At 42.1% G+C, this 253,030-nt stretch overlaps 5 protein-coding genes and 2 long non-coding RNA genes across 16 annotated transcripts; 3 read left to right on the top strand and 4 right to left on the bottom strand.

The window, feature by feature from the left end:
* Positions 1 to 11,251: 11,251 nt before the first annotated feature.
* arhgap12b (Rho GTPase activating protein 12b) lies at positions 11,252 to 76,603 on the bottom strand. Of its 5 annotated transcripts, XM_085467514.1 has the most exons (19): positions 76,427 to 76,603; positions 71,664 to 72,405; positions 23,939 to 24,211; positions 21,699 to 21,839; positions 21,496 to 21,576; positions 20,856 to 20,978; positions 19,392 to 19,466; positions 18,930 to 18,991; positions 18,773 to 18,854; positions 18,471 to 18,593; positions 15,997 to 16,101; positions 15,781 to 15,879; positions 15,462 to 15,564; positions 15,253 to 15,372; positions 15,051 to 15,149; positions 14,203 to 14,280; positions 13,968 to 14,102; positions 13,743 to 13,848; positions 11,252 to 12,647 (listed from the first exon to the last, which is right to left on the bottom strand). In XM_085467514.1, exons 2-19 carry the CDS (start codon positions 72,336 to 72,338, stop codon positions 12,473 to 12,475), a joined length of 2,655 nt encoding a protein of 884 aa, XP_085323640.1. In that variant the 5' UTR covers positions 72,339 to 72,405; positions 76,427 to 76,603; the 3' UTR covers positions 11,252 to 12,472. The 5 variants fall into 5 exon arrangements, with proteins under 5 accessions (XP_085323640.1, XP_085323643.1, XP_085323644.1 ...); XM_085467517.1 differs by lacking the exon at positions 18,471 to 18,593; XM_085467518.1 differs by lacking the exon at positions 18,471 to 18,593 and having other exon boundaries at positions 15,997 to 16,098.
* A 2,638-nt stretch (positions 76,604 to 79,241) lies between these two features.
* On the bottom strand, positions 79,242 to 97,142 carry LOC146701200 (kinesin-1 heavy chain-like). Its single transcript, XM_085467513.1, has 26 exons — positions 97,017 to 97,142; positions 95,982 to 96,069; positions 95,832 to 95,905; positions 95,614 to 95,718; positions 95,490 to 95,538; positions 95,356 to 95,411; positions 94,835 to 94,922; positions 92,996 to 93,120; positions 92,383 to 92,487; positions 90,269 to 90,414; positions 89,824 to 89,972; positions 89,172 to 89,371; positions 88,170 to 88,238; positions 87,648 to 87,854; positions 87,409 to 87,552; positions 86,476 to 86,664; positions 86,171 to 86,288; positions 84,532 to 84,587; positions 84,346 to 84,455; positions 84,161 to 84,262; positions 84,007 to 84,067; positions 83,026 to 83,097; positions 82,289 to 82,393; positions 81,974 to 82,187; positions 81,290 to 81,407; positions 79,242 to 80,884 (listed from the first exon to the last, which is right to left on the bottom strand). Exons 1-26 carry the CDS (start codon positions 97,140 to 97,142, stop codon positions 80,878 to 80,880), a joined length of 2,883 nt encoding a protein of 960 aa, XP_085323639.1. The 3' UTR covers positions 79,242 to 80,877.
* A 6,352-nt stretch (positions 97,143 to 103,494) lies between these two features.
* Positions 103,495 to 105,563, top strand: LOC146701199 (uncharacterized). The gene is made up of 3 exons (XR_014922363.1): positions 103,495 to 103,611; positions 104,948 to 105,078; positions 105,170 to 105,563. It is a non-coding gene; the product is annotated as an uncharacterized LOC146701199 (long non-coding RNA).
* A 2,485-nt stretch (positions 105,564 to 108,048) lies between these two features.
* Positions 108,049 to 113,163, top strand: LOC146701198 (uncharacterized). The gene is made up of 3 exons (XR_014922159.1): positions 108,049 to 108,113; positions 112,744 to 112,928; positions 113,015 to 113,163. It is a non-coding gene; the product is annotated as an uncharacterized LOC146701198 (long non-coding RNA).
* Positions 113,164 to 116,501: 3,338 nt separating this feature from the next.
* gfod1 (glucose-fructose oxidoreductase domain containing 1) lies at positions 116,502 to 153,791 on the bottom strand. Its single transcript, XM_085467512.1, has 3 exons — positions 153,045 to 153,791; positions 123,970 to 124,163; positions 116,502 to 123,692 (listed from the first exon to the last, which is right to left on the bottom strand). Exons 1-3 carry the CDS (start codon positions 153,295 to 153,297, stop codon positions 122,952 to 122,954), a joined length of 1,188 nt encoding a protein of 395 aa, XP_085323638.1. The 5' UTR covers positions 153,298 to 153,791; the 3' UTR covers positions 116,502 to 122,951.
* Positions 153,792 to 157,893: 4,102 nt separating this feature from the next.
* On the bottom strand, positions 157,894 to 240,074 carry slc12a7b (solute carrier family 12 member 7b). Of its 6 annotated transcripts, none has more exons than XM_085467506.1 (26): positions 239,750 to 240,074; positions 184,413 to 184,504; positions 183,231 to 183,362; positions 182,011 to 182,157; positions 177,542 to 177,596; positions 177,290 to 177,420; positions 176,394 to 176,635; positions 176,100 to 176,311; positions 173,720 to 173,887; positions 173,479 to 173,577; positions 173,133 to 173,190; positions 172,724 to 172,898; positions 172,503 to 172,621; positions 172,236 to 172,334; positions 171,716 to 171,835; positions 171,370 to 171,474; positions 170,686 to 170,854; positions 169,896 to 170,091; positions 169,524 to 169,693; positions 169,192 to 169,323; positions 168,876 to 168,983; positions 168,414 to 168,530; positions 163,933 to 164,108; positions 163,138 to 163,152; positions 161,980 to 162,113; positions 157,894 to 160,175 (listed from the first exon to the last, which is right to left on the bottom strand). In XM_085467506.1, exons 1-26 carry the CDS (start codon positions 239,979 to 239,981, stop codon positions 160,084 to 160,086), a joined length of 3,495 nt encoding a protein of 1,164 aa, XP_085323632.1. In that variant the 5' UTR covers positions 239,982 to 240,074; the 3' UTR covers positions 157,894 to 160,083. The 6 variants fall into 6 exon arrangements, with proteins under 6 accessions (XP_085323632.1, XP_085323635.1, XP_085323633.1 ...); XM_085467509.1 differs by lacking the exon at positions 239,750 to 240,074 and adding an exon at positions 219,055 to 219,415; XM_085467507.1 differs by lacking the exon at positions 163,138 to 163,152.
* LOC146701196 (E3 SUMO-protein ligase ZBED1-like) lies at positions 205,088 to 207,204 on the top strand. The gene is made up of 4 exons (XM_085469254.1): positions 205,088 to 205,338; positions 205,566 to 206,361; positions 206,560 to 206,698; positions 206,854 to 207,204. Exons 1-4 carry the CDS (start codon positions 205,088 to 205,090, stop codon positions 206,997 to 206,999), a joined length of 1,332 nt encoding a protein of 443 aa, XP_085325380.1. The 3' UTR covers positions 207,000 to 207,204.
* Positions 240,075 to 253,030: the final 12,956 nt, after the last annotated feature.

The following is a 253,030-nucleotide window of genomic DNA, read 5'->3' as shown; positions in this document are numbered from 1 at the left end:
ATTTTGTTCACTGTGGATAATTTTGCCCCTCATAACAAATCCAAGTCTGGTTATTTTCTTTTCTATAAATTATCCACCTGGATAAATGAGTTAGTGATGTCCCTGCTTTGACTGACGAGTGTCCCACCACAGGCAGCTTGATGTTGGTGAGTGCTGTGCTGTGCAGGGTCTGTGTAGTTGGTGCTCAGTTTTAATACATCTGACTGCTTTGAAATTCTATCATCAGTCCGTTACTTAACACTAATTAGCCAGTATGTCATACAGTTTATGAATGCAGCTCGGCAACCGAGTTACATAGAGTTAGCGGATATAGTTACCATATAGGTAACTTTTAGCTTTAAAAAAAACAAACAAACAAACAACAACAACAACACAGCGTCGGACAAAATGCTAAGTACAAATTTTCAAAAGATTCAAAAAGCAGAGCACAAAACAACAGGTGACGAGCACAGGCAGTGTTAAAGATGGATGTAGCTACCGTAAAATCATCCATTAGTTTTTGAAGTCCTGTTCTGAAGGTTTGAGATGAACGTTTCCATCATATCATATTGGTTGCAAAAAGATTTTACGCTGTGTACAGTGACAAGATGAAGAGAAACAGCAAGCTAATGGGATACACTATAATTAACATCATGAACACATTGCTAGCTAAAAAAAAAAAGTGCTTAGCATGGGCGTTAGGTCTAGTGAGCTTGTAGTATACCATAAAAACATGGCTAACTGTAGGACCTATGCACATGACATTTGGGCTTGTTGATTTGGGCCTGATGATGTAAGGCCCAAGTAAATGATCTGGGTCTTTAGCTGCTCAATATTCCATTAAACTAAATGGCAGCAAAACTTTTTGGCAGACTGATGAGTTTATGATAGTGGTGAAAGAACCAAAACAATCAGTTCATGGGGCATAGATAACCAAACCAGCAAGCTAATAGGTGCTAAAACTTGCTGTAATACTCTGATCCAGACAAAGTGCTTCACATTTCTTCATTAATATCAAATATTATAGAAGCAACAATTACAGAAAAACAAACATATTCTTTTTCCAAACAACAGTAAATCAGAGTTCATCTACATCTCTGCTCAGACTGCTGGCCCGTGACCTGAACCCAGGTAAGAAGCAGAAAATGGATGGATAGTTTGTGTGAAAGTGTATATTTCCAATAAACATGAAGGTGAACTGTTGCTACGCATTGTTGTGTAGACATTTCAAATCAATTTGTGCTTCAGCTACACTTCCCCCTCATCTTGGGCAACTTGAAAGCGTTTATTCTAGAAATAACCTGGAAATTTCCGAATGTTCCCATCTTTCTTGGAGACACCATTACCTCGCCCCGGGGATGCCAACGTGGCTCCTGTCACCTACGTTCCTTAAACTGAGGTAAAAAAGTGCCCAAATGTGAACGATGGAGTTTCCGCCTGGCAGCGTTAGCAGTAGCTTGTGTGTTTTAAAGTCTCTAAAACGACTGAGGCTAATTCACATCATTACTCAAAGCCTCAGCCGTACACTCGCACTTTCATTTGTTCTTCTTATCACAACCTTTAAAAATGACAATAGAAATGAGGCTCCCAGTCAGAGGGTGACAGAGGGAAATGAAGAGGAAAAAGGGGTGGGGGTGTGAGATGATGAGGAGGGATACTAATCAGTGCAGGCAGCATCCATTCTCTCCTTCTGTCTCTGTCTGTCCCCATTTCCTCAAGCTCTTTTCATTAAGACGCTGGTGGCCTCATTTCTGTGCCAGCGTCCAGCAGACCCTCTGACCTTTTGATGCCCTCTGTGCCCCCCCCCTGGTGCAATTGTTAAGAAATGTTTGGGTGTCCCTTTTTCACCAGCGGCTGACTGCTGCAAGCCCTGCCGTGCCTTCTTTTCTATGCCATTTACTGGGTGTGGCAAGAACGACAGAAGCAATCTTGCTTTGGGTGTAGCTGACCCACAATAACAACACGTTGTCCCCAAACATTAAAGAAAAAGAAGACAAAGAGATATCATAAAATCCCACAGAGTACATGCAGCATGTGCGTGTAATCCAACCCGCCTCCCCTCTCAGGAAGGAGAACAGGTTGGAGGCCCATCTTTCTGTGCCAGATGGCTCCACATTGACAAATCAATTAAGCTCCACCTCATCACCAGGGGGAACGGCCCCTACCTCCAACACCCTGGGGTTCTCGCTCGACCACTCCTCCGTCTCCCCTCACCTTAATCACCCCCTTGATCCCCAGGAAAGCCTTGGCTGGGTAAAGGGGGCGAGGGAGGCGAGGAAAAAAAAGATAAAACAAAGAGGCTGGCAGCACATGAATCACCTAGCATCAATATGGATGACTTCCATGCTAATGCAGAGGGGACCTGGAGAGGAACAGTAGCAAAAGCTTGATTTTGTCTGAGTGTGTGTGTGTGTGTGTGTGTGTGTGTGTGTGTGTGTGTGTGTGTGTGTGTGTGTGTGTGTGTGTGTGTGTGTGTGTGTGTGTTTTTACAAGCTCAGTCGGAGCAGATTTGCCATGTGCCAAAGATCCAAATGTCTCTAGTTGTTTTTCCTCCTCTATGTGGAGGTGGGAGAAGAGGTGGAAGATGAGGGGAGGGTGGACGTTTGGGGAAGTTAATCCAAGGAGAATAACAGCGCAGCCTGGAGCAGGTATGCATCTGGGTCGCCGGAGCGGAGGGTGAATCCATGTTCTTCACTACAACCTAGTGGGAGAGAAAAGGCACTGCAGAGAGCGAGAAAGAGTCATGTAGACTCGCGGCTCATCGGCAGGAAACTGTGGACTAAAATAACGTGTTGATGATGTATAGAAATCCAGGCAGAGCTGAAGGTCAAAGAGCATTCTTACCCACTGATACCTGAACATGTGCACTGTCTGTGAAATGTGATCCTATTAAACACCACGAAAAAGCTTTGACAGTGAAATTACTGTAATAACAGACAATAATCCCATCCCAACAAGAGTAAAACTCACCACAGCAGGCTTCCAAAAAAGAAGAGTCATCAATTTATGGAAAATATTTTTAAAAAATGACAAAGAGCAAGCCTCGCTATAAAGTTAAAAAGGTATTTACAGACTGAGGAAGTAAAAAAATCCAACTAGTGTCCCAAAATAGGTGCTGGAGTCTACCCCTGCTGACATTAGGCCTGAGGCAGGGTAGACCCCGGCCATGTTGATAGTGTGCCACAGTGCAAACGCAAGCAGAGAGACTACCATCCACACCTACGACAGATTTAGAATCTCCAATTAGCCTAACACGGATGTGTGTGTCCTAATTTTGCCAAGATTGTGATTTTGCCTCAGCTAATCATTGTTTTTGATGTCAGAACAGAGCTCAGCTCGCCAGTCACTATAAAGATAAATAAAAAGGCTACAGGGAAAAGTCACAGAATGAAAGCCTTCAAATGTATCAGTTAGTTACTATTTACTTTTATTAGTTTACAGTCTGCTGCTAAAACTTTCCTTTTTGATTACATTAAAATGCATTTTAATATCATATTTGCTTCTTCGCTTAACATTTTTTCACAATGGAAATAAGGGAATATTTGCTTGCATGGGTTAATTGCTAATAATAGAGGTATAGATTAAGTACGGAGCCCCCCAGGGGACATGGGAGAAAAAAAATTAGGGAGGAAAAAAAAAAAATTAGGGAGGAAAAAAAAATTAAGACGGACTTTTGCGAGAGCTCGCAAAAGTATTGCGAGCGCTCGCAAAAGTATTGCGAGATCTCGCAAAAGTTTTAGCCGCATTCTTCGGAGGCCAGCTCGAAGCCGACCGGGAGGTCGAGGCACGATGTGCCGGGAAAGTGGTGTTCCTCCCGGCTGTAGTAGGTCTCGACTTCCCGTTAGCTTCGAGCTAGTGGCCGCCAGCTCGAAGCCGACCGGGAGGTCGAGGCACGATGTGCCAGGAAAGCGGTGTTCCTCCCGGCTGTAGTAGGTCTCGACCTCCCATTAGCTTCGAGCTAGTGGGTGTCAGAGCTCCAAAAACGTCGGAGCTCTTTTGCAAATATGTGATGTCTTGTAAACCGAGCAGGTATCTGACGTTTACACAACTACATTCACGCCTCAAAATATCTTAAAAGTGTATTTTGTGACCCAGAAAGAGTAATATTACAACTAAGTAGCTGCCGCCATTGTTGGACTTTTGCGAGATCTCGCAATACTTTTGCGAGATCTCGCAATACTTTTGCGAGATCTCGCAATACTTTTGCGAGATCTCGCAATACTTTTGCGAGATCTCGCAATACTTTTGCGAGATCTCGCAAAAGTCCGTCTTAATTTTTTTTTCTCCCTAATTTTTTTTTTTCCTCCCTAATTTTTTTTTCTCCCATGTCCCCTGGGGGGCTCCGTAATTAAGCCCTAATATAAAAGATAATGCTAAGCTAAAAGTTAACCAGTGAAGAGAAGCATGCTAGGACACTGCTAAGTCAATGCGAATGCCCTGAATAGATTGCCAATCAGAGAGACACTCACATTCACACTTAACCTAACATGCTTCAGTCTAAGCTGAAAGACAACAAAATGTTGAGCTGAGGGGAGCTGCACAGTCATTACGAGTACCACCTTTCACACCACCGATTAGTCTGGCTGTAAAGTTTGTTAACTCGTGGCAATGGTGACGACGAAAGTGAGGAGTGTGGGAAGGTATCAAAGCAAAAAAAGGGGGAGAGGCAGATCAAATGTGTCATCTTCATCACAAACACCCCGAGTCGAGGCCTGAGCGGGGAAGGTAGGAGGCAGGTTTGCGCATTAGGAGGGGCGGTGGGGTGATGAGAGATGTGTGGGTGCCCTCCTGGCTTGGCTCAATCCCCCACGTCCCTTTACTCATCCGATCTGGGGGCAGCGACGGGAAAGAAAGAGAGAGCTGATGCTGAGACCCCTGGGGAGAGATTAGCGCTGACAGCACAACAAAGAAGAATTATGCCAGGGGGTCCTCAGCTCTTCGACAAATTCAAATGTAATGTATGGCTTTAACCACGCCAAAGGAGGATCAACATAATATATGATCGACCCACTTTGCGGTGCGCTCCGTTGGCAGTGATGTAAAAGCGATTTATGCCCGTAAAGATGTGCAGGCTAATTAAGTAAGACATTGGCACAGGAGCAAATCCAATGAGCTTATGAGAGAGCTGGCAAACTAGCGCAGCCCTCCTTCTGAAAGGTCTACCTGCGGTGAGAGAAAGAAAACTTCCCCGAGCTCAGACCAGAAGCAGGAACTGTCAAAAGTGGCTTGTCGAACGCGGACGTCCACGTGTGAGGCTGTTGATCTGCTAATTGAATTCTTGTTTGTGATTTGTTTAGGGCCCGACAGCATTGGAGGCCCAGGGCCTCTGTAATTACGCTGGGCCTTTTCCACCAATCAGACAGCTGCGTTGAAAAGGCTGTGGATGAAATGTCCTAATTACAGCCTCGGCGGAGACTGGCCCCACCAGGGGAATACATGCGCTGTTAGCTAACATATTCCAGAGCCAACAGTGTTAATGAGAGAGAGAAAGGAAAAACAGAACCACCCCACCTCCCCCCCAATCCAGCTCCTTTCACATTAATCAGAGCACCTAGTTCTTCCTTTGTCTCACTGTCAGTACTTATCACGGCCAACCTCCACCTCACATCTCCATCCAGGCTTGGAAGATCACTTCACAGCTGCCCTCATTTCCAAACGAGGAGCCTCTCCCTTTGCTGCCGATTGCTTCTGATTCCTGCATCAATTAAAAGCAACACACCGAGTGTAATCATCACTTGATGGCCCCCAAAAGCCATACATGCCACTGGCACATAATCGAAAGGTCTCCGGGGGGGAAGAAAAAAAAAAGGGAGGGAGAGTGTTGGTGCAGATGAAGGGAGGGGCAGCCAGCTCAGCCCATTTCTCTAATGAGCTGCTGAACAGGCTGTGTCACAGACCTACAGAGGCCAACAAGTACCTACGCCACGTGTTCCTCGTCGTCACAGGAAAGCAGACGCTGTACTTGATATTAATATTGAAGCCTGGAGCATGAGGTTTTAACCACCAGTTGACAAAGCCAGGAAAGAAAGTATTTTTTATGTGTTTTTTTTAAAGCTTCGAGTTGATTGAAGTCCCGTTCCACCTCTGCATATATACAGCATGCCACTGTTGTCTTTGTGTTCTCGCTCTATCTACAGTTAATTTCCCCAGACCCCCATTGCAGCTGCCGCAGGTAGACCTCAGAGAGGTGTAAGGAGGAGGCCCCGTCTCTCCTATTCACCCTCTTTTCCTAAGAGCTGCCTCATTTCAATTCTCACTGACAACAAGAGAAAATACTGGAGCAGAAGAGGCGGGTTTAGACTACCCGTGTGTGTCTGCTACAACAGCAGCTGTAACTGTCCAAGGGTAAATAAATAGATATTCTGGAGAGAGCCCATTATCTGTCATGGAATGCTGATACAGTCTTGCCTTGTATTTATTGCCTACTTAATGGACTTGATTGTATTACTGAAGGTAAGGAGGAGGGGGAAAAAAAGTCCATTGCCAGCTAGAAGGTGCTTTCAGCATCCTGCAATTACCTTATGTAAATCCTGGCCTGGAATGTTGATCCACCGCTATTTAAAATGCATTGAATTTCCATGGAAAATGATCCACTCCTGCCACCCGAAGCTCATTAATAACAACGACGAGTCGGGCTGACGTTTGGAATACTTACACGCTTACTTAGCATCACCATGCATGCGAGAACACAGCCCAGTCAGCCACGCGCTGCATCTGTGACAGCACATTTGGATAAAGGATGGCTTTGAGTTCAAGCGCGCTGGCAAAATGAGTTATTTCTGCAACAGGAACTGGTTCTTCTTCTTGCACATGATGTTAAACTTGTATGCGCTCACACCATCTTTGGTTAGACAGTGTAGGAACGTGCAGACTTCAATGCACCCCCCTTTTTTTGTTGTCTTAAATTTTACCCTCACATTAAAAATGTTACAGTGTGTGGGCCGTGTTAAAGGCCAGCTCTCTCAAATAACTGAAGAAATGCTTTCTCATCTACATTTTTGCTTTTATGTCTCCAGGTTATGTGATCTCTCTCTGAAAAGTGTTTGTCCAAACCCCAGTGCACTTATAGAACCTTGGACATGTTGTGCTCACAGCTCAAATGCATTTAAAAATCCCTCCAGTTGAGCTCAGAAATAGCAGTTTGTCTGGTTTTTGTCATATGGAAGTGAAACAGCTGCATTTAGGAAGTCTAGAGGAGCTGCCGAAGGTCTGAGGTTGTCGGTAGAGTCACAGGTTAAAAAAAAAAGAAAGAATATAAAACAGCATCATTTTACAAAATGACTGATAGGACACGAGGGGAAAAAGTCCTGCTATAGGTACTTGTAAAGAACTGCGGTGTTATACTAGTGTAAAACAACAGAGTCCAGCATATATGCTGTATACCTGAGAATAGCTACAATAGTGACAACAAACTTGATAATACTGCCTTCTGTCACTCGTTTTATTCAATGTAACCAGAAATGGGTGAGTGCAAATACACCCACTCGGAAAGTGCTTACAGAAGTCAGGGCCACAGGACGTTTTCCCCTGGACAGGAAGTGTTTTTGTAACCACAGGTTTAGTTTAAAGGTCATTACATCTCAAATGAGCAAATTTATTTTTGAATAATTTCACCTCTGATTTAAATAAAACCTTCATGGTCAAAGGTTTGAATATATATGAAATTTTAACTTAATATATGAAATAATTTGTGTTTTCTGAAAATGGTGTGTTGACTATTTCGGGGCTGTTATTCGCTCACTGAAATCTGCAGCAGTGTTTAGCCCTGAATATCTCAACAACAGGATCAAAGTCTGAAAACCTCCCTGCTTTTACTTACTATGAACTATGAGTATTAGCTAGCTGAATACACATGGAATGAAAAAGAATAAAAGCCTGGTCTTTTTTATCATCAGAGAAAAAAAAGACATGAGTTTATTTGCAACGGATACATTAAAAACTGTTTGAGTATTAGCCTGTAAAATCCAATATTTGAGTACATACCAATTAAAAAAATGTGACACTGCAAACATAAACCAGTGATATAGCAGCATATAGTTGACAATCATGCAGACTAAAACCTGTAGAACACTTTATAACTTTGAAATTCTTACACAACCTGATTCACTGTGATGGATTCATTCACACAGTGAATCAGGTCGCCGATGAGCACAGATGCCGGTCCCTTTGTTTGCCCTGACAAATGCTGCTGCCTGAAAGCTTCAATCACTGATAAAACATTCAGTATTTTTAACTATATCATCATAAATATCATTATTGCAAATTTCGATGAAATATCGTGATATAATTTTGAGGCTATACCGCCCACCCCTACATAGGTGACATTATATTAGGTGCATTCATCCTGTATTAACAGCTTCAAAAACATATCGAGTTCATATCAGTGTCAGCAGACGTCTAAGTTTGTGTTATCAGACATGAAACTGCAGCGCTGAGTGATGTCGCCCTGCTGCTGCCACAGAAATCATTAATGGTGGCGTAGCAGGCTGGTGGATGGATGCAGAGGAGGTGGAGGAACATTAGTTCATCTGTCAAAGAGATGTTTGGACTGGATTGTCAAATGAAACGTCACTTCTAATGCACATTAGGATCTTCAACAAACCCGTTTCACCAGAAACAAAAAAGAAAGAAAGAAAACCTGTGTAGTAAAAAAAATTAAATTAACTGTCAGTCAGAAAACACAACGTTTAAAAGCTCCAACGCTCTAACTGCTGCACAGCTCAACAACCAATCAGCATCATGGAATCTAAAAGTCTCCTCTTGGATGTCTTCATCTTGCAGCACTGAGCTAACAGCACCTCACGCTTGCTCTCTGAGCTATTGGTAAAAGCAGTTGGTAAAAATGTCTTTACCACAGAGTAGAAAAAGAAAAACCTCCCAAACCATTTTGTTCCTCATTCAGCCACTTTGCTGACAGCCCACCTGCAAATGAAGCGGAGGGGGGGGGGGGGGGGGGGGGGGGGGGGGAAGATCCATAAATCTTTTATGCTCCATAATGGCTTGTTCACATTACCTGCCCACACCTCGGCCTCCACGGAGCAGATCAGGCCTGAAAACCACTGCAAGCATACGGAGCATTGCAAACACTCAAAGCCTCTCCAGGCCTGCGCTGTGGTCACATCCATGAATTATAGAAATGATCTAATTGTTTTCTCATTTGGAAATACTGAGGGCCCTCCTCCTTGCATCTCAGTTTTAACGGCCTGCGGTTTTCAGCGGGGTGCACGACTCAGTGCTGCCTACCTTTGACACGTTTGTTGAATCCAGGGTGGTCCGTCCTGTCAAAACAGAGCCAGAGCTGAGGTATGAGTTAAACCTGTTGCAATAAATTAACACATAGGCAAAGAGAGCGGAGGTGGTTCAGAGTAGTGGCTTCAATCAGAGGAGGGCATGTGGTGGAAAGAAAAGAGCCTGTAGGCTGGATGAAAAGTTCTGTTTAACTCCCTTAGAGAAAGTACAGAAGATAAATACTGCCAAGAAAGAGGGAAAAGTCACACGAGGTATTCTGCTTACAGTATTAAAAATCTAACATACATGTGACTCACACATGATGTCACACATCGCACAGCTTTTGTCATCTGTGAGATACGGTCAGTCATAGATTCTAAACCCTCACATTAATGTCTGCGGGCTAATGTACAGGCTGAAATGTTAAATCAAACCAGGGAATCCACCAACAGCAAGCATTTGGGAGATCCTGAAAACCAGGTAAGAGTGAGATCGTCTGCTAGGCTGCTGTCTTCAGGTGTTTGACCTGCCCATTGAAGAACTCCTTTCTTTGCTTTGAGGAACTCTTGGGTCGATTTTGCGGTTTGCTTTGGCTTATCCATCTGCAGTGTGAAGCGCCGTCTCATCAGTTTTGCTGCATTCGGCTGAATCTGAGCAGCGGTCCTGTACACTTTAGTTCATCCTGCTACTTTTGTTAGTAGTCACATTATCGGCAAACACAATTTACAGGTTTCTGCTGACAGCCAGGCCTGTGCCATAACATCGCCTTCAGCGTGTTTCACAGATGCTGTGGAAAGCTTTGGATCATTTCTCTTCTCATCATTCTGACAGAAGTTAATCTTTGTTTCATCTGTGAAGACTTTTTCTGTCACATCTGCAGCTGATTGTCACCATGTTGTGTGAGGACACAACATAGGTTCTGTTGTGCTTCTTTATGTGTGTGAGCTTTTGCATTCTTTTCTATTCGCTGGTGCTTTTGACCTCTCCAGGCCACCGTACTTTCACGTTTTCTGTCAGTCCAATCTACCCTTGCTGTTTTTAGTATAGGCAAAGGTTTACACCGTGTTGTAAACGCTGTTTACATTCACGACATTAACACTGATTATGATACACCTACCTCCCCAAGAGTTTAGTTGCCTGCTGTGGTCTTTCAGGCCTTTTGGTTTTCTTTGTAGCTAATTTGGCTACTCTTAAAGTTTCTGCTCTGTCCTTCACTCCATTAACATTTCTTTGGACCTCATACTGAGTTTCAGTGAAAAGATACCAAATGTATTGACTTAATTTGTCATTAAATAGCCTCATCGGGCCAAGAAACTACTACTATTATATTTATATATATATATATGCACAAAAAAATGATATGAAAAAGAGGTTAAAGTTAACAAGGTGAAAACAAGGATATTCTGAAACTATAACAACGGGAGGTGTCTTTAGTTGACGTCTTTGATGTGGCATTCCCCCGACAAATGCCACATTCCAAAAATCAAGGAAAATTAAACACTGGCGCTAATAAAAACTAAATTAGATTAAAGCAAACCCACTCTGGAAACTTCCAGATATGGAGACAACTACAGAAAATATACACACAGGCTCTGTGTGGCTTTCAGCAAAGCAGAGTTTGCTCCACTTCGTGCTTCTTAATCAGAACTGACACTGTGGCAATTACCTAATTAGACATCAATTAATCCACACCCTTCAGGTCTGCAGCCACGTTTGACCTGAGACGTAACGACAAAAACCGCGTTTGAAGAACGGAGAAATCAGATTAATGGAAGTGGAGCGGCAGAGGTTGGGCCGCGTTCAAGAAATCTCCAGAAATACACCGACGTTTCATTTCATAATTAACAGGTAGGAAAATAATTGATTGAGACATGAAAGCTTAATCACTCAATTCAATAAGCAGGATATCAGTGCTGAGTAGATTAATTCAATTATGTAATTAAAGACGAGGGAAAGGGGGGAAGCTTTAGAGCTGATTGAAGGTTAAACAGCCTGCTAACCTTTTCTTCACGTCACATCCACCACAGCACACACCGACGTGGGTTTGTCTTGTTTTTTATTAGACATAGCAATTTCACAAACAGCAGTTAGCCTGAAAAGTACATTCAAATGTATGCCTGACCATGCGCAAACACTCCAGATACACCTGCAAACAAAAGTAACAGTCGGTCACGGGTTTTTTTTTCTTTTTCACAATCTGTCTATTTTTCACGTTTTTGATTCAAACTTCAACAAAGTCAGACTCTTTCACTGGTTCGCCATCAAAAGCACACATACCTCAGTCACTACGACAGTTTAACAGCTACTTTCTTTCCCTGTACATACGCTCCGAAAGGGTTTAAAGGCTCTTCTTTGCGTTCGAACAGCCGGGCGCCATGTTCCCCTGTCTGAACACTTTGTAATATTAGCTTACGTGAGGAGAAGGGTCAGCAAATTCATGTGAAATGGTAACACTGAAGTTCCCAGAAGTCCGCTTTGTTGGTTTCCAGTAACACCAGGACTGAGGTTGGCGACCTTTCTCGCCACTGAAGTTTTAATGAAGTTCACGAAGGACCGCGGCCGGCTTAACGCAAATGTTACCAAAGCACGTTAGACTACACGACACACAGTTTGTTACAAAGTGGCAACACAGGGATGCTTCTGCTCCGATTTGATGCCATTTACCTCACTCGGCACACTCGTGTGTCAAAGGGTTAATGGCCAACACTGGTTGAAAGTGGGGGCGGGGGTGTCACTAATAAGTGGGATAAGTGTAATTCCAGTTCATCCAAGAGCCAAAAGACAGTCTGTTAGCTTAACACTGATTCTTTTTCCACCTCATCCAAATACTCAAAGGGCTCACACGTCACAAACGAAGCTTCACGACACAGAAACCAGAACCACTGCTGGTCGGATTCCACCAAGAGGTGCGAGCAGCTCCACTTTCATTTACTGGCCACAGGGAATCCAGTGTATGTGAAAAACACCTGAATACTCAAATCCACCACATCGTCCACACGTCATCGCAGCACCACTCTGAAAAAAACTCATCTGGCCCCACTACTCGCAGCAGGAATGGCAACTGAACAAGTGGGTGAGATTTATACACTTTGTTTTTTTCTTTTAAATCATCTCCAAAACTTCTTCAAGTGCAACACTTTAGGAATTTTTTTTCTGCTTGGTCCACAGCAATGTTCAGTTCAGTCCAGAAACAAAAGAGAGGAGGGGAAATGGAAAACAAGTCCGTGTTTGAAAAGTGTGGCATCCTCTTCCTAAGTAGGCACCTCTACCTACCAAAAATACTTTCGTACTCGAGCAGTATAAGCTCTACTATCTGGTTCTGGTAGACCATGTGGACCGCGATGTTGCCCGTCTCGGTCTCGGGCCTCAGCAGCGTGGGTCCGAACACGATGGCCACGCTCTGCGTGGTCATGCGGTTGGCCTCTCCGTGGTCCACCACCCTGGAGAGAAGAGGAGAATGGGGAGAAGAGGAGATTTAAAGATTGCACGTTTTATAAACAGCTTCAGATGTTCGCCGGCGTTCCGGTTTCATCTGGAGAAAAGTGCATTGCATACATCTTTAAGGCTCGAGCCGGAGCGCAGAAGCAAACTCGGTAACACGACAGAACGCTCCAGGCAAGAGCATAATAGCTTTTTTAAATAGAATCTACATCCTTGCATGCAGATGCACAAAACAATAACATATTCATGGAGCGAAGGAAAAAAGAAGGCAGATTAAATCCCCCTGCTGATATATGTAGACCTCCATATACAGAATGTCACGCTATAAATTTCCTCATGAAACACCACTTCACAGGTACTGAATTACAGCAAACACGGCACCATATAAATGCAAATTGGAAAGCTAGGCAAATGTCATTGTGAACATATGATATTGCCACTGGCTGCAGTGAGCCAAGAATACACAGCTGGCTCAAGTTTGTGTTTGCATGTAGGCTGATCGGAACGAGGGAGAGTAAACAGCTGAACGGGTCCGTTTGAGCCACGCGTGTGAAACTCGTTCAAGTAAAACGTGACCCAATAAATCAAAGAGGACGGGCATTAGAGAATACACACTTGAAGGCGTTTACTTTCTCCGTGTCGGATGTTCCTCATAAACGTTTATCACCAGTTATATTTTTCAAAGTGACTGCTGATGAGTTGGCCAACTAGTTATGATCCTGGGCTTCACACTGGGATGGGCTGGTTACAGTTGTCAGGCTGTACTTTTCCCATGTGTTGATACAGACACAGGTCCGAATATTTGTTTTTATTTGATGGATCTTCAGGGTAAAATGATTTATATCTGGGCTGAAACAATGTTTTGTCATTATACCTTAGTGTATAACAAAATACACAGTAATAAATAACTAACATACAACACAGTGGCTTTAATTCAGAGAATATCCGACTTCAATTGGGAAACCTAGAAGTGAACAAGTCTGACTGATGACTCTCTCACTTCTGAAGACAGTGATGAAATTTCACAGGTTTCAGGATCTGAAGAAGTTATTTATTAAATGGATGAATGGAAAGTGTCCCAGCGCACTGCTTACCTCCTCAGGTGTTTGAAGAGGATTTGCATTGTGTCATGGTTGGGCTTTGGCAACTTCTTGATTAAATCTTTGATTGAATTCACTCGCTGCTTGTAGTCGGAGCACTCTGAAGAGGAGAAGCAGAATCAGCGAAAACACATGGATGCAGTGCCACCTTGTGGTCACACCAGGCAAAGGATTTAACCTAAAGATTGAGAGCGGCACTATTTTAACCGTATAACTCACTGATGGCATTCACAAAGTCATTGAAGGATCCGTATGAGAACAGAGGCTCTGGAAGCTCCCTGAAAAACATCTTGAGAGCTCCGGTGGTGACGTGGATGTCCTCCCACTTGCTATCATTGAGATCCACCTTCTCATCTGACAGATGACGAGGAGGTAAGGCAGAACACAACTATTACCAGAAAGCTGACCCTTTACATCACATCACATATAGAGATACAGTGTAACTAGATCTTACCATGATTCACAGCAAAGCGAAGCTTCTGGATCACTGCCAGGTTCCCGCTCACTCGATATAAGCCGTCAATATTAAGACCTGTGGGTGTAGTTGAGAGGAAGGGAACACAGACAGGAGCAGGGAGTGTAAACGACAAGGCCGCGTTTATGTTTCCTGACTTTAAAGCAGCAGCACCAACAAAGAGAGACTGATCAAATGCTTTTGTCTTCACTGCCTCGCTTTGTGTTGCTCTGGAACAAACTGCAGGTAGTCTGAATGAAAACAGTTGAGTTGATGCTTGAAAGAGACTAAAATTACGCCTGATACAGAAAGTCGCAGCATCAGAAGCAAAAACAATTTAAAAACAATTGAAATTCCATGCAGATGTTTAATATTCTGAACTGGCTGAAGTGGCAGAAAACCTGAGTTTACTTCTGAAAGACTCTGCCTCTCTCCGCCATGACCTGGACACAGGTCATGTTACTGGCCTGTGTCTATGTAACCTCATCGGCTGGAAGATCTATTTATTTTTGTATTTACTGATTTTCAAACATTTTTTCCATTTAAATACTTTTACACAGCCTCTTCCAGTTTACGACTCGGGTAATTGGCTCGTGTACTTTTAACCTCTGGAACTCTGTTGTTTAATGTGTGTGAAAAAATAATGCAACTGTAGCAAACGACTGGCTGAACATGAAATAAAACTGAGCCGAAACCATCGCCATGGTGATGCATGATTTATAGCAACATATTCTGGAGTCTTTAGATTAGAATGGGGGAGCTTAATGTCTGCATTTGTGAAGTTGTATATAAAAATCGATAAAAATAATAAGCAGTGTGACATATGCGTATGTATGGGGGGCTCGTACCTGTGTTCTCCACATGGTCGATGCACATTGTGACAAAGTTGGGCACTGATGTGTTCTCCCGCTGACACAGACTGGTCAGACTGCAGCCGAACACCTGATCTGTGAGCACGCACAAACATTTATTTCCATCTTTCACCCGTCTGGTGGAACATCACAGAGCACTCTCGCTGGAGTCACGTGCATAGAGCTGCTGTCCGCTTACCTTTAATGTATCCTTTGTCTCGGACAGCCTGGTATGTGGGTCGACGAGTCAGGAACTTCTTGAGCTTCATCCTGGTTTTCTTCTGGTCTGATGAATCCATGCTCACAGAGTTCTTCATTGCTGTAGGAAGACAGGCTCCATGTGAGTGCATCTCTTTTGCAAACACACTGAATGTCCATTCTGTAGCGCAGGGACACTCGCAGACTTACCTCGGCTCTTCTTAGAGTCCCGGTGCTCCTTCTCCTTGTCCTGTTTCTCAGCTCCCGGAGACTCTGGCATGTCCTCCTCAATGGCTTCATCCGACTCCCACGCCTGGACGGGGAAGACACATACATGCTGTTAGCTTAAGCTGGCTCAGAATGAATTTGCTCTCAGTTTCTATTTATTCTGTCCACTCCTGAATATTTAACCTTTCACTGCAGTTTGTTTAAACAGGTGTAAACTGGGATTTCAGCTCTGGCTGGACTTGCACTGAATTGTGGGAAAAGTATCTAAATTAAAGGTAAAGCTTCTGTGTCCTCCACTCACATGTGTGTTGATGGTCTCTGTAAGGGCGCGGTACCAGTCACTGATGACACTGTCGATCTCAGACTGTATCAGGAGCTCTGTTCCCTGACGGGTCTTCAGCTAGAGGAGGAAAGGATAAAAAGCCAAAACAGCTCAGCTTGTTCTGACATGTTTGAACCGAAAATGACTGAAAAAACAAGAGCTGAGAGTTGGGAGCAGGTCCAGTGGGTCCAGCACCTCGATGACGTGCTTCTTGCTTGATTTGTCCTTGGAGGCCCACTCCACTGTCCCCCCGCGCAGATCCACAGTGAACTCAGGCTTAGACTGATTGCTGCCAAACTTCTGGAACAGAGAGACGGGACACAGTATGAGAGACAACATCTGACGCACACATAATATAACAGGGATGTCATGCTGTGTCTGTACAAGGATGAAACCAGATATGCAACAAAGGGGTAAAGACTTAACACTGGACTCAGTAAATAACACAACAGTTAATAAAATAGTCGTTAAATCATCTAAGAACCTCAGTTATGTTCATTAATATTGCATTGATGTCAGAGGAATCACTGGTGGAGCAGGAGGTACATATTGGATCTCTTCACACACAAAGATCTTTAGTTTTGTGTTACGAAAAAGCAAAAAGGCTATTAGTTATTTATATTAATGTCATGCATATTAATAAACACGATGTTTGGAGGTTTTAAATCTAACAGCGTTGTAATTCAGTCAGAGCTATTCCTGGAAATATCACCGGAAAGTGATGAACACCGTGAGCCTCCTAAATCTCTCTTCTTGTCAGACATGCGGTCCATATGGCAAATGCCTGAAACTGTGCGAACAGATTCCTGACATCAACGCCTGGTCAGACACCCCAGCAGAAAGCTGCACGTTGGAGCAGTTGATCAACTCCAGCACTGTCCCCAAAGTCTGGCTCTTCATGTGTGGGTAACTTTCTGGAAGGGGATGCCAGGACACGACCCAGCACTGTTATTAATCACTGGAGCTGTGGTGTGACCCGTCTTACTTATAATTGACCTTGTTTAGGTCAATTATAAGTATCTCCACTTGTTGTAAATGACCAAGACAAGATTTTAAATTTGGCACTGGATTGTAGAGTGACTTGCTTTATTTTATTGTGCCTCACTCTGGACAATGTAATATATTTTTGGAATAAGACCAGGGAACCCCTCTGACTCCTTGGGTCCTGGACCTATGCTTGGTAAGCCCTGTTAGCATTCTGTATTTCCTCCCTGTGTCTTTATATGCTGCCATAATATCAACTCTTGCCTCCTCTCTCTCCCAGTATGCACTTTGTGCTTGTCTCTCCGTGCTCTCCTTCTTTTCTCTTACTCTCCACACACAACTACCAGCCAGAGGTTTCTTCCAGCTAAATGAAATATCAGTACTGCTTAAAAAAAAAAAAAAAATCTTTCAGTGACATCACAGAGAAACTGTATGAAACACACTGATGCAGCTGTTGGGTGTGAACCTTTCATGAAGGTTTGATCACACTTTGTTCTTCCTCTCTTTAAATCACTTTTCTATAGTTACTGGAATGCTGATTTTCTTTAAACTCTTTGCATTTTTTCTTTCTTTTCTGCATATTTTTACTCACTTAATATTTAAAGAGCATTCCATTTATCAATAAAGTATTAAACACACTTGCCCCAAGTAAAATATAAGTGGATGTCCTCCTGAGGAGAGACACACTGCATACACTTTTATCCAACAGAATAATTTAAGTCCTCTTTATTAACTATTTTCTGTTTGTCTGTCTGTTTGGGCTCCACTGCTGCTCATTAGTGTATCTATGGCTACGTCCACACTAGCCCGGATAGATTTGAAAACAGTGTTTTCGTCTGAAAACACTCCGCATCCACACACTATCGTCTTCAGTCATTTTCACAGAGTTGTGCGTCCACATTGAAACGGGCGAAGACGCTTACGTTCCAGTACTGCGCATGCATGAAACACAAGACGATTCGACCTGCCTCATTTCTGCCTGCCGTTTATTTACTTTCTGACTCTTTGAAACGTCGCAGCAAAATGTCGAGAAAAAGCACCGAGTTTTTTTTAAAGTGGACTAACAATGAGGTGGAGTTGTTGGAATTTGAAGAAAAGCTATCTGAGGGATGTACAAACTGATATCAAAATTGAGAGCAAACAAAACAACTGCTGTATAATGCCCACCGCTGTTTAATTAGACACTTGATTGCATCACATGACTAAAATGTATCATTGTTTTCAAAAAGTCTCAGTTTTTGCTGTCCACACTGCGACACAAAAGCACCATTTTCAAGTGTATGCGTTTTCCTTCACAGAAAATGCTGTCTGAGTGTGGATGGGAGGCCAAAATGGAGAGAAAACTATGCGTTTTCCAACGAAAACGCATTAGTGTGGACGTAGCCTAAATCCTGGCTGCTCTCCAAGCACCAGGTAAAATGTGCAAGTTTAATGCCACAAAGTGCAACAAAGATCAAAAACGTACGGTAGCTGCTTTCTTGTAAATTTAAGATAAAAGTATAAATATCACACAACCTTTAAAAGAATCCTTTGATCTCTCTCTAAACCGCTGTTTCTCTAAAGTGAAGTTAAGGTGAGTCAAGCTTGACAAACACACGTCAGTCAGTCTCCTGGTCAGTCACAGCAGGGGTGAATGAACAAATGGGAGAGAGGTGGGAGCGCATGCAGAGAGAGAGGGAACATACAGCGGCAGCCTGACCGGGCCTACAGTTCACATAGGAGACAGCGGGACGGGGCTTGACTGAGTGCTTCCAGCTGCTAAGAAGAGTGAGGAGCAGCTCTGGGATAGAGTCGCTGCGGTAGTAAGACTTCAGAGAGAAGAGGAGAAAACTAATGAACAGAAGTTGACAAACGTCACAACACAGATGGCATGAAGGCCGGTGAATACGCAGGAATATGGAAAAGGAAAATATCAGAGAAACAAATGGAATGATAAAAAAAAAAAAAAAAAAGCAAAAGAAGAAGTCCGAGGTCACAGGATACATACCCAGCTGGTGCTGCCCCCCTGACCCTTTGCAAAGAGCAGGGATGAGCCCTGCAGCACAGTCCATGAGGAGGTCCAGTTCTTCCTGTTAGTCAGAACAAATGTGTTAATGAGATTCTGTGGATGCAGAGAACACTTTTAGAGAGTAATCACGTCTTACCTGACTTTCTTTCCATTCTCTGTGATTTTGGTGACATTGAGAACTCCACACTTCTCTGAAGGCTGAAGAGAGAGACACACAGTGGCAGATAAAAACCTGCTGGAACACATGAATGAAAATACACACACACACACACACACACACACACACACACACACACACACACACACACACACACACCGATCCTCAACAAGCAAATGGAGCGGAGCAAACAGTCTTAAAGCTGCTGTGTTGCCTTGTGTCATAGCTAAACACCACCAGCAGATGGCACCCTAATGCTGCAGTGTTGAAATAGTAGTTTAGTAGGTAGGTGATAGGTTTGATGCAGGTAAATATGGCATGCAGCAGACGATAGTAAACCAACTGGGTTGTTGAGAAGATTAAAGATGAGAAGTGTTGTCTTTACATGCAGAGACAGCAGGATGATGATATGCAGTGTGCAGTGCAAGCTGGGATACTAACGGTCAAGGGGTGCTTAGGAGATGAGGGGCAGGAGTCAGAGTCTGGAGAGCTCTGCTTGGGCACCGAAGCACACTCCTACCAACAAGAGGCACAGTGTGATAAGTCACTAATAACTATACATGACTACACATGAAGACAGTAGGTCTGAGGTTAGAGAGTGATGGAGAAGAAACCTGGGATGGAATCACAAGAATGAGTTATTGTTAATAGAAGTCATTAAAAGAGAAAGATAAAAAAGACAAGTTAGGGTTTAAACTGCAAACATCTTGGATTTCGGCTTCAGAGATGTTCAATATTTAGTCCAATAAGCTTCTTCTTTTCCTGATCTGCATCAACAACAATGTACACTGAAGAAACTAACAAAACACCAACATATAGGGTGTTGTTTTTAAATCTAGCCACTCTTTAGCCAGTTCTTTTAACTCATGCATATTGTTAGATCCCATATTAGAACCATTTCTTTAATGTGACTTGCTAAACTCTGCATCAGGGAGGGTTAAAAAAAGAAAAGAAAAAAATACGTGCCTAGTTGCATAATAAAAAGTGCAGGGACTAGTTTTTGGAGCTTTGCCCAAACTGAAGGGTAAGGTTGAGGATGTCTAAATCTCTGCAGCGTCTCCTTTCTTGTATCAGTTTGTATTCTGTGAGCTTTCCTTTCAGAAGCCCTGAGCGGAAAGTGAGAAAAGCTTGTGGTGATTCATTTTCTAATCTCTAACACGTTTATTTTCCTCCTGACTTAAAAGGAAAAAATCAATTTCAGACCGTTTTACAATGTTTTACTTTTTCTACCTGTGAAATGGGAAGAAAAAAGTTCTCCAGTTGAAACAGGTGAAAAGAAAATTAGCCAAGTTTGTAAAAAAGTTTCTTAGGTAAAAAAAAACAAAACAAAACAAAAATGTATTTTCAACCTGTGAAAAAAGTTCCTCGGAGAAGCTTTGACAGGGGGGAAAAGCCCCCCACCCAAAAAACCGTTACAGAAGCAAACATTTTTGTTCTCACAAGAGACAAAAACAAAAAAGCACTCTCACAAACAAAGACACAAGCGAGACTGATAACTGACCCAGATGGTAACAGATGTTGCATTGTTAAAAGGAATTCAGGGACATTCAAGTGTCAGCGTGTGGGTTTGTGAGCTGTACTTTGTGGCTCTGGCCCGTTTTACATGTCACAAGATTGAATCACACACAACATGACGAGCAGGTGCCCACTGTCCTCACAGAGATATGCTGGCTACACACACCATGAAGTCGTCCCCAGAAAAAGCAAACTTGTTAATCCATTTTTTTGGCCATCATTAATTTTCACAACAACCTGCTCTCTTCTTTTCACACACAGAATTATTCACCACCTTTCCATATGCTGAACTCAAAGTGCACACAAAACACAGCATGAACAACACAGCAGAGCCTTTTTCCATCAGCCTAACACTGTTTAACTCCACATTAGTGGTGGTCTCTGTCCTACCTTGTCATTGAGGTCTAAGACATAAGTGCTGTGCCTCCACTTAGTGAGGACAATGGGCTCCGGCTGCTTTCTCTCCAGGCTGCGACTCTTAGGAACCTCGCCAGGCTGAGGGGAGATGTTGTACTGCAACGACAGAGACAAGTGGTGATGTTTACAGTCCAGATGTTTTTCTAACAGACCTCACATCCCCTTTCCCTACCTCTCCTTTTACTGTCCACAGGATCATTGGACAGAGGAACTTTCCTTACACAGCAGGCATTGTTTACAGTAAAGTCCACTGACTGTACCTGCGTGTGCACTGGACCACTGTTTACTCACTCTGCAAACGAAGCGGTCTATTCTGATCGCCTCTAAAGCCTCCAGATTAGGTGGTAAAGTGCCACTAATAGCCAGTCACTTAGAGTTCAACGTAAACTTGGCTCTTCCGTGAGCTCTCAGAACTTCATCCACTTACAACAACAGGACTGGTGTCAACACTGCTAGGATGAGGCAAAGTGTGTTACAGTGCAGTGGTGCCAGGTGATGTAATACGACAAGACTTGTCATTGTCACAGGAAGGAACCTGCATTAGGTGGTGGATGTCTGATGTAAAGAGCGAAGACAAAGCACACGGACAACCAAGTTCATCATGTAATCTTACCTTAGGCAATTCCCACTCTGACCTGGAGCCATCAGCGCTGTAGTAGTAGGGTCGGCCTTGTTCGTCCACATGTTTTATCCACTGTAAACATAAACACTGGTCAGCTGCAAATAAAGAAAAAGCATCTGATGGAAGTGCAGTCGCTAAGGGTGACAGGTGAGGTCACCCGAACTCTTTTAAGCACAATCAAAATCAGATTCCACCTTCTCCTGTGTGTATTCAGACACATAGAGGGTGTGTCCATGTTCATCCAGCTCTTCAGACCAGCCTCTAGGGGGTGACCCATACTGGCTGTCAGACTGACTGGAGTGGGTGCTGTGGCAGTTTTCCTCTGAGGACAGTGGCTGTGGAGAAAGAAGGACAGCAAAGAAGACCTTAAAGCAAAGAACTGGCTGAACCAAGGGTCACACGTATGACCACACGTATGACCACATGGCAAGTTTGTTCTAACAGGACACAAAGTTATAGTCAACCAAAGTAAAAACTGGCTGCTGAGTATAAAACTCCAACATGTGAGTTACAGTGGATGTTATGCACTTCAGCAGCATCTCCATGGCGTCATGTTGATATCACTGTAAGGTACAACACCAACATTTAAAAGGTTCTCAAGTAGTTTTCAGCATCAATCATCTTGCCCAACTGTAGGCAAGAATGTAAAACTGTAAACATCATGTAAACATTTTAATGCAAAATGCTGCAGCTACACTACTTATGAGGACCACAAAGAAAGAGCATATTTCGCCAGTATCAGCTTCTCTTCATTAGGTTCCTGTTGAATCCCCCTCCTCACATATAAGGTCTTAAAAAAATCAGGCCCCATCTTATCTTAAAGACCTCATAGTACTGTATGACCCCGATACAACCACTTTGCCTGCAGGCTTACTTTTGGTTTCTAAAATATTTAAAAGTAGAATGGGAGGCAGAGCCGTCAGTTTTCAGGCCCCTCTTCTTTGGAACCAGCTTCCAGTTTGGATTCAAGAGACAGACACCATCTCTGCTTTTAAGATTAGAAGTAAAACTTTCCTTTTTGATAAAGCATATAGACAGGGCTGGATCAGGTGACCCTGATCCCTCGCTTAGCTTCCCACAATGCACTGACTGTCTCTTTTTCACTCACCTTTTTTTCCCCACTCTTTGTGTTTAATTCAATTCAATTCAATTTTATTTATACATCGCCAAATCACAACAACAGTCTCCTTAAGGCGCTTTATATTGTAAGGTAGACCCTACAATAATACATACAGAGAAAAACACAACCATCATATGATCCCCTATTAGCAACCACTTTGGCGACAGTGGGAAGGAAAAACTCCCTTTTTAAACAGGAAGAAACCTGCAGCAGAACCAGGCTCAGGGAGGGGCGGGGCCATCTGCTGTGACGGTTGGGGAGAGAGAAGGAAGATATTTAATCATTAGTTATTAATCTCTGTCTTTTGTCCTGTCTTCCTCTCCTCACCCCCAACCGGTCGCAGCAGATGGCAGCCCCTCCCTGAGCCTGGTTCTGCTGCAGGTTTCTTCCTGTTTAAAAAGGGAGTTTTTTGTTCCCACTGTCACCAAAGTGGTTGCTCATACAGGTCATCTGATTGTTGGGTTCTCTCTGTATGTATTTACCTTAAAATATAAAAGGCCTTGAGGCTGCTGGTGCCAGAAGAGAAAAAGAGTAGAGAAGCGTTCAACCAACTATATTTAGTGAATATAAAAGCTGAACAACCCAAGCATCAAATAACATTTGACGTGTTTCTTTTACTTTATTTATTTATTGTTCTTACTTTATAGCTGACTAATGCTTTTATTTGTGTAAAAATGGTTAACAGTCACAGCTGGAAAATAACATATTGAACAACTTCACACTAGTAGCTGATGGTATTTGCAAATGTCAGTGGCAGATTTATCTGTCGTGTATCACCACGTTTTTCCTCAGGCTGGTTGGAATTTCATGTTTTAAGTCTTTCAGCCAAGCAGCACAATCAACAACAATAAAACAAAGGTCCTGTGACAAGCTGGAATCAACACGTTTGTTTTTTAGGCTATAATAAGCCACTCCAGTGCTCTATCAGTTATACATCAGTACATTAATGCTTCACAAGGGGGCAGTGTTGGATAGTTAGGATGAAATGACAACCTACTAAGAAACCGAAAACATGGTTTCTCTATATCAAAGGCGCACTTGTCTTCCCACCTTCGTCTAACCACAACATCTTTTAAAAGTGAGGTTGACCACAACTTCAACAGAGCCTGTTTATTTAACGTGAACTGCCAGAGACGCCATTTACAGACCATCATGATCTGATTCCTGTTTCCACATCCACTCACACCTACTAAACCCTTTGGCCCAAACAAAGGATTATTTGTTTGAATGCTTGTTCATGTTTGACATTTATGACTACTTACAGAAACAGATCATTTTTAGTATCTCTCTTCAAATACTCCAGGCACCCCTCACCTCACTCTCCGCTGTGCACTGACTGTCTCCTCGGGCACTGCTGGTGCTGCTGCTAGTATCCCTGGTGCGTGGTGGCTTCCAGGTCCGCTCCCCAGTGGCCCGGTTGTAGTAGAAGTGCCTGCCACTCAGATCTTTGTGGGTCTCCCAGTCACCCAGGATGTGGATTGGGGAGCCTGAGGGCACAGGAGGCAGGCTGGACTGAGAGATCTTCAGCTCCTGGAGGTTGGTATAGACAGGTGAGTCGGACCGGCCCTGACTTGTCGGTGATGTTGTCTGGACGAGACAGATGGAGGAAAAGAGGGGGAAAGATCAGGATTTGTGGTGCATTCATTCACGGGTGGCTGATCATCTTTTTTTCATTTATATTCACTGAGTTGTCCTGGGAATTTACGACTGTCCTCACTTTATTCTGAAAATTCAATGACATTCCAGGAATTCCATGACCACAAGACGCCAGTGTCTGCTGACATCCAAGCTACAAACAGCAGCAGCTGTCACAGCGTGGACCCAACGGTAGAACGTGATCAGCTGAGCTGTTTGCTGCAGCACAGTTAGCATTACAAACATAAACATGGAATTTAGCTGCAAAGAAATATAACTGTTGCACAATAATCTAATTTCTCCATTTAGAAGAAGGAAAGTGAGTGAGTGAGGAGGCAGACAAAGGCTTTGAGCAAGTCTGGCAGTCTGCACGGCAGGATGGAGGCGGCACATGTGGCTTGCAGTCACAGAGGTTGAAATCGCACCATATCAGTGAGACTTGAACCACATGCACTCAACAGAGTTATGTAATCATTTATCTGTCAAATCAGAGGCAAATGCTCTGAGGACAAATGTCTGCTGGTATTTTAATGCAAGAAATACCCATGTGGGATAAAAGATATGAAATGCAAAAGAAATGAAATGGTGAATTTCAGAGATTTTACTTCACGGTTCATGCATGAGGCTGTTTAATAGTTATATTAAACAATATGTAGATTGTTTTGGTATGAGCTGCCCAGTTTTTCAGACAACTTCTGCAGCAAGGCTCCTTGAATGTATTGGAACTGTTTCTACTCCTGTTCACACAGTTATTTATTATCATACAAGCCTAAATCTTAACCTAAAGCTAATGATACCATGCTGTCACACTGGCATTAGCACTGCCAGAGGTACAGGTGTAGTTTCAACTGTTCACTAAAAGGACTGCAGATTTTTCTGAGTAACTGGGTCTTAATTCCTGGAAAGAAATATGGATTTTTGGTGCTTTGAGCACAATTTACTTCATCAAGAGAAGGCAGACATACAGCAAATTTCCCCCTAGCACACAAAAAGAGCTCTACAGGTCAGAGGAAAATACAGAATTTTAAACAGAAAGTTTTCACAAGACTCTGTGCAGGCTTGTGAAGAGCTGTCACTTTAAATGTGGCTTTTTGCCATAACAGACAGCACTGTCACGGCACGGCGACCTAACAGCTAAACATCTCCTTAGCAACCATAAATATTGCTTCAAATTGTGCCACAGCAGGTTAGAAAGATTGAAAAATTTGGGGAAACAAGCGTTAGAGAAAAAAAAAAAAAAGCACGTTGCACAGCAAAGGCAAGAGGAAGTAGAAGAGATAAGTTACGTGTGTCTTTTGTGCAAATGGCTGGTATAAAGTGCCGATGCGGTATAGAGATAAAAAGGTTTATATTAACTAAACAGTTTGTCTTCCATTTAGATCTTTACTTACACAATCTAAGAGATGCCGTCTGAATATATTTTCCTGGATTTGGACCTGGCCCTGCAGTGTCAGAGCAGATAAACATCAAAGACAGTTTTTGAGATGGTCTTTTAAAACTTGGCAGCATCCGAAGGTCACTCCACAAAAGGGAAAAAGCTAAGTTACCATGGCTACGGCTCAGAGCGTTTAACGTTCTGTATGCTCTGAAAAAAAAAAATTGGGGTGACCGGTGCCAGCTTTGGGTGTCTCTAGCGAGCAGGAAAGCATTAGATACAGAACGCTGTGCCAGCACTGCCTCTGTTTGTTACAGGTGAGGAATGTAGGGGTGGAAACACACTTCAGTTACAAGCTTTTGGGCATCTTTCAGGATGCAGATGGAACTTCCTGCCGGTTTTGGAATAACAGGAATATTTTTCACATGAATTATTATTTAATATCCTGCACACGTGCTGGACCGGAGCAAAGGCCTCGTGGCACCCTGCTGGCTTCAGTTAGTTTTACCCGCTGCTTCTCAGTTTCAAGTCCAACACAGAGCGAGCAGCTGAACGAGGCAAAGCGAAGAGACATGACAGTTTGGCTGAACTCGAGTTCAGACTCGTCCGTCGCCACCAGAATGGATCCAGTGTGCTGCAACTTTAACTGCTCTTTTTTTTTTAAAGGAAGTAATACAGCAATGATGGAGTCTCGCGGCTGTGGAGAGCACGGCTGGGGTCAAATCCATTTAGATTCCACTCAGCCCAAACAAACCTGAATGCATCTGGTGGAGAAGTAATTTATATGCTTTAATGTCTGTTTTGACAGAAGGGAAACCAAAACATTTTTTTTGGTTTCTGCATTCAGAGTCATTTCAAAATGATTGTAGTCTGAGTGGAGTGTGCACACGCTTTATTACTGGGTAAAGGAACACAGTTCAACTGCTGACCACACATGCTACAATCATTTTATATCATATTCTGCTGCCTGCATAGAGTGTTTGTCTTCTTTAGCTGCACTGGTCATTTTGCACCACCCTAACATGTAACGTTTAAAAGGACGCTCAGCTCTTCGTTGTTGTTATTAGTGTTATTACCAAAGACTGGACGAAGCTCCCTTTGTGTTTCCACAGGCTGAGTAGTGCTCCCCTCAGTGCTGTTAATGTGGAGCATAATGAGTAACAAGAAGAGCACAACCAACAGAGTTTATTACCAAACACCCGACTAATGACTACTGTACACTCAAACTTAAGGCAGTGAGCAAATGCAGATCACAGTCACTGCGTGTTAGCATGACAACGTAACCACAAAGCTATAGTGATAAACTCACTATAACCTTCACCAAATTCTGTGTCGTAATTCCCAATGACATGTAGATGTTTTGTCACATGAACGCTCACTTTCTGTGTGAAATCAAGCGCACACCTTAAGGTTTCCAGTACATCAAACTTTATATATTATTTGCTTCCAGAGAAGGTACCATGATGGTGCACACACACGCACAGACTAAATCACAGGATGAAAACAAAACTAGCTTTGCTGGTTAAAAACAAAACAGGAAAAACAAAAACAAAAAATACAGCCTCTAACACCATGATTCACAGCTCTTTCATCCTCATCAAGCCATTCAGTGAAAGCTCATTACAAATGATGATCCACTGCTTTCCAGGAAGAGACCACTACCATCAAGATAGATATGTTTCATCGCAGCATACAGGTGACGACTCAGGACCATTTCTAGTGTACACACAGAACTGAGATATCACCAGCAGATTCCCTCCTTACTACAAATGGTAAATGGACTGGACACTTAAAGCACTTTAGCACTTTGCCTCATTTAACAGCTGCACTGCAAGCTGGATGCATCAGAAAGCATGGGGTTAGCATCTTGCCCAAGGATATTTGGCTGCAGACTGGAGCAGCCAGGGTTCAAACTACCAACCTTTTGATTAGTGCTCTGACTTCTGACTTGCTCTACCTCCTGAGCTACAGCGACCCCGTGCAGGGGTTCAAAGTCTAGCTTTTCCTTTTTTGTTGCTAATCTGTATGACATCTAAACTCGAAAGAGGGAAAAAAGTGGCAACTCCCTCGAAACTAGACAGAAATGAAAATAGCAACATGAAGAGAGGCTGTTCTGTATGAGAAAGAAAAGCTTCATGCAATGTACACCATACACTAAAACACAACACATATCTGGTATTGCAGGAGACAACAGAGGAACTTTTTTTTTTACTTCAAAATTAAACTTGACATGAAGAGAAACATCACTGGCAGTCACCATCTGTTCCCTAAATTCAGACTGGCAAACTTTCACTATGCTGTTATTAATAATACCTGGAATCCAATGCAACAGTTTCAGGAGAACAAAGCTGCTGCTTGCTGCCAGTGCTGATGGAAAGGTCTCAAACTATAAATGAACAGTTTGAGGAAGAGCACAGAGGAACTAATTGTTATGGGACATCAAAATCCATCTGTGCTGGCAACGCAGAGGCACTGTGCTATATTAATGCAGAGGGCAGAGATCTAAGCAAGCTGACATGGTGAAAATATCTAGCAGTCTCATTTGTGTCACCTTGTGTCCAGAGCTGCACACAAAGACGTCGTCGTCATCCTCCCCGGCTCTCCTGTAGCCTCTGAACACACTGAATGCACGTCGCATGGTGATGCACGGCGGCCATCAAGTGCAACGGGGCACGCGCTGTGGTTTCAAAGCACCCCTCACCAACACAGACGCAAAGAAATACACCGCTTTCACTCAGTCCTTCTGACTTGTAATGTTCCAGCTGAAGGTAACAGGAAATCTGAGACCTCACTTTGTGTGTGTGTGTGAGGTGGAAGGATTCTGTTCCCCTTTGCACTTGTCAAACACACACACACAGAGCGCGGCAGTGTACACAAACGCAACTGACACAACAGGAAACTGCTGAAATAGTGTGAGCTTCCCCTACGAAGAATGACTTTCTGTGGGTTTCGCTCAGACCAGCCGCCGACAAAACTGCTTCACCAAAGGCCAGACTCTATTTTTACCACAGTGTAGAGACCTGAGTGTGCTGATGAGAGATAACACCCCCGATCACTACTCCTGTGGACTCTTCTTTCACCGGGACAAATGAGTGCCATATGACAGATTAGGCAAAGTATATTTAAAGGAGGTTTGACAGGCAATAAAAGTGATTAGGAGAAGAGGAAGGTGTTATTTAAGTTTTAACACCAACGGCAACAATTCTCTAAAGATTTTTGCAATTCCATGTGGCAACATGCTGAAGCTCTTTCACCATTACAACACTTAGTTTTGATCACCGATTTCACTTTGTATTGTTTCTAGATGATACCTGGCACACGACAGAGTGTTAAAAATTACACCGGTAATCTTTTAACATGTTTTAGGTGCCGTATTTAATGTACTTGAGAAACAGTTGAAAAATACATCTGAGAATGTTACACTACAGCAGGAAAAGCCATAGTTAATCTTCAGGTATGACAAGCTGCAGCCGACTAAATTTAAAGCACACACACATGGCATCAGTTATCTATGTGTATCATGTGAAAGGGGTCACATGTCATGATGCATGTGCAGAAAATTATTCCCAGTATTGTCATATCTCATAAGAGCTGCAGGGACCAAATCACAATAAGAGAGATACCAGGGTCAAATAAGGAGTGGATGTAATGACTGCACCTCCTCTGATAGCAATTACCCAAGGTAGGCTATTAATGCTATATTAAATATGACTTGAAACTATCAATGAACACCAAAAAGTAATCAGTAAAATGGTAAATTAGGTCATAAATCAAGTGAGAAGTGGGGCAATTTCCTCATTAACTTAAAAAGTGCAAGCTTTAGTTGACAGTCACCTCTTTTTGCAAACACTTTATTTCAACTAATTATATTTATTTAATGCTAAATCACAACAGTCGCTGCGTTATATTGTAAGGTAAAGACCTAATCGGACGAACCTCTGTGTACAAGCACTTGGTGACAGTAGGAAGGAAAAACTATCTTTGATTAAGGAGAAAACTTCAGCAGAACCAGTTCAGGGACGGGCGTCCATCTGGGGGTGAGGGGAGGGAAACTTGACAAAACACAACGATCAATAACAACCGGGAGGCTTCCCCTGCTGGTCAACAGGAAGACTGCAAGTATAAGGCACTTCCTTACCTGTAAGGTAAGTAAGATACGATTGTGCTTATGATGATGATGATTATTTTGATGATAATGTGCCAATTTTAAAGATAATAAGCATTATTTAACCAAAACGTATGACACATTAATTTAAATAATTCACTCAATTAAATAACACACTTTTTAAAACACTCTTTTTCAACAGTACCAGAAAATACAGGCACACCTGCTAAAATCTTCCCTGTGGTATTACACAGTAAAATACAGCAGGCAACTTCAGCATGACGTCCTCCCACAGTATACTCCCAGTACCCTCACTGTAAATCGCTGTATTCTCAACAGGCAGATTCCTGGCTGAAGTGAATGAGATGTGGCAGAGAGCGGGGAAGGAGGGATCAGGACCCAGGGTCTCTGACAGGTAATTAAAAATAGAGAGGATCTAGGGGATGGGTGGAGGGAGCGAGAGAAAGAGAGCAGGTGATGAGGAGAGAGGGAGAGAGGTGCTGTTGAATACAGAACAGTCTTCTTCACAGCAGAGCAGCCTGTCTGTTGGCAGAGCCGTGATAAATGAGTTTCAGACTACAGGCCAGTACAGTATAGGATCTCCACAAACTGCATTAAGAATGCATTACGCAGGCTGAGTGTGTAGGCCCGTGTGGTTTCATGTCGTTAATTCAACTCAGAGGTCTAATGGAGAAATTGAAGGAAGCTGGGAACGGACGTGCACAGCAGAAAACAAAACAACTGATTAGAGAGAGGTTTACTAATAGATCCCGATGAGCTTAGGCTCTGTTGCAGTTTGCTATCGCCCTTGTATTTATCGCCATATTGAGAAAAGCACACTATAAATCGCCTCCCTTCAGTCAGCCTCCTGTCCCACAGAGCTTGTACAATCGCTGGAGAAGGACTGCACCCAGCAGTGCGCTGTAAATTAAACCATAAATAATTCTCTGTGTAAAGAAGTACAGGTCAGGGTGAGGGCAGCAGGGAAGCACAGGCTGCAGTTAAACTGCAGGTCCAGTAGGTGTCTCCCTTGGGTTACGACAGTAGGCACAGGGGTGGGAGGGGGGAGAGTTTCCATCACAAATATCTGGCCATGAGGAGAGTACCGTGAGGGGGAGGGGTTTCTAGCACATGGCAACCCACTCTGCAGCATCTCCATCAATGGTAGCTGTGCAGCAGTTTGCAGTCCAAACAGCACACAAAGGCAGATCAAACACTGCATTTTCTCATTTCAATCACCGATTCAGGATGCTGCTACTGCTGTCAGGATCCTGACAGACTAAAAAAGCCGAACACATTACATAATGTTTACAGATCTCACTTCCCTCCTTTGTGACACAGAATCTACGTTTCTGAATAGACACAGATATTTAAAAATGAACAGAAACAAAATGTCTTTTATGTCTTTTAAATGTCTTTAAATTGTGGGTCTGAAATGACACAGCCCCTTAAGACATCCATGCTGTTGCACTTGGTTTTGCAAATGAAAAGAAAGGGAAGTAGTTCCGCAAAGATGAAAGCACACAGCATGAAACAGAAGTTCAAACTTCCTTAACACGGCTCCACCTGTACTGCAGGCCAGAGCCTGGATAATACAGACCTACTGTGCAGTGTTTTGGGTCTGATCACTAATAGTGAACACCAGCACATAACTCCTTACTGGTAAATGTGATGTTATTTATTTGCTGGTAGGCAAATATTCTTTCCCACAAAGTCAATCTTAGGAGGTCTGCATTGAAAATTAAAGGCAGCAGAGAGATTCAACAACAAGCTCCACTCTCTGTAATAACTGTTGTTAAAATAATAATTCTGTATTCCTCCCTCTCATCACCGACAGCACACGGGTCAATCTCACCTCTGAGCGTGGCTCTATTCCCCCGGTAACCACCTTACATAATGCGACTGAGTAATTGAATTAGATGAAAGCAGGTTAAAGGAAGTGCGGTGTGGTGGTGAGAATAGACGGCATGGTGACTGAGACCACGGAGACATCCAGCCAATAAGGTGGTCACTACGAGAACCGTTTGAAGCTAGGTCATGAGGGTTGGAGAGAGGGAGGGCAGGGGAGAGCATGCAGCATCGCTGAAACGCTGCCTCAATCTGCTCCCATTCCCTCTGTTCTTTTGTCCTCAGCTCTCTCATCTTTCTCTGCTGACCTCTTCCCACCGCCGCCTTCCTCTCTGTTTCCCCTCTCAAGCCACGTTTCTCTGCAGACACACACACACACCAAACAACCCTTTCATCTGCTGCATCTTTTGATAATCATGCACCAAAACCTCTTTGGCCATTCTTTCCCTCTTTATCCTGTGCCACCTTTCAGTCAGCCAACGCCCTACTGCTACCCCTCCTTCTCACATTCATCATACTTTCTCTCCCTCTGCTCCAGGAGATATGATGCTGATGACGATGGCCACATCCATATGATCAGATTAACCTACATTTCCGCGTTGCTAGTCATCGCTCCGAACACATTCGCCCACTCTCTCATCATAATATTTCTGGCAAAGCCCTCCCTGTCTATTTTCCATGAACATGAGAAAAGACGCATGCACACACGCGCACCACTCCTCACCTCCCTTAGCAACCAGTTTAAGAAAAAGAGAAAAAAGAAAAAAACGTCTAAATAGTTTGTGCAGGGAAAAAAATGTTAATGAAACATATATATGCAACCTGCACAGGTAGACAGGTCAGCACTTGACAACCAGGGTTAGGCACAAAAAAACAAACAAAAAGAAAAAAAAAAAAGCAAAAACCAAGAGATTAAAATCAAGTCAGCATCTTTTCAGCGGTCGGCATGACGACAGCTCCTTTCATTTCACGGATCAGAAGGTTCGGTGAGGCTCATGCGCTGATAGAGATGCGAACAATTAACCTTTCGGTGTGGAGCTGATAAGGCTCAGCTAAAATGTCAGTTTGTTGTGATAAACCTCCAGATAGCTTGTTGGAGAATAACAAGTCTAATAGACACAAACTGTTGCTGCCTGGATACAGCAGACAAAAGAAGGCTCCAAGTGCTAAAACAAGCTGCAGTGGACAAATGAATTTTTGAGTTTTTGTTCCAAAATCATCTGTTTTACATGATTTAAGGCTTCTTCTTTTTTTTTTTGTTCAAACAACATCTCTGCAAAGAACAGAGGGAGTTTCACTGCCACACACTGCCTCTCCAATCAGGTTTCCTTCTTGAAATATTAATTGAGTGAGGGGTGGATTTTGAGGACAGGGGAAGCCTGCAGCCATGTTCAGTCTCCTGTGCATAAAGGGGAGACTGTCGTAGAGCCAAGAATGAGTGTGCGGCACTGTGCTCTGCCTATCTGCAACAACGCAACTGAGAATAACTAGAATGAGCCAATCAAAAGCTTCATTTGTAAAGGACCCAAGGACCTGGTTACTTTACAGGTAAACATCAGATCACAGGGGTCGGATTCTATTTGGGCCTCAACACGAATCAAAGTGTGAATGCGAACACAGACGCAGAGAGAAACTTTTTTTAGTTTTGATCTTTTCTTTAAAGCACATGGAGACATTCCCAGACTATTTAAGAATGTGTGTGTATGTGTATGTCAAATATCACCAGGTCAGTGCATGCAGCTGCTCACACTAGCAGGAGAGACGGATCAGAAACATGTTTGTTGCATGTGCTGCTACTGTCAGTGTATGATGTGATTTGTGTAACAAGCCGTTTCAGGTGGGTACCACATGTACCTTTGCTTCACCTGGCTGTGCTCAGTCTCAGTGGTCAGTGCCTCACTGCAAACGGTGTGGTTCTTCTAGAACAGGGGTGTCAAACTCCAGGCCTCGAGGGCGGGTGTCCTGCAGGTTTTAGATCTCACCCTGGGTCAACACACCTGTTTCAAATGATTAGTTCATTACCAGCCCTCTGGAGAACTTCAAGACATGTTGAGGGGGCAGTTTAGCCATTGGAATCAGTTGTGTTGGATCAAGGACACATCTAAAACCTGCAGGACACCCGCCCTCGAGGCCTGGAGTTCGACACCCCTTTTCTAGAAGCTCCGTGCAGTCTCTATACTCACAAGCGTAAATGATTAAGTGCATACTTGACAGATCTGTGGACCTATTACACTCCAGTCTTACGTCTTGACTCCAACAGACTTCCATTGAATAGATTATTCATATTTCATTAACCAGTTACGACAGAGAAACATATCTGCCTGTAGCAATCAATTCCACAGCAGTGCATGCAACATAATGAATTTTGCTGGAATTTTTTCTAGAGTGGAGCAAAGTTGCTACTGTTATCATGCACAGTGCTATACAAATGAGCTGATGCAACAGAGTGGATGAATTCGAAGATCTGGACCTAGGCATATTAACTGCTCCTGTAGCTGAAAGACAACCATAATGTTATTAGCAGGTTGGACTAGTCACAGCATACATCAGCACTTCAGTTTTCGCTCCACTCCATCTTTACGCATCAGCATGTATGTAACCACCTAACATGTTCTCACTGGTTCTTTTGGATGCCCAGAGGTTAGTTTATGGTGGTTATGGACACCCCTGGCGCTCCATTGGCTAATAAAGTTAGAGTCATTTAATATTGTTTTAAATTAACAAACTTCTGTGGGTTTAATTCACTGCAAAGTTTCACTGTTTAAAGTGCTGGTATAACTATGCCTTTTCTCTAAGAAATACTCAGTGCAAAGGATTGTCTAACAGAGTAACAGATTGCAACAAAGAATCTGAATGCCCATGCTGGGGGAAGTTAAAGGCCACCGATCTGCACAGGAGGACAGACTCCCAGACCCCCCAGGAATGTGTCCAGTCTGGGTCATACCCCCCCTACTGTTCAACTCCTTTTGCTTTTCATTTTCTGCCAAACTTGGAGTCAAACTTTCACTAAAAGCTGCGAGCCAGCGTGTGTGCTCTCCGATCAAAGTGTGAGACACGCAGCCAGACTTGTGGGAAAGGACGACAGAGCCGTGCTGCAATCTGTTACCCACACAGCCGTCCAATAAAAAAGGAAGAACAGGATGTGATGGATTTTGCGTACGCTCCTGAGAGAGAACTGGAAGGGGTCTGATAAATGAATTCAGGCTGCACCAGTCAAACGACCTGCCAGCACCCTGACAGCATCAATTTGTTCTGTTTAGTTGCAGTGGGGTTATGGGGGTTGGGGGTTGGGGTATCGATGACGCGCTGAAGGAAAATTCAATTTCTTTAATGGAACTGGCGTTGGCAAATCTCACTCTTATTTCTCATTTCAAGTGGCCCTCATAGTACAAAGAGTGTCTGTGTTCAAACTCGCTGCCATCAGGTTTTCTCTGACTGCAGAGCCAAAGCTAACAGAGGGTCTGTTCTGTGGTGACACCACTAAACATTACACATTACATTCTGACACTTCAGACTATGAAAACTTGCTTAATTAACACAGACAGTGTGCCTGTTTTCAGGTCCTCCTGTATCCAGGCTCACAGACTGCATTACTGCACCAACATCTGTTGGACATTAAAAGAGCAGCACCGGGCTACATATGCAACGGAGATATTTACAGCTGGTGTCTGATCCATCCACCCGTGGCTACGGCTATTAACAGAGCAGAGCGGCAGACAGCGCCACTGTATTTTAAGAACTATTTCGCAGGCGTAATTTTTGTTTTCTTGCCATGTCTTGGTGGCACGGGGCTGAAGCAGAGGCTTAGCAGCATTCCTCTGTGGCTGACAGCTGACAGCTAAGCCCCCAGTTAATGACTAATCCTGCCCTAATGCCTTCAGTGTGATTGGTTCAAGCTAATTACACCGACTCCCTTCCCTGGGTGCAGAATGGCTGGTCGGGTGGGATGGAGAAGAGGTCAAAAGGTGTGTGGACTTGTGCAGCAGAGATCTTGGTGAAAGATGAACAGTCAGAAAACTAACAAGGACCGATTCTAATCAGCTGATTAAGTTGATTGATTTAAGCAAAGCTTTAAAGCAGATTTGTCAAAGTTTTGATAGTTCTAGCTTTTCAAATCTCAAAGCAGCTTCTTTTCACTTGTTGCAACTAAAAGCAGCCACTCCAAAAGTCAAGAGTGCTGAGGCCCACGTAGAAAGCAGAAAACCCCACAGGTCTCCCCCAGTTTTAATCTTCACTCTACTCAAAATACAAGACAAGGTATTGTATTTCTTTGAAATATTTGATTAAAAAAAAACATAAACAACACAGCCTGTTATGTAAAAATTGCTGCTGCTTGTTGAAGTTAAGGGCGATATGTGACAAGCCTTCCACTAGGACCCAAACTCCAATGCGAGCATATATCCAGCTCGCCATTGAGTTCCTGATGAAGGCTCTTAGGGTCCTGTTGATCTTGTATCCAGCTGTGGGGCATTGAGTCATAGGCCTTCTTGTAATCAATCCAGGCAGTGCACAGGTTGGTCAGCCTGGTCTTGTAGTCTCGGCTGACTGGTCTGTCTACCAGTAGCTGGTGTTTTACGCCTCTGGTATTCTTGCCAATCCCTTTCTTTGCCCCATGTATTGACCCGGGTGTCTCTCGTCAACTAGCAGCTGGTTCATTTCTGCTGCCAGACGCTCGTGGAGTGCAGTCAGCTTCTTTAGCCAGTAGGCGTGAACCATGTCGGGGCCTGGTGCTGTCCAACTCTTCATACTAGAGACCCTTGCTTGGATGTCTGCCACCGTGATGGTTACTGGACCCTGTTCAGGGAGGTCGCTGTGGTCTGCCCTCAGATCCACTAGCCACTGAGCATTGCAGTTATGGGTTGCGTCCTTCTCCCATATGCTCTTCCAGTATTGTGCCGTCTCCAGCCTTGGTGGTGCTGTTCTCTTATTGTTCCCTTGCCACTGAGAGTACACCTTTGCTGGTTCTGTGGAGAACAGCTGGTTTATTCTCCTGCCTTCTATCTCTCTGGTGTACCTCCTCAAGCGGCTGGCCAAGGCTGTGAGTCTTTGCTTGGCAGTTTCCAAGGCCTCAGGTATGGACAGCTTGCTGTACTTTTTATGCACTTTCTTTGTCGCACCTTTCTGCAACTCCGTTAGTTGGCTAACCTCCCTCCGTGCTACTTTGATCTTGCCCTCTAGCCTCCTTCTCCATGGAGGGTACTGCCCCTTGTGGCTGTTCAACTTATAGCCAAGTATCTCACTGATCACTGCTGCCGTATTATAGATCAGCTTGTTAGTCTCGGTAAGCGTGGTTGTAGGTATCGTCCGTAGTGCTGCATTATCATCATCTAGCAGACCTTCTGAGGGTACTTCACGTAATATTTTTTATATTGTACCTCGTCAATCTCTAGCTGTGCGAGCAGTCCCTTCTTTCGAATGTTGGAACACTGAGCTACTAGTTGTTTCGCCGTCATTGTGGATGTTGGGTATCGAAGAATCCATAGGACCTTCATCCTATTCATGTAACCCCTTCCGCCAGGGTTACTTGCGTAGTAGCATTCCAACAACGCCCTGTTTTCGTGTCTTGCCCACCGATGCCTGTCTCACTCATGTCTGCGGTAACATCATGACCCACCAGGGGGCCCCACTCCCATTTTGGCCATGACGCACAAAAGAACCATTTTGGATTTAGCTTTAAAGGTTTCCTTGGCCCCGCCTCTCGCCCTGTGGTAGCTGGGATAGCCTGATAGTTCAGCGTTGCTTCTAACCTGCTTAAATCACCACAAACACTTCTGCAGAACACACAACCTGCAAGAAAGATGGTTATGATCAGCTTCGAATGGATGAAAATAAGTTTTGAATATGCAATCTGTTGAGCCGTACATTGGTAAGACCACGGTTACCATGGGAACCTGCAAGCATTCAGATAATCCATAAGAGGCATGAGTTTGTTTTTTGACGTTATTACTATTTTTCATGCCCGGACTTTATCTGCCGACAAACACTGCAGCACTGCTAATGCTGCAGCTAACAGAACATAGAAAGGAGAACTGATTGGTTTGTTGTACTAATTTTTTTTAAGTCTTAATTTTGGTAAACAAAGCTTTTATCAATTAGACCTCAATTACACTCTTATACTTCTTGGAAGTCCACCACCTGGGACACACACATAGTTGGTGCCTTATAATTAAAATTCTCAGCAGACGAGTCTGTTACGTCACAAAAACCATTCAGATACACGTCCACACAGACCTGTGTCACATTGATCCGGGAGGACCCCAAATAGTTGCCTTTCCTTTCTGTTATTTATTGACCGGGCTAACTCAAAGAAAACTTGACTTGATCCACTATCCAGTGCATTACTCCGCAAATGCAGCAGCACAGGATCTGTGTTAACCCAGCTGCTTAAACAAAGCCATTATCCTTCCACTTGATGGTCTCATACTGAGCATAGCAGGCAGGAAAACCTCGGCTTTCATCACACACAGAGCAGAGCTGTTATTGGAGAAGTCTATCCAAATGCGGCATTCTGACGAGCCGTGTTTGTTTCTAGTGAAATACAGATCTATTTTTATTGTACAACATTGCTTTACAGTAGATACAACACACTTTACTAAAGCACAAACTACATCATAAAAACACATATTCAATCTGTAACAGCTCATTAGACAGAAAAACAAGGTCAGCAGAGAGCTGAAGGATTTCATTACAGAAACCAGGCTGTTATAGCATTAATCTACTGCCACAGCAGCCTTTACTTTTATGATTTTAGGATTTTTAAGAAATGCTGGAACCAGGCTGCAGGGATCTGCTCCCATTTAGCCCCAGGCATATTTGTGAGTTCGGCCACTGATGCTACCTGATAAGGCCAGGCTTCGACCACAACACTGATTGATTACAATGTTTTAAAATTTGTGTCTGAAAAAGGTAACTACATGACTCATGGTGCACCTTGTTAGCTGACAGTTGTGTTCGGGTGGTAGTTGAATAACAGGTACTGGTAAGTATAAAATTCAATCTTGACTTAAAAAGCTGGAACGGGTATCATGACAGTTTATGGGGTTTGATTTATTCAGCTCAGCTCTGTGTAGTTTGATTTTCAAAGTTTTCCCATGGTCAACCTTACATCACCCGACTTCTAGGGATGGGTATCGAAACCCGGTTCTTGTTGAGAACCGGTTCCCACTGTTTCAATTCCTTGAAATCGTTTGCCATTTTTGCAAACGATTCCCTTATCAATTCCAGTCGCCCCAAATGACGTCACCATGTTGCAGAGCGTCGCTTACCTGGCAGGTGCCTTCAGGTACACGCTCCTGACAACTTGCCTAACAAATCAGCCGACCTCACAGACTGAAAACACACCCCATCGCCTCACAGACCTGACGTCCAAAAAAGAAGTAAATTGCAGAAACGTGTTCCTGCTACAAGCTGGAAAGGCAGAAACACCACCCAGCAGGTGACTAGTTTTAATTTATTTGCTCGCACATATTCTGATCATGACCCTCTAGTGAAAAACAAAAGTTAATTCCTTAATCTCATTGCAGGGAGAGGAGAATGAGGCAGACAGGGGCTTTGTAATTAATTGGACGGAACAGATGAGTCACTGAATCTTGAATGGATGAGCCATGTGCAGCATGTTAACATCGTTACAGCAATAAGTATGAGATCGTGTACAATCAATTTTAACAGTGCAGCAGTTAGCAGCAATTTCTACTAAGTTAACATATGCAGAGAAAAAGAAAAAGCATTCAAAACATGTAGTTCTTGTCAGTCATACATAGGGATGGGTATCGAAAACCACTGTTTCAGTTCCTTGAAATTGTTTGCCATTTTTGCAAACGATTCCCTTATCGATTCCAGTCGCCCTGACTGACGTCACCACGTTGCGGAGCGTCATTTACCTGGCAGGAAACATGGCGGCTCAAACGCTCAAAAGTTTGGTTATACTTTACGAGAACGGATGACAACAGGGCAACTTGCAATACTTGCAAAGTAGATAGTTCATTTAAGGGAGGAAACACTACGAATATGCAAAAGCATTTGCTCACAAAACACGCGATCGTGTTTTTAATTCTGCTCCGGACTCGTGAATCTCAACCCAGCAGCAGCGGTAACGTTTGCACGTCCTCTCCCGTTAATGCGGCAGGTAAATAATCAACTAACAGTGCATATTATGTTAGCGCGATCTGCCTTATTACAAAACCTGCTATTACTGTGCATTTAGGTGACCATGATGAGACAGACAGAGTCTGACTCAGATGCTGGCAGTTCTCACTGCAGTCTACTGGTAGCGTCTCCTTTCAGGCCAGGATAGACGAATGTCACCGAGCAGTGACTAAGTTTGTGGTAAAAGGCTTGAACCCATTTGCCACAGCAGATGCCCCCGATTTCACTTTGGTAAGTGAATGTGTTTAATTGTAGGCAGGGACATTACTGGATATTCTTGTGTAATTGCTACAGAATAATTTATGTTATACTTTGTTATTGCTACAGAAGAATATTTATTTTATTATTTTACATTTACAATTTTTTTTCCTGGGGACCCTGTGACACCCCATTGAAGAGCCGTAGGCTGTGGCTCTCTTAAGATCTCACTGTTGGGTTTGTAAGGCCATGTTACTCCTAAATTTCTATCTTGTTCAAAGAGAAGATATAAAACAAAGTTCTAAGCTAATCGACCTTAGTGTTCTCCTTTTTTAAAAATAAGAATCGATAAAGAATCGAATCGTTAAACAGAATCGAAAATGGAATCGGAATCGTGAAAATCTTATCAATACCCATCCCTACAGACTTCATACAAGGTTTTAGACTGAGCTAATGTCTCTGGGGTTTGTTCTTCAGGAGCAAGCGGGGGAAAATATTTTCCTCGTGAACATCAAACGTCAAGGCGTTTCCTTGGTTGGCACAAAAGCTCTGTCCCAAACCCTAACAACCCCCAGTCCCATTATGACAGCATGTGATGGTACTGTGCCCACTAAATCAGCCAATACAACATGGCAACCAACACAAGCAGAATGTATCATTAACATGCCCGTTTCAGACTGCATTTCATTTTGCCAATAAGAGTATGTTTAACTGCGCAGGTCTTCATGTGCGTCAGCACCTGGTTTTTATTTTAATGAATCTGACTGGAGCCTGAACCAGAGGTCACTTCCACTCTGCAGCAGAACAAAGCTGGAACATTGGCTCCACACATCAGAAAGATGGAACGAGGCTTTGTTGTTGTGAGAGACGAGGAGAATGTGTGCACGTGCACATATCCTTTTAATACACGTGCAAGGGCTCATACGCACACGCACACACACACACGCACGTTTCAACTTTTTATAAAAGAAGCGTTTTACACACAAAGGCTTCAACATATAAAGAAAAACGTGTCAGTCTGCAGAAAGCACTCCCTCAGTGCTCCCTGTTTTAGTAGATTAGGTTTCAGAAATCACAAACTGTATGCAGCAGTGGAGGTACATAATGACCTCATTGATGAGTTCTGGAAACATGTTGATGTATATTAACATCTGTATTCTTGGTTTGTCAGCATTTGCAGGCACTTGGCTCAAATTAATCAAATCCTGATGAGTCCTGAGCAGGTGAGAAGAAAACAGCAGGATGTGTCATGCAGTGAAGGCGTGATTAGACCGTTTCTCAGCTGAACTAAAACCAGTGATTCATTTCACGCCGATAACACCGAAACAGTTACATAAATAATGATGAAATAAATCCTAGCCGACTCCTGGAAGAGAAGGAATGGTGCACTCCCGTCCTTCACTGTCATCTCAGCATCCAAAAAAATGTTCCTGCTGCAGACAGATGAGCACTTGAAGCAGGGACTGGGACAAAAACAGATCGAGTTACTGTCTTCACAGTACAGACGCCAAATATATTGCGAGTCAGCTGCCATCAGAGCTGAGATATCAACCTGTTAGATAATTGGGACTTTTTTAGTGATGACAGCTTTTACAGATTACTAAAATCTGCACATTTGCTGATAACACGCTGATGGCGTGTTCATTTTGCAAACTTAAACAAACAGTAGAGGATTAGGATAATCTTATTGATCTATGCTGCAGAAAAATTTCTTGTCATCCTCTTCAGTGATTCCAGAGGTCAGGGGTGGCTACTAAATGCTGGAACAAGCTAGCATGCTTTAGTTAAAGCCTTTCATACAAAGAACTGCTTCTCCCAAGTCAATCATCAGCTGTTTTCACACATCAGGATGTTCATTAGAGTTAGGTCACTTGTCATAGCTTAATTCAGATATTCCCACACTGGTGGAACAAGTCACAGTACACAGATATTATATCTAATAAACTGTATAAACAGAAGTGAAGTATTATTTTTACGCTAGCTGACAAACTGCCTCATTGTCTGGAATAATTTATCTTAAGACATTAATAAAGTAATGATTGCAGCTGATCGGTGTAGCTACTGTAAGTTGGCATAAGCACAGAATGACACAGTTTTTGCTATTTTGGTTTTGAAAGCCAAATAGTGCAGTTTTTTGTTTTGTTTTGTTTTTTTGTGGAGCCTTCCAAGGATCATCATCGTTTACTTTTACAAAATAACAGGATTTTAGTTCAAGTGCATGTCGGTGCTAGTCCATCCAATCCTCACCGAACTTGGAAAAAAAACGACTCAACTGCTTCAACCTTTTACACACCTGGAAACTGAATTTTGTGTCCACTTGCGTCCTTTGTGTTACTTTTAACTGTGTATCTTTTACTATTAGTATAATTTTAAATACTCTACATCATTGTCAACAACAGCTAGCCTTCAATAACATGTAATATGTTTGACATTATAGGTGACCCAGTGCTGTTCTGGGATATTTAGACTTTTGTCTTATATTAATTTTTTAACATCTGTGATTTCCCACAAGGTAGTGTAGATTATTCCCGTGCATGAAGAACAAACTGGTCAGATGCCAACAGATTAGTCAAAACGAGTGCATGTCTAAAAAAAGTTATACTGCTGCGAGAAAAACTGACAACCTTAGGTTCAAGATGTCACATTTTATAAACACCAGCCCTGTGTTTGCATCCTGTGAAGCTGATTATGTAATACCTACAGTAGCCTGCTAAAAAAGGTCAGCCTCGATTTAAGTCACTGGACTGTAGTAAGTCCTGCTACAGAGGCAGCAGTGGAAGAACACTAGTTTTAGACACAGAGAGGTGTGTGTGTGTGTACAAGTTTAGAAATCTTTGTCTAAACAAATTGGCATTAGGTCAATTAGATTTGTCCTCACTAAGATATGAAAACAAATGTGTGTCTGTTTTTATTGAAGAAGATTCACCTGCAATAACAGAAATATGTCAGAATAAGTCTCCCTGCTTTATGTTTTGTATGTGACAAAAACATTTTTTAAGGTCTGTTACCTAAAATTATATATAAACAGCCCTCTTATCTAGACAACTCACTGGGGCTGCTGCTAACTGAGGTCTAATTAATTCACCGTAATTACAAACATTAACTTCAGTGAGTGATTGTTGTCAATATGCACAAGCCCTGAGGGGCAAATGAAAACCGAAGAGAACGGTGGTGCGTTACGGCTGCAAGCCTTCCAAGCAGACCGCAGGTTTGAAGGTGTCTGACACCTTTTCATGGCAGCAAATAAACCCGAGTGCAACCAATGACATTTCCAACATAAAGGCTCTATTATAGTTATGTGTTCCAGTTCCAGGTGCTATAATCCTATATCTAATTAACATCCCATGCATGAAAAAGGTTTATGGTTAAAGCAGACATTTGGAATTGTCACAATACAAAGAGCACTAATAACATTAATTACAGCGTTGCTCCATCCAGGTAACTGCAACAACGTCGTTGTTATATGAGCCGACACAATGAAAAGAACTGCAGGAATTAGTGATTCACCGTTATGCAACAGTCAGACATGGTACGGGTCTTTCTGATCGATACTGGCCTACGGACTGAGATGAGAACTTTATGCATGGCTGTGGCCGTTTATCTATTATGTCACATCAGTTTTGTGAGCCATTTGAAAGCTAATCATTTTAAAATATTTGTGGTGCACATACAAAGGTGTCACTGAATAATTAAAAAAAGCATAAATTAAACACAAAAAAGTACAGATACTGGAGAATTTGTTGATTGAAAAACTGATTGCTGAAACTTGAAATAGTTCTTTAAGGAAAAACACCTTATGAAAAAGTGCTCGCCCTACTGTATCAAGTCAACATGCTTCATGATAACAAATGCTAGAAGAAACAGTCATCACTGCTTTATACCAGCGTTCACTGAACAGTCAACCAGTGCTGCAGTATTAAATGATTATGTATCATATGAGAGGGCTGGATTAAATGTGACAACTCTTCGTTGTCCAAGCTTACATCTGCATGCTCCTTGTTTACTGGCTGCAGTCTTCCATAAAACAGTTAACGGGCAGAAATAGACGGTTTCACAGTTCACATAAGAAGAATTTTGAAATTGTTCTGGTACATGTGAGGTATTCCGCTATCCTCCCCTTCACTGTCCTGTACATTGTGAGGAGGGCTGATGGAAAATACAGGCCCTGAGAGCCTGGTAGCAGTAGGTCTGAGGTCTATTGATGCTGTGAGCGATGAAGTGCAGAGACGGCACACAATACAAGGGTTCTTGGTACAGAGGATAACAATGACCAGTCAGCCTTCAGTCACTGCAGCTGAGCAGCTGACTATGACGGGGGAAATGGAAGAAATGGGGGGGGGGGGGGTTTAAAAAGAGGTGTGAAGTGTCACAAGGGTTACTTGGTAGGAGGGAGGGAGCGGGCAGAAACATTGTGACATAGGCAGACACTAACAATAGAGAACAACAGAGCCACAGTAGGTACTACTGTGGTTGCTGTGGAGAGGTGGTGGGTGGAAGGGGTTAAGCCAACCTGCCAGTTATTATTAGAGAATAAAAGAACTGTCTGTACATGGTGTATTTCAGTCTTTTCTTCCTTCACACTGGAAGGCAGGTGTGTGGGTAACAGAGAGGAGGGGGGGGGGGGGGGGGTGCTTCAACTCATCAACCCATGTTGAGGAAAAACTTTAATTGTGAAGACAATCACCTCAGAGCACGCAGGCGAGGCACTGTCACATCTCACAATATCAGCTCTGTTCACTGACACAGTCTGTTCTCGTTACAGGCCCGTTCAGGCTGAACTGCATTTGCCCCGTGGTTAAGTGAAGGTCAGATCCTCTTTATACTCACTCGCTCCGACTCCCTTTTGATGCTGGAGGAAGAATGTGAAAACAAGCATCAGCCTCTTCTCTCTCATGTAACCCGAAACAGACAGACAGCCAAGGTTTAGAAATACTCCTGAGGATGCTTTAGTCTTACCAGGGCTGCCCCCTTCAAAGTCACTGTTTCAAAGCAACAGTTAAGGATCCCTGATTCAACTCAAAAGATTAATTTATCAAGATGATAACATGCGTTGTGCTCGTGGCTATCAGAAGAGAGAAGGCGAAACCTTAGGTAAAGTAATTCCCTGCTAGCTGAGCCCCTCTCTAAAAAAAACGCGGTCATGTGGGTGACCTCCTGTGTGTGATGCAGGCCCGGTGTTGATCTCTCTCTGTTGGTGTTTTTCCTGGATCGTCATAATTGATGTTGGTCCAAGTACCACATCGCAAGTCAACAATCACATTACTGTGACGTCATGGTTTCCTGCAATCCTACACACATAACCTTAGCCGCTATAACTTTATCACTAACCACGATAACGCTCCCAGCCCTGACCCTAGCTTCCCATTTTCTGAGTTTTTTTGTCCTGAGTGGACATCAGCAGGGTTTTTTTCTGCATTGTAAAACTATGACATCATAACAATGTGATTGGTTACTTGTAGTGCTAAACCTTAACCAATATTCATTATGAAGATTCAAGGAACAACACCAATGCAGAGATATCAGTACACACTGAGATGTAACCCTTAACAACACACAGCTGCTGTAGTTATTCAGCCAACCAAGAAATGCCTTTGAGTTGAAATAGTGTTTTCCCCCACCAATAGCATGTTATTATGTCAAAATAAAGGAATTGGTATTTGAATCACTGTAGTGAACTGCAGAATCAGAGTCAACTGAACGGGGAGGTCCTAATTGTCAACCTTCTATAAGTAAGGCCCAGTTGAACTTGCCATTCGTGTGTTAAATGTTACTTTGACACATAACGCCCACGTAAAGGTTGTTGAAGATGCATGTTCCCCATGGCAACCGGTTGCCTAATTCAGCAGGATAATGCACTCCACCGAACTTGTCCCAGATCTCAATCCCAGGCTGAACATTTATGGGACATTTCAGTAAATCCCCATGAGACAACACACAAGACCCACAGGAGCAGCTACCAATGACATGCCTCGACTTTTCTGTTTTTATGTCACGGGGTTGAACGGTGTTAACCAGGTGGTTTTAATAATTGCGTATATCCTTTGGATGTTAGGTCTAACGTTTCCACAGAAGTGGATCTTGAGTGCTCATATTGTAGAAACCTACCGATCAACAGTTAAACCACCCTAAAGAACGCCTTGCTAAACTATATGGACAAAGGTATTGGGCCAACCTCCTAATGTGATTTCAGCCCCACAGTGTATAAAATAAAATACATTGTTGAAAAAAAATAGGTAATTCTAAAGAGCTCACTGAATTTAACATGGTGATGTAAGAATTCAGTCAGTTCATGAATTTTCTCCTCTCCTCGATATTTTACAGTCGACTGGAACTTATGCCCCCTGCTGGAGTGTGTGTATAAGGCATTTCTGCATTGGCTTCCATTGTTTAAACTTATGAGCTGTGGAATGTTTTAGTGTTACTGTTTTGGTGACTGTCTGGTAAACAGACATAGCTCCAGTTCTATTCAATTCAATTCAATTCAATTTTATTTATATAGCGCCAAATCACAACAAAAGTCGCCTCAAGGCGCTTCATAGATACAGAGAAAAACCCAACAATCATATGACCCCCTATGAGCAAGCACTTTGGCGACAGTGGGAAGGAAAAACTCCCTTTTAACAGGAAGAAACCTCCGGCAGAACCAGGCTCAGGGAGGGGCGGCCATCTGCTGCGACCGGTTGGGGTGAGAGAAGGAAGACAGGATAAAGACATGCTGTGGAAGAGAGACAGAGGTTAATAACAGATATGATTCAATGCAGAGAGGTCTATTAATACATAGTGAGTGAGAAAGGTGACTGGAAAGGAAAAACTCAATGCATCATGGGAATCCCCCGGCAGCCTACATCTATTGCAGCATAACAAAGGGAGGATTCAGGGTCACCTGGTCCAGCCCTAACTATATGCTTTAGAAAAAAGGAAAGTTTTAAGCCTAATCTTAAAAGTAGAGATAGTGTCTGTCTCCCGAATCCAAACTGGAAGCTGGTTCCACAGAAGAGGGGCCTGAAAACTGAAGGCTCTCCCTCCCATTCTACTTTTAAATACTCTAGGAACAACAAGTAGGCCTGCAGAGCGAGAGCGGAGCGCTCTAATAGGGTGATATGGTACTACAAGGTCATTAAGATAAGATGGGGCCTGATTATTTAAGACCTTGTATGTGAGGAGCAGGATTTTGAATTCAATTCTGGATTTAACAGGAAGCCAATGAAGGGAAGCCAAAACAGGAGAAATATGCTCTCTCTTTCTAGTCCCTGTCAGGACTCTTGCTGCAGCATTTTGGATTAGCTGAAGGCTTTTCAGTGAGTTTTTTGGACATCCTGATAATAATGAATTACAGTAGTCCAGCCTGGAAGTAATAAATGCATGAACTAGTTTTTCAGCGTCACTCTGAGACAGGATATTTCTAATTTTAGAGATGTTGCGCAAATGGAAGAAAGCAGTCTTACATATTTGTTTAATATGTGCGTTGAAGGACATGTCCTGGTCAAAAATGACTCCAAGGTTCCTCACCGCGTTACTGGAGGCCAAGGTAATGCCATCCAGAGTAAGAATCTGATTAGATACCATATTTCTAAGATTTTCAGGGCCGAGTACAATAACCTCAGTTTTATCTGAATTAAGAAGCAGAAAGTTAGCGGCCATCCAGGTCTTTATGTCTTTAAGACATTCCTGCAGTTTAACTAATTGGTGTGTGTTATCTGGCTTCATGGACAGATAGAGCTGGGTGTCATCTGCATAGCAGTGAAAATGTATGCTATGTCTTCTAATGATGCTGCCTAAGGGAAGCATGTATAATGTAAACAGAATTGGTCCTAGCACTGAACCCTGTGGAACTCCATAATTAACCTCAGTGTGTGAAGAGGACTCTCCATTTACATGCACGAATTGGAGTCTATTAGATAGATATGATACAAACCACTGCAGTGCAGTACCTGTAATACCTACAGCATGTTCTAATCGCTCTAATAGGATATTATGATCAACAGTATCGAACGCTGCACTGAGGTCTAGCAGGACAAGCACAGAGATGAGTCCACTGTCAGAGGCCATAAGAAGATCATTTGTAACCTTCACTAAAGCTGTTTCTGTGCTGTGCTGGATGCTTTGATTATAGATTTCATATTATCATATAGATTGCTATATTGCTATTTACCAGTGTAGTTTGGATTACTGTCATCTTTTTTAGTTTTAATTCTCTGGAACTTCACTCGTCATGGTGACTACCGGGAGCCAACAGGTACAGCATGAGGTACAAAAGCAGTTTTACTACGAAGCTGCTCTGCTGCTATTCTAATTAAATGATCAACTCGCACATTCAATTTTTAACGAGAAACGTAAAGTAGCACCTCTAGCTCTATATTTAGTATGCACTTAGGTGAAACAACTATGCTACAGCATAGAGGTACTTGTTTATTCCTATTATTTAAAAACGAAATATACAGAAGTCGGATATCTAATAGTATTAGTCTTTTTTATGGAATTATTCTATCAATAACACATGCTTTTTACACAAGGAAATTACAACAGCAGCAGGGCTCGCAAAATTGCTAGCCCGACGTCCCGGGGCTAGCGATTTTTCTGGTCGGGCTACCAAAATCCATCTCAGCCCTGCCCGTCAGGCTGTCATAGGAAGAAAAAATATGTCAATGCTTTTGCATTCTTTGGCAAACGTAGCTGTCAGTATGTGACATATTGAAATCGCGTTTGAATTTCCGCTTGTTTTTTGCTTCACTTTCACTTTGCGATCGCGCGAACTGTGAATAGAGAGCGGCAGCTACTGACTGGTGAGTGACAGATTAATTGCGCACTAATTCCTCTGACATCGTCTTATCACTCATTAGCTTACTATTCAAACGTGACAAGTGAAATCTCCCGCAGCAAGCTTAAACATGTGATACAGGTTGATTGCGCAGAGAATCGCTGATCATTATGCAAGTGCCTGTGTAAAAGCAGGTGGATTTACGCAGGTATTTTAGTTCTGCAGAGCCAAATAAGACAGGTCAGGGTGAAGAAGGGACAGCCAAAGAAAAGCCGATCACAAAACGGAAAAGATATGACAAATCAGGCTATGAGGCAAAAGAAAAGCGCAGCTTTTTTTGGTTTCATGGACAAAAGATAAAAATAAAAATAAACCCAGCACAACAAGAAGTCCAGAAGAAACGCAGAAGAAAAAGCTGTTTAGAACAGCGTGATGTTGCAAAGAGTGAACTACCTTTGGCAAAATTTTGCAGTCTTTGCAAACAAAGCAAATGGCCTAGATCTTGGTTCCACTTACCTCTTACCCGTGACTTCAGTGGAAATGTCAGATTCAGGATCTGACACAGACTGATTCATGTTCTACACAGTTCTTACAAGTTCATAGAAGTTTCTGTTCAATTAGAACCAAATATTTGAGTTGATGATTGTATTTTTTTTTTTACAGTTGTTGTAATTTGTGTTTTAACAATTTTTTAAGTCAATCAAAGAAAAATTGTCCTCTTTTTTTTCATGCTACTTAAATTTATTTTGGGCTACCATAAACTGAAGAGTGTCTGCCCGAAGGGCTACCAGAGATTTTGAAATTATACGAGCCCTGAGCAGTCTGCTGGTACAGCATGGTAGTGATTATCAGAGACCATGACAAGATCCCAGACTCACCAACACCTGCTCCACTTTTCCCCTCAGCCAAGTAGCCTAAGCCTTGACACATCCAGTCCCATTCACTAAGCCTTCTCTTACACAGTGCACAATGGCAGCTACTCACAATGTAATGAGGGGTCCTCAGGTATGAAAACATGGTCCGAAAGAAGAGAGACGAGTCCGGTCAGGGCTGGGGTGGTCCTGAGCAGGTATGTCGATGTGGCAAGTAGTAGCTACTGTAACAACCTGACTACATCCACACAGTCGTCACGGAGAACAGAAGAGGCCTCAGCGGCCGATTAAAGGATCTTAAGAGATCTATTTAGGGCTCTGGTGCTAGCCTTAAATAGGAGGACTCATTAGCTGAATGACCTGATCCTCTCAGAGACACAGGGAGGGAGAGAGGGAGATGGATGTAAGGAGGGAGAGAGAAAGAAAATACAGAGCAAGATGAAGGCAATGGCAGAAAGAATCAGAAGGGACTGCTTGAGAAGTGGCCGTACCATGGACAAAGGCTATAAAAAGGTCAGAGTTCACAACCTTGGGGTCATAAAATCTGGTTCACACGCTCCATTTAGAGTGACAGACGCTCCAGTGAATTCTGCACTGAAAACTGTTGTGAATCTACTCACGACAAAAGCCAAAAACTAATCTCAGCACTTTCCGAGACACAACAAGAGCTCAACAAAAGCCATCGGAAAGCCAATCGCAAACAGGAAATAACATCCAACAAGCCGCAATGATCAAATTGCCAAAACCCACCGCCATCGAGATTAGATTTTTGGCATTGTTGTAAGTCTGCCACCAGCTGTGTGTGAAAACAAAACAAAGTGATCACAGCTGATCACAGCTGATCCCAGTGCCCCGCTTTTTGTGTGTGGTTTCAGTCTGTGAATGGAAAGGTCAGCCAAAACAGACGAGGATGATGACAGATTAGAGTCACTACCTCGTTAGCCGGGCAGCAGATCGGTGGGAGGAGTACGTCGAGCGCACATCACGGTTTTGTTTTGACGAGCCAGGTGACAGAAGGCATCAGTGCAAGTGTTTGGTGTGGGTGGAAATCCGAGAAAGGTGTCAAACTCATACCCTGCCTCTGCTGCAGTGCACAGGTGCGCACACACACGTTCATAGACTCACCAAACACACAAATCTTTGTACTATAAAGGAGAAGATGGCGTTTACAAACTGGCCTGAAATGTACCTGAAATACAACATGATAATACTTTCTTCCTTATTTGATGTCACCTATTTATGTGAAGTAAACATCAAGTACTGATGCAGTTAAATGGCTTTTTTCCTCTGCTTCTGTAGCACTAAGCCCGTCCATTACAGAGCATGTAGCAGAGGAACTTCATAGGCCACGGGCGACGTTTGGGTCCCAGCTTACTTTGGCTGACAGCATTAATGCTCATTAAACAGTAATACAGTCAGCATAAACAAGCAGTACATCAAAACATCCAAGGTTTCCCAACCAGCTCCTTCTCAGTGACATCTTTTCCACTTCACACACCCATGTGAAGAGTTCTGCTTGTAGCAGAGTGCAATGAACAAGTTAAAAACAAACAAAGTAGAGGGGCACTTGGAGAAAGCAATGTTAAAGCCTTAATGTGGATACAAGAAATACGAGTGTGTGCGTGCGTGCGTTAGGGGTAGGATCTCTCTGTCTTTATAGCAAAGCCAGGTTTACTTGAATACATATACTACTTAATACTTGAACAGCATTGTTTCTCAACTTGACTCCCGCTATATTAATGGTCACCCAAGTGCATTTTGTAACTCATTTCACCATTTAATATTTTCCATCCTCAGATTATCTCCACGCTCTTATTTTGAAACTTCAGCTGCTTCTTACCAGCCAAGCTTTTGACTTTACATGTCACATTCTCTACACGGCAGTTTTGATTCTGTGCTGACCCTTCATGTCACACAGCTGCTTCTCCACACAGTCTCTCGTGGACTCCAGCTCCAAAGCCGTGGATCGCGGCTAACAACAGTACTTATTACCCAGAGCACTGCTCTGCCTTATTTGATCCTGCAGTTCAGGTGGAAATGACAGGAAAGGTAGTCTGTTACAGATGTGGTATATATTGTTCAAAAGTAATTGTTTTGTCATTTTTTGGGATTCAGTAAAGTGCACGTGCCGCTCTTTTTGCATGTGTGGGCCCGCTCATGAACTCATTACCTGCAGCTGTACAGGAAAACTTATTCCTGTCCTTTCACATGTTGAAAACTCCAAAAGTGCTTTACTTCCAATCGAGACTGCTCTGATTAAACTTTTCATCATGTTGTTTGTATTTCTTCGCTAGCCTGATATATCATACTTGAGTTTTTATTCTGACCAAAGATTAACCTGGAAGCACAGCTTACCAAATACAGAGCTCAACTTGAGATGTTATTTTTATGTTTCTATGTTAGTTGCTTTATTTCTCTTTTAGAGAAGGCTCGTGGCAGAGACAAAGGGAAGCTTGTCTATCTGTGCTCAGACACAAGATGACTCATTAGTGGAAAGAACAGAGTGGGAGCGCCTTGGAGCCGCCGAGCACGCAGGTTGCGGTGCATCAGGGTACTAACCCCAGTGAATCAGGTTAATTGAAAATCAAACGTACAGCGAGGAGTGCTTTTATCTCACAACAGCATTACAGGCAAAATATGAAATGGGATGGCAAGCTGCGTGAGTTGTGAGTCAGTGTGTATCTCCATCTCAGTGTGGGGGATTGTGTTTGCACCATGCATATGCATTAGTGTTTTCATGTAGCTGATTTCTAATGCTCCAGATTTAATGATCCTCCTCTCCAGAATGTGACCCAGATAAACGCCACCCTGCCGCCCTCGAGGTTCAAATAGAATAATTCCACACATCTCCCTCTCTCTCTCCTTCTGTGTATCACCCTGTAGCCGTCTTTGGAGTGCTATAGGGTGTGAGGGGTGCGAGAATGTGCGTGCGTGCATTTCATCATGTGAACTGAATTATTAAGGCCCCTGGTTGCGATCACACTCTGCAGAAAGCTGACACAAACCGTGGTGAAGCTGAGTGCCAAGTGGTACCACTTCACCAGACAACAGCCAACCGCAAGGGAAATGGAAACTTCCTCCAAGAAAACAACCTCAAACCAGCAATCTGTAGTAAATCCAACTCACGCACAAACACAGGCAGGCAAACAGGAAGTGCAGGTTGTGCTTCGACAGCTTTCCTTAAATTTAGGCTGAAGGTTCTGAATATTTAATGAGAGTTTGAACAAGCTACACCACACAGGCTCTGATATATATCAACATAATGAAAATGTCTTGTTGCCATGTTGGGTTTTGTTGTAGCTGCTGAGTAAAAAAAAACCTGAAAGGCAACCCAGGATGTGCAGGATATTCAGGTGTACCTGATACTCTCATAGGACAAGCAATGCAAATTATCATGGCATGACCGATACAGCAGCAGCAACATCTATAGAGCAGTGAGGGCGAGCGCTAAAAGAGGAGGGACAAAAGGTGAAAAAAAGAGCTAGGACGGAGGGATGAGGTGGTTTGGGACCGGCAGACAGTAACGGCACATCTGGGCTGGGAGAGGCTGACGGCAGGGACCCCCCACAGAGCTGAGTGCTGCACTCGCAGCTCGTCTACAATAAGGAAATGGAATTACCTTAGCAGAGCGAGAAAAAGAGCCCAGAGCACAGCAGGTGGTTTGGACAACTCATTCTGCTTAAGGCAGAGAATAGGAGGGGAGAAAAAACAGTTACTACATTTACAACTCTGATTTTTATTCGTTTAGTCCTCATAAACAATCATCTAAAAATATGCAAAGAGTTCACAAATGAATCTTGCTGAATTAAAAAGGGAAAGGGAATACGATAATGATCAATACTGTAGCGATACATGCACAAATACTTCTGTGTATTTTCATTACAGAAGTGTTGATTTTCTTCAATCTGAAAATGTCTCCTATAGATATTTTAATCCACTAAAGGGTCACAAAATATCTGAAGTCTGAAAATTATGTCTTCACTTTGCATTGTTTCTTTATGTGATCAAAGGTTTGGGCGACTGGAGAAAGATGTTAGCCATCACTGAGTCAATTAGCGATTAGCTTTTTATTCCTTCATTTTAGTGATTTTGTAACAGTTGTATGAAAATCCTCAAATGTCTCCACAATGTGAACTTATGATGAGCTTCGAAATCTGGCCAATGGGTTATCATTCTTTAAGAAACGATGGTATTCTGGATTATAGTAGCAAATTATTATTTTCAGTAATCCTAATCTAGATTATCAGCACCATAGTTCATCAACTTAAACACCATGCCTTTAAATGTCCTGTCATTATTTCTATGAAACAAATAAAAACAAAGACTTTGACGTGGTGGACATGGCTAACTGGTGGTTGGGTAGGCCCAGTAAGGCTAGCAGAGGCAGGTGCCGGACAGCCATCCAATACGAAAGCAGTCCAGCTTTACTGATCCTTGGAGAGCCACAGACTAAGACAGCTACAGGCAACATTTGATGAGCCTTCTATAGTTTGACCTGTGGGGGGCCTTATATGACTTAATTTCCAGATAGATCCTCTAATTTATGAGCTTATGAACCAGTTCATGCTGTACAAACGACAGTTCGAACAAATTTGGGGAGAAAAGAGACAATTACTTTATTTATTTACAAATATATTTCTAATATTTACCTTGAGTCATGTGGAAATTCACATAAAAAAAACCCACTGATGGCTTTCCACTGGACAGAAAACCCATTGATAACTAATCATTTCCGCTGTATAGACGTTATCTACAGATTTGCTGTGTAAATAAATTCTTCAAAATGTTCATTTTCAAAGCCACATTGTTCTTGTCAAGCTATCAGCGTCACCAGAGATTAATTGTTCAATCTGTGACCTTAGTAGCAGTGAAACAGTGGTTCGATGTATTGATTGGTCATTTGGAAGAAGCTGAGCTGATGATGTTTTATCACACAAGAATGTCACACATTTGATTACAGCTACTCGAAAGTGAGGACAGGGTTGTTTTTGCTCTTCCACCAACCTCAGCTGAATCCCACTGGTTTCTTGACATAAGTAGAAGACTTTGCTTTGGGCTCTGGTGAAAGGGCAGCGTCACTGTAGATTAGTTAATAATGATTTACCACAGCCTTTAGTGACAGGGCCAAGGAAAGTGGGCTACTAGGCTATACATACAATTAAAAGGGCACATTTAAATCTCCAGCCTCTTCACCCCACTCTACCCACTGGCCTACATAAAATGACTCAGGGTGTTCAGCTGTGTGTGTGTGTGTGTGTGTGTGTGTGTGTGTGTGTGTGTGTGTGTGTGTGTGTGTGACAGAAAGATGCATTGTGTCACAGGTTATGGGTCAGGCAGCCCACAATCTGGACTCTGCCAAGCAGCCGGCCCTCCCCTCTTTGTGCCCCCGTCCCGGGGTATATCCAGCCAGAGAAAAGTTCCAGCACGGGAGCAGCCACTGTAAAAGCCATTGTTGCGTACAGTCTCTGCCAGAGAGAGGGCTGCCTTGTCATCTATACTGCCTGGTCACATGTTTGGGGTCTTTAGAAAAGTGACTTGCATCATCAGCTAGCCACTGGTCTGCATGTGACACAGAAAACATGACTACACACTGAACTGTGCACTGCTTGCCACCTCCTGAGTTACACGTCAACATATTCTTGGCAGTGTGGTGCTCACATGCTGTTAGACTTGTATTCCTCTCATATTTGACAGAATCCCACTACCCATATTTAGGTTAGAAAATAAGAATGTATTAAATAAACAAAGAAATCTGGTTTAAAGTGGTGGATTTTCATTATTCTAGGTAGGAAAAAATGATATAAAATACAGAATATAATCATGCTACACTAAAGCACAAGGGAAAAACCAACTATCACATGTACACGCATTCATGGGCTCCAATATCTTTTAACAGATAAGCTTGTTCTCCTTTGTCCTCTGGTTGACCCACATAAAGGTCTTGGTTGGGTAATTGACTGTCACAGAGCTGCTTCTGTAGAAAGCAATTCAATTTCCACTGGGCAAGTTTGACCACATTATCGAGAATGCCGCCATTGTTTTTGTCAAGCCAGCAATGGCACGTAAAGGCAGCTCAGACCAGTGGGCCTTGAACAGAACGTGTACCGGGCAGCGCAGAAACTGGGGCAGTCGGTAACCCTGAGCCATGAGGTGGTCCCCTCCTGCTGAGTGGTGCTGACAGCAATCTGGAACGTGGCTGTCACTAGGTTGGATGGCATTTACGATCAGGGTCAGTGGGTTTGCTTCAAAGGAACAAAGGGGCATTGGAAATGGGACCAGATGAACCAATGGGATGGTTCAGAACGGAGAGGCGTTAACACTGCCTGTTAAGAACAAGAATGGATCAGTTGCCCAAAATGTAATCTTGATCCGTCAGCTATTTATTGGGGTTTTTACATGTATTTATAGTCACACTTGGACTGTAAACTATGACTGGTGCGTAGAACTGAAAATATTAACCTGTATATGCATTGGTCATTATCCAGACATCTGCTGGTTACATTGGAAGCCCCAGAACATTGGTCTTTGCCCCCATAACGGTATCATCTGATACCTTTGTAGACCTTTTAATCAAAAATAAATGTATTAAGGAGTCCTGACAGTAAAGGTTGTTTGCTCAGCATGATGGTTTGGATCAGTTTTAGCTGAATAAAAAATACCAACAATCTGCAACAAATGCTGTAGCCTTGGTTCCTTTTTGTTGTCCTCCATCCAAACTATGGGATGCATCAGGATTCTCACAATTCTAAAAGGTGAACTGAACATGTAATTAAACTAACATATTTAAAGCAAACTGGTGTTTCTGTGATTGGCTTTCCAACACCCTCATCCTTAAACAGTGTCTCATACACAGCATGCTTAACATATCTAAAGCGCTGCAACCTAGTAACCAGTGGAGTGGGTGCTATCTGCCCAGAATATGTCACCATGGTTGCAAACGCCCACTCATTTTAGATCAATAGATGCTCAAGAGCCTGGGGACTGGCTGGCAGATCAACAACAAACATTTTTACTGACCACCAGGAGGGGGTCCTGGCCCGGGCCACCGAGCACTCACATAAACCCCGACTCTAAGAAAGGCAGATTACTTGCCTGTCAGTTACCACTGAGGGTTTTTTAGTGACACCCCAAAAATAAGGAGAGTGAATTTGTAAATTAAGCGACAAAAAAAGACATGGAAGCAAACAGCAAGCACTCTCGCATCTACCTAGGCCATCAGTATGGCACACTTGGCATTTGGATAAGGTGGGGTTTTGTGATTTGCCACGCCACAGTGAGGGTCAAGATAAGCACATTGTTCAACAACATGTTGGTGTGGGATGAACAGGAGTTTGGAGGGAGGGGTTTAACCCAGGAATGTACCGTGCACAACCCCCTTAATCCAGATATGTAAGAAGATTGCATTCTAGTATGTGTATGTGTGTAGAGCAGTGTGCCTAGGCTGACCAGTAAAGCCCCTCTGTCTCACAGTTGCCAGTGCAGGAAGCTTAGCCATTGAAGCCTATAACACTTTTCAGACGATTATGGCACTCCAGCACGGTCCATCTCTAGGTTAATCCACTCAAAACAATGTTCCAGTCGTAGCACTTTTCAGAGAAAACAAAAACTACACTCAGGCTTTAGTGTGCCATATATGTTGAATTATACACAAGCTGATTCCCTGATGCACACAAACATGAGACTGTAATACAGAAAGTACACCAGAGGGAAGTGAATCACTGGACTCAGACAACTGACCTTTGTCATGGGGCTGCTTTCAGGATTTTATTTGTTTACTTAGTCAAGACTTAGTTTTTCCAATTTAATCTAGAAAATGAAAGATGAAACAAATTCAAAAATAAAATATTAGTCCTGATCTGTCTAGACACTTCCAGACCTTCAAAACACCTAAAAAGCTATCAGAGATAGACATAAAAAAAAAGAAGCAAAGAAGATAAATACAGCAAATATATCTAACCACCACCCTGTGCTAAAGTGCCAAGAACTGCCGCTCCTCTAAATGCCAGCATTAAACAACTTAATTACAGCCAAAACACAAAAGTGGTCCTGGCCAGTATGGATAATTTCTTACAATAAAATGATTGCACCTCAGGTAATTGATTTTAACGCATCTGCTTGAACTATGAGAATATTGCAGTTTAGGGGCTGCTTCGATTAACCGTGTGTTGTAGCAGGCAGCTGCTGATTTGGTTCATTTGAAGCGCTGAACTGGAAAACTGTGTTTAATGAGATCATTTAGCAAATAATATGGCCTCCTGTATGGTACAGAGCATCCAAGAAGTTTGTGATTCAGGTTTGGTGAGTGGAATTCTAGTGTTTAAGAGCCTGTTGTTCTGTACTGATCAGCAGGTATGCGTCTCTGGGCATTACTAGCTCCATAAATGCTTATGCTGAGGTTAATGGGTGACACCCTGTGGCTAATGTTTATATCTTATGATCAGCATATGCCAAAAGGAACTGCTGGCTGACGGCCTTTCACTGTGGAAACAAGAAGAATTTAACCTCTATTAGTGGTTTCGGTCACATCCCACAGCCAGGGATCAGCAATACAGAAAGAGAAAAATAAATCATATCATGCCAAAATTTCAGATCAAAATTTAGATCAAATCATCTTTCTATCAAGCTTAAAAGTTTGAAAGTATTGGGAAAGAATCCCACAAAAACAAACAAAAAACCTTCTCTATACATCAAACAAGTTCGAGAAGTTTTGTACACAAAGAAGAACATTAACTGACATATTAACTCAGTTGTAGTACCCTTATGCTCCAAAAAAGGTAAATCAAATACATTTTTTTTAGAAAGCACATGAAGTGCAATACTGTCTCTGAGTGAATCTCATCTATGGATGTACAACCACAAACCTGATATATATGACACATATAGGGCCAAGTACTTTAAACAGATGCTTAAATCCAATATATTCAACTATGCTAACTGGCACCATGTCTTTTACAGTAAAGTTACCTGTTGCATTTGTGATATTACTGTGTCTCTTCATTTTCTGTTGTATGGTATGCTGCAAGAACAGTCGTTACGTTGTGTGTGCATTGGGTTGTGCAGGCCACCCAAAGCAGTGTCTACTTCTCTGTCTGTCCTTCTCTTTTGAGGCTTGGGTTGTTTCCTTTCCCTGTGTCAACCTAATTCTCAACTATTCTCATCGTCACTGGCCGTTAGGATGAGTTCTATCGACTGTATATTGACCGTGTCTCATGTATGCATCGATGAAAAGTTTATTTTATTTTATTTTTCCCCCATTTTATCGACCGGCCATAACCACAGCCAGTGTGAGAAACAACATTAAAGAAAAACAGCAGGAGAAGGGAAAGAAGAGATGTTTGATCAGATAACTAAATGTGTTGTTACGGAGAAACTGACATAAAGAGGTGCAGAAAAGTATTCCTGATTTCTTTGTTCTGTTTTTGTATATTTCTCACACTTAAACGTTTCCGGTCATCAAACTAATTTTAATGCTAGACAAAGATAAACCAACTAAATACAAAATGCAGTTTTTAAAATTTGTTTTTTTTAAGGGGGTAGGGGAAAAAAAGCAAGGCCCTGTGTGAAAAAGTAATCGCCCTCTAAATCTAATAACTGGTTGTATCACCCTTGGCACCAAAAACTGCAATCAAGCATTTGAGCAATGAGTGCTTCACATCACTCTGCTTTAGTCTACCCTTCTTTGCTGTATTGCTTTAACTGAGCCACACCAGAGGCTTTTCGAGCGTCCAGTATAAAGTCATGTCAAAGCATCTCAATCAGATTTAAGCCCAGACTTTGATTTGGCCGACCCCGGGAAGGTTCAGCACTGTTGCAAGTTTTTCTCCATTTGGGGATAATGGCTGTCAAACCCTTAGAAATGGCACTGTAACCTTTTCCAGACTGACAGATGGCATGACTTTGTTTCTCAGCTGTTTCTTTAGATGGTGGCATGATGTGCAGCGTTTCACGTCCTTTTAGCTTGCTACTTTGTCAGACAGTTCCTGTTTTAGTGATTTCTTGATTCAGCAGGTCTGATCGTAGCTAACAAAACAAACTGAGCTTTCGAAAAGGTGTGGTTAATCACAGATAATTTATGATTTAACAAGGTGTGTGTCTTTTCCTTTAACAATTAAAATCACCACTTTGAAAGATTAGTCAAATCTCGAGTAAATACAAACTAATCTTAGACTAATACTATTTTCTGATGCTGTGTATGTTTATAGTTTTTCACAACACTAGCTCTGAGCCCAGTGAGAAAGACTTTGCCTTTAATGCTCCTTCATAAAAGTATTTGCCACAAGCTGTTTTGCATCGTGTAGAGTTAATCTGAATTAATTTAAAGAAGTTTTTAAAAAAGTTTTAAAAGGGGTGTGCAAGGCAGGGGTAATGCACTATGTCACTGGTTCCAACAATCCCCAACACTTGGCTGTTTTGCTCCCATTCAGCTAATGCTTACCTGACCAAGGTCCATCACCAAGGTCATGCTTCAAACAGCAAAGGAGGGGAGCAGAAAATAAGGGAAAGAAGGTGATCATCATTCTAAAGGTTCCACAGACCCTTTTCTTTAATGTTGCAAAGCTTCTCAGATGAACTATGAACAGGATTTTGTCTCCACTCCTACACTTTAAACACGAGCCAGTCTATACGTTTATGACGGAAACTCTAATCTCTCCCTGACAGAATAACCAACGAGCTGTCAATCAGTTATAAACAGGGGTGCACATAAGTGGTCCGGTGCGCATTCGCTGTCAAAATAAAACACGCGCACCAGATAAGAAGTTGCAACGTGCATTTGCGTACATATAAAGGCACTGTTTTTGGGATTTTCATGGCATATTCTGCACCACATCTCTGTGCGTTCATCATTTGTTTGAAGCCAGCTCACCTTCTGCAACCACTTTTCCAAGAATACGCGCTTCTTTTGCGGTTTGGACTCCTTCTGACATTTCTTTGGAGGTGGAGGAACACCTGATTAAAGGAGATTGCTTCTTGACATCTTTAAGAGTTCTAAACAAATGTCTGTCCTCCTCCAGAAAATCTTATGTACGCAAACGCGCGTTGCAACTTCTTATCTGGTGCGCGTCTTTTTATTTTGACAGTGAATGCGCACCGGACCACTTATGTGCACCCCTGTTTATAAAAAGAGCTGATCAGCCCAGCCAACAGCACTGCAGAGCCAGCAGAGCATAGAGGGAGCACTGAGACATCCGTTACTGCAGACATATCCATTTCATTAATGGACACCGGGAGTGCCTCTCTGCCAATCAAATGCAAGGGCACTGAAAGGCTCCTGGCCTTGGAAGGTTCTTCCATGTGTTAAAGAGAACTCTGATCACCATCCTAACGCCTATATTTTATCAGTAAGCTATTTCTGGTCAGCTTTGAGGGAACGTACAGACACACATACTGTATCCCCTTAAGGCAGGGTTTGGTTGGAGGATTCCCCACTGAGCTGAAAGCCCATCTGAGAGCAATTATAGGACTTGTGCTGAGGCTGTGTTAAAATTGGATTTGCTGTTTGGTTACAGAGCTGTAAAGCTGGCAGAAGGATCTGGACTGATCCACAGCGGTATAGTGTGTCCACTCCCTGTGTATCCCCTTTGTTTTTCCCTCTGTAGCATCTCTGTTCGGTGACAGCTGCTCGTGGAAAGTTCTGGGGACAAAAACACAGTTTCTGGAAAGTTGGTTCAGGGGTAAACGACTATCTGGGCCACGCATGCTCGACCGCGAGCCTAAAAATGACCTACACGAACAGAAAGGATTACACACCCACTGCAGAGCTGGTTCAACTAATGCCTATAACCTCAGTGCCAAAAAAATCAACACTGTAGCACTTCTTTGTGCTACTGAGTTTTATTTATTTTTTAAGTAGGTCAACTAGTGCTAGGCTTCATGCCCAATAATTTGACTAATAATATTCTAGCAGTCTGACAGAATGTGAAACATAAAGAAAATATAATTACACATATAATAGATTATTTTTGATCAGTTTGTAAGCTTCTGATGTATCTCTTTAAATGTGACAAACGGTGTTTTCATCCCAATGAAACACCAATAAAAGACATTTAGATTATTTCTTGCATACTTTGTCTCCACAAAATGATTCTGCTTTGTATTTTTAGGTACTCCTGCAGCAATTTGTAGTGCGTTAGGTCAAACAGCAACTGTACCAGCCCACAGCAACAACTCTACACCTTTCCATGCGCCTGTACACTCCACCAGATGATGTGACAGACCAATTCCATTCTCCTTTTAACAGTAAATGACCTCTGGCAAGACAGCCGCCAGCAGAACAATTTCGGCGTTGATCGATTCACTGCTCATACTTTGTCTCTTTGGCAGCTGCATTAAGTAATTAATGATAGCAGCAGCATATGACGAAGACAATACGTGCCCCTCGATGCCTCGAGACTCCTACGCTCTGATGCTTTCACCAGTCCTCCCACTCGCTGGCAACCAGCTCCCAGCTGCAGGTCTCCTGAGGAAAACACTGAGAGCAGAGAGACACAGCAGATGGCTCTCAAATATTGTCTTTGATCTGCAGGAAATTGCTGCAGTGTTGCGCTAAATCGCTGAGAAATACAAGCTGTTACACTCAAAGACAGAGTGCAACAAGTCAAAGAGCAGCCAGAACCCAGGGAAGAGGGCGAGAGGGCCGCAAGACTTTTTTATAACACACTGATTAGTCCAAACTCTGACTTTACATGCAACGCCATTACCTGCCAAGTTGTGCATTTTGGATAGAAAAGCTGTTAAAGAAACAGTTTTTGAATTGTAAACATTAGAAGCATGGTGACGTGATTTCAAAATTCAGTCTTTATGCAGGCGAAACTAGCGTGGGCGAAGAAAAACAAACAAAATGCCAAGAACAGTGGGATACTGATGGTGCTTCACTTCAGCGCTGCGCTGACTGTGATCCCTCAAGGTGCAAGTACAAACCTCAAACACAGATGCAAAACACTGCAAATTCTAGCACTCTATTAGTCTGTTACTTAACACTAATTAGCAGATAAACGTGCCTGTGCACTGCTCCGGCACGGTTTATTAATGTAGCCTGCTAACCTTGGGTGATAACAGATGCAGCAGTTTTGAGCACGCTGGTCACTTAACAGCATATGTTATTTATTTAGAGACTGAAATATTCAGTATACTTAACAATGGTTTTATTTAGGTCCTAGTTGATTTGTCCACTTTAAAACAAAAATAAAACCAATTAGGTAATTTAGCCTCCTTTTCTGCAACAAGCAACTGTGTGCTGCCAGATACAGTTTTTATCATCAACACAGAAAGTGCAGTATTTGTGAGATTCTTAAGAATAGCTTGACCTGACCACTCATCCACACCAAGAGGCGGCTGGAGGGTGTAAAGGACTAGCAGCTGTTCAAAAGGCTCTGGACACAGCGAGAATAAGTTATGTAACTACGCACTGAGAGCCCAGTGCCCCGAGCATCATCACTTGTGTGCAAACAGACCTCTGTGGAAAACACAGCAGAGGGGGAGCTGGCAAAGTTACTTTCTAAATAAATCCTACACTAGAACACCCACACGTGCCCAGCACCATATCAAACACATAAGCGTACACACAGCAGTTGGTGCTGTCGGTCTGAGTGTTTCCAGGTGAAATGCCACAGGCAGAAGGGAATGAGGTTTCCACATTGATTACAAACAACAGTGAAGGGGAAGGAGAAAGCATGGACAGGGAACGATCCAGAGGGGGAGAGAAGACCAGAGGAAGGCAGCTTGAGAAAAATAATGTAGCCGAGTTATGAAAAGCAGCCCAGATAGGTGTTCTTCTTACCTTTTCTGGGTACATGCTGTCCCAGTGCATCAAGCTACAGCAGTGAGCCAGGCTCAGAGAGAGAGAGAGACACGTTGAGCGACAGGCGAGGGACTAGCTAAACAACAGAGAGCTGCGGAGCAAGGACGAGCAGAGCGAGATAGCTGGAGTGAGCAAATTAAACAGGTGATGTACCCCCGTCATCCACTACATGAATAGGCAGCACGCTGCCTCACAGGCTGACAGGCAGAGCAGCTTTAGGGATGCTGGATACGAAGAACTGCAACTAAAAAGGGAGACAGAAGAGAGGCCAAGGCTTCGGTCTCTCCTGTGTCAGCTCTGTTCTTCAGTGACATGCGGCTCACTTACATGTCAAGTTTACACTCATTACCTCATCTTGGAAGAACACAAGGTAATGAAGACAAGTAACAACCGATGGATTTTAAACACTAACCAACCTGTCACTCTCACTTGAAGGAGAAGTTGCCGTCTAACCAATGCAAAACCAATGTTAAATGATTATAAACTACATAACCTGCTTTTTCCCAATAACTGAGCAGTAACTGAGCAGATGTAGAATATTATGGTTTTCTAGGAAATCACTACAGGACAGCAACCCTATTAGCTTGTGAAACAATAACATGTTCTCTTGCAGAGCACTTCTTTGTTACTGAAATGCCTAAGGTCACATGGAGTATGTATGCATTTCAGTAACAAAGAAGTTGTTACTTCTGGTTGTGCCCGGTTTTGTTTATGCCAACTGCAAATGAGGAAACAAGCATTGACAGAACTTCTGCAGGTTAATATAAAGGGATTTGTGCATACACTGCAGCCTTCACCTGTTCTACGCCATAACTGATAGATGGGCATCTGAGAGCAAACATGCAATGTAGTCAAAGAAGATATCAAATGATCTCCAACCTAGTACATGGTCTGTGTGTTGTCTGATTGTGCCCTCAATCTTTAGCTGGCTAATAGGAGTGATTATTGGAAGTACGAGCTCAACATCGGGGGAAAAAAGCCTCTAAGAGTATGCACTTCTTTTGTGGACCACCAAGTGAGTAGTTACCCTTAGGGTATCCCCAGAACTGTTTGGGCTGAAAACTCCTGATGTCCTGACATGTCCGTGTCAGTTCTCAGTTATCCAGGTCTTGGGGGAAAAACAGGCATCTGGACTTTTTGTGGAGATATTTCAACTCTAATCCAACGGCTTCCTCCATTCGAAAGAAAAGGTGGAGAGGGCCAGGTATTTAACCCCTAGTGGGGGTTGTCTCTTGGCCTCTTAGACGAGAGGAGGAACCTCTTCACAGGTTCAGCTGCCTTCTTTTTTCAGGCTCTTAAGATTAACGTCTGAACCTGTTTTTAGGAGTGCATGTGCGAGCAGCTTACGCCCTCCAATGCCATCGTTCCTCTGTTCTGAAGTGAGCGGTTTCCGTCATATTCCTTCCTGTTTTCTGAACAAAATGACTGGGTGTGCATCATAAGTTAGTACGGATAATGTCTGCCTATGTAGCTATGTGCTAACCTTGAAAAAGCTGGGAACCTTATCTTGTGGTCAACAAACCACATCTTTATCGATATATATGGAGGTGTCAAAACTCGTCATTAAGGGTACTAGGTGAGGTCATCAAATGACGTCTTTATTGGGGAAGAAGAAGAATTAAACTGGTGTGACACTTTATGACAGATTGGTCTCTCTGGCTCCTTTCATGTGAACGCACACTGTGACTTGATATGAAATCTTCTTATATCAAAACATTAATAAAGGAAAAATGGAAAGCAAGCAATCCCCCATAACAGCAAGCCTTAATATCAGCTATTGTGGGTTTCTTAAAGCCTTGTTGCTTGGGGCTTGTGGATATAATCCTCATGCGCATGCGTCACAGAGGCATGCATCGGGATGGATGTGGAGGAAGAAATAAATAGAAACATCAGAAACATCAATAGAAAAATCTCATATCCCGATATAAGGCATTTATCGTCCCGACAACGATATATAATAACAAAAATTTTACATTTTCTGTAAATTCTGTTAATCTCGGGCAACTTGACTTGCGTGAAGTGTTTTCAGCTGGGCGTTGTGTACCTGGAGTCGAGTGTTACGTATTTATTACACGGCGTGCTGCGGGGGAAAGCCTGTTCTAAGCTTTTTCTTTTTTTTTTAGCACCTGACAGCTCTTTTTAGCTTCTCATGCGTAAACACTCTGCATTCTATTTCACTTGATTCAGTTTATTTTGAAAAATCTCAACAGGCTCTTCAGCTTTATTGTGAAAGGTTTATGTGGAAAATAAACATGCGGACGGCGGAGCCACGCGGTGGTTTTACCGTCGTTGTTGCTAACGACAATGCATAAAAACAATCACTTGTCCGTCTGTAGTGTGGCTATATTAAATATAAGAGAAAGAGAGAACTTCAGGAAATTATACAGTGACCATCAAAACGATGAAAAAAATATTGCCGTAAACAGATGATTTTGCGACACCACGAAACAAACGATAACATAATATGAAACAGACGTTTTCACATCGTCATCCGATATATATCGTTATATCGAACAGCCCTAGTCACAGGTTGGAAAGTGGACCAAGAGGAGCCATTCACTAAACTCCAGAGACAGGTGTGCAGACTGACTTAGCAGAGGGAGCAGCAGAGAGACAGAGCGAGGCAGAAAAGTAGAAGAGAAACCTCAATGCCCAGACAGAAGAGAGAAAAAGAAGAACTAGGAAGAATGCATGCAGCCAGATGCACGCACTCGCAGAGACAGACGCTCACATGAGCACAGCAGATGCACTGTTTGCTCAAGTTTATTATTAGATTACCAAAAGGTCTAGTGCTGCACTTCTGAGGGAAAAGCAAGCCTTCATTGATTTTACTCGCTTGTTGCCTCACCGTGAGTGAGTGTGCGTTTGTAGGCACTGATGCAGGAATGTCAAGCACGCGCTGGAAAACAAGCAGGGGCCTCCTTTTCAGCCGGACCGGTAGCAAGTCTCGGCACAGGAGATGGTTACAGCACTGCTTGCGCTCATATCTAGTGGAATTTACTGTCTTTGTGTAATAAGAGTGTATGCTTTCTTCAAAAGCTTTCAGCTTATTTGGAAATTGGCTGTAAAGAGTCCCTGCACATAATTTTAGGCTGCACGCACAAAGGGCCCATTTAGCAAAACATGCAATTAGCAGGTTATTGTGGTGCTGTGTGTTTAAGAGCAGGTTGTTTCTGTACAGTAAACTCAAGAGCTTCCCAGGACACTCAAGTGGGACAGAAAGGCTTTCTCACTATCCACCTCACTGTCCTTTCTAAGAACAATACACACATTCTGCTTCACGTGGGAGAAAACGCACGTCACTGAACTTTAATGAGCCGATTCAGCACAACCAAAATAACAGCGGTAAATTCATCAAACCTTTCAGCGAGCGACTGCAGTTTCAAAGTGCATTTAGGAGTCTCAAGCAACCGCACGTAGCGGTATATTTCATTACACTGCTAAACCCTTGATGCACATTCCCAAACTTTGCTCTGTTGCGCAAGTCAGCAAACATACAATGCAGGAGGACGGGGCCAACGTGTGCACGTGCTTCCCTCTGCGTTTCATACACAGGAAGAAGGAAACAGCAATGAGCAGGCCATCGACATCCCAGCATATGCTCACACATTCACAACACCCGCTTTTAATGCTCTCCTCCATCTTTAATGGTGACCTTGTAGTGTCGCTATTCTGGATCACTCAGCTCACCGTGGCAGCTGCTTAGAGGTTCACAGCTCACGTGCTACAACTAATCTCCTCATTAACCAAAAATATGACAATGTACCTGTCTGGGATGCCTTTGCCATCCCATAACCGGGTACGAGCAGCAAAGTCAGGGTCCAGGGCCTCCAAGCCTTCCCCCCGTCTATCTCTCCTCCTCCAGGCACGACTAGCAAGCAAAAAGACCACAAAGCAGGCTGAAGGCAGGCAAACGCTGGCCTCAAAACAGCAGCATACTTTCATTTTTAACCCCTCTAAGAATCCATCTGGATGCATACAAGCTTGTTATGTCACTGTGGCTACACAGCAGCCCTTCAATTAGATTTCTCTGAGAGGAGAAAAAAAATAAAAACAACAACACAATACTAGAAGACAGCTTATTTAATGGGAGTGACTGATCCATCTTGTAATCTCAGGGAATTACCAGTTTCATCACAGACACAGAGAGTGCAGCCTGTGAGGATTTACTTAACAGCCAAATGTGTTGGAATTATGAAAGAAAGGGAGGGTCCAGCAGTGTTTAGACACTGATTGTGTCAAATGGTATAAATCCTGGCGTGAGGGTGGGGGCTTTAAGGCCTTTCTACCTGTGAGTGCCTGCAGGGCAGCTGGCCGACTCCATGGCATAAAAACACAGACCCAAACACTTCCAGGGCCACCACATCTGTGTGACACATCCACTGAGAGAGAAAACAACCATCCGACCTCTCCAAAAATCCCACAGAGTGGCATTCATCTGCTCATTAAGTCACAGTGCTTTGGAACAAAGAAAACTGCTTCCAGTCAAAAAAGAAGAGAAGCTGAGTAAAAAGCACTCCTGAGGAACCTGACTCAAAATAACTTTCTTTGTGGGGATACACACACTGTGTGGTCAGACAAACAGACAAAACAACAGATAAAAGCAGAGTAAGCGTAGAGAAAACCAAGATGTTTATGTGGAAAAAAGGGCTTTAAATCACATGTTTGCTAAATTCAAAAAAGAAAACACACAACAGATCCTACTGCGAGGTCCCCGAGAAGTGAGGAAAAGAGGCTTATTTTGCCCGTCCAATAAGAACGTAGTAGCTGTGCTGTCTAGACGAGAGAGGAGGGGGAGGGTTGGTTAATAAAAGGGAGTTGGTTTGGATGGGGCTGTGTGACCACCGGCCCAAGCAACCTCCAGTGGTGCAGAGGAGGCGTGGAGTGAACCATCAGTCTCTGCCAGAGCCGGCGAGATAAGCAAATTACACGAGGAAAGCATGAAGAGACACGGAGGCGTTAATCGCCACCCGCACATCAAATCAAATCAATTAAGAGGGGGCCAGCTGGCACTTGAATCCTCCCATCCAGTCTCCATTCATTCAAAGGCTCCTGAGTCGATGTGCTCAGGAGAGGAAATGTGTTTGTGGATGGGTACCGTTACTGCAGCTTTAGCCTCTTCTAATAACCTGATTTGTGGACAAGGTTTGTCCTCCTTGGGTGGCTTTAAGTTGTAAGTGGGTTAAAATTAGTCTTATTAGATGATACTGCCACTCCAGACAGCCTGACAGCAAGTGTATTAGTGCCTGGCAGTCTGCATTTTCACTGCACTGGCATGCTGGGACACTGGACATGCTCGTTGCCATAGAGATACATCATGACATCATGGTTTTGCACCTTCAGTGAGGATCTGAGATGACTGTGACGTTTACTGCAGCTTCAACAGTGTTTGCTACCTCACGTTTAGACCAGCTTCAGCAGCTTAACAGAGAAGCTCCTGTATGTCAATGAGCTACTCAGCCTTCAGTGTTGATAAGATAAGATAACCTTTATTAGTCCCACACGTGGGAAATTTGTTGATGGGCTATATGCTAATATATCGGCCACTGTTTTCCCCTTTCAGAACATGAAACAATCAGATTTCCCTAAAATTTGTTATGTTATGGGGAAGAGAGAGATGAGGAACATTGAAAGTGCTGCGAGGTTACGCAAATAAAAGTTATCATCTTGTTAAAATGGAGTGTTCACAAGCTTGGATTCTAGTATTTATGTGGATGCTAATTTGAAATGCACCACCTACCTAATCTGTTCCAGATTAAGCACACTCTTCATGGCACTTGGCAGCTGACACCTCCCAGCAGGATACTATGCACTGCCACACCACAAAAACTTAAGGTAGTCACACCAGATCGCAATATGCAGAGCGGGGCTGATCCAGCACGTGATTCATGCTGGACCAGCTCCGCTCTGCAACCCAGTGGACACAAAAGCTCTAATGCCTACATGCCATGTTGCACACCACAGCACTGCCATATCTATGCCACAAAGGTCAGAGGTGTCATAGTGGTGCGATGGTGGCCCACCTTGGGTCAATCAGATAATTTTATGTATGTTTTAGCAAGTCTCAATCACAATACAGTGGAACCCCGACTTACGAATACCCCATTTAACAAAAAATTCAACTTACGAAGGCACTTAACGGCAATATTTCTGCCCGTGTTACGTCAAAATGCCCGCTTAACAAAATCTGCTGGCTCTGATTGGCTGAGCCCAGAATGCCTACAATGCCCACAATTGGCTTTTGTACTTGCGCTTCGCTGTTCCACTTGAATGACGTATTAGTGTTGCAGTTAGCAATTAGCCTATAGCCTATCGTTCACTCAAAAGGCGCAATGGGTGCTTCGACTTACGAAAATTTTCGACTAATGAAAGACCCTCAGGAACGAATTAATTTCGTAAGTCGGGGTTTCACTGTATTAAGTAAACACAAAGGATACAATTAACTATTTTTTTTCAAATCGCATAAAAGTGAGTTTTACCACTCTGGCACTAACAAGTGTCTAAAACCAACTTCTAAAATACAATATTGCCTCAGCAGGAACCTCCCTCTGCCTCTCTCTCTTCAGGGGGCAGTTTGCTTGTACCCGTGCAATGGCAGGAAGCAGTGGAAGGAGAGGAGCTGAAAGAATTGGGCTTTCTGCAGGGTCATTCACTTGCCTGGCAACAGGCCAAACAGGACAAGCTAACACAACAAGGTACAAAGAGAGAGGGAGTGGGTTCCACCTGCCCCGGCGACTACAGACACCGCAGAGCTTGACGGGGAGCTCTGGCTAAATCCTGTCTGCTGTCTGTTACTTATGCGCCAAAAACCACCCCAAAGAGCTGCCCATGCAAATGTAAATGCCTGAGAGTGAAATGTGTTTATTTTGGCCAAGCATATAATTAACTCCAAAAGTTTAGTGAAGACAGGCAGTAACACAGAAAGCAACCCTTTTCTTTCTTCTTTTTTTTGTTTGGGGGGGGGGGGGGGGGGGGGGGGGTTATGTCAATAGCGACCCACCAACCCGTTGGCCATCCAACAGTACATCTGTGGCTCTGAAGCCATAAACTGTGGTGGTGTGCTGCCATTCTCACTTTCCTTCACATGGCGCATCACACATGGCATTCGCACTCACACATGTTCTCGCTCACACAACGGTCCCCGCAGCGGAGCGATCGGGGGCTACAGACTGATCCACGGCAGATATGACCTAGTTTCTATTCAGGCCCGTCTCTTTGTTCACTCAACAGTGGAGGAGGCTGCTGCAGCCCGTGGAACAAAGAACACAAGCAGCACTTGGAACCTTGGAACCAGCTGACCCTGCCTGGATACGGCCGGCCCAAAAATGGCTCGTGAAGGCAGAGCCACATGGCCTCCCACTGTCTTCAAATCTTCTCCTTTTTCCTACTTTGATCTACCAGCGCTCCAGACAAGGGAGGATAAGCCCCAGTTCCTGCAGTCTCCCACAGTCCCCCTGTCTGAGAGTGATGAGACATATCTCGTGGCCTTAGTTATCAGTCTGTGGGACGGGAAAGAAAGGAGAGGGAGGAAATAAATTTTATGATTTCAAAGTGTGTGTGTGTTGGGGGGGGAGGTCAGGAAGTCTAGATCTCTGCAGATACCAAAACCTTTGCAGAGATAATCTGTCTCAAAGCATTAGCCTAGCTATAATGATACCTTTACACACCTTCCTGTGGTACAGCAACATAAAAGTGTTTGAAAAGCTAAAGTGACAACAAAGCTGCACAGCCTTATATTCGATCTACCTGAAGACTCAGTTATAGAAGCCTGCATTTAACAAGCAAAACCATTTAGTCGTTAATGGCCCAACTACAACGCAACCCCCTCACCCCACTCCGTCTGTACAAACCAGACAAATTCTGCTTCAAAGGCAACAGCAGATTTTAATAAGCACGTGCAACTGTTGATGCGTTTACTCAGAACTGGCAAATGATGCACAGCTGATGAACGATTGCAGCTAAGCAAGATGATGAATGAAGAAGCTGGAACTTCTCTCTACGCAATGACAGAATGTGACTGGGACGAGGGCAGCTATTTGCAGATGGCCCAGAGGAAATGTGAGCAAAGAGTGTGAAATAAACCAGGGAGAGAGGAAGACGTGAACAGAAAAGGGAAAAAAAAAACATAGCTGAGAGAACAAAGAAACAGAAAATGAATGGCGATCATAAGAGTGAGTCACTTTTGCTGGGAGGGGAGCAGTTACAGAACCAAAGGTGTCACCCTGTGTGGTATTTGGTGCACCTGCAAAGCAATGCACAAATGCGCAAAGCAAGGCTTACTAATAGAAATTAAGCAGCAGCTTACCTGCATGTGTTCTGTTGAGCTGCTGCTCAGCTCGTCTCCAGACTCCGAGTCGTTGCGGAGCTTGTTTAGCCCCTCTCCAGGCAACTCGCTCAGAGGGGACGTCTTGCTGCCATCCGGGCTTTTGTGGTTGTTCCCCGATTTTGGTGTTGGTGAATCAGCCCGCGTCCGTGGCAATGTGGAATTGTTGGGGTGGTGGTGGTTGTTGTTATTGTGGAGAAGTACCAACTCAGCCACCAGCTTGCAGTGGTGGGGACTCCCCACGTTCTGGTTAGCATCCTTGGGCAGTGCAGGCGGAGTGACGCGATCAGAAGATGGAGAGGGGGTGGAAGAAGGCGACGGGCGTCCGAAGCTGGACATTTCTGGCTGAGGTCTGTTGAGGTTCTCATTGGAGGCCCGGCAGATGTCCAAAACGGCGGGCTTGGCCCTCAAGGTGGGTTTCTGGGGGGGCATGAGCGCCCTGCGCACTTCCCTGACGTACTGTGCTGGCACATAAAATGCCTTTGCGCCTTCGTCCTTTCTCACCTGCCACCAGTCCTCGTTGGTCTTCTTCACCAGCATATAGCACTCTCCCTGCCGGATAGCCACCATCTTGTCTTTGGCCTTGTACTCGTAGTCATATTCCACCTCAATGTAGACCTGTCCCGGAGCGATGGGCAGCCCCTCTCTGTCAGCCATGTCTGTGGGAACAAGTGCTTGCCTCAGCTGATCAGCAATCTGGGCCTGCAGGGTTCCTCATATCTCACTGAGGAAGACAAGACAGAGGAGAACCATAAGTTGTTAATTTTTATTTTTTTTAAAGACTACAAAACTTTGAGCAAAGTTGAACACACACATCCAGTAAACAACACAAACCCTCTGCTATTTATATGGCCTGGGTATCCACACCCCACTTTATTACTCAGCTTATAACCACAACCACAAAGCGCTACTGCTGAAACACGCTCACATTATGACACAATGTTCCCCCAGTCAGACGTGCTCGGATGGTGAGTCAACCACAAGCAGGCAGTCAACACTGACTGGCCCTGATAACGGATACGACCACTAAGGATATCCAGCCTGGTAATCCGATCGTCCTCTGCTGAGCTAAAGGTGATGGCAACATGACCCCACACACTAATCTTAATGACTATAACGACACTGTGGAGGCCACGTTCTTTCAGTGGCTGCACTTAAAAATAAAGTCGGCATCATTTTATTAGCTTCTTGTCATGCACTGTATAAAACCACTACCAGCCCGTGGTAGCCTTTGTGTAGCTCTCAGGCACACAAGCAAGGCTGCACTTCAGTAAATGTGCTTCATGGATGTAGCTCCCCCGTCTAAAAAGTAAAGCCCAAGTGCAAGTGTCTTCAACATGGAGTGTTTTTAATGGCCATTAACATGCAGTTTCTCAGGGTGTAAAGAGAAGTCCAATTGGGAGGAAGTCTATGGGAAAATCCACTTCCTTCTTCCTTGATCTATGGCCTCAATAAAACCTTTCCTCACGAGTTCATAGTTTCAGTCGATAATGTGAAATATTACGAAATAGATTGTTACGTTTACTGTGTAAATTTTGGTCCCAATTAGTCTCCAGAAAGACAACAAATAATGTATAAAATAATTTTAGCTCAATTTCACATGTAAATAATAATAATAATAATAATAATAATAATGGATTGGATTTATATAGCGCTTTTCAAGGCACCCAAAGCGCTTTACAATACCACTATTCATTCACTCTCACATTCATACACTGGTGGAGGCAGCTACAGTTGTAGCCACAGTTGCCCTGGGGCAGACTGACAGAAGCGAGGCTGCCATATCGCGCCATCGGCCCCTCTGGCCAACACCAGTAGGCAAGTAGGGTGAAGTGTCTTGCCCAAGGACACAACGACCAGGACAGAGAGCCCAGGGATCGAACCGGCGACCTTCCGGTTACAGATGCGATTCCCAACCCCCTGAGCCAAGGTCGCCCACAAAAGAGCCAACAGAAGCTATACAGCTTGAGATGTGCAATTTCAACATCCCTAAGTTCTTCCAAACTCATCGAGAGTGTCATTACATGGATATTACAATTTACAGATCACACTGGATCTAGAAAGTCATAAAACCTTCATTTAGAGAGTTGTAAGGAAAATAACAGTTTTCTGTTTTTCATGATCCAAACCATTGTTTAGATTTTAAAAAATAATAATTTAAATCGACGTGCATTTTTAATCCGATGTGTTGTAATGCTGGCATCATCGCACCAGGAATATCTCAGTATTTTATTTAAAAACTGTATCCTCTTGCAGGCTGGTTCTGGACCACATGACTGGAATCCCTGATATAAAGTCTATGAGTCCTGCTCTGCAGCTTTGGCATCATTACTCATTAATGCAGCTACAAGACACTGTGTGAAACCTCTTAAAAGCTTGAGGCGATCTCTTTGCTATATCATGTACACTCAGTGTGTGAGTCAGAAGACAGCTGGGCCCCACGCCATTCCTGTGCAGTTTGTTTTGGGACGAGACCTGTCATTGAGCCATCAGATAGTATCCTTTCATCAGTTAACCTAATATCTCCTCATATTGAATTCTTCTTCTTCTTCTCCTGCCCCTGAAATAGCAGCCGCCACAGACTGAAGTCTAGGCGGCAAAAGCAGCTGCTATTAGTGAGGCGTGAGAACATGCCGCCAAATCTACAAAGGGCCCCATCCTTACGTAAAGAAATAGACAGCTACACCCAGAATAGATTTACAGTGGTAAGAGCCGTCTGGGCCAGAGTGGGAACCCATGAAAGATGTCCATAATGAGCTTTAATAGTGTCTGTTTCATCTGTTTCAACACTATGAAGTGTTACAGTTGCATCAAGCCACAGCTTTCTGGGTGTGTGTCTCTGAAAGCAGCCCGGTCCAGGCTTGTCCCAGCACAACCTCCAACTGTAATGTCAAATTACACATGCATCAGCCTTTATGAATGACCGTCTCTTCAGGAACATGCAAGGGCAAGAATGCACCACTCAGACACAATCTACAGTTGACACCATGAGCAAAGCTGCCAAAGATGTAGTCACGTGCCTGTTAGGGCTTCCACGTGATAACACCATTATCACCATAGTTGGCATGGCAGTCACTGTCCTGACTTCATCACAGGAAGCTAACACAGAGAGCAGTGAGTTTAAGCTCTTCGGCTTAAACTGATCGCGTACGTAGTAGTATGCAAGGTTGTAACAGATAACTACTAGCATGTGAAGCTGAGGCACCTATCTGAAAGGCTCCCAAATATACCCAAGGAAAACCATTTCCCACACTGACCACAAATGACCACAAAACCAAACGATTAAATCTGCTCTAATGGGAGCATAAACCGAGAGAAACTGGCTGGAGATCAAGCATGACATCACTAGCCTCGGAAGGGGCCCCCAGCTCCACTAGTCACTACTGTTAATTATTAAAAGCAACTTCTCAGCAAGAATGCAGCTGAAATATGGAGCTCCTCGTCTCTCCTTTCAACTGCTGTGGTTCTGGCAGAGGACTCGAGAGTAAATCTTGTTGGAAATAAATACCCAGCACTGCACAGCAGGGTGTCACAGCACTGTGCAGCTTTACAGGAGCGCACTGGCCAACTTGTTGCTCAGCAGACTCTTACAAAAAAAAAAAAGGGATGTTGTGCAAATACTGCCTGTCCCTGTCGATATGGACCTTGATAACCATAAACTTACTGTGTTTCTTTTGTGGAGTTTTAAAAGAGGAGCCAGGTGGTTCGAAATCCTCAACCAGTGACAACAATCCGGTGACAGAAATAGGTCTCTGGAAAAACATTTTTAAAGATTCTTAACGAACATGTTTATGACTTGCACTGCTGCACACCGTTAACATGTTAAATCAGTGTCTCTCAGCTGGGTGGGTGTAGATGGAAGAATATTAAGCTAGGCATCAGTAAGGAGATCACGACCAGAGCGTTTACCTGCATACATCTGCAGACAAGCCACTGTAGCAGCAGAAACACCCTGAGACCTGCACTGCCTTTGTCCCTATGCTTCACCCAAAGCAGATGTGTGGATGAGCAGCATCCACTCCAACATGTGCTCCTGCTGCTGCTGCATTGCAATCCCATCTATGCGGGTTATTTGCTGCATATGATGAGCATCAATGGGAAATAAACGCTGCTTCTCCCTGACACAGCACTGGAAAAGCCCCCTCTAAAGGCAAGCAGTCTATAAATTGTAGGGGGGGGGGGACTCAGAGCATGCCTGAGGGGGCAGGCGATGGTGAGGGGCGGTATAGGTGGGGGGTAGGGTCCCTTCCACACACACACACACACACACACACACACACACACACACTGCAGTAACGCAACACAAAGGAGTTTAATCCATGTGAATTCATGACAAAGGGTCTCCGAATCGACATCACCAAGGATTCCCAGGAGCGAGGGGAGAGGAGGGCATGCCTGCCAAAGAAAGCCCCCTCCTCCTATTTATGTCGCCTCCCGGACCGGGACAAATAACCAAAAACACCGAGAGGAAATTAGCCCATCAACACGGAGTGATGCTATCACGTGGAACCTTTAATTACCCTCTCAGTAGAATATCAACAACGTTTCCTTAGTTTATTTTCCCACTAGCAGACATTTTCGGGGTATTTTCGAGAAGCTTCATGCGTGGACAAAAGCACTGCAGGTTCACTCGAGTACGAACCACCGCGCGCTCTGCCACAGCGTGCCATAGCAACAAAGTAATTCCGACAGAAGCCAATAGCCTCGCGCTGACCATCGCGCCCCGCCAGGATAAAATCACTCACCTCGAGAAAAAAGAAACTCCCGCTTCGTCTCTCCGTGCTTCGTGCCGACCGCAGCGGTACTCCGAGGGAACTTTTTTCTAACCTATTTCAGTCTCGCCTGCTCCGACTGAGTCCGCAGAAGACCTCAAGTCCTTCAGCCAGCTTGTTCGCAATCCGCCGCCTCTCCACAGGCTGTCAAGTTCCGAGCGGAAACAGCGCACATCCGGTCATAATTGCCAAAATAAATCTGCCTCCGTCAAATTCTCGCTATTGGAGATAATCACGATAACGCTATCACCATAAGAGCCATATTGATATAATCATAACAAAAATAATAATATTATTAGTAACAGACAACCTTGCCTTTGCACTTTTCTATTTCTTGGAAAATGAATTACGCTTGATGCAGTCACACAGCTGTGGGGCACTGACAGACTCTGTACCCACAAATGTACAAAACAATGGAAAAGAGTTTTATTTAAAAAATATCAAATGTGCATTAATTACACATTTTGGAGGTTATTTAAAAAAACAAAAAACACGGTTATCAAATCAGCAACAGATAATTATATTTCTTGGTTATTTTATTGTTTTATTCGTCTTATGCTACGGGAACTTTACAGGGAACTTTTGTTTTGAAGTTAATTTGCATCGTAAAGAACACATTTTATTATATCTATATTTTTGCTCACTAAAATTTATATCACAATACTCCGCAATACTAATTTGTCCAAGCATAACAATCTCCTCGCTGAACGGAGTTGTAGTCCTTGGACTGTGCTACTATATTATCATATTATACACATTTCATCTCAGAGGAAATCCTCACACATAAACACACATTTGTTTTGTTTTTTTAGGAAGAAAATTTTACTGTGTAAAAAAAACAAATCCTTGAAGGCTTGGGGAGTTAATTAACTTGTGTTTATAATCCTACATGATGTGATAAAGTAATCAGCAAAATTTTCAGTTGAATAGTTTTTAGATTTTTGATGGACCTTTAGTTTCATGAACAAACAAACTTGTTTCCGGTTTGAGTTCCCGTACTTTATTGCACCCTGTGGCAGTTGGGGCATTTAACACAGCAGTCGTCTGTCACTCCCACTCCGCCCGTCTGTCAACGCTGATAGACGGGTTTCAGAGCCTCGAGGTCTCCCTGGCCTCTCCCGGCCGAACACCCTGGGGGTCTTTGACTTTGATCTGGTAAACTTGGAATAGTTGTAAATTTCCTCAAGGTAAAGGTCATGACAGTAAGATGAAATTATTTCCCTTCAGAACCAGGCTTTTAATTCTCACAGTCTTTAAATCGTGTAACATCACCAAACATACATAGGCTACTGAGCTGAAATTTCTTTTGGTGATCAAAGAAGAGTGTTTTACCATCCAAGCAGGAACATGAATGATTTAGTGCCAGGAAGCAGGGAGGCTTCAGTGGAGTCACTCACCCAGACTTAGCCTCTGGCAAAAACACTACAACCATAGTATCTTAGAAAAATGTATGAATGTGTCATAAACAACTCTGTGTTAAAACACAACATGTTGTTGTAAAGAGGAAATGACAGTTCCGAGCACTGATTTCAGTACACATCAGTCTTGTTTAGAGAGGTTTTTTGGCTGTTTTGCTCTTTTTTTAACGTTTTGCTAGTGTGCTAGCAACTTGCTAACTTGCTTTCAGTTTTTTCAGAAAATGTTAATTCAGACTTTTATCACTGAGGGCAACATTGCACTTTTCCATGCGTATTGCTGTTCCTTTCGCTTTTGCTGTTTCTTTGGAATTTTGGAATGCCAACTCAACTTGGATTTCCTACTCAGAGAGTCAGAGCAGCCCCGCCAACCACAAGTTAGCAATCCAAGATGGTGGCCTTCAATATAAACAGTAGAAAACGAATCCCGTTTTTTCTCACTTTCCTGACTTTAAAGCTGGAACAGGCTAACTCGGGAGTGTCTGGAAAACAGCATAGGAATGCTTTCAGTGACTTGCCTTGGTTGAGTTAGGACACCATCCTGTGGTACAAGTTGGTATGACGCAAAAGAACAGCCAGGACCTTTTTCAGCTCCCGTTGATGTTGTCTCAGTCTTGTCAAAGTTTAGATCTCACTCAGATGTTAAACTGTTCAATGGTGCCTGAGTTGTGTCTCCCGCGCTAAACTGAAAGTAAAAAAAAAACTTCCCAAAATACAGGAAACCAAGTGTCTGATGCTCAGAATTTTCTGAGGCAGGATTCCCCACCTAATGTGTTAGGTAGGGAATTTGTTTTTCTTGTATTTATTTTCCTACTCGTCTTCTGGCTGCTCTTTTTAAGGATTGCCACAGTGGATCATTTGCCTTCATGTCACCCTATCCCGAGCATCCTTCTCTGTCAAACCTGTGTTTGGCCCATGACATCCATCAATCTTTTCTGTGGTCTTCTTTTCCTCCTGTTTGGTTGTTTATTTTCATACCCTCTCATATTTTCTACATTAATCAGCTCATCAAAGTCCTCCTTTCACCTTTTCAACACTCGTCATATGTTAGCACATTTCCATCTCTATTCTTAATCATGCTGCACATACTCAATCTCTGTCTGCAGCCAATCACCACAAGTCCCTTTCTCCTTCCTCAGCGTCCAGTCTCACATACAACTCAGTATAAGCTTTTTCCTTTGCTACCGCTCACTTTAATAGATGCCCCCCCCTCCCCCATATACTCCTGTGTAGTTTATTCATCTCCTCAACTGTGTGTTATACTTGTATAACTATGCATGTGACAAATAAAGAACCTTGAACTTGAACTAACCCCCCCTCCATTGAGTTATCCCGATGGTACAGGAAATAAAGTCACCAAGCAAGCTTTCAAATTAAAGTTTATTAATAATTATTAATATATACATTTGAAAACTGCAGTGGAAGCTGAACCCAGCACTGTAGTAACAGATTCATTTAATAAAATGTTAAATGTTTAAGGGACAAAAAACTGCTGCTTCAGCATCATCGTTATTAGCTTGTTAAGCTATCACACCAAAATATGACAGCAGTTCCAGATTGATTTTATTGAGGTATCTTTACAATAATAACAATTACACATAGGCAGATCATTCTCTGTTCTATAATGCTAGACACGGTCATGCTTTATGCTTATGCCATTTCTGCCCTCTGCTGTCTCCAGCAAAAGGTGCTGCAATGCAGCAGTGCAACTTCAGTGACATAAACTAAGACACAGTCGTGAAAAAGAAAGTTTTCACAGTAGTCTGTGCAGTCCAGTGAAAAACTCAGTACACCCCACAATTCAGTAGCTCGTATAACCTCCTTAAGCAGCATTAACTTGCAGTAATTGTTTTCTGTATAACTTTACATCATGTGAGAATTTTGGCCAACACAACTTTACATTGCTTCAGTTTGTTGAGTTTTGAACTGAATTTATGCATAAGGACATTTCAATCAGGTTGAGGTCTGGACTGTCACTGAGCCAAAACAACACCTTTTCTTTTTTTCAGCCATTGTCCTGTTGCATGACCCAATTTCAGCCAAGCTTAAGCTGTTGGACAGATGGTCTCACACTTGGCCTCATCTACCCAGAGAAGTCATGCAGTTCCTTCAGATACAACTTTGCAAACCTAAATCATGCTGCCATCTTCCTTTCCAATAGATGAGACTTTCTCCTGGCAACCTTTCCAAACAAGTCATACTTGTGCAGTCATTTCCTAATCATCCTGTCATGAACGTTAGCATTTAGCATGCTAAGAGACGTAGCTCTTGGCGGGGTTTTTTTTGTTTTTCAGATTTTCCAAAAACTCCACAATCTGAGAATTTCTGGTGATTTTCCCCTGGGAAAACTGTGGAACATTATTAAAACACATCCGAATGTTCCAGACTAGCAAACTGGCAAAACATCTGTTTCATAGAGGCGCTCACACTCGCTGATGATCTGTTAATCAAGTGCATTTGATTAGCAGCACCTGGCTACTATGTGCCCTCGTAAATCCTATGGGAACAGCAAGAGTGGACTGCACAGAGTCCTGTCAAAACTTCCTTTTTCCTATGAGTACAACTAAAGTGGGGGGTTTTTTGCCTTCAAAAGTTTTTGTGACATCTGTGAATTGCACATGTCACATTTTAACCAATCAATAAGTCAACAAACAGACGAAAGAATCAAGGCCTTCGTTCAGCCTTGTTTTCATCTCTGCTCTCATGCTGAGGTGGCCATCAAGGTCTGATACTGTATGTACATGCATGTTGGCACAATGTAAAATATTATCTGTGCCTGGGAAAAGGAAACACACCAGCCTGTCATAATAAAAGTGGATTTTGCAGGACACTATTACACGTTATGAGTGCTTACAGAGCTTAAAAGAGCAGCTTTGCAGCTTATGCTGCGCTTATGTACAGTAAATAAATACACATTTAGACATTGGAAGAATAGTGCAACGATTCAGCTGATGGATGTCCACGTCAGTCTGCTTCTTTGGTTTTGTATCTGAGTGAGTATTAGTACCATCAGGGACTGTGAGGGGGAGAAATTTTGACAACAATTAATAATGAAGTCCATAAACTTGTGGATAGATGCAAAAGAATGAATGAGAAAAGAAACATGAATCATCTTAGAGTTGATAAGTTGGTCATCACTGGCTTGTCACGTTTTTGTGTCCCCCTTTCTACAAGACTGAATTAATCAATTTTCAATATGATTAATTTATCTCTATCAACAGGATACATATCAGAGGCTTTTAAGGCAGCTGTAATTGAGCCATTATTCAAAAAGCCTTTACTTGGCCCATCTGTCTTAGCTAATTATAAACTGGGAGGCCATCTTCAGACAGAGGTTACTCAAAGTATTAGGATTAAGCAAACATGAACGCTAATTCATAAACCTGGGACTGCAGGGAAACAGGGTGCATGTTTTTCTTGCCTGTTATTGCCTCCTCCTCCCTTAATGCCGGTAGGGTGGTTGTTCTGGATGAGGTTGGACCTGTTGACACTGAAGTTTATGGGAGCCCCTGGCAGCTGACCAGGTCTGATAGGCTTGGCTGGATTGGACACAGCGAAACAATAACAATCATTTACAGAGGGAAGGTTAATGGCCCACTGATATTTTTAAAAAACCCAAACACTAATTTCTTTCTGTTTGAGAATCAGATGAGAACATTAATAAAATACTGACGTATATGCATCATTTTAGTGATAAAGCTAGGCGGCTGTTAGCCTAGCTTTATCACTTTAGTGCTAAAGCTAGCTGGCTGTTAGCCTAGGTTAGCATAAAAATAAAAAACACTGATCAATGATTAGCCTGATCCTGTCCAAAACAACAAAAAAACTACAAAACGTACAAAACCTACTATAATAATCATAGTGTTATATATATGTTCCCTGGTCCCAAACTCCGCCTAGATTTGTTAGTCAATCTGGATGAAATTTATTATATAATCTGCCCAGGGTACCAGGATTATCAACATCTATATAGCTTTTGAGAATTATTTTTATAATGTGTCATACCTGATCTCAAAACAAACAGCAAGATTACATCAAGCTTAGCTAACTGCTACCTTTTAGTCTGGTAAAAGACGTCGCTTTTTAAAACAGTGGTGCCACCTACCTATCTGTGCTGACCCTCTCCTGCCCATGTTTTTAGGCTTGGCGGCATCCTTAATGCGCTCCACCTCCTGTTGGTAGCGTTTACGGTCATGGGCTGCATTCTCTTTGGCTTCCTTTAGGGCGGTCTCCAGGGCTTTGACCCGTTCAGCGGTGGCCCGCAGGCGCTTCTCCATCTTTGGGATTTCGCTGCGTAGGTCATTGTTGTCCCGTACCAGCTGTGGAATTTAAAACAGAAGAGAAAAAATAGAGCTTTTAACCTTGAGATGCCAGTTTGAGTGGGAGACACTCGTCTCACTTTGCTTGCATCTATTTCTACCTGCTTGTGAACTCTGGTTAGCTGCTCCAGGTTGTTCTCCAGGAAGCTGATCTTTTGCTTCTGGGCAGCGCTGCTCTCTGTGTCCTCTGAGTCCATCTGAGCATTCTGTCCAAGCACAGCAAACAACTTTGTTATCTATGTAATTTATTTTGTTGCTTTCAGTTTTTCAAATCCGTGTCAAAGTGAAAAATAATTCTGTAACCAAAGAGCCCTGATCCAGATAATCCCATCTGTGCCTAAATGTGGTGATAAGTAGCAGTTTTTGGATGAGTACAGCAGCATAATATATTCTCTGTGTGCTCCAGGAAAGCCTGCTCTGCCTTTGTCTCATCAAGCTTCCGCTGGAAGGCAGGAGATGAGCAGCACTGAGGGCCCAGGTCCCTAAATTACAGCTGCTACCTTTGAAGAATCAGATGGCCTACTTATTGCAGACACTTTCTGTTGTGTTCCCTGGATTCATTAAAGTTTCATTAAGGATGCAGATTTAATGGGAGTGTTGCCGGTGCATGAGCGAAATATGGAGCTGTTTGACTCACTCCAGGTAAACGTCGTGGTCGAGGCAAGAAGAGCTCATGTGATATTGTGTAAGACAGGAGTCTTAACAGATGACAAATCAGATCACAAGATGGCAATTACTGTGATGATCCACCATGGCAACATTCAGGGAATGGGAGGTTACATATCTGCTCCGAGAGCTGAAATGTGTTCCATCACAGAAACACTTTGAGGACTTGTACCTTTTTTAATCTTGTGGATAAGTCTTGGACAAAGAGCCTTCTCAGGTTGTGAAGTGTCTGCAGCTCCCGTGCCTAACACAAGACAAGAAAGACAGGTTTGCAAAGAATAACGGTGACAAGAAATCGCCCTCCAAACTCATGTCACAATGTATCATTTGCTGCTGGCAACAAATCTGGGTTATATCTGGGCTAGTGAGCCATAAAAATAATAGTGAGGCTGTACTGAGATGTCACATCATGTCAGTTCATACCTAATTATTGCTCCCAAAAATTACATCTTTGAGCACCACTACTCTTTGTGCAAAAATACATGAATGTGGCAAGAGGTCACATGATTAAAGCTGATTAAAGGAAACTAATTACACCAATTTCACTAGAAAGGCTTTCCATAATCCATCAAATCCATCCATCTATCCATTCATCCACCCACCCATAGACACCCATTCATACTCACAGTCACACCAGAAGTGACCATATTTGCTAATGCTAGCTGAATGTTAAAAATGTTACTGTTTTTCCTCTTACCTCTGTTGTATTGGTGGAGATCGAAATCTCCATAGCAAATGGCCTGGTAAATGGCCTGTATTTGTATAGCGCTTTACTAGTCCCTAAGGACCCCAAAGCGCTTTACACATTCAGTCATCCACCCATACACACACTGGTGATGGCAGGTCCATTGTAGCCACAGCCACCCTGGGGCGCACTGACAGAGGGGAGGCTGCCGGACGCTGGCGCCACCGGGCCCTCTGACCACCACCAGTAGGCAACGGGTGAAGTGTCTTGCCCAAGGACACAACGACTGTCCGAGCCGGGGCTCAAACCGGCAACCTTCCGATTACAAGGTGAACTCCAAACTCTTGAGCCACAATCGCCCAGCAACATACTACTGCTAACAGCTACTTACATAAGAGGTTTGTTGTGTAGTGGGTGAACTCATTTTCTAAGCAAATACAGATTTCAAAACTTGTGGCAATAACTGACCACAGTTTCCTCCAGTCCCTTCAGGTCCTGTCTGGCCTGCTCCCTCCTGTCCTGCTGCACCCTGCAGCACATGAAACAAGCATTAATAAGACTGGAAAACAGTTCTGCTAAACAAGTGTGCATTTTCCTGTTAAATAAACGCGAGAGATGTTACGTGAGCTCTTCCAGCTGGCGGCTCTTTTCCTGGTCAGCAGCCTTGAGCTTCTCATGCTCCACTCTGAGCCTCTCCTGCTCCAGCATGATCTGCTGGTTCAGACTGCACAGAGGTCAGGGATAAAATCAGCCGAGTCATGTAAGTTTCGCTCAAAGAGACAAGCGTTAGGTGATGTGGTGTCTTACTCCTGCAGCTCAGTGATAAGCTTCTCCTTGGCGTCAAGCTCATCTCTCAGGCTGCTGATCTGCCTTTGATGGGCCTCTCTGTGAGTCTGGATCTGCTTCTCCACAGCTTCCTGAAGACACGGAAAAAAACAGCTAGTCACTGCATGAGATGAGGTGGGCAATCACACTTTGTACGTGTTACAGTACCTTGACTTCATTTGCAGACTGGATCTCGTTCTCTTTCTCCATGGCATTAACCTTCTCTGGAAGGAGAAGAAATGATCCATGTTATTGGGAACAACTGGGATATAACAATGGATCTTCTTTAGTTTCTTATGGCACAAACAAGTACAAACAGTATTTTTCTTAAGCTTGCCACGTCATGTAAACCCTTTTCATAGTTTACTGGAAACAAGATTTAAAGGAGAAACAGGTATTACTTGACATGACTTTCAGGGAAATCCATAAACACAGATACTTCTTTGAACGTTCAATGCTAATAATCAATACTTATGACTTATTCAAGTTTAGTTTTACAAATTCAGGTTTAAAACAATAAAAATGTCATGGTCCCTGGATCTTGGACCCAGGATTTTAAGTTTCTTTATGGTTTTAAGGATACCTTTAAGTTTGCCCTTTATTATATTCTCAGTTTGTAGGATTCTAGTTCACCTTCTTGCTTATTAAATCTATATCTTTTGTGATCCCTTTGTTCCCCCAGTGACGTTCCCGTGTCTGTCTAGTCTTTCTGTGTTCTGTCTCTGTGTTTAATCTTCTATCCCTGTGTTAGTTTGGCATGTCATAGTCTGGGTCTCAGTGTGTATGCTTGTTCCTGTTTTATTGTGATAGTCTTGTGTCAAGTTTAACTTCCCTTGTCTTGTTATTCCTGATTTGTTCCCACTTTGTTTCCCATCTGTTTCCTCTCCCTTCATTACCTGCTGTGTATCAATTGTCTGAGTTTCCCCCTTGCTCTTTGTCACATTGTCCCTCTTGCCGTGGGTCCCTGTGAGTTCCATGTTTCCAAAGAGATTTTCCTAGTTAATAAGTTCTATTATTATTCTGCACCTTGGTTCCTATGAAGCCACCAGTAAAACTACCGTTAAGGTTGAGTTCTGTTCTCTGTGTCCTGTATTTGGGACCTGCCTGCTGCACCGCGATGCACAACAAAAAATGTATCCAAATATTTTTCACATGTGAGTTGTCACAAAGAATTAAGACAGCTGTGAAGACAAAAGGGGTCAAGGTGCACCTAATGAAGTGGCCGGTACATATAATAAATACATTTTTAAAAAAATGTGGATTTTACCCTATCTGACTGGTCAATAGCCCTAAAACACCAGAGAAGATTAAATCCTTTTATTCAGGGTTGTTTCCAAGACTTTATTTTTTAAAATCAGTGTGTGAGACTTTGTTTTAAGGTCACCATTGCACCACTGTACCCACTTGCTTTAGCTTTTATGTCCTAAAACATTTGAGTCACTATACAGCAGGGGTGGGCAATCTCAGTCCACGAGGGTCGGTGTCCCTGCAGGTTTTAGATCTCACCTTGGGTCAACACACCTGAATCACATGATTAGTTCGTTACCAGGCCTCTGGAGAACTTCAGGACATGTCGAGGAGCTCATTTAGCCATTTAAATCAGCTGTGTTGGTTCGAGGACACATCTAAAACCTGCAGGGACACCGGCCCTCGTGGACTGAGATTGCCCACCCCTGCTATACAGACAACTATTAGTTAGTTTAAGGACCTCTTACAGCAGTTTCACTGCCTTCTCCACAACAAACCTTTAGCCAAACAGGGCTCCTTGTGCAAAAACAGAATGGAGAGCAGAGAGTGTGTTGCTCACCCTGGGCCCTGGTCCTGACTATTTCCTCACTGAGAGAGTCCACATTCTCTTCCAGCTGTCTTTTCTTCTGCTCCACATTCTGGAGGGACTCCGTCAGGGACTTGATTTTGGCTTCTTGCTAAACAACGACCGGCCAACGAAAGACATGAAAAGGACTCATACAAATTAAATGACAGTTCTTTTAGGCCAGACCCAATTGTTAGGCCCCATTGTTATTGATATAGAACCACATAATCTGACATCTTAACTATATGTCACTATGGCGACAGCATCTGAGATGGCAGCAGTTGTTAAGCAGCTGTTACCTGGGAGATGCGGAGCTGACAGGCAGTCAGCTCGCTCTCAGTCTCGTCCAGCTTCTGGGTGCTCTCGGTCTGTGTGCTCTCCAGCAGCTTGCTGCGCTTCACCATGGTCTTCACCTCTGACTTCATCTTGCTGATGTAGAGACGGGCCACAGTGAACTCTTCGTCAATGAGACCACTGCTCTCCTGTTGCTGAGGACGTGAGAGAACATTACGTAGGTCAAAGACATTCCTCAGACTCAGTCCCACTCAGACCATCCATGGAGTTTAAAATAGATTAGGAGTTTATCAAAATTTCTTGAAGAGCATGCAGTTGGAGATACACTGGAAACCAGTGGAAACAAACCAAGATGCTCACAATTCCTATTAAAACTAGACAACAAACTGATTGACTGTCGTCTGATCATAAAATATGCAGAACATTAGTCTGCTGAAGCGTTTTCTGTGAGCATATTTGTGCTTTTACCAGTTTTACATTTGAATCAATCAATTTCACACTGTTGGTTCAACCAAATCTGTTTTACCAATTTTTTAAGGACTATTGAAAGTCATTATCTGCAGAAATTCAACACTCATAGTTTAGTTTCTGTTTCTTATTTTTCAAGATTGGGTGCTTTTCTTTTTTTGTGATAATAAAGGTTGATTTGAAGTTCTACTTTGGCAGGAACTTTATCAAGGTTCATGTTCTACATTTTCTGACTGAATCCACTAAATAAATTGAATGAGAGATACATCCACAGTGGAATTAAGTGCTTGCAACCAGCCTATGCAAAACCATCCTCATTTTCAGCAAGGATCACCTGAATACCTGATGATGTTGATAGTTCTTAGACCACAAGTTGTTAGCTTGTGGTCTAAAGCACTGTTATTTCATAGTTTTAACCCAAATGTCACTTTTCTGAATATGAAACAGTGTATCAGAACCAAACTGGGAACCTTGATGTCATTGCTTCCCACAGCGATGCCTATTTCAGCCAGGTCTTTGAGTAATGATGACATCATCTCAGTGACCCTCTTTTTCTGGTGGTTGGTCATCTCCTTCAATTTCTGAAGCTCTGAGTCAATGGAGGCCAAGGAGCTCTAGTGGTGGACGATAACACACATCACAAAGCATCTAGGATTAGGATTAGTGTTTTTACTTCCAGCAAATTCCCCCAAAGCTTCAAGCTGCTCACCGATTTCTCGTTCAGCTCCTCACTGAGAGCCTCAAACTCTTTGGTTTTGTTTTCAACTTCCTGACTCTTCTGGTCGTAGTTGACAGCCAGCTCCTCCAGGGCCTGCAGCACTTCCTTCACTTCCTCCTTGGAGGCTTCATTCTCCGCCAGCAGCCGGTTCAGCTCCGTCTGCAACGTGTGGTGGTCACGGCGAGAGGATGCTAATAGCTAGGAGAGGTAAATGATGCTCAGTGATGCTCTCCTATGGTCAGGTTTGAAAGTATGTTAAAAAATGTATCAACAGCAGGGACTACAAAACAGATTTGTGAACAGTGAAGAAAAATGTGCTCAATCTGGTGAGGCTCCTGTGCTTGCTAAGGGTGAGTTACAGTTTGACCTCTCCTGCAGGGCTACTAATGGTCTGCAATCAGCTGTCACACCAGGTTTATGCTAACAGGAGTGCCTAGGGGGATTTGGAACAGCGGGAAGGCACAGGGGAAGGAAGAAAGGAAAGAAAGGAAGGCAAGGCGGATGCAGTGTCACCTCCTCCTGATCCAACATCTGCTGCTTCAGCGTCTCCACCAACTGAGACTGCTGGTTGATCTCATCGTCCTACAGGAAAGGCAGAGGAAAAGAGAAATCCAGTAATGTTTCATTCACATAATTCTCCTGCCAAAGAGCAATACTGAACAGCAACCAGTTGCACCACCTGCTGGTCAAAAGAAATAAGTTCACCACAATTAATTAGAAGACGAATGTTGGTTTTCACATAAATATATTCTCTTTATTCCAATATCAAGAATGAATTTACATTATTAAAACAAAAGAGAAAGATGAAGTGAAGATATTGTGAAATTTCATGTGACAGGAATTGTGAAACCTTTCATAGTTTTCATCCTGCTCTCACAAAGTCAAAGTACTACCGAAATAGATTCAGTGTTCTAGTTTTTACTGTCATCCTGCTGGAGATTAATAGCATGTCTTGCCTGAGGTAATGTCTATTTAAATATGTTAAAAAATCTGTCAGTTGCTACTGCATTGCACTTTATCTGCATGTTCTAATATATACATATATATACACATACATATATACACATACATATATACACATACATATACATACATACATACATACATACACACATACATACATACATACATACATACATACATACATACACATACATATATATACATACATACATACATACATACATGTAGACTCAATACTTGAAATGTGCAATTCACTTGTATTTTTATTTTTTATTCCTATTTATTCTATTTATCCCCTTCGTATATTTTATTTATATTGTCTCTGTATTTATATATATGTGTGTGTGTGTATAACTCTGTAACTTCTGTCGGTGCTGTGCTTTTTTGGAAATCGAATTTCCCAGAGGAACCCACCCGAGGGATTAATAAAGTTCTATCTTATCTTATCTTATCTCTTATATACACGTACACACACACACACACACACACACACACACACACACACACACACACACACACACACACACATACATACATACGTTGTTTCGTTACCTTGTCGTCCAGCTCTTTGTAGAGCTTGGCCATTTCCGCCTCGTACTTCTCTTTCTCTGCATCTGTGAGTTTGACTCCTGGCAGGGAGCTCAGGGCAGGTTTGGGTGGCGTCTTGTCATTGTGGTGGGTGCTCTCCAGGGCCTGGACTTCTTCTTTGGCCTTTTCTTTGTCAAACTGCTCATCCGCTGGCACACTCTCTCCTGCAGGGAGCAGCAGAAAGATGATATAAGAAGGTCTGTTTCCACCCTAAATAGCTCCCCATCAGAGAAAATATTATGACTGCACACATAGGAATCCTTTTTTTAACAGGTTCTTAATACAAAAAAAAGAAAGGAAAACTAGTCAAAATTAACGAGCCTTCATGTGTAGCATTAGTGCAGGACAGGCATGGTCTTGCATATTTTTCCGGGGGACTGTTTGTCGTTATTAAATATAGAAACAAGGAGCTCTTTCTTTAAAAGCCTCCTGTTAGGATCCATGTGCAGCTCAACTCTAATTGCTAAACACAAGGACACAAGATTTAACCTTGTTATGAACATATCCATACTAACATTAAACACATAAAAACAATGATCATATGTCTGCAAACTCCTCTGCCTCTGCTTTAATGACCCACACATAACCCACACATAATACAGCCTGTGGCCCTCACCGCTCCTCCAGCGGTTCAGCTCATTCTCAAGCCAGGTGACTGTGTTTCTCAGTGTCTTGTTCTTCTCCTTCTCTTTCTCCCATTTGCTCTTCCACTGCTCTGCTGTCAGTTCCACATTCATAGTCACTTGGTTCTTGATGGTCTTTGCTCTGGTGAGACACAGAGGTGAGAAAGTGGTAGCGGTCTGTTTTGAATACTAACAGCACACAGTTGAGCCTGGTTTCACCGCAGAGCCAGCTCAGAGGTCGGTGTTTCTGAGCTTAAGTCGGTGCCCTGTCTTTATGGAGTCAGACACCAAACCTATGGATCATTCATATTTATGACTCTAGACCACAGTCTTCTTTGCCTCTAATCTTTTAATATTAAAACGTAGCTATTTGTGGAACACCTTTCAGTTCAGTAACATCATTTGTACAGATGTGATGACAGGTTTGTGTCTACGTACCTCTGTCCAAAAAGCAATGTAGTCCTGGTCTCTGCATCATTGTAAGCCGAAGGTGAGCAGCAAATGACCATAGTTGTCCGACAGTTCCCTCCCAGGGAATCCTGCAGGATTCTGGTCATCTTACTGTCTCTGTATGGTATGTAGGACTAGGCGGATTGAGAGGGACCATATGTCGCATTATATGATAATTCTGCATGTCACAAACAGCATTTACAACAGTGAAGCCTGTTGTGATGAAATGTAACTGAGCAATTTAAATTAAGGACTGCAGTCCACTATCATGCACTTACAAAATATAATATACTCAATTTGTAACATTTTAGCAATATAAAAACCCTCTATGGAGGCTCCTGAGCAGTAGGCCGATGGTTCATCTCAGGGTTCCTAGAGCTTTGAAATAGGTGCAACTCCTGGGATATTCAGGGTGGCTTAGATCAGGTCTTATGATAAATCTATGGTATGTAAAATGTATTCAGGTTCTATAATGCCGTCCTACAATAAAAAGAAACAGTAAATATTTAAAAAATGTCTCCAGCTGCAGGCTGATGTTCCTATTTTTGCACACAAGATTGTTCCACAGTATTGCAAGTCCTTTAACCTAAACAGCTACACAGGTGGTTTGCACTCTGATGATTTCACAACTTTTCATAAATATACACCTTTGCCTTCACATTTTAGCATGCTGTGCTCATCTTTAGCATAATTTTTTGAGGTCCAATCTGGTCTGATAGTCCCCCCAGAACTGGAAATAGTCATAGTAATAACCAAGAAAATGGAGATATGATGTGATCAGTAGATCAACATCTATCTTGCACACATTACATGGTGATATGCACATTTATCCAGTGTGTTAAGTGTTTAAGGCGCAGACATCAGCAGAAACAGTACAACAAATTCTTCGAATTCAGCGATCTGCCTTCATCTCACCCTGTCCCTGTCATCCTCTTCTGTCACACCAACTCTCTGCATGTCATACAACACTACATCCATGAATCTTCTTTGTTGTCCTCATTTTTTCCTCCTGCCTCGCAGCTCAATATTCAACATCCTTCATATCCACTCTCCCTTCTCTGAACATATCAAAACCACCTCACCCTTGCCTCTATAACTGTCTCCAAACCGCTCATTTTTACTGTCTCCGATGAACTCATTTCTAATCTGGTCCAGTCTGGTCACTGCCAGTGGAAGTCTTAGCATCTTCAGCTCTACCTCTCCTGTTTTTTTTTTGTTAGCCACCGTCTTTAAACCATACATAATGGCAGGTCTAACTTTCATCTTGTAATTTTTCCCTTTCACTCTTGCTGCCGTCCTTCTGTCAAATCATCCCAACGCTCATCTCCACCCACTCCACCCTGCTTACACTCTCTTCTTCACCTCTCTTGTGCACTGTCTGTTGCTTTGGATGGTTTAAGGTATTTAAACTACCTCTGCTCCACCTTCTTATTCACACACATGCATTCTGTCATGCTTTTACTGGATTTCTTTATGCATGCTCAATCATTTAGGTAAGTAAATCCCAGAAGGTTGATTCTGTTCATCTGGACGGAGCGTTTCCAGTGGGAGAAACGTTTCATCGCTCATCCAAGTGACTTCCTCAGTCTCAGCTGACTGCAGGTTTCCCCAACCTTATAAAGAGCACATTGCACAATGACTGAAACTAGCACCACTGGATGAACAACGCTACGTCCAGATGAACAGAATCAACATTTTGGGATTTACTGGATTTCATTCCTCTTCTCTCCAGAGCATACCTCCACCTCTCCAGGCTCTCATCCACCTGCTCTCTTTTGTCACCACAGATCCAAATGTCCTGTGTAAACATAATGGTTCACAGAGACACCTGCCTGGCCTCTTCTGTCAGCCTGTCCATGACCACCGCAAACAAGAAGCCGTTAAGAGCTAATGTAATCCCACCCCACTTCACAGCTCTGTCACCATGCTCATGCAAATATAACTTATGGGATCAAAATATCTAATGAACGAATCAGCACATTTGTGATAATAAACTCACTTCAGCCTCTCCTTTTTACGAATTTCATTTATAAACTTTGAATCACATTTTGGAGTGGCAGTAATTCTAACGCTTCACCAAGCAGAGTCGCAAAGTGTCTCACCGAGCCTTCTGCCAGAGCTGAGATGACAATTCCCAGTGCAGACAGGGACTTGTTAATCATCTTGGCTTCATCCAGCACTGTACCCTCTGCTCCAGTTTTACCCACCTTTGAAACAAAAAAACAGCACAATTGTCATAGTGAAGCTGAAAACTGTGTCACATAACAGATGCTCAGAACCTTTTTCTTTTAACAAGATCAGCTTAGTAAAAGAAAGTTGACAAAGCATGTCAATGGCTTTCCCGGGGTTTAGCGCTATGACTGGTCTGTTAACATTTTACACTTTACTGATGGAAGATTGCTCTAGTTTCCCCCCTGAACTGAAGTGGCAGCACGATAGCATCATTAAACTTTTATCATACCGATCCATTTAATACAGACACACTTTGCCACTAGGGAAAAGGTAAATGAGAGTAAAAGAGCTGTTTCCACCCTGAGTTTTAAATCAGGCCTGGTTTCTACTCTATTAATAAACAACTACTTAAAAGCTACTCTTTAGCTGGTTCAAGTCAGAGGCGGGCTCTTGAAATTGGGAAAAAACACATTTGCAGAGGTTATGAAGATGAGAGAGGTCAGAGAGGAGGAGGAGGAGGAGGAGGAGTACTGAGGATCATACTTTTTCACTCCCAGCCAGATCGACGAGGTACAGCTTGCCGGTTAATTTCTGTTCAGTCTTACTGTTTTCCTGCTTGATGTTGATGAGGAAGATGCTGTGACTCCTGGAGCTGTGCTCATTCATGTCTGAATGTACATGTGGGCACACAAACAAAAAAACAGTTATTACTGATTATATTATTCTAGGTTTGCACGCTATAAAAATAATGGCCCATTGAAGTGTTTTTTCTGAGGGATTACCAAGGTAAAAGAATGAGACTTAACCAGACTAGAATACATAAAAACTCCAGCTGCGACTAACACAGGTAGCTGTAGCTGACTGGTATCTAAAAGGCCTCACATCTTCTAACACCTCTTGACTGTCCATATGCTGTTCTTGCCTTTTTAATGGAATTATTGAACATAGAATATGTCCTGCTGAGTGGAAAGATAAATGGAAATGGACTGGTATTTTTAAACCTGCAGGCACAGGGAGGATATGCAAACTCCAAAGTCCAAAACCAATCCTTGACATCTGGAATGGTGGTATAGTGGTGAGCACAGCTGCCTTCCCAGCAGATCAGCATCTCCTTTAATCTTCATGTCACAGCGTTAAATTAGGAGATCACACAGGACCTTCCGACTGTGTTATCCTGCTGATCTCAGGTAGAGCAAAAACGTTTGTTGTGGTGGCTGCAGATCAGGAGGCAGAGCAGGTCATCGACTAATCAGAAGACTGGTGGTTGCTCCAGTCTGCATGTCAAAGTATCATTGAGCAAGATACTGAAGTTGCTCACTGGTGCTTCCATTGGAGTATGAATGTTACATAGAAAGCAGAAACAAGTGCTGGTGTGAACTGTTGTAGAAATGCATTATGTAAGAACCAGTCTGTTACCATCACAGTGGCTCTATGCATGGACCTGCATGCAACCAAAGTCTGACTAGATACAAACAGTCAGCTTCCAGCTTCCAGGACCAAAAATGTTGTCCCATGCTTACAGATTCTGTATGTGTCAAGAATTGCTGTGTGGCGGGCAGGAGTTGGACCCAAAATGCAGGCTCTCAGACACGAGGGGTGAATGCAAAATCACAGCGACATGGAACAGAGGGAGATTCCGACATAAATACACAGAAGGTAATGAGTGAGGTGGGAACACACGGGGAGCACAGCTGAGGACAATTATGCATAACAAGACAGGGAGGGCACAGAGCTGAAAATACTAACCCAAGATGCGGACCTTAAACGTAACACAGGAAGAACAGAGACACAGACAGGAGGGGAGAGAGAGCATGGGGAGAGCACATGAAGAAATACACGAAGGGAAGAGGAAAACACGGAACACAAGGAGTGGGAGCAAAACACAATAACTCACATCACTATATAAGACAGTCACACAGAGGGAGACACAGAAGGCAACAACACAGGGGGAACACATGGGCAGAGAAGACTAAACAGAACAGAGGGCACAGAGAAACATGAGGGGCAGGGGATCAAAACCTAGGAACCATAGAATAAATCACAAATGAACTTGACATAATACAGAAACACAGGAAAACTAAGAACGCTGGGTCAAATGACCCAGGATCCTGAGAGTATGTTCATATGCAGATGTCTGTTTACAGAAATTATAATTTTCCAACAAACTTAACTGATGCCATAATGGGATCCATTTAATTCAGAAAATAAGTGCATAATTAAGTCAGCTCAGCTTCAGTTTAAATCGTGTACCCATGGTTAGAAAGAACCTGACTTTAATGTGTTTTTCACAGATGTCTTCTTGGCTCAGCTTTTGGGAGTGTGGCAACAGTCAGGAGACTCAGTGAGGATGAACCCATGAGAGGCCGCAATGTACGAACTCACTTGTGACAGCCACGCTTCGGTTATTTTTGCCTTCGTCTATGGCTTCCATGACCTCGTCAGGAGTGCAGACAAAACGCTCAGTACAGCCCTGGGGACACATGAACATCACAAGGAAATATTATTCTCAGTAGCCCCACAGCAGGACTGGTTTATAGAGACACATTTATTAGCTGAAGGGACCGTGACACGCTAACAGTCTCCACTGGATATTTATGAAAGGAGAGCTAGTGCTTCATGGTCTCAGTAGCTTTTGTATCTCCTTGGATTTCTTCATGCAGTCATGGTCTATGCGACTTATAGCTGAATGCCAAATGAAATACAATGATCTGTAAAGCCTTCTTACCCTTTATACATAAAACCCTGTAGGTAAGCTATCACATTAGCATCATTGTTTTGCTCTGTTGTTCATAACTAATGCATTAGAACCAGCAGGGAGAAGTTTGTGACTGTATGACTGCAGACTTTGAGTTTAATCAGAAACAATGTTGTGCCTTGAAAATGAAGCACTCAGTCTGTCTTACCTTGACATATGGGACCCTGTTCTTGTCCTCATGTACAGGAAGGTTGGTCTTTGACACTGTGGAGGAAAATGAAAGCAAAGAATGAATCATGGTCTCTGTAACAGGGTCTGATTGATGATGAGCCCCGTACATACCATCCAACAAGTCCCTAATTTTGTCCAAATAGATTTCAAAATATGAAACCTGCAAAACAAAAGCGCACAGTGAGACTTTATCAGATCTTTTCATGTGCGCCTGCCTCGTTGCTCAGCTACATACTTTGATGTGGAACTCCAGGTTCTCATCCATGGAATAAATGTAGTTAAAGATGTCTTGCACAATTCGAGGAATGATTCCCATCATTTCAGGGTCATGAAGCTTCCCCTTCAGAACATGATGATAAAAGTAAGACAGCACAGAATCTCAGGCTTTTCCTGGCTATTTTTAATATGTTTGACCAGTAGCAAAAAAAAGCAACAGCTGATACTTCATAGTACCTCCATTGTGTGTGTTTTGCCTGAAGATGTCTGCCCATAAGCAAAGATGGTCCCGTTGTATCCCTCCAAAACATCTGTACAAAGAAGTAACACATTTAGGATTGGGGTTTGGCTTTGTATTTCATGAACAGATTCCAATGCACAGCTTACCTTTGACTATCTTCTGAGCCACAGCATTATAAAACTCCTCCTGAGTTGTCTTGGACTGGAACACACGGTCAAAGTAGTATGGTTTGCCCTTTAAACAAGAGGTGGAAGCAGTGAGAAATAGTAAAGTATACCATCAAGAATTTAGAGTTTGCTGCACAACAGCAGCCCTACTTTTTCATGCTCACTGCACAATCTTTTTTCCCACTGTTTTCTACTTTTAGTTTGTGTTTGTAATATTTTATCCACTGTTCTTAGGGTCTCTCTTTTAGTCTTGTTTTACTTTGAAGGTCAGCTCTTTGGGGGGTATTGCTTTGCTTTGATTTCCTGTCTTTATTTATTTCCCACCCATGCATTTACGTAAGCCTGTATTACTGTTTTCTCCTCATGCCATCTTTGAGTCATCTGCTTCTAGATCAGTGTCCCCCCCCCTGGGTTTTCTGGTTTGAGATTTTAATTTTTCTTTCTTTGAAATTTTCTTTGTTGAACATGTTTGTTATATTTAGCAAATTATTTATATTTAATATATGCTTTGTTACTTCCTCCTCTGCCTTCAGGGTGTCCTCAGCTGAGGCACTTTAAGAGCATCAGATTAAAAACATAAGATACTTGATGTGACACAGCTCAAGTGTGTTCGCAAGTTACTAAACAAGTGGGATATGTTTCTAAACTATTTTACTACAGTGAGGAACATTTTGGGGGATGGCTGTGGTTTGGCAGGTTGAGCAGGTCATTTACTAATTGGAAGGTTGGTGGGGTACGAATGTTAAAAAGCACTTAGACATTAAAGAAAGTGAATGTTCATGTTCAACTGCTCCGAAGCAGTCACATCAGCCAGTCACACTGCAGCAACTCAGTGCAGGCATGGTGAAGATGACCTGTTCAAGTTGATTTAAGTGGCTTGCATTAGCCTTAATTAGCCACTGTTAGTGCCTCCAAAATCAGCATTTCCAACCCAAAATATAGAACGATGTAAAAAAAACAACAATTTCAGTTAATAAAATGTGAAAAGGTCTGCTTACTGTTTCGCACACTCACCATCAGCACACAGTCGTCCCCCTTAAACTTGGGTATGTACTGGTCTCCGCGGGCCACCTCAGCGCTGTTCAGCGGCCTGAAACGGCACACCACCTTGATGGTGCACTCCGCCGCCGCGTCCCCCATCCTCGCCGCAGTGGATGAATGGATGGATGAAGCGCTCAGAGAACAAAAATGTGGTGCTGCTGAAGTTGTCTGTCGCTCGGCTCAGAGACTTTCCCCGCAAAAAGAAGTCAAAAGTAAAAACTGTAAAACATACATTCATTTGTGTTTCTATTCAACACTTTTCAGCGAAAGCTGACAATAAAAGTCGGCTAGAAGAAACCTAACAGCATGCTCGCTTCGGGCGCAGCATTGATGAAAAAGCCTCTTTGCAGAGCAGGGCTGAACTAAAAAACGATTAGAGCACATGACACATGAACAGAAGCGTCACATTGCTGCTCATGATCTGCGACGCTGTTGACCACCCGACGGTCAGAAGTCACGTTTAAGTACTGAGTAGCTTCAGGTATTTTAAAAGAAAGAAGGTACATTTATACTGTAGGGAATTTGAAGTAGGAACTCTGGGTATTTTACAAGAATATATATCTCACAAGAAAGAAAGACAAGTGACAGTGTGCACTTTTTTATATAAGTGCTGCTGTGGATATAAAAAGTAAACACACCCGTGTTACAATGCCAGATTTTTGTGCTGTTAAAAAATTAGACCACAATAAAAAGAGAGCGCGATGAGGAAGATGATCCCATTGCTGATGAGGACAGATGAATGTATCAGTGAGAATTGTGAGTATGATACCATGAATGAGGACGAATTGGAGAAGTTGTTGAAGATGAGACTGAAGACATCAGACTTCATTCCCCTCTTATAGAGCAGTTACCTAGAAGACACTCTGCAAGAATATTAACAGGCTTGGTACTTAAACCTCTGAGACGGATGTTACAGGAAGCTGCTCTGTCAAGTTTACCAAAGAGAAGCTTGGAAGTGAGACTGCTCTGAGACTGCTCTGTGCAAAAAAAAAAAAGAAGAAGCAGAGAGGACGCTGTGAGCAAATTCCAAGGATACTAAATCCTCAGCTTTTTAGCCCTTTAAGAGGCAGTGAAACAGACACAAACTACAGAGAGTGTGCACCGTTAAACTCAGCCCTCAGCTCCTCCTCAAACAATAGATTCTGAGAGAGACCTTTTAAGTGCCTAATGTGAGTTATTAACAGCTACTCAGTTAAACAGTCTTGTTTGCAGGAATGGAAAACTGTGATTCCCTTACATGGTTGGCAGGCTATATTCTTGTGCCAGGGCCTGTTTTTACATATATAAACATGCACTTTAAAATACTGACAGCTGTTCTTTGCTTCTCTACTGGGCTATATTTGCTTTTTCTGCATCTGTCTCAGTAGGTACTGATGTAAATAAGCAGGGTTTTAAAGGCAAGTGTATCATATTTGATACATGAGTTTTTGAGACCATCCAAAAAAGACTAAATTAATAGCACAATATATTTTTAAGGAATAAAATGCAATGTCCCAAATATGATACAAAATGAAACTCATATGTGCAAATTAACTCTTTTTTTTTTTTAATTGTCAGAATGTTCACAGAATTTTAACAGGCAGTTATTTCATGGTTCAGGCTTTGAAGGGTTAAAAAAATCAGCAGCTTTATGCTGATGCTACTTTTATAACGTTATTCTTTGCCTCTCATGCTCAACACTGCCCTAAACTTTGGTTACAATGTGAGGTTCACTGTGTGGCCCAAGACAAGTCAAAATGTTGACCATGATTATGATCTAGTAGATGATCTATAAAGACAGCACAGTGTACTATCAGTGTAGAGGACAGATATTAGCCAAGATAGCTTGCAAAACATCTCCTTACACAATACAGTTGTGTAAATCCACAAAGAACAGTAAACCTCAGAGCAACAGCAGCAGCACACATCACAGCCTGTACTTTAAAAACACTATTGACTAGTCTGCATTTGAAACACATACAAAGGCACAAGAAGAAGAAACCAAGAAAGTCAAGGTTGCAGAAAGATGAATCATCAGGTTTAAAATGAGAAGAGGGGAATATGTTCTCTTTACTGCATGCAAACAGAACACGGCTCCCTCGTGTATGAGGTCGTCTGATTAAATGTAAACTCTTCATGGTATTTTTTTTAAAGCATCCCTGCTTTACTTGTGGTGCCTGAATGTTGGCAAAACAGCTTTCCTCTGAAGTAACTAGCAAATCACAAGCATTCTGATTAATTTTGAGCTTCAATCTGCCTTCACTGTTTCCTGAGGGATCACCAACTGCTAACTTAAGGTGCTTAAATATTTTTGCACAACTTATTAAAAAAATAATGTTAAAATCTTTTAAATTGAAGTATTTTCATTTTGGAAGTTTGGAAGTATTGCATATCAAGGTTTTTCTTCTGCAAGAGTTGAAGAAAAACCTTGATGGTTTGCAGAGTGTTGATTTGGTTGCTTTTATTGCAAAAATCATACTTGAATGGAAAAAAGACACAGGTCTTCTTGCAGAGCTTACCTTCTTCTTGTCACACTCAGAGTTAATAATGGATAAGAAAACATATTCTGCACCCCTGTGGTAGGAAAAAGGTCAGGAGGCTGTACAGTATCCTGAGGTGGTTGTGCATTTTAAATGATGATGAATCACTTGTGTACAAAAACCTGCTTGATTTACCGGACTAGTGATGTCACATAATGAAAATGTACCTTATACATTTTACCTTTGTACACATATCATTTTGTATTGTAATTTCTGCCCATGATGTTTTGGATTTGTAGTTATGAAAATGATATTGAGAAACCGGATGGGAATGAGACAGAACTGTGGAGTTGTCTAAAACACATGAAATTTATATCCACCTGCAGCTCAGAGCAACTTTCAAAGCACGTATCTTTTCCAAGACTGTAGTGGAGGGTTTGTTTGTTTTTTTAAAATGCAGTAGCTCCCTCTGCTGGACTCCAGGCTTTCCCGATGCCATTCTGGGGGAAATATCTTATTAAATTGAATAATGTCTGCAAAACGTCTTGATTCATTGCCTTCCGCTTATCCTGTTCAGGGTTGCCTGTCTTAGGTTGAGAGGCAGGGTACACCCTAGACAGGTCGCCAGTCTGCCGCAGGGCTAACACATAGACAAAGACAACCAACTGCATTCACATTCACACCTATGGGCAATTTAGTATTTCAAATTAACCTAACCCCACTAATTAACTAAGTGTGGGAGGAAGCCGGAGCCCCTGGAGAGAACCCTAGCAAACACGGGGAGAACATGCAAACTCCACACAGAAAGACCCTGGCCTGATGTGAGGCAACAATGCTAACCACCGTGCTACCGTGCTCATAGACTGTACAACCAAATCAAGTTTGAATAAAAACGCTGTCAGCTGTTATAGCTAAAGAAATCAATTTTAAAATTCTCTCCCTTCACTCCTCTGTGACCGTATGTCTGAGTGCAAAGATCTCACACTTTCAAAAGCCACCCACAAAGCTTATAAGGAGGGTGCTTGTCACATAAATGTCACACAAATCACTGTAATGATCTCACTGATGGAAAATAGCTGAAAAAAAAAGACCCCGAAAAGTAAACAGCTAATGTTGCTAGGCAAAAGACTTCAGAAGAAAGAAACACAACTGCCCTGGCTGGCTACCATACATTCATCTCTTGGTGAAAAGGTCCATATGAACAAGGAGACTTCAACATTGGGACTTCATCTTCTCTTCAGGGGCGGATCTACAGGGGTGGTATGGGGTGGCATGTGCCACCCTAAAATAATCTCTTGCCACCCCTAGTGCCACCCTTGCTTTTTGCATATGACAATGTTGTTTATTAAGATAAGCTAGCATTAACCCTTTGAGCCAAGCTACAATTAATGTTGAATATAAATTCTAAAACTGGATATATTGCATAGTGTTACCCTCCCTCCCCACTGCTAAAAAATGGTTCAGCCCTGCAGACAGGCTTTATTTCTTGTTGTCAGTAGCAACCAATGCCTATGATTGTGCTGAACACATTTTGAGTTCATGAGTTCATCAATGAGGTCGATGCGGGGATGGCCCCACTGCTCATACTGTTAGTTCAGAGTGCTCACGATGGTCTCGGCTTGTCTTACGACAAAAATAAAAAGTAAAAACGGACAAAGTGATAACGTGCTCCGTGAAAAGCAGACTGTGGGTTGGAAGAGAAAGAAACAGAGATCTGTTTAGTTTCACTTACAGAATGTATCTTAACACTTTCCGTGAGAATATTTAAAGTAATAAGTAATATATGATATGGTTTCTTTTTGTTTCCATTTCAGTGCCACGGTGAACTGAGGACTCAAACACGGGACTCCGATGGTTGGAAAGAACACAGTTTTATTTGACACTCCACCAGGTATATGTTCAATATTGCAGGAAAAGTTCCTATATACAATAGTGCCAGGGTAAGGGCTCCGGGAGATCAAGTTAATATGGATATATACAAGTTAACACGAAGGCACAGAATCAACAAGAGCTATGAACTAATCTTAAAGATGGGGCTACACTGGTGCGAGTCATACAACGATCCAGCGATGAGTAGCGTCCTTTCCTCAGCTTAAGTAGTGGCAAGGATAATGAGGCGCAGGTGTTCACTCTCCACAGGTGTGTTGGGCGAGGGCAGGAACCCACAATGAGTTCCACTCCGGCGAGAGAGAGAAAAACAATGACACTGTTGATCATCTTCATGCTGGTCCACCGGGCCGTGACGTTAAGTAACATGAATATGGAAGTGTAAAGAGGCACACAAGATCTCAGTTATTGAAGCACTACAGGTTAAACCATGGCCACCTTTGCTGCAGAAACGCTTATCCATGCACATATTTAAATTGTCTGTGCACTCCGAAGTCACCTATGTAGATCACATGATCAGACATTGCAGAGATCAGTAGATTGCTGGTGAGGTGATTGAAGCAAGCTATTCATTGATGATTTCAAAAGAGGGTGACCAGCTCTCTTGAGGTCAGCAAATATTATTGTTATTATTATTATGAAATATTTGTTCCACAAAACTAAAGTGTTGTAATTTGAATTTACTTATGTACACTGTGTGGAAATTGTTGACATATCCTGGTTTAGTAAATCAACTTAAAACCTCTACGGTTATACCAGTTAAAACAAGTTAAGTGAAATAAAATCCAGGTATTGCCACACACACTGATTTAAGTCAGTTAAGTTGGAGCTGCAAAGTATTTTTTTATTGGATTTACTAAATACAGTTAACCTACTTATGTAAATAGAACTTAATTCAGTATAATGACATATTTTCATGTCTGCATTAATCAACAAATTTAAGCATTTTTTGGGGTCACTTTAATTAGGTGAACACAGACCTATTACTTAAATCAAAGCTGACCAGATGAGTTTGGAATTACCTGATTTGCTTATGTTAGTTAGCTGGTAAGTACAAAACACAGTGACAACGTGCGTATTAGATACCCTCACTCCAAAAGCATAAATATTTTAAAAAAATGAATCTCCAAGAATATCATCCTAAAAAATGGCACTGAGAGAGGGTGTTACAGTGAAAAAAAGCAGTCAAATTTTCATCAGAAAATGCTGAATTTTAGTAAAAACAATGCTCTGCAGTTTGATACTGTCGTTACAGACAAAGCGGATGTTTAAAGGACGCGCATTTGAAATGCCATAAGTCTCCTTATCAACTGGAAATATTAAAGCCATAAACTGACTTTTGAGAGTGGATAAAAACTATTGAACAACAGCAATGTTGAGCCTGTTCCAAAATTTGAATGTACATGTGTTGAAGGTGTGGCTCTTGTTGAATTATTAAACATATTTTTCTTCAATCTTTCGAGCCATAAAAAAACAAAACAACTTTTAATTTTCTTCTGCTTGAGTCTTGGCCTCGGGTAGCTCTACTTATCATTGATGAGTTAGTTGTCTGTTTGTGCTACTTTTTTCAAGGAACAGTCGATTATTGGTAAGGGTGACTTCATGTGTTTGGTTACTTAAGTGGATGTACTGTGGAAAGTTTAACCTTACATACATAGATCTGACAGTACAGGTTCTGAGGTTGTTAGGAGTTGGTGTTTCTCTGGTGTGGTGTCACGGGGTCTGCTTCTGTTTTCAGCACAGGTAAGCGGGGTGGTGTGTCACGGGATGCTGACACACCGGCGGTGCATCAGACGTCATTTGATGGAGCGTTACTTAGGAGCAGCGCGACTGACGTCTGGCAGGGACGTGCAGGGGGGGCTAGAGGGGCTTGAGCACCCGCCCCTTTCCTGATGAGTGCCCAAAGTGCCCTTTTGTTGAGGCAACTTTTAAAAAATTTTTATTTATTTATTTATTTATTTATTTTATGTGTGTGTGCGTGCGGAGTCCTGTCTGTGCCCCTCAACAATAATATTTAACTATTAATCATAGTTTTGCTAAATAAAAGGATCTGGCTTGCATCAGTCACATGGTCACATTTAACCAATGATCGCCCTCGACGGCAGAACGCGCTGGTTACGAGCCGGGAACGAGCTCACAAAGAGCACGCGCATTTTTAGCGGTCCGGAGCTGTAGGAGAAACACAAGTTAACTCAGAGACACAGACTGATGCGACAAAACCAGTAAGTAGGTGTACAGCGTACACTGTAGTGTGTAGCACACAGGAGTATTAGCTTATTACGTACACGTTGGTAAGCTGTCTTGGTGCTGTGTGTGCAACAGCGCGACAAACATTACCTGTCCTTTTATTAACTGCACAAGTAGTGCTGGTCATAGCTGCTGGCTACCTGTGTAAGGCTGTCATGGGTCTGTAGCTCTGTCACCGTTTTAGGGAACATATTTAGTTTTAAAGTAAGTTTCTGGGCATTTCCTGCCTTTCTGGAGGGATTATATTTCACTAAAAAACGATCTAATATGCATGTCCACATAATAATTATTATAATTATAATATATTAAAAAACACACGCTGTATTTTAAAGAACATACATTAAGAAGCAGATTATATTAGATTTATATTTTAAATAAGACAAAAGTTGGATTTTACAGCAGTAAAAATACAGTTTAAAAATGTAAAAAGCTTTGCCCTGCACAGAGTGGATAGTGAAACAAATGGAATCATCATAAATACATTATTTCATATTTATTACTTCCCCCTCCTCATTGCTTTATTATTGTAGCTCTAGTAATAAATAATAATGTAAGGATGCCCATAGTATATACAGTATTCTGAAGAAGGTCTAAAATGTCACTGTGTGTGCATGTGTGTGTTTTATTTAGCTGGATTTAAAAAAATATTACTCATGATATAACATTGTGCAGACATGGCTGGTAAGGATATGAGGAGGAAACAGTAGGAGCTGTATGAGGCTACTAAAGGCAGTGCTATAACATTTTTCTGTCATCATTTTATTATAGATTAAGTGCAAGAGTTGTTAGGTGTGGATAATTAGATTATAGTTTATTGCAATAGCAAGTTGTGCCTTGTTCTCAGATAGACAGCAAGTGGAGAGTGATATATGAAATGATGGGAAGGAAGGAAGAAGAGAAGCAAAGAGTGATTCACAGGCAGAGCCGAGTTTATGTCACAGTTTTTCGTTGCCTTATGGTTCCAAGCGCTGTCACCAATCTTTGCATTTTGTTATTATCTCATGACACTTGTTTAATCAGCTACCATCTCTCCTGTGGACTTTTTAATGTCTACAGTCTCAGATCAACACAGCCCTGCCCTTCCCATATTAGATTCTTGATGAATGTGTGTTGTTGTTATTCAGCATGGTTCAATGTGCCCCTTTTTAACTTTGAGCACCCGCCCCTTTAAACCTCTCTGCACGTCCCTGACGTCTGGTGTCGGAGTATTGCTACCTCCTCGAGTGGTAACGTGTTAATTCTCCGCGGTGTGCATTACGGCCAACCTATGTCTTGGATTTTGTTTGCTTACCTGTTGTCCTGTATCCTCAGCCGGATCCATCACCCGCTTACCTGTCAGCTGTTTGTGAAGCCGCATTTCCGGGATCACTACGGAGATCAATTACAGCGTTTCTCCCACATCCCGAGAATCCTCACCCGAGCCTGTACAGCCAGTGTGACAAGTGAGCTCTCCAACTCTCCCTATGTTTATTGCTGTTTCTTACCGGTGGTTTGGCATCTCCCCCTAAAGTTTCGTTTTTCTTTTTCTCATAGATCCACCCTGCGTGCGCGGGTAACCCCTTTCCCTCCGAATGCGTGTCAGCATCCTCCCCTGGTTTCCTTCTGTTTATTCATCAGTATTATCTCATCCCATGTAAATAAGTTTGACACAGCAAATAAAGAGCACTCCCTGCGCTTCTGTGTATTCTGCCATAGAGTCCGTTCACTCAGCATAACAGAGGTAACTGTTTACAAAATGTATCCTATCCAAAAGTCCTTTGCAATGTTACATTGAGAAACATTATTGTTAACATATTTGACCCGCATAAAGTACTATGGCCATCACGCTGTCATTTAGAATTGTTAAAATAACTCGTGTCTTAAGTCATCCCATCATACAGAAAATAAAATAGCCGTGTGGTTCACTTTTACATCACAAAATGTTAGAAATATAAGCCATTCATAACAACCTGAAAGGTTGGGAGTTTGATTGATTGATTGATTGATTGGTAATTTATTTCAACATGTGAACAATATACAAGTACATTTAGAAAAGAAATAAGAGAGAAAAAAAATACTATACAAATTGCATACAAAAAAACATTGATTAATTTACATGTTGAAAGGGAGTGGGAAGAAGTATACACTTATTTAATCCCACCCCTGTCCCATAAATTATCAGTGAATATTTAGTCAGCTTCCTTACTGATATAATTTGTAATAAAAATAGTGAACAGATTTCTGAGAGTTTAAGACTATAATGTCACAGAGCACATGGTGTCTCTTATTGTGAAGACATTTATAAATAATAGCTTAATAAAGACACTTCATTTCTTAAGAAATATGCAGGTGGAGTGGTCTTTATCAAAAGTAGAAGTCACATCTGTGGCTATACCATTGTACACCACAACTTTAAAAATCTTTAGTGTGTGAGGCTGTGCAAATAAAGGGTGACTTGCCCTTCTTGAACCTGCTGTTGTGTTGCTTTTTGAGTGTTTGAACCCAGCGTGTGACAAACCATCTGTTGGGGGTTGTGGATTTGACACCTTAGCATTGTGAAAGTGGGGCAACGCGCTTCAGGCTGAGCATAAAATTTCTGCTTACAACGTAGAATCTCAGTTCTAAATGAAATTCAAAATGTTTTTGTAAGTGTGGCTAATGCATACTTTGACTTCTACAGCATACACACACACACACATACACACGAACAACAACACAGAGAAGAAGAAGAGGGGGTACTATGCATCATAAAAACGCAATCATTCATCTTCCAACTGCTAGCTGTGTTGTCCAGCAATAAACTTGGTTGGATTAAGAGTAGGAAACACTAGTATAAGGTGTCTATGGAACAAATCTCCTTCAACATTCACAATGACCAAAGTGGATGACTACAGGCATTTCTCTCAGTTAACTGATTGTGTTTAGGGAAAAAGCAGCTAAATACACTGAGACTGCTCCACATTGTTAGTGAGCTGTGGGTTTTGTCAAACTTGGAGCGAACAAAAGCAGAAAAACAGTAAAAGATTCGGACATTGAAATTCTGGTTTATTTCATGAATACAATGAAACATTTTAGTCCACAGAGCAAAGTAGCATACATGATAAATCGATACACATAACACGGACAGTGAGAAGTAAAACTCATTGTCATACCAGATGTTATATTCTGTAAACTTAAAATAAACCCCTGAAATTAGAGTTTAGTGTTTTAAGTCTTCTATTAAAAAACATGAGTCAACACTTCTTTCTCCCGGCAGCACTGCTGAAGTGACACTTTAACGACGTTTAAATTCTCAGTCGTTATGATGATAAAACATGTTCTCTCATTAGCAGATGTCTGCACTGTCACTTGTCATGAAAATCTCCAGAGCCAGGGTTCAAGCTTCCTCTTCAATCACCATTGATCATTATTAGGGCCCACAAAGGATTTGTCACATTATCCCCATAAACAACATGCTTTTATAGAAATCATTGTTTCACAAAGATTTAGATTCTTGTTTCACAATGTGATGGCTGCACTTACAGCCACACAGTGGTAATACCCAACATGTTAGTGTAGAGGCTTATATAAGTAACATTGCATTCACATTTGTCTTTCTTTAAATATAGGAATTAATTTACAGGACAATAAATAACTGGTTTTGGTTTAGAGTTAATTCACATATCCACATAACACTGCATTCTAAAATAAGTGCGCACATTTTAGTTTACACTGTTATGTATGATTAACCTTTTGTTTTCTGAGTTACCTTAGTTACAGCTGTTCCAGTCCCTTGATTAAGGAGTGTTTGTATCTTTTTTTCCTTTTTTAGGTATAAAGACGTCCTTGATAGTGACACACAACACCACTCTTTTTTTCCACTTTTTAAAGCAGAAAGACACGCTCAAAAACGGAATTTTTGGCTTGAGTTCGTTCAATGCTGAAATATAAAAAAAGGGCGCCACCTGGTGGACAACTAAAAAAATTACAATTTTAAGGCCCGGACTCCAAAGTGTCACCCTGACTTGGAGGATGGCACTACATTTGGTTATAATGATCCTGCAATGAAAAATAGCGTTTATAATGGGTTTCAATGGGGCGTTTTTTGGCTCTAGGACCTTGAGTGGATGGCGGTTTCATCCACCTTTTGTCCTAGAGCAAAAGGTGGATGGCGGTTTGTAGCTTAGCCACTTTAAGCTAATTTAATGAACTCAGACCGCAATTCTAAAATTAAAAAAAAAAAATGTTTGGCAAATTTGGCTATATTCTATTCAACACAGTGAAAATGGCTTGAAATTAAAAAACACAGTGGATGAAAAATGGCTCCAGGACATTCCAAGAGTTAAAAAACTAAAACGGGTTGGCATAGTAATAACGAAAAAAAAAACCCCACATAAACACCAGTTTATCGCGGTTTCATAGAAACACAAATTAACAGAGAGACATTAAACGCACCTCATTGCCTCCTGTAGCCAAACGGGAGACAGTACGTTCTTTGGATCTGTACTTCATCTCAGAGGTAGGTTAATAAATTGGATTTAACTTAACCACAATACTTTGACATGGGTTCTTTATAAACTTGAGTACAACTTGAAGGTGGTAGCAAGATGCGTTGCATGGATGTTTCGGGGGGAGTTCTCTGCCGAGTGCTGTGTGAGCCTGCGCACAAACGGTGGACGGAGGCAAAGAGGAGTGAGACGTGATACCTGTCATTTATCTTGTGCCTTTGAATTGCCGTAATATGAAGCGATATACTTTTTCATATCGTCATCCGATATGTGCCCTATTTTGAACTCTCCTCGTCCTTTGAGTGCGCAGTCACCTTTGTTATATAGCAAGGTATTTAAAATGAATAAATAAATATCCTGTTCATTTCAATACGCATGATCTGAGCATGCGCGGAATGACACGGAGGTATTCTTTGATCCTTTGATCTTCTCAAAGGGGAGACTGTGACCGTCACGAGACAGTCTCCCGTCGACAGTCGACCGTCACCAGCTCTACCACATGAGTCCTTAAATAGAGGTGCTTTAACACAGTTTACCTTGGTGCGTCTTCAGTAACAGCGAGTTGTTTTTGCAAAGCAGGGATCTTTGACAAAGGTAATACCTTTACATAGTGATGGCCAAATGAAGCTTTCCGAAGCACTGAAGCTTGTATTGAAAAGCGGTTCATTACTCGAAGCTTTTCAACACAGTCCTCTCCGGTGACATCTGGTGGTGAAAATTTTGAAGAGCAGCTTGAATCTGCAAAATAAAACGGACTGCTCAATTATCAGTGCTCACTCAAGAGTGGAGTTCTCTCTGATATTGGGCCACCGTTCCGTTGCTTTGAACATGTAATTGGTTTTGTTTTCTCGATTGGGGGGCTGAAAAAAATGTAATGCGTATTTGCGTAATACATTTTGATCAATAAACTTTCCCTATTTAAACATGCACTATGGTGTGGCCTTTCTTTGCTCATAACTCCTTGATGTTGGTAAATACAATAAGTGAGCAATATATATAATATACATATGAGAATGCACAGCACATTATGGAGTATGCCCCTGCTGTGAAGTCCTGCCTCCATCTACTTGTCGTTTAATCACTGGACAGCTGGACAGGTTCATACAAAATATTAGATTAGGCCAATTCCTATACATATTTTTGACTTAGGGGTGGGATTGATTGTGAACTGGAAAGGGAAAATGCTTAGGAAGCTGAGTACGGCTGCATCGTCACTGATTTGTAGAATCATTTTGATTCGATACAGGATCCGATTCAATTTGATTGGAATCTGGAAAGTTTTGCCTCAGTCAGAAATATTACAATTCTGGTCATGTATCAGTATATATCCATAATTTCGTATCTATTAAAAGAAAGCTGACACATGTGAGACTTAATTAGAGATGTAAACAGAGAGTTATGAAACCTGCAGCTGCAGAAGCCAGCGAAAAAAAAAAGAGGCAAACACAGCGCGGACCCGCCGACACATCAAAATCTGACTCTGACGCGTCGGGTCCGCGCTCTGTGTTCACGTTTGTATGCAGAATCCGTAAACCTGCTCCCAGTTACTGTTTTAGCTGTATGGTGTTTGACGACATGTTGTGAGGTTTAACCTGAGATGCTGGCGTTTCAGGCATAATAACGTTAATTTACAAATCGACACGGGATTTTAATGAATCAATATCACTTTATTCAATTTAGCATGGATTGTAATCAGAAAAGCGATAATCAAAACCCACCCCTAATCAAGAACTTGCAAAGTAAAAACATGATCAATGTAAGGTAGCCCTTTTGTTATTTACATTTAAAAAGGGGATTAGTGTTACTGTGCGCTGGCTGAGTCTGTTTCTTTTCTTAGAAATAGTTTCTCCTGCCCTGGAGAAAATCCACTTGCATGGAACAGAAGAGGCTGTGGAGTGCAGGAACTACACTGCAAGTTGGTAGATATGCAGATATTCCTGGGTCCTGCAGACTATCACCTAAAAACAATAAACAAAATGATTTTCTAAACTGTAGCAATGTAATGTACGTATAGTGTCAAATACATTTTTGTAGTCTTCATTAGCTTTAATTCACATGGAAGTGTTCCTAAAGTCATATGCTGTAATGATATTTACATTATGAAAACATGATTTTGGACATTTCAGGTTTTTCACTTCGGCAGATAAAATGAATTGAGCAAAATCAACTCAAAATATTCCCACACGCCAGAACGTCCTCTCTTCCTCGCTGGCTCCATATCTGTCAGTGGAATGATCACCTCGTCGCTATCTGTCACCATCAACACACTCCACGAATCCCGTGGATGATTCACTTCCTTATATCCGTTTGAATCAGGTACCGAAGCAGTTACGTGCGTAATGAAGCTTCGGACGTCACTGGTCACGTGACTTTTGCCAAACGAAGCAAGCCTCGACACAGTGCTTCTGAACCAGTGTGTTGTTTTTTTCGACACACGCTCCGGAGCGTCAGCTTCAAGCGGGCCATCACTACCTTTACATTTAAATAATTCAGGGAACATTTCTTTTCTTTTGACACACAATGGAGACAATAGATCAGCGTTTAGAGTTTATCATAGAGCAAAACAGAATGCTTAATACTAGGATGGACAACTTTGAAAGGGAGTTGAATGAACTAAAGGAAGAGACTGAGAAAATGAGGCGTGAAATCCAAGAGGAAGTACCACAGAGTGCTTTTGCCAACTTCGCATGTAACGTACCTACGTTACATGCTTTCCAAATGATGACATTTAACACCTGTACAAGTCTCACCTGTACGTTACAAGGGAAAGGATCAAAGAGCGAGCGAGTGAATTCGACAAAGTCGAAAGCTGACGGCAGCTCGCGGCCCTTGCTGTCGAGGTAGGGCTTCATGTGTGACAGACCTATAGCGCCCCCTATAGGTCTTGCCATAGCGGGCGCTATTTTCGGTGGAGTTTACCTGGCCACCTTCACATATTTGGAATTGTACGGCCTACCTGATTGGCTTATTATAACACAATAACTATACTGTGCTCTCATTTATGTTAAATTTTATTTTGCCCTCACCTCCCAACCAGTCATGACAGAAGACTGCCCGTCCCTGAGCCTGGTTCTGTCACAGGTTTCTTCCTGTTAAAAGGGAGTTTTTCCTGTCCACGGTTGCTCATAGGGAATCACTTGATTGTTGGGGTTGAATTTTTGATTTGAATTTAATTGCCTTAAACTGAAAATTAAAAATTCAAGTGAGGGGTTGACCAGGGCTCGTTAGCTGGGTTGTTTTTTTTTTATTTGTAATTTGCTAATCAAAAATAAAGAAAAATTATATTAAAAAAAATCCACTACTGCTCTGTGTGCTTACTTCAATGAAGACTTGTATTTTTTGTGATAGAAAAATATCAACACCATTAGTGATATTGTTGCTCCTGCTCCACCTGCTGTCCCAATTTCATCAAATGAAGATTGTGAAAAATTTCTTTCTTTCTTCGTTGAAAAAGTCAGTGACGTGAGGAACAATATCTCTCCTGTGTCTCTCTTGTCTGCTCCAACTCAAGCTAGGCCTGTAATTTTAGAAAGATTTTTACCTGCGTCCTTACCTGAGCTGGTCAAGTTAGTTAATTCGATGAAAGCGTCCTCCGGCTCTCTTGATATTTTACCTGGATCTTTGTTTAAAAATGTCTTTCAGTCTATTGGTCCCTGTGTGCTCACAATTATCAATACCTCACTGGTTTCTGGTCAGGTCCCTGTTTATTGTAAGAATGCTGTTATTCTCCCACTGTTAAAAAAAACCTAAGCTTGATGGTTCTCTTCTTAGTAGCTACAGACCGATTTCAAAATTACCGTTCATTGCTAAGATTTTCAAAAGGCTGTGGCTAAGCAGCTTATAGCTGTTCTAGATGAATACAGCATTCTGGATAAATTCCAATCTGGCTTTCGTAGAACTCACTCTACTGAAACTACACTTCTTATAGTCTCCAACGACATTTTGATGAGATGTGATGCAGGAGAATGCTCCGTTCTGTTGATGTTGGACCTGACCTCCGCCTTTGATACTGTGGACCATCATATTCTGCTAGACAGGCTGAGACACTGGGTGGGTATATGAGGGGCTGCTTTGGACTGGTTTGAATCCTCTTTGCATGAACGATCCTTTTCTGTGGCTACCTCTAAGTACAGTTCCTCTTCTACTTTTCTTGCCTATGGTGTGCCACAAGGTTCAGTTTTGGGGCCTTTATTGTTCTTGCTGTATTTACTTCCTCTTCAACACTTATTGAGCACCTTTAAGGACATTTCGTATCACTGCTATGCAGATGATATTCAGTTATACATCTCCTTTAAGCCGCATGATGTTTCCAAGCTACAGATTTTGCATAAGTGCATAGACTCCATTAGAGGTTGGATGGCTGGAAACTTTCTTCAACTAAATGAGGAGAATACTGAAGTGTCATGGTCCGGGTGTGTGCCAGGGTGTCTCCCTCCAAGTTGGCATCTCCACCCCTGGGAGGGGCCTCAGTGTTCTGCTGATTGCTCACACCTGTGGGTAATTAAGCCGGGGACTCATAAGGCCAGCGCACTCAACCTCTCTTCGCCAGATTCTCAGCTAACCTTAGTTGGTGCAGGCCACCACTGTGATTTTGCACACGCTTTGTAAACTACCTTGTCTCATTGTGTGTTTCTCTCACAGCCACGCACCAAGTTGCCAGACACAAATCTCCGCCGAAGAGCTCCAATCCGGACGCTGGACCACCTGACAGTCCCACGGGCTGTTCACCCGACTCACCTGCCTGCCTCCTGCCTCAATGCCAGGAATTTCGGGCCACTCACCCGGACCACCCACCCCTCCACGCCACTACAGACCACCCGCAGCAAGTACGCAGTGCTAAGGAAAATTCAGAATGAACAGCTTGCCGATATTCCTCCTGAACCATACCTGAACGTCTGTACTCTATTTACAGGAACTGCTGTTTCCACTGACCAACACCAGATTGCTTACTTAGCCCAGGCTGCTTAAAACCCTTTTGGTTTAGTTGTGGCATTTTGCACTTGTTAAACGCACATTCCAGTTTCCTGTTTATGAACACTAACTGAGAAAATAAACGTTGTCTCTAAAACTACTTCCAGCATTTGAGTCCTTTCTCTTTTGAGGTGGCCTCGGCCGTGACATGAAGTCCTTGTTTGTGCTCCTAAAAATTTTGTACCTAGTGTTATGGAAAACTTGGGTCCACTTGCTACATTTGCCAAACTGTCTATCAGGAACCTTGGTGTTACTACAGGGAGTGCAGAATTATTAGGCAAGTTGTATTTTTGAGGAATAATTTTATTATTGAACAACAACCATGTTGTTGTTGTTCGATTAGCTTAAGGTGGTTAATGAACCCAAAAAACTCATTAATATCAAAGCTGAATGTTTTTGGAAGTAGTTTTTAGTTTGCTTTTAGTTTGAGCTATTTTAGGGGGATATCTGTGTGTGCAGGTGACTATTACTGTGCATAATTATTAGGCAACTTAACAAAAAACAAATATATACCCATTTCAATTATTTATTTTTACCAGTGAAACCAATATAACATCTCCACATTCACAAATATACATTTCTGACATTCAAAAACAAAACAAAAACAAATCAGCGACCAATATAGCCACCTTTCTTTGCAAGGACACTCAAAAGCCTGCCATCCATGGATTCTGTCAGTGTTTTGATCTGTTCACCATCAACATTGCGTGCAGCAGCAACCACAGCCTCCCAGACACTGTTCAGAGAGGTGTACTGTTTTCCCTCCTTGTAAATCTCACATTTGATGATGGACCACAGGTTCTCAATGGGGTTCAGATCAGGTGAACAAGGTGGCCATGTCATTAGTTTTTCTTCTTTTATACCCTTTCTTGCCAGCCACGCTGTGGAGTACTTGGACGCGTGTGATGGAGCATTGTCCTGCATGAAAATCATGTTTTTCTTGAAGGATGCAGACTTCTTCCTGTACCGCTGCTTGAAGAAGGTGTCTTCCAGAAACTGGCAGTAGGACTGGGAGTTGAGCTTGACTCCATCCTCAACCCGAAAAGGCCCCACAAGCTCATCTTTGATGATACCAGCCCAAACCAGTACTCCACCTCCACCTTGCTGGCGTCTGAGTCGGACTGGAGCTCTCTGCCCTTTACCAATCCAGCCACGGGCCCATCCATCTGGCCCATCAAGACTCCCTCTCATTTCATCGGTCCATAAAACCTTAGAAAAACCAGTCTTGAGATATTTCTTGGCCCAGTCTTGACGTTTCAGCTTGTGTGTCTTGTTCAGTGGTGGTCGTCTTTCAGCCTTTCTTACCTTGGCCATGTCTCTGAGTATTGCACACCTTGTGCTTTTGGGCACTCCAGTGATGTTGCAGCTCTGAAATATGGCCAAACTGGTGGCAAGTGGCATCTTGGCAGCTGCACGCTTGACTTTTCTCAGTTCATGGGCAGTTATTTTGCGCCTTGGTTTTTCCACACGCTTCTTGCGACCCTGTTGACTATTTTGAATGAAACGCTTGATTGTTCGATGATCATGCTTCAGAAGCTTTGCAATTTTGAGACTGCTGCATCCCTCTGCAAGATATCTCACTATTTTTGACTTTTCTGAGCCTGTCAAGTCCTTCTTTTGACCCATTTTGCCAAAGGAAAGGACGTTGCCTAATAATTATGCACACCTGATATAGGGTGTTGATGTCATTAGACCACACCCCTTCTCATTACAGAGATGCACATCACCTAATATGCTTAATTGGTAGTAGGCTTTCGAGCCTATACAGCTTGGAGTAAGACAACATGCATGAAGAGGATGATGTGGACAAAATACTCATTTGCCTAATAATTCTGCACTCCCTGTATCATTCCAGATACAGGCCCTTAGAATCTGTACTCACTCACATTTATCTTCACATCTACACAACTCAAAGGTTGTTCTTTTGTTTCTCACTTTATTTTTGGTATGTTAAGTATGTCTCAATCATATTGGAGTTACCTTGAACACATTTATGATCTGAGATAATGATGAAGTTGTTCCTTACTTGCTGTGAAGCAAACATGTCTCAGGTTGGGTCCTTGTTACCCTGACTCCTTCCTAATCATGCCTCTCACCTCTATTCACATTGCTGGTGGAGGGACTAAGTTGTGAGGAGAGGAAGCTAGGAAAGGAATCGCAGAATGCCCAATCAGAGAAATTAGAAACTTCAAATACACTTCCCTTATAGATGTAAACTGTTCATGACATTAGGTAAAGCTGCAGCTTTCTCCTACCTGCTCTGTCACACTAGGCTGTTATTGCATTTTATTATGGAAATGATACAAGGTTACAGTAAGACTCATATGATATTCATATGAGTCTTACTGATATGAAACTGTGAAGGTTTTGAGCAACCCTTCATTTCTTTACATTTAGCTGGTAGAAATAGGAGTGATGTAAACATACACAGTAATACAGTATAAAAGGTAAAAGTCAGTATTTGGTACGACCACCTTTATTCAACACAGCCTGAACTCTCTCGGTCTGCTTTCTTATCATGTGTTGAAGCACTTTTCAGGACTCGTTCTCTATTTTTCTTGAATCATGTGGCAGCTCCAGCCGAGACTTTTCAGTGTTAAGATTTAGTTTAGCTGATCATCTTTCATACAGACAAAATTAAAATAACACGACACACAGTTTTGATTTGATATTTCCTTCATTTAAGACAGCTGTTTTCTAATACGTCTGCACGCAGTTAGTAATGAGTCTTCTGTTATTAAAAAAAAAAGCAGGAAATGGAAGAATGCAATATTGGTTTAAAGCAGGAAGAGTGGTATTGGAAAACTTGTAAAAGAACCTATTTTAGAAACGTGATTATATACAAGTTTAATCTTGGGTTTTGGCAGCAAAGTAGTTGGTATTGTTTCCTTTGAGCAAGAAGGTCTTGGGTTCCTGTGTCTGAGCAACACCATGTGCAGCATCCACTATAGCCAGCAGAGGTCAGCAAAGACTTTCAAAAAATGCTCAGTAACACAAGCTGGATTTATCATAATACACATTTTCTAACCTTTCTTCATATTAAACACATAAGAGTGACAAATGAAAGCAAAAACAGGAACTCCTTACATGTACAGTGTGGGATCTGCTGGCCATCTTATGCTATGGGGTTAATTGCAGGTATAGTTTGAGTCTAATTGTCAGTGGAAAGGTTATTGCAAAGTAATACAGAATTTCTGTGGTCTTTCATATGTTAAAACCAATGGAACACGTACCTATCAGTGAAATGTTAAAGAGCAATATGTAAGATGGTGCATTCCACGACTGTCATAAAAACACTAAATAACGGAAGAAATGGGTGCCTGGTTCCAGTAGAGTATCAGAGACTTGGAGAATCAGTGTGCTGAAGCAGTCCTGCCAGCATGTGGTGGCCCAGTATCTAACTGAGGAAAAATGAAATGAGAGCCATCGTGTATGTATATATTGTTTATTCCATAGAAACTGCAGCATTAGACAAGTGCTGAAGCTGTAAACCATGTCGCAAACACAAGATCACACTTTATTTTCCCCCACTTTCACGCATTCCCTTAGCCACACACATTCGATCAATGCCGAGCACTGGTGCAGGGAGATTTGCCAGTAAACACTGAAACAGAAGTTACACAGTCACTCAGAACAAAAAAAACTAAACAAAAAAACAAAACATTACAGCAGGGCGTTTATTTGTGACACCAACTGACCTCCTTAACGGATAGAAAATATAAATTATTCCTACAGCAAGTACATTCTCTCTAGTAAGACCCATAAATATGCGTTTGAGAGTTCAAATTACAGTATCTACAGAGGTCCATGCATCCACGATATACATACAGAACAATAAATATCAGATATAGTCACAATACAGCATCAAAATGGATATCTGTGGAGCGGGAAGCAAGCAAGACACGGCCAGAGTCAGCTGTGGAAAGGCATTCACAACCTGTGAGTGTACGGAGCGGCCTTTGTGCGGCTGTGAAAACAACAAATAAGATGAGCGGGAGGTCTGCAGAAGCACCAGTGAGCTTTTCCTCCAGGCTTCAACCTGGCTCACGATAGAAAGGGGAAAGGGAGGAAAAGGGGACAAGTGAAAGGAGAGATTGATGCAAAGTAAAGCAAATCAACTTTCTCAGCAGTGGCTGAAAAAAGGAACCTCAGAGGGAGGGGAGACCTACAGAGGAGCGAGTGTGAAAGAATGAGATGAGAGGGGTCAAATCAAGACTTAGTTTTGGCAATGTGGGATCCGGCTGCGAATTAACAGTCTCCGAGTGTATGAGAAGCATCTCTTTGAGGTTTTCACCTTCACCTCCACCTCCTTTCTCGCTCTTTCTCCCTCTCAGCGAGCGAAGGCCTTTCCTGAGCAATGAGTCAGTGAACGCTGTCGACGCAGAGACAGAGCGGTTCATAGTCAGACTGTCAGCAAACGAGGCAAAGTGCTGGAACCGGAGCACCTCTTGTTTTGTGTTTAGGTTTTCTGCAGCGTCTTTCTCAACGCACAATCGGGCCATCCTGACAGGCGGAGGAAAAACCAACAAAATTTGTCATCAGAATGAAAAGCAAAAACACTCAGTGGTTCAACTTAGAAAAAAAAAAGATAAAATCAGTCAACAGATAAAATGCATGACATCCTCACACTGTGCCGTATCAGCTCATTCACATTCCTCATTAAATATTCAGCGCTTCAGAAGCCACGTATTGCCTCGTGTGTTTCAGACTGCTGCTCACTGCCTCTCCGTTCACAGATGAAAGCTGGTGGAGACGCTTTGCTAATGACCACTAAAGCCTTGTGATGTAACAACACTCATAATGACTTCTTCTCTGATTCACTGTTTTTTTCCCCTATCCAGCATCTAGACTGGCTGAAATGAAAAGTTTTTGCTGCATCCACTAACTGAGTCTCTGTGAAGGGCCATGGCTCTGTGTGGACATGAATGAAACCTGCACTCACCCCTACACAGATAAGCTTCAAACACATGAAGAGCTCAAGAAGGTCTACTTAAGTTTATGGGTCTTCTGACCACGGAACACTAAATATAGCTGATTTATTTCTAGATGAGGCCCAGGCTGATCTAAAAGCACACTGAATCTATTTGTGCAGAGGCACTAAAACCTGCTGAAACAATGTGAGCTTGTGTGAGCAGGCAACATACACTAATCAGCCACAACATTAAAATAGGTGCAGTAAAACACGATGAGTATTTTAGTGTAACACCTCTAGGAGACTTTGGCTCATGGCACGTGTACCTTTGACATCACCATCAACACTGTTACCTAGCATAGAGTATAAAAGATGGATATGGCAGATGTCATCCACTGATTTGCGAAGCCTCGAGCTGAGCGTTGTCAATATTTTTATGACACCGCAAACTTAAATATTAATGACTTGTCAATCACTAGGTAGCCCCGCCCTAAAGGATTCCCTGCGTTCTCGTTTTGTTTTTTAAACTCTACTAAGGATCGTAATATTTGTATTCAGTAAGACTCGACAGCTTTAAGGCACTTTTCAACTGGCTTCAGGTTTAGGACCTGGAAGACACATCTATCCTTTACAGTCTATGATGCAGATCAAGCTCCCTTCCATGGTTGTTCCAAAAGACATCGACTTCCTTACAACTATCACAAATCCTGCCTGGAGCGTGATCCCAAGAACTGAACCCAACCCCAAAACTGCTACCACTAATCCATTCATCAGGGCCCCACCCTGGGGGCATGGTGGCAGCATTGGTAAAAATAATAGATACGTGTCACAAATTCTTAATAATTAATTAGCACTTTAGAGATGTTCTAATAATGCTTGGGAGGTTTACTGGAAAGAGTCACAATACTAATTATCAGCAAATTGATCAGCACAGCCAACTGCTAACATCTACGTAGTTTTGGCTTTAATCAGTCGTAGTCAGGCCCTCGTGTAGAATACGAAGGCTCATAGCTCTGCCTTTATGCAAATTCCAAATCCTATGTCTTAAGGTGTTGCCTCCTTTGAGATGTGTCCTCAAGAAAGTCTGAACTGATCTGAAAAATGCATTTTCCATCGGAAGAGATAAGCACATAAAGTATTTACTTGTGCAGAAACAGGGAGGACTCACAAGAGAATCCAACAGGAAATTAACCAGAAATCACACTCTCAGATCTTTGACTGCACCAAAGTGCACAGTCACACAGGACTTTACGAGAGTGCATAAGGGCCAAACAGACCTGCAAATAAAATGCTACCAATTAAAGCAAAAACGTCAGATTTTACTGCAATAAAAGTTAACCTAAGTCATAAGCTGCCTTTAATATGCTGTAGGTGTTATATTTAGCCTCCAACCTTTCCCTCCCTGTGTGCGTCTATCTATATTTAACCAGCGAGAAAGGCAAATCATTCACCTCCAGCTGAACTCAACAGGGACAAATAAACAACCAGTTCTACTCCAGCAGAGAGCTATAAATCAAACAGCAGTATAATGAGTTAAAGGCCATATCAGTGGGGTCCTAAAGACCTCTCCTTTTTCCTATTAAGTGCCTGCTTATCTAGTGTCTTCTTCACAGTCGACCAACCCTTAGGTTCATTTCCCCAAATCTGTGTTGATGGTAATAAACAGACAAATTCAACTCTGAAGAAACAAGTCTAACTTCTGTGCATGTTCTGTTTTTTCTTTACATAGCTATATCTTGTGAGCTTAACTGACAAAGGGGGGAAAGTCTATATGCAGATTTGATAAGGCGTTTAAACACGGGGCAATATTTTCCCTGAAGTACTGAGAGGCAGCTTATCAGTGTCGGACTCTGCGCTTTTCATGCAAACTATTTAGGCAAAAGTGTTTTCTGGTTCTTCAATTTCTGTTCTGTGACATGAGGGGTTTTAAAGAGGGCCTGGCCTCAGCAAAGCACTAAACAGTAAACAATAAAAGAGCATGCACTGACACTCTATGATCTATGAGTTCATGGGTGACGGTGTAGTTGTGCTGCTTTCTGATATAGTGCATTTAAAGAGAAAACATAAAGCTTTTCACAAGAGACTCTTTTGGTCAATATCCGATAAATGGAAATAAGAAGCTGAATGCTCCGAAGGCCTCAGTCTGCTGTTAAGCTCCCACAATAGCACTGCAGGTCAGTCAGTGGAAACTTCAACATAGAATAAATACCCTAACATTCATCCAGACATGTTCCAGTTCCTTGGTTTGTACAAAAAAACAAAAACAAAAAACCCCATACAGTACTGATTTAATTCTTTAGACAAAAGCGTATTGTTGCTTCATATTATTTTTATGTACATTTTCAGTAGTCGTTACATATTTAGTATTTCAGCACAGCTTATGGATAGAGAATGCATATTAAAAAAAAAATCAATCTTTTGGCTTGTGGGTTGGTGTTATTCCTTCACCTGCGTCGACTGACGTTAAACTTTAAGTTCAGCTGTATTTGCTTTCATCACTTTCTGATGGTTTGTTTCTGTTTCCCGGGAAGCTGGGCTGTGAGTCACACACCTGCTTGTTATGTTTTCTGATTGGTGGGTTAAACTGTTACGTGCATTAGTCGAAAGCTGATGAAACTTACAGCATACATTTCTGCTTACATAACAAGTCCAAAGCTGCATTTGCCTTTGTCCAGATAATAGAAAGCTGTATGGAGGACTGGGGTTTGAATTAAGTTCCAGTTAAAATATTAACCAGTGTGGGGGCTTGTAGTAATATCGATTGTTCTGAACTGCAAAAGATCAAAAATGTGATTGCTTTCGGGCATTTTGAAACTGCTTCACTGCCACTGCTCATCTCTTTTCCAGCATTGTTGCTATTTACAAAGCAGCAAACCGACATGGACAGCTTTGAAGCGCAGCTGACAACGTCGCTGCAGTGGTTCCTGCCACGCTTACAACTGTTTTAAAACTACAGTGTAGCTAGAGCATAGTCTGATGTGCACCTTCAGAGAAAACAACTGTGGTTGGTCTGTTTGGTGTTGATGGTCTGTGTAAGCATAGTTTACTGATTAGCTTCCTCACTATTCTAATGCAAGAGATATTAATCTTCCAATGTAGGCGGATGCCGTTTTCATGTTTTCATTCCTCTTGACAATCCGCGCATAAACTAAATAAATAAGTTAGATTCAATCTTGGCAGCAGACCAGTGCAGACAGCGCTGTCACCTACTACGGCACTGGCTCTATAGGGGTTCAAAGCAGGACTGCAAGTTAAGCTTTAATTGCTTTAATTGTGTACTGTTTGGTATGGCTTTATTGTTGTAGTCTTCTACAGTACCATAACCCTTTTCTTAAAGTTGCATATTAAAACAGCCTTTGAGTTTCCATGTCAATGGACCAATTTCCGTAATACTCTTTAGTCTTTAGAGCACACTGGTGACAAAGATATCAGTGGACTGAAGGAACCTTGTAGTTCCTTTAAAAATATGTATGGCAGCATACAGTGTGTTTGCTGCTGCTGGAAATAAGGTCAGTGAGAGCGGTGAGAGTGACGCAAAACCAAAACACTGGAACATGAGCTAAAAGAGGCCAAAACGCTGGACGCATATCTGAACTGTTCTTTTTAAAAACAGTTAATGTAAAAATTTGATGTAATAATTGAAAGCAGGGATCAGTGGGTGTGGGGCCAAGGGCCACAGACACTGTACTGTAGTTAGGAATTATTGACAGATGGATTAATGCTACTGGGTTTGATCTTTAGGCCTATATGAAATTTTTCCAACAATGAGAAAAAAAACACAAAATAACACCAACCTTAACACTTTGAATAAAAACTTTTTCTTTTTTTTTAAAAATGTAGTCGCCCACACTTTGCTACACTGCTTGATTTACTGCAAGTTCTCAGTCTTACTTAAGCTCTGGGCAGACCACACGGGCTTGCAATTTGCAGCACTGATTGCACAGAAGTGTGCGAATGAAATCTGCACATAGCTTGCAAACTTACATGCAAGACTGTCTGCACTTCAGTGCCACATGAGATTAAGTCGCTACAATGATAGCATAAAACGAGTCAGAGTACCGCTACACTGACCAACCACGCAGGTGATGCACAGCCGACTGGAACTGCATAAAGGCATACCATAGTTTAATCTAACCCTTTATTTCAGGCTCAGAGAGAAACTAGTGCCCCTTCTGCCTGTTTATATTGCATATGAAAACCAGAGTCCTCTGGGACCCCCCCCCAAAAAAACACCAGCCAAATGATTGATTCTTTTTTTCTCTTGTTTCACACACATAGGAGAAACATACGGAGCAGACAGAGCATGACTAAGAAGCACACTGACTTGTTTTTTTTAACATTCACTTGGTAAAACTAGTACTAAAAGTACTTCAGATTACAGCAACAACAGACTGGCACAATTTTAAAAAAAGACTATCGTTCTTCCTTGGCAGTCCTTGTTCAGACCCACAGTGTAGGGCGTGTGTCTTTCTAGACCAGTTATATAGAAGAGAAGGAGAAACAGGAGGCACAAATAACTGTTTGATCAAGCAGCCAGCAGGGGTGATGAAAAGCATATGAAATTGCAAGTATCTGTTGGTGAAATGGGAACATTAGAAGGCGATCCCCACAAGGACGCCTCCTACTGATCGACCAACTAACCAGCAGGTAGTTTCACTCCCTGATATGCCGCCACTGTAGGTCCTTCTGTTGCATGAATTAGCTTGATTTAAAAGTGCATCTCCCCGCAGGGCTTAAACCTGCTGCCAAAATGAAAAAAAAAAGCTTCTTTATAAATAAAGTTCTGATTATTTATCACATTGCTTTTCCTACCGCTGAGGACGGGAAACCACAACTCTCTGCACGTCGTCGTGTAAAGCCTCTGTAACAGTGACAACACAAATTTCAACACAAAACTGGAATCCGGCAGCTCTGTGAAAAAACTTCCAACAATGCCGCTTGAGCGCCACCATGAGTTTTAAAAATGCTAACAGTAGAGGGACATCCTACTCCGCCGCATGGCCTCGCTGATCAGATAAGCTGGGCTGACCTCTGGTTCTTCTGTCATGACCACAATGTTCTGCCACTCTCCGCACTGGTTGGACTTCTTAATTGTATCCACCACACACAGAGCATATAGGCAATCCTCAAAAGTGGCAGCCATTGTCAGGGGCCTCCCGTCCCACGTCCGCCGGTCATCTTGGTCCTGGAAGGCCTGCCGCACAGCCTGGATCATGCGGATCGTCCCGGTGAGGTAAGGGGACGGAATGTCACTGAAGGCCTTCTCCGGCAGGGAGGCCTTCTCGAGAGGCGTGGTGTCTTTGAGCAGGAGCTCAGGGCCGCCACCACTTTCTCCACCGCCACTGTTCTTCTGTCCATACAAGTCTGTCCCTGTGACCGTTAGCCTCCCGTCAGTCCCTACAACTATCACCTCCTGCCTGAACTCTCCGGGGACATTGAAGTTGAGCGTGACGGTGCAGCAGGCGCCTCCCTCCAGTACCATCTGGAACGTGCAGAAGTCGTCACTGGTGATCTGGCGGATGCCCCGAATGTGGTCGGTCTGTTTAACGAAAGTCTTGAGGAAGCCGTGGACTTTGGCCGCACGCTGGCCTGTCAGAAACGTAAGCAGGTCAATAATGTAGCTGCCAACCGAATGCAGGCCACCGCCTCCCATCAGATCATCGCAGCTCCAGTTGTATTTTTTCCCAAGGAGGCTACCACTGTGGACCTTTAAGACAAAGAGGATAACAGGGGAGGGAGCACAAGTTTTTTAGATTTTATTATGGCTCACTTGACTGTGATCAGGAAAAGCAAGAATGAAAAGGAGATAGTTGGGTAGCATCTGGGATCAAATCACCAGGGTACCACCAGTGTCTTGTAGCAACATTGATTCTTTGCTATGCCGGTGCTGCTATAACTCAATCTAACATCGAGATAAAAGCATAAGAAACAATTTGTATAAAATGTCTTCACACAGCAATAAACAGAAGTAGTTCTGGTCATACCTGGGCCTCACAGACCAGAAGTTCTCCGACGTAACCTGCCTCCAGCAGCTCCTTCATTCGAACAAAAGCTGGCAAGAAACGCAGAACATTTCCCATAATGCTCAGCAGCTTGGGGTAGTACTGGGCAGCTGACATCATTCGGAAGGCATCCAGAGGCGTGGCGGTCCTGTCGCAGATTACATTTTTGCCAATACCTTATAAAATAAAGGAGAGACAACGGGGAATCAGACATGCAACCTTGCAACTTATTGTACTAAAAAAGCCTGACAGCTTACTTGAAATGTTCAGATGAAGGAAGAAGGTGGAAGAGAAGAGACGGAAAGAGAGAGAGTGAGAGAGTCATAATATCCTCTTGAGCATAAAAACATCCCTTCCCCTGAAGAAACAATGCAAAGCTGCTAAATGTGGTAACTCCCACAACAACTGGCTCAAGATGTCAAGAACTTTCAAGTAGTTCCTATCTGGGTCGTGAGAACTGTTAGTGTAAACTGCGCACCAATGGTGAATCCATGCAAAAAGGCAGTTTTGCAGTCTATATTATTGGCTCCACCAGCCAAACCTAATGAAGATCTTCTAAAGTCACTAAAAGCCATTTAGATGGGCTGCTGGGGTATTCCCATGATGTATTGAGTGGTAAATGGCCTGTATTTGTATAGCGCTTTTACTAGTCCCTAAGGACCCCAAAGCGCTTTACACATCCAGTCATCCACACACTGGTGATGGCAGCTACATTGTAGCCACAGCGGCAAGGCCGCCGAACAATGGTGCCACCGGGCCCTCTGACCACCACCAGTAGGCAACGGTTGAAGTGTCTTGCCCAAGGACACAATGACTGTCCGAGCCGGGGCTCGAACCAACAACATGCCAATTACAAGGCGAACGCCCAACTCTTGAGCCATGATCGCCCACATCGAGTGCATCTTCTTCAGTCACCTTTTTCACTCACTATGTGTTAATACACCTCTTTACATTTAATTATTAGTTATTATTAATCTCTAGATCTCTTCCAAAGTGTGTTTTTGTCCTGTCTTTATGCACCTAACCGCCCCTCCCAGTGGGTTTTCTCTGTATTATTGGCTTTACCTTAGAATATAAAGTGCCATGAAGCAACTGTTGTTGTGATTTATTAAATAAAAAGTCAATTAATTTGATACGTTGAATAATTGTTGGCAGGCATGCGTGATATTGCAGACATAACCATGGTGTACAGTAAGACCACACAGCTCACAGAGGTTTAGACAGGGTTCATTTGCATTACTGGATGCCTTATGGTAGAAGAGAGGAGAAAGACCGTGTACGAAACCCAATAAAAATCACTTCCAGCACATCAAAAGGCCCACTGGTGGCAGAAACACCCGAACACAACCAAGATGTGAGGCTGTATGTCTGTCCTCACATCACCGTTATAGTGATGGTACTGCAAAATATGCTGTTGAGGAGTAAGTTGCTTCGTACTCATTGATTTGTTGTTCAGTTTCTAGGCAGACGAAACAGAATCAGGCCAAGCACCAATTTTGCCTCGAGCCAACAGTTCAAACAAAATCAATTCTGAGTGACAGAAAAGAGACACCCCCCCCCCCCCACCGCAAAACCCTGAAATCTGTCTGCAAATTGCAATCGATTGTCAAACTGGCTCTGAATGACAAAAACATTGAAACAGCTGTGCTGTTCTTTACTACATCTTTGCAAAGAACATCAATGTTAATCAATAACACTCAATACTGTACAAAGTATAAAAAATATCCATCATGAGGACGCCTTGAATGCATACAACCAGTGCAAAGCAGAAGTAAACAGTCTCTGTGGCCACAATAGTAAATGATGAAACATACTGTAGAACAAAGTCAACATAGTGACACAGTATAGTTCATAGTATACAGAAATCTATATAAACTTCAACAGAAGCCCATCTTTGTTTGCGGTGTGGCCAGTACCACAAGGTTCTTGTAAAAAAAGCCAGTTAACTTATATCTTTTTGTCAATGAAGATAATGTGTTACATTAAATTTCAATTTTTTATGTGTATGTTTTTTTCATGTGTAAAGACAGGTAATGTGAATAGTAATCTACATTAACTAGCTTAAATGTTCTAGGTTTTCACAAAAGATGCATACAACCACTGACAGGCACAGGAGCAGAAATGCTGCTTCCTCTAAACCGCGCAGTTGGAACCTTTTCTCTTGTAAGACCGGTAAATACAAAACAACGGATGGCCTGTTCCATATTAGAAAAACTCTGACTGACCACACGTGGTACCTGTTGTACTGTTTTAGTTTGATAAGAATAAAGAACTCAAAGAGGATAACTACAGACCACTGTACTGAATAAAGGTGCATTTTTAAATCCATTTGTATTTGTAAGTGAAAGAATGTGGTATTTTCTCTGCACAATCATGCTTATGTCTTAAAACCTTTGACTGACTGGGGGGGTCTAAGCCTCCCACTAGTGTCGGGCTGTTGCTAAGGATTTATTTTGACTGATACGCTGACACTGAGCTGTTCTTGTGGCCACTTCTGCCACTGTTAGCTTAATGCACTGTAAATGCTCTAGATTCACACTGTCAACAGGGAGTCAAATAATAAAGGATATGTACACACAATCTAAAAGCATTGCTTCACATACTGTACACATTCCTTGAGCCCTCAGAGTGTGAAAAGCTTCATAGTGGAGTCCCGGCTGAGGCTGCCTGTGGGTGAACTAGCAGTTTTGGAAGTGAACTTCAGCTCCAATTAGCCAGGTCAGGATATTAATCCCTCTGACCCAGTTCTGAGGATCGCTAAGGGAGCCCCTCCCCCCCCACCCATTACCCAGCCACTGTGCACACACACACAAAGCAAAAAATATTTACCCACGTCCCCTTCGTCTTGGCAGCAACACACAGAAACAGATACAGGAAAAGACACACTGCCTCGGGTGAGACTCTTCAGGCTAAATGCTAAATGTTCTTGATGGGGTATTTTGGTTTTCATATGAAGCACTAGCTTGCCTAGTTACAACACAATACAGAACAATAGAATACAAACAATACAAAAATGACAAAGAATACTGGAACTTTTTATACTGTTATTCTTATGGTTGTGCTGTCATGCCAAACTAAAGTGTGACCTTTATGGAGATGAAAAGCGGCTTCTCTTCAGATCAGCAACGACCTTTCGTTCCTTGTCTACAAAGCTCTGAAAGGTCGAGCCTGGCTTAGGCAGGTCAGACTGATGAGTCAGGGGAGCTACTCTGCTGAAGTGTGACTCAGACAGTGAGAGGACACATCGTGTGTTTGCGCAACAGATTATGGATGCACCTGAGCACAAGGTGCTATCATAGCAACCACTGCAGTAAACCAACGGCTGGGAGATGAAATGATACAGCGCTAATGCTGTATTTGGTAGACCAGAATTAAAAGTGAATAGAGGAGCGTGAGAAGAAATACGAGTGCAGAGCACAGAGCAAAGAGTACAAAAAAAAAGAAGAGGAGGACGATGGGAAATGGAGCGAAAGCAATTGTAAATTTAAGAAATCACATGGGAATCCCTTGAAAGATGGGATGCCAAAGAAAGATACAGTGTCATCAGTACAACTAGGCAGGACTTCCAAGAGTAAACAAATGGCACTCGAATGGATAAGGATTGAGGGTAAAATACAATACTTTGTGTACTTACAGCAGTATTGTGGGCCATATACAGCTCCCCGTAAGGGACCTGAAGAGCTCAATTTAGTGGGCGATCTATGCTCCAACACTCAGTTGTGAGCATTGGGAAGTGAGAAACGTTGAGTTGATGTTAATCTCTAGACATATCATCTCTAGACAGACGTGCTTCCTTTCTGCATCTGAAATTTTTGTTAGTTACAGAAACAACAGCACCAAGTAATACCTAGTCTAAGGGGAAACCCTGAGATTAGGTGTACTGGTGCAGCATATGGGAAGGAATTAATGAGGAATTAATTAGAAATAAGAAACATAATAACTTTTTTGTCAGACAGACTTAGACTTCCAACTGAATTTATCAAGACGCTTGATGTAACCTAACATTGACTGTTAACAGCCTGCTTTGCTCTCAATTTGTTTAACAAACAGCTCATGTATAAATTCAATATATGATTTTAAATTGCTAAGTTGATTGAGGACATTACATGTAAGCTTTTATTTCCAGTTTATCTATTAGTACATACCAAGTAGTCCTGATCGGCATCTGCACCTTATAGCTAGCAGACACAAACAGCGGAGTGTTATGTTGAGGTGCTCAAAAAATTCATTTGAAATAAACTGTCACTTAAAAAACCCTTACTCCGTTTATGCTTGTTCCTCTTCTGTGCTACTAATTAGATGTTCAAGCACTGTAACCCACTTTACACCTGCACCATGAACACATCACAGATGTACCTTCAATGGAAGCGACACCAGGATGCCAGACATGAAAAATGAACTCATTCGACAGTAATACGCACTGACCTGCCTATCAGATTTAAGTGGTCATTAAATTAAGGTGTTCTGGATTATTGGAGCCCTACCTAGGATGTAACAACTGGGATAAGTGCAAATTCTGACCTGCTTGGTTGCCACAGGGCTGGTAGGAATCAGCCTATAACCTGCCTCTGTTCCTGATGCCATTCTGTTAAGGCTGCTTCTCTCCTGGCCAACCTCGCTTTATTGAAATACTGTATATTGCAATTTAGCTGGTCTTTGAGCCTTCAGTGTGTTAACAGTGGTGGTTGATAATCTACTGGATGTACAGCTAGTAAGCTTCTTCTTTTTCTTAATGTGTGCCACATGTGAGATCAACAGTGGAAAATATCCTTAGATATACGGTAGGTTTAGTGTAAAGGCCTGACGCTGGGGGTTAGGGTTGGTCGAATAGCTACACTTCCTCAGGATTGGTGGGGTAAATTGAAGCTCAAATCGCAGGTAAAGTTCCTGACCCAGTGGGAGAGCAGTAATGGAGCAGAAAAAACCCTTGAGCACAGAGGCTCAGTCCCTTAGCATCAATAATTCACATATAAGACTTATCTAACCAACAGATTTAAAGGCAAAGAGAGAGGAAGGCCCTGCATTAGAGGGGAAAAGGACAATCACACTCCTATAGATATGACAAGAGTATTAATAGATTATAAAGAGGCCAGTAATGGGGATGCATCATTCTTTACTGTGTAAATCCAGACAATGTACCATGGAAGCAGGTATGCAGCAGGAGCAGCAGCATTGCATAAGAGTCACTGACATTTTGCAAAGCAGGTTGTACAAGACTGCCATTTTTTAGCTTTCTAGGATTAGAAGCTTCCTTCAGTGAACAGTGGTAGCACGCTTCCCTCCAGGTGCCTTCAGGTACACGCTCCTGACAACTTGCCTAACAAATCAGCCGACCTCACAGACTGAAAACACACCCCATCGCCTCACAGACCTGACGTCCAAAAAAGAAGTAAATTGCAGAAACGTGTTCCTGCTACAAGCTGGAAAGGCAGAAACACCACCCAGCAGGTGACTAGTTTTAATTTATTTGCTCGCACATATTCTGATCATGACCCTCTAGTGAAAAACAAAAGTTAATTCCTTAATCTCATTGCAGGGAGAGGAGAATGAGGCAGACAGGGGCTTTGTAATTAATTGGACGGAACAGATGAGTCACTGAATCTTGAATGGATGAGCCATGTGCAGCATGTTAACATCGTTACAGCAATAAGTATGAGATCGTGTACAATCAATTTTAACAGTGCAACCACTGCAGCAGTTAGCAGCAATTTCTACTAAGTTAACATATGCAGAGAAAAAGAAAAAGCATTCAAAACATGTAGTTCTTGTCAGTCATACATAGGGATGGGTATCGAAAACCACTGTTTCAGTTCCTTGAAATTGTTTGCCATTTTTGCAAACGATTCCCTTATCGATTCCAGTCGCCCTGACTGACGTCACCACGTTGCGGAGCGTCATTTACCTGGCAGGAAACATGGCGGCTCAAACGCTCAAAAGTTTGGTTATACTTTACGAGAACGGATGACAACAGGGCAACTTGCAATACTTGCAAAGTAGATACTTCATTTAAGGGAAGAAACACTACGAATATGCAAAAGCATTTGCTCACAAAACACGCGATCGTGTTTTTAATTCTGCTCCGGACTCGTGAATCTCAACCCAGCAGCAGCGGTAACGTTTGCACGTCCTCTCCCGTTAATGCGGCAGGTAAATAATCAACTAACAGTGCATATTATGTTAGCGCGATCTGCCTTATTACAAAACCTGCTATTACTGTGCATTTAGGCCACCATGATGAGAGAGACAGACAGAGTCTGGCTCAGATGCTGGCAGTTCTCGCTGCAGTCTACCGGTAGCGTCTCCTTTCAGGCCAGGATAGACGAATGTCACCGAGCAGTGACTCAGTTTGTGGTAAAAGGCTTGAACCCATTTGCCACAGCAGATGATTTTCGGTAAGTGAATGTGTTTAATTGTAGGCAGGGACATTACTGGATATTCTTGTGTAATTGCTACAGAATAATTTATGTTACACTTTGTTATTGCTACAGAAGAATATTTATTTTATTATTTTACATTTACAATTTTTTTCCTGGGGACCCTGTGACACCCCATTGAAGAGCCGTAGGCTGTGGCTCTCTTAAGATCTCACTGTTGGGTTTGTAAGGCCATGTTACTCCTAAATTTCTATCTTGTTCAAAGAGAAGATATAAATGGTAAAATGGTAAATGGCCTGTATTTATATAGCGCTTTACTAGTCCCTAAGGACCCCAAAGCGCTTTACATATCCAGTCATCCACCCATTCACACACACATTCACACATATAAAACAAAGTTCTAAGCTAATCGACCTTAGTGTTCTCCTTTTTTAAAAATAAGAATCGATAAAGAATCGAAAATGGAATCGGAATCATGAAAATCTTATCAATACCCATCCCTAGTCATACACATAAAAGTTGCTGAATTTAAAACCCACTGTCCTCTGCATACACACAAAGCATGCGTGACTTCCTGCAAGTTCTATTTATTAAAAACAGGATGTGCAATAAAGATGGTGACATGACAATTTTACAAACTCCTGTAAAAATCCATATACCTGCATGTTTACGCTTTACTGTCCACGCAGTATTGATCAAGTGCCAGCTGTTATTAGAAAACTTTACTGGTGCCAAAACAAACAAAGTGCATTAGGTGGAGATCCAATTAAGTGTTTATTTAGTCAAACTAGGCCATGTTTATCAGTGTTGGCTTCATTTTTCAGCCCCAAGAGGGTCCCACTTGATCTGGCCCCTGAGTTCATATATGGCTTATATGGAAACTGTTCACTGCTAACTGTTCATGTTACTTGTTCTATGACATTTACACATCAAAATATCAAAAATTACAGTGACAGTCTTTAATTCAGCCAAATTACCGCAATGAACAAGCGAAATTCTAAGTCTTGAAGGCTGTGATTGCTTCAGGTCCTGTAAATATGATTATTTTTGATATTCTTCCATTTTGCTAAGTCAACACTGGCTGGACAGAGACACTGACAGAGGAATGCCAGGATAGACAAAGAGAGAGCAGCTGCATCATTACAAATGAAGGCCAACTTTCTCCAGTCCAGTGCTCCTCTCTGCTCACTGCCACACACATCATCTGGGCCTCTCTGCACGACTCGTGGCGTATCCTACAGGGCACCAAATATTCACTTCAGCAGACACACAAACACAGGGCACAGCCTTGAAACACGAGAGGGAGGGTATGAGGCTGTGTGTGGTAGAGGGAATGCTTTCATTGCATGAGATCTCACACCTCCACTGTACAGGAGTGGCACTGCTGAGGAAGGAAAGGCTGGAAGTGTTGGCTGTGCAGGAAGGTCAGGCTGGGTTTAAGTGAGGGCGAGGCTCACTGACTTGCTTTTGATGGCAGAGCAAATACTGATCAGCAACACTGATACAATAAACTTGACTCGCCAGCTGAAGAAATGGGGACAAAACCAGACTACAAGACCAGAGTTCACATTTAAATCCGCCTCTAATGCGGCCCTGTGGAAACAGCTGGAAAGGAAAACCAGGTGGCTCGAGAAGGATGCTGAAGGCATCATTGCAACAGCCAACACAATAGGCCCTCCGCCCGAGGAAGCCAGAAATAGGAAATGTAGGGGAACCAGTCAGGAGAAATAGCCATCTGCCACGCTGTGGCACGCACGTGCTCCTGCAGGGCGAGGGTCACAATGAGACGTGTCAGGGAGGAGCTTTCTACATTCCTATCCACTGATGAAATCGATATGTAGTAAAGCAGAGTTCACACGCAGCATTAGCTGGTATCATGATGTGTTTGAGTAAACAACACAGATTCTCTAAAGCCAGTATTACTATTCTCAGCATCTTTGAAGCAGTTTGTGCCTCACTGAATGGTTCTTCAGCACCAAACAGGAGCAGACACTAGGCAAGGCAGGCCAGGCTCATCTTTCTGCTCAATATTCCAAATTAAATTTAAGTTAAAGCAATTACACAGCAGAGAGGGGGTGGCAACAGAGCCCAGAAACAAATGGAGAATTAGACATTCTTATCAGTGTACACTGTATGCTTCTGGCTGGACATAAAGCAAACAAAAGCCAGCTGTCTGCTCACTAATTTGCTGTTTTTTGTGTATTCACACTGTGAAATTAGCATGTCAATAGTGACCTTGATAGCAGTGATGGATGAACGCAGCACTGTTTGCTCTACTGCTTTGGATTTCAAATCAATCTGCTTCGAGTCCAGAGGAGCGCAGTCACTGTTTAATGGAAACAAAATTTGGTAATATTTGGTGTCTGGTTCAAAAATGTTTAAAAGATCAATTTTGTTTCCTAACCGATTAAGAGATGCACATGTTTGATTTAGCATATTTTTATACTAACCCCAGAGTCTGTGTGTTCCCTCCCGTACACCACTACACAAAAGAACCACTACCTGTCTACTGACCAGCGTTATCACCTTCCTCCTTAAACAGCTAGTGGATAATCTGAATGACATTTCAGTAGGAAAACTTCCTTAAAAGGGTGTGTGCAAACAATGTCAACTGTTATACAAGATAAGTGTTAATGAGTTGATGTTTGGTGCAGTTTTTTGTTAACATGTGTACACAAGCTGCTATTTACTGAGAGCTTTGTATTCTCCAAGTGGACGTTTATTGCAACAAATTATCGGTTATGGTTTTTAAATCTATTTTCTGTATGCCAAAGATGTCAAGTGACATTCATGCATTTTACCGCTGATGTCAACTGATGCCAAAATGTTCATTTCTTGTGTATTATAAAGTATATAATGTTATTTAATGCATTTTTTTTACAGTAATAGGCATTAAGTTTGGTGTCACCTTCTTGTCAACTGCTTTTGCTTGGAACTTTCCAGCTAATGCAAAGGCAGGGGGCATGTGTGGATGCCATATAACTTCTTTAACAAATCCTGGAGAAGCCCCAAACACTAAACTGCCTTATTTAAGATAATATTTATGCCAAACAGGAGTAAGAATTTGGTGGTGTTCATAGTGTTACGAGTCATGGAAAAAGCACACCTGGGGAGAGTACAGCCAGCAGATGGATAGGAATGATAAAACACTAGGTATTGCAACACTAAGTCCATTAGGACACAGTACAGCTATGAATGATAGGAAGCATTAGCCTCATTCAACCAGCTTTGGCCTCAGCTAATGCCCTTGAATCTCAAGGAGTTTAGCATCCCTAAATGTGCTTAAGTGCAGCTATTAACCCCAGCACCAGCGTGGCCCTCTGGCAACTGGCACTCCTTTGACTCGTAATCAAAGGAGTGGCTTCCACTAAAACCACAAGCACTATGGGCATGCATTAAGGTTGCTGCTGCCCATTGATAATGCAGGTATATGCAAACAGAAATGGCCATCCATACAATATGTCACAGTTAGCTAAATATTCCTACTGTGCAGTGATAAAAATGTATTTAGCACAAACAAAAAAAAAAGTAATGGCAAAATTAGCCTTTATGTTTACCTCGGATCACAAAGAGTTTGCACGTGTCTGTAGTTGAAGAGCCCCCCCCCCCCCAGTTCCTCCAGGGTCTAATTAACTGCTGAGCTGAACGGCTACTTTTCCTCTCTCACCACTGACACACAAACACAGCATCCTAATCAGCACACTTCCCATCATGGCTCATGGTAACATGCACAGCTGAGACAGATAAAACAAGCCTGACAGTGATAGAGCTGTCTCCCAAAGAAGCACCTCTCTGTTACATTTTGCTTTCAGAGCTGCCTTAATTTACTATGTAGGTCAGGCAGAAGACTACCCAGACGCACATGTTTTTCCTCATGTAATTGCCACTTTAAGCTGGTTGGGCTCATTTACATATAAACAACTGCTTGCGGTCAGGCAAATATCACTTTAAATGCTTAGTCATGCGTACGTGTCAGCTCATTAGGTGCAGAAAGAAGTAAAGTCAGACGACTTGATTTAGAAAAAAGCAAATAGAGGACTACAAGGACCGCAGTGAGCAAACCTGCTGTCATCAATAATAAATACGTAACTGACTCTTTGTCCCAGAGAAGCTGCTCTTAGGTGGCCAAAGTAACTGGCATTTAAAGCAGCCTGGGACAATGTGACAGAATAATGCACTAAAAATGTAAACGTGCTATATGTTAGGGTAAAGGACAGATGCCATGCATGAGGTAAAAGACACATGTAACTCTGCTGTTACTGTGTACAGTGTCTGAGAAAATATTGCCAAGTTTGAGCTTTTCAGTTCACAATAATAAAAAACAAACTGCATCTTCCAAAGGGATCGCACTAACAGGTGAGCATGCTAGAGTGGCCGTTTGGAAGAAGTCAGGCTTTGTCAAAACAAGAGGTGAGCTCCAGCCCTCCTTTCAGTTGGCTTTATTCAGAGCCATGAAGGGCGTCTTTGTGCCAGACTGAGCTGCTGTGAAGTGAAAGGAGGAGGCGACAGGAGGAAGGTCAGAATTGTAATGAGCAGCAGTGAGCTAACAGTTATCGTAAGGGACCCTGTATGGAGCACATGACAGCATGTGATTGTTAATGAGATGACTTCTAAGCTTATTACTTCTATATTGTGGGAAAAAAAGGGAGCGGGGAAGGATAAAGTCATTCCATAGTGAACTTACACGTCGCTGAAGACCCACAGCTAACGCTACATAAGGAGGCAGACAGCTGTACCATAAACTGACACGTGAGTAAAGGGCAGTGAGCAATCATTAGTAACCATTAATGTCCTGAGATGCATGGGCGGGCAAGTGACTTAAGGCGCACGCTAATTAATTGACACGTTTTGATGCGATTGCGTTCACAAGAAAGATGTTCCACTATAACCATTATCACTGGAGAGGGATGGAGGAGGGAAAACACTTGGGCCAAGCAGGACTGTCGTCATGGTGATAATGCACCCCTCGTATCTGCCTGTCATCTGTAAAAATAAGGCTCTATTAGTTCCTGTCTCTTTCAGGTACCCGTCTCCTAAAGGGCACTTTCTTCTGATTGGCTGATTTGTGGAAGCCTGCCAAGGAGCAGGCGCTGCCTCGTTCTTTTGCCAAAGTGTTGGCACAGTGTTGTAAAACTACTAAAAAACAGTGACTGTGGCAATCTCTCAAATCCAGCCAAGCATGCTGGAGACTGAATCCAAACCAGAATTAGAAAACACAGCACAAACATGACAACGATTACTGTGGAACTTTGTTACACACATCAAATTACTGCACAGGTAACACTGTATCAAAAGCTGTATAGAGCAGTAGCTACATATGTCCCTGTTAAAAGGAGTAAATAAAAATATGTTACATTTCCTGACTAAAGTAACAGAGCTAGTTTTTTTTTTTTTTTGCTATTGGCAAGCAACTGTGTATTATCTCACTTCACTTGATTAATTGGATGCTGGAATACTTAAAACAGCTAAAATAATACTTAAGTAGTGCATCGTCTTGCAGCGATAACAGTCCTTCTGATGCAGCTTGTGTTAATTTCTACTCAGTAAGGGCTCAATTTAACTAGTAACATATGAACATGTGAACAAAGTGCTGTCTGAAGAGGCCCCTGATCAATGTGACAACTTCCCCACACATAATTCTGCCAAACATGTCACTTTAAGTCTCAAACATTATTATTATTCGTGGGTCACTAATATCAAGGGGAAGTCGTGTTTCCCGTCTCCATAAACAACAATTGCTTGAAACATAGCCCAATTACAAAGTAACTGCTGAGACGTGACACATAACGGTCTTAGAACCTGCAGTCAAAGACTCTAAATCGACAATGACGTTACATAAATAAACAGAGATGACCTCCATCAGCTGAGACAGACACACTGCCTTTTGAAAGATCTCTTTTTTTTTTTTTGACCCAGTTGAATTTGGCTGGCAGTCTCCTGGCTGCTTTGGAAGTCATAACTCACTATGGCTGGGTTAACAGCAGACAGGGCACCGACACAATGCTTCATTCATGCGCCTTCTGGAGTCGTGAGATAAACGAGGTCAAAAAATGCAAAGCGCTTCTACGATGACTGTGCAGAGAACAGACATCGCAATGCGCCGCAGAAGAACATCAATGGTCAATAGGCAGGTCTGTGGGACTGGCTGAAAGAATGATTGAGCGAGATTGTGAAACATCGTGAACTCATCAAATTCTCCCCAGAGATCCAGATGTGCAGTGGTATGCAACTGCACAATGACACATCTGTGATTCTAAGAAATCCAAAAGGGTTGTAGCGGTCAGTGTAATTTAAATAACAGTGCTCTACTGTACGCAAAATCACCTCCAGTATTTGCATCTTTCAGTCTGATCACATGGATCATTTGCATACTGTGACAGAGAACAGTGGCTCTCAGCTTCTAGGCTTCTCACTATACTGGGGTAATGTGTGAACATATCATTGAAGCACCTTCAGCAGCAAACCTGAAGCCACACCTCTGTTTGAGGTGCCTTCCACCATATGCACATGAATACATACATTATCAAAATGCCATATATTGTATAAAAAAGATGCATTCAGCCACCACCGCCGCATCCATTTTGATCTCAAGTGTTTTAGTCACGTACATAATGAGTTTTGATGAAAGGGATGGATCTGATTATGCAACACATAACACTGCATGCCCATACAGTACTGACTTGGCATTTATTTTCATACAAATGATCCAAACAGTAAGTAAATAACACATTGTATTCAATATGATACAGTAACTGGGTCCATATACTCATTAGAGAAGTATTTACTGAGGTCAAAAAATAAGAGATAAGATAAGATAGAACTTTATTAATCCCTCGGGTGGGTTCCTCTGGGAAATTCGACTTCCAAAAAGCACAGCAAGTAAGGCTCAGGATAAATTCTCACAGACTTCTATGCAAACCGACGTCTTTTTGCAACCGAGTAGTCGCCCCCTGCTGGGGAAATGCAGGTTTAAGGAACTTTCATGTTGGCTTCACATTCAGAACCAGGGACAGTCTTTATTTTAACTGCAGCCTACAATCAACACTCATTTCTGGCATAATAATAAGACTTAAACCCTCTCTCCCAGGAGAAAGGCCTCTGCTTAACACATAACACCACTTCTTAATTTCCAAGCAGGCTTTTTCTAGTCTTCATACTACCGACCTGATTTGGTTTGAAAAGATGTGTGACTGGCCGAGGTCTTCCGTCAGGGGCTAGAATTTCAAGTCAGAGCCCAGAGGAAGTGCAGCAATTTGGCTCCTGCTCAGATGACTTAAATTACAATATACTAAAAGGTTTACATGAATTTCCTATGTCCAGTGACGTCAAACAGACCACCTAATCTTATAAACCTAATGCGACATACCTGGGGAGCACTGAAAATCAGACAGACAAAGTTAGCAATTATCTGGACCGCACAAACAGAGCTGTTAGGGGCTTAAAAATCAGATAATTCCCTCAAGGAGGAGGCTGAATATATAACGTATGGCTAGAATCATGACTTCAAACAATGCTGAGAATGCTCAACTATTTCTGCTATATATAGTAAAAAAAAAAATGGGACACTGATAACATGGGACCCATAGCACCTTTAAAAACTGCTGATTTTAGACAATTCCTTTAAATGGTGGAGATTTAAATGAAGCTGGTTGCATGAAATCGCTCCATAGTGGTATCTGACTTCCTTTCATGCACCTGGCTGACTGGGATTGTGTGATAATAGCAAGTCAGTGGGAGACTGCAGCGACACAGTTACACCCGTGGTATGACTGAGTCATGCATGAGGGCAAGCTGGAAAGAATTTGTCAGAAAAATAAGAAGGATGGAAAGAGACATTAGTCAGAGAGATACATGACCAACAAAGATATTATTGATATGGAAAGAAGAAGAGAAAAACCTGATCTGTTTTCTATTTTTCTGAATCGTTCCATCTCTCCGTTTGTTTATTGGGCAGCTGGATATATTTCATATGTTACACACATGCACAGAGAAAGAAAAGAACACAAAGGGTCACCGGTCGTTAGCAGGAAAACGCTGAAAGAAATCCTCAATATCACCCAAGCGCACACTTCCCACACACAACAGGAAGTGAGACACACTTTACTACAGAGTACCCAAGTATCACTTCCTGTTGACCGCGTTGCTGCGTCGCACGTTACTCCGCAGTGTCAGTTTATGCTTTTTATTGCTGAAGCGTGATCTAAAAATAGGCCCAACAAGGTTAAAAAGGAAAAAAGTGCAGGACCTGGTGTGGTTACAATAGTCTTAGCGGAAAAACCGGACCAAAAACTTGGAGGCTTTAACTCATATCCGCACATGCCTCTTGTCCCTGTTCCCTGATGGCCAATTAAGACACACAGACAGACCTATTCCTGAACACAGCGCATAAAAGGACATCTGAGCGGAACAACAGAGGACAAGACGGGGAATAAAGAGCCACATAAGCTGATGACAGTGCATCAGCCGGCAGCATGCTAGAGAAGATGATGACGGGGCCACTGGTTAAGTTTGTGCAAGTTGAAAATATTACTCAAGTAGTTTCCCAACACCGCAGCTGATTGCACAGGTATCTTTGTTTTGACATGCTGCAGTTAGCTACACACAGACACTCAGTAAGTGGGAGTGTTTTAACAGGCTGATCAGCGAGGTGTTTTCAGGCCAGGAAGGAATTAAGTAGCGACGGGTCATAACAGGATAAGATATGAGTTAGCGTTTAGCCACATCGTCTGGCGCTTGTTTTTCACTGAATCATGTGGAAAATTCAAATTCAAATTCAAATTTTATTTGTCACGTACACAGTCATACACAGTACGATATGTAGTGAAATGCTTGGACAACTGCTCGTGACCTAAAGAAAACAAAAAAGGAAAAGGCTATGAATAAGATAGGAAATAAATATGAAAAATTAAAAAGGGTAAATTTAACTAGGAAGGAATAGAATATAAATTAAGGTTAAAAATGAAATAACTGTACAACACAAATTAGAATGAAGGGTAAATTTAACTGGGAAGAATAAGATAAAGATAAATATATAAATTAAAGTTGAAAATAAAATAACTGTACAACAAAATACACAATATAGAACTATATAAGAATGTATGAAGAAATCTAAATATAAATAAATATATACACAATAACAGCAGCTGTACAAGTATTAACCGGAAATGAAGAATATAGTGACCAGTGTTGTGCAAAACCAAAGTCCAGAAAGTCCAGTGTGTGTGTAAGAACCATATGTGTGGGTCAGTACTGTGTGGTGGTGTGATTGAGAGACCGTATCGCCTGCGGGAAGAAGCTCCTCCTCAGTCTCTCTGTGTTGGTCTTCAGGGAGCGGAATCGCTTTCCTGACCTCAACAGAGAGAACAGTCTGTTGTTGGGATGGCTGAGGTCCTTCACGATCTTCCTGGCCTTGGTCCAGCACCGCCTGCTGTAGATTGAGTGCAGGTCAGGGAGCTCGGAGCGGATGGTGCGCTCAGCTGACCGCACAACCCTCTGTAGAGCTCGTCTGTCCTGCATGGTGCTGTTCCCGAACCAGGTTAAGATGTTTCCCGCCAGGATGCTCTCTATGGTGCACGAGTAAAAGTTCCTGAGCACCTTGGAGGGCAGTTGGAAGTCTCTCAAGCGTCTGAGGTGGTAGAGACGCTGACGGGCCTTTTTCACCACGGTGTTGATGTGACAGGACCATGACAGGTCCTGTCACATTTCTAAGATGGCGCACTTTCTAAGATGGCGCCAGTGAGGTCGGCTGCCGTCACGACTGCTCCGACCACTTTTTCTTTGTCTTTGTTTTTTAAGTTAGTTTTCAGCGTTTCTAAATCGGCAAAATCATCACCATTGGGTACATTAGGTATGACAGTGACACTCTTGTTTCTATTGGTATACAATGTACTCACAATTCAAAGTTTTTAACTCCGGATCCGAGCTGGCCGAGTGAGATCTCGAGGGAGAACAAAGGGAAGCGGTGGCGGCCTAGAGGGAAGCGAGCCGGCGTCAGGAACAGGCTGAGAGCTCGTGCACACCGCACACCTCTGCCTAGCATCCTGCTCGCCAACGTCCAGTCACTGGAGAACAAGCTTGACGACCTCAGGGCCAGGATAAAGTTCCAGAGAGACATTCGGGACTGCAATCTCCTCTGCTTCACCGAGACATGGCTGAACCCAGCGGTGCCGGACCACGCCATCCAGCCGGCCGAGTTCTTCTCGGTTCACCGCATGGACAGGACACGGGACTCGGGGAAGTCAAGGGGAGGCGGCGTGTGTTTAATGGTGAACAACAACTGGTGCAACAGTGCGAACGTTGTTCCTCTCACACGCTCCTGCACACCAAATCTGGAACTACTGTCCATCATGTGTCGTCCTTTTTATCTACCTCGGGAATTTACATCGGTCATTGTAAGTGCCGTTTATATTCCACCACAAGCGGACACGGTCACCGCCTTATGCGAGCTGCATGAGGCACTCACACAGCACCAGACACAACACCGGGACGCTGCGCTTATTGTGACGGGGGACTTTAATAGCGCCAACCTCAAACGCGCAGCGCCGAACTTTTATCAACACATCACCTGCCCCACCAGGGGTGAAAGGACACTGGACCACTGCTACACTACGGTCAAGGACGGCTACAAGGCACAATCCCGCCCCCCGTTTGGCAAATCTGATCACGCCGCCATCTTAGACCATGACAGAAAACAGTACAGCTTTATTTATTGTTATTTTTTTAAAACTCGATTGCCCCTCTAAATATGTCTAATTTAGTCTTTCGACTAAAAAAACTATGACAAGTGTTTTACGTATTCCTACGACTGTGACTATGTGTTATTCTCACATTGCTCAGTCAGGCAACATGTAAATGTTCAAGGCATCAGTGTATGTATGAAGATGGCTTGAGTGTCACCAACACCTTATTCATTTAACATGTCACCCATGTGAACTGGTGATACAGCTGTAATGATTTCAACCATTATTTACCAGTAATAACTGTTGCCAATCCACCCCAGTGCGTTAGAGAGGATTTTCTTATATAATTCAGAAGCTAAGGATGGATGGATGGAATGAGAAGTAATGCCGGCTTCTCATTTCTCCTCATGTGGATAATAAAAATAAAGACAGAAACCTTTTCCACACACGGCAGATTTACTGACTGACACTAAACGAGAAATCTCTGAAAGCTTCTCTTCCATTCCTGTTCAAATATAATAATAGAGGAAAATATCCTCACTAAGACTCTAGTCTAATAATGCAGAATTATTCAACGCTAAAAGCCTGCCTCAAATCCCATTCTATATAAAAATCTGGCCTCCCTAATGCCCTTGGATTTAAAAACACACACACACAAACACACACACACACACATACACACACAATGTGATTCCTGTTCCAAAGCCTGGACCCCAAGTTCATGCCACACAACAGTCCCTAATGGGTCCATGCAGAAGAAAGCGGGCATGTCGAAGGGGCAGGGACGGGGAGGTTTCTACTTTCCTTTTCTCCAGGAATGCTCACTTGTCCGCACAGCGTGGCGGTGAGCTGAAAGAGCTTCCCCCGTCCGGCCATTCATCCAACACACAAAGGCAATTTCACAGGATGACAAGCTTTCTCTCTGCTTTTCTTCCTCACTGCTCCTCATCGTCTCTCAGTTCATTCCTCTGTCTCTAAAACACACTTTTTCACACTTGCGCTCCCAGGCTGTCATTAACATGTTAATGGACATCCAGTAGAACATGAACGCAAACCAGTGGGAAACTTGTGGTGAAAAACACAAGCAGAGAAAGCAAAAAAAGAAGGCCTGGGAATGTCGGCATACCACTCTATCTCCTGGCTGACTCCGTCTGCGAGGGTGGTTAATTTGTCTGGAGCTAAACCACTCAGCAGCACCGCTCAGCCAAAGGGCCCTTCATCCATCAGGCTGATGAATGCAAGCAAAGTCACCCTGAAGAAAACGGAGCCCTTCTGTAGACTACATCAGAGGTGCTCTCTTCTCGTGTAGCTTTTTATCATTTAAGAATGTGATAAATACAGAAAAAGGTTATTTTTCCATAATGAGTGACCTGCTCTGGTTATAGCAACTCAAACAGAAAACACTAACACTGGTTGGACTCCCTCATTTATACAATGTGGTTTAACCACAATGGTGTGTGTGGTAGCTGGAAATAAGTCATCAGATGACAAGATTAATTAGAAATGTTAGCTAGTTAATATGCACTTTATTAACCCCTAAGTTGCTTTTCTGCAGCCAATATTTAGCTGTTCCAAACAGCTTGATTTTTTTTTATATCATACTCTGTAATGTTTATCTAAAACAACATGCCATGATGTGGTAATAGTTGGAATTTGGAAAATTATGCATCAATTGTCCTGACACACAGGCATACATTTGGTGGTGTGGCCTTCCTAATGCATTCACACATTTGTAGCTATGACTGGCCTAGTAGCAGCTAGCTAGTGTTAGCGTAGCTGTCACTTTAACAATAGAGAACAAACTCCACACACAAAGCATTTTCACACATGCTCTTATGCATTATGATAAAGAAAGTTTTTTTTTTTTTTTTAATTTCCACATCTGGCAAACACACTGAAGTGGGTAAACATAGGAAAAACAACTTCATGGTTTTCAGGCTATTGCTAACAAAGGAAATGCAAGCTAAGCTAAGATGTATTTTTAATAACACATGTACAATTAACATTTCTTTTAAGCTTGTTAACAATATGAATGTTAAACTAATTTAATGACACTCATTTTACATTTTCTTTTTTCTTCAGTGATGACAAATTTGCCTGACTATTCTCTTGTAATTTGTACATTTGGGCATCGTTTGCACTTTAAACATGTTCAGTGGGCTGCCAGAGAGCTCATCACCAGTCAAAAGTGCTGTTAGGTAAGCGTATCAGAGGTGGAAACATGTATTTATGATGACATCCTTAGTATTCAAGTTATAAATAAACCCGTGCCTTTGGGTGGCCCTGCAGAGCAGGTGTCTGAGAGCTTGTGTAGTGCTGATGAACCATGGGCATGATTTAGATTTCAAACTACTGCAGATATCATCTACTGTTAACTGTAGCAGTCCTCTATTATGATGACAGCTCAATAACACACTGCATGTTTAGCGTCACTCAAACCCCCTTGACCTGATTACTGCTGGCTTTTAGTCTGCATAATGCTTCATAGTTACCTGTTATCTACACACTGTGTTGTTCCTGCATGATCAATATGAACAAACACGGGGATACCTAAAGAAAATGTTTGGATTTGTTTATGTGCTGGACTGGACCAAGACAGAAAAGTTGAATGCGGTAAAACCTAAACAGTGAACTGAAAGATGCTAAAGATGCCACAGTTATATTTTTCTGCGGGCTTTCATTATAGCCAACATCCTTCACATTACACACAGTCACATTATGGAGACGAGCGATTGCCCAAACTGTCCATCTACTGAGCTTTACATGCTATAATTAGCAGGTACAGTCTGGTCCAGTCAGCAGCATGAACGAGCGTCTGGCTGTGCAGCTTAGATATCTTCTATCAGTGAGACGAGAGAAACCAGATTCACATTTGATAATTCAATTACAGTTTTTTTAATTTCAAAGGGCAGTCACTTCAAGGGGCCTTATATTCTAAGGTAAAAGATGTTACAATAACATAGAGAAAAACCCAACAATCAGATGACTCCTATGAGCAAACATTTGGTGACACTGGGAAGGAAAAACTCCCTTTTAACAGGAAGAAACCATCAGCAGAACAGCACGCAGGGAGGGAGACAGGACAAATACACTTTAAAAAGGACTGAGGAAGCTTTTCAACAGGTGTTCTGATTTCAGTGTGTCCAAGTAGGACTTTATCACCTTCATACTCATGTAGCCATTCAGAGATGTCACCTGCCCCATGGAAGGAGCATTAGACCACTCTTGACAGGACAGAATTGTTAAAGGACTAAAGTGATCACCCAGTACAACTCTGCATTTATTTAGAGGGAATTCTCTCAAAGGTAGGGATCCATCAAATCCATTCAAATCCATCTTGTGGTCCAAATTAGAGTCCTTATCAGGTCAATTCTTGCTCAAGGGTTCAAGTTTTTCTGTTGATTTGTCATTATCACGTACGTATTACTAATCAACCTGAATAATGACTGATGCAGAAAACACACCCCAGTGCTGTCAGTTTCATGCTCAGCAGTCATGCTGTGCGGCTGCTTGACCTTTTCAACTTCCTTGTGATCTATGTTGCATTTTCCTCAGAATTACAACAGAAATCGATTTTGGAATTTCACAATGACACAAGTGATGAAGTGAATAATTGAAAGGGATTTTACACAAACGTCACAAGGTGCCAACAGTCGCTTTAAAAAGACACAGCATGCTGTGCTGTGCCTGTTGCTCATCACTGTAAAAGTGCACCGCAGAGCTGAGCTGTAGAGCTGCACTTCCTTCGCCTTCAACAAAACGGAACCACACGAGGGGACAGAAAGCGCACCTGAAACTCATGCTCGTCTTACATTTCAGTTCAACTCTCAGATTCCCCATTAGCGTGTGACCCACAGCCATTCAAGCTTCTGCAAAAACGAGAACATTTATCAGAATAAAAGCACAATCTTAACAAGGTGATTAGTGACCCAGTATGCTCATTTTCACCTATATACTTTTATCCTTGGCCTCCACTAAAGTAGTTTTGTGTAATACACATTTCAGATACACGTTTGAATATCAGTGTCCACCACTTTAACATTATATATGTGACAGAAGACAAAGAAAAACCTCAACACTTTAAGTAGTGTGAGACTATAGTCCAACTCTCAGGCACTTACTGGACCGTCAACAGTCTGAAGTATTTTTGTTCATGCAGGGACACCTGAGAACCTTTGCACAGCCTTCTGAATGATCCCCAAAACAGGACCGGGCACTTACAGGATGACAAACTGGGGCATCGTCCTTCTTCTTTTTCTTGCATTTTCACAAAGCATCTACCCAGGAGGAAGTTAAAGAACAGAAATGATTCTACTGCAAAGCTATACAGGACACCTAAAACCAACGGGACTGAAATGTATTGTACATATGTCTCAACAACCTGAGGGCATTACTCTGGATGCAGCAAACTGGAAACACTAATACAAGCTTCACACCACAGGAGTGCTAGATTAATAAGAAAGAGAAACCAGAGGAAGAACTGCAAAAGAAATCCCAATGGAAGCCAAGAAGCTGCTCAACAAGACCGACAGGTTCACTGTAATGTAGACCAAGTATGCTTATCTGCTCATGTAAAACCTGAAGAACATGTGTGGTGCTGTTCGCTTCCACCGGTGATTTTCCATTTTCCCAAAATCCTCGTGGTTATTATTAGTTCTTAATTCTGTACTCAGTCATTCAAGCAGGGGTAAAGGGAGGACACACAATACAGAGACGGCTGGCTGGATGATGTAACTGTTAATATTAACAGTCAGACTTTAATTTCACTGAGTAAACCCAACTTGGATTTAAAAACAAGTAAATATTGAATATTTCTTTCAATTTGATTTGGTGAGATCAATTAAAACAATCATTGTTTTGTCTGTTGGAAATTCAGTTTATGTAGACAGCAGCTGATATGTGATTTTCAATGATTTATCACAGTTATTTGATAAGATAAGATAAGATAAGATAACCTTTATTAGTCCCACACGTGGGAAATTTGTTATATTATGTATTATTATTATGTTATGTATTATCAAATAAGATTGCATGTAATTGCCAACTAAACTCCAGTCAGTCTCAGACTGATATCAGACACAAAGCAGACTGACTTTATCTGAGGGCAACAGTGATCTTATTCTACACCTATTTAAATAAAAATAAATATAGTGAGATAACTTTATTTAATGAATAAAACAGATATATAGACAAAGTTTAACTGTCATTTGATTTGACAAAGGATGATAAATTGCAGTATATTTTACTGCAACACTTAGTGTACTGCTAAATACTAAAAATTATATAATATTATTATATGATGAATGACTTATTCTCACCTTCAGCATAGAACATCCTAATATGAAATAATATATGACTGTAAGCTTTTGTTACCCCAAATATTCAACTATTATGGACGGATTATAAGACGACAAACACATAAACCAAACATTTTTAGATTTATGTCTAATTTTGCATTCAATGTATGTTGAATTCAATTGTTGAATTAAATGTTTGCAAAGTACAATCAGTATTAGACGTTGTGTTCATGCATCACAAAAGTCAAATGAAGAGAGGGTAAAAACAAACCGGTCAATGTGGTCAAAGGCAAAGTTCACATTCTTCTGTTGAAGAAGCCTGATCACATTTCAGCTCATGAGGTAAGCAATAAGCAATGAGGAATGAGCAATAAGCAGGCCACAGGCAGATTACTATCAGCTCACACGCCCTGATAAAAGAGGAAGTTTTAGTGCTTCAGTCCCTCGGGTCAGCCAATCAGTGACTGCGTAAGACTTTCACAGAGCTGTCGTGAAAACGGTGATGCAAGAAAGGGCAGGCGTGTGGGCCGTGTCTGCTGATGAAATGTCAGTGGTCAGCTGATATTGCGATTCACTGTAATTTTATTTTCAACTTTACCACCAAGTCTGCCATCTGTAAAATTTACCACTGCTTTCTACGAGCATCTACTTGGAGTTCAAGTCCAGTCACGGTGTGAGTGCGTATATCTGATAAACATTACACAATTTTATAACAATTATTAACCACAAAAAGTGATCCCAGAATGTGGCTGTTACATCTGCTCAGTGTGCATGTGTGACACCTGAGATAGTTGTCTCTCTATCTTGATCTTAGCTTTCTATTTTGGTTTCTTTTCTTGTGTTACAAACTAAACTTTCTACACTAACAAGCAAAAATGCTGTTTTAATTCAAAGCTTTGACCAAACACACTGGAGTTCACCTCTCATCTGAAACCACTTTAAAGTTTCACTTTCACTTGCTGCTCACTATTGTTTTCACTGGCAAAAGATGGCAGTACTCCACAATATTAGCACATGTTAGAGAGACGCTTGTTCTTGGCTGCTAGGCGTCCAAGTTCTGCACCATGCGAAGGTGAGGACACAAGCATGCGTGCTAACACGGCTGCTGGAAGACACTGAGCTGATAATTAAAGCTCGCGCAAAGCGGGTGATTCTCTTGGAAAGGACAGTCCTGCATTAGTGTGATCAAATACTATTTGCCTATTTGCACTACTCTGCCTGGTTTGCACTCAATGTCATTTACCCTTATATTGTATATTGTATAGCTTTCTTGTTATATGTAAAATTGTATTATATTATTTAATTTTTTTACTTTAAAATATTTTACTTGCATTTTTAATCACTCTTATATTTAAATGTTCATTTTCTATTTTATCTAGGGATTGAGAGTAACGAAGTTTCTATTCTCTGTATGTCCTGTACATGTGGCAGAATTGACAATAAAGTTGACTTTGACTTTGGAAAAAAAAAAAAAAAAAAAAATTCTGAATTTCGCAACAGTTGCCAGCACAGATAAAAAGGTCAGACAGATGCAATTTCTTATTCGTGTTGACAGTCCCATGTCTTTGTCATTTGATGGGGTTTAATGAATACTGGAAGAACTCGAACACTTTGTCTGATAAGAAACAATCGAGCGGCAGTCCGAATTTTCCAACTAAAGGTGGAATGATTGCACACGTTTGGCTCTTTTCAAAGTGAGAAATTCCCATGTGAACCTAATGGTGACATTGTTACCTAGCAATAGGTCATCTACCTTTGAGAGGAATTAACTGAGCTGTTGTGAATCAGTGTTCCATAAATATGATGCAACTGAAAGGAGAGAAAAATATCTGGACCAGTAATTTCCCACACTTCTTAACACATTACCATGTGGCTGCTGATAAAACACTAAGAATTAGCATCAAGCTACATGTATTATTATTTTGTGTGTGTGTGTGTTCATTATATCTACCAATAAACATTTATATTCTTGAAAAATCTGAATTTCTAACCTTTAAATTAAAACTGCTCCAGTCATGTTAGCGTGACAAAGCTAGCTCCTAACTCAGAGCGAGCTAATGGCTCAGTCACATGAGTGAATTTCTGTTTATTTAGACAAATATTTAATTACTGCAGTTAACCGGCGTATAATCACAATCACAGTCTGATATCAGACTGATAACCAATATCTGACTGCTCCGTCTTAGGGCAATATTTATGGCGGCTTTTAGTGATGGCATTGTTGTGCAATCTTATTTTGTAGTTTTGCTTTAGTAAAGTTTTCCTTTAAGGACAGACTTTGCAGTTAAATTATATTTTATTGCAATATCACAATGTTAAGAAATTGTGATAACATTGTATCATGAATGAATCGCGGGTTCATGGGTTGTCTGCTGATTCCCACCCTTAATTGAAAGGGCCTCAACTTTCCGGTGCCAGCTTCAACTCCAGGCAAACTCATCTGATCTCTTTTGAAGAACAAGGACTGATTGATTTAAAAATAGATAAAGAAATAAAAGGTTTATCTATATGGAAAATAATTAACAGCTGCAGTAGCAAAGTTTTGTGTGTCTATAAAGCAGTAAAGGAACCTAAAAAATGTACAGTATCATGTTTATAATATTCTGACTTGGTGTGATTATGGAGGCCGAGTTCAACAGAATTTGCAAACACTGTTTCATGTTTGCCCAACAGAACGCCAACAGGATCGGGCCCAGACGCAGACCGGCTGAAGAGAGGTGGGTGGAAAGGAACAGGCGGCGCACATGCAGTGAAGCTAAGAGGAAATGAGCTGGGAGGAAAGAGAGGAGGAAGAAGGGCTAGTGACAGAGCTGATGTAGTTGGCATGCGGGTCCAGTTGAGTTCACTGGGACAGACTCACTTCGTTTGAGCAACCTTTAACACTGAAGAGATAGTTTTTGCTCCCTTGTTGTCACGTGCCTGTGCTGGTGTGACTTCTGATTTAGGGTATGCATAAGTACATACTGAGAAGACTGCAGTCATGGCATGAGCAAATATCCACTGTACATCAGTCCCATCCCTTTTGTTAGCTCACGTTACAGAATCAGGTGAAGCCAGGGAGCAAACAAGGCAGCAGTGTGGGAATGAATGGAGCCGCAGAGGCCTTATCTCCATACAGGAGACTGACTATTACACAACTATTACACTAAGAATCAGCAGCGGTTCCAGTATGAGGAAGACCGACTGTACATGGGGTTATACAGCCTGTCTGGCATCCTGCTCATGAGCAAACATTTCTAACCTTCAGCTGCAGTCCCCTGAGGAGGCCTGCTCCATGGCAGTCGCACTACACTTGGCCCTAACAGACACCTTGACACAATGTTCAACAGAGACCTGACACTATGGAAGAATCCATCCATCCATCCATTTGCTTCCGCTTATCCTTTTCAGGGTCGCGGGGGGCGCTGGAGCCTATCCCAGCTGTCATAGGGCGAAAGGCGGGGTACACCCTGGACAGGTCGCCAGTCTGTCGCAGGGCCAACACACAGGGACAGACAACCATTCACACCTAGTGGCAATTTGGATTATCCAATTAACCTATCCCCACAAGCTGCATGTCTTTGGACGGTGGGAGGAAGCCGGAGTACCCGGAGGGAACCCACGCAAACACGGGGAGAACATGCAAACTCCACACAGAAAGACCCCGGCCTGATGGTGGAATTGAACTCAGGACCTTCTTGCTGTGCGGCATGATATGGAAGAATCCCATAATGGTAAAAATGGCAGCTGTTCCACCACTGCACCCAACGAGCTTGTTACAGTCAAACAGCAGCAGTGCACGGGCTCAGCAGAGGTTCAGCGGCGCAGTGGCAAAAATACAGCATGTCTCATTATCATGTAAATATGAAGGTACATGTACTTGTTGTTTTCTTGACTTATGATGATGTGATTTAGCGTGTCGTCTCTTCTGCTCTTTGCTAGCAGGGACAGAGACAATGATTGTGTCAGCACTTTGGAAATAAGCTGTATAACATGAGTATAACACATTGGGAATAAAGCATGCCAATTCAAGCTCGTTTAAATAAGGGCTCTCAGACCCAAAGAGGTGCCCAGGGTCATTGTCAAGCTGGCTAGCAAGCAGCAAGACTTGCTTCTGGAAGAGTTTTGAAACAGCCTCTCCTATAGGTCAGAGTAACTGTGTTCCACAGGAGCATGACAACCGATGTGGAGGTGGCTGACATGTGGAGTTATCGTACTACAATAACTCAAAGTTGACTTTGAGTTACTGTAGTACGATAACATAAGACAGGACAAGTGGGAAGGAGCAGGTCGAGTGTGTTAAGTGAAAGTGACAGTTACTGATAAGGGGGAAGCTTGTTCATGCATATCTTTTCTTTAGAATTTGCTACAGCTTTTTTTTTCTTTTTTGTGTTATAAACCATCTGAGAACAAACCAAGAACCCACTCTGAGTGCTACGCGTGGTTCTGCTGCGATGTGAGCACCCCCCTAATAGGCCTACTAGGCCGATCGTGGCTCAAGTTCGCCTTGTAATCGGAAGGTTGCCGGTTTGAGCCGTGGATCGGACAGGTCGTTATGTCCTTGGGCAAGACACTTCACCCGTTGCCTACTGGTGGTGGTCAGAGGGCCCGGTGACGCCAGTGTCCGGCACCCTCGCCTCTGTCAGTGCACCCCAGGGTGGCTGTGGCTACAATGTAGCTTGCCATCACCAGTGTGTGAACGTGTGTGTGAATGGGTGGATGACTGGATGTAAAGCGCTTTGGGGTCCTTAGGGACTAGTAAAGCGCTATACAAATACAGGCCATTTACTAAATAGCTTATAGGAGCGCTTGACATCAGATCACGTGACCTGCACAGAGAATGCCACGTTGTCATGGAACTGTAGATGTTCAAGTGTTTTTTGTGCCAATGAGGATCACGTGAATTTATGAAAAGCTTCACTCCAGCCACTAAAAACAAGAAAGAAATTGTTTAGGCCTCCTTGGCTCTTATGGCGCCAACTACAGCCTTTATTTATTCATTCAGTTACTGGGTGTTGCTGGGGTTTTAACCATTTTTACCAAGGTAGTGATCCATTCTTCAACTCATCACTTACTTCTTTAGATGACATCCTGAACAATGCTAATATTTTATTTAAGTCTAATATTTAACCTTAGGAGACCTGGTCTGGACCCTGGACTGCAAAATGTTCACTTCTGACCCACCTTCTGTCCTTCCTGTCATTATTAAAGTGATGACGCAAAAGTGCAACAAATGTAGTAGTAAGCTGGGGTGGGTTAAACTGGTTCTGCTACCACACTGGTCGGACCTGAAGTGTCCATAAAATGCGCATGAATGTGATGTAGCGTATTTACATTCTGTGCCAACGCATTCCAAAGCATTGGCTCACCTTATTTTAATGAAAATGTGGCAAAATGAAAGACAATGAAGGGCTTTTTAAATAAGCAGTGTAGCGAGTTTTACTGCTTTAGTAAAGCAGCATCTGCTAAACTAGTTATGCAACTGTTTGCACCTCAAGTCGACGTAGTTAAGGTAATGTTTACTCTTATGGTCTGTCATTAGCACTTCCTTTAATGTTCGTAATGACTTATCGCTGTCTGAGATCACGGGCTCCCTCTCTAAATGAGTTTAAACAGACTCCCTGACAGCCAGGGATTAATTAACCATGATAAATATAATCATCTTAATTTTATATTAATCATGGTTAATACTGGGGATATTTATAACTGTAGGGAAATGACTACAACTAGTGACACCACAGCTATATAGAGCAGGTCACTTGTTTCAGCATCTTAACTTATGTCATCATGACTGGAATATCTTTGAGGTTGCTAATGAAACAAAACAATGCAGCTGAAGATGTTACCTCTCACCTTGTTACCGTCCTACACACTCTCCTGTTTCCTGCAGCTTGGTAGCTAAGCAGGAACATGTTTTCCCAGATATAACCTAATACTTCCCCGGATGCTTTTGTGTCTTTGAACCCGTTTGTTTTCGGTGTTCAGCAGACCTGACCTATTAAAGCTCACTGCCAGCTGAGCTCTGCTGCCAGGCTGTGGGGCAAATAAAGCCTGTGTGATGTAGAGCTCGGCAGTTCTTACCACCATTCTCTCACAGCAGGGTCACCGCTCCTGGATGTGATCTCCAAAATAAGCTGCACTGCTCCACATTCAAACTAGAACAACCTCTCTGTGTGTGTGTCTTGTCCTGCATGCAGGCCTGGTCTCTGGGGGTTTCTAGTTTTCTGTGTGTGACAGTTTCACTAATATGGGTTAAATCTGCTGTTTGACTGAAGACCTTGCCTCGCAGGGAGTCCCCATATACTCACATCTAAACTGCACGTCTTCACTAATGCATCATTTTATGAATGCAAAACATTATAACATCCTGTCAGAGACGTTTGCAACTTGCAAACGTTTGTGCACAGATTTTGCAAAGGGGGAGGAAAAGCAGTGTTTTGCTCAGGAGCACAGCAGCTGCAGAGCTCCCTGTTAAGGACACAAACAGCTTGCTGTAAGTCATCCAAGAGGACACTTTCAACGCTCACCGCGGGTGAGATAAAGCTCGGGGCATCTATCATTAACAACCACACCTGCTAACTAAGCTCCCACTTCTAGGTCTTATCCACTGCAGCACTGTGAGCATACTAAGGCGGTATGTGGTGTTAAAGAGTGGCCCGGTGCAGCCTGCACGCTAGGCCCGCAACATCCATCCTAACAGCAGCAGCAGGAGGAGCAGCCAGACTCACCCAGTGTCTTGACTGCGATCTGCCGCGTCAGAGGCGGCGGCAGGTTGATGCAGACCAGATCCACATCCTGATGCAGCAGCACGTCGTCGATCCTGTTGGTGTAAAAGGGCACGTTCATCTCCTTGGCCAGCTCCTCCGCCTCCTCCTGTGTCCGGCCCCACAGCGCTTTAACGGCGAAGCCCTCGTTCTTCAGCAGCGGGATGATCACCCGTGCGGTGAGGCTGGTGCCGAACACGCCGACCCCAGGAAGCATAGCTCCAGGTTATTAGTTGGATTTGGTTCTGTGTGGATTCGCTTGGTGTTCGCAGCTCCGGACGACAGCAGAGCTGTGAAGGGAAGCGGCGGCGGGGACCGTCAGGTTGGCCATCCACCTGCACTCACACAATGTCTGTGCGGCATTTCCTCTCTGCGAACGGACACGTACTGTCGTTATCACCCGCCGAAAAATAACCCGAGAAAGGCGGAAATCCGACCCGGGCTTCTGCGCTTGAGCGAAGAAGTCTATAAATGAACCATTCCGCTCTTCACCTCGTCCGCGTCTGACAGCTATCACCGCACTGACTGCGCCAAGCAGGCGGAGAGCGTGTCCCCTCCTCCGCGGTTTGCTTACTCCTCCCCCTGCAGGACCCTCCCTGAAGATAACGGGGCTGGAAGAAACGTGAGCAGGGAAAGCGCTTGGTCTGACGGCAGGTTGCCGGAAACACCGCCGTCACCCTGTGCCCGCTCCCCGTAGGATCCCAGTGCTACGGTGCTGGAGACGTTACTGATGGTGCAGCACACACACACACACACACACACACACACACACACACACACACACACACACACACACACACACACACACACACACACACAGGAAGCGCTACTAGCAGCACCATTTCAAAATAAAAGCTTCAGGTTGCATGGTTGTTCGTGTGTATGTGTGATTCATATGAGTTACAATCAACCAATCGAATAAAACTTTAATTCTGCAGCACTTTTCATAGAAACTAGTAGAAAAAAGTGCACATTCAGAGCAGAAAATAAACAAAACCTGCACTACACTAACAACACCTCTTTATTGTGGTAACATGAGACTCTTTGTGCTAACAATCAAGCCAAACACCAACATCATCAAATATACAGTTGAAACCAGATATTTACATACTCTTCCAATAAAAACACAATCACTTTTTTAATTGTAAAACATTAAATCAGACTAAATGTTTATTCTTTTTAGATAAATATAAAAAACATATTTGTTAAATTTAAGAGTAAAGAGAGAAATTGTATGTATTTCTTAATTACAAATGGCACCCAAATTGTATTCAAAATTGAGCCACACTTATGGAGGTCTACAATTCTTTTCCTGGTGTTTTGGTTGATATGTCTTCCCATGTCAAAGAAACAGGCTCTGTATTTTGGGGGTGCCTTATATGCATCCACAGCTGTGCCACCAATTTACTCAAATGGACTCTACTAACCTATCAGAAGCTTCTTGAGCTCAGAATGGAATGTCTGGAGTTTTCTTATTAATTAAAGATACAATAAACGTAGTGTATATATACTCCTAAATTTGATGAAAGTGATAAAAAAATAGACAGCTCTGGCTGCGTGGTTCCTCCACATATCTGCTTTTTCTGATGTTAATAGCGTAGAAACCACACACACCAACAACACTGTAGCTACATTCACTGCAGCTACAGAAGCTGCAGAGGACCACATCACAACCATGACTAAATTGTGTCTGCTTACTGTTATGTCTTTTTGATTTACTGTCTTATTATTAACTAATAATAATTTCAGTTTTTTGCAGTGCTAAGGCAGAAATATTACAAGATTTTCACGGTAGTAAATGCTTCCCAGAAGATGTTCCCTCTGGTCATTCTGTACCGTTTCATGTTTTAGCAACCTGAATGTTGACCTGTGCATCAGAGTAATTGGACCCATAAAGTGTCATATATGAAATTGTGTTGATCCCTATACTGTCATTGTTCATTCTATGACCAGATACCTGCAAAAGGTGTCATCACCAGTCACACCAGTTCACTTCACCTAAGTGCATCAGGTGTGATTGCTAGCCAACAATATGAAAATGGTATTTTAACCAAAGACTGTATAGAAAGATGTAGGCCTGCGTCCTCATGCATCAGTCAGTCACAAGCTGTATGTTTTTGCCATTGGTATAGATCAATGAAGCTGAGGGCCCTTTTTTCACTCCTACAAGACTATAAATCTTTTGGCCATCATCGTCTATGATTCATTAACCCTTTCACGCATAGTGGTCGCTACAGCGGACCGCTATTCAAAGGCCGTTTTCTTGTATTTGTGTCAGTGTTGATGGTATACTTGCACATAAACCACTACATTGGACATTGATGTGCCACTCCATACCCTGCCACCCACTGGTTGTTTAATGTTACTATAGATGTACGACCTGTTTCATTGTAATTATTGTTATTTAACTCTGTCATGCATGACTTATGACAACCCCAATCAGGGTTTCATGAGTATTTTTATTCATCTTTTCAAGCCTAAATATGAATAAAAATATGTTAAAAAAAATCCTGATTGAGGTTGTCACAAGTCATGCATGACAGGGTTAACTTCCTAATCACACAGACTGAACAAATAATAAGCTTAAGTTAATCTTTTGCCCTGTTTTATTTACATATATTTGTGTGTGTGTGTAAATCATTGAAAGAAAACATCCTAATGACCCAGCAGGACCTCGTTCAATGAATGGAAAAAGCTGAATGTCACAAATCAATACAGACATGAGCGCACAATATTGCATTACTGGACTGTTATTTTGGTTCATTGGGGGTCTGAAACACCAGTGAGACTTCTTTGTGTCTGCCAATAACACATTTGTGCAGATGGATGGAAACATCTCCCTCTCCAGATAATTTGCTCAAGGATGTACAGAGCGAACAGGAGAGAGAGATAGACTCTGAACTTGCTAGGTGCAGACTGCACACAGAAAGCAGCTGCTGGCTGTCAAAGGTCAAAGCTGAGAGTTCTTTACTGTTTCTGACACAGCGTGTGCCTGCTCAGAAACACCATATAAAGAAAAAAGGTTTAAGGTTTTTGTAGCACACACAGAAACTTCCTCCTGAAGTTATAACATCAGAAACCTGTCATCCATGTGCCTTTATTGAAAACATGGTAGTAACTGTTCTGACTTAGGGAAAAATGTAAATGTTGCAAACATCACAGTCGCGCCTGCTGCTGCTGGAGATGATGTGGATGGACAGGAACAGGCTAGTAAAAACAAATCACAATGTTGACTTGTGTTTAGAGCTCTGGCTGTTGGCATCGTGTAAAGATGCTCCCACTCTCTGGGGTTTTGAATTTGGTTCTGATATCACTCATACACAGCATCTGTCGCATGGAGCCAGTTTGAAGAGAAGGCAAGGCTGCACTCTTGTGGAGGATTGTGAGCACATCAATGCGACCACTGTCCTGCACATTAACTGCACAGTTTGCTGAACCATGTTTAGGTTTGCAAATCAACCAACTCTTGCTTACTGCTCCTAACAAGCTGCACACAGTGTCAACATTTCTGAGTCAAACAATAAGTTTACCATCCACCACAAGTGAGTTCACTGCTACTGAGACCTTAGCCTATCATTTTTTTAATGTCAGGTAAATTCAGAGTTGTTAAAACAGCTCAACAGCTATTCCTTACTAGTGCCTGCAAGTAAAAGGTTCATTTATGATAACTTACTCCATGCACCAAATCGAACTTTTATACTAGGTGGGGGGTGGAAAGGTATCTCATGCAGTATGCATTTTGCTCATATGCTTGAGAAGGCTGGATCACAGCCTGTCCACACAGAAACTCGACTGGAGCTCAATGTCAGATCGATGTGGGAGGTTACTTATTTTTACTGTTTAGGGTTCCCTGATCTGCCAGCTCCCACTTCAACCCCTGAAAATGGGCAGTACACACCACAGCAGTGTGATAGCATAAGCAGAACACTTTCAGATGAGTGTGGGGTTTGAATCCTGTGTGAAACCAGAGGCTGTGATTTCAACATTTTTAGTGTATTTTCTAATTTTCATCTGGTGAAAAGGAAAAAAGCAAAGGTTGGAACACAATTTATACCTCCTACACCTTTAATTGTAGGGAAAATGAACATGCTTGTTGAATAAGAGGATCAGAATAAATAACCAGGCAACTTTAGTTCTGGTTTGTTTCAGCACTTTTAATTATTATTTAGAGAGGCACAAATACAATTTATAGGGCTACCTTCCTCTATACGTGCACCCACATGCAACTTCCTGTTCCAGTCTGTGAGGCCTGCCAGCGGAGCCGGAAAACAGCAGAAACGCACACAGGAAAATACACACATTACTAGTTTTGCGAGGACAATAAGTTAAATGTGTCACTCCCTGGTCCTACATAATAAATATCACTGCTCTGTGCCTAATCCCAAGTCTTAACCTTCAAACAGCCCTTTAAAGAGGGGTTAAACATTTGTTCTCACTCTGGTAAGTCTAATGACCGGTTCACAGAAACACAGCTGTACAGTACAAACACGCTCACACGTGCCTATTCTGCTCATCCTCTCACACAGCCAGAGGTCTTTTACTCTTTCTCAAATTTTCGCCTAATATTTCTCAAACAGTTTCGTTTGGACTGGACTTCCTTTAGTCAGCCGAGCCTCAGCGACAGCTTGAGGTAGATAACATTCTGCAGTCACCTCAAAACAGAGCTGTGTAACACGCACACACACACACCGCTGATGGAAACTTTCTTTGTATTATATAGCATCTTTTGTTTAAGGGTTGACTGTTTTCTTTATGCTAAGTTACTGCTACTCAGCTCAGTAACCAGATTAAACAAGAACAAAAAAAAAAAGAATGTCTTCAATAATTTATTTTTACAATTTTCAGCCAGTCAGACTTCCTAAAACTTTACAGTTGGCGCTCACTCGTCTTGTCATTCATCCTTGGTTCCTAAAACTGAAAACTAAAGTGAAACAGTGACATTACTTCATGTAGCATGCAGCAGAAGTCATTTGCTCCTGTCACCCCCGTGGCTTCACCCCTTCTTCTTAACGCTTTCCGTCCAGGGTGCCACCACACACACTGCCCTGTGTGATGAGCATAAAGTGTTTCTGGTGGGTTAAAACAAAATGCAAACAATAAGAAAAAAAAAACTAAAACAAATAACTTCCTCCCCTCTGCCTCGTGTCATAAAACTCGTCTCGAATTAACAGTTAAAAGCAACAGAAGATCAGCGATAATGTAACAAACACCACAAAGACCATATTTGACTGTATTTATAGAGTAACACAGGCATTAACAACTGAACAGAACACAACAAAAACACACAGGTAGCATAAGCAACAATCAAAAGTTCCAGTTTTTCTCTGCAGGGCAGTGTGAGGAAAAGGGAACTTTCTGCTTTACAGAATACTGCGGCGGCTAATTTTGAAAAGAAACTGTGGAGGTACACATGAGGAAGGAGCGGGATCCTTTTTTCCTTCTTCCTCTTGAAATGCCCTTGATAGCGCACCATTAGTTTCATCATATTCATTTCTTTATTCCTGGCAGAAATGAGGGACCTGCATTATAAAAAAAACAAACCTTCATGATTGTTTCTAAAGATTAAAGATGGCCAGAAACATCAGCTACAGTAGGCCATGTGTCAGCTGCAGTCAAAATACTTCCACAGTTTCTTTTAAAGTCATTTTGGCACTCTTTACAGCCCCCCCCCCCAAATCTACTCAATCTGAAACTCAAAGCCGTTAAAATTTTAAATCGGTAAAATGTTCTACGACCAACATTGAAACATGGGTATTAAACAGTATGAAGCAGTCTGCATCCTTGTATCTCCTGTTAGGAACATATTAGAGCTACCAAATGGAAAGTACACAATGAATGAAGACTGAAAACTGGTAGTGCAAAGTCAGCAGTGCTGGAACTGTCAGTACGGGGGTACAATTACACTAATTTAAATGTGTCAATTTGTGCTTTTACATCTTAAATGTATACATTGCTAAAATCAAACAATTGAGAGGCTAAAATATAGATTAACTGTGCAAAAACCTACAAACCAATCGAATTATTTACTAAGCTATCGTCATACAGCTCTTAAAAAAAGAATATATTTCTTGTTCCCAACCAGTTGTTTCTCTAGACACCATTCATGCTTCTAGCTATGGCTTTTTCCCTATTAAGATAAAAGCTACAGTTTGAGGGTGGGAAATCAAAAATGCAGAACCCGAGATCTGAAAGGCTTCCACTCACTAAACTGGGATAAGATGCTTGTTCAGCATCCTCCCAACTGGTCCTTCCATCAACTCATTCAGCTGCAGACATGACTCCACCCTTCAACAACATCAAAGCTCTCCAGTCTAAAACAGAACATTTCAGCAGCTTCTCAACAGACTGACAACATTTCAATGAAAACATCACCCCACATGGAGCTTTGAAAACAGCAAAAGGGTCATTTTTGCACTTTGTGCATCTTAACTTAAATCCATTAAGTGCATGTTTTTCTCAGGTCCAGCAAAACAAAACAAAGACTATAAAGCTCATATCAACACATTCACTTCTTCTCCGCTCGTCTTTACACAGTGAGTGCCATAAACTTGTCACAGTGTGTGAATGTGTGCTTGAATGGGTGGATGACTGGATATGTAAAGCGCTTTGGGGTCCTTAGGGACTAGTAAAGCGCTATACAAATACAGGCCATTTACCATTTACCAACATCGACACAAAGAGGACAGAGTGTGAAAATGTAACAGAACACAACAAGGTTGTCAGATGTAAATGAAAGATATAAAGTGTCTCTATGCTCTATCTTCTGTGCGCAAGGGTTCTCTGGTCCAGCTGGACGCACGCTGTGCTCGGCTTATTCGGCGCCAACGATTTCCTTCATCCTGACGTATTTTAGGTCAACTGTCAGTCATAAGGTGGTCCCGCCTGCCAACAACCCCTGCCCTTCATTAAAAACCAAAATTAGGCTTCTTCCTCACTGCGCGGTTTCCATGGCGATGTGCCAGTGTTGGGTGCAGGGTAGGCCATGAAAGTTTTGGGGGGATTTTTAGGAGTAGATGGTGATGACTTCACGGCCACCACCTCGAACCAGGAGGACCCGATTCAGACCCTCGAGGAGAACCTCCAGGAACTCCATGTCTGAGAAAACAGCAGTCAAGGTAAAGCACACACACAGGCACACCAGGTGTCACACCCCACCTCCCAATGAATGTGCAATGAATGCGTGATCATTGGCCAGTGTGATGCTTTTAGCCACGTGAGAGGAGGGTGGGTCGGGATTATTAGCATAGACATGGCACGTTTTATGCCCAGCTGTTTGGACCCTGCACTGACACAAACCTTGGCACCAGTGTTGGTCAAGTTACTTGAAAAAAGTAATCAGTAACTAATTACTGATTACTCCCCCCAAAAAGTAATCCCGTTACTTTACTGATTACTTATTTTCAAAAGTAATTAATTACTTAGTTACTTAGTTACTTAGTTACTTTTTAAAAACACGATTTACAACCTGAAGAGGTGATAAAGCGATAGATCTTTCAGCCCAATTCTACTTTTTCTATATAATCCATCATACAAAATGTAATCAAATGGAAAAGTCTCTTTTTTTAACTTGTTTTATCAGTTTTAATCTTTTAACTTTATGCATCAAGCAAAACATTTAATTATATGCAACATTCTCTGACTTGAATAAATTAGTTTAACATTTAAACCTATTTTCTACACATTCCAGCACATAAAATAAAATATTTTTTGTGTTTTCACTCACTCTTTCAAACAGATGCAAGTAAAACACAGCAGAAAATAAATAAAGTCAAAGACTCAGCGGTCCTTTTGCTCTATTTTCACCTGTAAAGCAGGAGCAGGGTAGGCGGAGGGTTACCCTGGTGTAGGTGTGCTGCGGTCAGTTGAAGAATCCGCGCGAGTGTCTCTGTGAGTTTCCCATCACGTCGTAGCTACTCGGTGCTTGCTCGGAAGTTTAGGGGGTTTTTTTCGCTGTAAAAAGAAGTTTTCTTCCCACGCACGATGGACGCTAATGTTTTTGTCACTTTTTATGGAATCAAACTCAAAGTAAGGTCAGTACTTCCACACTTTAAACGCTGCACGCTCATACTCTCTCCCGCACTCGATATATTATCCATTGTTGATCTGCACACAGCTGCTGTCACCAACGTCGCACTTGCTTACGTCACTGTCATGAGACATTCTCGCAAAAAAAATCACGGTTTTAGTAACGCAGTAACGCAGCGTTCCTACGGGAAAGTAACGGTAATCTAATTACCGATTTTGCAATAGTAATCCCTTACTTTACTCGTTACTTGAAAAAAGTAATCAGATTACAGTAACGCGTTACAAGTAACGCGTTACTGCCCATCTCTGCTTGGCACACACTAAGCCACTTTATTGCTCTGCAGTGACTAATGTATATTTACGTTATTCTACTTTGACTCTATTAGGATATTGAGTTGCATACGATTCAACTGTTTTGAGCTATTTGCATGTGTGTTGTGTTTAATTTAATTTTTAACTGTTATAACAAATGAATTGCCCTGCTTTGGCATAAATAAAATATATGTTAGCTTAAATATCCACCTCCTCAGCAGTTTGTGTTCTCTGCCTGTGTCTGTCAGCTGTTCGCTCCACAGCAGGGTGTGTGGCAGGCGGCAACTCCGTATATCACATAACACTAATTAGCACTTACGTGGGTCCATATATAGCCATTTCTGGTTCAAAAAACCCAACATTGTGGCTACAAACATGCTACTGTTGTGTTTAGACCAAACTATTCTGCAACGTACAAATACTCTGCAGTAATTTAAAAAAGAGAGAACCACTTCTTTCTAAAGTACAATCAGCAGATGGATTAAATAACAGAAACACTTCCTTGCGATCACAACCTTTTCCTAATACAGTCGTAACATAAAAACAACCATTTGAAGGATACAGTTTTCATCTCCGCCTCTGTTTCTCGGTGGTCCAGGCATGTTAAGCAGAACCAGATGAGCTCCCTGTGACTTGTTGACCACCACCTCATTCAGCTTGACAGCAGTGTGCATGCGACGGACATTCGTCTGGTTCCTAGTTTGACAAGAGCATCCACAGTGAGAGAAGCCACAATGAAGAAAACATTAATGACCACGATGTCACGTCAGCAACGTTTTACGCAGTAACTCATGCACATTTGACATCAGCTTCAAACACACATGAGAAATGATGCTCGGCACAAGCATTAAGAATTTCACATAACGTGTAGAGGCAGCATTTTGAGAAAGACAGATGAATCTGAATCATGTCAACACTTTATTTAAGATTAGGCCGAAATATAACGTCTTTATTGTGTAAAGAATCAGCTGTCTCCTTAAATGCTGCCTCTTCATCTTCACCTTTGTGAGATGATATACAGCACGCAATGTCAACTGCCAAAAGCCAAATTACAAGGCGATGTCACAGGATTTCCAATCCATGCTTTCCATTCAACTATAAATACGGATGATCTGATATCCTCGTGTTGGTGTTGTTCCCAGACCATCATGAAAATGTTGTTCCAGGTTCAACATTGCAAGTGACCAATCACATTGTTGTGATGTTATTCCTTTGCGCGCCAAGCCATTCGTGCATTTATGAAATTCCAATGTTGCAAGGACAATATCAATTCTGCTTACTGTTTATTAAAGGGTTACGGTTAGGGTTAGGGTCAGGGACGTCACAACATTCTGATTGGTCACTTGCAATGTTGATCCTGGAACAACATTTAGTATGATGATCTGGGAACAACACCAACACGAGGATATCAGATCAACCTATAAATACACACTTTTAGTTTAATGCCGTTCTGAATGAATGTTTTTTCTGTTTGACTATTTTTTGAAAACAGTCAATGGAAAGCACAAATTCTCATGTTATAAGCTGTAAATGCAACATAACCCAGCAGAGGCTTTAGCCACCAACATGCTGTTTGAAGCAGGAAGATGAAGTCGGTGCACATTAGGGCATGCAAACAAGGACAACACAGATACATGGAGGTACGAGCACACGAGCTGGAGCACATAGTCACCACAGTAGCAGAACACACAGGGCCTAGGGCAAAGAGAATGCGACTTACAGACTCTCCCACTCTCTAGAAGGAGGAAAAATGGGACAAAACAACAGAAACCAGCTTAGATGCTTCTACATCTGCTCGGCAGCTCTCCCCACCACACTGCATGCTTCCAAATGTCCCAAATGACTCGCAGTGACACCCGAAGGTGACTCGAGTAAACCCCAGAAAGTGACATGGAGCTCTTTGATGTGTAGGGTGAGGGAATCTGAAAAGTTCTTCCGGTCCGGCAAGACTTGGGATTTTGGGGTTTTAACTTAATGAGCCAATGGAAGTGAACTGGGGCATTTCTGATGGAGTCCACTGACAGTGTGGAAAGTATGGGAAGAGAAGGTGTTAGTCTATTAAGTGTGCACACAGATTGGCCATACATTAAAGCTGAAATGGCTGAAAGTGCACACACGCGCACGCACACCAAATGCAGCCTGAATGCACACGCCATGCACAGTTGTCCCATTTCACCCTCTTGGGGTCAGTACTAACACTACTCCTACTCATGCTCCTTCTGAGGTTTGGCACCATCCTGAACTAATATCAGTACTGGGTGAGCTTCCGGTCCCTCTGAAATGAACTTTTATGAGATATTATGTTTGAGAAAAATGATTCAAAATGGTGCAAACGTCCCTCACAAGGCACATGCAGTAACACCATGTCACTTTAGTGTATTTTACTAATATAAACTCTTTTTATCTTAAAATTTCAAACCTACAGATCAACACGTTTTTTTTTAAATCTAGCAACAAATACACAAAAGTTTTGTTATTTCTCAATTAAATATTGTTCAGGCAAGCGAGTACTTACGGCTTCATGTTAAACAGGTCACGTACAGCAACGTTGGCATTGCACTCGCGGTTACGGTTACGCTCTGTGAGGAGCTTGTCCTTGGTCCAGGTCATGTGAACCTGCTCGGGTTCAGCATCAACCTTATCGTTTATTGTGGCGTGAGATGCCGTGTTTCTGTCGTGGATGAGCTGGGCCTGGAGGCGATGCAGAGAGTAGGATGAGGACAAGAGCAGAAGATTAGTGGATATGATTATTACCAAGAGAAGTTTCAGGGCACAGGAGAAAGAAAACAAAAGAGAAAAGGAAATGGGAACTCATCCAACATACCCCCTAAGGCCTGTCAGATAGACTTTTCTCATCAACAACACCTCTCATGTGAACTCACTTTATAATAGATCTGAACTACTTTCAGCGCTTACAGTCACAGCTACTTTTTCCATTATATATTCAGTGACCAGTTTTAGATAATTGTACTTAGCAAACAGTTGTGGTGTAACCATACGACGGTGTGGGGGAACTCCAGGCCACAATGCAAGTTTTAGATATCATCCTGTGTCAACACAGCTGATTTAAATGGCTAAATTACTTCCCCAACATGTATTGGAGTCCTCCACAGGGGTGCTAATGAACTAATCAGTTGATAAAACATCTAATCACTTGTTTTACTGGGCTTGATACTACATGTAAAAATTCTTTAAATAAAGAGGAAAAATGTTTTTTTTTGTAGCTGGCTAGCCATTTATCCAAAATATTAAGCTAACAGTTTATTACTTTTTCCACACGCCTAACAATTTAACAATTAACCTAAGATTTTATACTCTTAGCAATCATTTTACACCTAGCTATTTCAACAGTTTTCTTTTGCCATTTAGTTCAATCAATGATACAGTGGGTCAAAAAAGTATTTAGTCAGCCACCGATTGTGCAAGTTCCCCCACCTAAAATGATGACAGAGGTCAGTAATTTGCACCAGAGGTACACTTCAACTGTGAGAGACAGAATGTGAAAAAAAAATCCATGAGTCCACATGGTAGGATTTGTAAAGAATTTATTGGTAAATCAGGGTGGAAAATAAGTATTTGGTCAATAACAAAAATACAACTCAATACTTTGTAACATAACCTTTGTTGGCAATAACAGAGGTCAAACGTTTACTATAGGTCTTTACCAGGTTTGCACACACAGTAGCTGGTATTTTGGCCCATTCCTCCATGCAGATCTTCTCGAGAGCAGTGATGTTTTGGGGCTGTCGCCGAGCAACACGGACTTTCAACTCCCGCCACAGATTTTCTATGGGGTTGAGGTCTGGAGACTGGCTAGGCCACTCCAGGACATTCAAATGCTTCTTACGGAGCCACTCCTTTGTTGCCCGGGCGGTGTGTTTTGGATCATTGTCATGTTGGAAGACCCAGCCTCGTTTCATCTTCAAAGTTCTCACTGATGGAAGGAGGTTTTGGCTCAAAATCTCACGATACATGGCCCCATTCATTCTGTCCTTAACACGGATCAGTCGTCCTGTCCCCTTGGCAGAAAAACAGCCCCATAGCATGATGTTTCCACCCCCATGCTTCACAGTAGGTATGGTGTTCTTGGGATGCAACTCAGTATTCTTCTTCCTCCAAACACGACGAGTTGAGTTTATACCAAAAAGAACCGTGTGGTTCTGGGATCTTTGCTCACCGTTCTCATGATCATTTTGACCCCACGGGATGAGATCTTGCGTGGAGCCCCAGATCGAGGGAGATTATCAGTGGTCTTGTATGTCTTCCATTTTCTGATGATTGCTCCCACAGTTGATTTTTTCACACCAAGCTGCTTGCCTATTGTAGATTCACTCTTCCCAGTCTGGTGCAGGTCTACAATACTTTTCCTGGTGTCCTTCAAAAGCTCTTTGGTCTTGGCCATGGCGGAGTTTGGAGTCTGACTGTTTGAGGCTGTGGACAGGTGTCTTTTATACAGATGATGAGTTCAAACAGGTGCCATTCATACAGGTAACGAGTGGGGGACAGAAAAGCTTCTTACAGAAGACGTTACAGGTCTGTGAGAGCCAGAGATTTTCCTTGTTTGAGGTGACCAAATACTTATTTTCCACCCTGATTTACGAATAAATTCTTTACAAATCCTACCATGTGGATTCATGGATTTTTTTTTCACATTCTGTCTCTCACAGTTGAAGTGTACCTCTGGTGCAAATTACTGACCTCTGTCATCATTTTAAGTGGGGGAACTTGCACAATCGGTGGCTGACTAAATACTTTTTTGCCCCACTGTACATTTCTTTTACTGTTAATTTTCCCTGTTGTTCAGGTGTGCTTAAGTTTTCAAATACAGTAATTTGCAATTTCAGTTTTTTTCATACGAGTTGGACTAATCTTTCAGGATGCTGAACCTTCTGCTTGTGCACAAGTATCCCTTTTGGAACTTGGGAATTGCTGATATAATATCAATGGTATGACAGGACTGAAGGGAATGATGACATTTAAGAAAGAAGAGTGAATAGCGACAGAAATACAAACCTTTACAACACCACACGTGGTGGATGTGATGGTCCCAACAACTGAAACATTTATGTGTGCAGGTAGCGGTTATAGTAAAGTATTGTGCAAACTCAAAGGTGATAAAAGGTGTTTAAATGTTAACACATGCTTTGTAAACTTTTGGTGTGTGGATAGCACAGAAATAGTGCACAGCACGATATGTCCCACGGAGTGGAGCACATCATATGTGATTAATACATTAAATACCATTGAGTTTTGTTGGATTTGACAACAATAGTGGTCACTACTGTTCAATATCAGCAGTTACATCTGAACTAATGCCACTGACAGAGAAGAAGAATACATTATCTGCTGTAAAGCTGTGAACAGAGCTGTCTTTCTTCACTAGTACCATGTTTACATTTGACTGACGCTTAGTTTATCTTAAAAAACAAAAACAAAACAGTGTTCTCTGATACTCCAGCAGGCTAATAACACAGAAGATTTATTAAAGGTAGATTTGTTTTATTCACTGAAGGTGCTGCAAATAAATCAGTGTAATACAAATATTTTTGTTTTCTGTAGTATAGTATTTTTAACCTTAACTACCCACTGTGGTAAAACCAGACAGATACAGTGGGAAGAATGAATGGTAGGAGGGTGGAGGGAGGGATGATGTGTAGGTTCTGACTATGGTTAGAATGGAGCAGAAAGAGGACAGTATTGTCATTTTCAAAGATAGTAGATAAACAGCACCCTCCCCTCCCTCCCCTAAATGTGAGAATCAAACTGTTCAGCTGTAAACACATGAGTCTGATGGTATTAGTAACGTGAAATGTTATTTACACTCTTCAGTTTTCTTAGACAATACTGCCCACTCTTGCCAGGGGGTGAGGAATAGGTGGGGTGATGGAGGTAATGGGCCAGGCAGCAGTTTCAGGATGCAATGGGCTGGTATTCACAAAGCAGCTCTTGCTGACTACACAGTAGCAGGTAGCACTACTGTTGGGCTAATCTGGACTGGTGGCTTTAATGATCAGATGTTCTGGTATAATAAAGCATCTACTTTTGCTGGACAGTCGTAAATTTAAACAAAGGTTATAAGCAATTTTTAGCCTGAACAACATCAAACACACAAAAGATCCAATTGGGAGGAGACACAAATCCCATGGGGGTTGCATCACAGAGGTTATCCGGCATTTAAAGGAAAAAAGAAAATGATAAATAAAAATCTGCCAGGTTAAGTATACGGTGTTGCCATGGTTACCCCTTGTGGATAAAAGAGGGGGGGGCACTGAAAGAAGCCACTCAAACATGAATTGGCTTATTACCAGTAACAGTAAGTTTGTAGTTGTGGGCAAAGCAGAAGATTGCATTTGTGCGTCTTACTGCTGGCTTTGGCCAGACAGAACTGGTGAACTGGCAGCAAAGACATGATATATCATGGTTATTTATCACTCTACTACCCTAGAATAAGACCAGTACACCAGCCATGTGGTGATACTAAGGATAAACTAGAAGGTTAAAATAACAAAGGGTTACCCAGAGAACCCTGCTCACCAATTTTGTGTAGAGCTTTGATCATGACACTAAAGATGTGTATTAGACATCTGCGTTAAGGCAAGCTTGTTAAGTAGAACAAAACTGCATTTCCAACAAGAAGTCAACATTAGAGTGTTAAATGCTCAACTTGGAACTATGTCTTCATCATAAAGATGGAAATTGTGGGATCTGATTTCCTTCCTTACTACATTTTCTCCAAACTTCCCTCTTTCTATCTTTATTTATTACAGTATGCATTACGTCCATTGTCCACACTATTCCAGTAACTCAGTAATAATGCAACGCTGATCACTTGCGCATATTTTTCTGGCAAATGTGAAACAGAAAATGTGATTTTAAAACGTGATGATGATAATGCAGCCAAATGATGAGCAACACCTGTAGCCAAAGATGGAGCTTTGTGAAGACGGGCCTGTGTCGTTACAAGTAAGGGAACAATGGGTTGACAAGATCAGCTACCTCATCCTCCTGAGCATCCTCCGTCGTTGAGGACTGCCGGCTGAGGCTCGCGTTCTCGGCAGGGCCCTGGTTCTTCCTCCGGATTGAGCTACGCGATTCGTCAGTGATACTCTGAATCTGAATGGTGCGGCGAGGCCCAGAAAGGCAGTGGCAGATGAACAGGAAAAGGGGCCAGCAGGCATTTAGCTTGATGTTGGGCCATGAGTGACTTCAGTGTCATAGACTGTTATTCATGTGAATGACCTCTTAGTTGTTTTTTAAATACTATCTGGATGAGTGAGTAAATTGATTGCTGTGCTGTGTGTGCTATTAATCATTTTGCATGTACACATATACATGCAATGTATTAAAAATGCATACAGTAGGAATAAATGCATTTAACTGAGTATAAAAAAATGCATCCACATTTGTTGAACAGCAGCAAACAGACCAAGTGAAGGTTTGTTTTTAGCGCTTCTTTACCTCTCTCTCCCTCTCAGTCCTGGAAAGGTGCATCTGTTTCAGCATCTGCGACCTCTGCTCCATCACAAGAGTCTTTTCATAGGTGAAGGCTGAGATGTCATTGTCATGCTGCAAAGGGGATAAACACGGGCGTTACAGCAGCCACATTATTTTTCAGGGACGATGCCAATGTGGGTCCTCTGACAAACTCCTCACAACATTCATCATATTAAGACAAAAGTAGGCACTGAATTGTTGAAAAACTTCAATAACCATCCTGCTTCCCATTGCACTTAGACATGAATACCATTCAGGGCTATCCTTGGCTGATGCTCACCATCTCTACAACTTCCACCTCTGCATCCAGTCGCAGGTGATAAAGGAACATCTGGAGATCTTTCTTCATTTGGATGCTGTTGTCGTCCATCTGAGCTACAGTAAAGATGCGCATCTTACACTTCCTCCACACCTGGAGGGGAGAAAGGCACCATTATTATGGAAGATATGGAGTAACAGCACGGTAAACAGGATGGATAAGGGACAGAAGAATGTCAGGCGGGACAGATGGGTGTGAAAGAAAGGCTCTGGGTGGAATAAGAAATAGAAGAAAATGCTGCTGAGCTTAAGATGGTTTCAGGAATAAACACAATCCAAACTAGTCCAACCAACCTTGTGCTGTCGAAGCAGGAAGGGCAGCAGCATCAGCAAGCCCCCATCGTGAACCACCCACCACACATCAATAGTGCCCTCTCCTAGGCGGTCCTGGTTGGTGGGGAAACTGTCCACATTCTTAGCCACAAGTAAGGCCTGATGGGCTGCTGTGGTTTCCCGGATTGTCTCTGGATGAACAGAAGGACAGACAGAGGGTCTATGAGAGATAAATCACTGTGCTGCATTAAGTCACGGCCATCTTGACAGAGTAATGACAGACAGCAAATGTCACATACGATGTCTTCTCTTTATCTACACTGTATTTTAAAATAAATTACGACATATATTCTGTTATTGTGTCCCTATTTTTGCAATTCTACTGCACGGGACCTATGAAATTCCTCCATGACTGTGGGTCATTGGACTGTTTCCAGGCTCCAGGCCAGGCCATCAGGACTGTGTTGTGCTTCATGCCTCCCAAGCCTGCAGACTGGATGAGGTGTGAGACACCATCTCTAAGGTTGGAAGACACTACAACATGACAGAATCCTTTGGTACGCTCTGCAGACATTGCAGCCTTAATGTTCTGTAGAGAGAGAGAGAGAGAGAAAAAGAGGACAGGGATTTCATCGTTAATCATAAAAGAGACTAAAACTGATTCACTATTAAAGTTGCACCAACTGACAAAACAAAATGTGTTTTTTCCAGAGAAGATATGGCTACACTACAGCAAAGTTTCCCTGCTTAGCTAAGCTAACACTTCAAATAACCTATTTGTTAGTTACTCACATCCATTCAGGATAACTTGTACTGATGGATCTGAACAATAAATAATTTTGTACATCTGTAAAGTTGCTTCTGGGCATGACTGCTTCAACAGAAACTGTTTTTAAGGAGGATAAAAGTTAAAACCAGCCTGAAAGAATCACATGAATTGCTTATTATGGCCAGTAGGTGGCAGAGTTTATCTGCAGTTAGAGTCTATAAAATGCTCTAAATGCAGCTTGATAGTACAGATTTGCCTTTGGGTCCAGTGATGAATCTGAAGCCCTTGAAGCACAGATAAGATAGCAAGCATTACAACTGATATTAAATTATTAGCAACTGCAGATCAATATTAATGACAGTATCGCCACCTGCCTTTTATTTGCACACTTGTGCGCGTGCTTCCCCACCATACCTGCTCAGCCTTCTTAGACTCCGACTCCTTAGTGAGGTAGGTTCCCTGCAAAACATTCCCCACTATTGTCAGGCCTTTCCCTGCCTTCAGCTGGGTGGTGAAGGAGACCAGGCGAGGGTGTTTGACTGCTTGATCTGAGTCCACGTTCAGAAGCACCAAAAGCTGAGGCCTATGCAGATCGAGAGGGGAAAACAGTCTGGCTTAATTTTACTTCATTCTTTTAAACTTCAGGAATAAAAACAACACCAACAAATATTTTGGATTTAAATTTTTTGCACAATTATCAGGTGCACAAATTCAAATTACAGTGCAAGGCCTGTAATCATGTGACATAACAGCTGTTTGTAAAGAAAATACTGTTGAAATGTTGGTGCGGCAGTATTATTGTCGCACTATTGGTTCTCACTCAGCTTTGCAGGGACATATGTTGAAGGTAGACAGTGAAAAAGAACAGCTGGTAACTGGAAACAGCAGACCCTTAAGAAGAGTACCCACTGGTTTGGAAAGAAGGACTTCAAGGTCAGTGTGAGCCTCACAGTATGAAGGCTTATCAGCTGCTCATGACAGATTAGGAAGGGAACCAAAAGATTAATGAAATTCATCCTCTGTGTCTATTCTTGTCTTGTTATTGTCCATCCCAACACAATATCAACTGTAAACACACACACCCTCAAACACCCATACCTCCAGTTCTTGGTGTGAGGTGGAGCATCCTCAAGTCGATTGAGGGCATAGCGGGCAGCATTAAGAGAGAGGCCTCTGATACCGTCACCCCATTCCTTCTCTGCCCTGTTAAAGCAAACAAATGAATGAAAAGCACTCAGTGATAAGAGAAAAGTAGCAATCCATTTAGGGCAGTAAGAACTCCTTTAGGGATCATATGCAGTTTATTGCGGCAACATGAGCTACTTTTAACACGGTGCAAGCAAAAATAAAACAAGAACCTCAAGAGCTTCTCTCCAGATAAATTATTTCCTCTCTTTACAGTGTACTGAGTTTCTCGGTCACATCCATTATCTCGCAATCTTACCCTCGGTATTCAATGTATTTGTAGATGCAGCCAGCGATGACCATAGCAACAATAGCGTAATACCAGGAGGAGATGAACATAATAGCAAGACATAAGCTCATTCCAAGGAAGGACAAAGCCCTGAAAACAAGAAAAGAAAAGATTAAAAAACAATTTACATGCTCATTTAGTTTTCTGTGCATTCATGGAAATGTCTTTATAAAGTGAAAACAGCTCAAGCTAGAGAGATGAGAGGCTTAGGATTCAATAGAGTAATCAAAATCCACAGCTAACAATAGTGCCGTTTGCCATTGTCCTTAACCTGTGTTGTGGAATTAATCTTCAGTAAAGGCTAAATGGATGTGCCTGTGGCTGTGAAGGTGTCTGTGTATGAGGGATTCCTGCCACACGTCCAAAAATCAAAAATCTAATTTGATGGCTTCAAATTAACGAGGACCTTTAACAGTCTGTGGACACCAGTTCGACATATAATACAAGATATATGATGTAAACATGCAAGGATGTTTACCACATCACCCACCAGTGGTAGTACTTAAAGCGTGGTCTCCAGTTAGGCGTTCGCAGCAGGGTCTGAACAGCACAGGCAAGATTCACAAAAAGGTAGCACATGAGGAAAAACCTGTTGAGGAGGGAAAACAGCAATCCAAAAGTTCTGGTCACTTTTCAAATAATAAATCTCCACTTTATGATCTACTGTAAGCAGCTGTATACTTGGGGGATCACAGACTTGATCTGCTGAGCTACTTTTATGGAATGAGATTGCATAATATTTCTTTCAGATACTGACATTGACAGGATGGGCGCCACAGCGTCCAGGGAAGCGATGAGGATGCCGATCTCACAGATCCCAGCAGTCAGCAGGAGAGCCCAGGTTGGTTCCCCATTGGCTTTCCCGTGACCAAACACCTACGAGCAGATGCAGCCAAGTGTGAACGTTGAGGCACGTAAGACTAGAAACTGAAAGTATTAGTGTCTGCTGTTAGTGCTGTTTGAGTCAAACCGTCAAACCTGTAGAAAGGGTACAATGCCATCTCGTGCAATAGCCTGCAGCAGGCGAGGGGCACCGGTCAAACTCTGCAAACCAGCCCCACAGCAGGAGAAGAACGAGCCAATCACAATAACCCAGGGAGAGGGCCATGACAGGGTGCCGATAACAAGGTTCCCCTTTACAGAATCGCCAAATCTGCAACGCAAAAACAATTATGTGAATGACAAACGCTGTTATTCACAAATATTGGAAGATTTAACAAAAACTGACAGGACAGTGTGGTGATGTTTTTATTCCTGTTTAAACCATTGGAGGCTATAAATGAAGTAGACGTGCATGTTTGAGGCATATTTTCTCTCCATTTCCATTATTAAAACACATTCATTCAGCACACTGTCCATAGTAACATTGAATATGTTAAGCTCTTACTTATCTCGAAGCAAAACTCCTTCAATACAGGCGCCAAACAGAACCACGGAGGTGATATCTGGGAAGCAGAGCTAAGGAGAACGAACTGCAAAGCTGTACACACTGAAATCAACCACATCCTGGCTGGTGGTTAATATTAGTCTTTAATTCTTGATTTTAAGTTCCTCAAAGATGAAAAAATCTGGTGACTGTTAGATAATCTTCCACTGGCAAGTTTAATAATAAACTGTGGTCGAATCAGTTTTTCACTTTTCTGGATCAGAGGTGTAATAAGATTTTTTTTTATTTATCAGTGTTCTGTGTGACTTGTTATCATATCTGGTAACAGTGCGAGGTTGAAGGATACAGATGATGGAAGTGGTAGTGATAGCGAGGATGGTCCCAATGGGAATGGACTTCTGGGCATCTCTCAAGTCACCTGAGCGGTTTGAACCAGCCATGATACCTGAGAGGTGACAGGGTCACAGTCAAAAGTCAAACAGGTCATCTTCAGAGACTCCTATGGCTGTCTCTCAGCCATAACGGATGTTAAAAACTGTCATGCACGTGTACAAAGAATGAGTCTGTTGCTTATGGCGCCAGCTTACCGGTGACAGAGGGAAAGTAGATGCCGACCAGCAGTGTGAAGAAGGTGGTGATGTCGTTGACTACATAGGGCATGTAGATGTCCTGGGTTGGGTCGCCACCCTCAACCGATGGCAAGTTGCTCTTTTCCACCAACATACCCAGAGGGCCGTATGTCGACCACATATTTTCTACAAGAGAGACAGAAATATTCTAATTCATACTGCAAACAGCATAATGTGTTGTGAAACGCATGTACTCCCAGGACACAAGTTTAACTGTTTAACTCCTCTCTGGAGGGGAGAGGGAGGGGAAACAGGTGGACAAAGGAGGGGGGAACAACTAAGCTGTAGTGCCTCTTCACCTCACTGTGCAATACCTTTCATGCAATACTTTTGTTAATAGTCAACAGTGCAATAGACTCCATACTTGAAATGTGCAATTCACTTGTATTTTTATTTGTATTCCTATTTATTCTATTGATCCCCTTCGTATATTTTATTTATATATGTCTCTGTATTTATATGTGTGTGTGTGTGTGTGTGTGTGTGTGTGTGTGTGTGTGTGTGTGTGTGTGTATATATATATATATATATAATATTCTGTAACTGTAACTTCTGTCGGTGCTGTGCTTTTGGAAACCGAATTTCCCAGAGGAACCCACCCGAGGGATTAATAAAGTTTTATCTTATCTTATCTTATCTTATCTTAAGTTATCGAGAAGAGATGATGAGCAGCGAGCGAGGAGTATGTCTTTTCAAGTTGTGGGAAAATCCTTTGCCTGCTACCCTGAGAAATCCACCAACACGAAGCAGATAAAATGACTTTATTTATCTGTTTAAATTACATTAGTGCTGGGAAAAAATTAGATTGTAGTTTACTGCACACAAATGCAACCAGAGGGCAGTCTCTGCAGGTGGAACATTTGTTTGAGCTCAGTGAACTGTGCAACATATTGCAGCAAGTACTAAACAGGGTAATGAGTCAATTGTGTGGCATTTATTTAGTGTTGCTGATAAAATTGGGACAGCACGAGTGAAGATGTGCAGACTGCTTGTAGAAATGTGTGGCTATTCTTGGCACTAGATCACTATTCAAACAACTAATCAGCAGTTAGTCCTCCAGCAAAAGTTTGTGATAGAAGGCAAGGTGTGAATGAAATGAAAATTTCAATTTAGGTAGGCAATTAAATTAATTTAAATAAAGCACTGCTAACGTTAGTGTGGCTAACGTTAGCAGTGCTAGCCTCAGCATGTCTACATGCCTATACTAATGTGCATATATGTCACTTTACTCAAATATATAATTGTTCCTTTTCTAGCTCAAAATAGTACTGGACAAAGCGAACCTTTTTAGATTTCTGACTTTCCACGTAGCTTGTTTACAACATCCGTTACATCCATTAGTGCAGGGTGAAGGGAATCTAAATATTAATAGACAATAAAATGGTTTCATTGGTACACCGATGAAACTGATAAATCATTTAATGAAATAATATTATTAGTGCGGTTAGATAGTGAGGATGGCAAAGTTAAATTCTTAATTTAAAAACACTTTGAATGTTCAATTAGAGTAGAAAAGTGCTATATAAGTACCAGCACCAAAGCAGAAATGAATCATTAATCAAGAGAAAATTAAATATATTTCACAGAAATGATGAAAGGATGAGAGGTCAGTAAAATAACTGTCTGTTTTTAAGGAGACAGTAAAACAGTTGTGCATGGAATCACTCAGCACCTGCACAGGCTTGTCCCAGTTGCAGAAATATGACAAGAATGCATCTGCACTGGATGTTGGGAGGAAAAGCAGTGTGTCCCTGCCAGCAGTTACATAACATGAGGTATGCTCAGATTTTGCAATGCATTCAAAAAACTACTGACCGTGTACATTCCTGCTGAGATTAAGCATTCTTCAATCATTTTCATTTATAGTTTGTAGGAAGTATTCAGTGTGCCTGAAAAAACCTATTTGTTTAATCTCGCCTTTCCTGCTTGTTAATGCTCGCACCTGACTCTTAGACTTACTCTATTTTTCCTTATACATATTTTTTATGGCTTGTGCTTTTATTATGTTTTTATTTGATATGCATTTCATATTACCCCCTGTGTATTAGTGGCATTGACCTGTGAGTATATTTGACACTTTGCTAAGGCCTTATAATACTCGTGTTACTTCTCTGTCTCTTATGTTAAGCACTTTGGTATACCGCTGGTTTTTAAATGTGCTCTATAAATAAAGATTGTTGTGGTTGTTGTTGCCTGATCGATGAGGATAGGTGAACAGCTATTAAAATCTGTATGATTCAAACAAGTATACACATATCTTGGTAACTTTTTAAAAAATTCTTCCACATGTGCACACGGCTCCAGAGAAAAAAAACAAACAAAAACGGTCTGCTCCCACCTGAAATGACTCCGCTGATCAGTCCAGGGATGCCCTGCAACTCGGTCACATTGTTGTTGACAAAATACTCGTTGCATGTGGCATTGAGCTGAGATCCATCGCAGAAGAGGTTCCACAGCTGGGTAGTGACCGTTATGTTGTCTATAACCTCAATCTTATTACACTTGTCAAACTGGTGGTTCTTTAGGGTACGATTCCCCAACATGCAGACACTGTGTGAAGGAAGAGAGAAATTTTAACATGAAGCATTAATTAAACTGAAATAAATCTTAATAAATGTTAGCACTGACTCACGGAAAGTATGGCGGATCAAAGATGGTCTTGATGACTCCCGCATAGATGGCCAGGATGGAGAGAATAACACAAGCCAGGAAGACCAGTGCCAGCTTGTTGACATATTTGACCCCAACGAACACGACTACTGACATTATTGCTAGGCAACAAGTGCCATAAACACGCATGTTGTTCAGCAGGGCATCCAATTCATCCTCCTTTTTATCTGCCACAAAGATGGCTGCTTTAGGCACCATGTAGGTCTGGATGGACAAAGACAATGCAGGAAGAAATACAAAGTGTCACATTAAACGACTTCTCGTTTCATTGTACTAATAAGATGTGAAGAAAACTTTTATATTGTGGCAGTTTGTGTGTTAAATAAACTGTGGTTATGGCCCAACTGCGTTCTGCTTTCAAGGTCATAAAATGGGGAAAGCAGCAGCAAGACCACAGCAATTCAATTCAGTTTTATTTATACAGCACCAAATCACAACAACAGTCGCCTATAGGCACTTTGTATTGTAAGGTAGAGAGAAAAACCCAACAATCATATGACCCCTTATGAGGAAGCACTTTGGCGACAGTGGGAAGGAAAAACTCCCTTTTAACAGGAAGAAACCTCCGACAGAACCAGGCTCAGGGAGGGGCGGCCATCTGCCGCGACCGGTTGGGGTGAGAGAAGGAAGACAAGACAAAAGACAGCAGAACAGAGTATGCATAAATAATCACATCACTAGCAGAAGCTGGCCTGGAGACGGAGCAGCAAATGTGGTGCTGCTGGCTGAAGCAGCTTAAAAGGTGCACCCTATATGAGATGACCAACTGGATTTGTAGAAGGTATCAGAGAATCCATAAACTGATGGATATTGGGATCACTCGATCTACCAGCTGCAAATCTAAAATAATCTACTTACCAGTAGAATCTCAATGGTACCCAGGATGTACATGGAGCCAGCAAATGTGGTCCCCAGGTAAAAACAGAGACCCACAGCTCCACCAAACTCTGGACCCAAAGACCTGGAAATCATGTAGTACGAGCCTCCAGCTGGAAAAAAGGGAATGAGGGAGGAGGATATTAATATCTTTTAGGTCATCATACAACCCATAAGCCTGAAGAAGACAAGTGTGTACTGTTATTCAAATAACCCCAAGAAAAAGGATCCTACCTGGAACAACACCATTAGTAGCAATTGCGCTCATGGATATGGCTGTCAGCATGGTCTGTGGAGAGACGAGATTAATGAACAAAAGCTGAACTGAATTAAAATGCTTCATGTTGAAGACCTTACAAAGATGGTGCAATGGTGTCATGTAAAAGCCCCCCAAAACAAAACACCGTCCTTGCCCACCCTCTAGTTCTTTATTTCCCTGAATTTTGTAGATTTTTCAAACAATGGTACCCTCTGTGGATTAAATTAATATTGAGTCTGTTAAAATACTTCTTATGGGCTTATGCTCTAAATCTTTTGGATTGGTAACAGATACAAGCTTTTCCATGAAATCAGTCATTGTGGAAGAGGATATTTACATCAGCCTGTTACCTAACAGACCTTCCGGATGACAGAAAGGACAGAGCGGAGAGAAGGGCAGATAAGATGCACAAAGAAAAAAGAAAATAGAGTTAAAACTTAAAAGGGTGAAGTAAAGACTGAAGGAGGACAGCGTGAAGGTGACACAAAAGCAGGCAAATGAATGAGAGGAAAGCAAGAGGAGGTGTAGAGAAAGGGCAAGGGCATGACCAAAATACACCCCGTGCTCTTTGTTGGCGTCCTATTTAAGGTGTCAGACAGGCTGGAGTAAAGCCAATTAGCTGACAGTTTTACCTCCTGCTTCCACTGAAGCACTAAGAAGCTATACACAAAGTTGGACTTGACAACGAATGATGCGAGAACTTGAAGTACAGAACTGGAAGGCATTTGTTTACTGATGACATCATTCCCACTGTTCCTGCGTCACATGGACCAATTTGTAACTCTAAAGCTACCTGCCACATGTCGGGAATTTATCAGCAGCCGTACTTGGATTTATAAAATACTCTCAACTACATCTGAACATTGAGCTCTTTGAGGTATCACAGTTTTAACCTCCTAGGACCTGGTGTCCACATTTTGGGTTATTAGACCAAAATACTCAATTTTGCTCTACAAGGGCCTGATATCCACTTACAAGGACATTATACTGCTACTGTTCTATCGAAATTTTAAACAAATATCCTCATATGTGGCTCTCATTTTTCTTAGAAACAAAAATTAGGTTAAAAAAAAATCTGATAATTCTTTGTTTTTACATTCATCAGGTCCCAATCAGCCCAAATATCAAAGAGAAATTAAAAATGCATGCCGTGGAAGAGTTTGGGTCTTAGGAGGTTAACTGAACATTAGGGGTGCAACGATACTCGTATTGATATTGAACCGTTCGATACAGTGCTTTCGGTTCGGTACGCATATGTATTGAACAATACAAAATTTATTTTATCAACTTTCCTTCTGACAATGCTGTCTGTGTTGAGCACTCAGTGGATCTGCGCTCGACAGTGCAGCCTAGGCGGAGTAGTCGAACGCAGATTCACTGAGCGCAGGGCAAGCTAGCGAGACAGAAGTTAAGCTCTCCTTGCAACATGGCAAATTGAACCTCCCCCACCCTCATTCAGATCTGGCGTTTGGAACTATTTTGGTTTTCATGTGATGTATGACCCTGAAGGTAAGCGCGTCATGGAATAAAGTAAAACAGTATGTTGGATGTGCCACGTAATGCTCAATTACATGGGTGGGAACTAGTGTGTTAGCGCAGTTAGCTCGTTAACGTGTTGGCCGTCCAGCCCCACGCACGGGGCGATCCGCGGAGATTTGCCGTGTTGTGGCGTTAACGTCATTTCAATGAGATTAACGCTGACAGCACTAGTGGGAACACAGTGAATATGACTGCACATTTACTCCGACATCATCCTAGTGCAAAGACAAGTGGAAGCAGACAAAAACAACAAGCATGCATGCTACAAACTTGACCCGAGTCATTTAGACAGCCGTTAGCACAGGATTCTCCTCATGGGGGCCTGATATGTTTAATACGCTGCTGAGAATATAGCCCAGAAGAAGCGTATAGTATAGCTTTTATTTTGGAAAGATCCATTTCTCTGTAATAAACTCTCTTTTCCAAAGATGAGTGATTCCTCAATCAGATACAGGGCTCGCAAAATCGCTAGCCCGGGACGTCAGGCTAGCGATTTTTCCAGTCGGGCTACCAAAATCTATCTCTGCCCTGCCCGTTGGGCTATCGTAGGAAGGAAAAATATATGTCAATGCTTTTGCATTCTTTCGAAATGTCATTTTAAGAAAAGGCCCCCATTAGAACCCATGAGAAATGCAAGAAATGCATTATTGCTCAGTCTGCAATATCTTTCCCAGAACAAACACCAATTGCAAATAACATACTAAAAATAAACCTGAAAAATCTGTTTAGAACAGCGTACTATGTTGCAAAGAGTGAACTACCACTGGCAAAATTTAGCAGTCTTTGAAAACTTCAAAAAGCAAATGGCCTAGATCTTGGTTCCACTTGCCTCTTACTTGTGACTTCAGTGGAAATTTCAAATTCTGATCTGACACAGACTGATTCATGTCCTACACAGTTCTTACAAGTTCATAGAAATTTCTGTTCGATTAGAACCAAGTATTTGAGTTGATGATTGTAATTTTTATACAATGTTGTAATTTGTTTTTTAACAATTTTTTGATTAATGTTTTGTTTCCTTTACAATATATTATTAATGTATAATATTGTAAAGGAAACAAAACAGGAAATAAAACATCAATCAAAAATTGCTCTCTTTTTTATTCAGGCTACTTCAATTTATTTTGGGCTACCAAAAACTGAAGAGTCCCTGCCCGAAGGGCTACCAGGGATTTTGAAATTTTGCGAGCCCTGAGATATATATATATATTTTTTTTATTACTTTTTTGTTTCAGCAACATTAAATTTAAAAACTGTACTTTTGAGTTAAAATATATATTTATAATTTTAATAAATGACAAATTAAAAAGGCATGAACATTTTTTTTTGTATCGAAAAAAATATCGAACCGTGACACCAAAGTATCGAGCCAAACCGAACCGTGAATTTTGTGTATCGTTGCACCCCTACTGAACATATGTGTTGTCACCTAAAAGGATACTTTATTATTCTTTATTCTTATTTATCTCATACTTGAACTTCACATGGACATCTTTCTAATCCAACTTTATTTTGCTGGCTGTGCTTAGCAAACAGAAGCTTTGATTATCAGGTGTGTGTGTTGGATTTTAAATAATCGTGTTTATTTAACTGTGGGAAGCCAAAATCATGTGCGGCCCTACTTGCACATATAAAGCAAGTAGGGCCGCACAGGTGGGAAAAGCCTCCAGTTGATCCAAAATGCTGACAGGGACTAAAAAGAGAGAGCAGGAGTTTTTCCCTTCCCGATGTTGCCAATTGCTTACTCACAGTGGGTGATCTCACTGTTGGGGGTCTCAGTATAATATTATGAATTGCAGGGTCCAAAATATCTAATATAAAACACCTAATAAGATCATTAATAACATGCTTCAAATTTGATAATTTGTGGATATTAAAAATGTAAAGTTTTGATAAGAATGGGTTTATTAATGGAAATGCACTTCACGGTTGATTCTTTGTTTAGGCAGTGTTACTCTTCAAACAGACGATGGTATGCCATTAGAAGATTTAATTATGAGACAAAAAGCATTTAGGGTCTGGGGTTTTCCTCCTTTCTACTTTGCCTGATTAAGCTGAAATAATCCATTGCCTGCCATGGGATTGGTGAATATAGCTACTGTGTGGGTGTGGACGGCGTCATGTTTCTGACAGTTTGCAGATGGACGGATTACACGTCAAGTCAGGTACCATTAGAAGCTGGACGAGCAGGAGAAATGGAGAGTCACAGTGGCTAAATATAGGAGGGATCAGTGGCCACTAATTCATCTTGCTGGCCATTCATTATGGCTGTCAACCAACCGAAGCAGCTTCTGGACCCAAAATCAGCAAAAACACTCAGCCGTGCGCACACACATGCACACACTCTTACATAATCCTGTTCTAATGAGTTAAAAGCTAAAGCCCTTGATAAAGAACAAATAATATTCAGCTCCTTCCAGTTCCTCTTATTCTATCATTTATCAATACATTGAAATGGTTTCCATCATAAAAAATAATCAGGAAGTAAATTCAAGGACAAAGGTTTGGTGTGAGATGTAGAAGGGAACACAAAACACCCATCAACGTTTACTCTGCACATAACCAGTCATACTTCCTTTACTGTAATGCAACATGGACCTAGAGTATGTTTAGCACAATGATCATGGTAACATGGCCTAATTTCAAATAATAAGGTCAGCATACTGAGCATATGTGTAAGTAGTCCATGTGAGCCTAAAGTTTCCACAGTTGTTTTCTACTTTGGATTGTCACAGATCACATCAGCCATGCAGCTGTGGCTGTTTAAAACTTGCATTTTTATAATCTTCTAATTCACAAACTTTTTAGGCCTTGAGACAAGCATTAATGCCACATTTTAGGGGGAAAAAGCAAAAAGAGAGAGACTCAGAAACGAACACATAGACTGTGATGATGAAGTACTCACACATGAGCAGCATAAGCCGACAATAGCCAAGGACTCCAAGATGCCGGCAGTGCCAACAATCCAGGTAAGGCGCAGAAACAGGATGACCCCCAGAATATTCTGGAGGCATGGGAGGTAGACACCCATGAACGTCCCCATCTGAGGGCTCTGTAAGGCAGGAAGGGCAGGGGGAGGATTTGGGAGAGAAGCGACAAAGCAGAAGATGAGAAAACATTAAAAATATTTGTGTTTGATGGAAGGAGTGATTAAGGATATGACAACAGAGGAAAGAAGTGAAAACTGCTGTGCAAACTGAAAACTGCTGAAACCCTTACAGCCATAAATAAAACAATTAAAAAACATCACCAGAGACAAAGAAGCAGAAGCAAAGAGGGAAATAAAGACAGAGTGTAAAAGAAAGTACACATTATTAAACACTGTATAAGTCAAAACCACTACCCCAAAAGTACAACTGACTTCCATCTTATTCCTTGCAAGGAACGGTATTTTCACAACAACAAGCAGAAAGACCGCAAGGAGAATGACAGGCCTACCCACCATCTAACTCCAAATGTAAGATACTCGTCCCACTTTTTCAGGCAAAGAGGTGCAAGAATGCCAAGAATGGCATCCACTTCTTTCTTTAGTAAGATGCTCCTAAAAGCCAGTGGGAGGTGCTCAAGGCCCATTTCTACACATTGGGACGTGATGGGGCAACTGGGATGTGACCCAGGCTGTGGTTACAAAAGCATGGCAGCACTGTGGAAACTACTCTTTTCAAAGAATGACAAAACAAAAGCATCGAAGGAGAGGCTGAAGGAAAGGCTTGTGCTGGACTGGTGATGGTGTTTATCAGAATTTTATCTTTGAAATGAGCCTGACCCTGCCTCTTCTTCTTGTTTACTTGGCAAAATCAGTTTTTCACTGTAGCCGTTTCACAAAACGAAATGTTGACTCAGTGACTAAACAGACTTCCTCTAAGCAGTAATACACACACGCATATTAATAATAATAACATTTTTTTCTGAGGAACAAAAACGTTTTAAGAGATGTATTAAAGATGGAAAAGCACAGAGAGAACAAAAACAAACAGCGGTGGCTTCATCGGTCAAAGACCTGGTTATATAATGACAGGTCAGCAGATTTAAAAGAACAACTGTTAATATGCAACTGTACATTACCATGTATGTAATGCATGCAAACACAAACTAAAAGCTCCACTACAGTGTGTGCTTCTTTACCTTAACAGCCTTCTTCTTTGGCCCCTCATCGTCATCAGCCTCCTCGTGCTCTTGTGCACCCTGTGAGAGATTGGTGTAGTTTGCGAGTTTACTGAGGAAGGATGACACCATGGGGTTGCTGTCCATTTCCTCCTGCAATAAAGAAACTCATCTTTAACAGCTAAACAGCAGCAGTCTTGTACAAATGACCTTTTCAAAATGACATTCAGTGGGAGCTTTTATGCTCATTTCAGGCTCAAAACTGTTATAGCTGAACTTTACTAGCAGCCTTGTATGATTTGTTTTTCAAAATCATTCCTTTAGATCTTATACTGGGCTTTAGTGCAGCCAGTGCATCTACTGTCTTCATTTTAAGCCATCTACCTTCTGACTGGCTGAATACTAAAAGAAAAGAATAGGCTGGTGGGGCTTTCATGCTCACAGACAGAGCCGTGTACCTGAGAAGCATATTCAGGAAATCTGCTCTCATTAAGTTCATACAGAGCCAAGAGTAGAAACAGAAAGTATGGTTCAGAGCAGCCTGATGCTTGAACTTTGGGCTTGCAGGAATTATATGTTCATATATATCACATCAAGGAAAAACTTCAAAGTTTAATTTGGCCTTTTGATGGGCAGTTATCGCATGAAGTCTTCCATTTGCAAAACAAACTGTGCAAAATTTTGTATTTTCATCCATTCAAAGCATATTTGAAAAGCATTCCTGGATCAACTTCAGAACCAAAAGCCGCGGCTGTCTTATTGATTCTACACAAGCGCCAGTGACCACAGAGCAACAAGGTCCGCCAAATGGCAGAGGCAAGCAGCAGGCAAAGGTTCAGCTGAATGGAGTTAAATGAATGTACCAGTTTTTATGGCAAATAAACTTCTTGACTGACACATTGTTGAGCTAAGGGTAAATTGGTGCTTTTACCTCTGCGAGTTTCTATTTATTTAGTTCACCACAACTTAGACTGTTGTTCCAGCATACTTGGCATTAATGAATGGTTTGAGCTTCACAGACTAGCTCCAACTTAGGCTGCAGATAAGGTTCAGCCAGGGTTCTGGTGAATTTATAGTTTTTACTGTGGAGTTTGGGCTTTCTCTTTCCCAGCCTAAGCACAGTCACATTTCCTTGTGTAGTGGAACACACTCCTTGGCTTGTGAAATGATAGCGACATCCACATGATGATGTTGGGCAGTTACCTCAAAAAGTGCCATGTTGGTGCCATCGTAGCTGTTGCCTTTGTCGTCTGTGTTGTTGATAAAAGGACTGTTTTCCTTTGGGACTCCATCACCTGTAGAAACACAGTTTTCTCGTTATGTGAAATGCAGAGGAGATTTAACACATCGTGTAACCAAAACTCAATATAACCAGTGACTGGAAAACAATTGCTGTAAGAACCACAGTACATAATAATGCTGTTCATGGATCTTCATCCTGACAATGTTCGGTGGAAGTAAAGAAAACTTCAGATGGTTGCTTATGCAAATCATTATCACATGTTTCCATTTGTAAGGCGTTCCTCTTCTTATATCCAAGAACTTCCTGACAGTTTGGTTGACTCAGTGCAGGGACTGCCACAAATGTCATGTCACCACGCTGGTAGCAGAAAAACATTGAATGGGAGAAGCCAGAAAGATCTTTTAAGAAGACAATGAAACTATTCTCCACTAGTAAAGCTATTGCAGATGGTGTTATCTCTGAAAAAATATGATAAATTACCTTGGACAAGTACTTATACCAAGTAAGGCTGGGCCATATCATACCGTTCACGGTAATACCGGTATAATGTTGGGCAATGATAAGAAAATGAAATATCAGGATAGAATATGGGTAAAACACGCATGCGCAGTGCCTTTGTTTTCATACGCACATGGCGGAAAAAGCACGGCGGCGAGAGAGAATGAGAAGGGCAAAAGCGGATCGTTGAATGAAACAGATGAACCAGAATTGGGTTGTAAAAATGCTGCAGCTTCAGTGGTGTGGAACTGGTTTAGCTTTCGTCCATCAGATACACAACAAAGCACTATTTTTGGTAGAGCATGCTAGTGGGGCATCGTTATTAGCGAGTGTTTTGGAAAATACGGCGCACTTAAAATCGATCCTTTGATATTTCTGAAAGTCGACAGTGCCCCTTATAATCCCATGTGCCTTATGTATGAACTCTGATCGTGTTTACTGACCTCAAAACTATTTTATGTCGTACACGGCGCTGGAAAATCTGTCAAATGTTTCAGTACAACTTTGCTAAGCTACGAAACCCGCACAGCTTGATGGATTGTCGGAGCATTACGGCTATCGTAGGCAGGAGCCTCGCAGAGTGATACGTACTGTGCTTCAACATAATATTACTGTATTGTGTGTGTATAACCTCTTTTTAAGTTTTGTGGATATTATACATGGTTATGCTGAGGATATGTCGGCCAATTTCCACTGGAAATGCCTTTTGGTTAAACTGTCAGCGAGGAATTTGCATTTGCAGTGTTAATTTTTTATATAACTTTAATGCACATAAAAAAGCTGCTTGTTTAAGTGAAAATACATTGATGTGGGTTTTTTTGCACTAATAAAGTTGTGGAGTTGTAAAGTATTTTTTCTAGTGTCAATTATATCATCAGTTATATCATTATCTCAAATTTTCAAATGTATATCGTGACAAATATTTTTGGTCATATCGCCCTGCTCTAATTCCAAGACATCTCGTCCATGTAACATCTAAAGTTGTTAAACGGAGGTCATTATTCAGTTCATTATTCAAAAAGTTCATTATTTGCTGAGGTGATCCCTGAAGATGTCTCAGGGAGGTTTTTTTTTTTTTTGGAACAGGTTCAAAAATAAGACTCGAATTTTGTTTGACAGTACAGTCTATTAGAACACACCTGTAACCATCCATCCTGAGGACGGGGCAAGGTTTGTATTTTCATCCTACTGAAAAAAAACAATCCAACAGGTGGATGTGATTCCATCTAAAATTAATACATTACTTGCTATATTCAGTGACTCCTGCTAACAATTGTTATCTGATGTAATCAGTCTTATTTCTTTTTTGGACATACACTAAACCCACTTTGGCGTCATGCATCTGACTCTCACATCATTGCATTTTTAATAACCCACATCATGGTGATGAGATATCCATAAATAATTTATACCTAAACTAGAAATTAAGTCTTACTCTGTAAGTGCAAGTTAGCAAAGGACAGTGGGAATATAGATGGAAAGACTAATATCAAAGACATTACTACAGATCACACAAAACATATTTCGTATTCTTAAAAATACATAACAGTGCAACCAAGAGTTGTGTTGGATATTTTCTCACTGAAAATACAACACAAGTATTGGTTCCCATGTTTTTCCTCATCAAGATTAATAACACTGGTTATTTTATGGTCTGTAGCAGAGGTTTTTGAAACACGCTGTCTTTCCTCTGTGTCTACTTTGTCAACTGCATGATGAATCTTGTAGTTGTTCTGTATTACCCACAGCGACCCAGCCGTCTTCAGAAGGGACATTCTAGCACCAAGCTGAGAACCACGTCTTTGCTGCTTGGGCTGGCAAACTACACAGCAATGCAAACCAAACTTTTTGAATGAACGGACACCTTAGAGCGCAGGGTGTGATGGTGTGTGAAATCCAGATAAATGTGATAAATAAAGATCATCTCAGAGAGAGAGATTGTGTGAGTGTGTGTGCGTGCCATTCCATTAGTTTAATTTGCAGGTAATTACATTATAGTGTCAGAAATATTAAAGTGAGGTGGAGTGAACAGACGTTTAAGCAGTTGAAGCCTGCTGTGCAGAGACTAAAACAGTCAAAAATAGGTTGTGTGTTTATGACCAATAAAACGCTATAAATAAAGTCCAATGAGGCAAAAAATGAAGCAATAAATATGAGCTTCAAATGGAACTCAAGAAAAATAAACAGAGGTGGCGTGTGTAGAGTTCATACCAACGCACCCACGCAGAACAAACCCACGACAGAAAACAGAAAAAATAAGTGGACAACTCCTTTATATCCCGACACAAAAAAGGCAGCAAACTATGTTTTTCACAAAAAGCCACACCACTTCAAATGCTGCTTTCATGCATGCACACATAAACTGAGGTCAATTCTATCTGGGCGAAGACTATGCAAGTGACAACTGGAGTCTTTTTAAGCACTCCAGCTCATTAGTTTTAACTTCAAAGAAGTTAAAGGGTCACAAATTGATCACTTTTAAAAAAGAAGATGCTTATATTTTAATACAGAGGTAAAAGATGAATTGATGTTATTAAATTATGCAGGAAAGCAGAAGATCTGCTTATATTTGGCATTTTTTAACTGAAACATGCAAAGGTCAGTATTAATACTGAGTGGTTCAAATGTAAATATGTGTAAATAAAGTTGCTGTTTGAAGCTCCACAGTATAAAATGAGTCTATTCTACTTAAAAATAACACAACTGTCTGTGATGAGCCTATCCAGAGCAAAACAGCTGAAGTTTAAACACTGGCCCAAAAATACGTGCACTGCATCTCTCCACCTGTTTAGATTGATAGTTCGCAACCAGTCAGTGCTGGGCCTTTTCCATTCATCAGCAGCCGGAGCTGCCTACTGCAGAGGGGATTTCACGAGTAACTTTTGCTGCTTGATCCAGCTGCTGGGGGAATAAGAGGCTTGTAGAGTGGCTTAGCCCGTTGGTAATCACAGAGAAAGTCATTACGTCCTTGTACTGTGACACTCTGTAAAAGAGCGTTCTATGTGGGACAGCACGTAGAGAACATCAGGGAGGGACACAATATTTCACAGAGTGTGGAATGAGTGAATTTAAGGCAAAGCATGAAGCAAGTGCAGGTAAAGGTGAGTCAGCCTTAGCCAGTCATCACTTAGCTATTCTTTTCAGTGCTACACGCCACCGGTAATCATTGTCTTAAATGACTCTGGCTAAATCCTCTTTGAGACCAGGCAGCAGGCTAAAACTGTCAATGTTTCCAAATCAGGTGAGGTTTCTGTTTTAAGTCCATATGTAAATTGGTTAAGACGTCAGTCAGGAAGTGAAGAGAACCGTTCACCTGTCCTCAAGTGAAGGAAGGATCTTTGGTAATACAATCCCACGCTGCACTTAAGACACCCTAATGGACTTTTCAAAGGCATCTAATTTCTCTAATATACAGGTATCAAGCCATGATTGTTTTATGAAGTACTTTCAACGTCAAGAATGTTCAGGATTTTTTGTGATCTGAAAAGTGTAAAATAGCTATGAATGTTTGAATACACAATAAAGACGGTGAGTTGATTTATCAGTTTAACTGCATGGTTGTAGCTTTCCGAACGATGTTATCTGCAGCGTGTGAAGTGATGTCTTTAAGGTTATTTAATAAAAACAATATAAATAAAAACTATCAAGGGGCTTTACCCCTTCTTTACTACAAGCCAACAGAAACCAGAGAGACTTTCTGCATTATTATAAAAACTTTTGTTCATTTATGCATCCATTTTTCTTTGCTTCTTTATCTGGATCACATTGTTGTGTCCAACATGAATACTGATGTCATCTGTTAATTAAATCTGCAATCTCATGCTCCTTTGTTCTAAAAATATCTCAACTAGTCTGTGTGGGGCGACAAATTTGTCTCACCCTGAGGTGATCGAATCCTCCGGTGACCTTAAGACGCACTTCAACATCCTAAACGAAGAAAAAGTGCCAGGTGCCACAATCCCCCCATACTGCAATTGCTGCAGTGATTGTTGCAGTGGATTATTTAGTGGAGGAAGGGGCGGATCACAGGGACAAATACGGGGGATTCAACAGAAGATGAAGATTATCTGCACATGTCCCTCTGTCTTAAGTATAATCTGGAATGGTTTAGCGCAAATGTCACTGTATGTGTGTGAGTGTGCTTGCATGGAGGGGTCCACAGGCACATGGTCGAGATTCACATATCGCCATGGTGTGAACAGATGTTGGCCTCTGTTCACATTGCAGAAGTTGCCATCTACCTTGGACTAATTCACCCTGCTTTCAGTGATCTTATGTTTTTGTTTAAATATATTTGATTGCAGTCTAATCCTAAATTTCATGTGAATCATATCATCAACTATATCATAAAGAAACAAATAAGCAAAAGTCTTGTTCTGGTTCTTTCCTCTTTATTTTTGCCTGAAACTAAAGCATCATGATGACTGTAGTGTTTCAAATGAGCTTTATAAATAAACCTGCCTTGCCCCAAACTACCCCTTTGTTTGGGTAATCATTCCACCAAGATTATTACCCATCCTGCTTTGCTGATGCAAAGTCCTTACATCATCTGTTCTCAAGTCAGCTCAAGATTGCTGATGGTGCACTGCAATCTAGTTCAAAAGGAGCAAAGGATGTAAATGTTTGCAAATATGCACCTGTGAGGAAAAAGCCAGCCAGTGCTACATGTAAAAAAAAAGAAAAAAAGAAGAAGGAATGTGGACACATGAATAACCAGATCAGCAGTTTATAGTGAAGTGTCAAAGCAAAGGTTATAGCATGTCAAACAAAGGACACACACGGTTATGCTCAGCTGATATTCCCCGTCTGGATGCTCCTCTTATGATTATCTATTTATTAGGGGTGCAACGATACACAAAATTCACGGTTCGGTTCGGTACTTTGGTGTCACGGTTTGATATTTTTTCGATACAAAAAAAATGTTCATGCCTTTTTAATTTGTCATTTATTAAAATTATAAATATATATTTTAACTCAAAAGTACAGTTTTTAAATTTAACCCTAACCCTTGTGCACGTTTTTTATTTTGACAGCGAATGCGCACCTGCGGACCACTTATGTGCAGCCCTGGTTATTTAGCTCGTCATATTGCAGCCACAGAAATTCTTTTGTCCATGAAACCATGAAGCTGCACTTTCTTTTTGCCTTATAGTCTGATTTGTCATAACTTCTCCGTTTTGTGGTAAGCTTTTCTTTGGCTGTCACTTCTTCACCCTGACCTGTCTTATTTGGCTCAGAAGAAATGAAATATATATCCTCCTGCTTTTACACACGCACTCACATAAGCTCAGCGATTCTCTGTGCGATCAACCTCTCACATGTTTAAGCTTGCTGCGGGAGATTTCACTTGTCATGTTTGCATAGTGAGCTAACGATTAATAAGACGATGTCAGAGGAATTGGTGCACAAATTTTCATCACTCACAGATCAGTGCTGTCGCTCTCTATACACAGTTCGCGCGATTGCAAAGTGAAAGCAAAAAAACAAGCGCAAATTCAAACGCGATTTCAATATGTCACATATTGACAGTGGCTCACAGATGCCAATGACATAATTACCCAGCTACATTTCTGAAAGAATGCAAAAGCATTGATATATATTTTTCTTCCTACAATAGCCCGACGGGCAGGGAAGAGATAGATTTTGGTAGCCCGACTGAAAAAAATCGCTAGCCCCAGGACGTCGGGCTAGCGATATTGCAAGCCCTGTATCTGATTGAGGAATCACTCATCTTTGGAAAAGAGAGTTTATTACAGAGAAATGTCTCTTTCCAAAATAAAAGCTATACTATCCGCTTCTTCCGGGCTATATTCTCAGCAGCATAAGGAGAATCATGTGCTAACAGCTGTCTAAATGACTCGGCTAAAGTTAGTAGCATGCTTGTTGTTTTTGTCTTTGCACTAGGATGATGTCGGCGTAAATGTGCAGTCATATTCGTTGTGTTCCCACTAGTGATTTCAGGTTAATCTCGTTGAAATGACCTTAACGCCACAACACGGCAAATCTCCGTTAACGAGCTACCGCCGATCGCCCCGTGCATGGGGCTAGACGGCCAACACGTTAACGACCTAACTGCGCTAACACACTAGCTCCCACCCATGTAATTGAGCATTGCACGGCACATCCAACATACTGTTTTACTTTAGTCCATGACTCGCTTACCTTCAGGGTCATACGTCACATGAAAACCAAAATAATTCCAAACGCCAGATCTGGAGAGCTTAACTTCTGTCTTGCTAGCTTGCCCTGCGCTCTTCCTTCTGACTATGCTGTCTGTGTTGAGCACTCAGTGGATCTGCGCTCGACAGTGCAGCCTAGGCGGAGTAGTCGAACGCAGATTCACTGAGCGCTCAACACAGACAGCATCGTCAGAAGGAAAGTTGATAAAATAAATTACAAATGTTGTATTGTTCGATACATATGTGTACCGAACCGAAAGCACTGTATCGAACGGTTCAATATCGATACGAATATCGTTGCACCCCTACTATTTATGTAACCATAGTAGCCCCTAACCACTCATCTCGCCCAGCATTAGAGGATTAAACCAAACAAAACCAATATTAGTGTCCAACCTTCACTATATTTAAATAATCACAACAAAGAAAGCAAGAGTCTCCTGCCAACCATAGCCTAAAAACTGCTCCTGCCTGATCTTTTCACTGTGTAACCCTGCCTTCATCACACAGGTCATCATTTCCAAATCTTCTGTAATGTTTACTCTCACACACTCATTAATCCCCCCTCATTTCCATCCAGAACAAGCAGATGTTTTCATCCAAACAGGCAGTGTCTGAACCAAACATACTACGAGGCAGCAAAAAAAAGCAGATACAGCAGACAGAACATGTAAGGTACGTCCCGGTGAATGGAGCAGACCGGCTTGCAGTTAAAGAGCCGCATATTCAATCACAGCTGGTACAGACTAAGCAAGAGCAACCAGGTACAAGAACGTGTCCCTAACCCTGCATTAGCTCATGTTACAGCAAAACACTAAAGCTACAAATACTGCAAATGTTCAATTTGCAGTATTGAGCAGCACACTTTAAAAAGTGAGCTTTAAGTAGCAGAATTATTTGTGATGATTAGTGCAGTTTTCCCTCATACACTGATGGCAAAATGATTCAAATGTAAGAAAGAGTTTGGGATTTGAGCAATAAAAAAACATAAGGAACGAGCAGGCTGAAGCCTCTTGTGTAATGTGTGATGAATGAATGCAGGTGGGTTTGACGGTTAAAGCTGTGTGTGTTTGTGTACATGATCCACTTTTGCAGGTGCCGAGGACAGACTGCTGGTGCTATAGCGCATTACGTGACCTCAACAAATGCGACATTGCTGAAGGGCATATATAATTGGGGCTAACTAAATGGAAATATAGAAAGGTTAAATTAACCGCCTAAGTAGCAAAAACCATCATGCCCCTTATCTCCAATGCTTTCAAGGTGGACAGAAACCTTTGGCATGAGCTAAAGCTTGCTAACAACACACACTAACTGCCAAGAAAAATTTGAATCAGCTCAGGAAAAAATTATGTTTGGCTTTGTTTTGTGTTTCAGCAGTGAGATAAAATTGTATTTAAGACATTAACACTTAGTGAGAAATACATTTGAGTGCATTAGAGCTCATAAATTAATTTGAAGTGGCACACACCTACGCATGCAAGAGCAAACCTTGTGGCCACCATTACTTTTTGGATGATACTCATGAAAGCTGCAGGACACAGGAGGTTAAGAGCAGGATAAACAGAGTCCAGATGGTTACATGCTAGACTGCCCCCAACATCTGCAATTCCAAACTCATTGTTTTACATCACAGTCAGCGTTGTTACATAACAGAGTGGGATTCCCTGATTGTGCCACCGTGCTCTGCACAGTTGAAGATGGTTAGAGGCAGCTCGATGTTTCTCTCAAACAGTCAGTCGTCTTTCAGCTCGCCTCTGTTCAGAAGCCACGGCTAAAGTTAGACTCCATCAGCACTCTGCTACTTACTCCAAATATATGTGCAGGTACATTGAGGATGTGCTAATGGCTAGGCTCAGCCTCTATATTCACTGTGGTAATAAATGACCACGCATCCTATTTATAACCACTAAGCCGTCCGCTGTGATGACGCTGTAAGCTGCCTAACACTGTCGGTGTTAGCCCGTGGCTCAATGTACTATGGTGGGCAGAAAAAGACACAAAGGTTTTAAAAAAGTCAATACCGAGAGAATATCAGATATTCAAAAATTACAAGTCAAAAATCTATTTTTTTAGCCTGTGGTTAATGCATAAAAAAGATTCCATTACTGACCCCAAGATTAGGAAAGGGCAGAAACAAGAAGGAATTTAAATTTTTATGCACTTTGCCCTTTGCTGGATGTCAGTGCATTTATTTTTAGGGCAAATTTCTAAACTCTGCTTGGGAAAGTTTGTGCCATGCTCCGCCCATCGATTCCCACACTTTACAAAAAATTGAGATTTTTGATTTTGTGAGTCTCAAAACAAAAAAAACCCAACAACAATAAAGGAGTAAAGCATCTTGATCCCTTAAATTCACACAGAATACAGAGAAAGCGAGACACTACGACCTCTGTTGAACCCAAATTTATACCTCTGAAGATATATATGCACGTTACACACTGAACCAATTCTTCACAATATAATCACAATTTATCAGTGCAGCGACCGCGGGGGTAGAAAACGGCTTTTAAGAAGGAGTGAAGATAAACTTACCCTTCTGTCGAGACCCTCCCCTGTGCTCCATCCTGAGGAGCGGGGCTAAAAAGAAGGGCGGGAAGGGGGCTGGGTTCCTAGCAGTGGTCCCTGTGAAACTCCAGTAGTACAGGGCTCAAAGTAGAAAGATATTGCCAGTGAGGTGCTGAAGTCAGGAATGCTGCCCCGAGCTGTGTGGATAACGTGAGGATCAGCTATTTCTGTGACAGTGTGTGGGTGCTTGTGTGTGTGAAAAGTGGCCTGTGACGACGACGATCAGCGACATCAGCCATGCATCACAAAGCACCCTCACCCTCCTGCTGACAGACCGGCAAGCACACATGTCCAAGTGTGTGCACACACACACATACACACCCAAGTTCTCTCACTCAACCTTGCTAAGCTACTGATCACTGTGTGTGCATGTATGAACACACACACAAAATGGGGAGGAGCAAAGAAAGCAAGCAGAGTATGCAGAAGCTTACAGTCTGGAGTAAAACAGAGAGATTGGTTTAGGTTAGTGGAGCTGGAGGAAGAAGGAAGGATGAGTCAATGTGCTCTCAGCCTCCCTCTCTCGCACACACACAGCAAAGAGGAAAGATACAAAAATCCTTTTCCCCCGTTAATAAAAAGCACATTTGTGGTGCTGACAGAGCAGAATTACCACATGCCCTCTGAAATGAGAGCTGTGCAGTACATCGTTCCGAATCGATTCGTGTTTACCGATTTAAACTACAGGTACAGGGCTGACCTCCTGCCTGACCTTCAGGGTGTCACAAACATTGCATTGATCAGCACAGTATGAGACACATTTTCATATCTTATTCAGGACATCTAATTGATGTAATGCTTTCCCTAGCCACTTACCCTAACCATGAAAAGGTTCATACCTAACCCTTAGTCTAAACATAACCATGACCTAATTGTAACCGTGACACTAAAACCATATTTTGAGCCTCTAAAATACCTTCGAACTCATGGGGACAGGCACTTTGTCCCCATAAGTGTCTGTTGTACCCCACAGGTATATAATTTTCTGTCCTCACAAAGATGTCTAAACATGTAGCAATAAAATCACCTTAATCTGTAAATTGGCTTTGGGGACCTGGGTGGGGTCACCTTCCTTTTAACCCTTATGTTGTGCTCCTGTACCCCTAGACTATGACGTAACACACACACACACACACACACACACACACACACTAAGAAATTTTTTACCATAAAAACAGATGCCATTAAAATTTTTATTCCCCCCTGTATTTAATTTCTGAATTAGCAAATAACTTGTTCAGTTTTTCAGAAAGAAAAATGATCTGAAAATGATCATGCATCAATGAATATATGTAACATACTAGGGGTGCAACAATACTCGTATCGCTATTGAACCGTTCGATACAGTGCTTTCGGTTCAGTACGGATATGTATTGAACAATACAAAATTTTTAATTTATTTTATCAACTTTCCTTCTGACGAGGCTGTCTGTGTTGAGCACTCAGTGGATCTGCGCTCGACAGTGCAGCCTAGGCGGAGTAGTCGAACGCAGATTCACTGAGCACAGGGCAAGCTAGCAAGACAGAAGTTAAGCTCTCCTTGCAACATGGCGAACTGAACCTCCTCCACCCTCATTCAGATGTGGCGTTTGAAACTATTTTGGTTTTCATGTGATGTATGACCTTGAAGGTAAGCGCGTCATGGACAAAAGTAAAACAGTATGTTGGATGTGCCACGCAATGCTCAATTACATTGGTGGGAACTAGTGCGTTAGCGCAGTTAGCTCGTTAACGGAGATTTGCCGTGTTGTGGCGTTAACGTCATTTTAACGAGATTAACGCTGACAGCACTAGTGGGAACACAACGAATATGACTGCACATTTACTCCGACATCATCCTAGTGCAAAGACAAGTGGAAGCAGACAAAAACAACAAGGATGCATGCTACAAACTTGACCCGAGTCATTTAGACAGCCGTTAGCACATGATTCTCCTTATGGGGACCTGATATGTTCAATGTGCTGCTGAGAATATAGCCCAGAAGACGCGTATAGTATAGCTTTTATTTTGGAAAGAGCCATTTCTCTGTAATAAACTCTCTTTTCCAAAGATGAGTGATTTCTCGATCAGATAGATTTATTATTTTATCCCTTTGTTGTTTCAGCAACATTAAATTTAAAAACTACTTTTGAGTTAAAATATATATTTATAATTTTAATAAATGACAAATTAAAAAGGCATGAACATTTTTTGTATCGAAAAAATATCTAACCGTGACACCAAAGTATCGAACCAAACCGTGAATTTTGTGTATCGTTGCACCCCTAATACATACATATATAAATATCTCTTTTTAACATCGGCCAACCAGAGGTGAGTGCTTTCAAAGCACCATGCTTTAGTGTCATGCATACCAAGGTTATTATCGTTAACGAAAACTAACGAAATAACGAAAACAAGAAGTGAAAAAACATTTTCGTTAACGGAAATAAAAATAAAAACAAAAAAAGGAAAACTAACTAAAACTGTAATGAGTGTTCACAAAACTAACTAAAATTAACTGAATTTATAGCAAAAATGTGTTTAGTTTTCGTTGATGTGTGTGTGTCATACAATAGTCAAGGGTGAAAATGAAGTTTAGTTTCCAGATTTATTTCTTGCTGTCTCATTATGCCAGCAGGTGGCAGTATGTTAGTCGAGTCGTCTGTGTTGCTGCTCCGTCCACGCGCAGAATCATGTCAGGAAAAGTGGGGAGAAAGCGCCAGAGTCCAATTTGGGATTACTTTGAATATGACTGTGTTTTGGATGAAGCAAGTGTCTTGTAGTGGAAAGAGACAAATTATGAGGGACATTTCTCAAGGGAAAAAAATCCCACAAACCTTAAAGTGCACTTGAAAAGCTCACACAAGAAGGCTAACCTAGCTTACCTTGAGAAGGTAAGGGAGCACACTCAACCCTCATCCCCAGAAAATAGAAGCTAACCCCAGGCAAGGCAGCGTGATGCATCCCAAGACAACAGGACTGGGATATCTACACAACTGTGTGAGTCAATTGCCTTCAAAAAGTTTATCAATTCACTTGAACCAAAGTTACGAACACTGAAGAGTTAATAGTCTCATTGGGGCCAAGATATACATTTTATAGTTGCCTGGTATCAATGGTTGTTCATCTGCCCTAATTTATTTATTTATTTATTTAAAGAACCCATAGGTGGGAATGTGAGTTGTCTGTCTCTGCGTGTTAGCCCTGCGACAGACAGGCGACCTGTGCAGGGTGCAGGGTATGGTAGCTGGAATAGCAACATACCCAAGGATAAGCAGAAGAGAATGACTGATATGATGAAACTGGGATTTTGTTACACTTAATTATTGCAAACACGACTAAAACTATAACTGAAACTAATCAAAACTAAACTGAAACTAAGGATTTTCAAAAAAATAAAAACTAAACTAAACTAGCAAACAATTGGTAAAAACTAATTAAAATTGATATAAAATTAAAAATCTGAAGTCAAAACTAAATAAAAATAAAAACTAATGAAAATTGCAAAACTATTAAAACCCTGATGCATACTTAATCTAAGATCAGGTTAAGCTAGACATCAGCTGGAAAGAGTCAAAGGTGTGCTACAGCCCCACAAACCGGACAGACAATGGCAGAAACAGCTCTGCCCCAGCTATTACCTTGAAGCCCGGTCAACCTAGAACCCTGCTGTCTTCCTTTGTACTGACTGCCCATTAATCTCTTTGTACAAGAGCATGTGAAATGGGCACTAATCACTTAACCAGATTAGGCTAATCCTGAACTTTTTATAAAACAGAAGTCAGTTGAGGCCCCAGAGTTGAGGAAGATATGGCTTTAAAGTCAGCAGGCAAAGTGAAGGTCTACTTGTGCTGTCTAGCCACATTCAGATGAATCAGTAAGAATCAGATCAGTGTTGCTTGCCAGCCTCGTATACGTTAACTGCTGGTCAGATTACCTGCAGAGGATCAATGTAGAGTCATCAGCCAGGGACAACTACAATACACCAGTTTAAGGAGCAGTTTGTGAATAACAACTTAAAAGGACAGAAAAAAAACACGTAGACTTCCTCGCTGTTACAAGCAGAGTTCAGTCATCTTTCAGCAGACAAAACTGAACATCTGCTGTCAGCGTCATTAAACTGGCAAAGCAGATCTTAAAGAGAGGCTATCAAATCACACAGTAAGAAGATTTTGGTCGTATCAAGCTCCACTTGGTTTGATATCAGATGGATGCTGTTACTTTGTGTGTGTGTGTGTGTGTGTGTGCGTGCGTGCGTGCGTGCGTGCGTGCGTGCGTGCGTGCGTGCGTTTAAGTGTCTCCGTGTTATATTCTAAGCCTCTAAACCTGTCAGGTAAACAAACTGCTCTGCTGGGCAACACAAAGGATGGACACGAAGGACAGAATGTGTGAACGTGTCGCATTATACACAGAGAAGACTATAGAGCGCTGTCCAAACTTAAAGCTTTAAGCTAAAAAAGCCTAAATGACCATCTGTGATGTGAAGTCAGCAGATCCCGAATTAAACTTTTCTCAACTGTCAAGCAATGACCAATGACAGTAGACGATCCTGTTGACAAATGACAGGGTGTTAAATACTTCACAGGGTTACAAAAGCAAACAGAGCTGGGAACATCAATTAGTAACCAACCAACAGCTACACAAATGATGTGCAAACCTTTCTGTGAGGGCTCTCCTTAACGCTAAAGACTTCAACCGTGTAGCTGCATGTTTCTAAAACCCAAGCATTTACATTTGTTTTCATCCTTGATCTGCAAAATTTTTCATAACTATTGTTCTTTTATGGACAAGAACAAAATCAAATGATAGTACTACTGTAGGAGGGCTGACGTAATCTTGTCCATGTTGGTTATTTTTTTTAATTTTTAATTTCTGTTAATACTCTCCCCAGTATGTAGTAGTAATACCTTTTTTTAGTCACTTTTCAAAACACTGAAGGACACCTTAGAAGCCATTAAATAACAAAATCACACTACGGATAAAAACAGTTGGAATAAACAGTAGACTTAAAAGTCAACACTGACCATAATGGGCAAGCTTAAAAGATGTTTCAATCACATATTCCCCAAATACAGGTATTCTGTTTTAGCGTTAGAAGCACTTAGACACAACCTGTCACTTCAAACAGTTACTGGAATAGATAACTGTTCACGTGTTGGCTGGTTTACATGCACACTGTATTTCACACATAGCTTACAGACACTGACTTTGTGGTGATTAAATACAGCAGTTAGAAAAATCAGATGCTACTGTCACAGTCAGTCACATAGTCCGTGCCAACCATCCTCTCCTGATGAAAGGTACAAATGATCAAGTCCACTCTTCTCCAGATGGTGTCACTGTCTCACAATATGAAGCAAACAGCATGTGCTTGAAGGTGGACGTGTACATGAGAAACTGTAAATGCAATTGGTAAGACATTCTGGGATTTCATCTAGAGCCACAAAATCCTCTCTAATATCCTCCTAAGGCCACTTTAAATGTAACCAAGGTGATTTACAAGAATATTAAATGGTTGTTCTACTGCCAGCATCTGGTTCCTAGAATATGAGAATGTTCAATATGGGGGATAATGGTAGACATTTAAACAACAAAAGGCTGTTAATATGAAAGGATATTTTATGTACTATGTCAAAATGTGTTTGGTGAGCATCCATTACTTGCAAGGAAGGTGATGCTACATCACCAACACAGAGAAACGGTATCTTTAAAGGTACACAAATAGGCACCTTTCACGTAATGTCAAACACACATACACATCTTTTATGAGGTTACCAAATGTTTTTAGGCTTTGCAATATTTTTAATAAAAAAAATGGAAGCCCACTTTTATGACTTCAATTTGCCACTTCAGATAATTCTTGGTTTGTTTCCACCATGTATCTGGTAAACAGTTAGTAATGAAACAATTAGTCAGCAGAGATTTACTCCACACTGATAGTAACAGAAAAGCAGGCAGTTTGCAGCTGCCTAACGCATTTGATAATGGAAACAATGTCAAATCAATAGCGACCCAAAATTACTTAATAGTTATTGTGAGAAACCCACACGCCCAAGAGGGAGCACTCTGGGAGCTGTTCAAATGTGGCTGGACTCTAACCAGACCTTTACCAAAGCATTTCTTTCATGTTTATTGGTCTGTTTGAGCTAGGAACATGAAAGTCATAGTGGTGCACACCCATAATCTGCAGAATGTAAGCACATGAAAAATGGTTTGCCAGTAAAAATGTGCCAAAGCTCACAAGATTGGTTGGAAAAATAAAAAAAAGTCGGTAAATACTGGATTTAAACATCATGTAAAGTTGACTTTTTGGTTGGATGTCACTGAAAGAGCAGTGTAACGGTTGTAAACATGACACACTGATACGTATAGGGCTGCACGATTTTGCATAAAATGAGAATCACGATTTTTTGGCTTAGAATTGAGATCACGATTCTCTCACGATTTTCTTTTCCAGTATAAATATTTATTGCACTTATTAACTGCACATCAACTTCGTAACAGTTGAGACTGAACATAAAAACAATAAATATAAAAACAATAAATAAACATAAAAACAACAAATGTCTCACGTTTTGTCGTTGGCGCAAAATGTTGTACTGCTTGAAATTCCGTCTCCACTGTTGCTCGACACAGCATGTATAGAGCAGGTAGTGCAACAATAGAAACGCACTGTGTAGCGTTTGTCTAGGGTGTTGATCATTTTCCTACAGTGGGGCAAAAAAGTATTTAGTCAGCCACCGATTGTGCAAGTTCCCCCACCTAAAATGATGACAGAGGTCAGTAATTTGCACCAGAGGTACACTTCAACTGTGAGAGACAGAATGTGAAAAAAAAAATCCATGAATCCACATGGTAGGATTTGTAAAGAATTTGTTCGTAAATCAGGGTGGAAAATAAGTATTTGGTCAATAACAAAAATACAACTCAATACTTTGTAACATAACCGTTGTTGGCAATAACAGAGGTCAAACGTTTACTATAGGTCTTTACCAGGTTTGCACACACAGTAGCTGGTATTTTGGCCCATTCCTCCATGCAGATCTTCTCGAGAGCAGTGATGTTTTGGGGCTGTCGCCGAGCAACACGGACTTTCAACTCCCGCCACAGATTTTCTATGGGGTTGAGGTCTGGAGACTGGCTAGGCCACTCCAGGACTTCCAAATGCTTCTTACGGAGCCACTCCTTTGTTGCCCGGGCGGTGTGTTTTGGATCATTGTCACGTTGGAAGACCCAGCCTCGTTTCATCTTCAAAGTTCTCACTGATGGAAGGAGGTTTTGGCTCAAAATCTCACGATACATGGCCCCATTCATTCTGTCCTTAACACGGATCAGTCGTCCTGTCCCCTTGGCAGAAAAACAGCCCCATAGCATGATGTTTCCACCCCCATGCTTCACAGTAGGTATGGTGTTCTTGGGATGCTACTCAGTATTCTTCTTCCTCCAAACACGACGAGTTGAGTTTATACCAAAAAGTTCTACTTTGGTTTCATCTGACCACATGACATTCTCCCAATCCTCTGCTGTATCATCCATGTGCTCTCTGGCAAACTTCAGACGGGCCTGGACATGCACTGGCTTCAGCAGCGGAACACGTCTGGCACTGCGGGATTTGATTCCCTGCCGTTGTAGTGTGTTACTGATGGTGACCTTTGTTACTTTGGTCCCAGCTCTCTGCAGGTCATTCACCAGGTCCCCCCGTGTGGTTCTGGGATCTTTGCTCACCGTTCTCATGATCATTTTGACCCCACGGGATGAGATCTTGCGTGGAGCCCCAGATCGAGGGAGCTTATCAGTGGTCTTGTATGTCTTCCATTTTCTGATGATTGCTCCCACAGTTGATTTTTTCACACCAAGCTGCTTGCCTATTGTAGATTCACTCTTCCCAGTCTGGTGCAGGTCTACAATACTTTTCCTGGTGTCCTTCGAAAGCTCTTTGGTCTTGGCCATGGCAGAGTTTGGAGTCTGACTGTTTGAGGCTGTGGACAGGTGTCTTTTATACAGATGATGAGTTCAAACAGGTGCCATTCATACAGGTAACGAGTGGGGGACAGAAAAGCTTCTTACAGAAGACGTTACAGGTCTGTGAGAGCCAGAGATTTTCCTTGTTTGAGGTGACCAAATACTTATTTTCCACCCTGATTTACCAATAAATTCTTTACAAATCCTACCATGTGAATTCATGGATTTTTTTTTCACATTCTGTCTCTCACAGTTGAAGTGTACCTCTGGTGCAAATTACTGACCTCTGTCATCATTTTAAGTGGGGGAACTTGCACAATCGGTGGCTGACTAAATACTTTTTTGCCCCACTGTAAATCCCTCGTTTTGCACAGTGTTGATGGGAGCCATATCTTTGGTCAGGTGATAAGTAATAGCCTCCGTAATTTCTTTGTGCCTGCGGGAGTTCGACGGGTATAGGGAGGCGCTGTATAAGGTTCCCGTTATTGATGTTTGGGTGGTTGACCGGAACGGATTTTCTCCTGTCACTTTCTCGTCATCCCTGACGTGCTCTCCGTTGTTTTTTCCCTGCTAATTTTAGCATCACACGGCACAGCTTCTGTATTACATCCCAGATCAAAATGCGGTACAATCGTCGTCATCGTCTTTTTTTTTTTTTTCTTTTTTTTTTAAAATCGTTGTCATTTGGAAATGAGATCGCACATAAGTATGAATTGAGATCGCGATTTTCTAACAATTAATCGTGCAGCCCTAGATACGTAGCTGGAGGAATTCATTAAGGGTGTTTATTTATTTCATTAAATAAATTAAAATACCATGGGAATATGAACAGTAGAGGTCATAGTAGCTGAATAAACTTACATTAAATCATCTCAACCAAAAATAAATAAAACCCAACACTATGCTTGATAAATCTACCTCCTAACTGAAAACAAGCTGGAAAAAAATTAGTGCAACCGTTCTGCAAACAGTTGCAGTCCGACTTGCACCAACTGCCATCACTCTCAAAGACATTAAAGATTTGCAAATAAATGTTATAAATGCAGACAGATACACTCATGCGGTGTGATGACATTGTTAATGAGCACAACTCAACTGGCTGTACTCTGGTTATATTCCAGCAAAACTGTTTATGTAGACAACAACAGCTATGTGCTTTTCTTACAGTTAATTGCTGTATTATCAGAAACGGATTGCATGCAATTGCCAACCTGACCCTATTCAATCCCAACCTGACAGGAGACTGACTCTGTCTTATGGCAACATTGATGACAGGCTTTAGTGACAGTATTGGTGTGCTTGACAATCTCATAAATGACATAACTGAAGTGAGATAGCTTTATCTTTCTGGATAAAACAGATACTGATTAAGTTCAACTTTGAGGACATAATTTATTATGAGTTAAGTACTGTGAAAATATCCTATTGTAGGGTGTCTGGTGATTCCATTCTCTAAAATGTACCATGTTTGTGAAGGCTAAGCGCTTATGCCAGGGATGGTGAACTCAAGGCATCAAGGGCCGGTGTCCTGAAGATTTTAGATGTGTCCTTGATCCAACACAGCTTATTTATAAGGCTAAATTACGTCCTCAACATATCTTGAAGTTCTCCAGAAGCCTGGTAATGAACTAATCGTTTGAATCAGGTGTATTGATCCAGGGTGATATCTAAAAACTGGAGGACACTGGCCCTTGTGGCCTGGAGTTCCCCTACCCAGGCTTATGCAAATAAAAGCTACTATAGCCGATAGCAACAGTAGATAGAGGAGAAAATGGGCATTTAACTTGTGCGTGCTTATTAGGACTTATCTGAGGTACCATATTTAGAGTAGAGAACTGGTGAGGACAAGATATCTGAGACGGAAATGGAGGGCAGTAGTCGGAGAGTAGGACTGTCTGGATAATCAGCAGAATGAAATTTTCCATTTGGCTCGAGTGCTCAACATACATAAAAGAATGAACATATATTAGTGGTTCACTCTTTCATACACTCAAAAGAGCTATGGAAGCTGTCCTATTACAGACAACGTGATCCTCTGGTCATAATGTTGCATGTGTGTTTTATGTAGGATATTTTTCTTCATATATATATGGCCCAAATGGATTCTTTTAAGTTGTTATGTTTGATAATCTCAACATTGTCTTTAGTATACGCACAGAAAACATGCTATTGTTACCTTCACTTCCACACATTTGTACAAAATCAGTAAACTTTATATAGTTTTTACATTTATATTAAACAGCTGCTCGTGGGTGATCGTCTATGGATGCTCCAGAAAGTATTCCCAAACCACCTTTAAGGTGGAGATAATTCCAAGAAAACAATCATAAGAGTTTCTATTGTCAAGAGATTTGTTTTTACTATTTATTTTTTTTCATCATCCAAATTTAGGGTGGAAATGCATACAGTGTGTAAACAGTGACTGGTTGTTTTGATGGGAACATCAGGACAAAGTCATGGGGCTAAGACAAACATTGTGTAGTTTAGCTGTACACATACTTTGCACTATAGTAATGTACAGTTTCCAAAAATGAGAGCAGAACCAGGTGTGTTCATGCCACATAAGAGAAGAAAAAAGAAAAGAAAAATCACCTCCTCTGTCTTTTTTCTAACCACTTTTCCTCCTAAAATATCATGAGGTCAAAGAAAGGTGTGAAGCAGAACTGAAAAGGCCTTAGGGAAAGTAAAATGCAGTGTGCTCACAATCTGACCACACTTACACTAGACTCCTTAAAACATCATGCTGGTTGTTTTCCATGTTTAAACTACAATTTACAGAAGACAGACTACACATCGAGCTTCTTACGTCACACCGGCGTCCTCTTACCGTGTTGTTTCATGCAGGTCATGCAAACAAGAACAACTGGGGAAACATACCTCAAAGTCAAGTTTTTAGGAGAAAAAGGAACATATTGAGTCAGTGCTCAACAACAGTGTTTAGAGCAAAGCCTGAATTAACTCTGTTATTAACACTGTCATTTTTGATGAAAGGAAGCAGAACGTACCGGAACTTTTCGGTTCAATTCAGTTTATATAGCACAAACTTACTGCAACAGTCGCCTCAAGATGCTTTATACTGTAAAGACTAGGGGTGGGGGAAAAAATCGATACTGCGTAGTATTGCGATATTTTGTTTGCTAATAATGTATCGATACAGGGACAGCAGACATCGATATTTTGTTCCAAAAACTTCCAGTCCACCAGATGGTGCGGTTGAGCTTTTTCTCTAGTGAGGTCAGCAGAGGTTAGGTCAGCACATGGGAAAATTGATCAAACAAAGATGGAGGAAGAAAAAGAGATCAGGAAAGCGCCATCTGCGTTTAAATCAAACGTCTGGACGTACTTTGGATTTTTTAACAAGGATGGAACAAATGAGATGGATATGACACACGGGATTTGCAAGGTGTGTCGTATGAAAATAAAGTACTCTGGGAATACTACGAACATGAGGGCCCATCTTACACGGCACCATCCAAAAATAGCATTAACCGCGGACGGGAAAGCTAGCTCTAAATCAGCTCCACTGAAAAATCAACCAACGCTGGACACTCTTAGCTTAGCAAAGCTATCTCCCAATTCAGAGCGAGCTAAGAAAATAACACAATCTATCACGTACTTCATCTGCAAAGACCTGCGTCCTTACAACATTGTGGAAAACGAGGGCTTTTCTTACATGATCAAGACGCTGGAACCCAGGTATGTGATACCATTACGACGTTTTTTCGCAGACACAGCCGTACCCAATCTCTACATGTGAAGCATAAAGTTGAGGAAAGTTTGAGCACAGCAGAAAGGGTTGCATTAACTTGCGACGCATGGACCTCGCGGGCTGTGGATTCATATGTGACTATAACAGCTCATCATCTCACAGCGGACTGGCAACTGCTGTCTTACGTTCTCCAAACTCGAACATTACATGAAAGTCACACCGGAGCGAACATTGCAAATCTCCTGCAAAATACACCACAGGAATGGGGGATTGCCGACAAAAATCTGGTGGTTGTCACCGACAATGCTTCTAATATTACAATTGCCACTCAGCTAGCGGGATACCTGCATGTGAAGTGTTTCGCCCATACACTCAATCTGGCATCACAACGAGCCTTAAACCTGCCTGCAGTAGCCAGGGTCTTGGGGAGAGTGCGGCGCATAACTGGGTTTTTCAATAGAAGCACAGTGGCAAACCACGCTCTGGAGCAAAAACAGAAAATGTTACAGCTCCCGACTCACAAGCTCAAGACCGACGTCTGCACGAGATGGAACAGTGCTTATGACATGCTCCAGCGTTTCCTTGAACAACAACCTGCGATTTGTGCAGCGCTGCTGTCTCCCGAAGTCAGAAAGAGTAGCACAGATATCTTTACTCTAAACGAGACGGATATTGGGAACACTGAAGAAATTGTCCGGGCCTTGAAGTCAATGCAAGTCGTGACTACTGTGATGTCTGAGGAAAAGAATCCTACTCTGTCTCTCGTAGCACCGCTGCTAGCACAGCTGTTGCACGACACCCAAGACAACATTGGTGACACAGCACTGGTCAGAAACATCAAGCAAAGTATCAGTCAAGATCTTAAGAAGAGATATGCCAGCACAGTCGAGAGGAACACCCTCTACACAGCATCAGCTCTCGACCCACGCTTTAAAACCCTGCCGTTCCTGTCACTGGAGGAAAGACAGGAAACCTATGCCAGAGTGGTTGCTGAGGCTATAACCCTTCAGGTAAGCAAACATTCTGGTGTTATAATTTAAATAACTTACTTACAATATTAGTAGATCTGTGATTTTTTTGTCATATTGGTAATATTCTATTTAGCAATTAAATACATTAATTATAATTTGCTAACATATTACTGCATACTAAAAGATATGAAATATTTATTTTCTCTCTCTCTCTGTATGTGTGTGGGTTTTCTACAGGAAGAAAAGAGGCAGCAGCCCATCTGTGAGCCAGAAGCCCATGAACATCATGAGAAACCTGACGAGACTGAACAAAATCCCAGACCCCCTCTCATACCAGCCAAGATGAGGAAGTCTTGTGGGTTAACAGACTTGCTTGGTCAGACTTATGGTGATGTTGGAGCCCCACCAAAATCATTATCTGCCACAGCTGAGGAGGAGGTGAAAAGATACCAGGAGGTCACATCACTGGCACTCACAGAAGACCCACTAAGCTGGTGGAAATCCTGGCCAAGAGATACCTTTGTATCCCAGGTACTAGTGTCTCGGCTGAAAGAGTCTTCTCAACCGCTGGAGACATCGTCACAGCAAAACGGAGCACTCTCACTTCAGAGCATGTTGATCAGCTCCTTTTTCTGAGCAAGAATGCTGACATTGCTTCACTGTCCAAATGTGTTTAACTTTTTAGGGCAGCAACAAACAGGACAGTTTACTTATTTTAATTTAAGAAATGTTTTATTTTATTTAAATTTAAAACTTTTTTATTTAATGTAAAATTATATTTTGTTTTAAGCTATAATTGTACCAGATAGTTACGTTCAGTTAAGTTGGTTACTAGACTGTTATACAAACCGTTCACTTTGTCAGCAATAAAACTGACTGACATGAGAGAAAGACTGAGTGTGAGACTTTATTATTAGATACAATGAATATTGATAAAGTTTACCTTTATGGACAAAATCTGCAGTAGAAAAAATATGTGATAAATCACAAAATATCGTATTGCAATACCCAGAATATTGCAAAAATATATTAAAAAAAAATCGCAATAATATCGTATCGTGAGTTAAGTATTGTGATAATATCGTATCGTGGGGTGTATGGTGATTCCCACCTCTAGTAAAGACCCTACAATAACAGAAAAAAAAACCCAACAATCAGCAAGCATGTGGCAAAAGTGGGAAGACAAAAGTCCCTTTTATTAGGAAAAAACATCCAAGAGAACCAGGCGTGTGGATGAGCAGCAATAGGCCACGATGGAGTCAGGTATTTGCAGCAGTATAGCCTATAGTTCATTTACTCTGGTTCAAATCAGTTGATGAGTTTGTAAACTTTTAACTTTCCCCTGTTGTTTGGTTTGTTTTCACAAAGAGAACAATTCCAGCTCCAACAAACCCAAAACATGTTACCACAAACCACGTGAGAACACTGAGTCCGATCATTGGATTGGAGAACACGGGAGAATTTATGTTCATTTAATGGCTAGCTGTTAGCCCATTTAGACCTTCATACATCCATAGTACCTTGCAGCATCCCAGAATACAAAGCATACAAGGCTACAGGGAAGTTTTTTAGCTCAAACTTACAACATACACATGGTAGTTGGTTCGGATCGAGGTCAGATCACATGACACTACAAGCGAATCGCAGTGGAATTCATTTGGAACCATTATTGTAGGATCTATATAAAGCACCTTGAGGCGACTGTTGTTGTGATTTCGCGCTATATAAATAAAACTGAATTGAATTTGGAACCACACCAAGACCGCCTCTTCCAAAGCATCTCAGTGTGGATGTTTTGGTGTGTACCAGAGTCCAATTACTGTGTTCACATCTGCACAAATGAACCACACCACGCAGGAAGAAGTTTGACTTAAACGGACTAAAAACTACAGGTGTGAAATAATTCGGAGTCCCAGTCCTGTAGATCTCAAATTGCCTCTAGCAATGATTAAAACAAAAGTTCCCCTGATTGTCCTTCAGCCTCAATGGAAGTCGAGTTTAACCAGAACTGCCTTACTTCTAAATCGGGATTATACTTTACGCATTTGCAAGTCTGCTAGAGTTTGCTCAGGTCCAAGTAACATAGATTTCCCCATCCATTAGAGTACAATCTAGGCCTTAAACATACTTAAGACATGTGCTTACTCTGTAATATTTTGTTTAGTGCTCCTTTATCGTGTTTGCTGGTTTTGAGCCGCTAATCTGTGCTGCTCCTGGTAGAATGCAGATTATTGTTGAAATGAACTGGTTGCATCCTGCTGTATAAATTAGAGCACTTATCACACTGTGATTGCAGCATCACGCTAACTTGCCCCATAGCCAATAAAATGAAAAAATCTTACCATCTTTATACAGTACGTGCACCGCTTATCCAATTCATTATTTAGGATTTCTATGACCAAAATAAAATTCCCATTCTCAATCATTTATCTCAATTATTCTCAAATTAATTTATGAAAACTCTAAAGGCTGGCAATACGACAGACATCTTTAAACATACCTCAATCATATTCTTGATTTATCAAACTTGTATAAATCTAGAATAACTTGACAAGAAGCAGATGTTACTACAGCCCTGTAATATTCAGAGATCAACTCTGCATTTAACAGGCTGTGATGAAAAATTCAGAACACATCAACAGATTAGACTGTTAGTAAAATCTGACTATTTTGCTTGTGCTGTGCCAAAATCACTGCAAATGGACATTACATGCACTGGACATTTTGTCCTCATATATTGTGTCACATAATGTCATGATACGTTGTGTGGCAGGCAGGAGAAGGACCCAAGATGCAGATTCACAGACACGGGGATAAACTCAAAAACACAGCTTTATTGCTGGCCACGAGAAGCAATACAAAATAAACTAAAACTGGGAAAACTAAAGCATGAGATGTACAAGGAACCGAACCACGGGGAGAATAACACACAACATGAGGGAGAACGCGACGCCGAACAGAGGGAGACTCAGACAGAAATACACAGAGGGTAAACGAGGAAAGTGGGCACACACGGGGAACACAGGTGATACTGATAATCATAACGAGACAGGGCGGGGTGAACTGAACATGACATGTACAGGCACAGAGGTTCAGACAGGAGGAGAGAGAGCACGGGGAAAACACAGACATAACGGGCTGGGGAAACATGGAATAAAACATAAGGAGAGACGAGGGCTCACAGATACACAGAGGGGCACACAGGGGGTAAAAGCCATGAAGGGAAAACACTTAGGGAACAACACAACAGGGCAACTCAGAAAACATGGCCTAAATAAGGAACGAAATACAAAAATACAAGGAACTAAGAATACTGGGCCCACATGGCCCAGGACCATGACATCACCCCCCCCTAAAGGGCTGGCTCCCGACAGCCCAAACCCGAGAAACAAAAACAAAAACAGAAAACAACCCACCCAGGGCGGGAGGCGGGGGACCAGGACGGAGGGACCAGAACGGGAAACAAAACAAACAACAGAAAACACAGGAGCACATGACCATAGTCCAAATAAAGTTCAGGGGGCCGACCCAGAGCCCACAGGCACAAGAGTTCACGGGTCACACGGTCGGGGGGGGCCGACCAGGCGGGTGGCACAGGTGACAGAGCCGGTCCGGAGGCCGGCCGCGCGGAAGGCAGCGGCGGCGGCGAAGGAGACGACGGAGCAGTTCAGGGGGCCGACCGCGCGGAAGGCAGCGGCGGCGGCGAAGGAGACGACGACAGAGCAGTTCAGGGGGCCGGCCGCGCGGAAGGCAGCGGCGGCGGCGAAGGAGACGACGACGGAGCAGTTCAGGGGGCCGGCCGCGCGGAAGGCAGCGGAAGGCAGCGGCGGCGGCGAAGGAGACGACGGAGCAGTTCAGGGGGCCGACCGCGCGGAAGGCAGCGGCGGCGGCGAAGGAGACGACGACGGAGCAGTTCAGGGGGCCGGCCGCGCGGAAGGCAGCGGCGGCGGCGAAGGAGACGACGACGGAGCAGTTCAGGGGGCCGGCCGCGCGGAAGGCAGCGGAAGGCAGCGGAAGGCAGCGGCGGCGGCGAAGGAGACGACGACGGAGCAGTTCAGGGGGCCGACCGCGCGGAAGGCAGCAGCGGCGGCGAAGGAGACGACGACGGAGCAGTTCAGGGGGCCGACCGCGCGGAAGGCAGTGGCGGCTCTCCAGTCTCAGGCGTGCTGGCCATGGCCCGGTGGGCACAGGACCAGACGAAGCACAGGCTGAGGCTGGACCAGACGAAGCACAGGCTGAAGACTCAGAGGCTGGACCAGACGAAGCACAGGCTGAAGACTCTGAGGCTGGACCAGACGAAGCACAGGCTGAAGACTCTGAGGCTGGACCAGACGAAGCACAGGCTGAAGACTCTGAGGCTGGACCAGACGAAGCACAGGCTGAAGACTCTGAGGCTGGACCAGACGAAGCACAGGCTGAAGACTCTGAGGCTGGACCAGACGAGGACGAAGACTCTGAGGCTGAAGCCGGAGCCGGACCAGGTGGAGCAGGAGCAGCTGATGCAGAGGCCGGACCGGGCGAGGATGAAGGCTCTGAGGCTGCGGCTGACGAAGCACGGGCTGGAGCTGCGGCTGACGAAGCACGGGCTGGAGCTGCGGCTGACGAAGCACGGGCTGGAGCTGCGGCTGACGAAGCACGGGCTGGAGCTGGACTAGGAGGAGCAGAAGCAGAAGGTGGCTGGATGGGCTCCTCGGGCCCTCCAGCTGAGGTGGCATGGTGCTGGACGGGCGGCTCGGGCCCCCCAGCAGACGTGGCATGAGGCTGGTGCGGTTCTCCTGAACCCCCAGCTGACGAGGAAGGTTGCTGAACGGGCCCCTCGGACCCTCCAGCGGAGACAGGAGGCTGAACGGGCCCCTCGGACCCTCCAGCGGAGACAGGAGGCTGAACGGGCCCCTCGGACCCTCCAGCTGACGAGGTAGATGGCGGCGTGGGAGCCGCGGAGTCCTGGATGAGCTCATCCGAGCTCCCAGCAGGAGCTGATGCAGAGCCAGAGAGATTTGAGACCCCTGGCTGAATGTTAAGCTGACCAGCGGACCGTACTGCTATCGGGGACTGGGCTACTGGAGACGCGGGGAGCTGAGCTACTGGGGCCTGCGCTACAGGCGGCACTGGAGCTACTGGGGCCTGCGCTGCAGGCGGCACTGGAGCTACTGGGGCCTGCGCTGCAGGCGGCACTGGAGCTACTGGGGCCTGCGCTGCAGGCGGCACTGGAGCTACTGGGGCCTGCGCTGCAGGCGGCACTGGAGCTACTGGGGCCTGCGCTGCAGGCGGCACTGGAGCTACTGGGGCCTGCGCTACAGGCGGCACTGGAGCTACTGGGGCCTGAACTGAAAGGGACACGGGGGACACTGGAAACTGAACTGAGGGGGACACTGGAAACTGAACTGAGGGGGACACTGGAAACTGAACTGAGGGGGACACTGGAAACTGAACTGAGGGGGACACTGGAAACTGGACTGAGGGTGGCTGCGAGGGAGCTAACTGAGCTGTGAAGGGCTGCGAGGGAGCTGACTGAGCTGTGAAGGGCTGCGAGGGAGCTGACTGAGCTGTGAAGGGCTGCGAGGGAGCTGACTGAGCTGTGAAGGGCTGCGAGGGAGCTGACTGAGCTGTGAAGGGCTGAGAGGGAGCTGACTGAGCTGTGAAGGGCTGAGAGGGAGCTGACTGAGCTGTGAAGGGCTGAGAGGGAGCTGACTGAGCTGTGAAGGGCTGAGAGGGAGCTGACTGAGCTGTGAAGGGCTGCGAGGGAGCTGACTGAGCTGTGAAGGGCTGCGAGGGAGCTAACTGAGCTGTGAAGGGCTGCGAGGGAGCTAACTGAGTTGTGAGGGGCTGCGAGGGAGCTGACTGAGCTGGCCTGGGAGGAGAAACACGAGCAGGAAAAGGAGCAGGCTCAGAAAAAAACTGTCCGAGAAATGGCAGGCTCAGGGTCGACAAAAATGAACCCGCCGTCCACTTCATGTTTTGTAGTTTTAGCATTGTCCGGTTTATGGCGGCGGGCGCGCCGCCTCCTTCGAGCAGAGGAAGCTGGCGCGATGGGCGCTGATGGCGCCAACACAGAGGGTGACGTAGTGGTGAGTTCCCCGTCGTCCGCCCCCATCCTTGCCAGAAATGAGACAGGCGAAAAATAGCCTAAGCGGATCGGAGACGGCGAGCGGCTGGTAGGCTGTGCAGCAGGTGAGAGGTCCTCCTCCGGGATGAGCCAGGGTTTCCGCCGGAGCTCGTCCTCCCGATAAGCCCATAACACCTGCTGCCGCTCTTCCTCGCCAAAGTCTATGGCTTCCGTTGTCTCCGTGCGCCACGCCGTGCGGCCAGACCGCGGTGAAGACGCGGAAGCCGGCGGGGTGCGGGCGGAAGGTGTGTCTGTGGCGAGCCTCACCGTTCCAACTCTGACCGCTACTGGCTCATGAGACAGCGGGGAAACGGCGCAACGGCACGGCTCTGGTGAAGGTGCACGCCCACCGGGCCGCTGCTCCTGCGGACGGAGTTGGAGGGTGGAGACGAGAAAGTCGCTGACGAGGGGGTGCAGCGTCTCCCATAACCAGGGGAACACAGATACGCACACCCCTACTTGGCGGGCGAACTCCTCTCGTTCCTCCTCACTGGAACAGTGCAGCCACTTGTCGCATAGAGACTCCACTGTCCGGACGATCCCCCTCCTCTGTGTCGCTGGGTCCGACATGTTCGCGTCGTCCTGGAGGTCCGCGGAGGGGTTGTGAACTGCTGGGTCCATGTTGCGGTCGCGTTCTTCTGTCATGATACGTTGTGTGGCAGGCAGGAGAAGGACCCAAGATGCAGATTCACAGACACGGGGATAAACTCAAAAACACAGCTTTATTGCTGGCCACGAGAAGCAATACAAAATAAACTAAAACTGGGAAAACTAAAGCATTAGATGTACAAGGAACCGAACCACGGGGAGAATAACACACAACATGAGGGAGAACGCGACGCCGAACAGAGGGAGACTCAGACAGAAATACACAGAGGGTAAACGAGGAAAGTGGGCACACACGGGGAACACAGGTGATACTGATAATCATAACGAGACAGGGCGGGGTGAACTGAACATGACATGTACAGGCACAGAGGTTCAGACAGGAGGAGAGAGAGCACGGGGAAAACACAGACATAACGGGCTGGGGAAACATGAAACAACCACAAAGGGAGACGAGGGCTCATAAATACATAGAGGGCACACAGGGGGGAGAGAGAGCACGGGGAGAACTTAGACATAAAGGGCAGGGGAAACATGGAATAAAACATAAGGAGAGACGAGGGCTCACAGATACACAGAGGGGCACACAGGGGGTAAAAGCCATGAAGGGAAAACACTTAGGGAACAACACAACAGGGCAACTCAGAAAACATGGCCTAAATAAGGAACGAAATACAAAAATACAAGGAACTAAGAATACTGGGCCCACATGGCCCAGGACCATGACACATAATATCTAAAAGATTTTACAGCTATGGTGCATGTCTTAGCAGCTTAAGATACAACTATTCCAACCGCATCACTCAGTCATTACAATGTACTTGTTTGAGAGTCTCTTTAAAGCATATTATATGTGCTGCTTCCAGTGCGGCTAGCAGGTAGTATGCAAGTATGGCAAATTAAAGAGTTAACAATATAATTAGAGACAAAAATACAGACTGCCACGTACAGCTTTAAAAAGAACCAGACCTGCTTGGAAATAAACAGGAAACACATGTCTGGGACAGATGGGCAAGCAGACCAACGGACAGAGGCAGTAACCCCAGGCATTTGGTATAATCACCTGTTTAGCTTGAACAAAACAGAAGTAAGGCTGGATTTTACCATAGCAGCTTTGAAAGCAAGTGATTTAAGACTGGGTCCAAACACCCACCACTTGCACTTCTACTACTATTACTACTGGAGCCATGAGCTACATCCCACATCCACCCTGTTACTTAATTACAAGGTGGGGCTTTGTCCCAAATCTGATAACCCAACTTAGCATAACGAAAACTGAGGTTTGCATTTCACTACAAAGCCACACCGCTCAACTCCCACAGAATACTTGACTACATACGCTCACTCAGAGTCCCACTCCACCCACTCCCACAGAGCCTGAGCTCATTCCCTTCTGGAACGCTGTGTTCTGTTCAATACTGTATAACCTGTTCAGCAGGGAAAGTTACATACATGTACCTGTGATTTATTCATCTAAGTTAAGACCTTTTCAGCATGATACAAGGTAACCTGAAGCTCATAACAGATCCTAAAATCTACCTAATTTGCTTGTTCCAGATGACATTTTAATTTAAAAAAAATATCGTCACTGAAAAATAAACTCTACAGTAAGACAGATGTTTTCGAAAACTATGACAAACTGGCTACAGGACTCAGTATATAGCCACAATCACATCACCAATTATTTTTGGAGTCTGCGATCTGAATACAGGGAGTGCAGAATTATTAGGCAAATGAGTATTTTGTCCACATCATCCTCTTCATGCATGTTGTCTTACTCCAAGCTGTATAGGCTCGAAAGCCTACTACCAATTAAGCATATTAGGTGATGTGCATCTCTGTAATGAGAAGGGGTGTGGTCTAATGACATCAACACCCTATATCAGGTGTGCATAATTATTAGGCAACGTCCTTTCCTTTGGCAAAATGGGTCAAAAGAAGGACTTGACAGGCTCAGAAAATTCAAAAATAGTGAGATATCTTGCAGAGGGATGCAGCAGTCTCAAAATTGCAAAGCTTCTGAAGCGTGATCATCGAACAATCAAGCGTTTCATTCAAAATAGTCAACAGGGTCGCAAGAAGCGTGTGGAAAAACCAAGGCGCAAAATAACTGCCCATGAACTGAGAAAAGTCAAGCGGGCAGCTGCCAAGATGCCACTTGCCACCAGTTTGGCCATATTTCAGAGCTGCAACATCACTGGAGTGCCCAAAAGCACAAGGTGTGCAATACTCAGAGACATGGCCAAGGTAAGAAAGGCTGAAAGACGACCACCACTGAACAAGACACACAAGCTGAAACGTCAAGACTGGGCCAAGAAATATCTCAAGACTGGTTTTTCTAAGGTTTTATGGACTGATGAAATGAGAGTGAGTCTTGATGGGCCAGATGGATGGGCCCATGGCTGGATTGGTAAAGGGCAGAGAGCTCCAGTCCGACTCAGACGCCAGCAAGGTGGAGGTGGAGTACTGGTTTGGGCTGGTATCATCAAAGATGAGCTTGTGGGGCCTTTTCAGGTTGAGGATGGAGTCAAGCTCAACTCCCAGTCCTACTGCCAGTTTCTGGAAGACACCTTCTTCAAGCAGTGGTACAGGAAGAAGTCTGCATCCTTCAAGAAAAACATGATTTTCATGCAGGACAATGCTCCATCACACGCGTCCAAGTACTCCACAGCGTGGCTGGCAAGAAAGGGTATAAAAGAAGAAAAACTAATGACATGGCCACCTTGTTCACCTGATCTGGACCCCATTGAGAACCTGTGGTCCATCATCAAATGTGAGATTTACAAGGAGGGAAAACAGTACACCTCTCTGAACAGTGTCTGGGAGGCTGTGGTTGCTGCTGCACGCAATGTTGATGGTGAACAGATCAAAACACTGACAGAATCCATGGATGGCAGGCTTTTGAGTGTCCTTGCAAAGAAAGGTGGCTATATTGGTCGCTGATTTGTTTTTGTTTTGTTTTTGAATGTCAGAAATGTATATTTGTGAATGTGGAGATGTTATATTGGTTTCACTGGTAAAAATAAATAATTGAAATGGGTATATATTTGTTTTTTGTTAAGTTGCCTAATAATTATGCACAGTAATAGTCACCTGCACACACAGATATCCCCCTAAAATAGCTAAAACTAAAAACAAACTAAAAACTACTTCCAAAAACATTCAGCTTTGATATTAATGAGTTTTTTGGGTTCATTGAGAACATGGTTGTTGTTCAATAATAAAATTATTCCTCAAAAATACAACTTGCCTAATAATTCTGCACTCCCTGTAAAGGTATTTACACACCAAACAAAAAACAATTGGAAAATTCAGTCATTTAACTTGTATATACACACCGAACATGCTACATTTTTGCGAAAAATCGTCTTCAAACAGACCTTAGGTTTATCTGATGGACTTCAGGTTTATCATACTCTCGTGAGAGGGCAGCAGCAAGGAGAATTTCATGGTTTGATTCTGGAGCTGAAGCAGCCAAGCCCTCAACTTTAATCATTACCTGTATCCAAAAGCACAACTTACAAAAAAAGTTCATCCCCCATACAGCTGTTGTCGAGGGGCAAACTTTCCCCCACAGACATTTTAATACGGGAATCTGGGGAGGCTAACTGGCCACAAGGGTGAATGCACTTTTTGGCACCTCCACAGTGGCTTCATTATTCAGGTCCAGGGGTTGGTGCTTGGGCCAAACACAGACTTTAGTTAAACCCAATCACACATGCTGACATCTCCTGCGCAAAAACAATTAAATGAACGGAAGAATGTTATAAGGGCAAGACTCAATTGCCCTTATAACAATTGTGCTTCAACACGTGGAAGCACATGAGAGACTCGGTTAATACGGAATAGGTCAGAATATTATTGTAGTACAGCTACGTCAAGTCGTGTCATTACTTTTTTTAAATAACATTGTTCTGGAAAAAAAAGACAACAAGACAGTTTTACTCCACATCAACACCAGACCTACTAAAGCGATTTTAAAAATAAATAAATCTTGTGTCTTCTAAGGAAAGCTTAATTGCAAATACAAGATGGAAAGGATGTACCACCTTACTAAGGCCTAAGGGGCTGAGCTGGTTCACTTTGGCTACACTAGTTAGCTTTACCTGGGAGGAATGAAACGTTTCCATTTCACTCTTGACACATTTTTGACACATATTTCCTTTACGTTTTCAGTGCCCAGTGCGTGTATAAGAAGCACACCTTGTTTATGAGTAAAGCTTTAATTCCAGGAGGGAACAGGAGATTCGAACATCAAGAAACAGAGAGGGAGAGTAGAACAAAGAGAGAATTCAGAGTGAATGAGAAAAACTTGAGCCCAGGACATTGCAGCATGGGGGTGGGGTCTCATCTCCCCTGACTAAGTCAACGGAAAGCGGGCCAGCAACATAATCAATAACAGTGACTGCTATTTCACTCTGTCCTCCTTACACACTATATGTTTATGAGCTGACATGAGCTACACTATTGAGACCCATCCCTAACAAATCACGGAAAGGAAACACCCCCAATATGTCTCGCTTTTAAAGTCTGGAGCATGCTGCTGTTATTTAACCATACCGTCACCATCATGTTCTCAACAAATCTCACAGCTAAGAATGTGTCTACAGTTCGACTCATGGAATGATTCAGCCTATTTTAAAAGGACCTGTGGCTTTGAGCAGGCTGGACTTCAAAACAATGCAAACAAAGGAACATGCGTGGCCTCGATGCTTCCACGAGTCAAGTTATAATTTTGTGGTTTTAGATCAAGCGTGAGATCTCTCTGACATGCTATGCCCTGCTCACCGAGCGACTCTGTCACTCTGCAGCCATTGTCAGTAACAGCTGATCTGCATACACATAGACCAGCACAGGAGAAACTAAAGTGATACAAGAGCCTGTATAAGCATCACAATGAAACACCATTCTCTCTCCCACAGTCTGTAAAATCTCACCCGGCATGCAGCCGTAATTGTAGCTCCACAACAGAAATTAAACACCGGGAACAGATTTGCTCAGCACCATGTGAAGCGCTGTAAAAGCAACAACTTAACTGGCAATGAGAGCCTGGAAAAAAAAAACTCCCAAAAACAAAACCATGGAGTGTCAGAGAGGAGTTTGTTAAATATGCACTTCATGACCTCTACATATTGTTCTGAGGTGTTGCACACAGGCAGGTTGTGTTGTTCTGACACCAGATCTATAATATTACAGTATGTTCCTGTTTTGTTTATGTGCAACTGTAAATGGCACATATTTGTTGGCTTTCACTAAATATTTATTATAAAGTGTTATTTAAGTTCATGACTATTCTGTCTTGGTCCTGCAGGCCCCACAAGGAAATGTGTGTCATGCCTGGGCGTCAGGACATTGTGTAAAAGTTCTTTTATCCTGTTGTTTCTAACACCAAGGAGTTCACTGTGAGGTCTTCAGTCATGACTCATGCAGGAGTTTGCACATCAATGGTAACCAACAGAGAAGTCAGCAGATGCTGAAGTCACTGAAGCTCTGCTATCCCTGCATTTGTTACCAACACTAGGATTACATGGCATAACGCAGAAAAATTAAAGTTAAACTAAATCAAAGAACATTTAACTCATTGTGTTTAGGGCTTCTGCTTAAAAGCCATCAGCTGAGGAGTGAAACAAAATGAAAAAACAAAGAAAAAAGGAGGGACTTTGACAGAAGGAAAAACCACATTCATGTCAAACTCCCATGAGTGGCAGTATCGTGTGAGGCAAGTTGGCATCTCACACAGCTACAAGCAAGCCTTTGCCCAAACCCAATCATCCCTTCACATTATCTGCCCACACACAGCTGTAAACAGGTTTTCAGAAAAAAAACCTTGCAATAAAGCAAAATTATCAGCTTCCACTGGACACTGTAAACAAAGTCTGGAATTTTCCAGAGCTGCTTCCTCTGTACCGTCTCGACAGAAGGATAAAGATGTATTCCGACGCCTGAGCCTCGCTCGTAAATTTGATCTCATTTGCACCAGTTGCCCACCTGGCACAGAGAAATAAAACATGTGATCTCACCTGTGGCGGCGTCCTCCTCCTCCTCTTTCAGCACATCATTTTGGTCGTTCCCCTCTTCTGCCTTTCTGGTGCCGTCCTTCACCGGCACCACGGTGAAGTTGGTGGGCATTTTTATACCCTGTGCTTCCTCTCAGTGTCTCCTGTTTGTCACACTCTTATCTCCCGCAGCCCTCCTCCGCCCCCTCTGTTCTGCTGAATCTTTTCCTTTCTCTGTCCAGCAACTGTCACTCTTCTTCTCTTTCTTCCTACTGTTCTCCGTTGTTTGCTTTCTGTTGTTCAGACCAACTTCCCCGGTGTACTTTACCCTCATGGGCAGGACGCTGTGTCTTGCTTCTGAGTTTTTGTTCCTATCGCTAGGATTCTGCTGTCCACCCATGTGACCCCGACCCCCACCGCACCAACTACCCAAATAAGGAAGAGCGCTGCTGCCCCGCCCAATGGGGGGCAGTGCACATGAACACACACACACACACACACACACACACTGAGGTTGAAAAACTACATGCATTAGTGCTCATCTGTGAGTGAGAGCACATATAGCAGCTCTTTCTATGCCTGAGGGCAGATCCCCTGACCAGGAATGCAGCCTTTTTCTCACACACAGGCACAACAACCACCAGAAACAATCACCTTTGTTCAAAGAGGAAGTGCAAAGCTGCCACACACACACACACACGGACACACATGTATTTCCTCACTTGCTATGCAATAATTTAAACCCCATGTGCAGCAAGTGTGCAGCAATGCTGTTCTGAAGATGTATATAGACTGTGTGAACATATAACCCTAAAGAGCGTTAGCACATATGCTTATGTGTGGAAACACACAGATTTCTGAAAGATGCTCATATCTGTATAGAGTGAGCTGTACATCATCCAAGGTTTAACCAAAACTGAATGGTCATTGAGACATAATAGAGAAACTTCTTTCAGGGATTAAGAAACAGGAGAACATCGAGCCTTTGTGCAGTCTCCACAGTTAATCCTAACCTGTCCAACTTTTGCTGAGTACTTTAAAACTATCTTTACACAGACCGTCATCTTGGTCATAGGTTCATACTACAGGCCTTTTTTAAGAAAAGAATCAGCACAGAAGTCTCTATATGTAAAACCCCATCCAGCTGGTTTGGGATCAAGTGGTCAGAGGAGTGAATGGAAAAACAAAGCAGCGCATTTGTGTGCACTTGTACAGGATTGGAGAGTTAAAGTTTCTGCACATTGCTTCATTTGTATTGAGTCACAGCAGCTAGACTCTATCCAAGCTAACACAAGTCAAGGGGCAGGAAAGACATGCTCACATCACAATTACAGACAGTAATTGTAGATGTGATTGTGGCAATCAAAGATTTTTGGAGGTACAAAAAACTGTCGAACCTGTTAAACCAGCAGGTGTGAAGCAACAGACATCTTGCTGTCAAGCACCAGCGCTAATAAGGAACCATTCTACCCATTTAAAATACCATTGTTCTCTTAATTCTTCCCCTAATCTGTTCCATTTGTGCTATTGGGTTGACAAGAATATAAAAGATGGATAGGATCTAAAACTTTCGACTGGTACTCTAAGACTAATAAAGTATCGTAGCGTTTCTGAAAAATAGTAAAAGGGAGGAGAAAATGGCTTTAGGTGCCTCATGTTCAAATCCATTTGACCTTAATTCTAATGATTCATTTCCTCTGAATATATACTACACTGAAAATGACACTAGCTATCAGGTCTCAAACACCTTATGTGATTGGAAATGTGATAGAAACAGTGAAGTCCACAGAATTGAGTGCAGATGGCCAGAGTTTTTATAACACTAGCTGAGTGTGACTGTGAACACATGGAAACCAGAATGAGATCCCGCCCCCTCCGGTAACTTCCCCAGTGTGCCGACACATGAGATCAATAGAGTCAAGGGAAGGGTGTGGTGTGCAAAAGCAGGAAGGGGGAGGCAGAGCGTGCACGGTGCGAGAGAATCAAAGAGAAAGAGAGATGCCCAGTTAGCAATGCGACTCGCTCACAGCTCATTTCTCAATACTGAACCAGAGGAAGGACGTAGCACCATCTAGGACTTTCTACAGCATTCTTAAAGCTTGGGAAACCTTCACTCCTCAAACATCTTCAGTGAAATATTTGTTAGTCACATAAAAAAAACCCCACAGCATCCTTATTATCAAACATTTATTACTCTAGTCTTCAGAAACTAGACCTCTTTCGATTAAATAACTCCTGTCAGGGGGTGTGGTTGCAAATATGATGCTGGACCCATGCTACATGCAAATCACTCCGAGCTGCAGCTACAGCCTAAACTAAAGCAGCCAGCATTCCTACTACTGTTTCCCTGCATCAAGAAAGGAAAGCTTGGATCAATATTCCTAAATGCGCAGTAAGTATTACAGTGCTTCTAAGGTAACAAAGGCAGCTCTTACTTGCTGCTCAGTGGATGAGCAATGATGTAACCGGCATCTGCTGATTAAGTGGCCAGACACTCAGACTGCTTTCTCAGGGACAGTCCATGCATCCAGGCCTGGGGGACAATGTCCCTTTTTGTGAGAGCATTTACACCAATAAATAAGGGAGGTTGGAAAGTAGGCTAAAATGCTGTGACATAAGCAGTTCTCAGGCTGTCTCACGGTTGATTTGACACACAATATGAAGGAGGAAATGCCTTACATAACTTCTCCAGCAAAAGGGCTAAAAAAATTCCCATAGGAGGGAAATGATCAATTGTGGTAAAAAAAACAAAACAAGAGCAGACATTAGCTGTTTACTGGTCCTCACAACTTTCCAGTACTTATTTGTCTTACACTTACAGGAATTATTACTGAATTTGTTTTACTGTAATTCCCGCATAGGTATACAGTGAGTGCCACAAACTCATGATTCATTCCCTCAATTAACACATACAAAGGCACGAATATCTATCACCTTACTGGAATGTGTTGATAAGAAACTAGGAGTCTGAACCTAAATTTGACCTCCACAATATACTAATAAAGTAGTATGAGGATAGTCACTTCAGTGTGTACAAAATAACTGGATTTAATCTACCCATTTATATGCATTAACTCCTTTTTTAAGTGCCTTTTATACTCAACTGCACAAAATACTCGAAACCAAGGGTTGTGTGTGTGTGTAAAATCGGGTTGATTTTAATGTTTTGAACATGTTTTTTTGAAAGGTTTGATTTTTAGTGGAAATACAGACCAACTTCACAACGTGTTTTAAAACAAGACGAGGTTGTGGGTGTGTGCAAAGTCAGATACCTGTCACACATGACTGGTTTGAGTATGTAAGTTTCTGAGGAGGAGGCTAGTGGCTAAACAGTTACACAGACGTTTGAGAAATAAACACCCCTAATCCCAGTGGCATTATTTAAACGATCAACGTATTAAATTCCACGTGTTATATCTTGATTATTAACTTTTTAATTGGGTGTGGCCTTCCCAGGCCAACATGTGGGTTTGCCTATTCAGTCACTTCTCCAGCTGTTTTTGTACAAGCCCTGAACTTTAAACATCGCCTAGTAAAGGTGTCCCTGACAACACAAATGCAGTCAGATGGTACACTAACTGGTCTCTACCCTGTCAGCACCCCAGTACAAAGTCTGTGTGATGTCAGATTTTGTTGCTTCTGTGGCTCAGAGGGTACAGTGGTGAGGCCCCCTGAACCACCTGACCCAAAAAACAAACAAAAAACCCCAAAACAAAACCCAAACATGACAGGAGAAACCATTTACGATTTACTGTTACATTGAAAAGTGTGGTAATCCACATTTTACATGAGCCTAGGCTCCTGGTTTTGCAGACAGTGGGGAATTTTTCTGCCCCAAGAACAACAGCACTTAAACTGAGTTCAGAACTCTCTCTGGCGGCTCGCATTTCCACTCCCAAAATAGATGTATTGATTGAACCTGCAGGGGAAGATGGGAAGACGCTGGATTTGCAACACATACACCAAGTGCAGGCCAATGACACAAGGACATACTTCTCAGCAGTGTAGATCATTCCTGCTGTTGTGCAGCCTTGAGACTCCCTGGTTTTTATCTTTTTCATGGCTATCATATCTAACAGTTCACTCTTTCTTTGTCAAGTTTTAAGCCTCTGTTTTATATAAGAATCTAGAGATGTTTGGTAGCCTGAAGTTGTAAAATCATTATATAAAGGAAAATACCGAGAAATGTATTTAATAGATTTGATACAAAAGCAACAAAGAACAAATCTGAACTATTATTTACTTTGCTAAAACTTGGTTAAGCTCAGGTTCTGCGATTTCATTAAAATTGCATTTAATTTTACTGCGATTAAATTCAAATAGAGTATTTTGAAATGAATAAATGTTATTATTTCAACTACAATGAAAAATAACACTAACACACCTCACATTATCTCACGTTTACCACATAGCCTGTCTGCCCAACCAATATATTACACTGCCCTCTGGTGGGCAAAGGAGAAAAGTGAACTCAGTGTAAAACTGTGTATTTGTGTATTGTATCTTTATTTTGAACATGTATAAGTGTATAGTATAAGAACAACAACCGAGAATAAAGAGACACGAACAAACAAATCAAAACAACAGGAAAACAAAACAATAATAAAAATCATAATTAACTTACATGTTGAAAAAAAGAGTAGGAAGAAGCATAAGCTATATACATAATCCCACCTCTTACACTATTTGGTAACTAACAGTCAACACTTTTTCTTCCTGTTTATGCCCTATCACTTCAGAAATTTGTTACATGTATTTGCTTTAATAACCCTAGTACTGTAACACGTCAAAAGACATACAAATTTACAGATATATAAACATAAACAAACTTGTGCACCCAAACACATATACACATCCCTGGTGTGAAAATAGTGTGTGACAAGACCCGGTCAAAGCCCTACCTCCTCCCTGTACATATTTTTGTACCTCTTTTTAAACCAAGTCATGCAGAGATATTGCTGCAGTTCTTCACTTAATCTGTTCAACAGCTTCTCTCCATACACAGAGATGCAAAAACTTTGTAGTGTACGGATACAGGGATATTCAATAAAGTCAATAAAGGAAACTGTGGTGTCTTGCAGGCTCAGATGGAATCTCTTTATCATATCATGTGAGTTCAGATCACATGCTTTTTCACACATCATCTCCCTTTCCATTACTTCCTTCTCTCAAACGTGCATCACTTTTGACCTACAGAGTCCAGAGGTTACAGACAAAACCTGCTAATGTACGTAAATTCATACTAATAAAACAAAATCCTAACAAAATGGCAGAGAGCCAAATGGAATTTACTTTTTATCCTCCAGTTAAGCGGAAAACCAGTTTTTTAGTTCCTTCTGTTTTCACTAGTTCATTTTCACTAGTTTCCCCAGATGATTACTGATGAAAACATCGCCTCCAACAGACACAAAAAAGGAAAAGAATATGTGTTCATGTCCAAAAACCCAAGAAGCAGTATTAGTTGCACAATCAGGTCCACACTGGCAAGTGGAGAAAAGAAATGTGAGAATTCCAAACATACAAAGTCTTACGTTCCTAAATGTAATTATGAAAGTGCGAGTGTACCACTTGGGTTCCCTTCTGAAACATTTTAGTGACATTTGTCTGGTACTGTATGTGAACTTACATCTGTGGCAAGGAAACAATACTGAAAAATCTACTTCACTTCAGTCTACTTGCATAAAATGATAATACAAGAAGTTAAAGACACAAAATATCTGCCTTACAGGAAAAATAAAAGACCACTTTGCATTATTTAACTTCATCATAAACTGTTGAAGGTTATGGTACCAATTCTAGTCTTTCCAGTTTTTAAGTATTTATTTTGGCCAAAGGGCAAACTTCCAAGCCCAGGAAATGTTCTGAAAAACTGTGAAAATCAGTGATCTTTAGGAGTGCTGGTAGGTGGATTTTGTTATGTGCGTCCAGAGAGTACTATTATAATCGCTATCTAAATCGTTACGAGAAAAAAAATCCATTAATTAATTATATAACATTGAATACAATTCATTTGTAAACAATAGTACAAAAATGCTATAATCTTACAGTTGCAGGAGTAAATTTCTGCATTAAATATCAACAACATTTTAATTCAAGTTACAATTACAGACAAACACAATCTGAATGAACTGAGAACACACAATCAGTCGTTTTGTTTTACTGTCTTTATTGAACCTTGAGCAATCACTCAAAGTCCAGGCTGTACAGGATGTGAACCTGTAGGCCTCTCCAAAAGTTACTTGGGGTCAAGAGTTCCACTTAAATGACACTAAAGCATGTGTTGGGAATCAGACCTTTCCTCTAAATGACAGTGTCCTCCACATCTCTACTAGTAGACATGAACTGATCCAGTAACCAGGGAACAGAACAGCCAATTTCCAGTGTTTTCAGCCAGGACCAGTGACTGGTCATTCTCCCAAATATCTGATTACAGGCCGGTCTGTTTCATGTGCACACAACATACGCACAGAGATGCAGGCAAATACTGACTCGCACACTCATAGCCACATGCAAACATGTCATTAGTGTGAAATTTCTCACTGTTATTGAAGACACAAAGTTCCCCAAAATAAAGCATGGAGGGACCACCACGCAACAAAGCTAATGTTCATCTTCATCCAGCTGAACATATGAGATTTGAAAGAAGCTAACAAAAAGAACATGGCTAAAGCTAATAGTAACCATAAGTCAGCATCATCAGTATGAGATTTGGAACAGCAAAAATGATCAAAGCAGTTACAAGGAAGATTATGGAAACGGGTAAAAAAAAAAAAAAAAAAAAATGATTAAGATCCTGTTATCTGGTGATATTATAACACAATGAACACTTGAATTGAAAAAGAAATTGCAAATAAATCCTGAAATGTACTTCAAATTTGGGGGAAATTAATAATTTATTTTAATTATTAAACTAATATTTAGCATTTTTAAAAAACAGTTGATATTTGTTTGTATGTGCTTGTATGGGCCAAATATTGCACAAGAAAATTGCAGTCAGTGAATATCTAAATGTACATTACACTTGAAAGAGTCAAAATCTCATCCCAATTGTGAAGCACAGTGGAGGGAGCATCGTGGTTCGGGGCTGCTTTGCTACTTCAGGACAGGAATGCCTTACAATAGTTGAGAAAACACTGAATTTAAAACTGCAGCTAGGAGAATGACAGTGCAGCAGTTAGTATCTGGCCTTCACCCAATTCAATAACAGTCCACTCATTTGACTGCTTTGGGGAATGATCGTCAACACTAACGCTGGACAGGACTGCAACTGAAATGGTGTCATGACCTCAAAATGAATACTCAATCAAGACATCCCAGATATATAATGATCCACACTTTCTCATAAACACACTGTAGTGCAGCCTTTTAATAAAAAGCCTAACCTCACTCCAACAGGTGCAGGGGAAAAAAGCTGTTTTTCCCAGCAGCTCCAGACTAAAAGTGTTTAAATCTTATTTCAAGGGACAGAATAGCAAACAATTTACAGGGAGTGCAGAATTATTAGGCAAATGAGTATTTTGTCCACATCATCCTCTTCATGCATGTTGTCTTACTCCAAGCTGTATAGGCTCGAAAGCCTACTACCAATTAAGCATATTAGGTGATATGCATCTCTGTAATGAGAAGGGGTGTGGTCTAATGACATCAACACCCTATATCAGGTGTGCATAATTATTAGGCAGCGTCCTTTCCTTTGGCAAAATGGGTCAAAAGAAGGACTTGACAGGCTCAGAAAAGTCAGAAATAGTGAGATATCTTGCAGAGGGATGCAGCAGTCTCAAAATTGCAAAGCTTCTGAAGCGTGATCATCGAACAATCAAGCGTTTCATTCAAAATAGTCAACAGGGTCGCAAGAAGCGTGTGGAAAAACCAAGGCGCAAAATAACTGCCCATGAACTGAGAAAAGTCAAGCGTGCAGCTGCCAAGATGCCACTTGCCACCAGTTTGGCCATATTTCAGAGCTGCAACATCACTGGAGTGCCCAAAAGCACAAGGTGTGCAATACTCAGAGACATGGCCAAGGTAAGAAAGGCTGAAAGACGACCACCACTGAACAAGACACACAAGCTGAAACGTCAAGACTGGGCCAAGAAATATCTCAAGACTGGTTTTTCTAAGGTTTTATGGACTGATGAAATGAGAGTGAGTCTTGATGGGCCAGATGGATGGGCCCGTGGCTGGATTGGTAAAGGGCAGAGAGCGCCAGTCCGACTCAGACGCCAGCAAGGTGGAGGTGGAGTACTGGTTTGGGCTGGTATCATCAAAGATGAGCTTGTGGGGCCTTTTCGGGTTGAGGATGGAGTCAAGCTCAACTCCCAGTCCTACTGCCAGTTTCTGGAAGACACCTTCTTCAAGCAGTGGTACAGGAAGAAGTCTGCATCCTTCAAGAAAAACATGATTTTCATGCAGGACAATGCTCCATCACACGCGTCCAAGTACTCCACAGCGTGGCTGGCAAGAAAGGGTATAAAAGAAGAAAAACTAATGACATGGCCACCTTGTTCACCTGATCTGAACCCCATTGAGAACCTGTGGTCCATCATCAAATGTGAGATTTACAAGGAGGGAAAACAGTACACCTCTCTGAACAGTGTCAGTGGCTGTGGTTGCTGCTGCACGCAATGTTGATGGTGAACAGATCAAAACACTGACAGAATCCATGGATGGCAGGCTTTTGAGTGTCCTTGCAAAGAAAGGTGGCTATATTGGTCGCTGATTTGTTTTTGTTTTGTTTTTGAATGTCAGAAATGTATATTTGTGAATGTGGAGATGTTATATTGGTTTCACTGGTAAAAATAAATAATTGAAATGGGTATATATTGTTTTTTGTTAAGTTGCCTAATAATTATGCACAGTAATAGTCACCTGCACACACAGATATATAGCTAAAACTAAAAACAAACTAAAAACTACTTCCAAAAACATTCAGCTTTGATATTAATGAGTTTTTTGGGTTCATTGAGAACATGGTTGTTGTTCAATAATAAAATTATTCCTCAAAAATACAACTTGCCTAATAATTCTGCACTCCCTGTACACTTGTAAAAGTTTTGAATGAACTTATTAACTCAAGGGATACTATTCTATTCAGGGCTGCACATAAGTGTTCTGGAGGAGTACAGACATTTGTTCAAAACTCTTAAAGATGTCGAAGAAGCAAGAAGCAAGCTTCGTAAGCAATTACGCGCAAAAGAAGTGCGTATTCTCAGAATTTCCGGGAACATCTTATGTACGAAAACGCGTGTTCCAACTTCTTATCCCGTGCGCGTCTTTTATTTTGACAGCGAATGCTTATGTGCTTATGTGCAGCCCTGGTTATGTATTGTATGTGTATGTATCGTTTCAAACTGTGAAGGACTTTGTAACTGTGTGATCTGAAAACTGTTTTTATTTTGAGAAATTTTGCTTAATTTTATCCAATTCTGTACTTTACATGTTTACAACAAAAGCATCTCCATACAAGTGTGTTAATAATCAGATTGTATGTGTCTGCATTTGTGAGTCTGACAAAAATTCAAACAACATGGACAGGTTTTTATATAGCGCTTTTCTACTCTGTCTGAGCACAGTACTTTATATATCTAATTCAACCAATCACACCCATTCACACAAGCACTTATTCTAAGCGCTCTATCTAAAATTCATACACATTCACACTTCGATGGGTGCATCGGAGAGCAATATGGGGTTAGTATCTTGCCCAAGGATATTTTGCATGCAGACTGGAGCAGCCAAACCACCAATCTTCTGGTTAGTAGCTGACCTGCTCTGCCACCTGAGCTACAGCCACCCCAACATAACATAATAAGAACAGAAAACATAACCAAAAAAAAAAGAAGAAAGAAAAAAAACCTGTCTTGGGGCAATGAGTAAGATCAGCAAAAACAGAAGTTGACTCAAGTTTTTTGCTATCTCAGTTCCTTTTTTCAGCAGACAGCTCAGCCCATGTCATGAGAGAGTTTGGAAGGATTGAAGCTTGCACTGCATCAGTCTCATCCCTGGAGTTTTACAGGACTGTAGTCATTTAGGCTGGGGTGGGGTTAAGGAGGTTGTCTGTGAGGGTTCTCAGTCATCCAGGTCATCGTAGTCAAAGGAGCTTGCAAAGAAAAGCGTCTGGACTTCTTTAAGTTGCTTGAAGACGTTTCACCTCTCATCCGAGAAGCTTCTTCAGTTCTAAGGTCAAATGGCGGAGAGTCCCAGATTTAAACCCAGTGGGAATATCCCCCCAAAGAGGGACAAAAGGACCCCCTGATGATCTTCTAATCGCCTGAGCCAAGGTGTGAAAACGGGTGTGGGTCCCAATCAGCCAGGGTTTCGGGTGAGCTCATTGTGAAACCTGGCCCCACTTTATCATGCGATTTCCTGAGGTCAGATGGCCCAGGATGTGAGTGGCCGTTAAGGCGTCTGGGGAGGGATCTCAAAACTGGATTATAGATGGCAGAGAGTTGGTGTCTTAAACCACCGCCTCTGTTCAAAGATGGTCGCTCACAGTGGACATACCGGTAGATGGCTTCTTTCACTCCTCTTTCAAACCATCTGTCCTCTCTGTCCAAAATGTGAACATTGGCATCCTCGAAAGAGTGACCTTTATCCTTTAGATGCAGATGGACTGCTCACAATGAGCTCACCCCACCATTTGACCTTAGAACTGAAGAAGCTTCTTGGATGAGAGGTGAAACGTCTTCAAGCAACTTAAAGAAGTCCAGACGCTTTTCTTTGCAAGCTCCTTTGACGGTTAAGGAGGTTATAATAGGACTCCTAATTCAGAGACAGGCGGAACATGATACTCACGCAATGTCTCTCTCTACACATTTCTGACATCTGATATCCACTGATGCCATAACCAAGTAACTGTACTGACTGTGCCCAGCTGCATTTTCTCCTTACATATACCCAAGGTAGACACAATAGCACAAACAGAAATTTAACACAGCTTTTTATGGAAACAAAGCTCTTCTGTTTTGAAGTTTTATCAACTGCTCTATTCAGTAAATAAAGCAGTATTTGTATTGGGTTTGTTTTAATATTATTGTTGAATAAACATATTTGGTCATTTTAAAAGTTGTTATTTTCTTTATTTTGGATGATTTCACTGGATGGGATAATGCTAATATGTTTAAGTGTCATCATCTTATGTCTTCACTCTCTCTGGACATAATTTTAAACATGTATTTTGCTTTCTAGGGGCCTCATTTGGCTTCATGTTGCTCTACAACAATATTTACCGTGATAGGAAAGGCAAAAAGGCCAAAATGACTCACAGTAAATGCCTTACTTAGTTTTACACATACAAGAGGTGGAAAAACCCCTGACTATCAACCCCAAATGTAGAGAATGTCTAGGGGAAAACACATGATGTAGTTTTTCCCATCACATCTGTTCAGCAGCAGTGGTTTTCTGGTGCTGAAAGACTGTTAGCATTATTAACCAGACCACTTTCATCGTGTGTTAAAATAAAACAAACTGCACTGGTATGAGCAGTGCTTTGGAGGTGACTGGTAAAGTTTCACTTGCTTACTTCCATTTTCAGTTTGGTGCATTGCCTAAGAGGTACTATGCACATTTAGTGACTTCTTAATCTAGATTTTGGTGTAAGTCACAAAATATGAGGAGCTATCTTTCCTCTTTCCTAGTGCTGGCCCCAAGCCCCCCCTCCAAAAAATAAATTTAAAAAATTAAAACAAGGAGGATTGCTTGATGAAGGGCATCCAGCATGAAACATGTACCACATCACACATAATGCTCATGAGTCAGAATTCCATACTACAGTGATTGGGACTCTGGTTAGGACCCCACATTGGTCATTTTTGCTCCGGACCATTTCTGCCAGTGTCTAGGCCTTGGATAGCCCCTGCAATATTCTCCTGAATGATGGGTGTCCCCACTCAGACAGAACCTCCACACCAGCACTGGTACAGGAGGAGAAGGAGTCAAAACTGGAAGCAAAGAAATTGCTGAGTTTCTTACTTTCTTTTTCACAATAGTTAACTTGTGTCTTAGACTCGGCTACGCTATGTGCTGGCTTACAAAAATCAAGAAATCACAAGTTGAAGGGACACTGCAACATGTAACGTCACTCATTGTCCTATGGCGTGGGTTTGCCAGGGCAAGGGTAATGACCCCACTACCGCCCCCTCTGGCACTGCTGCTTAACAGGGTGCTTTTAAAAAGGGACAGGGTGGACTTTTTTTATGTGGTTATGTGTGTCTACATACAAGTACAGTAAATACTTTGTCTATCAAAACTCTGAAATAACAGGTGAAAATATACTGAACCTGTAGATATACACTGTTTTTTTTTCATGCCTGTGATGACTGTATGTAAATTTTTAACCACAGCTGTGCATGTAAAAAAGTATGATAGTATATCATACCATCCCATGCTAAAACAACTATTGCTACAACCTACTGACATAGAAAAGAAACACCCGTGTTAAGTTATCTTTAACTTCAATTTTGTAACAGATGAAAAACAAAAACAAAAGAGAAACCCTAGTTAGTAAAAACGGTCAAACTTGCAGTGATGTCAGAGCAGGAATTTATAGTATTTTTTTTAAGTTTGTCACATTTTTTTTGTTTCTATAAGACCCTTTGTGCCTTGTAGTTTGGAATAGATTTGCACCTGAAAATGACACCGATAGACCCCATTGACCACTCATCCAAATTTACTAACTGCACAAGTAAGATTCCATTATTGCTTTGGTGGTAACTGCACTGTAAAGTGTTATGATAATGTAGATAATGACCTGAGGACAAATGCCCAATTCAAAATAAAATTACCTGATAAAAATGTAAAGATTGAGCTAAACTGTGACCCAAAGGAGAGAGTCTTCTGAAACACCCTCTGTCTGACCGATGTAACCCCCACCCCCACCTCAGACACATACATCGCCCTGTGAGTGTTGCGTGTAAACAGCAGTGTAAATAGGGAGCAAGTAGAACAAATATGTGAGACTGAACAAGGCCACACAAGAGCAGGAGCAGATATAGTGGATGCCAGGGCCCAGTTGGTGCTGACTGCTGGGTTCCAAATAAAGATGAGGGCAGCACATGACACCAAAGGTGCATGCCTTCTTGAACATGAACACACACCCACAGAGAGAGAGAGAGAGAGAGCAAGTGAGCCTCTGGAATGACATTCTGAGGACGTTCATTTACCAGTTCTGTCCCACTCATTCTCTACACACAATGTAATTATTAGCTGTAGCTGTAATATACAAACCCTCCACCTAAAAAATACATAAATGTTTTTCCCAAAAAGTTAAATCATCTGGAAGTAGCATTTTCAGCGGGAGAAATGTTTTGTCACTAATCTGCAAGTGACTTCTTCAGTCTCAGCTGACTGCAGGTTTCCAGCCTTATGAACAGTACATTTGCATAATGACTGAAACTAGCACCACTGGTGAAACATTTTCTGGATCATTAATAAGAAAATTGTCTTGACCACTAATAAGGGACCATTGATCAATGGTCATGAGTACCATTCACAGAGAGTTGGGGAATGGCTGCAATCACAGCACTGTAAGATGGTGAAAGATGTAGCCTGAGGCCCCCTCCTCGCTTTCACGTAAATGGCCTCCTTGACTCCGCGCTCAAACCAGCATTCCTCCTTGTCCTGGATGTGTACATCATCATCATTGAAAGAGTGTCGACTGGCCTGTAAGTGTAAACAGACTGCGGAGTCCTGCCCTGACGAGGTAGCTCTTCTGTGTAGTGCCATCTGCTTAGGTAGAGGTTGTTTGGTTTCCTCGATTTATAAATCACGCCAATCCTCCTGGCACTTAACAGCGTAATCGAAGAAGTTCCTTATCTTGATGATAATGCATGTTGCCTGTCATTGAAAAGCTGTCCAAGTCAGCAAAATACTCTCAAATTGTACTTTGAAATGAACCGAAAGCCAGTGTAGCTGCATTAAGATATGAGTCACATTTTGGGGGATTTTGTCAGAAGCCTGGCAGTAGCATTTTGAAGAACTTGGAACTGTTCTGGGATGTTTTTCCAAGACAAATTTATAGTGCATTGCAGTAATCCAATCATGAAGAAACAAAAGCATGAATAATCATTTCCAGTTCAGCACGTGACACAACGGAGCTTAGTTTGGCAGTACTTCTCAAATGATGAACCAGAAACTTGACATGTGCATCCAAAGTAAAACCAGAATCAAAGGTTATGCCAGAGTTCCTAACAGAGGATTTTGCCAAAGAACCAAGATGTCCAAGCATCTCCTTTCTGGTGCAAACACAATTATTTCCATTTATTCTTGATTTAATTAAAGAAAAATGTCTGCCATCCACCGTTTAATAGTGTCTAGGAACTTGGGTGAAACGAGGTGTACAGCTGAATATCATCTGCATAGCAGGGATAATAGATGTCCTTAAAGGTACAAGGTACAAAAATGTCCAGAGAGCACAAACAGGCTTTCATCGTACCAATAAGCTTCGCCAGCTCACGTAAAGTTACTGGTGCAAAGCTGTCTATTGTAAGATAACAGGCCGAGCTGGTGTGGGAACAACAACAACAACACAGATGCTGAAGAAGAGATATTATTTCTTACATTTCTGACCTTATTAACAAAAAAAGGAAAGAAAACGCTGACAGTCCTCATTTCAGGACATAGTAGGTGGAGCAGGAGTAATGATGCCACTAACAATGTTGAATAACAACTGCTATTTAACACCAGGTTAGAAAAATATGCAACCCTTGCTTACTTCACTGAGTTATTAAAGGAACTAAAAGATCCTTTAGGTGTAATAAGTGCCTTTTTAAATGGGTTTTCCTCCACAGATGTTCCATTTTTCTGCAGGAACGTTTTATCATGCAGAAAAATGGCATATATCATAATTTATCTATGGTGATGACTGTAAAACTGGCACCCATCTCTATTTAAAACAACAGATATAGTCTAATATAGAAAGGTAATGTTAATTAAAATGATCTGTTAAGATATCTACATCATTTTAAGGGGAGAAAAACAAATTAAAATCCTCAGAAAGCATGCCTGCAGAGGAGGCAGACCTCATGGAATGGGGGGCTGAAAACTGTGTCACAGTTACAGATCAATGAAAAATAACAGTGGTGGTTAGAAATAAAAATGTCCTCAGAACAAACAGAATCAACATTCAGATCCAAAGTAAAACCGAGGTCCAAAGTGTGCCCTTTGGCGTGAGTAGGGCCAGACACATGCTGGATAAATTAAAAATGTCTATGACACTCATAAAGCTCCTAGCAAAGAGCTCAGAGTCATCATCAATGTGCACGTTAAAATCCCCAAATACGACCAGTCTAGACAGTTTCAGGGTGTATGATAAACAGTTACTAAATTCCTTTAAGAATGTGCTGTTTGGACCAGGTGGACGGTACACTACAGCACAATAAAAAGGATCCTTTCCCCCGCAGCTCAAGCGATAAAAACTATCCAATTTTAAACAAACAACATGAAAACCGATTTGAAAACACAACAGCAAGACCTCCTCTACAACCCAGCATCCGAGGCTGGCTGATAAAAGAGTACCCCCTCGGACAAAGTTCAATAAGGGATGTGTGGTATGCGGACTGCTGCCAAGTCTCAGTCAGGAATAAAAAAAAATCCAGATTTCTGGCTTGTATAAAGTCATGCTTAGTGAGGTGGAGAACAGAGCAGCCACAGACGCAGCCCATTTCAGGGGATGGAGAAACTGTGGGTTTGATCCATGAAAGTCACGTAGTCCACTCACCGATGGGATAAAAGGCAACGTGAGCGAAGAGTCTGGATAAACACTGTGGAGATAGCTGCGTCGCAGAGATCCAAACAGCATGTAAAATGAGTAAGACTGAAACTGTCAAAAATGAAATAAATAACTGAGTAGTAAATATTTTCACATTCTTTTAAATACACCACAAAAGATTTAAAAACAAATGCAAAGTGTGTCTAGAGTGGTATTTAATTTCTATCTCACATCTAGATATTTTTTATTTTTTAAACGTCATTCGTTTTAAATTTAATAATTTGTTTCCCTTTAAATGCTTTCACTGTTTATTTTTCCCCAACTTTGATATTGTGTCATGTAACTTGGCTCAAAGTAAAGTGCAGAGTGGGTAAATGTTACAAAGGTGAATAAATATAAAAGCAAATCACAACAGGAATATTATTAATGTTATATAAATAATGTTATTTTTTCAATTTAACATTTGGTGCACTTAATGAGACATTAACTTACTTACTTATATCTGATATTATAGGGGTAGCTTCTGAGATTGGACCTTAAAAAAATCATAACCAGCTAACAAATTCATGCAGATTACTTTTGCTGATTCTCCATAAAGAATCTCAGGCAGCAGAAACAATCACAGAGATGAGAGCTTAACAGTCTCTCAGCCTGATGTGAATCTGACACCTTCTGAAGACTCTAGAACCTCATTTATATTTCAATGCCTGGTTAATCTCTCATAAATCCAAACACAATCTTAATCATCCTCAGCATCTGAGGCAAGCCGTGAGGTCACACCCACAAACTGCTTAATGTCATTAGCAGTCACTATGGCCTTTTCCCACTCTCGCACGGCCTAAAATCTGAACAACGACCAAGTCACAAGTGCATTTTTAGACTAAAGTGTTTTAAGAGGAGCCCAAGGCAGTGTAACACATAGACACTATCATTCACACAACAAAACGGTTTTTTGCCATCATTTATATTTCTTCATAACCGCTGCTTCCTCTTTACAAGAGACTTTACTTAACATTGTTTTGCAACCTTGAGTCGTGGAAAACACAGTGCTCCAGTTCCACTAAACTGTCAAATGTGTTCAAATTGCGTTTGACCTTTGGAAAAGTACATTCCACCATCAAATAAAGCCTCCTTTATTAACAAATTAAAAGTCACAACTTGTAATATGCAGTCAGCTTTATTCAGAGCCTGCATCTGGTCTCTGTTTTACTGTGTGGTATGTAACTAAAAGAGGAACCTTCCCATTGAGCATGCTGATACATACAAGTTTATCTGTGCAGTGCCTCTTTAGTGGAAAATGGCTAACCATTGATCATGTAAACATAATTAAATCTATTATCTGCTACCGCTAACTTTATCATAGGGAATTCAATTAAACAGAGGCCCCTATAGATCTGTAAACAGATTATACCAAAACAAACAACTTTCCACTGATTGCAGTAAACCGAGTGTCACAGATGAATGAAGTGCGGAAATTGAAATCGAACTGAAGTCAGTACCTAATAAGATGCTTCAGTGATAAATAACTCCTAAAGTAGAGTCTTCATTATACAGAGGGTCGTTAATATCTATAATCCATCTCAGCAAGTTTCTGGCGTAGGTTTGTCCACTTTTTCTCTTTTTAAAACCATCACTGGGCCCATTGTGCAAGCACTCTTCACATGGCTGCAACCCCGTAAGTATTTGTGATAGAGACAAAACAAGCACAAAGAATTTACAGGGCCTAGATTTTTCCATGTGCGCTTCACATTAGCATAACTCCTCAACTATATTTGGCTGGAGAGAATTTCGCAGCCAAAATTACAAAATAAATCTGTTCGGTCAGTGTGGATCTTTTTCAACGAAGGGTTAAAGGCATTCAAATCAATTAAAATGCAAGTACAAGACTTTTTCATTACTATTCCCGTCACAATTTCCAGCCAGTGATATTAATGAAGTAGGTATTTTTACAACCCCCACCGCAAAAAAAGAAAAAACAAACAAAAAACATCCTCAGATTTTATAGCAGCATATTCATTGGAGCGGCATGTAACTTATGACATCATTTGACAGCCACATTCTTTGCCCGCCCAGTTGCATGTGCCCACAGAGGCGGCAAATGCTCTTTGGTTGTTCTCCGGAGTCATGTTACAAATTTTTGGGAGATTAAAATTTTTGCCGTTGAAAACTTGCAAAGTGCAACAAGCCCCAATAATGCACCCTCGCATGATATCTCACATGCACAAACACACCCATCATCTTCTACTTAGCAAAACAATCTGAATTTGAATGAAATACCATCTATGCATTAAAGCAGAATAGCCAAGTCCCAACTTGTCATCGTATTATAGAAGAGGTAATCGGGTTGAACACATTTTCATGGCTTTGCAGCTCAGTGCTGGCTGTCAGTTAAAAACACCTACTGCTCCAGTGAGGTGAGGTTTTTTTCCTACAAAACTACAACCTGTTTGATTTAAAAAATATTTCTATGCTCAAAATCAAGCTACAAATGAGTATTTTAGTGTTTCTACCAACATTGCTAAAGACTCAGCAGGTTCTGTGACTGCAGGCGTGAGAAAAAAAACACAAAAAACATGCGCACACTCACAGCCGTGCACAAACATGTCATTAACATGTAGGCTCCTCATTGTGAGTGAAGACAAAGTTCCACCTCTAAATGGCTTATGAAAATAAATTAATATAAAGGTTTTGGAGTGGGCTAGTCAGAGTTCTGACTCAGTTTGATTGAGATTCTTTGGCATGACCTTAAAGAATCAACCTATGACATAGTTGAATTCAAACAATTCTGCAAAGACGAGTGAGCCAAAATTCCTCCACAGTGATGTGAAAGACTCATCGTCAGCTATTACGAATGCTTTTCTGCAGCTCTTGATGCCAAGAGTGGCACAACAAGTTATTAATAAGTTCATGGGTTAATTTCTTTTTTACACAGGAGCACATAGGGACGTTTTTCCCCTCGATAAATGAAATCATCATTTAAAAACTGCATTTTGTATTTACTTGCGTTATCTTTGTCTAATATTAAAATTAGCTTGATGATCTGAAACATTTAAGTGTGACAGTAGGAAGAGGGAAAATACTTCTTATCAGCACTGCATGTCAGGTAAACGTACGTTTTAAGACTCCTGTTGGATCCTGGGAAGGAGATCCCTTTGAGGCTATGTCGGGAAGGACCAAATCAAACACGGTGGTCAACCCTTGGTAATAAGGGAGCAGACAAAAGAAGCCTTAAAGTGAGGTGTACGCCAACTCAGATTCAATTATTAGTTATACCTCCCTAGCAGAGCACTTTATTTTGAGTTGTTTAAGCAAAAGCAGTCTAAGGAGCTTGGAAAGAAAAGCGTCTGGACTTCTTTAGGTTGCTTGAAGACGTTTCACCTCTCATCTGAGAAGCTTCTTTCACCGGATGAGAGGTAAAACGTAAGGAAAAGCAGCTCCTCTAACTTCCTACAGTTTGGAGGAAATTGTAAAATTGTAATTAATAACTGTAATTAATAATTTATAAATTGATTTTATTACAAAAATAGTATAGTGCATTGAAGAAGCACTGGTTTTTGCTGGTATACATTGTCAGTTATAGGTCTTAGAAATAAATCTGGAATCAGAAAAAACTGATACTAATGAAAACTGCTTGTTTAGTTTCAAAATTTATGCATCTTTTTCTACAAGATTAGATTTTCTTTTCAAAACATATGAACGCTACTTTTCACTGCTTTTTGCTGCACAGCAGGTTGCTCTGTGTGTTTGATTTGGCAGTTTTATGTCAGATGGTCCTTCTGACACTACCCTAAAGCGAATTTGTGTCTCCGGTTGGAATCAAGGCAAGCAACTTTTTGCCTGTAAAATCTGTTTTGTTTTATAGGTTATTTTTTTCACACAAGTTGAACCCATCTTTCCACATATCCTACGGTTACTATACAATGAATCACTTGAGTACTTGTCAATCACTGCTCTAAATCAACAGAGGCTTTAACAGGACCAGAAACTTGTCACCTGTCCAGCATCTTATACTGGCTCTGAGCCTGTGGGATACTTTTGTTGGACCTAACAAAACTTAAACTTATTTCGTCAATAGTAAAAGTCTCCTCTGTCACCATGATTCATCATGAGTACACACCCAGTAACCACCACTAGCACTGTGAGATTTATCTTATTTTTTCATCCATATTTAATTAATAAGACTAAAATTTACCTTTCCTTCCTGGTGTCTAAACATTGTTTACCCCAAAACACTTTGGTCCTTCAAATGAACAGGTACAAAAAAGAAACCAAACACATCAGACATGACAATAAAGCTATTGCCACATATGAAATAGCCATAAGCAGGATGACCCTTATGGACACAAATAAACTCAGAGTACATTAAGTGCCAGGCAATTCTTCTAGCACCTTCTAAGCACCCACCTGTTGCTATAGATGCACCTTGTTTGCATGAACAAAGCTTGAGAATAAAGCCTGCAGCCAAATTGTGGTTCAGCTCAGAGACACATACTGTGAACCAAGAACATTTGGGAAATCGCTGGCACTATGTGAAATTAAAACTATATTTGGACCATTGTCCATGGACCATTTATTTTCTGCCCTTTATTTTAAAAACAAATGGCGCCAAAACCTTGTATATTATTATTATTATTATTATTATTATTTTATTATTATTTTACTTTACATTTATTAACAAAAACTAAATTCCAGATAAAAGACTGAGAGGAAATTCGCATGGACCTAAACAAATACAGTCTGCTTCATGTGCGCTTCAATTAGGTGAGCAGAGATGTCGTTTTAATCTTCCAAACTGTCTGACGGAACTTTTAATGCCAGTAAAATCTCTATATGAGGCACCAGGATACAAACCAATAACGTTTTGATTGTTGTGGTTAATATGAACAGGTTCCGCAGGTCTGCTTCGGTTTTATTAGATCACTGCCCGGGAGAAACACGACAGCTAATCCTCTAAAAGGTGGATAGGTGAGATAAGAAGTGGGACACGGAGTCTGCGCCTGTCTGTAGCACACCTACCGTACTTGTTAGGCTCCCTGTTGTACTCCAGGATAGGCACCGCAGCGCCGGGGTCCAGGGGTTCGAACACGGAGTCTTCAAGTGGCTCTTTTTCCTGCCCCGTGTCGGCGCTGCTGCTGCTGCCGCCGCCGGTGTCGAGTCCCGGGTCAGCGGCAACCGCGTCCAAGTGAGCCCCCTGTACGGGGACCGTCCCTCCACCGCCAACAGGGACTACCACAAATCTGTCCCCCATGTCCTTTTTATTCACCTGTGGAACTTTTCAGTGGAGGACAGCACAACGGTTAGTTTGTGCTCCTCACTCTGCGCGTGTAAGCACACAGTACAGCCAGCACTTCCCGCTCACGCCTTCGACCAGAGGATTGATTACAGTATGGCTGTGCCCGCCCTCTCTGCTCGCTCATTGGTTTAGAATGCCAAGGAGCGCTGTCAATCGTTCCCAGAAGCAAATCAGAGTTGTCGAAATCTGTTAATTGTGAACAGGGTTAGTTACTAATATTTCTATCAAATTAACGATATTCTCCTCAAAAATTCGAAGTTCTGTAGTTATTACATTATGATTTAGTTGCTCAAAGCCCCCAAATAAAATCAAAATAACAATAGTGAATACATTTTCAATCTTCAAAAGTTCTTATATTTAATTTTAAATATATTCTAAAAAGATATTCGTTTTTATTTAAAACTGAAGGACCATTAGGCAGCAAAAAATATAATTTAAAAACGCAGGCGCAAACAGGATCCTTAAAATAGTGCATGTTAGAACCCTGCTGTCACAGTGGGCCACATGTACTGGCATCACACTGGACTCATTACAGGCTTTTTTAGTGAGCTCAAGTGATGGGGTAATTAACACCCACTCTTTACATCCTCCCCATCAATAGCCTTTCACAGAGACTCAATAGATCATTCTAATTTAAAAAGTAAGGATGGGTTAGTCATTTGTCAACACCTTGCCATAATAACTTTGGTATGTTCCAGCTTAGAATAAATGGTTCCTTAATACTGCAGGAGAAAATGAACTCTCATATTTCCCAGCAGTTTTGATACATAATCAGAATGGAAACAACACACCCTTGGACTCAGCTTTGGTATTCTCAATTCCACAGGCTTAAGCATAGCTCACACCTAGCATCCTTAACATTTCTAGTATGTTTGGCTTTTGAGACAAAAACACAAAATCTGCAGCAAATTCTTAAAAAAAATTAAAGATGCCAAGCAAATTGATGACCCCCCCCCCCCCCCCCCCCCACACACACACACACACACAGAATTATAAGTTGATAACGAAGTGAGGCAAAATGACCAAAAAGACATGTATCCTACAATGGATGGGCATGAAAATAGGTGAAGACTAAAAAAAAATCCTAATCGGAATACTTTATTAATCCCAGAGGAAATAATGTGGTCAGTTATTTCAGCACCGTAAGAACAGCAACTAACTAAACTAAATTAAATGATAACATTTATTACAAAGTTACCAAATATAATAAAATAGCTCTAATAAATACAAGTAATAAAATGACTGCAACTGAATACAAAACAAAAGAAAAAACGAAGAAGAGGAAAGAAACAAGATGCAGGAAAACTATAAATGGGCATAAAACAGCAAAGAGGGTCACAATTGTCATGGTCCTGCGACCATGACTCAGTGACTTTATGTTTATGTACTTATTGTTATTACTTTCATTATTATTCATGGCTGTTTTGGGATGGTTTGTGTTTGGGATTTTAGACACTGGGTTCTGGGTTTGTGCTCCCTCTGTTGGTCCCTGGTGTTAGTGTTCCCCTGTCTCGTCAGGTTAATCAGGTCCAGCTGTTTCCCCCATCTGTGTGTGATTTCCCAGTGTCTCTTTGTGTATTTATAGCGTGTGATTTCCTCTGCTCCTGGTCGCGTCGTCTGTGTTCCTACCTGTGTTCATCCTCTGTGTTACCCTGCGTACTCTGCATCTACCCTGTGAAATCCTCTGCGTGCTCTCCCTGCTGTTCTCCCTTCGTGTTCAGGTTTGCCACTCCTTTGTGTAGTTTCACCCAGTTTAGTTCATCCGTAGTTCTGTTTTGCCATCTCCTCTTTATGTTTGTTATTATCAATAAATCACCCTCACACCTGAATGAGTGCTGCGCTTTGAGTCCTCCTTCCACTCTCCACACGGCCGCTGCCCCGGACCGTGACAGTACGACGCGACCACAACATGGACCCAGCAGCGCTTAATCCATCCAGGGAACTACGGGAAAATCTCATCGATGCCACACAGGAGCTGATCGACCTGTGGCTGGAAAGCCCGGGTGGCACGTCCCAGCGCGCTGTAGAGAGGCGGCTACAGCGTCTGGTGACCGGTCTCCCATGGCTTCTGGGCTCGCTTTGTTCGTGGGAGCGGGAGTTCCTCCTTCTGGACCTCGGTCTTCACCCCCCGTCTGCTTTTACTTCCGAGCAGTCCGAGGCGGTGAGCGAGCGACATGTTCTGGCTTCCCCAGATTCCGAGACTCTGTTTTCTGGGGCTATCCAGAGCGGGATGGGAGACTGTTCGGATCGCTTACCCACCTTCGTGGTAACGGACCCTTCGCAAGTGGGCGTGTACAGACCCTCTGTGAAACCGAGAGACTGTTTCTCTGCCGCTCCTTCTGAGCCAGGACTCTATCACCATTCTCCGGCTCAGTTCTGTGTCCAGCCACAAGCTTCCCAGTCTGTAGCTCAACCATTAGCCTCCCTTAAGCCACAATTTTCACACTGTTTTTCCACCGCCGTTTCTGAGCAGGGAGACAAACTGTTACATTACGGACCTGTTCCTCAACAGCTGGCAACATTAGTGACTGTTACTCACTCCGGGGCTTCCCCAGAGGCGGGGTTGCTGCCCTCAGCTTACTCTGGACCCCTGGTGGCCAAGATGCCAGCTGTGAACTGCACCGGGCTGTCACTGCCTGAGCAGGGTCAGTGCTCTGCGCAGCTGCAGCCCTCCGTATGTGTGCCAGAGGCCCACGTGCCTACTGGTTTTGTTTCATGTGTGCCAGAGGCCCACGTGCCTGCTGGTTTTGTTTCATGTGTGCCAGAGGCCCACGTGCCTACTGGCTTTGTTTCATGTGTGCCGGGGGCCCCGGTGCCCACTGGTTCTGCGGCTGTTTTCGCTGGGGGGCCCGAGGAGCCCGTCCAGTCTCCCGCTTCGCCTGCTGGGGGGCCCGAGGAGCCCGTCCAGCCTCCTGCTTCGCCTGCTGGGGGGCCCGAGGAGCTCGTCCAGCCTCATGCCACACCTGCTGCCACGTCGGCTGGGGGGCCCGAGGATCCCGTCTGGCCTCCTGCTTCTTCGGCTGGGGGGCCCGAGGAGCTCGTCCAGCCTCATCCCACACCTGCTGCCATGTCGGCTGGGGGGCCCGAGGATCCCGTCCGGCCTCCTGCTGCTTCTCCACCTGCGGCTGCTTCTCCACCTGTGGCTGCAGCGCCGCCTCCTGCAGTACCATCACCTGCAGCGCTACCACCTGCTACTGCCACGCCTCAGCCTGAAGCTTCAGCCTCGCCTGGTTCTGGTCCAGCTTCATCCTCACCTGGCCCAGCTTCAGCTTCAGCGTCTGCTTCGCCTAGCCCAGCTTCAGCTGCAGCTTCTTCCTCGCCTGGCCCGGTTTCATCTTCGCCTGGCCCGGTTTCATCTTCGCCTGGCCCGGCTTCATCTTCGCCTGGTCCAGCCTCCGTGTCTGCATCCTCGCCTGGTCCAGCCTTCGTGTCTGCATCATCATCTCCGCCTGCTGCGGTCCCGGCTTCCGTGCCCTCAGCCTCGCCTGGCCCAGCCTCGTTTGGGTCTGGAGCTAAACGGCCGTTTTCTGGACCGCTGGCTAGGCTACTGGCCGAGCGCCGTCGCCTGAGTGGCCGCCGTTGCCTTCCGCACGGCCGGCCCCCGGACCGCCATCGCCTGTGTGGCCGCCGCTGCCTTCCGCACGGCCGGCCTCCTGAACTCTTTACGCGCCGCCGTTGCCTTCCGCACGGCCGGCCTCCTGAACTCTTTACGCGCCGCCGCTGCCTTCTTCGTGGACGGCCTCCTGAACTGTGCTTTGGACTCTGCTCCCCTGTGGGTTTTGTGTTCATCTTTGTTTTGGGACTCTGGGGCCTCCGTCCGTGGTCGTGGTCCGGTCCCTCCGTCCTGGGCCCCCTGCCGCCCGCCCGGATCGGGTGGTGTGTTTCTGTGGCTGTCGGGGGCCAGCCCTTGAGGGGGGGGTACTGTCATGGTCCTGCGACCATGACTCAGTGACTTTATGTTTATGTACTTATTGTTATTACTTTCATTATTATTCATGGCTGTTTTGGGATGGTTTGTGTTTGGGATTTTAGACACTGGGTTCTGGGTTTGTGCTCCCTCTGTTGGTCCCTGGTGTTAGTGTTCCCCTGTCTCGTCAGGTTAATCAGGTCCAGCTGTTTCCCCCATCTGTGTGTGATTTCCCAGTGTCTCTTTGTATATTTATAGCGTGTGATTTCCTCTGCTCCTGGTCGCGTCGTCTGTGTTCCTACCTGTGTTCATCCTCTGTGTTACCCTGCGTACTCTGCATCTACCCTGTGAAATCCTCTGCGTGCTCTCCCTGCTGTTCTCCCTTCGTGTTCAGGTTTGCCACTCCTTTGTGTAGTTTCACCCAGTTTAGTTCATCCGTAGTTCTGTTTTGCCATCTCCTCTTTATGTTTGTTATTATCAATAAATCACCCTCACACCTGAATGAGTGCTGCGCTTTGAGTCCTCCTTCCACTCTCCACACGGCCGCTGCCCCGGACCGTGACAACAATAGAAAAGATGCAATAGAATTGATTTTTTTTTTTTTTTTCTGCAAAAGTAGATGCAAGTCAGCTATAAAAACACAAAAACTGAAAGTGTTTAAAAAGAACAACAACACACACTCTAACGAAACAAATAATGATCAAAGGGATGCATAAAAATAAAATAAAACAAACTGAAAAAAACTGAAAGAAAAACCAGAGGAGAGGTATAACAAAAATACAAAGGGACACCAAATGGCCAAAAAGAGATGCAAAGTCTGTGATAATGTAAAATGACCCGAGTCCAAACAACCTGACATTGTCATTTTATATCTCTTTCTGTGGGTGTCTTCCTCTTTTGTAGCAGGGTTGAGGGCTTTTTATATGTCTGAGTCTACTGGTCTATTATTATGTCTTCATAGGTATTATTTAAAGCAGTTATTTTGACTTCACTAAGAGTATAACTACAGATCAAGTCAATTTTATTAAAGCAGAAAACTTGAATCTTATTAGTCGCCTGACTAATGTACTACATTACAAAAGGCTTCTGAACTTGCAAACCTGATTGTTTCCTTTTCTAATGGCCTCTTCAAGCTTCTCATATGCCTCGTAGTCTGTCATATACTTTTTGGTTATCCACAGATTCTCAGGAGAGATTCTGGATGAACTCCAGGAGACCACTCAGACAGTAATTGCTTGAAGGGTGTTACGTGGACTAAAATAGACAGCTGGCAGAACAGTTGGATGACTGGGTTGGGGGTGGGGGTGTGTTGAGTTTACAGAAGTACGTCGGGCCACTGTGTGCTTGAAACGAAAGGAAGGAACCACACCAATGATGTGCAATGTATAGTTCATGCTTGTTTGTAAAGACGCTGACTGTATGAATGCATGAAGCCTTGATACAGCACATGCGCACACACAGACACACACTGGGTGTGAGACTAAAATACAGGGCTGACAAAGAAACTTGTAATCCTCCATGTCTGTGTTGTTTGAGTCATCCGCAGCTAAACTCATCGGCTCAGTTCAGAATGATTTACAGGCAGAACCAAATGAAATGCAGATTACTTTTTAAAGCTGGGTGATAACAGATGTGGCTTTTAGAGCACAATCACAGCTGCAAGTGTTCATGGTGATACATGTCCCCCGTTGTCTATGGGAAGTCACACATCTGATGTTTGCTCTGTCATCAATGTGCAAAAAACACGGCACAACAAACACACTTAAATTATGCAGGAAATGAAAAACTTTGTCTGTTTTGATCAATTAACTAAAAAATAATGTAAATTAATGGATAATAATGTTAATATATAGTATAGTTAATATATAGCACAGTAACTATATACAATATAGTTAAAAAGAATAATGATAATAATGTGGAAATCAACTTTGAAGATTATTTTAATGAGTCATACACAAGCTGATAGTTTTATTTGTAAAACTGTTCAAAAGTCAAAGTCTTTCTTGGGGAAAACAAGAAAATCTTTTTTTGTGCCTGAGCAAAGATATTTTACTCATAGAGTACATTTCTTTTTTTTTTTTTAAGTATTTAATTTTGGTTTGACATTTGAATTTGTCTCTAGATAACTGAGTGAAAAGAGCAGGTCTGAGCTGCTGAGTGTAATACACATGAATAGTCTCATTAGAAATATGGATCAGCAGTCCACAAACATGTTGTCATAGAGATTATCCTCGGGGAAGGAGCTGAGCAAACTGGCTGCTGAGGTGAAGCTGCTGTTGTCAGGGTGCCTCATACATTCAGCCCTCTTGACCTGGGTTTCAGGTCATGACACAGAAGTGTATTTCTGCTCGCTGTCACTGTCATGTAATCCCAAACTAGAAAAAAATTAACAAAGCATACAAAAAATACTCAAAAATGTCAAATTCGTCTCCTTTTTGTGTCTTTCATAACTCTAAGTCAGTATTTGGAACCAATGCTATTTAGATTTAATGTGTCAAACTCTTAACTTTCAGTGTAAGTAAATAATATTTCAGCTATTTGCTGTAGTTTTCTCAGTGCCCAGTTTTATACCGAGTCCTCTTTCATTCATCACAGTGACAATTACAGTCATAGGTAGTATGGCTCGGTAGTTCTCTAAAGAAACCTCTAGCAATGATGGAGCCAATGTGGGTCAGTGCCATAGCATGAAAAGAAGTTTTATTCTGAAATGGGTCGACCATCACAACAGACAGGGGTGGGTGGGTTATATAGATGTGGCATCATCGGCTGTGTAGGCTGAACAGATCTCACCGGGGGACGTGATGTAAGAGTGCAGAGAGATGCTGTGAGGAGCAGAGGCCCAGCTGCCACGCCTAGGCACGTTTCAAAGAGTGTTTCGTCATCCAGGAATGAAACAGCCCCTCCTGAAATTACAGTTTCAATCAGCAGTGTTTTTTTTGTTGTGATAAGATACCAGTAAATTGATTTTTTAAATTTTACGTTTACTGTGCTAAAGTGTAGACACTGACACAGAAAAAAATCACAAAATGAATACAAAAATAGCAATCCAAAAATGGCCTAAAAGATGTGCTTAAAGTTTAAAAGAATAAAGTTTAGTGTCAAATTGCTTTGTTTTTTTAAAATTCAAAATTAACTTTATTATACTTTATTTACCACTCCCTTCACACATGCATTAAATCTGGCTCTTAATGAAGCTTTCAGTTGGCTCTGTGAAGTGTCTGTTTCTGTTTGTCCTCTCACTCAGATCCTATTCCCTCCACTTCTCTTTCTGTTCAGGTTTGTGCTGTTTGGAGCAAAAATACTCTGACAAATTTCTCCCCAAAAAACTTCTCTTCTTAGGAACCAACCCCACAGGAACTGATGCGGAATATGTCCAGCGAGCCAAATGGCTCAGATCTTCATCCCTGGTTACCTTGTACAGACTTGTTGTTCATCGGAGTGTGAATCTGTGTGAATGTTTATTAGTTTGCACTTGAGTTTAGAAGTGCTTATGTGAATTGGTGAATGAGGCATGTTGTATAGAGCGCTTTGAGTACTCCGGGAGAGTAGAAAAACACTATATGAGTATCAGTCCATTTACCATAACATAAAACTTTCAAGTCTTCTAAAGCATATAGTTAGGACTGGACCAGGTGACCCTGAATTCTCCCTTAGTTGTGCTGCAATAGACGTAGGCTGCCGGGGGATTCCCATGATGCATTGAGTTTTTCCTTTCCAGTCACCTTTCTCATTCACTATGTGTTAATAGACCTCTCTGCATTGAATCATACTTGCTATTAATCTCTGTCTCTCTTCCACAGCATGTCTTTATCCTGTCTTCTTTCTCAACCTATTGCAGCAGATGGCCGCCCCGCCCCTTTCTGTTAAAAGGGAGTTTTTCTTTCCCACTGTCACCAAAGTGCTTGTTCATAGGGGGTCATATGATTGTTGGGTTTTTCTCTATATCTATTATTGTAGGATCTACTGTATAATATGTACAATATAAGCTTTGAGGAGACTGTTGTTGTGATTTGGCGCTATACAAATAAAATTGAATTGAAAGTGAATTGAAGAGTGCAAGTACTTGGGCATCACTATCAACAAGAGGTTGAACTAGAAGACCACCACTGAGGCTGAATATACAAAAAGGGATGAACGAGTGCTGTTTCCTAAAAAAAACTGGGATACTGGCATGTAAAGCAAAATGATGGAGGTTTTCTATAGCTCAGTTGTTAAAATAAATTAAATTCAATAACTTGCATGCTCAAAAAAATGCTTTGTGTCACTCCCATTTCTTCATGTTGAAGCGCTACTTGGAACCTTGTTTTCAACTGGTCTTAAACTTTTGATCGTGACTGCATCTCCTGCGCTGGCACTCCCAGATAGCCAGCCTCCAGCAGGACAGTGGGTACCACAGTCCCAACTTTTAGGGTATGGCTCAAGGAAGGCAACAGGGCTCCCAAGACAATGATTTTAAAGAGAGATAGGAAACATTAACAGTGCTTGTTTTTGTGTGTGTGCATATGGCACACTGTTTGTAATGAGATCCCATGGGCTGCATGTAAAGGGACACATGTGTGCATGTATGTGTGCCTGCATCTGAGTGAGACAGAGAGAGCATCAGTACAGATCACATCTATACTTAATACCACAGTGTGCATGTGAATGTGAAGCACAGCTGGCAGCCAGACAGATGTCAGATCCTCCGTATGTATCAGGACAGCACTAAGACGAAACCTGGCTTCATCAGTGATCAGTGGTTAAGTTGAGATCTTCGGGACTTTTAAATACATTCTTTAACTTTGTGATTGAAAGTGCTGGAAAATATTCTTATTGGGAATGTTTCAAAACCAGCCTCTGTTGGAATTGTGTTGCCTTAGTTTCACAGTTTGGTGTCAAGGTTTTTCACACAAAACCTTGACACCAAGTGTTTATTGAACCTTCTGACAAATAAAAGTAAATTTTGTGGCAATTTATTGCTTTACACAAGCTAAAGATTGACTGTGGTAATTGCTGTCTTGTGTTGTTTTTTTGTCTACTCACTCACCAGTGCATTTGTTAAGCTCCCCAGTATATGTCACTGATTTTCACCACTGGCTTCAGATTTAGCATGCCATATTTCATGCAAATCACATGAAAGCTGGAGTGAACGCCTGTGATCATCTGTGGTATCATATCTCCCTCTTGTGGACTTATCTGTGCCTGCAGCACAGCACAGAGCATAATATTCACCAGGGGCAGATTGAGGGAAATTTTCTTAGGGTGGTATGAGGGCAGCATGGCAATCAAATGGGGTGGCAAAATCAAAGCCCATTTTTTTACACATATGCAGGTGTTACATTCTGTAATATGCATTATGTACCAGCCCTTGGCATCAAGAATGACAGAAGAGTTTCGAACAGATGCTGCCTTTTATTTCCTCACCTGCTCATTCTCTGGACATTGTTGAGCACCGTGAAAACTATAAAACAGGAAAAACTGATAACCGTACAGTCTCTTTGAACAGTAACAATAGGCAATAAAAACTAATGAGCTAAAATTAAATCAGATAAACTAAAAAAAAAAAAAAAATTTGAGATTTAATTTGAATGTATTTATTTAAAAGGGACAGTGCAGTTTAACATAGTCCAAATACAAAACATGAAACTGATGTAGCGCACATAAGTTTATAGCTATTGCTAATTTTCAACAATTGTCCCTTGTTGGGCTTGCAATCAAAATAGATAAATTTTACAATAAAACATACATTTTCATAAAACCCAAAATACATCATAAATACAATTACAATTAATAGAAAATAAATTTAAATTAAATTAAAAATCATCAGTTAAAATGACTACATCTCTGATTTCCCTTTAACCAAACATTAACCTTCAATGTAAAGGATCTGATGTCTGTAATCAATTTGATTTCGGTTGGAAGTGTGTTCCACAGATGGCAAGCCTTTATGGAAAAAGCTGACTGACCAAATGTAGATCTGCGATATGATATCTTGCAGTTGCCGTTCACCATGCTCCTAGTAATACAATTACTAGCTTATCTCTGGATGTATCTATTAAGACACTCTGCGGCCATCCTATTTGTACATTCAAAGTCAAATTTAAGAAATCACAAATGATTAAAACTCTTAAAACTAAGTAGATTATATTTCTTTAAAATGTGACAGTGAATACATGCATTTGAATGGGAAACTCGCCTGAAACAAAGTATATGTTTTCATTATGTGAATAATTTTAAAATCTTAGCTCAAACGGCTGCAAAACCTGTTCTGTTTGCCCAGCACGGGGATATTGAGTTCTATAAGATAAAGCCATAAACATGGTTGTCTGAGTCTTCCATCAAAAGTTACAGCGATTTATATGAAGTTGTTCAAAAACGCTTTATTTCGCCAAGACAATGCGTTTCTCACTGTTACATGCATTTGAATGGGAAACTCGCCTGAGACAAAGTATAGGTTTTCATTATATGAATAATTTTAAAATCTTAGCTCAAACGGCTGCAAAACCTGTTTGCCCAGCACGGGGATATTGAGTTCTATAAGATAAAGTCATAAACATGTTTGTCTGAGTCTTCTATCAAAAGTTACAGCGATTTATATGAAGTTGTTCAAAAACGCTTTATTTCGCCAAGACAATGCGTTTCTCACTGTTACATGCATTTGAATGGGAAACTCGCCTGAAACAAAGTATAGGTTTTCATTATGTGAATAATTTTAAAATCTTAGCTCAAACGGCTGCAAAACCTGTTCTGTTTGCCCAGCACGGGGATATTGAGTTCTATAAGATAAAGCCATAAACATGTTTGTCTGAGTCTTCTATCAAAAGTTACAGCGATTTATATGAAGTTGTTCAAAAACGCTTTATTTCGCCAAGACAATGCGTTTCTCACTGTTACATGCATTTGAATGGGAAACTCGCCTGAAACAAAGTATAGGTTTTCATTATATGAATAATTTTAAAATCTTAGCTCAAACGGCTGCAAAACCTGTTTGCCCAGCACGGGGATATTGAGTTCTATAAGATAAAGCCATAAACATGTTTGTCTGAGTCTTCTATCAAAAGTTACAGCGATTTATATGAAGTTGTTCAAAAACGCTTTATTTCGCCAAGACAATGCGTTTCTCACTGTTACATGCATTTGAATGGGAAACTCGCCTGAAACAAAGTATAGGTTTTCATTATGTGAATAATTTTAAAATCTTAGATCAAATGGCTGCAAAACCTGTTTGCCCAGCACGGGGACATTGAGTTCTATAAGATAAAGTCGTGAATACGTATATCTGAATCTTCCATCAAAAGTTACAGCGATTTATATGAAGTTGTTCAAAAACGCTTTATTTCGCCAAGACAATGCGTTTCTCACTGTTACATGCATTTGAATGGGAAACTCGCCTGAAACAAAGTATAGGTTTTCATTATGTGAATAATTTTAAAATCTTAGCTCAAATGGCTGCAAAACCTGTTTGCCCAGCACGGGGACATTGAGTTCTATAAGATAAAGTCATGAATACGTATATCTGAATCTTCCATCAAAAGTTACAGCGATTTATATGAAGTTGTTCAAAAACGCTTTATTTCGCCAAGACAATGCGTTTCTCACTGTTACATGCATTTGAATGGGAAACTCGCCTGAAACAAAGTATAGGTTTTCATTATGTGAATAATTTTAAAATCTTAGCTCAAACGGCTGCAAAACCTGTTCTGTTTGCCCAGCACGGGGATATTGAGTTCTATAAGATAAAGCCATAAACATGTTTGTCTGAGTCTTCTATCAAAAGTTACAGCGATTTATATGAAGTTGTTCAAAAACGCTTTATTTTGCCAAGACAATGCGTTTCTCACTGTTACATGCATTTGAATGGTAAACTCGCCTGAGAAAAAGTATAGGTTTTCATTATGTGAATAATTTTAAAATCTTAGCTCAAACGGCTGCAAAACCTGTTCTGTTTGCCCAGCACGGGGATATTGAGTTCTATAAGATAAAGCCATAAACATGTTTGTCTGAGTCTTCTATCAAAAGTTACAGCGATTTATATGAAGTTGTTCAAAAACGCTTTATTTCGCCAAGACAATGCGTTTCTCACTGTTACATGCATTTGAATGGGAAACTCGCCTGAAACAAAGTATAGGTTTTCATTATGTGAATAATTTTAAAATCTTAGATCAAATGGCTGCAAAACCTGTTTGCCCAGCACGGGGACATTGAGTTCTATAAGATAAAGTCATGAATACGTATATCTGAATCTTCCATCAAAAGTTACAGCGATTTATATGAAGTTGTTCAAAAACGCTTTATTTCGCCAAGACAATGCGTTTCTCACTGTTACATGCATTTGAATGGGAAACTCGCCTGAAACAAAGTATAGGTTTTCATTATGTGAATAATTTTAAAATCTTAGCTCAAATGGCTGCAAAACCTGTTTGCCCAGCACGGGGACATTGAGTTCTATAAGATAAAGTCATGAATACGTATATCTGAATCTTCCATCAAAAGTTACAGCGATTTATATGAAGTTGTTCAAAAACGCTTTATTTCGCCAAGACAATGCGTTTCTCACTGTTACATGCATTTGAATGGGAAACTCGCCTGAAACAAAGTATAGGTTTTCATTATGTGAATAATTTTAAAATCTTAGCTCAAATGGCTGCAAAACCTGTTTGCCCAGCACGGGGATATTGAGTTCTATAAGATAAAGCCATAAACATGTTTGTCTGAGTCTTCCATCAAAAGTTACAGCGATTTATATGAAGTTGTTCAAAAACGCTTTATTTCGCCAAGACAATGCGTTTCTCACTGTTACATGCATTTGAATGGGAAACTCGCCTGAAACAAAGTATAGGTTTTCATTATGTGAATAATTTTAAAATCGTAGCTCAAACGGCTGCAAAACCTGTTTGCCCAGCACGGGGATATTGAGTTCTATAAGATAAAGCCATAAACATGTTTGTCTGAGTCTTCCATCAAAAGTTACAGCGATTTATATGAAGTTGTTCAAAAACGCTTTATTTCGCCAAGACAATGCGTTTCTCACTGTTACATGCATTTGAATGGGAAACTCGCCTGAAACAAAGTATAGGTTTTCATTATGTGAATAATTTTAAAATCTTAGCTCAAATGG

The sequence above is a fragment of the Copadichromis virginalis genome, linkage group LG9 (genome assembly GCF_057382275.1).
Source record: "Copadichromis virginalis isolate Kocher_CV1m ecotype Utaka linkage group LG9, C_Virginalis_male_GT1.1, whole genome shotgun sequence".
NCBI lineage: Eukaryota > Metazoa > Chordata > Actinopteri > Cichliformes > Cichlidae > Copadichromis > Copadichromis virginalis.
The sequence above is the reverse complement of the archived record's forward strand: the minus strand, read 5'-3'. Positions and strand labels throughout refer to the sequence as shown.

Coding starts and splice junctions, on each gene's coding strand:
- slc12a7b (XM_085467506.1), bottom strand. CDS start 239,981: ATGGGGGACAGATTTGTGGTAGTCCCTGTTGGCGGTGGAGGGACGGTC. Junction 177,421..177,541: donor TACTAATGGTGTTGTTCCAG/GTAGGATCCTTT, acceptor CCTTTTTTCCAG/CTGGAGGCTCGTACTACATG. Junction 171,475..171,715: donor AAATACATTGAATACCGAGG/GTAAGATTGCGA, acceptor TTGCTTTAACAG/GGCAGAGAAGGAATGGGGTG.
- gfod1 (XM_085467512.1), bottom strand. CDS start 153,297: ATGCTTCCTGGGGTCGGCGTGTTCGGCACCAGCCTCACCGCACGGGTG. Junction 124,164..153,044: donor GATCGCAGTCAAGACACTGG/GTGAGTCTGGCT, acceptor TTATTTTATAAG/GTATTGGCAAAAATGTAATC. Junction 123,693..123,969: donor TTCTGGTCTGTGAGGCCCAG/GTATGACCAGAA, acceptor TTTGTCTTAAAG/GTCCACAGTGGTAGCCTCCT.
- arhgap12b (XM_085467514.1), bottom strand. CDS start 72,338: ATGGCTGACAGAGAGGGGCTGCCCATCGCTCCGGGACAGGTCTACATT. Junction 18,992..19,391: donor CTCCTAAGCACCCCTTGACC/GTTAGTATCCCA, acceptor CTCTCTCTTCAG/CCTTCAGAGAAGTGTGGAGT. Junction 18,855..18,929: donor GAGAATGGAAAGAAAGTCAG/GTAAGACGTGAT, acceptor TCTGACTAACAG/GAAGAACTGGACCTCCTCAT.
- LOC146701200 (XM_085467513.1), bottom strand. CDS start 97,142: ATGGGGGACGCGGCGGCGGAGTGCACCATCAAGGTGGTGTGCCGTTTC. Junction 95,412..95,489: donor AATTAGGGACTTGTTGGATG/GTATGTACGGGG, acceptor TTTCCTCCACAG/TGTCAAAGACCAACCTTCCT. Junction 94,923..95,355: donor ACAGGGTCCCATATGTCAAG/GTAAGACAGACT, acceptor ATGTGTCCCCAG/GGCTGTACTGAGCGTTTTGT.
- LOC146701196 (XM_085469254.1), top strand. CDS start 205,088: ATGAGGGCCCATCTTACACGGCACCATCCAAAAATAGCATTAACCGCG. Junction 206,362..206,559: donor CTGAGGCTATAACCCTTCAG/GTAAGCAAACAT, acceptor GGTTTTCTACAG/GAAGAAAAGAGGCAGCAGCC. Junction 206,699..206,853: donor TGGGTTAACAGACTTGCTTG/GTCAGACTTATG, acceptor TTTGTATCCCAG/GTACTAGTGTCTCGGCTGAA.